The 288,358-nt window shown below is 33.2% G+C and overlaps 11 protein-coding genes and 3 long non-coding RNA genes across 40 annotated transcripts in view; 8 read left to right on the top strand and 6 right to left on the bottom strand.

Annotated features, from left to right (window-relative positions):
* LOC105332384 (transient receptor potential cation channel subfamily M member-like 2) overlaps window positions 1-61,375 on the top strand; it is a 70,260-nt gene extending 8,885 nt beyond the window's left edge. For 3 of the 13 annotated variants that reach the window (XM_020068971.3, XM_066084681.1, XM_066084682.1), the window contains exons 2-40: window positions 1,682-1,876; window positions 3,371-3,462; window positions 4,749-4,793; window positions 8,834-9,014; window positions 9,441-9,621; window positions 12,593-12,756; window positions 13,315-13,504; window positions 13,800-13,909; window positions 14,462-14,559; window positions 14,918-15,126; window positions 15,694-15,794; window positions 16,675-16,713; window positions 19,365-19,499; window positions 20,352-20,390; window positions 21,842-21,901; window positions 22,236-22,434; window positions 23,031-23,167; window positions 23,557-23,657; window positions 23,816-24,041; window positions 24,888-24,983; window positions 31,114-31,190; window positions 31,480-31,582; window positions 31,977-32,105; window positions 33,711-33,749; window positions 38,893-39,039; window positions 39,634-39,888; window positions 40,073-40,247; window positions 41,181-41,340; window positions 43,551-43,741; window positions 44,925-45,057; window positions 46,090-46,243; window positions 47,357-47,459; window positions 51,852-51,997; window positions 56,436-56,527; window positions 56,930-57,127; window positions 57,588-57,693; window positions 58,186-58,329; window positions 58,561-58,674; window positions 58,948-61,359. In XM_020068971.3, coding sequence (XP_019924530.3) covers window positions 1,730-1,876; window positions 3,371-3,462; window positions 4,749-4,793; window positions 8,834-9,014; window positions 9,441-9,621; window positions 12,593-12,756; window positions 13,315-13,504; window positions 13,800-13,909; window positions 14,462-14,559; window positions 14,918-15,126; window positions 15,694-15,794; window positions 16,675-16,713; window positions 19,365-19,499; window positions 20,352-20,390; window positions 21,842-21,901; window positions 22,236-22,434; window positions 23,031-23,167; window positions 23,557-23,657; window positions 23,816-24,041; window positions 24,888-24,983; window positions 31,114-31,190; window positions 31,480-31,582; window positions 31,977-32,105; window positions 33,711-33,749; window positions 38,893-39,039; window positions 39,634-39,888; window positions 40,073-40,247; window positions 41,181-41,340; window positions 43,551-43,741; window positions 44,925-45,057; window positions 46,090-46,243; window positions 47,357-47,459; window positions 51,852-51,997; window positions 56,436-56,527; window positions 56,930-57,127; window positions 57,588-57,693; window positions 58,186-58,329; window positions 58,561-58,674; window positions 58,948-59,064 — 5,133 coding nt within the window. In that variant the 5' untranslated portion in view covers window positions 1,682-1,729 and the 3' untranslated portion in view covers window positions 59,065-61,359. Of the gene's footprint in view, window positions 1-1,681; window positions 1,877-3,370; window positions 3,463-4,748; window positions 4,794-8,833; window positions 9,015-9,440; window positions 9,622-12,592; window positions 12,757-13,314; window positions 13,505-13,799; window positions 13,910-14,461; window positions 14,560-14,917; window positions 15,127-15,693; window positions 15,795-16,674; window positions 16,714-19,364; window positions 19,500-20,351; window positions 20,391-21,841; window positions 21,902-22,235; window positions 22,435-23,030; window positions 23,168-23,556; window positions 23,658-23,815; window positions 24,042-24,887; window positions 24,984-31,113; window positions 31,191-31,479; window positions 31,583-31,976; window positions 32,106-33,710; window positions 33,750-38,892; window positions 39,040-39,633; window positions 39,889-40,072; window positions 40,248-41,180; window positions 41,341-42,604; window positions 42,796-43,550; window positions 43,742-44,924; window positions 45,058-46,089; window positions 46,244-47,356; window positions 47,460-51,851; window positions 51,998-56,435; window positions 56,528-56,929; window positions 57,128-57,587; window positions 57,694-58,185; window positions 58,330-58,560; window positions 58,675-58,947 lie in introns of all 13 variants that reach the window. The other 10 variants (XM_020068972.3, XM_020068970.3, XM_020068974.3 and 7 more) reach the window with 10 other exon arrangements.
* A 16,965-nt stretch (window positions 61,376-78,340) lies between these two features.
* Window positions 78,341-79,796, top strand: LOC109619252 (uncharacterized). Its single transcript, XR_002200048.3, has 3 exons — window positions 78,341-78,634; window positions 78,965-79,138; window positions 79,304-79,796. It is a non-coding gene; the product is annotated as an uncharacterized lncRNA (long non-coding RNA).
* A 32,013-nt stretch (window positions 79,797-111,809) lies between these two features.
* On the bottom strand, window positions 111,810-133,412 carry LOC105338935 (homeodomain-interacting protein kinase 2). Of its 4 annotated transcripts, none has more exons than XM_066084676.1 (16): window positions 133,071-133,412; window positions 131,572-132,573; window positions 126,982-127,105; window positions 125,502-125,624; window positions 124,927-125,013; window positions 123,456-123,640; window positions 122,945-123,107; window positions 121,206-121,407; window positions 120,616-120,704; window positions 119,738-119,803; window positions 118,501-118,695; window positions 118,316-118,407; window positions 117,895-118,158; window positions 117,712-117,800; window positions 116,948-117,587; window positions 111,810-116,502 (listed from the first exon to the last, which is right to left on the bottom strand). In XM_066084676.1, the coding sequence occupies exons 2-16, from the start codon at window positions 132,558-132,560 to the stop codon at window positions 116,139-116,141; spliced, it is 3,672 nt and encodes a 1,223-aa protein (XP_065940748.1). In that variant the 5' UTR covers window positions 132,561-132,573; window positions 133,071-133,412; the 3' UTR covers window positions 111,810-116,138. The 4 variants fall into 4 exon arrangements, with proteins under 4 accessions (XP_065940748.1, XP_011442560.1, XP_065940749.1 ...); XM_011444258.4 differs by having other exon boundaries at window positions 111,810-116,487; XM_066084677.1 differs by having other exon boundaries at window positions 117,895-118,155.
* A 3,957-nt stretch (window positions 133,413-137,369) lies between these two features.
* Window positions 137,370-142,996, top strand: LOC105338938 (putative ammonium transporter 1). Its single transcript, XM_011444262.4, has 11 exons — window positions 137,370-137,604; window positions 138,304-138,393; window positions 139,356-139,583; window positions 139,888-140,003; window positions 140,138-140,275; window positions 140,464-140,697; window positions 140,803-140,944; window positions 142,110-142,204; window positions 142,338-142,464; window positions 142,560-142,694; window positions 142,812-142,996. The coding sequence occupies exons 1-11, from the start codon at window positions 137,466-137,468 to the stop codon at window positions 142,877-142,879; spliced, it is 1,512 nt and encodes a 503-aa protein (XP_011442564.3). The 5' UTR covers window positions 137,370-137,465; the 3' UTR covers window positions 142,880-142,996.
* Window positions 142,997-148,626: 5,630 nt separating this feature from the next.
* LOC105338933 (uncharacterized) lies at window positions 148,627-150,862 on the top strand. Its single transcript, XR_010714267.1, has 3 exons — window positions 148,627-148,765; window positions 150,133-150,283; window positions 150,518-150,862. It is a non-coding gene; the product is annotated as an uncharacterized lncRNA (long non-coding RNA).
* Window positions 150,863-152,639: 1,777 nt separating this feature from the next.
* On the top strand, window positions 152,640-158,782 carry LOC105338932 (uncharacterized). Its single transcript, XM_011444253.4, has 7 exons — window positions 152,640-152,797; window positions 154,870-155,038; window positions 155,235-155,359; window positions 155,523-155,637; window positions 156,126-156,265; window positions 156,393-156,431; window positions 157,560-158,782. The coding sequence occupies exons 1-7, from the start codon at window positions 152,749-152,751 to the stop codon at window positions 157,604-157,606; spliced, it is 684 nt and encodes a 227-aa protein (XP_011442555.3). The 5' UTR covers window positions 152,640-152,748; the 3' UTR covers window positions 157,607-158,782.
* Window positions 157,821-203,313, bottom strand: LOC105338930 (rho family-interacting cell polarization regulator 2). 10 transcript variants are annotated; one of them, XM_066084664.1, is made up of 25 exons: window positions 203,071-203,313; window positions 198,227-198,349; window positions 192,620-192,786; window positions 184,303-184,365; window positions 172,506-172,836; window positions 170,189-170,264; window positions 169,837-169,860; window positions 167,848-167,901; window positions 167,415-167,463; window positions 167,041-167,135; window positions 166,104-166,167; window positions 165,807-165,976; window positions 165,507-165,652; window positions 165,158-165,266; window positions 164,514-165,047; window positions 163,780-163,895; window positions 163,474-163,684; window positions 163,154-163,280; window positions 162,730-162,888; window positions 162,404-162,553; window positions 160,493-160,642; window positions 160,016-160,062; window positions 159,718-159,801; window positions 159,149-159,242; window positions 157,821-158,927 (listed from the first exon to the last, which is right to left on the bottom strand). In XM_066084664.1, exons 3-25 carry the CDS (start codon window positions 192,738-192,740, stop codon window positions 158,851-158,853), a joined length of 3,051 nt encoding a protein of 1,016 aa, XP_065940736.1. In that variant the 5' UTR covers window positions 192,741-192,786; window positions 198,227-198,349; window positions 203,071-203,313; the 3' UTR covers window positions 157,821-158,850. The 10 variants fall into 10 exon arrangements, with proteins under 10 accessions (XP_065940736.1, XP_065940735.1, XP_065940737.1 ...); XM_066084663.1 differs by lacking the exon at window positions 203,071-203,313 and having other exon boundaries at window positions 198,227-198,637; XM_066084665.1 differs by lacking the exons at window positions 169,837-169,860; window positions 203,071-203,313 and having other exon boundaries at window positions 198,227-198,637.
* LOC117688699 (uncharacterized) lies at window positions 187,932-192,073 on the bottom strand. 2 transcript variants are annotated; one of them, XR_010714160.1, is made up of 6 exons: window positions 191,642-192,073; window positions 190,134-190,176; window positions 189,732-189,800; window positions 189,558-189,584; window positions 189,307-189,379; window positions 187,932-189,055 (listed from the first exon to the last, which is right to left on the bottom strand). It is a non-coding gene; the product is annotated as an uncharacterized lncRNA (long non-coding RNA). The 2 variants fall into 2 exon arrangements; XR_010714161.1 differs by lacking the exon at window positions 189,558-189,584 and having other exon boundaries at window positions 191,642-192,072.
* Window positions 203,314-204,603: 1,290 nt separating the features above from the next.
* Window positions 204,604-250,720, top strand: LOC105338929 (transcription initiation factor TFIID subunit 8). The gene is made up of 6 exons (XM_020071688.3): window positions 204,604-204,818; window positions 247,274-247,372; window positions 247,552-247,614; window positions 248,025-248,149; window positions 248,605-248,752; window positions 249,918-250,720. Exons 1-6 carry the CDS (start codon window positions 204,680-204,682, stop codon window positions 250,169-250,171), a joined length of 828 nt encoding a protein of 275 aa, XP_019927247.2. The 5' UTR covers window positions 204,604-204,679; the 3' UTR covers window positions 250,172-250,720.
* LOC117689185 (uncharacterized) lies at window positions 215,559-218,475 on the bottom strand. The gene is made up of 8 exons (XM_066084158.1): window positions 218,181-218,475; window positions 217,574-217,850; window positions 217,205-217,256; window positions 217,005-217,110; window positions 216,743-216,876; window positions 216,556-216,658; window positions 216,084-216,188; window positions 215,559-215,708 (listed from the first exon to the last, which is right to left on the bottom strand). The coding sequence occupies exons 1-8, from the start codon at window positions 218,319-218,321 to the stop codon at window positions 215,559-215,561; spliced, it is 1,068 nt and encodes a 355-aa protein (XP_065940230.1). The 5' UTR covers window positions 218,322-218,475.
* On the bottom strand, window positions 220,347-233,006 carry LOC105348115 (uncharacterized). The gene is made up of 16 exons (XM_066084157.1): window positions 232,566-233,006; window positions 230,908-231,027; window positions 230,675-230,734; window positions 230,325-230,369; window positions 230,145-230,210; window positions 229,388-229,571; window positions 228,966-229,096; window positions 224,498-224,763; window positions 224,139-224,260; window positions 223,206-223,547; window positions 222,730-222,843; window positions 222,179-222,419; window positions 221,817-222,015; window positions 221,683-221,730; window positions 221,450-221,529; window positions 220,347-221,351 (listed from the first exon to the last, which is right to left on the bottom strand). The coding sequence occupies exons 2-16, from the start codon at window positions 230,987-230,989 to the stop codon at window positions 221,013-221,015; spliced, it is 2,319 nt and encodes a 772-aa protein (XP_065940229.1). The 5' UTR covers window positions 230,990-231,027; window positions 232,566-233,006; the 3' UTR covers window positions 220,347-221,012.
* A 5,791-nt stretch (window positions 250,721-256,511) lies between the features above and the next one.
* LOC105338928 (neuronal acetylcholine receptor subunit alpha-2) lies at window positions 256,512-265,022 on the top strand. Its single transcript, XM_011444239.4, has 6 exons — window positions 256,512-256,640; window positions 257,987-258,180; window positions 261,109-261,153; window positions 262,478-262,602; window positions 263,409-263,947; window positions 264,115-265,022. The coding sequence occupies exons 1-6, from the start codon at window positions 256,610-256,612 to the stop codon at window positions 264,483-264,485; spliced, it is 1,305 nt and encodes a 434-aa protein (XP_011442541.3). The 5' UTR covers window positions 256,512-256,609; the 3' UTR covers window positions 264,486-265,022.
* A 1,921-nt stretch (window positions 265,023-266,943) lies between these two features.
* Window positions 266,944-269,639, top strand: LOC105338927 (uncharacterized). The gene is made up of 3 exons (XM_011444237.4): window positions 266,944-267,802; window positions 268,643-268,798; window positions 269,125-269,639. The coding sequence occupies exons 1-3, from the start codon at window positions 267,346-267,348 to the stop codon at window positions 269,322-269,324; spliced, it is 813 nt and encodes a 270-aa protein (XP_011442539.2). The 5' UTR covers window positions 266,944-267,345; the 3' UTR covers window positions 269,325-269,639.
* A 3,082-nt stretch (window positions 269,640-272,721) lies between these two features.
* On the bottom strand, window positions 272,722-284,680 carry LOC105338937 (solute carrier family 35 member F3). 2 transcript variants are annotated; one of them, XM_011444260.4, is made up of 8 exons: window positions 284,346-284,680; window positions 281,859-282,180; window positions 281,213-281,438; window positions 280,517-280,642; window positions 278,241-278,307; window positions 277,279-277,398; window positions 276,539-276,628; window positions 272,722-275,237 (listed from the first exon to the last, which is right to left on the bottom strand). In XM_011444260.4, the coding sequence occupies exons 1-8, from the start codon at window positions 284,368-284,370 to the stop codon at window positions 275,026-275,028; spliced, it is 1,188 nt and encodes a 395-aa protein (XP_011442562.3). In that variant the 5' UTR covers window positions 284,371-284,680; the 3' UTR covers window positions 272,722-275,025. The 2 variants fall into 2 exon arrangements, with proteins under 2 accessions (XP_011442562.3, XP_065941391.1); XM_066085319.1 differs by lacking the exon at window positions 284,346-284,680 and adding an exon at window positions 282,415-282,540.
* Window positions 284,681-288,358: the final 3,678 nt, after the last annotated feature.

Here is a 288,358-nt window from a genome sequence, read left to right as displayed (position 1 = left end):
AAACAAAGGACATTTCACCATCCACCCAACCATATCAGCCATTATAATTATATCACACACATTATCATAAACTTTCTTGACACTGAAAGTTAATTATTTCATTCTGATGTATTTGCAGACATAACAAATCTCCAATATTTTTGCATTGTTGTGAGTTTTATCACAAAATGAGGGGACTTTGACCAGATACTAAATTTTCCACATTGGTTAAACAAAATCATTTAAGATAATTCCTTTGGTTTGCATGCAATATCTCAAAGACAGAGCAAAACATGTTCCTTCAAGTGGTTAGCCAATAAAACATCTTCAACGATTATGTTTATGGAACTGAAACTGATAATCATGCTGGCAGATTACCATAATGGTTTTATGACAAATCCGCCATCTTGACTATTTTGTCTATTGTTTAAACCAAATAAGATAAAACCTGACCAAGTAGCCTAGGATATTTTTGTTCCGGAATGGCCACCATGCGCATGCAGCTTTTAATTTAACTTGCAAAACCTCTAGCAAAATATTTTTTAGGTTCCAGATGCAAGTTTATAAGATCATGAGTTAAATTCAAATCCTAGGGAATTTTATTCATAATATTTAGTTAATTTTTGAAAATCATTCACGTTTTAATATGAAACTGCATATTTTTGCACATATATTTATATACTTCTTATGCATCATACTATCCATCATAACCATGTAATTTTCTGTTGATTTGATCATGAGAAACTTTATCAAGGTGCACTGTGAGCCACCTTAAACCATTTAGCTATAACAAGAACTGTTCTTCAGTTTAAAACAAGTCAAAAAGTATAATTCAAGCCTAAAATCCTATTTAATTTGATATTTTCAATATTTCTTACAAAGCTCTGAATTTTCTTCCATGAGGTTTAGTAATATCACAGTATGACGTACAGTAGTAACAAATAGCAACAATTGTTCCTTTAAAACCACCCAACCTATTAAATTTGCCAAAAAAACTTTCATCAAAAAACACTGTTGTTTTTAACATATTACCTTGCATTAGTATAGATAAATGGTTAAACGCAGTTGTTCTCTTAAGAGAAGGGTCAAAACATATAAAGAATGATTAGGCAAATGTGATGCAATAACTTCAACATAACTGGGTTTTTTTCCCCTGCTGTAGCAAATATTTATGTTTTGATTCTAAAAGAGGAACAGCATTTTTTGCCAATTTCTGAATTGATGACTCAGATAACATTAATTGCAATTGCATGAACACATTTTTTGCAATCGATTGATTTTTTCACTTTTTTTTTGTACTTGAGATGATATAGCAAAATTTAGCAAAAATAGATCCTTGCATAAAAAATCCTGTTGTATGATACAGTGTAAATGTTTTATGCAGATGTAAAAACAAAATGGTGGTGCAATTAAACCATGTAGTAAGAGATCTTTAAAGAATCATGGGTTTTACAACTCAACTGAAAATATTAGCAATAAACTGGAGTGTGCTACCAGTTCAGTGCAGCACATACACTGTAGTGCCTTATTGGATTTATTTAATAACACCAATCAACATGTTTAATGCATGCATTTGATCACCACGGCTACACTAATCAATAAGCAATAAGTGACAATCGACCAATATGATTCAAGTAAATAAGTCAGTTCTGAGGATTAAATTAAGAGAAACTAATGCTATTTTTGTACTTTAAAATTCCAGTCGTTGGAAATAATGATGATGCGAGGCCGAAGAAGATGACCTAACTAAATGGATAAGAAGGTTACAAAGGTCAGCCCCGCTGATCCGATGGACACCATTGAAAACATGGAGTCGCCTAGCCACGGGAAGAGTCTGATCAGTCTCCATTACAATGAGGAGGCAGTGGATGCAGAAAATGTGGGGGCAGCGCCTGTGGTAAGACGCAATTAAAATTTGAGCATATACCTAAAACCAATGGCAAGGTAGAACTAAAAAATATCTGAATGGCAAGATACAGTTAGAATGTTAGCATACCAGCAGCCAATGGCAAATAAAGTAAAAGATATCAATATGGCATATGATATGGTTAGAAGTTTATGGCAAAATATGTCAATGGCTAGATACTGTTTGCCATTGGCTGTAGAACTTTGGCATATGCACAGCCAATGGCAATGTAGAACAATTAAAATATCTATCAAGGACTAGATACAGTTAGAACTTTAGTGTACATGCAGCCATTGACAGTTTGAACTAGATCATAAAAATGCTATGATGCAATTAGAATTTGAACAACTACTTAAAGATTAGAGTAAGAACCTAAAATGAATTATTAGGAATTTGAGCATGGCCAAAGCTATGATGATGTGGCAAAATGATAGAACTAGATCAGCTAGAACAATTGAATTAAAAATTACACATTTTTTTTAACTTTTGCAATCTCTCAGCCATATATAACTGTGACCATACCAATGGTAGAATGAGAACTTTTGTTTACTTTATAGAGTGTACATTTCATATTATGAATTAAACTAAATCATAGCAGCTAGTGATAAGATACACAATGCCATCATAAATAACTTTTGCAAACCTCAGCCAGCGGCAAAATATAATATAATCATGGTAATTGTATTATAGAATTAAAACTATGTTTGATAATCATTACCTATCCTCAGAGTTTTAAAAAAATTGCAAAGAAACTGCAGCTGTAAATCAATTAACACATATAGGGTCATTACCCGGTCATATGCATCAACATACATGTACATTCACTGATTCTTTATGTTATCAACCCCAACTTATTTTGATAGCAAGGTATATCAACTATAAAGAATATCCCCTGCTTTTCTATTATTGCTCAGTGTTAAAAGTTTGAAAAGCATTGATGTTTTTGGTAAATACCATGTATTGTAAAACATGTTTTCACTAGAAAATATCCACTAATATACAAATATTAATGAAATACTGTATACAGGGTTATTTTCACCCCGTGTTATTTTCGCCTTTTTCACTTGCAAACGGTTTCGCCCCATCTTGAATTCGCCCAGATAAAGTTGTTCTTAGAGAGATTACTGTAAATGTATCATATTTGGTGTGTACAATATTTGGCAGAAATTAATTTTTGAACAAGTTGGCTTGGGTTTGAATTAGCGTATTCCTGAATGTGATTATTCTAATACATATATACATGGCATTTTGCAATGTACTTGATTTAGCGGAAGCCACATTCTGCCAAAAGCGCTAAGTAGAATACACAGCCAAATGTACTACGTACGTTTACAGTAATTGAGACATTGGAATGTCTTAAATTCGCCCACTGACGACGAGGGCAAAAGGGGTGAAAATAAAACAGGGGTGAATATTTCCCTATATTTAGTAACCATTTATGACTAAATTTTGGTCTGATGATGAGCAATACTTTTTGTCATACAGGAGACAATGACGTACCAACAAAGATGGATCAGGGACAACATCAAAATGAGAGTCTGTACGAAGTTTGTGGAGAAGCCAACCAACGTCAATAGGTAAACAAGCTTTTTCTAAAGACATTCTCTTTGAGATTGAAGAAACTGGGAAGTTATATTTTAGGGGATTTTATTTTGATTACAACAAAACGTCCATATAAGCTATAAAAGCAGACTAAATGATTCTATTACAGCTATTGGGTCACAGATATCGATAGGATGCCACTTTATAGATATTTGTCTTTAAGAACCGTTCATTTCATGCAAATAATCTATATTTGATACTTAACAAAACCTAAAATAGATTCAATTCTCATAATGTATTAAAGTCTCGATGATGCGCGTTGCTCCAAAACAAGGGAAGGCTATGACGTAGTTTGCGTAAATGCGTAACATATTTTGTTAACTTTAGAAAGTGTACTTTTAAATTACCTTATCATTTATTACATCTGCGGTTGAACTTCATTACACCATTCAGTGCACCCCTCCCCCGCAAGTTAGTTGACAGCCAGTTGTATACTGCTGGTACATTTAATGATTTTATTCTGTTAATCTTATCTGTTTGATCAGTCTCGTTTCTCTGTTACTGAAATTTGTAATCAATAGAAATTTAAATAAATTGCTTTAGTTCATTATCTCACAAACATGGAAACTTTTGTACAGATTTTGACCATACAGTCAATGAAATATTGCATGAGGATCAACTATACTCACTTCACAGAAGCTAATGTGTATTGGAAAATATAGATTTTCTTTTCTATATGTATTGACGTAGAGTAATGTTTGATGACAGTGTGCGATATATATAGTATTGTGTGTGAATGTATAATTTATATATAGACTATTGTCAGGGTAAAGTTTTATGAGATATGAGAATGATAGTATTAACATAGATATATAAATACAGTTGTAAGGCTACAATAGAAAAGATTATATCTTAATCAAATAATGATTTATCAAACATCTTTATTTGACACACATGCTCTCACGTTTGACTCTTTTGACTGTCACTCTTTATCTCAATATATTCACAGTGATACATGTAGTAATGTCACAATCAAAATATTTTTTGCACAAATTCATTTATTTAATGTGTAATTTTTTTTATTATTAGAAAATTGGTTGGTGGATGATAAAAATTTGTTACCATTAAGTATGCTAGTCTCTCTCTCTCTCTCTCTCTCTCTCTCTCTTAAAATAGATACTATTAGATACTATTGGTGATCATTTCCGTAACAGTACTCCAATAATTTGTTGATTTTTATTAGTGTTTTATTATTTCTCCTTGATTGTGAATGTTTATGACTCTGGTAGCTGGCATGATATTCCTGTGTTTTGATTATTAGTGACTTGTTGCCTCCTGTACGAGTCCCAGGCAAAGGTTTACCAGGGTAAGACCTACACCGACTGACTTCATTTCTTATAATCAACTCTACACCTTGTTATCCATTTACAATTGTGATCTAGAGTCTATAGTTACAACTTCCATTGCTGGCAGATTTAAGCTTATGCATGAAATGCAATTAAAATGGATGCTAATTAAGATAATACAATGAAGCTATAGATTAGATCAATATTGGCTTTTGAGAAGTAGACATACAGCCTCATTTAAAAAATGAGTAAAAGTTGGAGCTGGTTGCAATGATGTTTATTGACTCAATTAAATCTGAACTTATAATGCACTGACATGTTATCTCAATGGTATTGGCATAAATGAATGCATCTGACATTAAGAAATGAACACACATGGCAGGCTAATTATATCCTTATTCCAAATTATCAGACTCTGGTTTAAATTTGTGATTAATAATTTAAAAGTTAATATTTGGGTAAAGTACGTTTGAAATAGCAGGTATTAATCTTTATGAATAAAATACATTATATAAGCTTCAATTCATTTTTTTCTCATTTTCAAATACATTTGTATGATTATTTAAAGAATTTATTAGTTTGAAAATGTTAGGAAAAGAATAACTCATTTGCAATGGGTTCTTTCAATTTTTAGCTCACCTGGGGCAAAGACTCAAGTGGACATTTCTGATAAAAATTTGTCCGTTAATGTCAATAATCATTATTATAATTGTCATTGTTATTGACATTGCCTGCTTAAACTTTTCATATTTTATCTGCTTAAGAACACCTTGGCCAAATTCAACCAAACTTTTCTTAAAGCACCCTTGGAATGAGGTCTTTCAGAATTTTTAAAAAATATATGGCCACTGGGTCTGCTCCAAAGGGTAGATAATAAGGAAAGATAGAAAATAGGTTGGGGTGTCATAAAAATCTTCCTCTCAAGAACCATAAATTGAAAATAGTTTCTCTGAAGAAAATTGAGGTTGTAACTGCAATTGTGAAAATAATATAACAGCTAAGTAATACATGTATGAATACATTTCAGATTTATTTATAAAATAACCCCAGGATCCTATATTTGGTCAGGGAGGAGCCAAAATATGAGGGGTTGGTGGTCCAATTTTACTTAAACTTTTTATAAGATGAGAATGTATGCGTCAGGCAATGGTTTTAAAATTGCACATTTATTGAAGTAAGCTAGAGTAGAAATGTTTTACATTTTTCAAACATGGCATTTATCAAAGATATATTAATAGTTGATAAAGAACAATTTCTGAATACAGGGGCAAAATTTTTATATACAGTCAAACTTTGTTATCTCCAAATAGATGGGACTGTTTAAAAACTTGGAGATATCCGAGTATTTAAGATATTGAGGGTAAAATAGTTGAAAAATAAGTGGTTAGGACTTACAAATCACTTCAACATATCCATTGTATTCGAGGTATCAGTGCTCAAGTTCAACTGTATATGGGAGAAAAATAATAAACTGCATTGACTGCCTGTATTCAGAAAGTGGCAAATATTGGGTTTAAATTTTTATTCAAAAGTGTTGAGTTAGTTTTCTTCTCAGTAAATAGTTTATGAAATCTTTATGCAAGGAAGATTATAATTTTCATATGTTAATTAACTTAAGTCAAGATACACATGTACTGCAGTCAATGAAGATTTAGAAATGTTATCACTATATGTCCTCTTAACTTGATGTAATGTTTAATCTGGCAAAATTTAACATTAATTTAACACTATTTAGTAGAATTCGACAGGTTTTAATGTATAATTGAGTTTCATTGTACAAGTACTGTAAAGCAACATTTATTCGTGGCGACTTTATTTCGCGATTTACTTCCAATAAACTGGTTCTCAGCGACTAATTTTTGCGATCAAGCTTTATCCTGACCAGTATTGTAATAACAAACCTTACGATAAAGACTGGTTCGTGGTGAGAAATATTCACGACGACGAGGCTCTCGCGAATCTCGAAAAAATTTCTAGCGCGTGAATAAAAGTTGGTTTACAGTATTCGTATTGTACTTTCATTCTGATAATCAGTACTCAGGTGACTGTATGGCCCCTAGGCCTCTTGTTTGATATACAAACAAATATTATACACATTTATATCTATGTGTTTGTCTATACATTTTCCATGCCATGGTACCATTTTCCTCTAATTCTTGGGCATTTAAATTATGGATTACCTATATGGTTCACTGTGACAGTCTCGACGGATTTTACTTATTGTTTATTTTGATTTTATAGCTTCATTTTACTAATGTGTTCCAAAGGCCATAGAGAGAATTGCAAATAAGGCTTCTTTCTACAAGGCACATTTTTTTTTTCATCCTCTATATTGATCTTATGATGAATCAGTTGCTCAGTTTGATGCAAAAAATGAGATATGTCCTGAATTAATTGGCTTCCAATTAAGCTTGGTATATAAAAACTTGTTTGATAATAAAACCTTGGCCTTATATTGATAAGAATCATAAAATAAAGTGAGCATTGATTAACAGCATTAGGCATAAAAATTGATCAATCATTGAAAAAAAAAATGCCTCTAGTTTCTCAGCCTATCCTCTTATTCAGCAATCTAGCCTAAACATTTTCAAGCTCTTGAATGGCAATCTAATATATTGTTGAGAAATAAGTACATGTACTAAACTTAAGTCATGTGATTTGCCCTGGGGGTAGGCAACATTTATCTCCCATTCCAAGCCCTGTTAACATGAAAACAAACATGAAAATTTGATCTACTTTGATTATGCTGGTTGTGGTTGGGGGGGGGGGGGGGGTGTCAAAAATGTTGACCATATGGTAAGTCTACAAATGATAAATATTTTTTTTTAAATATTAAAATATAAAAGAACTAATATTTTGATTCCAAGAAATATTAATACATTGTATTTGTATTAAGTATATTTTTAAGTTCATATGAATGGTTCACCATGGATTTGTGTATATTAAACAATTAATATTCAGAAATTACGACTTTATCCTACATTGGCATTAACTAAAACATCAACTGAATTCGCTCAAATACTGTTGATTATCAATGAAATATAACCATCCAAGTTATAGTTCTAATTATATTAAAATTGAAGCTAAAACTACTGCACACTGTTTTTCTAGACCATGCATTAACTGTGCCATTTGTTATACATGTATTTTGATTTATCTTAGAACTGAAAAAAAATCCCACTGCCTTTATCAATTGTTCAATTTGATTCTTATTATCTGGGAATGGAAAAAACCCACATTTACTCTTATGGATTGCTAGTTTCATGTCCAATGAGTAAAATATATAAATAGATGATAATCAACATTATATTTGCATTGATAAATATGCATTTTTATTATTTTCATTATTGTGGTTAAAAAAATTAGCAAGTGAAATACTTGTACAAGAAGAATGGGTAATTATTAAGAATTTTTAGAAGTTTGAACAAAATCAACAAGAACCATTTATTTAGAGAATGATAGAAAAAAATTAATTAATTCCCCTTGTATTTTTCTATCAAAGTTTGCAATTTAATGGAATGGATAATTACCCGGTAATCAGAGTTTTTAAAAAACACTTGCATTCATTATTAAGTGCCTATTGCTGTAAACATGCATACTTAATTTAGCAGTAATCATACTTTGGCGCCTGTTGCACTTGCTGCACTTCTTGGCTAATTCAAGCACATTCCCCTAACATACGATTTAAACCCTTATGCTTGTTGCTGAGTGGGCTAATATATGATCATGACGTTAATTAGATGAAGAGGAAAATTGTGCTCAAATTTGAGTGCACTTATTTATGCACATTTACAGTATTATTGCTCTGTAGAATTTGCTTGTTGAGTTGTGATGACTTGTTTTCCATTCTGAACCAAGTTGCATACTGTATGTACATTAAATTTACAAAATCACTGCACCAAAGGATTTCCTTGTTAAGATTTGAATTTTGATTTTTCAATCTAGTAAAATAAATTAACAACTACAGTGTATTAACAATAACAGGATTTCCCTGGTAAGTTTAATTTGACGATTTGTCTGCCGATCTGGTTACCAATAACAAATGTTTTCTGTTTTGCAGTATCCAGTCGGAGGCAGAACCCATCTGTAGGTGTGGCTACCCCAGGTCCACCCATGGCCAGTCCTTGTCCTCCGGCACCTCTGGGATGGAGGACTGGAAAGTGGACACCCATACAAAGGCCACCAGAACTAATGCATTTGGTACTGTGGAGTTCTTGGGGTTTGGAGAGAATGAAAGAAATGTAAGTTCCCTTTAAATATGAAAAATGACAAAATTTCATTTAATTACCTGTAACTTGAAAGAATTTTGGTTGTTTGAAGACATTTGTAAATTATAGGGATAATTTATATATCTGAAATGTTGGAAGTAATTGAAAGTTTCTGAAAATGTTATTTCTCAATTCAACATTGTTCAAAATTTGTTGACACTTGATTGTCCTCTTGTCTGTTATGTGGGGTAATTCAATGCATAAATCATGCCTGGAAACCTTTGATCAAGTTTTGTCATAATTAATTAAACGTAATCTTTAAAACCCTCAGACTGCAAAATAGTGAAAGTTTAATTAGTATATCATTAATTGGATTTTTGCATGCAAAAAAAGTGATAATTCAGTTAAAGAAAATGAATTATCTGGCTTTCAATGATGATGCGTTATTTTTGTTGAAAGTATGTTCGTGTGGATGTGGATACAAAGATGAAGGATATGATGGAACTGATGATGGATGTATGGGGGCTAGAGAAACCCAACCTACTCATCTCTGTGACGGGGGGTGCCAAAAACTTCACCATGAAACAGAAACTCAAGGAGGAGTTCAGGCGTGGCCTTATGAAAGTAGCCCGCAGTACAGGTCAGTTGAAGATGATAGCGTAAGCACAATAAGATTAAATGAGCTAATTATGAGTCAGTGTTGTGTTTAAACTGTATGCCTCACTGCATGATTTGCAATATGAAAATACCAAATAAAACTGTATTTACAACTAAGTTATATATAATTAATGTTCTGTTTGCTTTATGTGTGTCCTTGTGGAAGGATCGAGTTAGCAATGTTCAAATGTTGCAAAATTGATTTTTGCATTCGGCTAAGTTTACATGAAGAAAGCTAGATATATTAATTTTCTACTTCTTTGCATTCTGCTATTGTGTTTGTTAAATCTTAAATAAGAATTTGAAGATAAAGAAGAATCATGGGGGAAAAAATCTATATGGAGAAAGAAAATTCCTATAGATTTCATAAGGAAGATTAGACATGTACTTGACAAACATATCTCAATGTAATATCTCTGACCAAATCCATGTCATAACATTAAATAAGGTGCTTACATTATATTCAGGCATGTATGTGCAGTAATCTGACAAGTTATACTTAATTAAGGTTTGATGAGCTGAATATTGAATGACTGCACATATATATTCTTACCACTGATTAAGAAATGACATGTGCTCTTTCATTGTATGTTGAATTTAAATCCCCAGACATTTTTAGCTCACCTGAACCGAAGGTTCAAGTGAGCTTTTCTGATCACCCGTTGTCCATCGTCCGTCCGTCCGTCTGTCCATCCATCTGTAAACTTTTCACATTTTCAACTTCTTCTCAAAAACCACTGGGTCAAATTTAACCAAATTTGGTACAAAGCATCCTTATGGAAAGGAGATTATAAATTGTCAAAATAAAGGGCACAGCCCTTTTCAAAAGGGAGATAATTGCGAAACAGTGAGTATAGGGTGCATGTCTTTAAAAATCTTCTTCTCAAGAACCACTGCACCAGAAATGCCAATTTTTACACAAAAGCTTGTATATATAGTGAAGATTCTAAATTGTAAAAATCGTGACCCTCGGACCAAAACTGGGGCCCCAGGCGGGGTTCAAAGTTAAACATAGAAATACATATGAAAATGTTTAAAAAATCTTCTTCTCAGGAACCACTGCACCAGAAATGCCAATATTTACACAAAAGCTTGTATATATAGTGAAGATTCTAAATTGTAAAAATCGTGACCCCCGAACAAAAAGTGGGGCCCCAGGAGGGGTTTAGATTTTAACATAATTATATTAATAGGAAAATGTTTTAAAATCTTCTTCTTAAGAACTATGATGCAACTGTTTGGGATATTACTATGCATACATGTACATCCTTAAATAATGTAGATTCTATTTGTAAAAATCGTAACCCCCGGACAATTGATGGGCACCAAGAGGGGTTCAAAATTTAAACATTTTAAAAAACATAAAGGAAAAGTTTAAAAATTTTCTTCTCAAGAACTACAATGTTATAGTTTGTGGAATTTCTATGCATGCATCCTTCGCTTATGTAGATTCCTAATTGGTAAATCGTGACCCCCGGACCAATACTGGAGCCCCAAGAGGGGGTCAGTGTTTATTATAAAAATATAAAGGTAACATGTTAAAAAATCTTCTTCTCGAGAACTACAATGCTTCAATTTGTGATATTACTATCATGCATACAACCTTGGATAATGAAGGTTCGACAGTTTTAAAATAGTGACCCCTGGACTAATACTGGGGACCCAAGATGGGTTTAAAGTTAAATGTAGAAGTACCGGTATATATGGAAAATGTTTAAAAATCTTCTTTTCGAGAACTAATGCATCAATTTGTCAGATAACTACGTAAGCATCTCAAATAGGGTAGATTCGAAATTATAAAAGCCGTGACCTCAATCTAATACTGGGGCCCCTAGAGGTGTTCAAAGTTGAGCATAGAAGTATAGAGGGAAAATGTTGAAAAATCTTTTTCTAGGGAACTATAATGCTTCAGCTTGTGAGATTACTATGCAAGCATCCTTAAATAATGTAGATTCCAAATAATTAAAACTTTAGCACTGGACTCCAACTAATACTGTGGCCCCAAGAGGGGTTCAAAGTTTAACATAGAAAAAGATATATTGAAAATGTTTTTAAAATGTTTTTCTCGAGAACTAAAATGCTACAGTTTGTGAGATTACTATGCAAGGATCCTCAAATTGTGTAAACTCTAATGTAGTGGAACCAAGAGTTATCTTTCTTGATGTTCTGTACAGTCTGAGAGTTATTCCTCTTGAAGTGGAACTCTTCTACGTTCAGTTTTTCAGGCTGTGTACGTGCCGTCCCACCACAGTGCTACACATTTTCATTCCTATGTTACTATTTATGTTGTTTAAGCCAACCATAAACCTCGGACCAATACTGGGTCCCCAGAAAGGGGTTCAATGTTTAAAATAGAAAAAGCATATGCTACGAAATGTAATGTTACAAGGAACTGCTGTTCAGGTGAGCGATGAGGCCCATGGGCCTCTTGTTATAGATAATGCTTCAAAGAATATATAATGCTTCAAAGAACAAAATGTATGTTGAATTTTCTTAAATAAATGTTTAAAGAAATGGCTGCTTGTAATTCTTGGATTTTCTGTATTAATTTGAATTCACATTTATTAATTTAATAATGAAAATCAAATTCAAATCAGTGTGAAGTCATAATGCTGTGTGTCTGAATATCTTATTTAAAAAGTGGTTGGAACTTGATATATCCCTGTGTCTAAAAACTTGCACAAAAATCTAAAGAAAAATGGACTTTCAGAAACATACCCTACAGTAAATCATGCTCTAAAACTTGTTGGTTTCAGAATTTCTCATATTTTTCATACTTGAATGTTTCTTTGTTGAATTTTTTACTTACATGCCCTTTAAAAATAGTATTGTTTGTAAGGGTTGATTTTGTTTTTTTTTATCTTGTTTGTTCTCTAAAAAAAAGAGTATTAGTATTAGTATTAGTATTAGAACAATACTGGGTGTATATGATTGTCTTGACGTTGTACCTTTAGGAGCCTGGATTATTACCGGCGGGACCAATGCTGGAGTGATGAAGCATGTGGGTGAGGCGGTCAGGGACTACGGACTGGTGTCTGCCTCCACTAATCCCATCATCGTCATCGGGGTCGCCACATGGGGCTGTATACAAAACAAAGAGGATCTTACAGATTCTGAGGTATAGTACCAGCAAAGTTATTTTTTACAGTCCTATCCCATCATATCAGGTATCAATCCTATTGTAACATGCATGTTTATTGTTCTATCGTGTGTTAACCTTATCGTATAGTGCGTTAGTGCAATTAGGTTTATCGTTCAGTTTTAACAGTTTTTCCATTCATCCAATCCTGTTAATTGTTTTGTGCTTTTTTTATAGGCCAGTAAATTTATTTCAAAGTTACAAGTCATCTGTGCACCGTTTAAGATATTTTTTCAAACAAGAAATGTAAAATTCTATCCAGCATTCTATCATGATATTAATTTCTAAATTCTTAAGATCAAAACTAAACAATATTACATGTAAGTCATATCTGTAAGCAGTGGAAATAAGTTCATGGGAACGAAGTAACATATTTACCTGTATACTGAAGATATTAAATCGCATGCGGATTCTCACTTTCTCAAGGCCACATAATCCCAATTTATCAGAAAACTTAATTAAGTGTTATTTATATCAGTTTAAAATGTCTCATTCATGAATGATTGGTATATAAATTGATAACTTTTATTTCGTCAGTGTCGGGGAAAGTGGCCAGCTTCTTACAGACTTGGAAAGAAACAAAGACCAAAGGAAAGCTTTTTGGACCCAAACCACACTCACTTTGTACTGGTGGACAATGGGACACAGCACCAGTTTGGAGTGGAGATCCCATTCCGAGCTTGGATGGAAAATTCTATTGCTAACATGAAAACCAACACTGGGAAAAGTGAGTGAACTATGAAAGATAAATAAAATGTTATAAAATATATCTTTTTATGAAACATTGGTTGAATTGTGAGTTTGTGTAACATTAATTAATAAAAATCAATTTTATTTTTTTATTTCACCAAACATTTCAGAATTCATGTAGTAAGAACGTAAACAATTGATTTCTCCAAAGTGATTAATCAAAATGTGTTTGGATGTCCAGTAAAAAGAAATTTCTTATTGTAATTTTTGAAGATGTCATATAAATGACAAAGAATGCTTCTTTATGTAATGGATTTGTCTTTTATCTGTAGACGCCTCGGTGTATGTCCCTGTGGTGCTCTTAGTTTTGGAGGGGGGACCAGGAACGCTGGAGACAGCCCACCAAGCTGTGGCCAATAACACTCCCATAGTCATAGTGCAGGTAAATTGTCTAATAACAACCATAGTGCAGGTAAATTATCAAATAAAACTCCCATAGTCATAGTGCAGGTAAAATATCAAATAAAACTCACATAGTCCTAGTTCAGTAAAATATCAAATAAAACTCCCATAGTCATAGTGCAGTAAAATATCAAATAAAACTCCCATAGTCAAAGTGCAGGTAAAATATCAAATAAAACTCCCATAGCTATAGTGCAGGTAAATTGTCTGATAACAATCCCATAGTCATATTGCAGGTAAAGTGGCCATTATCACACATATACAGTTGTAGTACAGTTGCAAAGTGTCCTATAACACACCTATAGTCATAGTACAGTTAAAGTTCTCAATAACAATCCCAATGTCACTGTGCACAATATTGCTCCCTTAAGTTATAAATTAAAATGTGCAAGTGATGTTCCTGCAAAGGATTGAAAGTTAATTCTAAAGTTTCAAATCTACAGTTGGCAAAACAAGATGCTGTTTATTGAATGCATGTAGTTCATTGGTGCTGGACTTTATGACTGTGCATTTCTATAACCTTTCCTTTTAGGGATCTGGAAGAGCAGCAGACATATTGGCATATGCATATCAAAATTCCATAGGAGAAGAAATAGGTGCAACAGATCAAGAGGGAAAAACTAAAAAGATGTTAGTAAATTGGAATTCTAAGATATGCTCCAGTTATCATTACTTTCTTATGAACATGTGAAATTAAGTCCCATTTCTGTTAAACGACCATTTTTACTACCATTTTTCTGTATGACCACTTTTGACAATTAGCATTTATGTTTTCTGTATACTTAGTAAATTAATGTTCTTCTTGAACCATAAAGTTAATAAACTAAACTTGAACTTGAGCTAAGCAATTAGTCTAATTAATACTAGAAATAACTGACAGGTTTGAAAATCACAATTTTCAACAGTAAGACAGGTGGGCAGGTGGGAATTGAAAAAATCAGAATGTTGGCCAAGCGTAAATCAACCTCTTCAATGTTCTTTTTGACAGAACACAGACAATATTTGATGCCTCAGTGGAAGCAGAAATTCGAAATCAGGTGGAAGAGAATTTTGGAAAGAAGAATCTTGTGAGACATTGTGAGATGGTGAAAGAGACCTTGAAAAACCGTGACCTTGTGACAGTGTTTGAATTCAGTATTGGAGGTAGGGGGTCATCCAAGGATATAGACAGGGCCATCCTGCAGGCATTACTAAGAGGTGAGTCATCATGAGAATCATAAGTTGTCAAAAATACTGTACATTTGTGAACTACAAATGTAGCTCCAATGCCATAAAACTTGAAACAAGCTCACTCTTGGTGAGTGACTCTTTTGGTCCCACTTTTCACATTGATTATGTTGATTCCTCTGCTTAAAGTAAAAATGAGATCAAAAGTAAGTCTGTCTAAGATTTATGGCCTTGTGGTCAATGTGAGATCAGAGGTAGAAGCCTCCAAAGGTCAAGGGAAGACAATGAAAGTATTGTTTGCATTCTATAGTCTTTATTTGTGTCTGTTGAACATATTTCAAGAAAATTTTAAGCTCTGTTTATTTGAGTTTGGAAGTGAATTTTGAAAAAAAAGAAAAGAAGATAATGAAATATTGTGTTAAAACATATAAATTATCACATTGCACAGGTGTGCTGTATTCTATCATTGACATTTTTTATGTGTTATTGAGAGTGCTGCATGGATAAACTTTGTCTTTGGTTTTGCAGTCTCTTTATTGTTTCAGCATTTTTTGATATGCATGTATTTAAAACAAGCACTCTCCTTTTATCTCGCAGCTAACAAGGATCAAATTTTTGACCAGTTAAAGTTGGCTTTAGCATGGAACAGAATAGACATTGCCAAAAGTGAGATCTTTACAGACGATCGCTTCATTCAGGTAAAGAGTTGATCAAGTTTTTATCAATAATATCTGACTTACAAAATGTTTGAGCTTGTTGAGCTCATTTGAAGCATGAAATAACATAACTTGTAACAATTAACAGTTGAATTTATTATTAGATGATCTCATTATGCTACTTAAACGCAAAATTCATCCCTACTGAGATCACATGAGAATGCCCTTGAGTAGATGTGAACATTTTAACCCTCTTACATTAATCTCATAAAATATCAGTCTTATAGCTACTGTAAAAGTGGTTATTTAGGGGAGTGGGAAATTTACATTAGTTACACAGTAAGCTTAAAACTGTGTAATTAAATACCCCCATGCGTATGGTAAAAAATTCAAAACTTTAGAGTAATGAATCACACATCCGCGTATTAAACACCCATGCATATTGTTTGACCATAGAAAATGCATAATTGTGTAAATAACCACTTTTACAGCATACATCAGTCATACATATGATATTATGTTTTATAATCTTCTAATTTTCCATGAAATGTTTGTGTGGTCTTTCCTATGTTTTTTTTAAAAATAAATAAATAAGATACTAAGCTACTAACCAGAATTATCTGAATATTCATAAATCTTTAACCATGCAAATTTTCCTTAGTTTCATGGACTTTGATTCTTTTACATAGACAGCAAAATTATGATGACAAAAACAATTTTGAATCTGTCCCTACTGCTAACTACGGTAAGAATGAATGAACATTTAGTTTTTGCCAATATTGAAAAGTTGCTCCTACATGACCCTTACTGGAACAGTTGTAAATCAATGTTTGAGAAGTGGAAGACTCAAAGATGAACCTTTGATGTTTCTCTTATCTATATATAGATTTGTTAAGCTATTACAGTAGAACTATGTTTTCAGTATAAGGAGGGTGTTAATCGGCACAGAAACAAAGATGTGGTATGATTTAGATTTAAAAAGTGTGACAACTAATGCTTAGATTTCCTAGAACCATGCTAGAACTGTGTAGATTCATTCAGAATTATGTTAAATAGTTAAAAGTACTTGCTATTACATTTAATAGTAATGTAATTATAAACAATAAGTTCTACTCAGCAATTATTAATAATGCATCAGATACACATGTTTTAAGTGATTGATGCAATTGATTGATACAATTCAATTCAATTCTTTATTCACTCAAGACCAGTTCACTGGTATTTGAGATTCGAAATCAGTATATACAAATGTACATGAACACAGTCAAGGATCACATGTACAGTAGGAGTAATAATGACAAAAAAAGGTTAAAATCACAATACAATAGGTTGTTAAAGTTGGTTACATTATTGTTCCATGGACTATAATCTAAGTACATGTAGTAAAACTTAAATTCCAAATGTATAAATGTAATTCATGATTAGTAAAAGAATGCAACATTGTTATATTACAAACATATTGTTGCTACATGGAAAAATTAAGTAATTTTGCTGATGAATCAACTTGTAATACTTATTCAAAGTGTTGAACTGCTTTGCTCTTTCTTGTCACTCATTTTTTCCTTCCTACTACCTTTAATTTTTTTAAAAAATTATCAATTATGGTCTGTACTTTCCTATATTATTAGACATTAGTTTGAAAAATAATTTTATTTAGACATTAAAGTCCTGTCATAGACAAATATCCTGGACTTTTGAAAATAAAATAACAGAGCTGGATCGAGCCTTTAGTTATAAATTTCTTTCAATTATAAGTCTTACAGATATCTGCCAGAGCATATTATAAGGCTGTTTATCTGTTAAACAAATTTGGCAATTTAATTGGCTGAAATTTAAAAAATGGTATATTTCTTTGACTTCCTAATGATATTGCTTTTTCGATCTCCTGCCCTTGGTGTGCCAGTGTAGTAGAACGCATGTTCCCATTTATAATCTTGCATATGCTGTCTGATGGCAAACAGAAACTGCAGATATTTTGGTTGGATGTTGGAACTCAGTTCGATCATGCCGCAAAAATGCTTTAAATTTAATTTGCTTTTGCATCTTATCCACATGAACCTATCTTCGAAATCAAATTCAACTTTCAAATTGTTTTGTTGTTGATGTTATTTTCATTCTATATAGCTGAGAGTACAGCCATCAAAGAATTATAATGCAACCTTTGCTCTTAATCAAACTTAACATGCATTACTATACATACATAAAAGCAAATCTTTACATAAATTCATCACAATTTATTATTTTATGGTACGTGTCAAACAATTTACAGCTACTAAAATCTTTCCAGTTTTTTTTGCATATCAAAGCATATACATTGTATATGTTTGTATTTATATTCATTTCTTGAACCTTTGAAAAGTAACAGTGCAGCATTTTAATATATCTATAATATTTTCAATTCATGAAATGTTTAAAAGTCAATCTAATTTGGTATACATATTTATTTGAACGGTAAAAAAAAGTGTGATGATTGACTGCCATTGTTTGTTTTTAACAGTTTTTCATCAAATTCAGTGATTCTAGTTAAAACAATTCTTATGCTTCAAATTGTAATATCTGATATGACAATGTTGTTTGAATTTTTATTCATTTTTAAATTACTTAATGTTAAGTTAAATTATGAATATTAAGAAATTATGTAGCCAAAGCCATGTTTGACATTACGTTTTGATTTTACTGTACCATACACAGATTGTATCGAAAGAGGTTAGTTTGCTGAAACACTTTCTACATACCAATACACTATATATATATACATATTACAAATACAGTGTATGAGTGTTTTACATTATAAAATATTCCATATCTTTATGGATATTTTTTTGCTGATTTTAATATTCTAATACATTCTAAAGTTTTTTTTAATGGTTCGGAAAATATAAAATATCATTTAATGGATCGAGCTCTAGCATGCATGGATTTTATATAGTTATAATTTTATCTACATGAGGCCTTATTAAACAAACTTATGAAGTGTTAATAAAAACAAATTTGCATCTACATGTATTACAACGTATTTGGAGATTATTGCACGTGTTATATATGATATGGAAATTTATTGTACTCTTTGAAAAACAAAAAATAAATTTGTAAATTTTAATTTATTTTAACAAAGTAACATTTTCCATAGCATCAATATGGGCCTCATATCCCCCTCCAAATAGAGAAATGTTATGTACATGTAATAACTTGATCTTGCAAGAAGATAAGACTTCCTAGTAGAAGATGTATTATTGTTATTGGCATGTTAAAATTAAAGTTTGAATGTTTTGTCCCACAAAACCCAGATGGTCAAAATTAAGGACTAAAAAATTCATGAAGGTAGGGGGAATACAACAAAGTAAAAAGCAACTGAATGATGATATATTTTAAAAATCTTTAAAATGATGCTAATTAAAACACAGCTAGAGTACAAGTAGTTTGGAGCATGGTGAGTGCAAAAAGGTTAATGTTATTAAATGCAAACGGAGCAAAATTAAATGTTCAAAATGTAGAACAAGAGAAATAAAATTGCATAATTTATTACAGTGTAATAATTCAATCAAGTCAACCATGCATGCATCTTTTTAAATTTTGTTAAATTTTAACATCGTTTGATTGGATATCTTTCAGCCAAGTATGCTGTTTGAGATAATGCAGTCTGCCCTGATTTTGAATCGAGTCACGTTTGTGGAACTGTTGATGGATAATGGGGTTAACCTCAAAGATTTCCTCACCAAGAAAAGGCTACTGAAGCTCTACAACCATGTGAGTCGACCATTTGAAGATGATTGAACATATGCGTTTTACTGTTTATTTGTATATGTTCCATCACATTAGTTACAGTTGAACTTCGTTATCTCGAACACCGATATCTCGAAAACAATGGATAAGTCAAAGTGATTTTTTAGTCCCAACTACCTATACTTTTAAGTGATTTACCCTTGATATCTTGAATAATTGGATATCTCAAAGTTTTTAACCAGTCCCATAGTTTCGAGATAACGAGGTTTGACTGTATTTGAAGAATTGGTTGAGACAAGATAGTGCTCTATTTCTTCATCTACCCATGATTGTAACATGTTGTTCACATGAGTTTTATTTGTCATATTGGTAGAATTTTGTAATTGGCTCATCTGGTCAGACAATTTTGGAACTGTTCAAAATAAAACTATTTCATGGGTTTTTTTTAAAGAAGAAAAAACCCAATAAAGTGACATATGATTAAAACTGCACTTGAGCATATGGTGGTCATGTTGAAATAAAAAGAAAAAAAGAAAAAAAAAAGATTCTTAATTAATAATAATTAATACTCATAATAAAACAATCTTTTAGACATTGACATGCTTTGTGCTTAATCAGTAAAATTCCTAAATGATGTAGAAATAGTTTGAATAATATCTGACCAGGTAAGCCAATTAAAAAAAATTCTACCAATGAGAGACAACACAACAATATATTACACGCATGAATCCTTTCGAATATTGTGAAATTTTAATATCTGTTGATTGCATTGGTATCTCTCAGCCAAGTTAGTTGTTTGAGATAATGCAGTCTGCTCAAGCAGATTTTGAATCGGGGTCACGGTTATATACATATTATAAATTTCTTTAATTTCAGAGAGACTTATATGACTCATCAAGTAATATGATGCAAGAGGTTAGATTTATGTGAACTATATGCTGTCACAACATTTACTATTGTTTGCTTGGGTACTAATACATCCTTTTTTTGCATCACCTAGTCAAATTAGAAAAAAACAAAACATGTTTTCATTCACAAAAAACCCCCTAAATACTGTACCTCGATTTTTTTTAATGTGATCTGGTTAAAACTGGTTTTAATAAGCCAGTTGTGTGATGCCAGTTAAATGGGACATGTAAAAACTGAAATCTCAGATTTTGACCCAAGATTCAAGTCTAAGCTGCTAGTAGCCTGTACTAGCCTCTTTCATCTTGAATGCATATCTCACAGATACGGCGTAATGACGAAACAGTTTTTCAAATGGCTCCTCCATCTTTGCAAAAAAGTTTTTTGGGAATTAATTGAAGTTTGTTTGCAGTAACAAATTTTACATTCTTCTACATTAAACTTTTCATAAACAAAGAAATGAGAAAGATTTAAGCATTTTTTGGTTTGTAGCTATATCCTCACATGTAACTGATAGTTGAGTGATATATATATCTAAAATTGTGTGTGGAAGTTTAAAATTAACACACAACAGATATATAAACAAGGAAATTTAATGCATTTGTATTTTGAAAGAGTTAAAAATGCTGGTGGAAGACATGCCATTGGGGTATTTTTTAAGTTAAGTTTGTGTGAGATAATGAAGCCAAACCTTTAAAAAATTCCTTGGTCCTGAGCAGATGTTGCTCGATCCACATGCTTATATTGCTGTGGTAAAAAACGGAAGAATTATACATCAACAGTGTTAGACTATAATCTTTTACTTGAAAAATCTGTACAGTTTTATGAATTATTTTGGCATTGATGCTACAGGGATTTGATGGATGAGTACAAAATCACTAATAATCATTTTGTGATTTGGTGTTGATGGAGACTATAGTAAATGCAATCGCAACCTTTATTACGATAATTGTTGGGTATGGAAAGATGTAATTTTTGTTTTTAGGTATAAGGGATCATTCTTTGAGTATTAATGATGTGATAATTTTGGTTAGGGTGTGATTCAAATCCAATAAAGCCCAAAGGGCACGCTTTATGATGGATTTGGAGTACTCATCTAGCTTCTTTATTAAGGTGTGTTAATGTGCTTTTTGTTATGATGGCATTTCTTTTAATTGAATTTCTTACGTTCAAATTTTAGATGATTCATATAAAAAATTTTTTTACTGATACCTATAGTAGTATTTTAAATTAGATAATCTTTTGAAATTGTTTAACATATAGGAATGAAATCTTTCAGTTTGATCATGGCTGTTATCAGTATGATTATGTTGACTTAAATCTGTAACCAATTGACCAATTCATGTGAAGACATTTGACTGCGCTGCTGTGTCTTTTCATTCTGGTATGATGAAACAAATGCAGTCAAACATAATATGGAATGCTATTTATCACAACCTTACTACTTTTCTTTATTTCAGATAAACAAGAATATCCAGCTCTATCAGCTCCTGGACAAAATTCGCCGAAAAAATGGAAATGTAAGTGAAACTCGTGAATTCATATGAATAACAATTATATTATATTTTATTTTATAATAGGACTTACACATATTTAAATGTGCAGATAAGGTTTGTTTTTTAAATAAAGCTACTCTTACCAATATTTCTCAAATGAACGCAGAAGATTGATCAAAACTTCTTGATATATTGAAATATTAGACATATAGCACACAAATATGAGTTGAAGTTTTTTTTTCCAATTTTGGAATGACTCCATAAGATAGGATTAATCTTACTCATGAGGCTATATATGATAGAGAGGTTTTTAATCATAAGAGCACAATACCCAAAATCTGCTGATTTCTTTACTCAGGAGAAGTATATTTCCTTGGTGGATGTTGGATGCCTGATCCAGGATCTGATTGGTGATTTCTACACACCATGGTACCTGATTGACCCCAAGGTCAGGGATCTAGATGTGGAATACCTACTGGACGGGGTGTCGGCCAAGTGTATGGGAATGCCAGGAATCAAGAAGGGAATACTGTCCATGGCAACAGGACAAAAACAAGGTACTCAATGTGGAGAGAGAGAGAGAGAGAGAGAGAGAGAGAGAGAGAGAGAGAGAGAGAAAAGAATTTTTTTTTGAAAGACAACTGAAAATAAATGATGATAATTAATCATGATTATCTAATGAATTCAAGTACAAAATTTATTCATTTATCATATACAAGTTAATTTTTAATATACTAGATGAGTATTTTTTACATTTTTAGCCATTATTTTTTTCTTTAGAAATACTGTGGAATCATTTAAATTTTGGGAGCCAATTTTTGTGATTGCATTTTTTTTTCTGCTTATTCGTGGGAATACAATTTTTGGATCTGTTAGTTTTCAGTATTAAGTAAGAAAACTAAGTTTTGCAAAAATTTTGTGACTATATATTGAATATATTATTCATTGCTTAAACTTTAATATTTGGTTTAAGTTTTTTATTATCTAAGCACATTCAGTTTGAGTTGAAGTTATAGTTTTACAGGCGAACTGCCTTGAATATTGCTTAGAAATGTTAACTAGAAGCTTTAATTGAGTTGCATGAAAATTGCTTGACAAACAAATTAAAAAAAGCTTCAAAAGTTAATTTTTCTGTTTATTTTTTTTTTTTTAGAGACAGTGGAAAATGAATTATTGACATCAGATGAATTTCAAGTCCCCGATTTTGACAACCCTTTCCAGGAACTATTTCTTTGGGCAGTTTTACTCAACCGACAGGAAATGGCCAAAATTTTATGGAAAGGAGGAAAGGTACCATCCATTTGCATCCATTTGAGATTTTCTATCATTCATGGCAAATTTTTATTAAAATTTGAATTTAGAATAAAGAATGATAATTTTCCATATCTCATTGTAAATCATGACTGCCACATTTCTGATCTACCCTTCCAAATGGTACATGTGGCAATAAGTGTATAGTTTTTCCTTTATTGTGAAAGCTAGCAGTTGACAAAAAATTGTTGGAACTGCCTACTGGCTGTAAATGTTATAGATTTTTTGTGTGCCTCATATGTTGTTGGATACCTAATTGGGAGAATATTAATTTCATTTAGTATCAAAGTTGCATTAATTTTGTAATGTTGTTTTACAGATATTGAAATCCTGTTTCTGATTTATCAATTTTTACATTTTCATCATAGGATGCTACAGCAGCAGCTCTCGTGGCCAGTGGGATGTTGAACTCACTCTCTAGACAGACAGATGACACTGAGTTAGCCAAAAAACTCAAAGAAAATTCACAGTACATTCAATGCTTATTTTTTTTATTGATTTAAATTCATCAAATTTTACATTTGAGTTGCATGTTTTTCTGTGATATTTTGCTATTTGCATGCTAGCTATATGCATTTAATTAAATGGAAAATTGACTTAATTTGTCAAATGTACATATGCTTCCAGAGAATTCTCCAATCTTGCCATAGCTGTGTTGAATGAGTGTTATGATGTGGAGGAAAAGAAGGCACAGAACCTTCTAATCCGTGAGTTGGAGCACTGGGGGGCTGCCACTTGTGTACTTCTAGCTGTTGAATCTAACAACAAGAAATTCATCTCCCAAACAGCCTGTCAGACACTGCTGAATAATGTTTGGATGGGCAATCTGTCCTTGGACAATCAATTGCTGCAGGTAGGTACCAGTAAAACTGCAACATTCAAATTAAAGAACAAGGTTTTCAACCGGTCGGTTTACCTCAGGTAAGTTCAGGTGGGGTTGGAGCCTAATTGATCAAGGTGTGAAGCCCCAAAGGAAAAACGCTGACTTGTGTATACCTGCTTATATACACGGGATGTTAAAATGCTCTCACCATAATTTTCCTCATGATCTAGGAAATTATTGTATTCAAAATTGCACAGTAGGAAAAACAAATTAGCAATCGGTAAAAAAAAATTCTGACAGGATTGACCAAGTATTTATTGTGATGTTTAAAGCAGAACATGAGCATCGTATTGTACTCAAATACTAATGCAACTTGTACTTTTGTAAAGCTTCTCTGATCAGCTGGAAATGTGTGCAATAATTCTACCATATTTGCGCATGAACCAGAGTTGTCTGTTCTTGTTTCTCTATTCATTAACAGTTAGCTTGCATGCATAAAAGGAAACACTTAATTATTTTAAGTTTCGTGACCAAGAGATTGTTATGGCCTTTCTAATATTCCTAAAAAATGCTTGAACAATATAATACATGTATTAATAATGAATTTTCAAAACAATTATTATTACTGTACACTAACTTTTTACAAGAGAAATCAGATAAATTGTTCCATATACTTTTTATGCAATAGCTTTAAGCAAATTAGACTTTTGTTTAAAAAGTTTGCATTTAGCATCTTTTCATAGAAAAGTACAAGAAAATAACAACTTTTTTTCAAAAACATAGAATAGATCAAGCTCCCTGCTTGTTGCTATGTGCCTGGGAGGTTCCTGTCCAGCAGCACCTTCAAAAATAAGTCTATTGTTGTTTTTGTTCTAGCTGTTGCTGTGCGTCTTTATACCCCCTCTGATACTTCCTGTGATCAAGTTTAAGGATAACAGTGACCAAGATGGTGTTGAGAACCTTGAGAGGAAGGTAGGGACAAAAGCATTAATCTCTGACAATGTCATAGCCTTGGTAGTGATATAAAGATATATGATAATGGCATTGATAACTGATTTGTTTTTAGCTCACCTGAGCTAAAGCTCAAGTGAGCTATTCTAATCAAATTTTGTCCGTCGTCCGTCTGTAAACTTTTTTACATTTTGAACTTCTTCTCTAAAACTGCTTGGCCAATTTAAACCAAATTTGGCACAAAGCAGCCTTATGGGAAGGCAAATATAAATTGCAGAAATGAAAGACCGATCTTTTTTCAAAGCGGAGAAAACCTCGAAACTGTAGAAAAAGGGGGGTGCATTTTAAAAAATCTTCTCCTCAAGAACTACTGAATCAAATTAAACGTAATTTTGCAAAAATAATCCTTACGGGAAGGAAAATATAAATTGCAGAAAATATCGGCAAATTCTGTTTCAAATTTGAGTAATTTACGAAAATAAAAATAAAGAGATAATCGCTGTCAATCAGTTTATAACTTCAGGTTCGATATTCTATATCGAAAACGAAAGTTCATTGTATAAGGCAGCCATGTTTGAATGTTGACGCATGACAAATGGGTCAAACTGACAAAGATGAATTTGCTTGTTGTGCAACAGTTTACGTGCGAAGGGATACACTTGAAACATTCTAAATATATTTGTGCCGATTTCGTGAAGTGAATTAAGTTTAAATCTTTCAATGCGATGACATTTTTGACTCATGACCGTGGTTTTACGTTGTTTTGAATTTTGTTTATGCTTTTTAACTTGAGGGGAAATATCGCCTGTATTTTGGAATTTTTACGTATGAAATCAAATATAGACTTCGGTAAATTAGACAGTTAATTGTTTACCTACGCAAGATGAGCAAAATCTGATGCACTAACAACATATTATATTATAAATACTATACATTCTATTGGTAATTCGGTATGATCTCTAGGTTATGGTTGATTATAATGCAGCGTGTTTTGTTAAGATGCTCTGCATTTTCAGTCTAAACGGAGATTGTTTTTGCTGTTAGAAATATATACTAATAGGTATATATATATTATGAAAAATAAATTGTGCTCTTTCTTTGTTTAAGTGCATGTTTCTTCTGTGTTAATTGTTTACAATTTTCTCTTTACTAACCACATTCAGCTGTGTTAAAAAGTTTCGAATTATAAGCAAGATACAGAGCTTTGCTCGCAGAACTAAGGCCGTGCTTTTGTTCATTCTGAATAGGAAATACCAAGTTTAAAAATCTTAAGTTGAATGTAATTAACTCTTGTGAAGAAAAAATTGACTCAAATCAAGCAGAATTGTGAGTTCTGTATCTTGCTTATGATTCTACGATTGACGCTGAAATGTTGATTTATCCCTAGAAATGTCTCACTAAACGTTAAATACTTGTACATAAAAATTATAAGGATGATATGCAGTAACAACTTTTTGGGGTCCCCTCCTTATACGATGAAAGAGAAAGATTTTGAGTACGGCTATGTCTAACTTTGCCAAAAAAGTGGCCGGGGGGGGGGGGGGGGTGTCCCCCTCCCCCCAGTTCCGACGCCTATGCATTGATTATATATGTAATAGCTTTTTAACATATCGCATGACAAAATTTTCATTTGAGTGAATTCATCGATCAAGTGAGTAAGGTTATAAATCGTAGCACAAGTTCACGCCTGGTAAACAACAATCCTTATAATGCGGAAGACCAATTAAATTTTTGAATGTTTTTAATTTGAGCACCTTGAGGTACAATTTTCCTCTTTCACATATAGGAATTTTTAAAAATAAAATAACTAGCTAGTACAATATAGTTGAAGATGAATGTATACCTATATGCATATCTCATATATAATTTGATCGTTTTATAAAGTGAGGGGGCAGAACTAAAATACATGTAAAGGAAATTGGAAGTTAAGAGTGTACCCCTACCAAAAATTTAGTTTTATTAGCTCACCTGAGCTGAAAGCTCAAGTGAGCTATTCTGATCACATTTTGTCTGTCGTCCGTCTGTCCGTCCGTCTGTCTGTCCGTCTGTAAACTTTTCACATTTTGAACTTCTTCTCTAAAACCACTTGACCAAATTCAACCAAATTTGGCTCAAAGCATTCTTATGGAAGATGAAAATAAATTGCAGAAATGAAAGAAAAATTTTCATTGAAAGCGGAGAAAACCTCAAAACTGTAAAAAAGGGGGGTGCATTTTTAAAAATCTTCTTCTCAAGAACTACTGAAGCAAATTCAACGTTATTTAGCATGAATAATCCTTATGGGAAGGAAAATATAAATTGCAAAAATTATGGGCTAATTCTGTTTCAAATCTGAGTTATTACGAAAATAATAAGAAAGAAAAGGCATGTTTCAAGCAAATTATAGCATCCATGGGTCTTGGTAAAATGAATAGGCATGACCGGGCCAGGGCAAAACAAAAGATTGACAGTTTTTAATCTGCCAATCTCATTAAAATTTCAAGATATTTACTGACCAGTATATTTGTATTCGCTGTAAATATTGCTGCAAAATAATGCGTAATTAGAATTGACGATTGCCGATCTGCCCCGGCTTTTATTTTGTTCCCGGCCCGGGTTTGCTTACCCATTTTACCAAGACTCGTATTCCATAATTCTAAAATGAGGTTCTTTGTTTAAAGCAGCCATGACACTATATGATAAACGGGTCGATCTGACAATGATGAATTTGTTTGTTGTGCAACAGTTCGTGTACGAAGGGAATCTTTGAAACATGCAGAATACATTGGTGCCGATTTTGTGAAGTAAATTGAGGCTAGATATTTCAATGCGTTGACAGTTTTCACATATGACGGTGGTGTTAGCTTGTTGTGATTTTCGTAATTTCGTTTTCATTTATGCTATGCGTTAACCTGGGAACTGTCGCTTGTATTTCCTGGTTTTTACGTATCAAATCAAACAGAGACTTTCGGTAAATCAAACAGTTTTCTCTTTACCTGCGCAAATTAAGCAACATCTGATGTATTAAGAAAGAACTAAAATGCAATTAATTTAGGCTACCGTTAATTCGGTATCATCTTTTGCGTAATGGTAGAATAATGCAATATGTTTTGTTTAGATGCTCGGCATTTTCTCGAGTTTATTCTGCAGTTTAAATAGAGTTTAATATCGCTGACGGAACTATGTAGGTATTTACATGTATATGATTCATTTTGAAAAGTAAATTGTGTTCTTAATTTGTTATAGTGCATGTTTCTTGTGTTTAATTGTTTACAATTTCTATTTACTTACCATATTTGAGTGTTAAGCTTCGAATTATAAGCAAGATACAGAGATTTGCTCACAATTCTATGTTTGTACACAGATCTGAGGCCATTCATTTTTTTTCCATTTTAAATGCCGAATATGAAATACCAAGTTAAAAATCTTAAGCTGAATGTAATAAACTCATGTGAACAAAATATGACTCAAACCTAGCAAACTTTTGAGCTCATCTTCTACGATTGACGCTGAAATTTTGGTTGATCATTAGAAATTCTATATGAATTATGGTATGTTAAATACTTGTACACAAAAAAATTAAAGAATAATATGCCGTATATAACTACTCTCTGGGGCCCCCTCTTTATACAATGAATAATGTGAAATGTGAGTAAATAAAAACGACATCGTTAAAACAGTTTCCATAGTTCTGACACATTTCTGTTGCGGGGATAAAAGAATTATCGCTATTCCTAAGAAAATATTACAGCGCAAAATTATCCTGGTTTGTAGCCATTTGTTATTTTTGAATAAAAATGAAAATAATGGGTGGGCCATAGTAAATTCGAGTGATGTGCCTGTCAATACGGTAACATTGATTTTTATAGCTCTTTAACATGTCACGTGACAACATTTTTCATTCCAGTGTATTCATCAATCAAGTGTGAGTAAAGTTATAAAAGTCACGAGTTTACGCGGGGTAAACAACAGTCATTTAATTATTATGGAGAAGACAAATTTAAATTGTTGAATATTTTTAATTTGAGAAATTGAGCGCATTGAGATGCAATTTTCTTTACACATTGAGATGCAATTTTCTTTACACATATATACATGTAGGATTTTTTTTTATAAAATACAATAACTATTATATTTGAAAAAAAAAATACAATAACTAGTAAGTAGTTGAGGAAGAAAATGTACCTATATGCTCTCATATATTTTGATCGCTTTATTAAGTGGGGGAGGGGGGGGGAGAACGAAAATACAGGGAATTAGAAGTAAGTTATATAACAGTGTACCCCTACCAAATATTTAGTTCTATATCTTGCGTAGGATTTTCTTATTCTGTGTAAAAACAGTATTTCATGAAGGTACAATGTCAAAGATTACGTGTATGCAAAAATAAGTGTAAAATTCGAATACTTTACGATATTTAGTTTTTAAGGCGTCGAGCTAATGCTCGACAGCCTTCTAGCGATCGTCTGGATTGGCAATCGTCCAAATTCATGCACTGCACCGCTTTTTAAATGCGCATAAGAAATAAGTTCCTTAAAGTTTTAAACGTATTACAAGATTTTTATTCCATTTATTAAACTAAATTGTGTACCAAAAAACAAACTTTGCCTACCTGGTTATTGACAACTCATTGCATAAGTATAAATTTGCTTAATCAAGAAATGGCGGATGAATACAATCAGGTGTAAACATTCACTAAATATTATTTTAGTTTATCGCTTACATTTTAATTGGAGAGCGTGCCCGAAAGAAATAAAATTTGCGATGTAAATTTATTTCTTATCGGGCACGGTCTCCAAAATAAATGTAAGCGATAAACGTATCTAGTGATTTTGTTGCTAAAAATAAACACGATAATGCAGTTGATCTGGTCGAGCATTTTAGATAGCACGTGTTGTGGATTTGTTTGTAAACAACAGTACCATAGGGAATCTTGTTTCAAACGGGAATTGAAATAAATATAAAAATATGTTTTATTATTATAATTAGGGACATACTGTTAATGTATTCAAATCACGAACCTGTGAAAATTGTTCAAAGAAAATAATTTATTTTAAACTTTGACATTTCTTCGAATTTTGTAACCATAATGAGTTATTGAATTGTAAAAGCACCAATACCTATTTCATAAGAAAATAAACTTATTTTTGTTTTTAAAGCAGCACAAAACATAATTCATATACTTCTCTATTCTATGTCTAAAATTATTTGATATACAACTATTAAATTAACAGAAATTCAAATTATTGATATCATTCTATATAAAAGAAAAAGTCAGTTCGACGCCTTTGTGGCCGTTCCGGCCTTTGATTTGTTATTCTACCGAGGGCCATATGGCACAATATCTTTTGAACGCCCATTGTTGCTCAGGTGAGCGATGTGGCCCCATGGGCCTCTTGTTTCTTGCATAGGATCTTATTTTTGGTAAAAATGATATTTCATAAGGGTACAATGTCAAAGATTATTAAGTGTAGGAAAATAAGTGTAAAATTTGGATACAATTTATTTTATGGTATTCTTTTTTTTTGTTTTTCTACCGTGGGGCCATATGGCACAATATCCTTTCAACACCCATATAAAGCCATTGTTGCTTAGGTGAGCGATGTGTTTGTTATTAAAGTCAATATGTAAACATTACCGTATTATTAAGCTTTTAATGATTTCAAAAGCCAATTAGCGCTCCTACAACCATGCACATTATTATCACACACATTTGCACTTGAAGAGAATGAAGTTAATTGAATGTTTAAAGGAATGGTCACATCATGGAATTTTTCATGCAACATCCCATCCCATTTTCTTAATAGATTCGGGTGGTCTAAAATCATACAGTGAGAGTGTCATAAATTGTGAATCAGATGATAAAATCAGTTGTTAAATAATATCACGTGACCACCTCAACAGTTGACTCTTTTCAACTTACCTGCGCAAGTTGATTTAAGATTGGAATAAAAATAATCACATCATTTGACAAAACTTTGAATGTATACAATATTGTATTAACTGTTTGTACACCACAGATTTTTTTTTAGATTTGATGTTTGATGATTATACAGATAACATTACAAATTAATTGTACAAACTTATTTTTCGTCAAGAAGATTAATGCATGATGACATACAAATATTTACAAAGTACATCTAAATCAAATTTATTTATTTGTATTTTGAAGGGTGTTCTCAGAGACAAAAAAAGAAAACTAGAAAAGCAGAAAACATTGAGCTCTATACCCGTAAAAGAGGAAAAAGAGTAAGTTTACCTAACATTGGAGCATTCATAACTGAAGTGTTAAACTGTTTGGAAATTCAACCAAATGTGTAAAGTTCAAGTTGCAACAATATAAATACAATATATCTCATGTACAGCCTTTTGCAAAAGCTTAAAGGTCAACTCAAAAAATGTTAACATAAAATTAATATATACATATACATGGTTATCATAAAATCAACATCTATTGTACAAAATGCACCATTAAAACCAGTTGTGGGTGGTACTATCTATATTTGTAATTGTTTAAATAATAACTTTGTCTTTTTAGAGACCCGCAGGTGGACTATGAATCAAAACCATCAAATCTCAGCTTTTGGAAAAAGCTGTATTATTTTTATACAGCACCTGTCATTATTTTTGCGCATAATGTGGTAAGCATTTTCATTTGCAATTCTATGCTTTCAAATGTCATACTGGTTCTGAACCAGTTATTGGCTAGGACCTTGCAGTTAATAGCTAAATAAGGAGTGTATGTAGAACACAATTGCCCAAATTCAATGCAAGGAGGCTGGGTTGTCAACAAATTAACCATCAAATCTACCTAAAACTATGACGTATGTTATTTTGGACCTTAAACTAATATTAATTCAGAAAAAGTCCAAAAATTCCGCTTCAAAATTTGAGCGTTCCCCAATATCTAATTATTCAAAAATTTTCATCACAAGAAAGTTAATGTAGCCTAGAAATGGCCTTGACTATCTAGTCCTCTTAATTAGAGATCAACAACTGATTGCTAACATACTATGTTCTGTTTTTAATTTCCAGTTGTCCTATGTGATATTCCTGGGGCTGTACAGCTACATCCTTCTGGTCAAGTTCAATAAAGATGTCTCCAATGAAGAGATTATCCTGATTATTTGGGTGTTTAGCATATTTGCTGAGGAGGTCCGACAGGTAACCTTGGAGACAGATACCGTTTCATTTTTGTGGGGATACAATTATATATATAACCACAAAAGGAAATGATGTATTTGCAAAGATTAGTATTAATATTGCTGGTTCAAGATCTAGCTAATATGGTTGGGTAATCATTTTATTGGCAATTATAGATCAATTCTCATTGGGCAAATTACAAATATTTAAAAAGGTTGTTTTTATGCACGTATTAGGCTAGCCCACCTGAGTCAAAGAATCAAAAAAACTTTTCTGATCAAAATATGCTCATTGTCTGTTGTCTAAACTTATCATATTGTATAAAACTTTTTCCCCACAACCACGCATGGGCCAATTTTAATAAAATTGACACAAAGTATAATTGAGTGAAGGGGATTCAAGTTTGTTCATATAAAGGGCAATGCCTTCTTTCAAGGAGATATGATTTAGAACTATTGAAAATATGTTGGCACCCATTTAAAAAAATATTCTTTTCAATGTCCATTTTGCCAGAAAAACTGAAAATTGTGCAGAAGTTTTTTTAGGTAGTGTAGATTCAGATTAAGTTAAATCATGAATTCCCTGGGTTTAGAATGGGCCTTAATGGGGGCCTACATATTTACAGATTGAACGAAAAATCTTTGAAAAATTCCTCTCAAAAACTATGTCATCAGGTAAGCTGAAATTTGTGTGGGAACTTCTTAAGGTATAGTGTAGATTTATATTTGTTCAGATCATGATCCCAAGAAAATGAATGGAACCAGAAAGGAGTGTTAAATTTTTAAATATATATATTAATAAACTTTGAAAAATTCTTCTCAAAAACCATTTCGTCAGGTAAGCTGAAATTTGTGTGGGAACTTCTATAGGTAAAGTGTAGATTGAAGGTTTTTCAGATCATAATTCCAAGAAAATGAATGGAACCAGAAAGGGGTGTTAAATTTTTAAATATATAAAGTAATAAATAGAGAAAATTCTTGAAAATTCTTCATCTCCAAAACTAAAACAACAAAAGATAATTAATGTTTAATATAAAATATACATGTGAGGAAAAAAATTGAAATTTTTAAGACAAGATCTATATTCTACTAAATTGTCCAAATATTTTTACTGGTATTGATTGATACCTTAACTAAAGCTGATTTGATCTGTTATGACTAGTGTTGTCCAGGTGAGCAATGTGGCCACTTGGCCTCTTGTTATAAAGTTATAAAGGTAAATTTGTTGCATTAATTTTGTTAACATTATTAGAACATGATACATTTAACCAACTTTTATTTGAGTTAAAAAAAATACTCAATGTTTGCAAGTCTCTGCCTTGTTTTTCGCAATGATTTGCCACCACCAACCAGTTAGGTTACAAACATCCCTATTAGTATTACTTGCAGAGAACCAGTTTATTTTTTATAAATCGGGAAATAAAGTCATCGCAAATAAAAATTGGGTTACAGATTGTATTTACACTTAAAGTTAAGGTTAAAATGCAAATGTTCATGTCTTATCCAGTAAAAATTTAAGGATCTAGTCTTGCCTGAGAATTTTTAAGACAAGGTTTGCTGTATTTTAAAGAATATCAAAATAGATATATTAGATAATAGATAATATTATTTCCGAAACATTGAATAGGTTACAGATCATACCTTTAGTAATTGGACACCCTGTTCAGTAAGATGTCTATATATTTTCCTACTGTTTAACTGGCCAAAACTATTCCCCCTTAACAGAGAACAATTTGTGAGCACGATTTCTGTGATTTCTTTCACCAGATTTTATGTATCACCCTCACTGTCATAGTACACTTATTAAAATCAATACACTAATGAAATTGTTAGCTGTAACTATATTAACGATACTGATATTTTTTCCTTCCTCTTAACTACTATTAAAACATTTTCGTTATGCAATCCTTTGTTATTTTAAGCTATTATATAGCATAAAGTACTTGTAAATTTGAAAACAAATCCAATAAGTTACCTGTAAGTGTCCAATAAGTTTTAAAAAACTGTCCATTATTTTAAAGAATGGACATTGAAAACTGCCCAATAAAAAATAATGGATTGTAATTGTAAACTTATTGGACAGGTACAGGTGACGTGTAATAAAACAAATACCATGCAAAGCCATACATCTGAAAACAAAATGAAATTTAATTAAGCGTGCTCTGAAATATGATAATCCAAATGAACTGATACATCTCTGAAAAATAATTCAAATGCACTTATACGCGAGTGGAAAATAATCCAAATGCAGTTGTATATATCTGTGGAATCAGGAAAATAGTATTCAAATCCAGATTTCACCGGTTATACATACCGGGTATGTGTTTTAAGGATTTCAAAAGTTAAATTTGAAAGAAATATTTCCCTGCTCAATGTCCGTTTTCTTAGACAAACCACTCCGTATTAAGTCATCCAAATCCTGCTGATTCAGAGGTTTTAAAAACCTATCAATGCTCTCTACTTTTTGACTGGCGTTAATCATATCTTCATCAGAGATAACAGAAAAGACACAGTTCTGAATTAAATCAAAATCTGGCCCAGCCTCCATATCTAAAATGTCACTTAGAACACCATCCGTGTTTGGATGATTTTCATTATCATCTTTGAATTTTGACCGAGTTAAGAAAATGCTTTCTCCATCAGAGGAAGACATCTCGGTACTAAGACACAAGTAGAATGAATAAAAAATCAAGCAGTTCAAGTTATACCTAAAAAGTCACCTGTACCTGTCCACTAAGTAGACAATAGAAACAGAATTCTACTCAGGACTGCTTTTTAGCTCACCGAGACGAAGTCAGGGGGAGCTTATGCTATACCGTCGGCGTCGGCGTCCGGACCTGGTTAAAGTTTTTGTTGCAGGTCCTGTTTCTAAGCTATTACTTGTCCTATCTTCACCAAACTTGCATGGATGATGCATCAGGACCTACTTATGGACTTGAAAGACTTGGATGCTGAATCTTAGTCCTAAATTTCAGATGCTGGAGGAGGTTAAGGTTGTTGGACCAGGTTAAAGTTTTTGTTGCAGGTGCCCTTTGATAGCAATATCTAAGTTACTGCAGGTCCGTACTTCACCAAACTTGCATGGATGGTGTGTCTTATGATACTGATGCACCAGACAGGCTTAAGTGCTGAATCTGAGCTATTGGTTTCGGATGCTGGAGGAGGTTAAGGTTTTTGGAGCAGGTTAAAGTTTTTGTTGCAGGTGCCCTCTGATGATTATATCTAAGGTACTGCTGGTCCGTACTTCACCAAACTTGCATGGATGGGGTGTCTTATGATACTGATGCACCAGGCAGGCTTGGGTGCTGAATCTGAGCTATAGGTTACAGATGCTGAAGGAGGTTAAGGTTTTTAGAGCTGGTTAAAGTTTTTGTTGCAAGTGCCCTCTGATGATTATATCTTAATTACTACTTGTCCTAACTTCACCAGACTTCCATGGATGGTGCGTCTTATGATACTGATGCACCTGACAGGCTTGAATGCTGAATCTGAGCCATAGGTTTCGGATGCTGGAGGAGGTTAAGGTTTTAGAGCTGGTTAAAGTATTTGAAACAGGTGCCCTCTGATGATTATATCTTAGTTATTACTTGTCCTAACTTCACCAAACTTTCCATCTTATGATACTGATGCACCTGACAGGCTTGAATGCTGAATCTGAGCTATAGGTTACAGATGCTGAAGGAGGTTAAGGTTTTAGAGCTGGTTAAAGTTTTTGTTGCAGGTGCCCTCTGGTGATTATATCTTAATTACTACTTGTCCTAACTTCACCAGACTTCCATGGATGGTGCGTCTTATGATACTGATGCACCTGACAGGCTTGAATGCTGAATCTGAGCCATAGGTTTCGGATGCTGGAGGAGGTTAAGGTTTTAGAGCTGGTTAAAGTATTTGAAACAGGTGCCCTCTGATGATTATATCTTAGTTATTACTTGTCCTAACTTCACCAAACTTTCCATCTTATGATACTGATGCACCTGACAGGCTTGAATGCTGAGTCTGAGCCATAGGTTTCAGATGCTGGATATGGTTAAGTTTTTTGGAACAGGTCACATGTTTAATAGATAATAGTACTATTTCAAACTTGCATAGTTGATTAAACTGTAATATGAATGAATCACAGAGGAAGCTTCAGATGCAGAGCTTGATCTCGATTATCAAGGATGCTAAAAAATATATCTTAGTTATTACAGGTCCTAACTTCACCAAACTTGAATGGATGGTGTGTCTTATGATACAGATGCACCTGACAGGCATGGATGTTGAATCTGAGCCATAGGTTGCGGATGCTGGAGCAGGTTAAGGTTTTAATTGCTAGTGCCCTCTGATGATGGTATCTTAGTTATTACTGGTCTGAACTTCACCAAACTTGCATGGAGATGCGTCTTATGTATACTGATGCACCTGACAGGCTTGAATGCTGAATCTGAGCCATAGGTTTCGGATGCTGGATGAGGTTTAGTTTTTTTGGAACAGGTCACATGTTTTATAGATGATAGCTTGCATAGTTGATTTAACTATATTATAAATGAAACGCAGAGGTTGCTTCAGATGCAGAGCCTGATCTCCATTATCAAGGATGCTAATGAAATTTCCTACCTCACTCAAACCAGCTTGAAAGATAGATGTGTTTGTTGTTAAATGATATAACATGATTCCTATGATATAGTATTGTATGGTATGAAACATTATTGTTTAATATGATACAATATGATATCATATGTAATATAATAAAAAGTTATAAGATATGATATGATATTGTATCAATTTTTTAAATATTTTATGTTATGATATTGTATCATGATATCGTTATGTATAGTATTGTATATTATGATACAATATTGTATTATATTATTGATTTATTATTTTATCACATGATACTATTACATAAGATATTGCAAAATATAATATTGTATCCTATGATACAATATTGTATATTCTATAATATATATCATACGATATTGTATAATAAAATTATATGATATTAGTTTCTGTAATATAGAATTTTATCACATGAAATTGTATAATATGATACTGTAATGTTATATAGTATCGTATCATACGATATTGTATATTATGATATTGGTTTATTATATGATATATTATCGCATCATATGAAATTGTATTGTATGATATTGTAAAATATATAATTGTATCATATGATACAATATGTATAATAATATAATATTGTTTTATATAATATTTTATTTTTAATTATCACATAATATTGTATGATTTGATATGATACAATGTTAAGTGATAATTATATTGTATCATATGATACAATATCATATTATGTATCAAAAATGATACAGTATCATACAATATCATACTATATTATACAATCTTATATCATATTTTTCAATGTTATGATGTATTATGTGGTATGATATTGTAATATAGTACTATATTGTTTTATATATTATGATATTGTATTATTTGGTCAAATACAATAACTTATAATACAATACAATGTCATATCATACCTTACAATATCATATCTCATCATTGTTTATTATGATATTTTATTGTATTATATGATATATGTATCATAAATGTTGTAAATATAATAGGATGCAATATTAAATTTTATATTATTGTATTGATTAACATATGAACATATGATTATCATACAATTTTTTAACAGATGATATATGATATTGTGTCAAAACAGAATCCATGAATATCGAAGATCATAAAGTATGATTTTCATTTAATATGATAAAGGTGGTCTCATAAGGTGAAGTCTCATAAGGGTGATGTCTCGTCTCGGTGAGCTTTGTAATCTGTGATTACCTATGTTTTTGTTAGGGGTGGTTAAAAATAGCTCTCTTTATTTTCATTGTCTACTGGTGTACCTGTTGCAGTCTATTCTTAAAACAAAAGAGGAGAATGTTTTAAGTCAGATATAAGCCTCAAACTGTCCATTCTGTGAGAGAAAGAACTGATCTCGGCCCTTCGGGCCTCGATCAGTTCTTTCTCTCACAGAATGGACAGTTTTTGGCTTATATCCTTTACATAATTTAAAACCAATGAACCCGTTTAGCTAGAAGACTTGAATTGATGCATTTAGTATGTACCAGCTACTACATGTATAAACCCATGAACACTCATTATTAATTAATGGTTTAAAACTTCTTTAGGATATCAACTTGGTTGGTATGTCACATGATTTAATTTAAGAAAGATTTAATCATGACCCAACGAAGTTCATATTTAAAAAGCAATTTTTTGAACATTTCTATTTTTTTCTTATACACGTATTTTATATACTTAATTTATGAATTAAAAAGAGATATGAATTGAGATTATGAAGGTGGCAGTGTTTTAACATGCTAGTAAAGCTTTAGGCAAACCATGATCTTGTTTGATAATCATTGTGTGTGTCATAATTATGTTTATAATCAATGAAAAACTTTTGATTCCTAAAAATCTTTATGCAGAAATAAACATTTGTGCTTTTCAATTGTTTCATGTGCATGTACATATAAGAAAAAATATACTGCAAATGTAAAAATTAAATATATATATGTAATTACATGTACAGAAAAAAATGGATTATTATTCTTAAAATCAAGTTAATTTTGTTTACATGATGTACCTATTATATGTATGTTAATCTACATGTATATACAGTGTATTTCTTAAGGGATTAGAGGGTGGGGAAATGTTATGGACAGCTAAACTAATATTTGCATATTGGACAAAGAAGTTTGTTTCAGTTGCTTTGGAATGTTGCAAAACACACTTTTGCCAGTTATAGGTTTCAATGTACCACTGTCTGTACTAATGTAGTTTTTTAATTTGAACAGTTATTGTCGCAGTATTCAATATATGAGAGAATTACAATATATCGTACGTCCACCAATCAAAATGCCTCACTTATCATCAACCCCAGTGCTTCCAATAACACTCAGAGTTTTCGAGGCAAAAATCACTCATTTCACCCCCCTCAAAAGGTATTACAGTTGTGTCCAAAAGTTACTTCATACTCTAGCTGCTTTTGTTTAATACCATTAAAAAAAAATCTTTTTTTCAATTTCATTGATTGTGTGCATTTTGAAAATATTTTTCTCCCATATAGATCCTCTATTTATATATTATTTGGTATCCAGTCATTAGTAATTATATATAGTAAATTTGATTTCAAAGTTTGAATTGCAAATAAGTTGTAACAGTTAGTTTTTTCTTGTTTTGTTTTGTGTGACGTATTGATTGCTAATAATTGATATGTATGTGTGCCGTTGTATATTAATATTATACTAATTTGTAATTTGTAACAAAATATTAATCTGCATGAAATGATTATGCATGTAGTATACTGTAGCTTGGATAGATATATATTTGGCATGCTGTGTTATGATATATTCTTATTTTTACTAATAAAAAAATCTGCATGCAGAAAAATGTTTTGCTTAGTAACAACTCAACTAAAAAGAAAGCAGTTATAATTGCATGCTTTTAATAAAATTCAATACTTACTAAATTCCAATTTCAATTAAATTTTTTTAGAAATGTTTTAAACAAACCCAGTGAAATGTATATTTTGATAGATGCAATCCTCCTCGACCAAGAACTTCAATACCAAGCTACAGAGCTATATAACTGATCCGTGGAACATCGTCGACGTGGCGACCATTTTTATTTTTGTGATGGGAATAGTCCTGCGCTTCCTCCCCTTCGACTCCACCTTGGAGGCTGCACGTTGTGTCATGGCTCTCAACTTGGTCATCTTTTTCTTTAGAATATTACATATATTTTCTGTCCACAAACAACTTGGGCCAAAACTTGTCATGATTGGGAGAATGGTAAGTGGGCAATACTTTGGATTCATTCATGAATGGCAGCTTCTTTAAAATGTTTATTTATAAAAAAAAAATGCCATGTAATGGTGCTACCTGCAATCATTTCATATTTTAGGCATCTTTCCCTTGGACTGTTTATATGCTGTAAATATGCCTGCTGTAATGTTGTATATCATGTTGTTTACAGCTGAAGGACCTGCTGTATTTTATCATCATCCTAATGGTGTTTGTGGTGTCATACTCAATAGCAGCATACTCTGTCATGTACCCCAATTCAGAGCTCAGCATAGTGCTCGTTTACAATGTGATGAGACTTGGATACTGGAACTTGTATGGGGAACTTTTTTTGGAAGATATTGAAAGTAAAATTTTCATCAGTATTTTGCAATTTTCATGTGATAATAGATAAAGTTTTGAGCTTTAATTGTACTTAAAAAATCATGAATACTGTGGAATCATCATTGTTCGTGAGGGACTAATGTTCGTGGCTTTCATGGTTAACCCTTGCCCACGAATCTACATCCCCACGAACATATATGCAAGCATTTGATTTATATTAATTTGCAAAATAAAACTTGCTACCAACGAAATTATTTCCCTACAAACCAAGAAAATTTTGATGACCCATGAACATTGACCCCTACAAATATAAATATAAATGATTCCCCAGTATCTGATAATCTCATTGATATTAAATTCAGTACAGACACTCCCAAATTACCTGCTTAATATAAAAACATATCATATACTTATATGTACATGTGACCACAAGTGCTTTGAAAAGACTGTAATTATAAAGTTAGGGAACAAGAATGACACAGAAAGGAAGCAGATATTTTTATTTGAAGCTGTACTATACTGTTTTGTATGATATATTAACTTTATAATGATTAATTGGTTAAGAAAATTTAGTCAATAGATCAATTTAGGCACAACTACCACAAGTGATAGTCAAGTATGGGTGCATAATTTATCTCAATACCAACTGACCACCCCATTCTCATGAATGAATGTTTTTCAAACATGAAATAAGAAAAGCAGATAACAGTCAGTGGAGTTTAGACTTCAAAATGAAGCTAATTAAAATGCAAACAATAGCTATGGTACTCAAGTGACCATGCATCAAGGCCTGTGGGCCTCTTGTTTAAAGTATTTGATAACTTTAATAATTCCTAAAACTAACCGGAGGTTTTATCTGTTCTTTAAAATTTCCATTATGAAGATATATTTTGTGGCATATTATTGCCTTAAATTATTGCAGCATCAACAAACTCGGTATTAATGTTTATTTGTAGGGGAAGAGCCAGACTGTAGTTTTGATGACAGTGTGTACAGTAATGGCAGCTTACCTAGGTGTCCCTCTGCAGTCAGTCGATATGCAGTGCCAATCCTCATGGGCTTTTACGTGCTCTTTTGTAATATTCTACTTCTAAACCTACTCATTGCTATGTTCAGGTAAGTTTTTCTTTGTTACCAAATAGGTATTGTGTTGTGCTTGATATTTGAATAATTTTGATTAATTAGTACTAATGATTGTGTTTCAGTGCATTTCAGATCCCTATTGATTATTTCTAATTGATAAATTTCAAAGTAATATGAAATGCAATTTTCTTGTCAAAAAAGATTGTTGTGAAATTGCAATAAACTTCTTAATATAATTGATTTGTAGGGTTGTCACAGACAGACAATAAAATGTGTGAATATTTTTCATTAAATCATACAATGACAAATCTATTCAAAACTCTTGATGACTTTTTCTTGTGCTTAGTAATATGTCCTGATCAGATTCAGCATGTGTTTTTGAAAAAATGAACATTTTCCAATATTTCCCATTTAAATTAACATATGGGAAATATAATCTGAAAGTAAATATTTATAGGTCTAGATTGTTTCTGTGACACTGTTATAATGACTATATATATAAAATTCTTATAAAATAATGTTCACTTAGTCTTGAGTTTGTATATTGTTCAATTTGTTTACAGCCAGCTCCTATCTGACCCAATTCTTAATATTCCATACTTCGTGGAAAATGGAAAAAAGTTTCTATCTCCTTTTTCTATATATGCTTCTTGTATGTAAACAATTGCACTTTATCATTTAGAAACGATGATACAACCATTCATGTGATTAAGATTCTACTCCCAATTCAGTTTACCGCTTCTTGTATCATGCATGATTAACATTAATTGTCAGTAAATAAAAATTCCATAGAAATGAATAATTTTCATTGTCTCAAAATTTAGCCACCACATTTTCAGTATTTTTAACAACAGATATATAATGACCATGCAATTAGAAAATTAGGTTTTACCCTAAAGAACATAGATTTGAATAAAACATTTTGTTGAAATGTAGACCTTAAAGTTAAAATTATAATGGTAAGAAGGACATTGTCTAAATTAAGTATGAAAATAGATGGTTTCAGCATGAAGTGCCTGAATGCTTTTGTATTATTATATTCTGTCCTTGCATGGTCAATCGATAACATTCATGTAGGAGTTTTATATTTGACATGCAAGTTTCCCAGGTTGTTGAAATAAAATACATGCATGAATTAAACAACTGTGCCAGACGGTACTTTAATGATGTATTTAACACAAAATTACCTTTTTTATTTACAGTGGAATGCTGATATAAAACTGATATTTATAAACGAAAATGAATTATTTTAAAATCTTGGAGCTTTGGGTTTCATGTATTGAATTGCTAATTACAGTTACACGTTTGAGATTACACAAATGGACACTGACAGTATTTGGAAGTTCATGCGGTTTAACACGATCCGAGAATATTGTGATCGCACACCCCTTCCTGCCCCCTTTTGTCTGATCTCACATTTCTATTTATTGCTACAACAATGTAGCAGTAAGTGTTGTAAGCAAAGGAGTAACCAAATTAACAGTTTGAGTAAGTCTGATAAAGTAATTCAATTAAAGTATGATTTTGAAGTCATTTCAGTTTTTGGTATCTTAATTTTTTTTTTTAGCATGCTTCGATCCCTATAGTATTAGTATTTATGGTATCCCTATTTTTCTTTGTAAAATTCAGCAAGAGTAGTACGCAGCTGGATTTGAAAAAGTTGATGTTGCTTTCTTTGTGCATATATTATTTTAGATGGAACAGTATGATTATAGACACTAAAATTGTCGTAAGGAAAGGGATTGCCTCTGAATTAAATATCCACTCCTTGTCAAGTTAGCTAGCCTAATTAATAAGAAATAATGTCTACTCCTCTGTAACAGATGTTTATAAAAATAATTAAAGTATTTATATTACATGTACTAGAATTGCGTCCTGACCAAATGCAAATCATAAATCAATTTTGCTACAGAAACAAGAATGTTAAACCTCTGGTTTGTAGTTTGCAAACTTTCTGATTGCCAGACAAAATGAAACTATCCGGAGGGATAAAATTTTCATTGATAGCCAATGGTGACTCAAGTTTACTTTCAACTTATAAACTAATATTTTGATCAAATTAAACCAGATTATAATTCTTCACTGATGTAGCTCATAAGAGGAGCAACTGCATGAATCTATTAAATAATTTTGATAAATGTATTTTGCATGGCTGTTTAACTCTTAGTTAGATACCAGTCGCTGATAAAGTCAGTCTAAGCAGCCTTATATGTTGTTTTTGTGCAACTTTCTTCTCTTTCCAGCAACACATATCAGATTGTACAGGAAAACACTGATCAGTACTGGTGTTTCCAGCGCTACCGCCTGATCTATGAGTATTACACACGCCCCACCCTGGCCCCACCCCTTATTCTGATAAGCCATATGGCTTTGTTCATTCGATGGATTTTCGGGAAATGTTCCTTCTGCTTGTCCAGTCAGCCCAGTGACTTGAGTAAGTCAGAATAATTGTCAGTTTGTTCAACCACTTCACTTCATATTCTCGAAAAACATACATTATGTAAAGCCATTCACAGATTCCCATACAGCACGAGATAAATCAAATTAATGTGCATCATAGTCAACTGTCATGTACATGTTTATACATCCCAACAAAATAGAAATGATGGGCGGGAAAACTTGGAAAAAAATTTTTGGTTTAGTCTGCAGAAAACGTTACATCTTATTAAGTGCATTTTACTATCGCACATTAATCTACATTGATTTTTACCGATCAAACTTTTGGGTATTTCTGTCAAAATATAGACACATCTGACACAATAAAAATTGATGGAGAAAAGGATTGCAGTTAATTACATGTATTTAATGAATCAATAGGTTGCATGCACATATTTTTATTTTACCCTTCACTATGTACATGAGCCTTGTTTCAATTCCATCCATGATTGATCATTGTAGCCAATCATTATTGACTTTAACATCGTTAGCCTTTGCAGCCTATATAACATCATGATTATCATGATATGTCATGTGTTCGTCCATTTCATGATAAATAGCAACCCTGAGTTAATTAAGCCCCTGATAGACAAACACAAAGTGAGCTGTTGCTTGTTTTATGCACCAAACCTATACATGTAGGTGATTTAATTTCTTGATTGTCACTACCTCAAAGGATCGGCTCCTACCATTAGATGACCTCTTTATTTGGTCTAAATAAATGTTTTAAGTGAATGCATATATAATTCATTTGCTTTTTTGTGAAATTTTTAGTGACTTAAAATTCAGTGAGTAGTGTTCATTTTTGTTATCAATGTTACACATTTTTGCTTGAATATAGAGTGTAAGTGAGGCTGATTTTCAAATTAGTGGTAAGCTTGAAAATTTTATTTGTATTTTTTAAGCATGTTTGTTTATGAACAAATTGCATGGCTTGCAGTTAAAGTGCATGCTGAGTGTATTCATTCAGCAGTATTTGAAGCTTGATTACATGTTTTGTACATCCCTTTCATTTTTTTGCATCATCTTTTTGAATTCATTCTTATAGGATTTTGCATATTAAATTTTGATTTAAGTTTGAATCCAATATATCATTAAAAATTATATATCTATGAGAAAGAATCTTTTTTATAGTTATGTGAAATACTCATTTCATTGGTTGATTTATTTTTTGATTTTAGTCAAAAGGTTTTCATCAGACAAGGCAAGAGAGCTAGTGCAATGGGAAAATATGATTGCAGATGCATTTATGAACCGCCTGGAGCTAGAAGAGAAGAAAAACATTGAAAACCGAGTCATTAATACACAAGAATCGTACGTTCAATATTATAAACTTTTTCAGGTCTGTCGTTTCATTGTACCAAGAAGTGTTAAATATGTTTGTGAATCATACATTATTTAATATGGTATGTATATATGATATTAGATACACAATATACAATGGTACAGTATACATACATCATATGAAGAAATCATGTACACTTTATTCCACATGACTCATTGTCTAAATTTTGCCACGGTCCTGAGTCTGCATGGCTCTCTCTAGCTGTCAGATGGGTGAGGATCATACATATTGGCTGGGGTTTGCAACGATGCATATGACTATGCTCGTTAATATTCATATAAACTGCCTATCTTTTGTTATTATATAAAGGCTTAGAATAAAAATATATTACTTTGATACCTATAGTGATCGAATTGTGAGTCAAAAAATTTATTTGAAAATAAATTTATTCAAAGTATTATGTTAAATAGTAGTGCAAACTTTATTAAACTGAAAGAAATTCATTATAAAAGTGTTAAATTTCGTTATTAATTTCTATGGGACTCAAAATCAGTTTGCTATATAAATTCGTGATAACCAAATTCGTTATAACTGTAAAATTGTACAAAGGTTTGTTAAGAATTTTACTGGGGACTCAAAATTTTTTTGCTATATCCATGTTTAAACGAAACGAGTTTTACTGTACACATTTTCCCCATTTTCGCAAATTTTTTGACATGCGAAAAACACCCTGGATATACGGTATTTATTGGCGAACACTTACTGGGCACAGTACAATTATTTGTGTAGGCCTATAATTGAGGGTAAATAATTTGAAAAATGATTTAGAACTTCACTTACGAATGGCAAGTAATTCATGTATAAAAGAAATTCAAAATTGTGTCATGAACTCTTCCATCTCAGTTTACTGTAATACACTTTATTCCTACAATGCTCTGAATTTACAGCAATTTCACCAAAATTAAGATAACCCCAGAGAGAGAGAGATAGTGAGAGAGAGAGAGAGAGAGAGAGAGAGAGAGAGAGAGTTATTTTCTGATGCATTTACTATGTTTCTTTAGGATACATGAGCTGTTCTTCAAGCTGGATGAGCTACAGGATTTGCAGGCCACCTCGGGATCCTCGGGACAGGCACCTATCTCCAAGGCCCCTGTTAATCAGGTGGTCAGGATGCCTCCACAAATGGACAAGAGACTATTGGCCCTGGAGGAGCAGGTGACAAATTTTTTATGGTAGTTTTGTAATAAAGGTATTTTTCAAAATAAAAACTATAGTAGATGAAGTTATGAAGGATGCACCATTTTGGTTGAATTTATTGTAAGTTTAGATTGGAAAATGGAGAGAATTACATACTAATTTTACCGATGAATATTAAGCAAATGATTTCACCTGATCAGACAGTTTGAAATAAATCCAAGATGGCAGCGGTTGGTACCTTGTGTATTATTGAGTATAGGGTAAAGGCTATATCTTTAAAACTTTAATTTTTTTTATATATTATATATATTTGTTAATTTTATAATGTCAGGTGCATGTGCCTTGTAAAGGCCGGCCGGGGTAAAGGGCTGTGGTGGGTTTTTGTTTGTTTTTCTTGGGGGGTTGCTTTTTTGGTCATAAAGTGAATATACAAGTATATGACATGTTATAAAATTCACAAAAATGAGCTTCACATAGATTTAGAGTTGATAAAGTAGGTATATTGGTTATAAAGTTTAGTTAATGGACATAAAGATAACAACGTTATCTATATTTCACATCCATTAACCATAGTATAGCTTGATCCTCTACATGTAATGTTACAGACCTATAAACTATAATTAACACTGAAAAAAATCATTTGTGAGTGCAAAACTTAGTTTATCTGATAAATTTGTGAAACTATGATTAGCTGGTTTTAAATATAGTTAATGAATGTAAATTATAGTTTACAGAAGTGACTCTACATTTATCACCAAAGTCTACTGTTAACATTTATTTATTTACAGATGAACTTTGAAGACCATTCATTAACTATACACATGTAGACAGTAAACAAATTTTAAATATGGATTTTCAGATAAAAAGTACAGTTAATGAATCCCTAACTCTGATCAATGTCGATAAACCTAGTTATTGACTAAATGAAACTATAATAATGTTAAGCTAATTTTTGTGAATTTGGTATACCATAGATATGCAATTATTCCTTGAAACACCTTTGCCTCTTCTTATTTCATCAAAATTGTGTAATTTAATTGTATCATGGCATTTTAATTTCTGTTTAATTTCTTTTTATTCTTGAAATTCTCAAGATTGCAGTGGTATGTCAACTTAAAACCCTTTTTGCAGATGCAACAAAGTACTGTAGCTTTAAATTGGATCATGAAAATATTACAAGAACAAGAGAAGAACACAAGAGTGGCACCGATGCTTGAAGACAAGAGAGAAAATGGTAAGCTCAAGCTCACAATTTCAAAGAACAATCTGGATCTTTTATCATGTTTAGAATAACTATCATCATGATTTTAAGAATTATACGTATTTACCGTTTTGCTCACTTGAGGTGAACAAAAGCTCATGTATGGTGGTTTTCTGTTTATAATTTTTCCGCATCCATTTATCTGAGAGGCTTTTAATTTAATTTTTTTTACACCTTTTTAGGTCACCTGAGTTAATTCAGGTGACCTATTGCTATCCGTTTTCATCCGTCGCCGTTTGTCTTGCAATAACATTTTACATTTTTAACTTCTTCTTAGTAACTACAATGCCGATTGTTACCATTTTTGAGGCATCTCTATGGTAAGAGGAATCTAAATCGAGAAATTGATATGGCTCTACCATCCCATGGTGCCACATGTGGGGCCAAATATGAAATAAAGCTAAATTTTCAAAAATCTTCTTCTCTACTCCCACACATGTGAGGAAAAAACTGTTTGCATAGTTATGATGTCCATGAAGCCCTCTACCAAAATTATGAAATTCATGACCCCTGGATCAGGGGTTCAGGTGCTAGGGTGGGGCCAATATGGCCATAAAGTAAAAATGTATTAAATCTTAGAAAATCTTCTTCTCTACCACCATATATGTTTGTTATAAATGAAATGCATGATTATGATGTCCATGAAGCCTTCTATTAAAATTGTGAAATTCATGACCCTTGGGTCAGGGGTTCGGGCTCTAGGGTGGGGCCAATATGGCCATATTGTTAAAATATATTAAATCTTAGAAAATCTTTTTATCTACCTCCATATATATTTGTTAAAAACTAAATGCCTGGTTATGATGTCCATGAGGCCCTCTACTAAAACTGTGAAATTCATGCCGCCCCCCCCCCCCCCGGGTCAGGGGTTTAGGCTCAAGGGTGGGGCAAATATGGCCATATAGTAAAAATGTATTAAATCTTAGAAAATCTTCTTCTCTACTCCCATATATATTTCTTAAAAACTAAATGCATGATTATGATGCCCATGAAACCCTCTATTAAAATTATGAAATTCATGACCCCTGGGTCAGGGGTTCAGGCTCTAGGGTGGGGCCAATAAAGCCATATAGTTAAAATGTATTGAATCTTAGAAAAATCTTTTTCTCTACTTCCATATATATTTGTTAAAGATTAAATGCCTGGTAATAATGTCAGTGAAGCCCTCTACCAAAACTGTTAAATTCTTGACCCCTTTGTTAGGGGTTCAGGCCCTAGGGTCAGGCCAATATGGCCATATAGTAAAAATGTTTTAAATCTTAAAAAATCTTCTTCTCTACTCCCACACATGTGGGCAAAAAACTGAATACATGGTTATGATGTCCACTAATTCCTCTACCTAAATTGTGAAATTCATGACCCCTGAGTCAGGGGTTCAGGACATGGGGGGGGGGGCAATATGGCAATATAGTGTTAATGCATATTATGTTTAAAAAATTCTTCTCTATTCTCACATATCTGTATAAAAAACTGACTTATAATTATGTTTACCAGGAAGTCCTTTACTGGAATTTTAATTTTCTTGTCCCCTGAAGTATGGGTTTGACTCTAGGGCAGGGCCAAAATGGATGTATAGATTTTAATGCATATAATGTTAAAAAATTATCTTCTTTACTCCCACACACCTGAAAGGAAAACTGGATTCATGATTTTGTAGACCAGATCTTTAAGTTTTTCACCAAAATAATAGGTTACATAGTTTTTTTAAAAAGATTTCAGGCAGGGAGGTGGTCGTCATTACAAATTTATAATTATTCTACTCCAGAATGAAACCTAATTAATTAAATGTATATTTGAGACTCCTCAACAAGTTTGTGTATGGGTTATATGCTACTCAGGTGACCGTTAAGGCCAATTGGCCTCTTGTTACTTATTATAGTTTATTAACACCATACAACTCCAACTGCCATATTACCGGTAATTAAGAATCTCAAATTTCTTTTAATCAATAGTTCAATGAAAACTAAGTTCCATTTAACCTGTGTAGAAGAATATAAGAGAACCTGGGAGGGTTAATTAATTCACACCTACATGATTAACTTCCTGTTAAAATTTTTCTGAAAACATAGGATATTGTCTAGTAGTAATACATGTGAGTTCATAGTTTATATTTATTACTTATCATAGTTTATTAACACCATACAACTCCAACTGCCATATTGATGGCAATTAAGAATCTCAAATTCTTTTAATCAAAAGTTCAATGAAAACTAAGTTCCATGTAACAAATCATTTCCTGTGTACAAGAATATAAGAGAACCTGGGAGGGTTATTTAATTCACACCTATATTAAATTCCTGTTGAAATTTTCTTGAAAACATGGGATATTGTCTAGCAGTAATACATGTGAGTTCATAGTTTATATTTATAACTTATCATAGTTTATTAACACCATACAACTCCAACTGCCATATTACCTGGTCTCCAGTAATTAAGAATTAGCCACAGAAGGACAGCATATGCTAATCATTTATACTATGGTAATAGGTATTTGATTTTTGGTGTATATAGATGTACATTTATACATTTTACTATACATGTAAGGATAAGAAAATGCTGTGCCAGAGGAAGGGGCACTCTTGAAAGTGTAGGGTATATTGTCCAGCTTATGACCATAGTTTCCTATGGGTTGTCACTATTTTAAACATATACCCTGCTTCAGAAGAATCATGGGTACTGATCAAAGGTCTGTAACCTTATAGTCACCATTTTGAACCTATTTCAGAGTTACCCTTGCAACCCTGTTTTTAAAGAGACATGGGTATAGAAAAGGGGTATGTTGTATTTGTCCTAATTTTTAAAGCTATTTCATGAAAAAGCTATATGTTTTCCTTTTCTGCAGAGAAACTGCTCTGGATTTGAAACAAATTTGAATTTTTTTTCTTCAGTTAGTGCAGATTACCGTACTTTTCCAGATATTGAACTGATTTTCTATGCTTTGCTAAATATTAATGGCTCCAAGTTTGAAGCTAACATGAAGTCAGGAAAGTATTTATATTTATATATTCCCATGCTGCACAGGTATAAATACACTGATAGAGAGATTTCTCATGGTAATTGCTTTTCAGTCAAAGCATTCAGATTATAAAATGTTTTGGTGTTGGGGTGTATTTATTTATTTATTTTAAATTTCAATCATTTTATAAATAATATAAATAGTAATAATTTCATTTGGTATGTTATCAGGCCTTTGCAAATTTGAAAAATAATTATCATATGTCGAGGAACGTGTTGTCTGACATTAAATTAACATGTCTGGAGTTTCCCCAGAGTGCATCAATTTTTCATATCATATTTGTAGACCCTGTCATGCTTATCAAAAAAGTCAGTAAATGACATTAAGTCCATGCAAGTAACAACTTGTAATGATATTTTGGTTTTCCAAAAAAAAACCCCCAAAAAACAAAGAACAAAAAAAACCCCACCCATTAACTGCACAGTCATCTTGGCTTTATGACTTTATGTCAGTGTAAACATACTACATGAGGTTTGATTACAAGATAACTATCTTTTCTAACTATACTGCCAAACCAGGGGTCAGTTCTTTGCCAACTGGGCAGCTTGCTTAAATAAGAAGAGAATAACTTTTAGCTTACTATCCACTTGCAATAATGTGGATGCATTAAATAACATGCTTGTATGCAAGGTAGCAGGAAAGTATGTTTAAGTGTGCATAACAGAAGTTATATCATAACATCGATTTTTTCATTGGTAGATTAGTGTTTGATGTTCTAATATCAGAATATTTTTTCTATATTCATGCAGTTCTGATTTTGCCAATTTGCATATACATGTATTTTAATACATGAACCTTGTGCTGAATATATAGTTCTTAGAAATTATTCAAAACACAAAATAAATGTGAAAATTTCTGAATATATGTAGTAATTAATGTTGAGGTGAAAAGGGTATTTGATTGCCAGAAAAAGCATCAGAACTAGATTTTTATAGTAAAAATAAAATAAAAGTATGATTTTTTAAGAACATTTTTGCACAACAGTAATATAAATACTCTTACACTCATTTTTTTTTTACATTGAATAGAAAACAAAAGTGGTAATGAATTTTATTCATATGCTTTTAATAAAGTGATACAAAATATAATAAAACTTATTAAACTATGAAGTTTGCAGTTAATTAACAGAGATTAGTGACTGAAATTTAGGTTGAAATGTGTGGTTTAATGTGGAAGAAAATTAATGTATACTAAAACTGAATTAAAATGCTACATGTACTTCTTTGGGTAGCTTAAATACATGCAGGTAATAGAAAAAGTCTGTGACCATCTTAATTGGTGATCTAAATAATGATAAAAGACTACAGTGCACACTCTTTTTTAAATATGATATAATCTATTTGTTGTAGAAAAACAGAAGAAGGAGAAAGACAAGGCATTGGTAAAAAATACTGTAGAGGAGAGAAAACGTTTAAACTACAAGGCTAGACTGCCCTGCTACCCCCAAAGTCTTATCAACAGGTTCCCTGTCCCTGACCACAAAGTCAGCTGGGAGGTCAGTACTGTTAATTACTGGCTTTATTTTTTATATTAATTTCTTATGTAAGAAAATTTCAGATGATTTGCATGTCAGAGTGTTATTGTGTTAGTATTGCAGATCTTTTTCAGCCACAAACTTAATCCTGACATTTTCTGTAGTGGAGAAAAAAGACTAGTTGCTGCTACTATTATATCCAATATACTAGTGCATATTCTGCTAGGTTTTTTTTTTTAAGGAATGAGGAAACATTCTTTGAGTATTATGAGGTGATAATTTGGTCAGGGTGTGATCAAATCCAATAAAGTCCAAAGAGCTTTATGATAAAAGTTCACACCCTGACCGAAATTATCACATTGTAATATTCAAAGAATAATTTCTTATTACTTATATTTATATAATTTTAAGCCATCGTACGATATGTCATTTGAAGTTATTGGAATATATGGTACAAAATCGATATGTAGTGTTATCATATGCAAAGACACTGAAAAATGTAAATATTGTAAAACAAAGTCATTGTTAATGAAAGTTAGTTAATAGATGCTACAGACTTAGTTTGATATTTTGTGGTGCTTTATATGCATGTCATTTGTTCAAGGTCATATCACTACTCGATCAGGTATTTGTGACAACAAGAGTTGCTCATTTGATTACTTTAACATCTTCTTGATTAAAGAAATATTATCACATAATTATTCTTGGGGGAAAAAAACACTATTTTGTCACATCTTGTCTTTATTTTTGGAAATTGCAAAGCTTACTTAGCTACTTGGGTCAGAGTCAGACATTGTTGTTCCAGATATTGATGTGGCCTTTATGCCTCTTGTAAAATACCAGTAGCTGACATATATTACTCTTCTTGCACTTAAAGGGTACTAGTTTATTCGAGAAGTAAGTGGTTTAAAAAAGATGTTAATTATCACATCATTAAGTAGAAAATTTCTATATGTTATAAAGAGAACAAGATATTAAGTTATTGATTTGATCAATAATGTCACAATATTTCATACATTTGCATCATTTTAGATGTTTTTCTATGCTATAAGACAACCTCTAAAACTCTCTAGTACTGACAGGAGGCTGTAGGTCAACAAATTAACAGTCATATTATCCTTAGCTTTTTAGAAATGATACTGTAGAATCATTAAAATTCGTGTGGGTCAATTTTCGTGGAATGCTTAAATTCTGCATGTTCATGAGGATGTAATTTCGTGTATTTTCATACTTATAAAACGAAATACGACTTTATAACTCGAATTTATTTATTCGTGGAGAATGTTAATTTGTTGATGAGAGGTACCCACGAATTCCACGAAAATTGAGCCGCAACGAAATCTACTGATTCCACAGTATACATTGGATATATATTTTTCTATACAGCTAGCTCTCCCTCCAAAATGGCCATGACCATCAATCCCTCTTAAATGAAATAATGGAGTCTAAAAATGGCCACAAATATCCAGCTCTCTTAAATACTCACCTTGTTTCCCAAAGATCAAATTTCATTCAAACTATTGCAAACCGCAGAATTTCACATAGTTTCTTAGTACAGTTGAGATCTTAAAAATCTTAGACCAATTCTTAGTCTTGAAAAGATAAAAGAGGGTGAATAATACCGGTAAGTGTAGAGACAATATTGCACTCTGCAATATTTTTTTCTTTAAAGTTTCATAAGTAATTTTTAAATAATTTAAAGCATTATTTAATTTTTGCACAAACACTTACCGGTATTTTGTTGATGCATAGATATAGTTTTATTTTATTTGTTTTGAGGTATTTTTGTGACTCAATTCTAAAAGCAGCCTGTTTTGTCACCAAAGAACGATATGTTAACAAAATCAAGACTTCAAGACATAATAACCCATGCATCTCAATTAAAATAGATTTGTATTACACGCCAAGTATCTCGTGCATTTAAAAATTGCCATCTTATTTGCTTACAGTTGTTTGGAAATTATCAGCTAGTTCTTCAATGTTTTAATTTGATTTTACTGTCTCTTTATTCACAGTTGTAAAAACTGTGAACATCAGATGATGTTTCTAATTGACCAAATATTTACTGATTAGGGATGTCAATTTTACTTGGTTTGCTTAGTCGATTAATCGGAGGCTTTAGTCGAGCGATAGTTGAGTACTCGGTGTTTTTGGCGCATTTAAAACTGGGAGTCTGTTTTTAATCAAATAATGTTATTGCCACATTGATCTTATCTTAAATAAAAGAGCATCTAAAAACTTATAACATATACCAAATGTATTTGATTTAAAATAAATTGGAGAGTATTTTATCGAAATATCTGTTAAAAAATGTTCTGGCTTTTCTTTTTTTCTCGTGACTCTTACATATAATTTAGCTCCGTATCATCTTAGGCAAATCAAATGTGACCTGTTCCACGGTACTAAGTCATTTTCCTTGCCTGATCAATAATCAAAGTTTAATGATTATAAAAACAAATCCCTTAAGATAATTATTGGTATGATTAAAGTTTTGATTATTCAAATATCTAATCCAATAAATAGCTTAGAAGAAACACAAATTGTTCTCAGGTAACAGTAAAAGTCTAAGTAAATCAAAAGAGATTAAGTATTAGCCGCTTCAAAAATAGACAAGGGACATCGATAGAAAAAAGCGTAACTTACGGATCAAACATGTCGATAAAAGAAAAACTGTTTTCAACATTTGTAGAACAAAAACTGCTGTGGTAATAATAAATTGATAATATTTTTAATTTTTTTGCTTTTTTACGAGTAATCGACTAAGAAAATTTTAGTCAATGATCGGTGTGGCCGAGTGATAGTCGAGGACTCGTTGACATCCCTATTACTGATAATCATTTTTTAGCTCAACTGAGCTGAGCTTTTTTATCACTGTCGATCTGTCTGACTTCTTTTCCAGGACTGCTGGGCCTGTTTCAATTTAACTTCGCAAAAAGCATTATTGGGTGAAGGGAATTCCAGTTTAATGAAATGAAGTGAGATGCACTGTTTCAATGGGAAATAAACATGAATGATTAAAATTTGTTAGTATTATTCAAAAATCTTCTCAAAAACTGTTTTGCTAAATAAATGCATGAAACTTGGGTTGAAGCGTCATTAGGTTAAATTTTGTTCAAATCATGATCCACAGAGAGTAAGGTCGGCCTTAAAGGGGGGGGGGGGAAATTTTCACATAGAAATGTAAAAGAAAAATCTTTTCAAAAACCAAATGGCTAGAAAGGCTGTCACTGGTGTGGAAGCATCTTCAGGTAATGTAGATTCAAGTTTGTTCAAATTAATATTCCCAATGAATGGTGGGGCCGTACTGTTGGGGGAGGAGGGGGGGGGGGGGTGGTAAGTCAAATTTTAACTTACTAAGAATGAATAATTAACAATCTATTGAAATCTGTTCTATAGAAACCATTTGCCTAAAAAAGCTGTAACTTTTTGAAACCATCCTCAGATTGTGTAGATTCAAGTTTTATAATTTATAAAAGAAATTATAATCTTTGGGGTGGAAAAGGATCAGAAAAATTGTAACTTGTGTGGAAGCATCTTTAGGTAATGTCAATTCAAGTTTGTCCAAATCATGATCCTTGGGGATAGATTTCATTATGCTAGTGTTGCTCAGGTGAGCAATGTGACCCTTAAGTCTGCTGCTTCTTCTAGGCTATTTGCTGTCCAAAGCACATTTTCTACCACTCCAAATTTTATTACATTTAAATGCAAATTCATGAAAAGTTGATATATTTATATTTGCATCATCATAAATTTTCATAGTCTGTGTTGGTGTTCTCAAAGTTAAACTCATACTGTTTAACACCTCTTGATGCTCTGAGATGTCCAGCAACACATATTTTTAGGTCATGTACAATGAAGACCATTTGTTGTTTGTAAACAATTTCTGTTCAAGGCAGTAATATATATATTGTCAAATTTTGGTACATAAAATATTGTTTTTAAAAACTTGTACTCAATTCGACATCGAAAAATTATTTGGTTTTAGGTTTATTTTGTAGTCTAAGAAGTTTTATGCTTTATTCCTTGCATAAAACTAAAGGTTTTGATGTGCTTCAGAACCTTATTATTTGCAATTTTGAATTTTTAAAATTCACATGTAATGATTTTTAGATTATATGATTTTTGTAAAATTTCAAATGAATGGAATTTAACTGCTTACCGGTTGTAAGTATAAATTAAGCTATGCCAAATCTTCATGATTTTCATTTACCCCGGCTTATAGAATTAAAAATTTTTTTTAGACCAAATGATGCAAAGAAATGTTAAAATTTATATAAAATGCCTGATGTTCTGTGTTTATAAGAGAAAAATGTTCAAAGAATGTTTAAGTGAACACTATATATACATGTATTATATATATTTTACAAGCATAATAGTTTTCTTTTTATGCTCATATACATAAAATTTTGGTAATTTAAAAAAAAACCTCCCATTTTGAATTTTTGTATTAATTTTGTAGATTCCTTTTCCGGAATATGATCCAGTTATATATGAGGCACCTGAGGTTAAAGAACATCCATATTGGGCCGATACTATAGACCTTATCTTCATGTATGTTTGGTGTATCCATATTTTCATTAAATTTTAAAGCTAAGAAATTCAGATTATTTTATAATTCATAAGCTTTTATTGGTCTTGATGAAATCACATTACAAGAAATATACTTCAGTGGTACATTGAATAATGTTTGGATGAAGTATCTTCTCAAATCTTATCTTTATTATTGTCTTGGAAAAGAAGCAAAACCACTTTATTGGTTTTTAAAAAGTAAATGTTTTCTATCAACAATTACATGTGAAACAAAATACAAATACTTCCTTAATTATTATCTTAGTTTTATCAGCCCAACATCATATATTTTAAACCTCCAGATCTATACAATAATTACTCATACATGTACATGTACCAACAATAATAAATTTCATTCTCACAAACATTTCTCTTTCACAACAGGAAGCCTGAAGAGAGAATTGGAAAGATAAAGTTCAATGAATATGATGACTTAAATAAAGTTAACAGAAAAAGTTACGTAGGTACATACCAGGTACAAGATGGGCTTCCATTAAACCCTACAGGTCGAACAGGTTTAATTGGTCGTGGTCTCCTTGGACGATATGGGCCGAATCACTGTGGGGATCCCATTGTGACCAGGTCAGACTGCTAAGTATCCCGAAATTTAATTAAGGATTTGAGATTTATTTATTTTTTTTGGTTAAAATCTTTCTATATGCCATAACACAAAGCTACTTGTGGCATTGTGAAAGATTTATAACGCCACTTAAATAACAGATTGCAGTTGATACAACGATTGAATATTTAATTCATCATCTTTAGATTGAAATGATTTTTCACACATATTTTTAATGTTATTTGAATATATTTTTCATTGTATAATATGTGTTATAAAAAAATAATTTTGGCAGAATATTTTTATGCCTCTATTCAAGCCATGCTCTGGGCCTAAATCGACTGTTTTCTTATATATACATGTATGCATGTACATTTGCTTAAATTGCATTGATATGTATGTGGACAGAATATTTATTGTATCATGGTGTATTAGTCCAGCAAGAAGTCCTTCCAACTTTATATGTGTACTGTTTATCAACAGATGGAAAAGGGATGATATAGGAAATGTCGTCATGAAAGAGGGGAAAAAGGTGTTGGAGTTTGTTGCCATTTTCAGGAAAGACAATAAATTATGGTCAATTCCAGGGGTAAGTTGTTCACAATTACAAATCATCACATTAATGTTCTTAACGAATTCGAAAGAATTACTTTCACAGTCTTGAATGATCTATACTGAAAAAAAGTTTATGGTACTGATAATGAAAAAAATTTGATATGTCTACTGCTAGATATTGGATCATGAATCTGATTAGTTTTAAAAAAAACTTATCATTTCGCAATATGAAAGATGGTATAATGTTTGTCTTTTAGTCCTATTGTTGATACTGTGGAGTCATTAGAATTCGTGGTGGCTCAATTTTCGTGGTATTCGTGGGTACCCCTCCCCCACGAATTTAAATCCTCAAGGAAAACAATTTTAGAAAAAGTTATCTTTGTTACTGAAGCAGTAACCAACGCATCCACGAAATTAAATCCCCACGAATGATATAAAAAGTGACAATCCTTGAAAATTGGTCTCCATGAATTTAAATGATTCCACAGTATACAATGACATTTGGTTGGCCTTTATGGTGTTGTAGGGAATGTGTGAACCTGGGCAGAAAGTTTCCCAGTGCCTGAAGGCTGAGTTTACAGAGGAAGCGTTGGGGTCCTTGGTCGAAGACAGCAACATGGAGGAAAAAATTAAAAGTGACCTCAAAATCATGATGGAGGAAGGAGAGGAGGTACATAGTATAGGTTCAATACAACAATCATGGTCAAAATACAAACATCTCTTGTCGTTTCAAAATTTGGAATATGACGAGAAATCTAAACTAAACAACACAACTCCATATGCAGATTTATTTTCAACTAAAAAATTTAATATCAACTATATTTAAGACAGTTTTATATAATACAATTTTAAGGAAAGTGTTGATAAATTGATGACAGATTTAAGATTTTTTTCACTCTAGATATATAAAGGAATTTGTGATGACCCTCGCAATACTGACAATTCTTGGCTGGAAACTGTTGTGTTCAACTATCATGATGACACGGGAAAAGTCCTTCATCCATTTTTATTAAGGGTAGGTCAATCTCTTTTATTATTTCTTTTACCTAATCATTATTTAGCTTTGCAAGTTGTAGGCATCGGCTGCTTTTTAAAAGGTTAAATTGTGCAAGATCTTTGAGATCCAATACATGAATATATCTGATCAAGAGAATTATCATAATAGTTTGCTTTTGTTGTAAAATTATGAGTACGCTTACATTCATTACATGTATAAAGTAACTTTAGAAAATTTGAAATAGAAACCAGTATGTGTCAAGTTTTGAGTCCTCTTCTCTGTTGTTTCAAGGCAGGAGAAACAGTGGAAGCAGCAAGCTGGCTGGAGGTGTCTTCCAGTCTTATGCTCCACTCATCTCATCTGTACTATGTCCAACTCGTGGCTGAGAAACTAAATGCTTTTTTCTGAAAGGCAAATCATGGGATTCTACATATGAACTTAAAAATGTTAATCATGGAATGTATTCATACCTGAAAACTTGCATTTTTTATCACATTTTGATTTTGCTGGCCTTATTATTCATATTGTGTTTGTAATTGAAATATACTTCACATACAAAGATTTAATTGAGAAGCCTATTGATGAATTACTGTATATCAGGTTCACTGTGATAGATTCAAGTGCCTTTTTTGGTTCAATTCTGGTTTTATAAATTTGGATACATTTTCTGCTAGCTTGGCATGGAATAATTAGCTTTGCTGCAAGAACAGTTTGTTAAACAATTTCAAAATGCATATAAAATTTTGGACTTTTTACTTTTTAAGTTAAAAAATATTCTATCTAATATTTGTATTATCATACATAGCGTATAAGGAGATATTGTTATATGAATATTTGATGCGACCCTAAAATATTAAAGCTGCTTGGTCCGATTTTATTTCAAATTTTGTGTACGCTTTCAAACGATGGTTATGGTTGTACATGTATTACGACTTTGACATCGCTGAAAAATAAAGCTCATAATGTTCATGCAAATTAAAAATAACCTGTGTACATTTTTTTCGTTCACATTTCTGTTGTTTGCTTTGTTTACAATTGATGCATAACATGCGGGGTGAATAAACCCAATCATTCGGGGACGAAACCAACCGGTTCCGTTTTTAAACATTCCCATGATGCATTTTGGTTTGTTTTTTCGTTTGTTAAAAAAAAAATTATTTTTATTTACTTTGAATATTTCTAACTTTGAAAGGAGACCGATTCTGCTGGTGTAAATAGGAGAAAGTCCATTACTTTCTAAGATTATTGCTTTGTATAGAAAAATTATTTGATACTAGCTGTAATAACCAAAAAAATCAGACCAAGCAGCTTTAATTTGAATTATCAAATCGATAGTTGCTGTTATTTTAATCCTGTGTGTTTTAACATGGGTTCAGTTTAAGGCAATATCTATAGCCAAGGAGGTTATTATCTATTTTTTTTGCTTTTTCTAGTTTCACTTCTCCAATATACATGTAGGAAGTGTACAAAGGTATTTCAAATTATGTACTCAAATTATTATTTGCAGGCATAATTAATTGTTATTTGACTTATGATACATGCATGTGATTCGAATGCTGTGATGGAATTTATTTTACTTATACATAGTTATTATTTTACTTACGTATTTTATATGCTTTCCCGTCCCATTGAGAAAATAAACTTATACATATGTTTTTATGTTCTTGTGTCCCTCTACTTTAAACTTTCCAGTTATCTTTTTTTAAGCATATAAAAACAAAACTTTGACCTGTTGAAAAATTGTAGCGTAGATTTTACGTTAACAAGGAAGATAGTGTATCAAAATAAAGGTAGCTTGATTGTTTTATGTCTGAATATATCCCTCTAGTTGGGAAGTCTTTAGTATGGGTTTTACAGGTACAAATAAGATAGTATAATTATTAAAATTATAGGTAACATGATTTTTTTAAATGAAAAAATATATATGACTTATGTGTACATAACCATAATTATAACATGGTATTAAACAATTCCACTATTCAGAACCAGATGCAATTTCCATATTTCAAGTGAGTTTATTAACAGAAACTCAATAAGAATGAAAAATGTCCATTGTTTTGAATTAATTTATAATGCAGTAATTCTAGACGGATGTTTATGGAATCTTAAAGACTGGATCAGTGTAAAAGATGTGATAAAATTTTAATTGTAAAATTTAAAATGAAAGCTAAAGGATTTATTTAGTTCATATTGTCCTGTATTTTTTAATATGATCACTACAAAGAAAACATGGTGTTGAGATTTGCCCTGATTTTATTTTTTTACATTGTTACTATTTACTTAATTAAATTGAATCATTTAGTTTCATAATGTTAACTTCATTAATCACGTTGCAGTAATTTATAAAAAATCCATTTAGGTTATGAGTTATATTATTTTAGTTCTCAAAAATTTATTGAATTTGCGGGATTTTTTTTTTTTTTTTTGAAAATTGTGAATATTTCTCTTAAAAACAAAATTTAGTTTTTTAGCCAGTTTTAAACAATCTGTATCTTATTGCTGACTTTCTAATGAAATAAGAGTATTTTATTTTGTAACATATACACGTACATGTTTTCTTGTGTATGAAAGTTTGTTAAAAGTTTGGGCTTTTTCTGTATGCATAGGTATGTGTAAATGAATGCTAACAATTCCTTGTTGATAATAAATCAATTTACAAATACAAAGAATATATTTGATACACCAAACTTCACTTTTTAGCTCACCGAGATTAAGTCGAGGTAGCTTATGCCATACCCCTGGCGTCGGGACTTTGTTAAGGTTTTTGTTGCAGGGCCTGTATTTTAAGTTATTACTGGCCCTTACTTCACCAAATTCGCATGTATCATACATCTTATGATACTGATGTACTTGACAGGCTTGAATGCTAAATCTGAGCCATAAGTTTCGGATGCTGGATGAGGTTAAGATTTTTAGAGCCTGTGCCCTTTGAAACAAATCTTAGTTTGTTTTGGTTCAGTCTTCATGATGATGCATCCTGTGATTCTGATGCTCTACAGAGACGTGGATGGCTGAATCAGAGCCATGGGTTTCGGATGCCGGAGAAGGTTTATTTTTTCTGGGACAGGTCGCATGTTTATTAGATAATAGTACTATTTCAAACTTGCGTGGTTGATTCCAATATAATATTAATGAGGTAGCAGAGGACCAGATACAGAGCATGATCTCCATTATCAAGGATGTTAAAAAACTCCTACCTTCCTCAAACTTACTTGATAGATGTGTTTGTTGTTAAATGATATAACATGATTTTAATGATACATTTTATTATATATATATTGTATGATTTGATACGCTATTGTATTATATGATACAATGTTACATGTATATTGTATAAAAATTTTGTAAATTATGATATGATAAATCATATGGTATTGTTCTATATAATATTGTTAATTATTATACGATATTGTATAAAATTACATTGTATTATATAATATAGTATTGTATCACATGATATTGAGATATATAATATTGTATCATATGATACAATATTGTATACTATTATATATAATGTATCGTGAGACACAGTTTGGTAGTAGATGATATTGTATTATGAAATATATTCTTGTATCACATGAAATTGTATCATATGCTATGATATAGTATAATATTGAATCATACGATATGATACAATGTTGCATCAAATTGTACATCAGTGGCGTAGCTAGACCAGAAACGAAGTGCATGCTAAAAATGGCAGGGGGTCTGGGGGGCCGCTATCAGGCCCCCAGTGGGTCCAAGGCGAGGGGCCCAGGGGGCGAAGGCCCCGGAAGCTCATGGATTATGACGATTTTTAACACTAAAAATCATCGCAGAAATTGAAAGGAATGATCACTATTTAAGCACATTTTTAGGCAGTTAAAATTGTTTTGGGTATAGTTTAGGCATAATTAAAATAAAATCGCAAATTTTATTAAATTCTAAAAGAAGAAAAAACTTTTGACGTTTGTTTTTGACCCACTCAAAGCTTTTATTCTTAAGTTGATTTTCACCTAGTTTATGGTAATGAATATTTCAATAAAGCTGTGATATTCTATGGGGGAAAGTTAAAATGATGTGTAAAACTAAGTTCAAATGCAAAATAAATCTTTGCTTTATTAGGTACATGCATTGTGTACTGTTTCTTTAATATGGTACTGTAAGACAACATTGCGTGTCTATATTTGGTACATAAGACGTCTTTGTTTAGCATTGATAAATTTGTTGATGATCGGTTGACGGGTTGGTGTAAATTAAGTATGGACCTTAATACTTGAATTCTTTTTGTTAGGTTTTTTTTCTTTACCTTTATTTTACTACGTTTCTTCCTTTTTTTTCCCCAAACAATGTGCATGCTCAGGCATATAAGCATACATGGTAGCTACGCCACTGTACATTATTTATTATATACAATATCATATTATGTAACTTATATGATACAATATGACACAAAGCAATATCATATGATGCAATATCATAATTTATCACGCGATATCATATTATATCATAAAATACTATATAATATTATGTTATGATATTTTATCATGTGATAAAATGCAATAATTTATAACACGTTGCAATTTAATATCATATTTTATGATACAATATCATATCTTGATACAATGTCATAAGTAACAATATCATATCGTTTCATTGTATATTACAGTTTTATATTGTATCATATGATATATCCTATGACACAATATTACATGTATAAAGTATTTTGTATTATTGTATATATTTGTATTGTATCTTACAATACCGTATACTATTAACATTTGATTAGCAAACAGCTTTTTTACAACCGATATCCGATTTCTTTCAAACCACACTCCAGTATCCATGAGTATCTAAGATCATTAACTATGATTTTCATATATGATAAAGGTGGTCTCATGATGCCCCGTCTCGGTGAACTTTGTAATCTGTGATTAACTTTGTTTTTATACCCCCGCAAACGAAGTTTAGGGGGGTATATTGGTTTCACCCTGTCCGTCTGTCTGTCCGTCCGTCTGTCCGTCCGTCCGTCTGTCTGTAGACGCAACTTTGTCCCCCATATAGAATTTTTTATTACTGCATGGAACAGTTTGAAAATTTGTACATATGTTGAACACCATCTGAAGATGTGCACCTGCAATTTTTTTTAAGATCAGACAAGATTTAATGATTTTATGACAGTTTTCATTTTCCTTATTCTATATATTGTACACTAATGTTGAAAAGTAAGGGGGGTAATCCTTACAGATTTTATTAATTAATTAATAGAAAACACTCTAAAATATATTTATATAAATACATCCAGATGGAGTTTTTTGTCTTTATGTCTTAATTAATAAAAAAAAAATTATTAAATTTTTTTTTTTTTTTAAGTATTCTATCAACTGACAATGCAAAGTTTTTGTTTGTCAATGATAAATTCTTAGGAGCTAATAAGAACATCAAAGACAAGTGTGGCTGAATTCATTTGTCCCAAGGGAGCCATTATCTGAGCCATGGTTCAGATGGAGCATGTGTTGTGGGGAAATTGATAATCTGTTAAGTGGGTGATGGTTTTGGGGCTATTTTAAAACTGTTTCATGTAAACCAAAAGGTCTATCATTATAAGGAAATAAATAATATAATTATTAATAAAGAAGTTAAACTATTTTTAGAGGTTGTTTAAATTTATTTGTCAAATAAATTGATGAAGTGACCCTATTGGGCATTAATTTAAATGAAATTCAAAATTACTGATATGATTGTAGTGTTTTGGCAATTTTAAAATTGTTTGTAATATTAAATTTTCTTTTTTTTTTTACATATTTTTACATGGTATGGTAATTATGGTAATGTTTTGGGAGTTTATTAAATTTAACAAGTTCACCAAAGAAAATCATAGTCCTATGGGATCAATTTTCTGATATGGAGTTCCATTGTGCCATAGGAGAAAGTGAGGAAAATTTGAAACAACTAATTGCATCTGTCAAGACTCTTATTAGAAAGATATTGAAAGTTTTATCAACAGAAGAGCATTGCTTGGCTACCGGTATTTCTATTCACTGCAAAGGGAGGGGTTATTGTCATTTTGTTGGTTTTTCTTTAAATCAATTAAATTAAAAAAATATATCATCAAAAACATACATTTGTAAATGTATAACTGTCATAGATATGCGTTTACAGTGAAATTCTGACAATTTTGATTTTAATTTTTCTTTGTTAACTAATTTTTTTTTTTTTTTACAATTCTAGAAATTTTTTTTTGTATGTGTTCCAAACCTTTATTATTCAATTCAATTATTTGTCCCATTTGAAATTAGCCTAGCGGGGGTATTAGTCCCATTAGGACAGTTCTAGTTTTAACTGCAATTGGTTGTAATCAGTCATTGTGTGATGTGCGTCCTCCCTAGAAAGTTAACATTTTTAACCGGGTTTTCCAAAGGAAAAATCCGGTTATTGAAATGGTGAAAATGGCGGGCGGGCGGCTGCCAAAAGGGTACCTTATTGTACGGATAGCTCCTCCTACAGTTTTCAAGATACGAAGTTGATCTTTTGCAAATCAATTGGACCTATATCGGAGGTGTGCATATTGCTAGGATTCTGATTTATGATAATTTATGGGGAAAAAAACAGCTGTTGAACTTAGTCTTTTTTTTTTGACAAAATATTGCATATAGGGTACCCATATTGTACGGATAACTCCTCCTACAGTTTTTAAGATAGGAAGTTGTTCTTTAGCAGATCAATTGGACATATATGGGAGGTGTGCATATTGCTAGGATTTTGACTGCTGAGATTTTATGAAAAAAAACCAGCTGTTGAACTAAGCCATTTTATGGCAAAATATTGCATATAGGGTACCCCTATTTTACGGATAACTCCTCCTACTGTTTTCAAGATAGGAAATTGTTCTTTTTCAGATCAATTTAATATATATCGGCGGTGTGCATATTGTTAGGGTTTTGGTTTCTGAAGATTAATGAAAAAATACCAGCCGTTGAACTACATCAGTTTTTGGCAAAGTATTGCATATAGAGTACCCCATTTCCCTGGATAGGTAGTGTTTGTCAATTCAGGGTTGACAAATGGATTATAGATAGTTTTATCTTGGAAACTACATGTACTAGGCAAATTGTTTTGTTTTGATTAATCTAAATGGTGAAATTAAAATCAATTATTTTACCACATCTATGGCTACACGGGCAGGGCAAAATTTGCAAAAAGGCCACATTTTCAAAAATCGTCTTGTCTACTCCCACAGATGTGGGGAAAAACTAACTGCATGGCTATGATACTCGCAAAGACCTTTACCAAAAATGTTAAATTCATGGCATAGGTTCAGACTCTAGGGTGGGGCTTGCATGTCCATATATTTTTAGAAAATTGAATAAATTCTTAGGAAATCCTCTCTACTCCCATATCAAAGTTAGAAAAACTGAATGCAGGGTTAAAATGTTCATAAAACCCATTACCTGAGTTTTGAATTCCTGGCCCTGGATAAGGTGTTTAGAACCTACGGTGGGACCAAAAATGGCCGCATAGTGAAAATGCAATAACTCTTAAAAAGTGAAAATCTTCTCTTTTTCCATAAAAAGATAAAAAAAACTAAACGCTTATTTCAGGAAAACCAAATTTAAGATTATGGTGACCATATAGCCCTTTACCTTAAACTATGAAACTGCTGGTCCCTTGGTCAGGGGTGTTATTGCAACATATTGAAAATGTAATAAAGCTTAACAAATCGTCTCTACTTCCATATAGATTTAAGGTAAACTAAATGCAAGGTTATACTGTTCACAAAGTCTCTTCTACCAAAATTGTGTAATTCATGGCTCCTTCAGCTTGGTTTGAGATTCAGACCGAAATGCATTGCCAAAATGGCCATACAGTGACCGTGTTTTAAATATTAACCAATCTTTCAAGCAAGGCCATATATATTTGAGGAAAACTGAGTTACATTATCATAATTTTTATAAAGATCTAAACACGAATTATTTTAAATTATAATTATGATGACCCGTGGGTTAAGACCTAAAGGAGGGGACCAAAGTTGCCAAATAGAAAAGATAAATTAAATTTTAGAAAACAACATGACCATATAGTATACAATTATTTAATACTTGAACAGTCGATAGACACGAATATTTTCCCCTTGGTGCAGGGAATAGCTCAGTATGTTCTATTGCCCGAGGCTAAAGGCCGAGGGCAATAGATCATACTGAGCTGTTCCCTGCACCAAGGGGAAAAATTCGGGTCTATTGACTGTTCATGCATTAAATAATTGTTTTATTACGTAATTCCGTTTTTAGTATTAACTGAAGGTTTTCATACAATTATGCATTCAGGTCATTGTAAATTGATACCACGATGACCTTAAAGATAAATTTTAAGAACAAAAGTGAAATAAACATAATAAAGTTATCTTTTAATCTTGTAGCAATTGTAGCAATTTCACTTTTTCTAAAATTCGTTGCCGGTCCAATAGATCGCAGTCTATTGACCGGCGGACTAGATCGCAGTCTATTGACCGGCAGTTCAATAGATTATTTACAAACCTGAATACACATACAAAATAGACGAAATATTTAATTTGTAATAAAACAACAAAATCCTTTTGATTAGGCATTAATAAAAATTATTAAATCTAAAAAAAAAACTCCTCTACTCCCATATTTATTTGAGAAATACTCAGAATGCAAGGGAATCCTCTACATAAATTAGGAAATTCATGACCCCGAGTCGGGGATACAGGCCGTTGGGCGGGGGTAATATAGCCATATAGTGAAAAATGTATTGGATCTTAAAAATCTTATTCTCTAATCCCTAACATGTTATTGAAAAACCTATTGCATGGTTATGAATTTACGTAAAACATTTGTTCTAAATATCCTTTTCCCACAAAAATCTTAATGACAATCAATCCTATTCCTGTGCTAGCTGCCAATTTAGTCCTTTTCACGAGAAAAATAGGCAAGGTATGTGCAATTTATTTCAATAACATTAGGTGCAAAGAAAAATATTAGATAAGAAATTCATTTTGTTATATAAGCTAAAGATAAAAAGAAATGTAGAAAACCACTGCTCTCAGTGTGACCTCTACACCAGTATTTGGTAGGCGAAACCTTGATTCGTAAGCATATCGATTGACATCCTTGGGCCACTTTCAGAAAAAAGCAACAAATACATTATTTAATAGTCATATGTGACTGTTTAAGCAAATAAACAGATACATTGCCATTCCAGACCAGGAGTGAAGCGCAAAAGTAATACTAAATGAATTTATTTGTAGATTTGGAACCGCTTCAACTTCATTCCGATTAAAGTATCTCACTCCTCACATTTTGGTTTCAATGCACATATGATAATTATATTTCAAATGAATATGATTTCATTTATTTAATCATCACAGAAATAGCAATAATTCATAATTTCACAACATTCATAAAGAAAATCTTATTAGATATAAGAAACGAACAAGTTTTTGTGGGAACTATTTTTTTGCTAGGAAAGTTTTTTAGACGAAAATGAAAGAAACAAGCAATTTTATGAATTTGTAATTTACTTTTCTTTTCATTATTCTATATTCATTATTCACATTTTTAACAATTGATAGGTTTGCAACATATTCTATAGGTGCTGTGTGACATGTACAAAATAAAATCACAAGAGAGTTATGGACGTTTAGCATAACATCATGCAAACATTTATAAAATGTCTGAATATTTTAAGCCAAATTTTTGAAGATTTTTCCTTCGACGCGCTCTATCTAAAAATTTGACATCACTGACCCCAACGTTTTATTATGTTCAAATGATACTGAATACATATGTAGGCAAACTGGATAAAATCCGTGATATTCAAAAAGTTCTATTTAAAATTAAATCGTAACTATTGTAGAAATTTTCTATTTTAAGTGCAAAAAAGTCACAGAAAAGTTTATGCAGATTCGTACACAAATTTTTCGTTATCCCTCTACTCAGTGTGACAATTGTGCATAATTAAAACAATATTTGAAGATATAAGTTAGCTGAATCAAAAATACTGACAACAAATCCTAATCAGGCTAAAATTGCATTTTATGTGCAAATAGGTGAAATTAAATGGGGCATAACTCAGAAGGATGAATACTCCCCCCCCCCCCCCCCCCCCATTATCTTACTAAGCATATTTTGTCTACGGATTTCTATGATATACTTCGGAAGATATTCTTGATACAACAACATTGAAGAGTGGGATACCTTAAGGAGATCATTTGAATCCAACTTTTTAAAGGAATGAGTAAGCAAGAACTAGAAGTCAAAGACACCAAACAAATGGTGCTGTAGATATATTCAATAGAACCTTTGTCAACATGTAGACAACATACTGCAATGGAGACATTTAGATGAATCATCACTACAAGTCATGATGGCTTATAGGGCACCTGCCTACTCTAGTAGCAGTATCTCACAAATCATGATGATGTTAGGACGAAAAATATGGATGCCAATAGAAGCCATAATCAAAATGAACATAGGATTATGTTTGCACTTTACAGGAGAGGTTGACAAAAGCATACGAAATAGTGAGGTAGCACCTAAAACAAAGCGTAGACTACCAAAAAAGTACTGATAACAAGGCCAATGCAAAGTCCTTTAAAGAAGGCGAAGCAGTTTGGTCAAATCATCAAAGAAAATGGGTGTGTGCATTTCACTTACATGAAAAAAGAAGGGCTCTTATATTTTAACAAAAAAAAAATAAATGACATACATCATACATACATATCGGTAAAACGATCCGAAAAGGAAAGCTGTACCACATTAAAAGGTTACTTCCTTAAAGGGCCTAATCCCCCCACGGTGGTTCATGAACCAAAGACCACAGGATTAATAACATCCTCCCAGATGAATATAGTTACCTTAGTTTTTGGAAATTTGAGACAAATTAATAGATATTTATTATTTTCTAATGTATACAGTCCTTGAGGCTAATGAAGGGAGGTGATGGGAGTGTACATTCTATGGTTTGCAGCATTGGGTAACGGGAGGATAAGGAGGTGCGCACTTTATAGACCTTGCCCGAGTGGTGACGGTTGGCAAGGGACGTGTACATCCTATGATCCACACTGGGTTGGTATCTAGATCCACTTTGCCATTACATCTCGGGAACTTGACCATTGCCTGTGTTGTTGAATAAATAATTCTTGCGTTGTATTGTATACTTTTTTTAAAAATCTGTATAAGTCTCATTTTGTCGTCGTTTTACATCAGTGACAAAGCCTGTCTATGGTTTTGTTGAGCTAAAGTTTACCACTGTTGGTACCCTTTGTCCTCTTGTATGCATTTAATTGTAGTTTCCTACTTTAGCTCAAGTCCTGATGTTCAAGTTCTTCCATATCTTACACACAACAAGTATTGACCTTCGCTCTTGTCCCTCTAAATCTTGCTGCCAATGACAAAGCCATATGATACCTGACATGTATGTATGATCCGTCCTTAACAAATTTGTTTCCATCCATAGGATATCCTTTTCTTTAACCTCTTTAACTTTAAAGTTGACGGAAAGCTGTGAAACCTTCACTTTGTCAGACGACGAAACTCAAGGAGCATTTGGAACATGAACCAGCACCTTACTGTGGCATGAAGGTTTTGCCCTTTTTCATTACAAAGGAAACGACCTTTATCATCAGCCAGCCAGCCGACCTTAATTAGGAACTATGCGCTTAAGAGACAACAGTACTCACCAATGTTCCCTGTTGACAACCTTTTTTTCAAGAATGACTTCATATTTCAGAGGACAGTAAGCTGAGGGCCCTGCTCCTTGATAGAACGAAGAAAATTGTGCTCATTCCAAAGCGGTCCGGTGGCAAAGGCATTGATAAGGTTTTTATAAAAATATATTTTGAACGTAATATAAAAGTCGGACATGAAAATCCTGCCATCCACAGCCAGAACAGCCATCTTGAGGACCCCAGCCCTGCCATTACTGAGGAGACAAAGAGGAAGAAAATGCGCCTGCAAAATTACCGCTGATGCTCCTGCCGCTCTGCTAGCAAGATGACCTTCGTACACCAGCCGTTACCATCCTCACAGAATGCACCGACATACCCGTAACCTTTACCAACAATAGCATCAGCAGAAAAGTCACAATTTACACTCTTTTACAAGAGATAGGATACACTTGGCCCAAAGATGCATGCCGCTATTTTTACCAGCCAGACGCAAGTGAGAGCAGAAAAGACAATGAGGATTTCCAGTGGAAATAATAATTTTTCCTTCCCTCAATGGATTTCATAAAATTAAGCCCAGACCAAGTTTTAGAGGTGGAATTTGTAGTCCTGCCCTTGATGCGTTGTAGACCAGGCCTAGGAGGTAAGGGATCAGTTGACCGTGTGCTGCTTATTGATGAGTTCAACTCTGTGTTACCTGGAACAGCAATGCGCTCTTCAAAGAATTCATCAGACCCTGCAAACAAGAGCAGAGTTTATCTATATCAGGCACTCAGGAACATTGCTAGGGGCAGCATCTGTTCATCAGAGGATGAGAACATCTTTCGTTTTCGAAAAGGCCAGCAATATCCACAGGAACAATCAGTGGAGCAACCTCAGTTCTATTGCTTATGGAGCCGGAATGCCATTTCTTTTGGCCGAATTAATTTTAAGATTTTTTTCCAAAAAATTGAAATATAAAATGTATTAATATTGTTGTTTAAGGTGTTAAAAGTATTCTAATTAAATTGTACATATACCTTAATCCACATTATTATCGACGGATGTCCCATACAACCTTAAAGGGGATTGAAAGTCAACACAAACCTTATTTATATTAGTAAAATAGTTTTAATTATTACATGTAGTCATGCTGTTTTGAAGATAAACTACATAATTAAGCTTTATTGCACGTTTGAAGTTAGAGAAATCGTATTTACATGATGTAGAACCCTTTTGCATTTAAACCCCCAAAAATAATTATTTTGACGTCACACCATCTATTCCGGTTTGGTTTACATATACAATGTACACAGTGCTCTGAATAAGACGCTAACTTTCACCTTTCTGTTACTCAAGTAATCGACTGACAGACGGAAAAACTGATTCCTCTATACCCCCACCCCCAAAAAAAACTTCCTTTGAGGGGGTAATAAAAGTATTTAAAAGACATTAAGCAAGAACAAGCTATAGCAAGAACACAAATAAAACAAGCAAAACCAATCGTTTTTGATAAACTTCAAAAGATAGCAGAAGTTATATTTAAAAGGAAAAAGTCTTGCTAAACGTTACATTTTTATAAAAAATCAAGCATTTTTCAAGGTTCATTTTTGGGGGGAGATAGAGCGGGGGATTTAGGTAGATGTGTTACGCAAGAGATAATTTATTTTTATGATGAAGGCCTGTTATTTACTCATCCTGTAGTTACTCCCCCCAAAAAGCTTCAATGAATTCGCTTTCAGTCATGTGACTCGTGATCACCATAACGTTTTATTTAATTACATAACACATAGGAAATTATCTGATTAAACGATTCTTTAATTTTACCTGTCTAAAGACCAACAACCATATTGAAAAGGAGCATTTACTACAGTTCTGTCGTGTTTGGGGGTTGTTATTCTCATGTTATATTTTGCGTTTTAAGAAAGTATTTCTTTTTAAAAATAACAAGAAATAAGCTGCCAGAACTACTGACGGTCACAATAGTGCTATACCCCTTAGGGGGACCTATCAGGGAGTGTCAAGTTAAAAAATAACAATTTCCAAGAGGACAATTTGAACAGAATATAAGATGCATTTAGTTTATTTCTCACGACAAATAAAATTTACACGAAGTCTACAGGCATTGGTGGTCACAAGAGTACCATAGAACGATATATCAGAGAGTCTCAAGTTTGCCTTTTAAATGCTGTCCTTGTTTGAAAAAAATGATTCAGGGGTTGGATTCGAGATATTACAATTTATCTCAAGAGATCAAAATTTGTAAACATTTGGTAATAAGTTTGGTTAAAAGAGACCTCCAGACCTCTAATCGTCAATATTTCATAACATAAACAGTTTATATGGCACGCAAAATCCACAATCAAAGTACTGAAACCCAGGCTCTTTTGGTTTGTCTTTATGCATATTGTGTAGTTAAGACTGAAAATATCTCTTTTCTCTCTCTCTTCTCTCTCTCAAGCTTTTAATGTCGACAAAGCGTCAGAGATAAGAGCGACCAAATTTTGTAAGCGGCTATAAACAAAAATATGTCTGTCTAGTAGAAAAATGTTCAACAGTTGCTGCCTTAAATTTTGCAACGAGCGTTTATATATTCCATCCCCATTTCTTCAACGCGCCGCAGCAAAGTAGTTCATGGAAATTCATGCGCATTGCATGGGTCCAAAATGCAAAGTCTTGTTTTTTAAAACATGTTATTAATAAGAAAACTAAAAAAGATAGACAATTCTCTCGAAGTTCAAAAAAAAGTTAAAAAAAGAAACAAAATGCCAACATTTCTGACAAAACGTGGCTCTTTGGGTTACTATTTGGTATAGCGGAAGCTTTTACTTTGACGCTGTTTGGTTTTTTGTTTACTTTGAAGTTGTGCTATTTATAGTAACATTGGCGATTTCCTGCCTACAGCCAGGACTTTACTTTCAGAAGAGCCCGGCTAAAAATGAGCTAAACATAGTTTCACATTTGATAAATTGGGTATATCGACTGGTAACTATAGTTTACGAACCGCAAATTATAATTAACGTTTCGTTAACTATAGTTTTCATCTGTAAAACTATATTTAACGGTTGTAAACAATAGTTAACGAATGATAATATATGTTGATAAATAAAGATTCACATCAGTTAACTATAATTTACATTTGTTTACTATAGTTAAGAGTTGTATATCATAGTTTCACAATCGTGAAACAATATTCATCAGATAAATTATGTTTTGCAATCGCAAATAATTGTTTTCAATATCACTTATAGTTTTACACTTTCGAAACATAGATGATCGCAATAACTATGGTTCACAGATGTAAAATATAGAGTAACGGCGTAAAATAAAGTTTCACAGATGATAAACTACACGTAGTTTTATCGACTGTAAACTATAGTTTACGGATGCTTAACTATCGTTAACAATAGTTTATTGTTAACTATAGTTTACGAACCTTAAACTATTGTTATCCATTCGTTAACTATAATTAACTAAGATTTGCTTTCTATAGTTTTCATCTACAAACCATATCTAACGGTTGTAAACTCTAGCTTACGAATGATAATTTAAGTTTATCGTTTAACGTCAACGATAGATTTTGCTGATAATAAAATAAAACAAGTTGCTGTCCTTTAAAAAAGGACTACAATACGTGGACCATTTGCATGTGTTTCCGACGAAAACGTGAAAGCCTGAAGATTATCAGAGATTCCACCGACGCTAGCCCTCTGCTTTTAACCACTAAATTTGTACGTTACGCGCATTGATGAAGTTTTCCGGTCAATTTTTTCTTTGATACGTCATTCAATAGAAAAATTATTATCTTCATTTCTTAAAACACGAAATCAAAATCTTTTACTCTCATATCTAAATACTTGTATCAACAATATTTGCAGTATATTGAACGACTGTGTCTTAGCTAACATGGGTGTTTAAGTATCTAAAGAACACCATGTCATTCATAAAAATTTCACATGAGGGAATGTGAAAGAGGACAAGCCCCTTCTTTCATGAAATTTGTAAAACAAGAGATGTTTGTGAAACACGTATCCAATATTCAACTTGACCTGGATATTATCATGATAAACCTGTATACCAAATTTCATTTCAATATGTTCATCCCATGAAGAAAATTAGCGGAAACTGCAAATACTTTGAATTTTTCTATGTCCAAGGGGCATAACTCTGTCGAAAATTGCTCGATCATACCCATTATCAAACTTAACCAAGATATTATCATGATAAACCCGGATACCACATTTCATTTCATTATGTTCATCCTCTGCGAAGAAAATAACGGAAACTGTTGGTGGACCGACCGACAGACAGACAGACGGACAGCAGCAAAGCAATATCCCCTTCTTCGAAGGGGGACATAAATAAAGGGCTTCTATATGTATACAATATAGAAAAATCGTATGAAAATAAACACTTTAAGCTGCCAAGAAAAAAATAGATGGAAAAATCAAAATACGACCGTATAAACAATACGAGGGAGACATCCCTGATTTTTCGTGAAACACATTCCAAAATAATTTTACAGTTTATTTTCCAAGAAGAAAAGCAGGTATGGAAAAAGTAGCCTAACGACTTCTTAACATATTTGAAAAGTCTTACTGAAAATAACAGCGTTGACCACACAGAGAGTACTTATAATTTTGTGAATTATAATGGTGTTTATGAAGAGTTAGATAAACAAAAAACCAGAAAGAAATTAAAAATGGCTATTAAAAATTAAATTGTAACAAAAGTTGTAGTGAGGACGGGTGCGTCTTTTTACCCCAATGATACCCCAATGAACCCCAGTACTAGTGATACCCCGATGAACTTTGAAATACCCAAATGATACTAAGTATGTTCATAATTGATACACTTAATGAATTTTATGTACCAAGATGTTACACGAATGAAATTTCAACTACGTGCCGTTTCTTCACCGATTGGGCCATATCTTGTAATGGGAAATGATTAGAAGCTAAAATTTGACTCAAAGATTGTTTGTGACCAGTAAATATGTCCTGATTTGAGCTTTGGTCATTTGTGCTAGTTCAACATAACTTTAGGAAAAAGAGACATATCGAGATCGATTATTTTCCATTAGAGAAAGACTTCAGTCTTGATAGTTTCAATTACGAGCTTGATCGCAGTACCTCTAGTTTCTTAAAGAAACAAACATTATCAAAGTACATTGTATACATGTTTTGTAAATATACAAAACATATACCCAATATTAACAAGAGATGTTTGTGAAAAGTTTATGCCCCTCCCTTGGAAACATCCACAAAGAAGATGAACGTAAACTGCAAATAACTGGTATTTTTCTAAGTCCAAGGGACATAACTGTCGAAAATTGCTCGATCGTACCCAATATCGAACTTGACCTAAGTATTATCATGATAAACCTGTATACCAAATTTCATTTCAATATGTTTATCCTCTGCGAAGAAAATGAGCGGAGACTGCAAAAAACTAGAATTTTTCTACGTCCAAGGGCCATAACTCTGTCGAAAATTGCTCGATCGTACCCAATATCGAACTTGATCTAGATATTATCCTGATAAACCTGTATACAAAATTTCATTTCAATATGTTCATCCTCTGCGAAGAAAATGAACTGAAACTGTTGGTGGACCGACCGACCGACAGACAGCAGCAAAGCAATATGCCCTCCCTTCTTCGAAGGAGGGCATAATAAAACAAGGCACCTTTAACGTGTCGGGTCTAATGTATAGATATTAAGCCAGTAAGCCAGTAAATTGAATATACAGAGCACTGAAAATGGCTAACAATGCGAATTTTCACAATTTTAATTGTTCGTGTCGCTAGCCATTTTTAGTTCTTTATATACGAGGGTTGCTTGGAAATTATTGAGACATTTTCTCTTATTCGTTTAGGAACATGATTTTGTAATTTTGTAAATTATAACACAGACCCAGATTTAAATGGCATTTGATTTTATCTTTCAAACAAACATAACTTTATGTCTAAATTAATATTACCATTAATTAACACCATCAGGGATAATTTATAAATCCATTGAAAGTGTAGGTTTGTGGACATTTTGTGTTCATTATATGTCTATCACCTGTTATATCCATAAAGAGCAATAAAAAGGCGATATGGTTTAGACGAGGCGCAAAGCACTTTTATTACATTGGAAGCATTGAGTGTTACAAGACAAGCGAAAAACTATAGTAAAGTTGAGCATTAAGTTCTTGCACGTTTGTGATGTTAAAAGAGTACATTCTGTTATCTTCAATATATAAGAATAATAAACAAACAGTGAAAATGAACAGTTTTGGCTCTTCAATGGCCTGATTGCGGTATGGGCTGAAATAGCTCATTTTGGACAGTTTTTCGTGTTTTTACATTTAAATCTGGAATATATATTTAACACTCAATGTGTAAATATAAACATTGCCTGAAGTTTATTAAAGAAGAATAAAATGTGGCAATTCACTTATATTTTGATGCTAACACTCAAATTTTGTTTGATCATTGAAAATGTCATAATAACCATTGTTATCACATGACGATTCATTTGAGTCAGAGATTGGCCTTAATATTCAAGATACTTAAAGTGACCTTTGGATGAATAGTGCTAATAGTTCTTTTTAATACAGAAAGATAAGCTACCAACTGATTTAACCACAAGATGAAATTTTTGCATGAAACTCAAGAGCCTCGTGGATACTGACATTAAAGTCGAGGGATGCAAAGAATCAATCACAGAAACCATATATTGTTGCAAATGGTGCTATACTTTCAATCACTGCGGATACAGTGAAAATTACAGTTCATTGAATCTATAAATTACTGATTCTACATATATATCACATTTTGTTATTTCAATAAACATTGATTTCGTGGATTAATAATATTAAATTTTGGGTTTGTTCGCTCATTTAAACCATGGTGTACAAACTGTATTAAGATATTGTTATATACTATGTTTAGAAATAGATCAACGTTTAGTTTTAAAATTCTTTCAGCAATTATGACAAATCACATTGTTTAATGACTACTTCATTTGACAATTCTTTCTGTCAAATAAAGTCTTGTATAACTACATGTGGCTAATACATATTTAAAAAAAATTAAACGCAGTGTCGATCGTTAGTCATTCTTTTTCGCCACTGAGCTCTAACGCCAAACATATTAGGTTGTTTGCAATGAGCTCTGCTCTAGTTTTATTAACCGAGTTTTCAAACGGAAAAATCCGATTATTAAATTGGTGAAAATGGCGGGCGGGGGGTGGTTGCCAAAAAGGTGCCCTCAATGTTCAGATAACTCCTCCTACAGTTTAAAATAGGAAATTGTTCTTTTGCAGATCAATATAACATATATCAGAGGTATGCATATTGCTAGGATTTTGATTTCTGATAATTTTCGAGAAAAAAAATACCAGCTTTTGAGCTTTGTAATTTTTTAAACAAAATATTGACTATTATATTATCTATAAAAATCCGGTTATTAAAATGGTGAAAATTGCAGGCGGCTGCCAAAAGGGAACCCTCATTGTACGGATAACTCCTCCTGCAGTTTTCAAGATAGGAGGTTGTTCTTTTGCAGATTAATTGTACATATATCAGATGTTTGCTTATTGCTAGGATTGTGATTTCGGATAATTTATGAAAATATCAGCTTTTGAACTTCGTTCATTTTTTGGCAAAATATTGCATATAGGGTACTCCATTTCACTGGGTACGGTAGGTAGTATTTATCAATTCAGGGTTGACATGGATTATGGATACAGTTCACATAAAAGAAAACCCGGTTTGCTGTCACAATGACGGCTTTTCACTTTGCATAGCTTTTCACACTCTTTTTTCTATCTTTTTTTTTTGCTAAGTGAATTTCGAACACAATATGCTCTTTTATCATATTAGTATTTCCATCTTTGAAAAGAGTTTTGGGGTTTTTTTTAATTCTTCATTCGAGCTGTCATAGCAAACGTACGTCCCTTTCCGGTCTACACTTTTGTTAACAACCTCTAAATTCAAAAAGACTTTTACATATTTATGCACGTACAGTGTATATGGTGGATATCACGTTTGATCCATAAACATTTAGAAAGTATTTTAGTAATTACTAGTTGATTGCATAGACCAATAGAAAGAAAGGCGCTAATTTGTGGTGGGAAGGTTACCCTACAAAAGACAATGGAAACTGACGAAGATTTATTCACAACTATGTCGGCGTCTAGAAAAGTTAAACCACTACAAATAGTATTTCTTGGAGCATCTGCTGTCGGGAAAACAAGCATTATACATCAATTTCTGTATGGCGTTTTCACCGAAAGAACATCACCAACGTTGGGGAAATCTTTTTTTGAGACCATTCAACTACCAAGTAAGCCAATCACTTTATCATTATTTGATACGTTCTCTAAAGTTGTAATTTTCTGTTTGCAAGAATCACTTGAATTGCTCCTAGCAAAGACTTGCCTTTTCTCTCCAAATACATAATTGATAAAATTAACTTAAATTCCTCTATGTCAATTTATTAAAAAATTTGCATTAAATTTATTCGATTTGATCATACATCAATATTTGAAAGGGAATTTACAAGTACATGTTACAGCGGTTTGTTTAACACGAGGAACAAAGTATGTATATGGGACAAATATAGTTACATGTATAATTGTCCTTTCTTATTGATGTGAATTTTTTTCCTTTTCAGATGGAAAAAGTAAATTGGTTGAGATAGTGGATACATCTGGGTCAGAGGAATATCCCGCGATGAGAGAGATGTATATTCAACGAGGCAATCATTTTGTCGTTGTTTACTCTGTAGATTGTCAGAAGTCGTTTGCGATTGCGCAAAATATATGTAACGAGATCATGGCAATCAAAGGTAGAGGCAATTTGTCTGTGTGATTGTTTACTTAGTATCGTTTGTGTAGGCATGTTTAATCACAATCCACAGTTAATGACTTTTTATTGGCAGTTTCTTGATACAAAAAGCAATAGGTTAAGCAACGCTGTTATTATACATTATATTAAGGTTTTTTAATTGCAGGCAAAAATTTCCAAAGCATTTTGCTTGTGGGGAATAAACTCGACATGGTGCTATCAAGAACAGTTTCGACGGACAGGGCTTTCAAAGTAGCAGCAATGGACATGAAAATATGGTTCCTAGAAACAAGCGCATTTTTGAAGTTCAATGTGCATAATGTATTTTGCACAATATTACAAAGGGAAATGGAGAAACAATGGGTTCGGTCCTTCAGCGATCCCGATTTTTCTTGCCAAAGACGGCAACAACATATATATAGAACAATCAGTGATAATTTATGTACATCCAGGGTAGCTTGTAAATCGGCTTACTTACTAACAAAATAGTTTGATAGTCAATAAAGTTATGCTGTTTCAAACTATTATTACTTCTTATGCTGTTACAAACTATTGACTGTTATATTAAACTATCCACTCTGCAACTTTTTTTGCGGAGTAAATATACCCATTTATTATAATCGGTATGTTGATGTAAAAATGTGCTTCTTGTTTGCAATATTAAAATAAAATGTCCGTACTTCATCATTTGTTTTGTTTATTGCAATTATTTAACTCTCCTCATTCCTTAAAATATTTGTGAATACATATCATCGGCTAATAACAAGTCGAATTGTGCACGTATCATAGCAGCATTTACTCAAAAGTTCACGTAAAAATATGGCTGGGACATTTTAGATGTCAGATTTTCCAATTTTGCAATAATGCGAGGCCATTTGAAATTTGAAATACGGTCAATACCTAATGATACATTTGATCACGTACCGACCGTAATATCTACATCGAAGAATACTAACGCTTCTTTATCATGCCCCCTTCAAAGAAGGGAGGGCATATTGCTTTGCTGCTGTCCGTCTGCCGGTCGGTATGTCGGTCAGTCCACCAACAGTTTCCGTTAATTTTCTTCGCAGAGGATGGACATATTGAAATGAAATTAGGTATACCGGTTTATCATGATAATATCTAGGTCAAGTTCGATATTGGGTACAATCAAGCAATTTTCGACAGTTGTATCCCTTGGACGTAGAAAAATTTCAATTATTTGCAGTGTTCGTTTATTTTTTTCGCAGAGGATGCTCATATTTAAATGAAATTTGGTATACAGGTTTATCATGTTAATTTCCAGGTCAAGTTTGATTTTGGGTACGATTGTGCATTTTTCGACAGACTTATGCCCCTTGGACTCAGACATTTATTTGCAGTTTACGTTCATTTTCTTTGTGGATGTTTCCAAGGGAGGGGCATAAGTGTTTCACAAACATCTCTTGTTTCTCAATTGATTTAGTCTTTCATACAACCTCTAAGTTGATATACCTCTTGCCATGTATATTTATAACGTAATCCCAGTGTAACATGGCCAATACATGTAGGTCCAATGCTAACCTACCGACCTATTGAAAACCCACTTTTAAATAAATTTATTTTGTAAAATGCATAGAAAGTTGTTTTTTTTCTCTTTGTTTATTGGGTTTTGTGTCATATATGGTAGCAAAACAGTTTCAAAAAGTTTCAGATATGCGCTATTTTATGCGCATAAGACAAAAGCCTGCAATATGAAAACGAAAGTTTGACACCTTAAGTCGTGCTCATCTGAAGTTGGGTATCAAGTACATCCTGAAATATAAGAGATTTATCCTAAACTGATTATATTTCTAAGGATTCTCGACACCCCATGACTTCTACTTTTTGACAGCACGTCACAACAAAGCGATTTTAGCGCATTTTGAAACAGTTTATATCGCCCGTAATTGGTGTTTATCTCTTTGCCGCAAAGGGTGTACCCTCGGTCAACCAAGCCGCAGGTCCCGAGTTCGAATACGGGAGGGACTTTTATTTTTATGAAAAGTGGTTAAATTTACAAATTTGATTTTTCCCCAAAACATATTTTTATGTCATTTTCAAGTCGAACACAAATCGAACACATGCTAAAAATCAATATCTTTCAGTAATTTAGTAGAAAAGGCTTGTATGCAGAACTTTTCCAAGGTGTGTGGTGGACCTTTTAAAACGGTTTTGTTTGATTCGGGATACAGAAGACGATTAGTAATGCTATTTTGCATAACTGCGTTGTTTTCACAAATTTCTACCAGCGAATACTTAATTGACTTGGCGAAATTACACGAGATAAAAAAAGTAGTTTTTTTTTTACCAACTTTGTATATATTTTCGAAATCAACTATTGTATAGTTTGAATATCTTCTGTTTTTTTATCTTTTATTAGAGTAGAACATCGTTTAATTAAACAGAGGACAATATAAAAGAAAATATGTTACAATCTACCTAAAATAGTAAAATAGAGTTTGTTTTCGATCGAGAGAAGAATTTGAATTTGAATAGTTTGAATTTCCCCTATTCTTGTATCTCTTATTAAAGTATAAAATCTCGTTTTAGTTTTTAAATAGATGTGTGCTTCGAAGCTTTCATAAAATACTACAAACAGGTAGGGGACGTGTATTGCTTATATACTCTCAGAATGATTGTTTTGTTTTAAAAATCCTCAAGTAGTATCTCATTCGTCATGTTTGCTGTTTACTGCATACGATCTTGGTCTTTACAAATAATAATAATGATTATATATTTCAAATTGCAACAATAACCTGTATACGAAACAAGATATCTATGAGCGGATTCTCATGGGTAATACCCTCTGATGTGAATATGGAAGTTGACATCCGATTGGTTCAAAAATTGATCCCAACATAAGGCATGACTTAGCAAATAATGTGTGAAAATTTCAAACATCTACGATAAATAGTTGCTGAGAAATCCTTTTCAAAAATTTGTTTGAAAATTAAAGCTAAAAATAAAGAGAGTCGTCGTTAAACAGGAAGTTGACATCTGATTGGTAAAAAAAAAGATCTTACTATATATTGAATGCCTAAATAAATAGTGTGTTAAACTTTCATGCATCTGCTATAAATACTTGCTGAGAAATCTTTGAAAAAAATTGGTTGAAAATTTTGGCTTAAAATAAACAAAGTCGTAATTTAAGGAAGGGGTCTTCTCGTTATCAGTAAATAATGTGAAATTATTCAAAAGCCAACTTCCATTTTTGATAAACCAGCCCCTAATGGCAAAAATGAGAGTAGGGTGGCGGACCTGCTTTTGGGGATCTAAGTCGATTGGAGTTTGCATCAAAATATATACTTTCTTTGAAATAATATTGAATATTTACTGAAAGAGTGGATATATATACTGGTAATTTATTTAGATTATGACATAGAAATGAAGAGTTAACAGAAAAGGTACCAATTCGTTTCTTGAGTGTGCGATTTTAGTTCTGATGAAAAGAACTTTCCAGAACGGGTAACAAAGAACGAGGGTTGACTGTATAATTTTATGGCGGAAAGTGTAGGACGAGTTTAACGTGCACAGGGCAGATATCTTGGATCAGCAATCTTGGTTTAAAATATACCAATAAATACACATGCACTTGCGTGATATATATTTGATTAATACAGACATTTTACACCACTGACAGATAGGTAGTTAACCAGTTATAATTTATTAAAATTTGTTAACCATGAATAGTGTTGACAACCCTATGGCTATATGAATAAATGATTTAAGCATAAGACAGGCTTTTTAGGTCACCTGAGTCACTCAGGTGACCTATTGCAATTGGTCTTCGTCCGTCGTCGTGCGTCGTGCGTTAACAATTTTACATTTTTAACTTCTTCTTGAAAACTACTAGGCCAATCGTTACCATTTTTGGTGTGAAGCATCTCTATGGTAAGAAGAATCTAAATTGTGAAATTTATGGCTCTACCACCCCTGGGGTGCCACGGGTGGGGCCAAATATGCAAAAAAAGCCAAATTTTCAAAAATCTTCTTCTCTACTTCCACACATGTGAGGAAAAAACTGAATGCATGGTTATGATGTCCATGAGGCCCTCTACCAAAATTGTGAAATTTATGGCCCCTGGGTCAGGGGTTCAGGCTCTAGGGTGGGGCCAATATGGCCATATAGTAAAAATGTATTAAATCTTAGAAATTCTTCTTCTCTACTACCATATATATTTGTTAAAAACTAAATGCATGATTATGATGTCCATGAAGCCCTCTTCCTAAATTGTGAAATTCTTGACCCCTGGGTCAGGGGTTCAGGCTCTAGGGTGGGGCCAATATGGCCAAATAGTAAAAATGTATTAAATCTTAGAAAATCTTCTTCTCTACTATCATATATATTTGTTAAAAACTAAATGCATGATAATGATGTCCATGAAGTTAACCTAAATTGTGAAATTCATGACCACTCGGTCAGGGGTTCAGGCTCAAGGGTGGGGCCAATATGGCCATATAGTAAAAATGTATTAAATCTTAGAAAATCTTCTTCTCTACTCTCATGTATATTTGTTAAATACTAAATGCATGATTATGATGTTCATGAAGCCCTCTACCAAAAATGATAAATTCATGACCCCTCGGTCAGGGGTTCAGGCTCTAGGGTGGGGCCGATATGGCCAAATAGTAAAAATGTATTAAATCTTAGAAAATCTTCTTCTCTACTCCCATATATATTTGTTAAAAACTAAATGCATGGTTATGATGTCCATGAAGCCTTCTACCTTAATTGTGAAATTCATGACCCCTCGGTCAGGGGTTCAGGCTCTAGGGTGGGGCCGATATGGCCAAATAGTAAAAATGTATTAAATCTTAGAAAATCTTCTTCTCTACTCCCATATATATTTGTTAAAAACTAAATGCATTATTATGATGTCCATGAGACTCTCTACTAAAATTGTGAAATTCATGACCCCTTTGTTAGGTGTTCATGCTCTAGGGTGGGGCCAATATGGCCATATAGTAAAAATGATTTAAATCTTAAAAAATCTTCTTCTCTACTCCCACACATGTGGGCAAAAAACTGAATACATGGTTATGATATCCACAATCTCCTTTACCTAAATTGTGAAATTCATGGCCCCTGGGTCAGGGGTTCAGGACATGATTGGGGGGGGGGCAATATGGCAATAAAGTGTTAATGCATATAATGTTTAAAAATCTTCTTCTCTATTCTCACACATCTGTATAAAAAAAACTGACTAATAATTATGTTTGAGGAAGTCCTCTACTGAAATTTTAATTTTCATGTCGCCTGGGGTATGGGTTTTGACTCTAGGGCAGGGCCAAAATGGATGTATAGATGTTAATGCATATAACGTTAAAATTATCTTCTTTACTTCCACACACCTGAAAGGAAAACTGAATTCATTATTTTGTAGACCAGATCTTTTAGTTTTTCACCAAAATTATAGGTTTCACAGTTCTTTTTGAATTTAATGTGGTTGTCATTACAAATTTATAATTTTTCTACTCCAGTATGAAACCTAATTAATTAAAGATGCATATATGAGACTCCATGACAAGTTTGTGTATTGGATATATGCTACTCAGGTGACCGTTAAGGCCAATTGGCCTCTTGTTTAAAAATATTATAGTGAAATTTGACTTAAAATGAGTTTAGGAAAGAGATACTGCACACAATTCACCACTCCCTGTTTTGAAAAAAAAATCCCTTTATGCATGCTATTGAGGGTTGATATTCCAAATACATGTACTGCAAAGAATGAAAATATTTCAAATTGCAACAATAACCTGTATACGAAACAAGATATCTATGAGCGGATTCTCATGGGTAATACCCTCTGATGTGAATATGGAAGTTGACATCCGATTGGTTCAAAAATTGATCCCAACATAAGGCATGACTTAGCAAATAATGTGTGAAAATTTCAAACATCTACGATAAATAGTTGCTGAGAAATCCTTTTCAAAAATTTGTTTGAAAATTAAAGCTAAAAATAAACAGAGTCGTCGTTAAACAGGAAGTTGACATCTGATTGGTAAAAAAAAAAAGATCTTACTATATATTGAATGCCTAAATAAATAGTGTGTTAAACTTTCATGCATCTGCTATAAATACTTGCTGAGAAATCTTTGAAAAAAATTGGTTGAAAATTTTGGCTTAAAATAAACAAAGTCGTAATTTAAGGAAGGAGTCTTCTCGTTATCAGACATAACTCTTACGTTAAGAAATTCATGAAATTTTGACACACTTAAACAGATCATATAACCAAATGATTATCTCAGTTTAATCAAATTTGACCATTTTCTTTTCGCATCAAGGTCAGGTCAAGGTCACTATCTTTTTTCCTCAATTTAAAGGATAACACAAATAAATGTAGTTATCTGCAGTTTTGTAGAAATCTGTTTTAAAAATGACGTTTTATTCTTTATAGAAATGATAGAATATCAGAATGTATATTAGCTTATACTACTAAATTGGAATTTATATTTAAACTAAAATTGATATTGCTTACACCGCATTTCCTCCAATTAAAATTTGAAGATATTTTGATTATTATTTTATGCTTCCAATATTAAGATATTTCTTATATCTTATATTACATAAAATGAAGATACAATAGGGGGTCTGTCATGTATTTTTTGTACATGTGTTACATAATATTTCTAGTCCCTCGGCCCCCTATCTTGTGTTTTGTGTAAATATTTATTTTCCATATGTGTGTATAATAGGGGGTAATGGTTGCATTCAGCACCACATATTTTATTACTATGTAACATGTTTTTGAATGCCCCCTATTTTGTATATATCTTTTCGTCATTTACTAAAGATATGATAATTTTCATTCTTACACATGTGTTCTGTTTTATGCCTGCTTAAGCAAAAAACAAGCTCAGTCTCTTTGGCTAGAACATAAAAGCTAAGGAACATAAATAATGAAGATCTTATATAAAGATATAAATTGACAGAAAAAATGATATTGGTGACCTTTTAATAAGAGATCAATTCCGATCTTAGTGATTTTTCACACAAACTGAGTGATTAAAAAAGCTTATAAAAATGTAATCTGATAGGCAAATCATATTTTAAAAAACATATTCAGAAATCCAGGTACATTGTACCTTATCATTAGTTCACATTAGGTGAAAAAAATCCAAAATTAAAGTTACTGTTTTAAAAATGCTGAATAAACTCAGGAATCTACAGCAATTCCCAATTGCAAAAAAATTGTGATATTTTCCTACGCAATGTTCCGCAAAAAATATAATCCTTGTTAGATTCAAAACTGATTACTATTTCTATGCCAAATTGTATGATGGTAGAAAAGAAAGAAAAATATGGTATTTTAAATTTCTTCCATCTTGATTTAATGACCATTTAATCAAATTTACAAATACATGTATACCTCCCACCATATGGCATGTCTAAACAAATAGTGTGTTAAAATTTCAAGCATCTGCGATAAAAAGTTGCTGAGAAATCTTTGTCAAAAATTTGTTTGAGAAAGTCGTCTTTTAACAGAAAGTAGAAGGGTGATTGGTACAAATATATATCCCATGATATGCCATGCCTAAACAAATAGTGTGTTAAAATTTTCAGCTCATGCGATAAAAAATCGCTTCAAAATCTTTGACGAAAATTTGTTTGAAACTTTAAGCTGAAAATAAACAAAGTCGGCATTTAACAGAAAGTTGACGTCCGATTGGCACAAAGTTAGATCCCACTATATGGCAAGCCTTAACAAATAGTGTGATAAAATTTCAAGCATCAGCGATTATTAGTTGCTGAAAAATCTTTGACGAAAATTTGTTTGAAAAATTTGGCTAAAAAATATACAAAGTCGTCATTTAACAGAATGTTGACCTCCGATTGGTACCAAAATATATCTCACCAAATTGATTTCATCCCTGTCCGCTCCTCTAAATAGAGAGGTTAAGCACTTGAACGTGAACGTGTAAGAGTACGTGTAACTAAGGGATTCCCTAATTTAATGTGTATTACGTCATAATTTTTGCATACCGCGTCATTCTACAAGTTGTACAAAACGTGGAGATAACGCCAGATTACGGCCGTCTTTGTAGGGACACTTTTAGGTATCCCTTGTTATTTTAATTACTGGTACATTAAATATAAATATATTTATTTTCCAAAAGCATCTTATTTAAGCTGTTAATATAAGTCGTAATTTTCACTTCAGGCAAATTCCTTCTCCACAAGTAATCTATGCAGGAAAAGCGGAGAAATGTCACCCATCCTACAATTTTCCCCCTGACTGGCACATTACTCACTCCGAGAACCACTTGGCAAATGCTAATACTCAGATGGAATATATAAAAATAATTATTCTGCCATGCATTTCAATAATTGAAAGTAAAGAAAATCTATCAAAAGGGCCCTTAGTATTTTTGATGTATTAAGAGCAAAAATGGGGTTTCATTTTTTAGAGTTTTTGGCTGAAAACAATAACAATGTTGTATTTGTTGAATTTTGCTCCAGCTTGCAGTACTGAGAGATTACTGCCACTAGATGTGAGTGTTCAAAAAGCAATCAAAAATCATTTAAGAAAATCTTTAGAGGATTGGTATTCTAATTAAATTATCATGCAACTTGAACACAGCGATGACTCCGAAGTTTTTCCTGTGGACATTACAATGAGTAAATTGAAGCCGTTGTCAGGTAAGTGGTTGGTGCATATGTACCAACGCATCAGTAATTTACCAGACATTATTCGCAATGGATTTAAGAAGATCGTGATCGCTAACACTTTAAAGGCTCATCTGGAAGATAAAATCCCGTTGGCCAGAGTGTTTATTTAGTAATTCTGAGTACTAGTGACACATTTGTAAATATTTGAATAAAGAATTGTTGCTTTCATTTCATTCTTGTGTATTTTCTAACAAAAATTAATGAATGATACATGTAAATATATTAAATGCAAGACAATATGAGTTAACCAAAATTACATCCGGCAATTTAATGATATACTGTGCAGACCTTAATTCGCCAAATTTGTGTCCCGCCAAAGAAACCGACTATACGGTACATTAAAAAAATGAGAAAAAAAATCAGGTTCAACACACAAATCCCATTAATGTGAGAATTGTTATTTCTCGCGCTTGTGCGGTATATCATCAAGTATGATATGGATAAATCTGATAAAACTTAATAAGTTTAAGATCTTCTTGAAAACATCAATAATCATTATGTGATCATATTGTTGCTTAATGTTCAACATAATAATATATGAAGAAAAAATCTTCTTTTCTACCACATTGTCCAGATATTTTGAATTTGACTCCATAAATCTGATTTTATTACGGCTATTGTTACTCGGTTCAGCGATGTGGCCCATGGACATCTTGTTTCTGTAGTACAGCGCTCATGAGAACATGAGAAGCGCGGTGCATCCTGTGAAATTTTCATTTTTATTGTTAGACAACTAGACAACATTGAGATGGTGACAATCTCAAAGGGCCTCGCTGAAATAGTGGACAATGGGATGAAAAGAATTTCAGAGAATTTTGCTTTGACCTTGATCAATAACTTCAAAATTTTCCAGCTGGCATAGAACTTCTAATTCCATCTCATTACCCCTTTACAACTGGCGTTTGTGTTTTATCTGAACAGATTTACTAAATTGGAAATAATATATGGTCTAAAACTGATTATAAAGAGATATGCTATGATCTTTACATCGACTTGGTTCAAGGTCAATGTTCGCCATTAACCATAAAGCTCTGTTTAAGTAAAGTTTCGGCCAAAAAGGGCTAAGTGGACAGTATATATATATATGCTCTTAAAAAGGAAAATGTTTGATCTGATATGACCTTGAAACTTTATATACAAACATGATCATTCAAGATCACTGCATACCCATTGATCAAAGGCACCAAGTGGGTAAAGTAGGAGCCTGATTGGTGCAAAGTGAGAGAAGATATGCACTGGACAAAGATTTTCCTTCTCTTGAACTTGTTTAAAATTGCCTTTGTAGATGTCCCCAATGCTACTTTGTTATCCTGAATCTTAAGAGAGACTGTGTTAAGGCGTTTGATAACATCCATCATGAAGTTTAGCCATAATATGACACCTTTATCTTTAAGTTTCTTGCCCTTGCACTAGACTCTCTGAAGGGATTCTGTTGCATCTTATTTAGACATATGATTGCAAAAACACAAACAAAATCTGAAATCTCGACAGGTTCATATACACATGTATCGTATCTGGACGACTGGTTAATCAAGAGCCAACATCCTCGCCTGTTTGTGCATCAAAAAGAATTATTACTAAACCTGCTTCACAGTTTTGTAGTAAATTAGCAAAAAGTTTTATTGATACCGACTCAGAAAATAAACTATTTGAGGGCTCATATCAGTTTGACAAGAGGTTAAGTTTCTCAGGTTTTTCGGTTTTATAACAACATATGATTTGGTCCCATTAGCCCGCCTACATATGCGATTTAATGTCTTTATAGCATCCACGCGTAGACAGTTTGTTTGTCCTGATACTAATCAGCCAATATTTGGTCATCCATCTTGGATGGTGGATCAACAGAATAAATATATTCAGTGTAGATCTATATCGGAAAGAGGGAAAGAGTATGTATACGTAGTTCTGTGGACGAATACATCAGAGTTGGGTTAAGAACACTTTGAACACGCTTAAGAGTCCGGAGAAGTTGAATGTGTCTCAACAGGGGATGTCAAAAACTATTCGACTATCGCTCGGTCACGACAATCATCGACTAAATTTTTCTTAGTCGATTAATTGTATAAAATGAGAAATTTGAATTATAGTCTTTTTTTTTAAACGGCATTTTTGGGCCAGGTAAATTAGCAGTTTTCTTTCTTGGCATTTTGGATTCGTAACTTATACTCCGTTCTATTTGTGTCCCTGGTTGATTTTTATGCGGCTAAAAATTGTGTTCCTTCAAATGCAGCTCAGGGGAACTGCATTTAAACAAATCGGAATGTATACTCATTGGTAATTAGAAAGTCACGATTTACGATACCAAGATCGGAATTAATGTCTCAAAGCATGTAGATGATTATTTTAATCGAGGTTTTGATATTCTTGTTCCAACAACTTGTTTTAAGAAGCACGTCTCCTTGTTCATTGCTCGTATGTAGAGCATGCTGAGTGACACAAACCCAATAAGCAGGTGATGATGGTATATCACGTTTATCATATAGTTTTGTTAATAGGTTACCATTGACGTCTTTTTCTAGTAAAACATCCAAATATGAAACAGATGTTTCGGAATCTGTGGTATCTTTTATTTCTTTTAAAAGACAGCATCACTGACATTTATGTCATTTTGTTTGACGCTTTTATCTCAACTGGTCAGATTTTTCTATGATAAACTAAGTTCAAATATTGTTTGTGTGACAGAAGTAAAGTCAAAAGTCTCTATCTGCTATTGTTTTAGAGGAGTAGCGATAACAAGCGTTTCCTACATAAATGGCAATGACTTTGTAAGTTCTTAGAATTATAAGACAAACATTCGTTTTGTGCCATAACTTTTCAATGCCAATAACAAAAGATAAAATTGTTGAAATATAATTATGTATTAGATAAAAAGTTGTCACGAGAAAAATTGAGTAACAAGAATTTAAAGGATTTTTCACATGAAACGTGAGAAAAATTGAGTAGAAAACATAAGGATTTCAAAAGATTTTTTATATGAAATGTGGAAAGACTTAATTAGACTGGCTCTAAGTAGGAAGATTGTTTCAAAGTCGCTAGCACGTTATTAAGTCGGTCGTAACTTTGCTGTGTGGGCAAGAATTACCCGACTTTCAATTAAGGGCATAGGTGCTCCGGATATTAAAAATCCACACTTGCATTTTCTCTTTTGGATAAGAAAAATATCTCTTGATTTTCCTTTTCCATTTTGGAGTAATCTCCAGAAATATGAGGTAATTTAAAGAACTGAGGTAAAAAAGCAAGAGGTAAACGAAATATCCTGACATTTGGTACATGTATTTGGCTTAAAATATTGAAACGAACCGAGGGTACAGGTTAATGCTAAAACTTAAATATGGGTCGCTGTTCAAATATTACCTTGCGTCAAGGTTCAAAGAATTAACTTTGGTCACAATTTATAGAATTTTTTTGTTCACATAAAATTATATCCAATCGCCGAAAATAATATAAATACTCCATATAAAGTTTTTACCATATATTGTAACGAACGAATGGTTCCATACAAAAAAAAATGATTATTACCATTATACATTACGGTTGGAACAACGTCATCTACTCTTATAAGTATAGCGACGAACCAATCAAATACAAAAGTTGCATTACTTTAGTAATAGCTAAAGACTTGGTAATGTCAATACATACCACACTATCAAGCGAGTTGCTCTTCACCGTCAACTGAACTTTGCTTTCAAAGCACCGTCTTTTATTCCCTAACTTATTATGATGATGCTTAGACGTTACAAAGAGGTATTTGTCCAGGCTGTTGCTTGATTGATCTTGGGTCTCCTGTGTTAGTTTTGTAGGACTTTGATCGGGTCTTTGTTTTTGCCAATAATTTAATGTGCTTCTGGAAAAGATCCTTTAGCAGATCGTGTTGTTCTCTAGAAAGAATGGGTTATGTAACTTGTAAAGCTTGTGTCTACAGCTGGCTCAATGTTGGTGTCATTCTAGGTGTGTAATTCACTTTATAGCTACAGAGGTATCTTTGTAAATTTTCAACTCTTGGTCACTAACATTTATGACGCGAATGGGTAGCTTACATTCTTTGGGTTTTACTAAAAATCGATCTTGCAACTAATAATCCGGATTGTTGAAGGTCATGTTTCGTTCCATCTGTGAGGAGTTTCATTTAAATTTGGGTGAACTTTTCCTTCATTATCTTCTTACTTCTTGAGAGTATAGACAAAATCTCTTGAATAGATATTTTGAACACACTACTTCGATGTGGTCACCAAGATAAAAAGCTCCTTCCCCTAGGTGTAACTGTTATGTTCTGAATAAATCAAAGCCTAGTTTCAACGTCAGAGACTATTGCTCTCTGTTTGTGTATATCCCCTTTGATTTTGGAATGTAGTACAGTCTGACCTTATGGGACAACAAGGTTACCATTTGCCATTCTTAAATTACTATAATTTGGTTCTAACTTTGGTTTAATACATCTGTCCATTTCGTAATATTTCTTTGGATGAATGACTGTGATAGACAAACCAGTGCCTGTTAATCACACACAATCACTAATTTACACCATGTGGTTTCATCCATTTAATATAACCAAAACTAACTCCCCAAACTGGAGAGTTACAATAACATAATAGAAAGAGTTATGAGAGTTATCTAACTTTGCATATAGATTAACATTAATTATACTTTTCATCTTTTGGAAAAGGTTTAATTTAAAAAAGTTAATATTGTCAATAAGTAAGGTGAAAATGAATTCGGTCAAAATATGGGACTTTAAAGTTATCAGTCTTGAATAAATTTTCCACTTTGCACAATCTGTAAAAGTTCAAGTCCGGATGCTACCCGCTTTGTCATGCAGTTGGCTAACTGGTTCTTCCCGGCACACCATTTCACACTGGTATTTTTCTCATTGTTTACAGTTTCACTTATTGCTGCAATGTCTATTCGGAGTCTTCTGTCATCAACAAGTTTGGTAGAGTTAAAAGACTCAATAACACTTTTATTGTCAATGTAAGCCTCCACTGCTAATTGGTGACCAATGATTCCTTCTAAGAGCTTTTTGTAGAATGCTGCAGATTCCAATCCCTCTTGTAGACTTAAGGCTTCGGCTGCAATAGTTGATCTTACAACCCGCTTTATTTTGTTTGTTTGCCAAGCTATAGGACAGCAATTCCCTTTTCTGTCTTTAATCCATAATACATGTGCTCCAGTGCTTCCTACACCGTTGTTGAGATTACCAAGAGAAGCGTCTGTGAATACTACCATTTTCCAATCTGTGTGGGGATTCTTTAACTTGGGAAAACACACAATAGATTTCATATCTTTTAACCTGTTTACAACCTTGATCGCATGAAGGAGATCACTGACATTGGCTTCTTTTAACTTGGTACTGAGATCTACCATTTCAAAGGAGAGCTCTGGTCTGGAGGTTTGTACGGCCCAATTTAATTGTCCAACGAGTTTTCTAAATAAGGTTTGCTCTTCTATGGATAGTATATCATGTTTTTGTTTGGCTCTTTCTGGATCCATAGTTAAGTTTCTAAGGGAGTGGACGTAGTCTGTATGATCCAAGATAATTTTATCATTTTCTTGATTAATTTGAAATCCCAAGTATTTGAAGTTTTTCTCCTCTACTCTTCCTGCCAAGAATCTTTGTCGTAAATGTGACATGATTTTTTCGAGTGCTTCATTACCAGCATGCAAGAAATCATCGACATGACAACAAATAATGCCATTAAGTTTATGAGTCTGTAGAACAAAGACTGCAGGATCTAATTTGGATTGCTTACAGCCAAGTTTCACAAGTTCCTCTTTCACACTCAAGTAGAACTGTCTAGCCCCATCCTTCAAACCGTACAAACAGTGTCGGAGTTACCATATAATACCTTCAGAGACTCCACCTTCGATAGGAGGCATGAGATAAACATCACGGCTCAGTTCTTTGCCTTGTAGGAGGGAAGACTTGATATCTGTGGTCTTGATGGTCCACTGTTTATGTGCTGCGATGGTGAGCAAGATGCGTATTGCTGCTTTACTTGCAGTAGGGCTATCCCGTTGTATCATGTCTTGTTCTTCGAAACCTCTTGCAACAAGCCTTGCTTTCACTTTGTCGTCTTTTTCAGTAATAACCCATCTTGTTGACACTGTTGATTGGCCTCTGTCAGGAACTTCTTCATACGCATGAAAATCTAACAGTTTCTGTAACTCCTCTTCTTTGGCTGCTTTTATGTTCTTTTGTTTCATTTCTCCCCCACTGATGTCACTAAGATTGACCTATAGTTCATGGACAGGTGTCTGGGTGTCAAGTACATCACTGTCAGTATTTTTCCAAGGGAGTCTACTCAAGTCAACACTTTTCCTTTCCTCACTTTCGTCATCCTGAATGTTGTACCAGTTCCTGTTGTTGCCTGTTGCTTTTCCAGCTCTGCTAAGAACAGCTGCTCTTCTCCATTGCTCTTCTGAATCTAATTTATAAATTATTTTATCATTTGCTTTCAGATGAACATTTCCTGAAGCATTGTCTTCATTTCTGACAATTTTCTTATTGGCTATAATTTCTGAAAGCTTGTTTCCATTTTCACTTTCATTTGGATGGGTATCTTTATGGACACTGCAATGTTCACTTTCAGCAGTTTTCTTCATCTCTTCATTTTCTGTCCTGGAAGGACTGTCATCGATTTTACAAAGCCTGTTTGGTGACACACGCACGAAAACACTACCATGACGTACGAAAACCACTTTACCGTCTTGAAATACGACTTTTCCCGGTCCTAGCCATCTTTCTCTGCCTTCTCGTTTGTAAAAAACACTGTCACCATTACTGAAAACTTGCTCAGATGCTCTAACTTTACTCCTCGGAGCACGCCGTATTCTTTCTTCTGCTTCTGTTTGAATGTAAGCCTTTCGAGCAGAATGTAAGGCGTTCATATGCTTAGCAAATACCTCACTGGTAGTGGTACCCTCAAGTGCTGGTAATTTCTCAGTCATGATATTAGGTAGGTTTGGATTGGTTCCAAAAACAAGTTGATGACTACTGAATCCATTCCACATCTGAAGAGAATTGCGTGCCATATTTGCCTATCAGAGTAGCGCTTGACAGTCTTTCTTTCCATATTCCTCTTCCAGCTTGATTAACATGCTATCAGTGATTGCATGGACCCTTTCACACAAACCATTCTGGAAAGGACTCATTCCTGCTGTAGTACAAGTGCGGACATTGAGTATAGACATCACTTCTCTCATTTCGTCTGAGCTGAACTCTCCTCCATTGTCAGTGAATATTGCCCCCATCACTCCAAATACACCTATCCAGTTCCTCATTAACGCATCTATTACTTCATTTGGTTTCTTCCTGCTGATGAACACGGATACAGTGTATCGAGACCACATGTCAATAATGTGCAAAATCCATTTGTCATTCCACTTTTTCAGGTCCATTGCAACCTTTTCATTGAACGCTGTTGCCAAGGGCAGAGCAACCACTGGTCTTGGAGGGGTTCTGGCGAATAATTTGCAAATTTCGCATTTTCGCTCAATGTCTGATAATGTTCCATAGTATTCTTCCTTCCAGTTTTTGGCATCTTTCAAGAGGGCTACAAGCTTCTTGATCGGTGGATGGGCAAATTGTCTGTGTAATTTAAGAAGTTTCTCCTGAGAAAGTTTTTCACTGGCTTGTGTTTCCTCTTTGCATACATCTGACACCGCCACAGTCTCACACTTATCGATTGGGACACAATAATGACCAGCTGTTGTCAAGTTCAGTGCAATTTCTTTTCCTAAGATTGTGGCTGTATCATTTTCCAAATTCATTTTTACGCCAGCTTTTTTCATGGCATCCTTCGACAGCAGTAAGGGTATATCAGATTCTACAACATCTGTTTGAATTGTTACAGATTTATCTGCTAAAACAGCTGAAATGCTGAACTCTCCGTTGGACTTTAGACAAGTTCCTCCTCCAAACTAAAACACCTTCTTACTGTCGGAACCCTTTATCTTCTTCCTGTCTTCGCCACTTAATGATTCAATATAGTTGTTGAACCATGTCTGACCACAGACTGTACTGCTACATGCACTGTCAAGCACCGCACAATTCTGGGCATCCACACATAAACGAGACATATCTTCCCTCTGAAATCCAGTAAACAGGACTGCATGTTCTGTGTTAAATGTGTTCACTTTAGCCATGTTTTCCCAGCTATGTGGACAGTCTGTAATCATATGCCTGTAAGAGCCACATGATTTACAAGCCAATAGTTTACCATCACTTCCAGTAGGGTTTATGTTCTTCTTAAGTCCTCCCTGCCTTTGACCAGATGGTGCTTTAAATGGAGTGTATTCTGTCTGACGATATCCCTGCTGCCTCATGCTATCATAGGCTCGACCACGACCACCACGTCTACCGCCAGAAAATCCAGGACGATGAGCATTACTTCGTACATACCCAGCTGCGAGCAAGGCTTCCTCATTCTCAGCAAGGAAAGCAGGCTCTAACTTAATGCTTGGTCCTGATGAATGAGAAGTACCAGAGTCACACACTTCACCTTTGAACTTTTTCAAAGAGCTTTTCGCTTGTTCGTATAAAGTCGCTTTCTCATCATAGTTCATCCCTGTCAACACAATCATGGTCTCCTCTTTTGAAATATTAGCCCTGCGTAGTAGTTTAAAGGCCAAGATTTCAGGTGGCAATTTCATCTCCTTTTTCTCTATCTTCCTATATTTTGCATCAAACACACATATATTCCACAATAGTTTGACTCTCTGCTCGTCTATAATCCTCAAAATCTTCAAACTTTGTTAAGCTGTCTGCCAGATCATCCTTTGCAAGGTGTTTATCAAGAAATTCTATCAAAGTTTCTAGTCCTGTTTCCTTCTTTAGGTCTTCCAATTTAATTTGATCAAACACTTTTTCTCGAATTTTAGAGTCGTCATCTTCTGGTAGAGTTAAAGCAATTGCTACTCCCCTTTTTTTCTTCTCTAGTTCTGTAATCTCTTTTCATGCAAGTAATTCTTGTTTGTACAACTCGTAAGATTTGGACTGACTGTATTTTGGGGGGTTAATTTTTGTTGCCATTATTCTATCTATTCCAATCCAAGGAATTCACTTTGAAATACTGGAAATATAATCACTCACAGTTCTAAGTCTTCATTCACAAACTTTGGATTCTTCTCTCTCCTTTGAAAAGCCACGCTCTGCTACCATTTGTTAATCACACACAATCACTAATTTACACCATGTGGTTTCATCCATTTAATATAACCAAAACTAACTCCCCAAACTGGAGAGTTACAATAACATAATAGAAAGAGTTATGAGAGTTATCTAACTTTGCATATAGATTAACAGTGCCAATGATAAAAGTTTATTTTCAAACTGTAAATAAATACCCCAAGTGTTAATGAGTTTTTACTTGAATCCTTTATTTCTAAACCTTGTGGCCTTTTGTGTTGTGTAGTTGACGTTAGACCACTAGCGTCAACTACTGCACGTTTTCCTGGTTCACTAGTGCTTTGGTCGCCTCATATTCTAATGCTAGTCGCACTGCACCCTCTAAATTTGAAACACTGACCATTCCATTTCTCGTTCATTTAAAATTTCAATGAACGAATCCTTGGTAATTTGATCACGGAAATCTAGGGATGCGTTTGGGTTAGCCATACTTACAAGTAGCTTGATATTTTGCATCAATTCTGTGATCGATTTGTTTTTCCACCGTACACTGCTCGTTAATTGTGTCGTGTAAATCCGATAGTGCAAAAACGAGGTGACGAAAACTATATCGATACTCAGGTCTTAAAGAGGTTCGTTCCTCTGTGTTTGGGTAGTCATTTTGGGTCACCTCTATTCTAGAAATTATGCATTATATATTGATTATACAAGTAAATTCAAATTTTATAATGCCAATTAAACTATCTTAAATGAAATAGTAAAGGAAAAATTACATAATAACAGAGTTTAGTATGGGACTTTACTTTGTGGCGAAAGGTTTTTAAGGAGAAAATGAACATTTTTCATAACTCAGTTGTTATAGAGTACTGACACTTTAGCTTTCTTATTTTCAGTGGAAACAAAATTTGCAGATAGTTTGTGCATTAGGATTTCTTCATTTTGCTACGAAAAACGTAATTTTACAAATTTTCAATATTTCTATCGACACATATTGGCAAATTTAACTTAAATTTCATAAAAGTCAAGGAAAAATGATTCACAATTTTCCCTAAAATCAGCTTATTTCATGATATCTCAAATTTTACACAATAGACACATACTTTTTGGGGGGTTTTCTGAAATTTTCAGATTTTTCTAACAAGTTTATCATAATTTGGGAAAAAGTTTGAGACTTTTAATCAATTTTATTACATGTTAAATTGGTAATGGATAAAAATAGCGTTTTATCAGTTCAAAAAGGTCAAAATATCAATTAGGTGAAGAAATTGTAACATTTTTCTTTATGATAATTTTAATTTTATTTATTTTATGTAGTATAAATTTGTATTTGATGCCATGGTTCAATCCGATAATAAAATATTGAGGGAAAAGCGATTCATATGCAATCTGCACTTTCAGTGCAGAAAGGTCATATTAAATACACCGTAGCACCAAATGAAGCATATAGACCCCAAAATGTTGGTTAAGCCATGTGTTTAGATTTTTAAGAAATACTTTTGAAAAAACTTTAAGACTTTTGCAGGATCCAACGTCTTTAAATCACTCAGAACGCTTAATGCCGGTCCCCTAGACCCATGACTAACTCTGGTGCTTTAGTTTTGTCGTTCCAGTAGTAGAGGTCAGCAATCGTATCAAAATGTACGATGTAAACGTTCCAATTCATAGCACCATCAAACGTTGCTTGTTTTCTTCATCTTGGTTCCTGTGTTCGTCTGAACTCAGGTTCCGGTGCTCGTCTTTAGTAGACATCGAAAGGTATATCGTGTTCATAACAATCGTGCGTTCTTCTCTCTGAACGGTTTCAAATGGACGCATGGTTGGGCGAAATTCGTCGTTTCCTTGGTTAATAGAACTTCTTGATGTCTTGGATATGACGAACTTGTTCTTGAATAATCGTAATTACGAGGTTCATCGTAGGAATTTGGCATAGATGGGCTTCTATACGGCAGGTATGCATTGTACGTATGTTCGTCCTCGTACAAGGTATTGATGTCAAAACGCGAATTATTTTGGTCTGTCGATCGCTTGTCATCACTTGTTGGTTTTACTTGATTTTGTAACAAGTTCATTTGTGATTTTAAAGAAAATCCTCGGAAGTCATGCGCAAACAATTTTGCGCACATTGGTTTACACTGGTATTATCGCTTATTATGCTGGGGGTCGTTACTGTCACTGACACGTAAAAGGATTTCTCTACTTGGGGTACCATCAATAAAGTGTCCTTGATGAGGTTCTTCAATATGGTATGTTCAATATTCAATATCGATAATATCATGACCTGTGTAATTATAAGCACACATATTTCTTTGTAACAGTTTAAACATTTTTTCTACTTTTTTTAAGGTGATATGGGACACTTCCATGTTGTGAAGTATTGTTTATCGAAATAAACAATAAAATTAAGTGTAATTCTTTCCCAACTTTGTCAACTTACAGCGTAGCGCAGTGTGTTAGAAAATGTTGAATATGTCGGTGGTTTTAATGGTAGATTTTTGCACATAAAATATATAGATAATGAGGAAATATTTGATATAATAAATGTATATGCACCAAACAAAGTTGCAGATAGATCATCATTTTTTAAGAATATTTAAGAAATAATCCCAATGTCTAACAGTCTTATGATATTATGGGATTTTAATAACACGCTTAGTGAAATAGTGGAATAGATCGTGGTGGGAAAACAGTATGTATGACAAAGGTTATAATGCACTGTTTGAATTTATGAATAAACAAGTTTTTTCTAGAAAAAATGTTGATTGAAGATACACTAGTTCAAAGTAGAATAGACTATATTTTGACATCTAAGGATTTGAACAAGTATATAGAAATATGTATTATGTTGAAACTACTTTGAGTGTTCATTCAATGGTTGTGCTTTATTTTAATGATGATGTTGAAAGAGGTCCTGGAATATGGATGCTAACTAATTTATATTACTACTGAGTGAAAAATTGCAGAATTGATAAAAAGAGAAAAAGATTGCATATTATATGACTCATCACTATTAGTTTGGTGGGATAATTTAAAATACAAAATTAAGAAGTATTCTCAGAGTTATAGTAAAAGAAGGGCCAAGGAACACAACAAAGAAAATTTTACTCTACAAAACAAAAGAAAAAGGTTATCTGAGAATATCGCAAATGGATAAAAATAGATTTTTAAAAATATGAAGTGTTGAAATGTGAACTGTCAGAGTTTGAATTAGAAAAATATAGAGCTGCAATGTTATGGTCAAAGGCTCAATGGGCCAATGAGTCAGATAAATGTACAAAATATTTTTTGAATTTGGAAAAAGTTAGACAGAAATCAAATTTAATTAAAAAATTAGTTGATGATGGTGTAATAAAAAATGATACAGAAGAGTTATTAGATATTCAATACAAGTTTTTTTTTTTCAAAATTATACTCATCTGTCAGTATTAAAGAAGAAAGTAAGGAGCATTTTTATCATTTGTTGACAAAAAAAAAATAATTGAGAATGATCTTGAGTATGTGAACATTGTATTAACAATGAAGAAATTATAATAGCAGTTAAAGAAATGTCCAATAACAAAGGTCCAGGCTCAGATGGATTAACTGTTGAACTTTTCAAAATGTTTTTGCCATATTGAAGCTATATTTTGTTTAAATTGTACAAAGAAATAGACACAAAAGAATCGTTGTCACACAGTATGAAATGGGTGTTATTACTTCATTGTACAAAAAAAAGTAGACAAAAGATGTTTGAAAAACTATAGACCTATTAGCTTACTTAATGTTGATTCATATTTATCTCAAAATGTTATCATGTAGACTTAAATTTCTAGCGAAATAACTTTGTACATCGAAAGATTTTTTATGGAAACACATTCTAAAATATGATCTGTCAAAGAGATGTTCTTTAGGCGCAAATTCAGAAATATTTTCACTTAGATTGATTAGTCAAGACTTTCCTACATGACCTCAGTTTTACAAAGAAATGTGTAGCGCATGGTGTGCAATAGAAGATTATGTGCTATTTAATGAAAAAGAAAGTGACTTGAATAATTTTTGTCTTTTATGTAATCTAAAAGTTACAAACAAAGGTAAAATGTTAAAGTGGAATGATTTTATTAAGGCAGGAGTTACACATGTAAAACAAATAGCAAATGAAGTTATACCCGGTTTTTTTTTTACCAAGTTCTTATATAGTTGATATTGTTCAAGAATATGACCCTGATGTTAATACATTGGCTATCAAGGAAAATTACAGAATTCTTTTAGAAAGCATTCCGAGAGAATAGACAGAATATGTTAAAGAAAAGGAGTTTCACAACACTTCTTTTCTTGCAGAATTTTTTTGTAAAATATGAAAATCAATCTATAGTTTTAGTACATGTACTGTTAAAATATTTTAACTAGAAATTATTTAACTAGATTTTAAGATGTATCACAATGCAATATTTACACATGAAAAATTGTTCGAAATCGGTAAAACAGAATCAAGTTGTCCAATTTGCTCATTACAAAATGAAGATATTATACATTTATTTATTGGCTGTAATGAACGACATGAATTTATAAAATTTGTTGTGTATCATTAAGAAACATTATTAAAAGATGTAGATGTAAATATTTTCATTACTTTAAGATTTGATGAAATGTTTTTCTCATCATTCTCAAAGGGCATAAAAAATGTAAATACATTTTTTGTTAATTTGTAGATTAAGTATATACAAAACGGAGACAACTGTTTATAAAAGGTCAGCAGAAGATGGATGTTACTAAATTTTGAAAATACATTTTAAGACATTTTATTTCATACAATCATTATCAATTGTGTGTCAAGAAAAACAGAAGAAACATTTTCTCCAAATTATTTTTATGCAGAAACCCTCTGGTTAAAGAAGCGGACGGTGTGTTGATATTCAATTTTTAATTGATACTTGTCCTTTTGTATAAATTCATATGTTTATTAGACATTGTTTTTAAGTGTGTATAATGTTGAATATCAATAATAGATTTTAAAAAAAAGAGGGTTTACTGAGAATCTGTCAGTCATGTGTTCAAATCCCTCTCGGGGTTTTACAATTTTTACCTCTCTTAATATTTTTAAAGCTATTTTTTAGTTATATATTGGAAAAATTGAAAATTCCAAACCGGTGAAAGTATTTCAATTTTAATGTACTTTAATCCACATTAACAACGACATATGTTCAATACCCTCGATCTGCAAAAGAGGTCAAAGGACGCCGTGGGCAGAGTAGAAGTTTCAAGACATATATCTCAACTTAAGCCATACGATTAATCATAAAGTCCCAGGGCAACAGACCTCGAAGTAGCATGGGTAAGCCATACTTATATATATACAACCAGAATGCTTAACTCTAAGTGCATGTTCTTATAATTTATAATATAAAGAAGATTTTCATCTTTTCTTTAAAAATAAGCGCAAAGAATGTGATTCAAAATTTAAACATTATTATTATGATATATGCGTCAGTTTTATTGAATATTTGTAATCTCGCTTTTAAATGGCATTATGCTAAAATTAGTGTCGTCTTGAAAGCATACATCAATCAACCATACAGTGAGATTAGTGGAGTTGTCTTTCGTGTGGAAGTGTGACTCTCACAAACTCTTTTAATTTCCGCTTATAATAAAAACCATTTATGTCAGCCCCAGTTCATCTGCTTTTGCCGTTTACTTTGCCGTCAGTTGAAAAATAGTACGCGTTGCCTTTAATGATAACAAAGTACGACAGTACTCGTAAGATAGTTGTAGAATATTACGGTAGCCCGCTATTGTCACATATATGTATTTTTTAAAAAACTAACACGCTAAATGTTTCATTATATATTGATATTTTTTATTGATCATCATTTCCCTATTGTGTAATGCATACTTTGATCCAAATCTATTTTTCCACATTGTATTGATCCGTCATTATTTTCTTGATCTCTAATGTCCTTGAAATATTAAGAAATGTCTTCTTAAAAATTATATGATGAATTAAAAAGTATCCTCAAAATTGTTTCCTTATATATTACAGCAAAGAATGGCATTCTCGCCTCAGATTTACTTCTGACAAAATGCGAAGAATCCGTTGTATCTGAAACAAAAGTTTGGTTGTGAAAACTATTTAAGACATACAAGGATTGAAAAACTGAAGAAATAGAAATTTATCGTGTTTTTGTATATCAGCCCATAAACTTCAGCTTGTATAGGGATGATACCTAAGTAGGGAAACGTATTTTTAGGGGTCCTTGTCCGCAAAGCTCAATTTATTTCATAATTAACTATTTTAAGAGTTAATTGTACAATTGCTGAAAATTATATAGATATAAGTGATCAAGTAGTATGAAATCATTCTCAATGTACGGCCGGGCCTGATCAAATATATCGTTAAACCCCTCGTGCTTTATTGGATTTGATCACTCCCACCCACCCCCGGTCATATTTGATATCCTCATAAGATAATCTTTAAAGAACGATTCCATATCACTACTTATTATAAAAGAAAGGTTTTGTTTCAGTAAATAATTATATCATATATCATTTCCCCCTGAAGTCATTTTCAGTGCATGAGAACAAAATATTTAAATCAAGAAATCGAAAGTAATTTTAAAAGCAATTTCAGTTAATAAAATATACAGGGAAGAAAAAGTACATGTTAAACTACTTAATTTATTGTTAACTATAGTTTAGCATCCGTAAACTATAGTAAACAGTCGATTAACCTTGTTTATCATCTTGGAAACTTAATTTAACGCCGTTAATCATATATTTCATATCTGTAAACCTTAGTTAACGCGATCATTTATGTTTTAGAAGTGTAAACGGTGACAGTAAACCTATAAATAACAATGAAAACAACCATTGCGATTGCAAAACATAATTTATCTGATAAATATAGTTTTACGATTTTGAAACTTTGATTAACAACTCTTAACCATAGTTAACGAATGTAAATTATAGTTTACACATGTGAATCTATATTTATCAGCAAAGTCTATTGTTAACGTTATTTGCAGACAGATTAACTTAGTTTATCATTCGTTAACTCGGGGAGGTATATACTAGTATATACTCCGGGTCGTATATACTAGTATATACGTCCCTGGTTAACTTTAGTTTACAATCGTTAAATACAGTTTTACCGATGAAAAAAATATAGTTAACGAATCGTTAACTATAACTTGCGGTTCGTAAGCTAAAGTTAACATCGATAAATATAGGTTATCATCTGTGAAACTATGTTTAGCACATTTTTGCGAACTTGGCGTGCCATATATTTGTTTTGTATGAAAAAAGTTTTGATACTGCAATAGCGAAAAAATTGGACCATGCAGCTTTAATTGTTAATGATTCATTTGAATGTGTCTGTTTGTATCCAACACAATCTCTGTGCATATTCACATGTTTACTCTGTCATGTGTGCTAATGAACTTGGTATGTTTTAAACGTTACATATTGAGGTTACCTATCATTTTACTTACAGAAAATTAAATGCTTGATATGTACAATGCTATCTGCTGCACGTTAATTGTTTTCTTATTTGGTAGCAGATTATCTAATTTATTTTTGTGATGCAATTATATATATATATATATATATATATATATATATATATATATATATATATATATATATATATATATATATAGCACTGAATAGAATCAACAACACTAGGCATCTTTAAAGTGTCGGATCTAATATATAGATACTAAGCTAGTAAACTGAATATATAAAGCATAAAAAATGGCTAACGACACGAACAATAGAAATTGTCAAATTTTCGGGACAACCAGTCCCTTCTTCAGGACCCTAAAAAAAAAAAATTACATGAGTAAAAAACAAAGAAAACAAAATCTAAAGCTACTACTAAACTATTTAAGAAACTATAAAAAATAACAGCTAAATTATAAACATCGTCCGTTCACGTTCTTAAAGAAGGTGTTGATACTGCCGCCGATCGCTCGAAAGTAATAAATCGACTGCCAACTTGACGACTATATATATATATATATATATATATATATATATATATATATATATATATATATATATATGCTTGAATTTTATTAAAGATAGTTTAAAATGTTCAAATTCATAACATTAATGTGTGACATTCTAACCTATTGATAACGTAACAAAACATGTACATGTACTTCTGGCATATCTACAATGGCCGTTAATTAACGTACCTTGTATGGACCTAGGAATACATTTAAATATCGTTAAACTTATCTGTAGTGTCTATACTATAAAGAACACAATTAAACTATTTCATGACTAATACTTGCGTACACCAGCCCAGTCTTAGTTATTACGTAAACGGAATTTGGTATTACTAAGGATGAAAAGATGGAGGATTTTAATAATTTTAAGGTGTATATCTTCTCTTTTTCAATGATAACGTTACCTAACGCACTCTAGCGGCCATGTAATCATATCAATCTAAATCTTGTAAATTGGTATTTAAATGAGGACTTTGTTTTCGTTATCTTTTGTATGGAGGATCGCCACGTTATGTTCTAGAAATAATAAATACACACTTACGTAGTGCGTGCATGTGTAAAAGCTCTTTTTGTATTTGTATATCTTAAATATCTCCGTCTTATAGAATATAAACTTTCTAAATGAGTTTTATTCCTTTATTAAATTTATTATAGTTTACTTCACAATATAGTTTAATCTTCACAATATCTATTTTATGGATGCTTAGAAGTTTTATGTTGTAAATATGAGATCGGTGTATATGTAAACTGTGCTTTATATATACAAGTACACTTAAACACAATTATTGAAGTTATTTTGAAGAAAGTAATTTTTTTAATAACCTGAAAACGTTTTAGGTCAGTCATTTTAGGATAACTTCACCCTGCATTGATTTACAGTACAAACACATGAAATAGAAGTAGATTTTATTTTAGCAAAACATTGATCACAAAGTTGAAAACTTGTGTGTGTGTGTGTGTGTTCGCCGTAATAAACTACTATATGGGGGTCATATGGAGGCTGAAATTAATGTATAAATTTATGGGTAACCATATACCAAACCGAGGAAAGGAGGCCTTGGGAGGGGTTGATATTACATAATCTTGCCTTGTGTCCGCATCGTATTAAGTATTAACACGCTCCGTGTACAAGTTGGAAGTAGCCTGTTTCACTGGATATACTAAATTGTATTCCATCGAGAACTGGCCTCATAGATTCTCATAAAAGAATCCCAGGGCGGCAGACCTCGATACTGTTAGGGAAAATCAAAGTTATATATACATATTATATATATATATATATATATATATATATATATATATATATATATATATATATATATATATGATTTAGAAAGAAACAAAAGGACATGTTTATTGTGTAACCAAAACTGTGTAGAAGATGAAAGTCACTTTCTTACTGAATTTCCATGATATAAAGAAGATAGAAATTCATTTTTCCATTATGTCTCAATAATCAACAAAAACTTTATACTTTTAACAAAGAAAGACAAATTTATCTGGTTAATGTCGAATGAAGACAAAACAATACTTACAAAGTTAAGTGAATTTCTGATCAATGCTTTCAAAAAAAGACAGAATACTTTGAGATCTAAATGACCGGTGAAATTCTTATACAAATCATAATACTATCTTTATATTTGTATAAACTACTTTTATGACTATATGTTATATGCACACTGTTCATTTGTTTTGACATACTGATGTACATTTGCCCGGCTGTTACAAGTGTATGTGTATGGACTATTTTTATATGTAGAATCTCTCTTTTAGGCATTTCTATCTAATATCTGTAATCTTGTATGCCCTCTGGACCCAAAATTGGAAATAAACTATTATTATTATTATCATAATTATTATTAGGGCTTTTCGACTTTCGGTCGAAAAGACCTATTGTTTTCGTCTTTTTTTATAATTATTCTCGACAGGATTTGTGTCAGCGATTTTTTGAAAACGAAAAGACATATTGAAACATTTATGCAACTGTCTTAAAGCAATTGTTGATGACACGCGTATGTAAGGTTTTGGACTTCCGCTTCCGTTACTTCCGGTTTTTACAAGGATATCACCAAAAATTGAATAAAACGCAATATCTTACTTACGTTTTGAGTTAGAGCATTCAAATTTTAGAATAAGATGTATCTTGTCAAGTTGTACAAATTTGTCAGTATAAACGTTTTTCTATATCTTATCGTTTTTAATATATTTGACCTCAAACTTGAGAAAAGGGGGGGGGGATAAAAAAGCAAAACAATTCAAATGACATAAGAAATTTAAGAAGACGTCTTAATATTGTTAACGTAGTAGTAGTTAACATTCATTTTAAGTCTTAACAAAAAATATATAGTACTTCCGGTTTTATGGGTTGATGAAAACTGTCTATAGGAGTTTCAATGTTAAATTAAAATCACGTGTTTCACGTTTTCTCAAAAAGTTTTCAAGTTAACATTACAATATTTCACCAGTATAATGCCACAAACAATGCGCAGACCGGAAAAGGTTTTGGGTACATAATTTTGAAACATTAGGGATCTGCAGGGGTTAACGTTCAAAACAGCCCTTTTGCTGTTACTTTTTTATTTCTCTTCCGATTTTCAAAATCTTTTCAGTCTATTGTTCAGAATAAAGAGTTCAATCTTAAAATAATGGTCTGAAGGGCCATTTTTTGACTCCTTATAGGGGTTTCAAAGGTCTAAAGGTCACAACGTGTTAAAGTCTAAAAAAAAAAAAATAAAAGAAAGAGGTATCTCGCTTTGCTCTAAGAATGAAGAGCATAAATACTGTAGGCATACCAATTTTTGTGTCCGAAGGATGAATACTTACTTTAAAATGATTTTTTGAAAGTATTCTTCTAGAAATTACAAGTGTAGCTACCTGTAAAGTTCTGGAGTTATCTTTCTTTTCACATTGCACTACTCATAAGTTCCTATCTAAGCAACTGGGGATACCAAGGCGTTTAGAACACTTGGAAATAAATTAGAGAATAATTTTTTTTGGAACATTTAATTAAAAAGGGATAATGGGGCTGTCGAAAAGCCCTTACTTTTTGTTGAAGACAAAAAATTTCTAGTTATTATTATTAGTATTATTATATACATGTATATGACTGATTAACTCTAATTGTAGTTTTATTTTATCATAATATTAATTAAGAGGGTTTTCGGCTGGTTAAATGTAGGTGAAAGCAACGAACTTGAAAAACAAACATTCATCATTGCACTATTTTTTTCAGTTTTATTAAACTATTGTCATTTCTCTTTTTTATGACATTCTGGTAAAATTCCTGTAGTTTTAAAAGCATATTAGTCAATCAGACATCCAATGATATAAGTTTAGCTGTTATCTCAGTACGAAATACAGTGCATTGTCCTTCTGACATAATTTTATTTTAGCAATAAAAATAGGCTTTATAACTACTAAGGTAGTATGCATATTTTTTATTGCTAAAAATAAATTAGTACAGTAGTACAAGTAGCAAAACGTTTACATTTTTTTTAAATCAGTGCTCTCATGTATATAGTAACTGTCTATTCAATTTCGTTTATACACCGACTCGTTGTTAGTATTCATTTTTGTTGGCGGATAACTAGGTACTAGATCTGCTAGCATTCTTATAACAAAATACAGTGTGTGTGTGTGTGTGTGTGTGTGTGTGTGTGTGTGTGTGTGTGTGTGTGTGTGTGTGTGTGTGTGTGTGTGTGTGTGTGTGTGTGTGTGTGTGTGTGTGTGTGTGTGTGTGTGTGTGTGTGTCTATATATATCTATATTCATCTATATATATATATATCTATCTATATATAATTTTTGTACTTCAAACATAACAGACTTTCACCACGTAATTAATTATAAAATCCATATTGAGTTTACACCGCCAAATCCTCCAAATCATTAAAAGGGTGCATATATATATATATATATATATATATATATATATATATATATATATATATATATATATATATATATATATACGCACAGTGTATTTAGAAATATAACAACTGCTCTTTATATACTAGCTGATATAAATGCCTCTTCTAAATATAAATATTAAATTGATCATTGTACTTTGCAGTTATATCAGAATTCCTTTACAACATGAGAAACTTATATGTAAATCATTATCATCACCTCATTGTCTTCCCGTCGAAAATGGTAGGTACAACAATATTCTATTAGAAAGACCCTTACCTCATCTATGTACTTCAGAGATAAAAGATGAATCATTTTATATTGAAATGGTTTACTATTCTAAACCCTCTGTCTTTAATCCCACTTTTATCCATAAATGTATAAGAATAAGGAATTTAGGTACTAGTAAATATAATAAAAATACTTTTATCATAAGAAAATTCCATGTAAAAACGTATCTTTTTTCAAGTGACCCATTTATATTAATATAATAAGTTAGCATTAACTTTCTTTTTTGAAATACAATTTATAATTTCTCAAAACAAAGACCAACATCAGCTTTCAATTATTTTATATTATTTGTTTTGTTTTGGTTTTTTGTTGTGAAATCCGGATTACATAGGATAAATTGGTGTAATCGATTTTTAATCGATTACACTTATTTTTGTCCTATAATCGATTGTAATTGTTTACTTTATAACATATTTGATTTTTCTATATGTAAACCTTTTTTTATAGATTTATATGCCTATAATAACTCAATCAATTTTATTTGTGTATGCTCATTGTGTAGTTTTAACTTATTATGTAAAGCGCTTTAGAGTAATTTTATTATATTTAACGCTATATAAATGTTATAATAATAATAATATTATTGATAACTTTAATTTTTATTAAAATTTGAATGATCTTTTTTTCTGAACTTATTGTATAAACTCTTCAAGTTGATTTAGTTTTAGTGTTAAAGGCGCATTTTCATTATGAATGACATTGAATTCAATCCTCAAATTACATTTATAAGCAACATAGAGAGCTCTGTCTTTCAAACTAATATGAAACGACATTTTTAATTCTTGGAAGCTTACGAGTTTGGGTGAAATTTTGCACCTTTAGCCACCATATTTAAAAATTCAAAATATTATTGGCAATATGCATAGAACTTTATGGGAACATTGCTTCAGCATTTAAATGAATTGTTTTTTGGAGCTTATAATTGTTCTTATTTAATTGAAGTACCCGCACCTCATAAACTGCTTTGTGGGTTCTTTTACTGACAAAGGACAATCACAGTCACCTCTCTTTCTCTCTCTCAATAATTCTAATAAATTAATACATGAATTATAAACAACACCAGAGTATTTTTTCATACAGTACATATGTGCATCACAAATTATCTATGTAAAAATTATTCGGGAGTAATTGAAAAGGTAATTATAATTAAAATGAAATTCGTAGCTGTAATCGATAAAATTACGATTAAAAGTGATCGAAAATCTTTTTGAATTTAGATTACTGTCGATTACTATAAAAAGAGAAATCATTACAATTGATTATGATTACTCGATTACGATTACTCTATGTCTGATTTTAGAGCTTAAAACTTTGTCTTAATTGATGTGTAATATAATTATGAATAAATACATGCCAAAGATTGTTTGATCAAGTTTTTGATTTTTTCATTAAAAATACTGTGGAATCTTCTTTATTCCTGGGGGGGGGGGGGGGGGGGGGGTCAATGTTCGTGTGTAGTTCAAATTTTCCTGGTTCGTGGGAACGTAATTTCGTTGGTAATGTAATCGAGATAACTCTAATAAACAATTAATAACAAACGATGTGTATAGGTTTGTGGGGATGTAAATTCGAGAACAAGGGTTATCCGAAACTTTAGTCCCCTACGATCAATGATGATTCCAGAGTAAATTTCTGAATCAAAAATTATTCAATTATTTTTTTTAATCTATGGATAAACCTAAATGTGCTCATCAAACAATATTATTTAACGATGTGTAAGGAAAATGCAAAAGTCTAGAAAAATTGGAATTTATCAAATTTGATTGCTTGATCTGATTCAGACTGACAAAAAACCAGATCCTAAATTATTTTGAAATTGAAATTTTACAAAAAAACTGCAGTTTGTTCTGAGTAATTGATATACATTGTAAAATCAATATTAAAATAAACAAACCATTTTACAGCTAAACAACCTGAAATATTTGCAAAATCGTTATACATTCAAACTTTTTATGATTTTATAAATAGTTTCTTTCCCAAAATTGTGAGTTAACGGCGTAACGGAATTGATACACCGTAAGTTATGAGTTCGAATCACGTTGGGGATTTAAATTTTTTACTTTTTCAAAAACAATTTTAACGAATATTTTGGTTAAATTTAAAAATTCCAAACCGAGGAAAGTGTTTATTTAAAATGTATTTTAATCCACATTGATATCGACAGATATCCCATACCATCTTATTTGCAATCGGGATCGGTTCGAATTTACAAGTTTTACTATTTCGTTTCAAGTTCTTGTTGAAATATGATTTAATGTGATTTTTTTTTATTTTTAGTTTTAAGCCAATGGTTAAAAAATATCTACAATTCTTGATTTTCATTTTTTTCCTAAAAAATATTACAAAGTAAATTTGGTCGTCTTTAAAATGTATTTATGGATAATTGTATTGCGCGTTAATTCATACCAAATTTTTAAAATATTCTGTTTCCAGCTAAATCCTCTTAAAAATACAAAAAGTAAGATAATTGGAAGCCAGTATCGGTGTCATATTTATATAAATCATTAAGTTGACGACTCAGGTGTTTTTAATTACTAATCGGGTTCGCCCATAATAAACAAATTTCACCATTTTTTCTCCAGACCTGTTGAGCTCATGTTTTAAAATTTGGGGTGGCGGTAGCATCCCAACACTCGTAGTCGTTTTATAATAATATATAAATATGCAAGTGTAATAAAAAACAAATTTGAGGGTAAAATTTCTGTGAAGATTTATTCCTATTGATCCCAAGTGAGTTAATTTCTACATTTGATATATCTCAGATCCACACAACAAAGAGCTGTGATAAGTACTTTCTGTGACCTATCTCACAAACCTTCCGTATAGTCTAGCCAACATCATCAAACTTCAAAACACCCACCCACCTTTTCTAACAAATCTTAATTTTGAGCTTAAACAAAACATCAATGCTCTAATTCTTCTTTTTTACATTATTGTTCAAAATCAAAAAGAATATGAAGTAAATTTGATTTCTTATCTTCTTTTTTCTCTCTAATATATGAATATTGTAATTATTTGAACAGAAATCACTGAACCGTGTCCTAAGTCTGCGAGATAGGCACAAGCTTGTCCAACGTTTAATATTGCACACAGATATTAGAAGAAAATACAATGGAAAAAAATGGCTACACTCATTGGTGACATATGATAGTAATACTCAACAAAGCATGAATTCAAACATGATTTCTCCAAAAATGTGGAAACAAATTCACTGCATTAGCACTTTACTTCTAACTGATCTAAATGAAATATATGATATAAAAATGCTGCTTCTTTTCACACAATAACATTAACTATTTTGAACCTCACCAATTTATATCTTAAGAAAAAATATTTTTAACTCCCTTTTTATTCAAAGTCTCTTCACTCTACAGTTCTTTTAAAAGCCTAATTATTAGGTCTGGACATAAATAAGATTTTCAAAGGAGGATTAGAATAAATAGAAACAATTGGGTGCATAAATACGTAATGAATAATGGGTTAATGGCTAAATGAGAAATATAAAATAGATTAACACTGAAACCACGCGCTAAACACTGACTAGACACAATACATTTGTGTTATTATAATGGGGGTTTTAAAAAACAAAATGAAAGCATATTTGAAATGGATAAACACGCTATACAACCAATTGCCTACACTCCACGTGGTGAACAAACGTGACAATAAACCCGAAAAAACAAAAATAAAAGCAAAGTTCAAACCCAAACCTTTCTATTCAAGTCAAAGTTATCAGTCTTAAAAGCACTGAATAAAACCCTTCACTGACAAAAAAATTCTATTTGTTTAAAATTTCGTTCTGCTACATATTCTGGAATGCCAGGGACATTTGATTCTTTAAAACAGATAAACTACACCAGACTGAATCCCGTATGTACTAAAATATATATATAAACATATAGTGATACCAATTAAAATTAAAACAGTATATAGCTAAAATAAAACACTACATGTACATATAATAGATCTAAAGTGAAATAATGTTAAAATCTGACTAAGAGATCAAAGATTTCTGGGTTATATAACTAAATTTTTTATACCAAGTTCTACCCTATTATAAAACAAAGAGAGAGAAAAAAAATGAACCATCCAATTCCAATGTCTTTCCCATCTCATCAAAAACTAACTCAAACCAGTTCAAATTCCGTTAATACAAGGCCTCTGATTAGTTAGAACTGAGACAGATGAGGGAGACTAAATGCTAGAATGAGGACTATACCGGTGATAGGATGATGACTGTGTAGTAACCACAGGTGGATTTACAATACAATATTGCATTAGTGTCTCTGACTATATGATGATGATGTCTAAGTGAATGTATATATAGTTCAATCATATATTGTTATAAACCAATGACTATATCTTAAATGCAATGATTCATGGATAGAAACAACTGGCAACCCTGAGTATGAAGTAAGCTTTACATCACAAAAGCACTCTCTTGACAAATGTCAATTCATGAACATAAAAATTTATTCAATGTAATACAAGAGGCAATTTTCTTTTTAAATCATCAAAACTACTCTTAAAATGAAATTACTGGAAATCAAACAGAACAAATGAAATAGGCAGAAAAATGGGCCCTGCTATGACTATTAACCAGTGTACAGTGCCTCGGAACACGGAATGATACAAAATCACAATACAAAACACGCAGGTTAAATATTAGCTATCAATACGATAAAACCAAGAGCCACAAAACACACAGAAACCAAAAACCGCCTAGCACTGTGATGAAACTCATCTAAGGTTAAATAAAAAACTACCGAGGGAAACTGAATAAATAATGAACAGGTAGGGGGGCTCTCCTCCATAATAAGACACACTACACACTACTGGAAACACTCTACTTTAAACAGACCTACAGCTACACCAAGACATTATACTGAGGAAACAATATTGAATACACTATAATGAATGAACACAGCAAGGTAGACAACTCCAGTATTTTCTGCCCAATGCTAGATGTACCCAATGACAAGCTAATTCTAAGCCTGACAAAGAAAATGTGATAATGGAAATGACGGCAGGATGACTTCTGTAAACTTAAGCCATTTTTTTTTATATCTTCTGTAATATCACAAGCTGACAAATATTGGAGTCATAAAAGACATGGGTGATGACAGGAAATGATTTGGTGTATGAAAGACTACAATGAAAAAAATAAAATACTGGCAAGTGTTAAAATGTACACGCTAAATCACATCTACGATTACAAGTGAACTGTCACATCATTTAAAAATAAATGGAAAAAATTGGAATACACCAAAATTAGGAAGTAATGAAAAATTATATGTACCTTAATTCATATCTAAAACTATAAAAGGTCAGTTAAATGATATCTTAAATGAATTCCAAAATTCTGAACCATAATATATTTTGTTATTTTAAAAAATATCTTTCTTTTTTTATAAAGTTGCCTTTTCAGAAAAAAAAAATCAAAATTCAAACTTAAAAGACAGTAATCTTAAAATGACTTTGGCATTATTCCTATTGAGTATCACAAGAGTTAGTGCATATCACCACCACAACAGCATAGAAAGGCCTCTAATACAAGTCTAACATATTTACAATAATAACAAATATACATAAAGAAAAATCCCATTTCTGTACAAGGGGGCAGTGCTGTACACTCCCCAGAAATTCATCAATTATGGACAATTATCTTCTGAAGACAGAGAAAATAGAGGGATTAATAAATTCTTTGCTATACAATTACAATGTACTTACAAAATGGCACCACATCATATTTTGAAAAGGAAAAAAAAACATGCTTATTCAAACATGATTCAAAATTATGTGCACCACATATAACATTAATATTTCATTACAAAAATAGTGTTTATAGCTCTTTGATTGACAAAAGATAACATCATCTGTCCAGATTCTGCCCTTATTTTTGGCTCGTCAGTAAGTATCACATTTCTTCAAAGCAATCTCATTCTAAGACCTTATCATAAATCATGTTGCATGCTAAAATTGATGTTTATCTTGAGAGAGATTACTTGATTGCTAAAATTACATTTTTAGCCAAGTAACAGGGTGACTTTGCCCCATTTCCTAACACCTGATAATAGCTGAACAAGGTGCATAAATTCTGAATAATATTATGATCACAGACTATGAAATATTAAGGTACAACAGCAAACAAGGGACATAACTGACATAACTCTGCAATGAATTGTTCTCCCTAGTGCTTGGTGCTTGACACAGTTATGTTAAGTGGAATGTTCAAATATTTACCAATAGAGACATCTTTTTTCTAGGTAAGCTCTTCCTCTACTTTATTTATGGCAAGTATTCAAGTACCCTTTAAATGCTTATTTGTGGTAATAATGTTATGAATATATATATATATATTGCCAAAATGTTTAAATCATTTCATATGAAGCAACATATTCAATGCCCAAAGCTACAATTAGAGCTAAGATTAGTTTTCTATCAGAAATAAAATACAAGATTAAAAATTTACGAACATTATTCTTAAGATTATGTAAAAACTTTGCAAAACTTTGCAACACACAATAAACAATCAATAGCAACAATATATTGCTCTCATAGCAATTAAAAATGATTGTTGTGTAGGTAATAAAATACACATATATTTATAGATATATATATATATTGATAAAATATACAATACACTGAAATATACTATATACGCAATACATGTATGTATATGGCTGGCTGTTATTTCATCTGAATATGAAGCATGATAGAATAAAAACTAAATTGTACTGTATCCGCTACTTTTTAAGTTACAAAATGAGAAATAAACTAAGCATACAAACATTCTAAGAGCTACTAAATGATTAAAAGGGGGGAAATAATTGGTTACATCTAACACTGATAATGATAAAATGAACTAAAGGTGAGAAAACCCACACCATTAAAATCAACCAGATTCCATTCCTTGTCAAAAATCACAACCAAAATACACAGGTGTGTGATTCTGTGATCTTAAAATGCAAGCCACCACAAAATAGCACCATGAATGTCAGAAAAAGGATGACTTATGAACGTTACGCAAAATATTGATATGATCTGCCTTTGGTTGGGCTGAGAGGGTATGTGGCGTATATACCCCCCGCGGGATTGAGGCTGCCATACTGCGAGGCGATCTGTGTGGGGTACGGCCCTGTTGGGAGGGTCGATGACTGCAGGACAGGGTGAACATGGGCTGGCAAGGGATGTGTTGTGTACTGCACGTGTCTGGGACTCTGGTGAGCGGGGGGTGGAGCCACTGTGGGAGAGAACGGTGTGTACTGACTCATCGCCGTGGGAATGGCTGCCATCTGGGGCTGCTGGTGGGCCGGTAGTAGGTAGTGATGGATAGGACTGCCCTGCAGTGTGGGAGGCCGCCTAAAATCCCTGTTAAAGGCAAATCTAAATCTTAATGCATTTAGTTTCCATATCATAACAATCAAAACTATATACATGTATTTCTTAATCTTAATAATAATCAGTTTTAAAGTTTTAAAATTTTAATCTTAGAACCATTTTAACAAGACCTTGGACTTTCGTTAAGATGTAACTATCTTTTTCTTGCGTCAAAAGAGGAAAATGATGCTGGCTTGAAGTGAAATATACAGTGATTAGGTAGTCTTAGCTCAAAAGCCAGACGAATCGTGTTGATTTTAAAGAGCCATGGCTGAGTGGCCAGCAATGAAATAGACAGGCCTATGTCACACTGCTGTTTCACAGAACTACCAAAATTCCAAGCTCCTGATAAAATGGTTCTAGTGTGTTTAGTTTCGATAACATGACAAAGACAACTTTATATTTCTCAATCTTATGTAACTATCAGTTTTGAAGTTTTCATCAAATATACCTGTGGACTTCAACTTGAGGACCCGTATTCAAGAAAACTGGCTGACCAATGGCTACCCCTGTTTGAACAGGTGATAGCTGACTGGGTCCGGTTGGTCTTGTGTAGTTCATGTTCACTTGCCTGGCCTTATGCTGTTGGAAAGCAGAGTTTGTGTTGACAAAAGCCATTCCAGAGGCTGGTTGCTTATGAGCTTGACCATGGACATTGCGCACTGTGGGAGACACGTAAGCAAGCTTTCCTTGTAAAGCAGCATTACTAATTTCCACTTCTAGTGGAGGCAGTTTCACCTCCACTTTTGGGCTTCTTCCTCCCCTGGATCTGTCGTAACCGATTGTTGAATTGGATGGTACATAGGAGGATATTTCCTGTTTTGGGACGTTCATAACATAGGGTGACACCTTTGCTTGTTCCCTTTTCTTGGGCATTTCTAATGTCACATTTGGTGGAACCACATTGTAGCTAGTTCCTCCATTTAAGTGGTACTTTTCTGTTTCTTCACTTGCCCTCTCAATCTCCTCGTGTTTGATTGGCGTCATGGCCAATTGTTTCTTATACATTGCATTCTGGTACTCTACTTCAGAATCTTGAGAAGTCACTTCAGGTACACCTGAGAGTAAACTCTTATGACTTCTGGAGGATTCTGGAATTAACAATCAAGATAATTAGGAGTCCATCAGATAACTTCATATTAAAAGATAAGACTTTTCCACAACTTTTAAAAAAATAATAATTTTTAAACTAAGTATACAGCTATAAAAACTTACCGAAAATTTCATTTCCAGCACTGCTGGTCACAAAGGGGTGTGCATCTACACCTGTTTGGTTGCAATTTTGAACTCGATGACTTCCAGCCCTACAGACAAATAAAATTCAAAAAGAAATATCTATAAACAATTCTACCAGGTTAGAGATGAGCTGGCATCCTTACAATCTGGTGATTTACCCACCTTCTGTTCCTGTGGAACTTATGCTCCCCCTCTTCCTCGCTGTCCGAGCTGATGGTGATGATGCTGGGGGTAGGGCTGGGTGTGTCTGCTATCACAATCATCTGTTTCTGCTCTCTGCCTGACTGTCTGGTTTTCAGGTTGTCCGCCCATTCCTGTAGAAGGGCACTGTCCTCAGGGACAAATGTTTCGGGGGGTGTGTTCTCTTTCACTCTCTTCTTTACTGGAGATAAATGTGTAGAGGTTGCCCCATTCTTGTAACTTCTACTGTAAAGAAATTAAATGTTCAAGCTTTATCTGAAATTCTTATACATCACAAAATAATTCTTGACATGTACTGCAAGTATATGTTATTAAAAAAAGACAAAATTATTCATTCTTTAAGTTTACCCTTTTGATCTTGCATATAACTGTAATCACAAACCTTTGTTTGGTCTGCCTTTTACTTGAACTAGCCTTGGGTATGTAAGAGTTTGTTGGTACAACTCCAATATTCCACTTCTGTGATGCAGATCCCTAAAATTACAATGGAAATAATTTATGCAGGTTTGAAACAATGTAAAATAAGTTGATACAAAACACAAAGCTATGAGGGATACACCATCTCACCAGTGAAGCTAAAGAAGACTGCTCCAAGTTGTCCAGAACCAGAGATTGTCTCCACGAGTCTTGGAGAGCCTGGGAGGCAGCCAGTGTGTCGGTCAACAGTGGCTGCTGGACCGCCCTCTGGGTGGGGATCCCTGGGATCTGTTGCCATGACCCCACAAGAACCTGCTGTGTTCCCGGCCAGGCATTTCCCGCATTCTAAAAATAAAAAAAATTCAATGAGAGTTTTTTCTTTGCATTACATATTGACCTGTAATCTAAAAAAAAATTAATCATGGGTTTTACAAACATTTCATTCATCTACAACACAACAGTACTAAGATGAAAGCAGATATGATAATGTGTGAATCTGCATAGAATCAAAAATAATAAGTGCAGTAAATGAAAATCATCTATAAAATATGACTACAACTATATCTAGTTTTACATGTAGCACACAAAGCCAGTGCATTACTATAAAGGCTTACATATATATTAAAGTTCTACCAGAATCTTCTGACAAAACTTTTTGTTAAATAATGTAGACGATGTCAATGTACGTTTTGTGATAAAGGTCTTTTTCTCATCTTTAGTTTGAGATTCATTCCTAATGATAACAACCCTGCTCACTGTCATGCATATAAAAAAACTTTTAAAAGACTAAACTACATTCTCTTTAGGTGTGTTTGGGTTTTGCTATTAATTTCTTTTTTCAAGTAAGAGATAGTTCTCCTCTTCTCATTTGTTAAGCCTACGCAATGTATTTTGGACTATTTTAAATTTAGCAATAAAAAGATCAAAATCTACATAGGATGACAGTAACAAATCAATAGTGTAAACGAAAGCTACTTTATTCAGCAGGGAGTGAACATTTCTATTCTAACTTAAGAATAAAACCAGCAGACGGGCTCCTACTTTTAGACTCTTATGTAACACTGATTAGGTGCACAAGAAAGTAATCATCTCTTAAGAGCTTCTGGATGTATCCATTCAGTGGCAGGAAGATTCATACATGTAAGAATTCTTTCAAGCTCTGGGTAATATCAAAGCACAGCTACAAAATGCAATTTATCTTATGCTCTACATGAAGCCACACCTTGTATAATCATTATTAATTTGTTTTTTTCCTTTTTTTTTCAAATTTATGCACTTCTTGAAGTTGTTTGATAGGTGAGAGTAGTTTTCAGCATAGATGGAACTGTAAGCAGAAATAAAGAGACATGGCACACAGGATAATGATATGATACAAGGGGTTACATACGGTTGCCATGAATAATGGGTGTTCTATCATGGTCACTGGGCTTATCTGGGAATGGTTGACGGGTCTCTACAAAGGAAAGCCTAACATGTTACCTCCACATCACCTCACAAACCAATCACCTCCTCATTCCACTCAATCCATTATTACATTGCTTCACTCCTTCTTATTATAACATTGCCTCATACCACTTCTTTTTAATATTACATTGCCTCACAACACTCCTTATTTATCATTACATTGCCTCATACCACTCCTTTTTTATCATTACATTGCCTCATAACACTTCTTTTAATTATTACATTGCATAACAGCACTTCTTTCATTTTTACATTGTGTATCTTATTTTCAAGTTTTATAAAAGCATCACTTATATTTATTTGTGTGATTTTATTATTTTTGATAGGTTTTCTTTTTTTCTGAAAGTATGATGATGCACATAAAACTTAATCTGGTTATTTGGGGGGATTTTAGGTTTTTTTATTTTAATTTTTTTCTTACCACACATGTTTTCAAATAGCATCTACCACACAATGCCAAAAAAAAAACTAAACCATGCTATCATATATACATGACAATCACAGTTTATTCGATATAAACTAGAGTCTAAGAATGGTTGACATTGCACTGAAATACTAGGTTCTACAATCATGCAAGAAGCACAAATGAAATGGTGGCTAGGCTTGGGAGGGTTATTTCCCTTCGATTTAAAGTCCTCCTCTGACTAGGTAATTTCCTTCCGTTCTTTTATGTGCTTTACCTGTACAGGTGTTAACATTAATACTTCCTGCACAAGACGGATTAACACTAATAATACTTCCTTTTTACCACATGCAGGGACCTATCTATAGAAGAAAGAAAATGGCTACAGGACAACCGACCTGTGCTATCAGCTGTGGCTGAAGTTGTAATGTTGGAGCTGCCTGGGTTACCATGGGAACATGGTTGTACCTTGTGGGGGAACTCAGACCTACAAATATCAAATATAAAATCAACACTTCACAAACAAATTTAATGTGTAGACTATCATTAATATGGCTCCTTGACAGAATCCCAAACTATCTCTGTCCATTCCAACCATATACTAATAAACATTGTGACAATATCCATTTTCTTTATTTATTTTTTATAGAATCAACCATTGAACATGAAAGAAATTATTAAGTGTGTTTGATATATTAAAATAGTCTGTGCATTCAAAATTCTAATTCTTCCCGATAGATTTCCGCTTTTATTTTTCACTTTCTCTAGCAATTGTGAGACAGAAATCTTAACTCAACTTTAAAGTCATTAAATAAGAGATTTAGGTACAGTATTCCATTTAAATGAAGACATTCAACTCCATAAAAATATGCTTAAATTCAATATAGAAAATTAAAATGAATAATGAACTTGAATAAATTTCTGTCATTATTTGGCTCATTACTGTTGACAGTGCACTTCTGAAGAGTTAGGCTTGGGTGATGTGTACCTTGGAGGCCGGGCACCACAATAGAGGAGACGTGAATGAAAGGATCGGTGCGGCTAAACTGTGTTGAAGACCTGGGTGCTGACAGCTGTGTGTTAACTTGTGATGGCTGATAGGGAATGTAATGCCGTGACTGTAGGGGGTATGGCAAATACTGAACTTCTGTACCCGGATGAGAATTGCCACTCAAGTTCTGGGTAGCCATCTGCCAAGACAAGCGATGATCATTCAAACCAACTTATCAACAGAAATTATCATTTAATTAAAATCTAATGATAAATGGTGATCAAAAATGTTTAATACTGAAGTTGTCGAAATCAGCAAACTTTTGCTTAATGTAAATATATACTCAAATATTCAGTTCAAATTGCATAATTAACAAGATATCTGTGAGCCAATGCTCACTAGTGATACCCCCGCTCTGATGTGAATATGCAAAATAAGCAAAGTTGACCTTTAACAGAAAGCTGGCATCCGATTGGTACAGAAATATATCCCACAATATGGCATGCCAAAACAAATAGTGTGTTAAAATTTCAAGCATCTGCGATAAATAGCTGCTGAGAAATCTTTGACAAAAATTTGTTTGAAAATTTTGGCTAAAATAAACAAAGTACTCATTTAACAGGAAGTTGACGTCCAATTGGTACAAAAATACATCCCACGATATGGCATGCCTTAACAAACACTGTGTAAAAATTTTCAAGCATCTGCGATAAACAGTTGCTGAGAATTCCCTGACAAAAATTTGTTTGAAAATTTTTGCTAAAAATAAACAAAGTCGTCATTTAACAGGAAGTTGACATCTGATTGGTACAAAAATATATCCCACAATATGGCATGCCAAAACAAATAGTGTGTTAAAATTTCAAGCATCTGCGATAAATAGCTGCTGAGAAATCTTTGACGGAAATTTGTTTGAAAATTTTGGCTAAAATAAACAAAGTACTCATTTAACAGGAAGTTGACGTCCAATTGGTACAAAAATACATCCCACGATATGGCATGCCTTAACAAACACTGTGTAAAAATTTCAAGCATCTGCGATAAACAGTTGCTGAGAATTCTTTGACAAAAATTTGTTTGAAAATTTTTGCTAAAAATAAACAAAGTCGTCATTTAACAGGAAGTTGACGTCTGATTGGTACAAAAATATATCCCACGATATGGCATGCCCATACAAATATTGTGTAAAAATTACAAGCATCTGCGATAGATAGTTGCTGAGAAATCTTTGACGAAAATTGGTTTGAAAATTTTAGTTAAAAAATAAGCAAAGTCGTCATTTAACAGGAAGTTGACGTCCGATTGGTACAAAAATATATCCCACGATATGGCATGCCTTAGCAAACACTGTGTAAAAATTTCAAGCATCTGCGATAGATAGTTGCTGAGAAATCTTTGACGAAAATTTGTTTGAAAATTTTAATTAAAAAATAAGCAAAGTTGTCATTTAACAGGAAGTTGACGTCCGATTGGTACAAAAATATATCCCACGATATGGCATGCCTTAACAAACACTGTGTAAAAATTTCAAGCATCTGTGATAAATAGTTGCTGAGATAAATGCGACAGAAATTTTTGTTACGGACGGACAGACGGACAGACAGACACACAAGGGTAAAACAGTATACCCCCTCTCCTTCGGAGCGGGGGTATAATAATTTCATTGCAGCAACTAGTTTTTAAATCATTCTCAGCAGTATTGCTAGCAGTGTGCCTTACAGTGTATGGTTTCTTACCTGAGTGTGAAGTGCATTGATTTGATTGTTGAAACTGACAGTCAGATTACTGGTGGATGGAGGGACCAGATTGGACATGATAGAAGTCGCGTTCTGATTCACGTCAAATATGCTCTTCACTGGCCGTCGACAAATTTCCATCGCTGACAGACTCTGTTTAAACCTACACAAAAAAAATCAGTTTTGTAATCGGAAAATGTCGTACTATATTATTGATGCCATGATGCTAGTTTTCTTTAGTTGTTTCAATGCAGTCATTAAAATACTGAACCAAATATATGACTGGGAAAATTCAATATTTTTCAAAAGAATTGTGTTGAAATAGCACATAATTAATTCAAAAGAGGCACCAAAATGAAGCTTGACTACAGTTTACCAAGGAAAAACAAATATTCATGTAATAATATAAAGATTTAAATCATTATAATATACCACATCGTTCATTACATGATTGCAATAGGTGCTTATATATACAGCACAGTCCATGCTAGGTTGTGTACTTGATACCTACATGTTACAGGGTGCGTACTCCACGAGATGGGCCATGGTGATAAAGGGGTGGTTCAGGGCCTCCCCCGGGGTGATCCTCCTCTCCTGGTCCAGCGTCAGCATTCGCTTTAGTAGGTCAATGAACTCTTTCCTGTCCACTTTCTCTGCCATTAATTCGCTGCCATCCAAGTCAGTGGGCACATTGATCTGTCAATCAAACATACACAGATGGTTCGAGACAATTGTATACATTTGATAAGTTATTCTAATCTATTGCACTGTCTTTAATATTTCAAACAATGCAAAACAAGAGAATTAAATGTGTGATTTAGAAGATAAAAGAAGTTTGTATCTATTGAAAACTAAAGCATTTAATCATCAAGGTGGGTAAAACTCTTTTCCCAAATTCTGCATCATAATTAACATGACTTATAAAACTGTAGAAAAATTTAAATTTGTAAGAGCCAATTTTTATGGATTATGGAATTTTTGCTTATTTGTGCGGATGTAATTTCATGGATGTGTTGCTTTCAGTTTAATTAAGAAAACTAACTGTATCAAAAAAATTTTTTATCGAGGATGTAAATACTCAAAAGGGCTACCCAAAAATACCACAAATATTGGGCCACCATTTAACAGTAATAACTTTTTTTTTTATTTTTTTTTTTTTTGATGTCGTAGACGTGTTATTTTTGTAAGATATCAGTTTTGGTTCAAAGCAAAATTGCCAATAACAACCTTTCCCAAATATAATCATATTATTAATAGATGATTGAGGACACCAACTTATTATTGGAAGGGGAGGAAGTAGAGTTCTGTTGATCTTTCTTAGAAACCAGGCAATATAAAATGTTTCCATAAAACATAATCTGCAAAATATTTAGTGCAGGAAACATGTTGACGCCACAGAAAGCTATGCGCGCTTAGTCATCCTAGTCAAGGAAGTTATCAATACAAAACCTTAAATAAACAATAAATGCCGGAAAAAAATACACAGATAAAAAGGCCAGTTCTGTAAAACAGGAAATTCTAATTTAAATTTCTTAAACTAAACTGGGTGTTGCATTCAATTTTCATAAGTTATGGGTTTTTTTTAAAAGAACTGTGAAATCGTTTTCATAATCCAGCTTTTCTTCCCTGAGGTAATCATGTTCCCTTTACTTTCTTCCGACATTTTTAAGGCAACCCTACTGAAATGTTAAATTACATCATTTAACTCAAAGATATTGGTATTTTCCTTCAATCAAAAGTTCAGACTTAAAACTATCTTCCTCCTACATGGTATACAGTACATTTTATGATTTTGATGGCTTTGTTGAATTAACATTTGTGACTTAGAGTCCATTAAGTCTACAATGATCACTTGATCAATAGGAGAATTATGACATTAGATATTAAATTGGTAATATGGAGACAGTTCATGAGTTTCTTCTTTTTTATCTCTTTTCCCTCATGAATGCAACTCCCATTATACCTGCCTCCATCTCTCTTACCTGTGCCATGTCATCCAGACAGTTAAAAATGTACTTTCTTGCTTCTTTGGATTTGATTTTTGTTTCACCTTCATGTTCTTCTGGTGTCTGTAAAAAAATTGTTAACTTTGATGTACAAATATATTCTATACTAACAAATCTTGTTTGCTTTATCTTTGTAAAAAAATATATAGTTATGACGATTACAAAGTCTCCAAATACTCTTTTTTCAATTATTGGAAGCATTTGATTTTTTTTCTTTGGTGGCTAAGCTAATTCAAATTTCTAGAGCATGAGCAAAATCTATATGCATAATAACTGAAGAAATAATACCAAGAACCAAATGGGTTTTTTCATGAACTTAATAAGACAATATGCCCATCAGGCTTAATATTCAGTCTGCACAATATTTAGTCTCTTTCCAATAGGCACAGATCAGGTAACGCAAAGCCGTTAAATATGCATGACTCCTCGTTCTTCTGTCACACAGAACAAATTTGATTATAGATTTAGGATACAAAGATTTCTGGCTGCAATGGGAGTGCGTATTGATTGATTGGGGGTGATTTGTATGAACACCAGAGGTGCTGATCTACCTTCAGTCTCCAGAAAGGATAGTTGCTGTCTGTGTTTTCTCGGATGAAGAATCTGGTTGTTTTGGTAGCTGCACTCAGCATATGTTCAGCTGGCAAGCCTTGTGTCTGGGAGATGTAGCGAATCTGTAACAAAGCATACATGTCAGTGTTGCTACTGATACAGCCGTCTCTGAATTACACCAGTCAGTGTGATGCGATTAATATCTCAATTCGGAAGTCTTTTTCATCTATATTAAACAAAACTAATTCTTCATTTTATTTTATCTATAAACAGAATTATTTCCTAATCTACAAGTTTAATGATTAGGAAATGGTCTTATTCAATGTGATATAAAAAATAATGTAAAAATTTCTCTGTACATAAAGTTCATTAAGCTACACAGTTAAATGTCTACATCAAAGCATCTCATCAAGTTCACAGAATTACTATTATTATTCATAACTAAAACTGCACTGATGAAATGTTGGTGCGCATAATTTGGCGATAAGCATGCAGCAGAGAGATAACATGGTTTGAATGATTTTTAGGCTTGTTTATCAACTACCAGTCAAGCTGGGTCAAACATATCGGCTGTTTTTGGCATGATTTGAATACTGAAAACTTTTTATATGCTACAATCACAATGCCTCCACATTTATATTTGGGCACCTATTTTTAATCAATTTATCCACATAAGTAATATCTAAAGAAAATTCCTTCTCAAACTATATATATAAAAAAAATTAATAATTCAGTAACAATTTTCACTTCAGTTTTCATATTGTACACAATACTGTACAAAATTGCATAAACACTATGCATATCCTGTGTACATTTCAATTTTCATCATTTTGTTGCTTTTTCCTCTAAACCCCCCCCCCCCCATTTTTCGGTTGTTTTTTTTTCTATTTTAGAATTGGTGGTTTTCAGTTAAATCTTATAATCAAAACCAGAACAAACACAGCATCACTGCAACACCATCTGTTATTGCACATCTAGACAGGAACCATGCTGTTTTCTCTGTGTCAGTTATACCGGTAATAGGATTAGGAAGTATGCAATGAACAACAAAAAGCACTGTTCAATGCATGCGTGCCGAAATATAAGGAACATAACTACAAGGTCATTCGTTGATGTCATGTAAGCAGAGAGTTACAATGTTCCTCATTTATCATAAGGCTAAGATCACCCTAATCCATTATGTTGTCAATAGTACTACATGGCTTTCACGACGATTCTACATACTTAATACCATACTTTAGTACCTTGAGAAACCTCCATACATCATGCTTCAATTTCCTTTAATTATAATCAAAGGCTCCTTCTGCACAGTTTTCATGAAGCATAACATATCGACAGCTGTTTTACTTTAATGAAATATTGTTATTATATCTCATTTTCACTGTCAGGTTTGGTAAGTGTTGCATGTTGTGTGTGTTTTGTGTGTTGGGGGGGGGGGGGGGGGGTGCTTGACATCTTATCTGCATACATATACTATACCTGGTCATATTCTGAAGAGCCTGGATATAGGGGCCAGCCTAAAAACAGTTCTGCTATCACACAGCCCAGGGACCACATGTCAATGGCTTCACAAAATGGAAGGCCAAGCAGGATCTCAGGGGCTCTGAAAGGAGATAAACAAACCAGTGATTATTGATGTCAAATTATCAATGCAAGTCAGCTCAAGTCGGCAGATCAAGGCTAAGCTATGGATGTATCTTGATAAAAAGAACACTACTGTTACCACAGAAAGCAGTTGCCTTTACAACAACAAAATGTATTTATTTATACACGTAAACAAGGTTCATGGACTTTTCTCTTCTACTCTGACAATTTTCTTATTAATAACCGATTCATTTTTGATTCTATCATTTGTGCAGTGTTACATATGTTACATATCATCTACACTTTTTATGTATGTTTTAGCCAGTTATAGTTATTTTTGTATTTTTTACTGCTTTTTATAAATATTTGATTTAATTCAAGAGAAAGGATGGGAAGACCGGATGCAACAACTCTAAAAACCCCCACAAAATATACACCCAGCAAAATAAACAGCGTCTTTATTACTAGACACATGACTTCACATCACATCTGATAGCAAGTCTTTATCATGCCCATATCAGACAATGTAATAGTGGCGTTAGAGACTCGGAGAACACTGACTGGCTTGTGTATGAACAAATGCCTACAGGGCCTTTGTGGGACCTTTAATCCACACAATATCTCCATTTCCTGCTCACACCACCTGTAATTTGAATATTGACCCCAAACAATCCAAGTGGCGTGCCTTTGGAAACAGGCATTCATACCTGTGCCAAAACGCTTTGTATTTAAATGCGCGAGCAGCCTATCTCCTCAAGTCAGAGGGAATGTCAACATTATTAACAAAGTACCAGTCAGGAAGACTTTCTTAGGATTTCCATCACGAGCTTTCAGAAAGTAACTTTTCTCGCTAAATAATCAGCCAGACGTCATTCTCGCAGAGGAAAATATCAATATGTTATTTCCTTCTATGGAGAGGCCAGAAACTACTGATGAAACCTAGTGATAAAACCATTATTAAATCTAGATAGACATCAATACCGAATAAATATGAATGTTCTCTAGGGCCTGACATTATGGAAACCTGTGCACCAATAAAAATTTCCTTCTCCTGGTCAGACAAAGAGAAAAGTAAATCCAATTTCATTGTTGTTCCTATTTACAATGTGGAAGGGAATACCTTTAATCCAACCTTACTTTAAATATTTATCAGGGCTCATGCATTATGTAGCAGTAATCTGTTGACTGGTATCCATGCATTGTGTGTCGCAACATAACACTAAGTTCAAATACACACACATGGGTCACTGCTGGAGCCCACAGTCTGATGTTTTATCAAAATACTCAGTGACTATATATTTACTTAATTATACATATATCATATTTATTTAATATCATATGCCTGTTTATCAAACCCAATAAAACAGTCCATGTCAGATAACCACATCTACTGTGACTGGCAATAGTAGAGATACATTGTTTTCTTTTAACATTTGAATGTACAAATCCCTACGTATGGACTGATAATACCATGACGTCTGGCCCATCTCTCAATCCAATTAGTTACATACACATGTATGGGTCTGCTCTGTACTAATTAATTAGTACACAGCTATGTTTGATTATCATTCTAAAGCTCTGGTATATATCCATAAAAGCACTTTCATACCAATGCTCATACCAATCCTAGACCCGAGCTTGACACATCTCATGTCATTAGCGGGAATATGGAAGCTTGTAGACTACACGTCAGACATGCCAGTAAAGCATCATTTATAAGATGGGCACAAATTATCAGACAATGTATTATTCTGTTTTACATTCATGATATAATACAATAATATAGATCCCTTTTTATTAATTTCCTGCATTTATCTATCACATCCTGAGTCTATATTTTCTAAAAGCTTTATTTTTCATTGTACAGTGGTTGAGAGAAATTATTAGAAAGGAATGTGATTCATGTTTCTGTTATTTCAGCAAACTCAAACCCTCCCCAATAAACTTTCAGAAATTGGCAGCCAAGTGTATCTCTTGTGTTGCCATACTGCTATCTCCACCAAGTCTGGCAGTGATTTTAGGGGCATATTCTGTTTAAAAATTGGGTTCACCTGTAAACATACACACATGAATTCCTAAACAGAGTGCCTCTTTCTGCAGTGCACGAATTATACACAAATAGTGTTACAGTCTCTATTGACTTCACAGGCTCCTGGGCAAAGAATCTCATTATAACAAAGCCCAAACAGTAATTTCATAGCCATGGTTATTACTCTTTCAGAGTAACTTTTTTCTCTTTTTTTCTCTTTTTTACAGTTCCTGAAACTGTTTGTAGTGCCTGTTGATTGGCAGAGATCTGCAGGGCTAATGAAAGCTCTCATATCTCAATTTCTCCTAGGAGAAATTTTGAAACCATCCAACACTTGAGACTCTCACCATGAAATGTGCTTTTAAGTTTGACCCTGTGGTTTTGAAGGCTCCAAAAAACCCTGCCAAACTGTGCCATATCAAGCAAAAAGGCAATTATTAAATTTTCAACGTCATTTTTTCCCCTCTGTAATAATTGATTTAGAAAATGCTGGTTGTTGATTTTGAACCACAATTTTAAATTTAAAAAAAAAATTATATTTTTCTATCGAAATAATGAAACACAACAAATCTTAGTCAGCCTATGGCAAATTTTACACATATGCGATTTTCAACAACGCTTCCCATCAGCATCCTTTAATGTCTTTTGAATAGAAAAAAATATTCAGTGAACTTAACCTTTGGGCATCTTTTCATTCTAAACCACTGTATTTCACAAGGTAGCATATTATTCTAGATTGACACTGAGTGCAGTTTCTATGTGCCTTGAATTTCTCTCTAGCTAGCTGATTATTTCTTTAACTACACCATGACTGAATATCTTGTGAACTACAACAAGGTGATCATTAACATACAGGTGCAGAATGACAGCCATCTGTCACTGTCTAGGCATTTCTATAACAGTCTCACTCCAGGCAGCCCTAGTAAGTGGTTCACTGACCATCATCCCCTTACACCCAGGCATTACAGCACTCCTACACCACAAGGCCACAGTTCAACTACTAGTAGCCATCACAAAAATAATGTCTAGCAAGTTAGTAGCAACCAATCCATGCAGTATTTATTTCATTCCAGACACTCCTAAATTTGGCAACAACCTTCACTGCTGAAAATATTTCTTTTTTAAACTTCTACCCTTAATCAAGTGAACATAGGAACCTTTGGCATGACACCAGGGAATGCCTAAAAGCATTTTAAAAAATTAACTTTGATTCTTTAATACAAAGCATACACAAATGATGGTACAAGAACATATCCATCAAATTGGTTTCATCAGAAAGAAGAAAATGAATGTAGGTTATTTGGTTTTTGTACCACATAGGCATTTTGGTTATTAATATATGACATTTTTCCTTTTTTTTGTCATCTATAAAAAACACATGCAGTCACGACAACATTATCAAAATATTATGCAGAGACTTTAATATCAAGATGGAATTGACAACTCATATGGGCACTTTACAAACTAAAGTGGTAATTGGTGACTTGGTACTCCAGATCAGGAAATGTCTACTTTGTCCCCTGCTGTAACCAATGGTGGAGCAAATGACACAACTATTGTCTATAGGCTCTGCAAGCTTAAATACCAAGTCTAGTGATTGATGTGGGAATGAAAATATACTGCATTTGGTCATACCATCCCACCTACAGTAAAGTTACAGAACATGATATGATGTGCATCCTGGTGTAAACTCATGTAACTGACTGACAAACTACAAACACCCTAGCTAACTGAGCTGCTATGCTGTTGTCATATGTTAGAAATGGAATGCAAGATTAATGTTGGCATCACAGTGTAGAAAAATATGAAAACAAAAAGTTCATAACTTTGTTTAATAGTTCTGAACCAATCCCCCCCCCCCTTTCTCACAAAGTGTTTCAAATGTTGAATATCAATATGGTATTTTTTTTTAATTGAACTTAATTAATGTAAGTTTCTATACTTTTTGATTTTCATTCATTTGTAAGTTTGTATTGTAATCATAAATTTTTCATCATTTAATGCAAAATCATAATTTAAGGATAGGTTAATTTTTGCCATCAGGAAATATCATCATTATACTAAATTATTGAGATTTCCTATAAAAATCATTTCCCTGATCAAGAAATAAGCATCAGATAAATTACAATGTGATTAACACATTTTTATCCTTTCCTCGAAAACAAAGTTACGAAACCAAGTATTATTTGGTAAAAGACAAACAAGAAAAATAGAGAGAAAAGTCTAGGGGTTGTTTAGTTCAATCATTCAGGAAAACTTGTTTACAATAGAGCATTAAAAACATTACGACAAATTAGTGATATCCCTGGGAACAAGGGAAACAAACATTTCCAACTCAATTTTAATAAAATCTGTGCAAAAAGGATTAATAATTGAATACTGAGCACAGTAACAGAGTAAAATGAAACAATTACTTCACAAAACAAACACGCAAACTAACAACTCCATTCTCTTACCTGTAATATCTTGACTGCAGATATGTAGAACAGACTGCTTTGGACACATGACTAGCAGAACCAAAATCAATGACTTTCACTTTGTAAGGCATTCGAGCTGGGTCCACCAACATGATGTTTTCTGGCTTTAGATCAGCATGAATCAAATGTAAACTCTTTAGCTTCAGCAATGCTGTCAACACTTGTTGCGTTATAGGACGGATGTATTTCAGGGGTAGAGGCTGAAATTTGTTTTGCTTCAAAAAGTCATATAAATTCTGTTCAAGCATCTCGAAAACCAAGCAAGTGTGGTTTTTGTGCTGAAAACATTCATATGCACGCACAAAGTTGTACTCGTCAGCATTTTCATGGCTCAGTCTTGTTAATATGCTGACTTCGATCTGGCCCTGCCTTGCATACGAAGGGTGGTTTTTCAAGATTTTTATTGCTACTATTTCATTGGTTCCTTTCTTCCAACATTTGACCACTTGACCAAATGTGCCACGACCAAGAAATTCCAGCACTTCGTAGGCATTGTGACTCGTTAAAGAGTACAACACCTCGTGCTGGACTAACTGGTAGTCCCCTTCGCTGTTTGAGGACGACGTATTCTTGGAGGTGTTCGTTGTGTTCGTAGTTGTCGTGGCAATAAGGGGCTTCTCATCCTCGCTTGGTACTGTTTGAACGTCCGTGAGCTGCATTGGTATTTCCAATTCCTCACATTTACGTTTAATTCCACATCTCTGATACGTATCCAGAAGTTTTATGGTTGAAGCACGAATGTAATTATTTGATATATTCTCCTCGTCCCTATAAACATTCCTATTTGGTGGATAAAACAAAGTCTGGTTGCAGTTACCCTGAAGATACTCTGATGCTGAGTGTAATAATGGACTCTGTGACCTGTATAGATTACTTGATGAAGCTACATTATGGAGATCAGGAAATACTTCTAACTTGATCTTCTTGCTAAATGCATTTATCTTTGAGCTGTAGCTTCCTTCTTGCATCAGGGACCACCTTCTGAAAATCAGTATAAAAGTTTATGACATAATAAGCAGAAAAACAAAGACACATGTAACATGCCAAAATAACTTCACAAAGCTAATTTTCTTCAGAACACGCAGTAAAACTTTATAGTTATAATAGTTCCTTAACATTAACAAAGATTTCGTTTAATTTTCAGCACTTGCAAGTACATGTGATGTGGTTGCACGACATCGCACGCACACAACAATGATCAATGCCTAAAATGGAAACGTGCTTCTCTGTGCTGTGCACAAGCAAACTAATCACATATTATAACGATAAATATTACAGAAAATTTTCTATAAATTACCAAAGCTTCATATCTAGGACTAATACGATCAGAAACACAAACACTTTAAGACGATACAAATATCACGACTATTTACAAGCATGGCGATCTCATAACCTTGACCATGAACATATTGACCTATTTCCTAACATGGACACGATCCTCTGTTTTTCCTTTGGAAAGTTTTGATTCAACAACTTACCCACTTCTCTTAAATGTCTCCCTCTTTCAGTTTTGTCACTTTATAAAAAGTCTGTTGCATAAACAAAGTCCCTCTCAATGTTTATGACGATAAGCCATTTCCGTGAGCATGTGTTTTTCCTCTGTTCGTGGTTTTAGCGACTCTTGTGATCATCTCCATACGCTGTAAAAATGCCCCACGTTACCACTACTGTTCACAATTGATAAAATTCGTGTTTCCCCCGAAATAAAGGCTCTGTCTGAGCCATTCTTCAAGTAAATATCATTCTCTTGTCAGTCTGTGTAGCATACGGGGGATCAAGTCGAGTTCATGTAGAAGAACCTAATGGATGAATTGTCACTTCCGATTAAATATGGGGAAATATTTAGTGTGTATTTCCTTGTTTAAAGTTTTTCCAGCGACCGTTTTCTATTTTAATACAATTAACTATATTTTGAATATTATTTTATGCTTAAATGGCTTGTGTTTAGTTTTTAAAAGTAAATCTGTTAAGGAAATGGAGTTTCTTTTGTAATAAATTCCGTTCGGTTCTCTACAAATGACGTCATTGATATGTGTGTAAATGGGAGTCATGAAATATGACCAATGAGCAAGCTCGTCTCCAAGCAAGTGCGCCAAAAGTTTTTGTTTACATATTTCACAAACAAAACTATAAAATAGACATTTTTCAGTATTCCCCTCCTATAACAATTTCTAGTAAAATATGATCACTGATTTGAAAATGGAACAATAACGTCATTTTTTTTCTAAAGGATTATGGAAAAATAAACTTCTATTTATGTAACTTAATTAATTTGAAAGTGGGGGTGGGGTGGGGGGGGGGGGGGGGGGGAGGGGGTTAATCACTTAATTTGACTTTGAAAAATTGAAGGTTTCATTGTCTATCCCCCAAAAGAAAAATGTATGTGAGGTGTCTCATCTGACTCTCTGATGTGTGCCATTATATCTTAGTCATCAAACTATGGTATTTATTACAAACATACTCAGGATAAAGACATCTGACATTAAATCACTGATATCGATAGAATATAGTGCAGGATATGCTATAAATGCCATCATATAGCATCTATGATTTGGAGTTTATTATTTCTTTTTCATTATTTATAATGGGCTGAAGCAATTAATTCATTTTTTCTTCTTTTTATATATTTACTTATCCATTAATTTTATTTAAAACTGAATTAAAAATGGTGATCAAAATAATTGAATATCATGTATGTTTATTCATCAAACAAGGACATTTGGAAAGATGAAATATACAGTTATATGCATGTACATAGAGTCATATAATTGTGATTATGACAAATTATGGATGCATTTAAAGTATGATATATTGTCCTGGTCCACATTTTGCAAACTTATTCAACTATATATATATACCAAGTAATGTGATTCATACAATAAAATATATTCATTACCAGCAATTGAATCAATCAAACTCCCATACACTTACTAAAGCAGTAAGTTTAGAAGTGTAATTAGAAGGGCCTTGGGTTCGAGCCTACCTGTGGACATACATGTATATATTCTATTCAGTGTTCGGTTTAAGTTAAGGACACGCGAAATTAAGCATAAAAATTATTATGAGACTATGAATATTCAGTTTATTTCATAAATTACCCATTACAACTATACATATACTCAATCATAACTTTCAAACATTATCTTAATTATTTGTCTCGACATGCTATAGAGGGAGAAAGTTTATATATGTACGTGTGTTGTTTGTTTCCCAATCATCCTAATTGAATGAACAGCCGAGCCACCTCAGTGTGGTAAGATTCGAACACATGTCCATAATGTTGTGGATAAAAGAACATTCTAGGTAAAATACCTTTACCGGTTTAGAATTTTAAAATTTCACAATATTTGACCAAAAATTAATATGTTGTAGAAGTTTTTTTTTAAGTTAAAATTGATAAAAGCCCTATCAGGGCGTACAGACTCGTAGATAACACTCTAACCCATTGCGTTACGCTGTAAGGTACAGTAACTTTTGGGGGGGGGGGGGGAGGGGGGTTACACTTGATTTTATTTTTTTTATAGGAAGTACTTCACAATATGGATATGTGCCATACCATATTCATCAGAAATGCACACAGGAATGTATTTATCAGAAACATTTTTATTTCTTATCAATTTTATAATTCTCTCCATTTTTTGTCTGTTTTGTCATTTTACAAAATTATAATACTGCTATAAGACAAATGCATCATACATTATACGTAATCCCTGTATCTAGCCCCTTGGTAAGCAAAATTAAAATGGAGACAACTCAAAAGGTTATCATTTATTATTTTAGAAAACTCAGAGTTGTCTTTCTTTCGTTTGCCTTCAGTGTTCTGTTTACACGTTCAAGACGTTGAGATTTAAAACGTGTACGAGTACGCATACGTGTGTTAAAACTACACGTACACGTACACGTTTTTGTAATTTATCAGTTGAGATATGCCACACGAATAATCAAAGAAAGCATTTTATTGTTTATATTATATCATTCTTCTAACAAATTATTTAATTGATCAATATGTTACAATTAAAAAAGAAAAAGCGAAGTCCGGGTTTTTTAGACTGCTGTAAACTTGAAAGGGCAAAAAAGCAAAAACAGAAGTTTTACTTGCTCGTTGCTACGTATGGTATATTGTTAGCAAGTAATTAAAATGAGATTTGATAAAACATTTAAAGTGATTTTGTAATTTCATACAGCCAATCTTATTTTACATAAAATCACACATTTTGTTTGTACGCGTATACTTTATAACCATAAGTTTGGCTATATTTGCCATGCATTCTTACTTATGTTGACCCAATTAGAATTTACAACTAAATTAAATTTAAAAAATCGTCTTTGTCCTTACGATTTTTTGCGATAACCGTACATCGAAATTGAAGAAGAACATTGATAGGTTACAAAGACATCAAGGGATGACATGAACCATAAAATACCACATGGTACCCTGTTTGCTCTGAATGGCACTCTGTATAATATATGTTAATAGATCACGTGTGTTATCGCTGATTTCAAAAATATGATATGTATGCCCTGGATGGAGATGGTTTAGTGTGAGGAAATGGGAATCACTGCATGAAGTAATTTATTAATTTCTGTAAGAAGATTTCTATAGAACGACCAATAAATACAAAATACTTGCGTAGTATGTGTCAGGATGAAATAATTTTATTTTTATTCATTTTATTTTATTATTTATTTATTTTTATTTTTTTTTTGGGGGGGGGGGTATTTCCAACCTGAAATATTTAGGGAATAAGGAATCATTCTTTGAGTATAATGAGATGATAATTTCGGTCGGGAAGTGATCAAATCCGATAAAACCAGAAGGGCTTTATGATCTTCAAAGAACGATTCCCTATTACTTATATTTATATAATTTTCAGCAGTTGTACGATTAAATATTTGAATATAGATATGAAAACCCCGATTGCGCCCCAATTATATATGCGTCATTTGAACTTATTGGAATGTAAAGTAATAAATCGCAAGCAAAAACACTGAAAAGTGTAAATATTGAATAATAATTTCCAGTTTCGTGGACTCTAAACTACTGGTTAAGAAAAATACACGTATGTTTTCTAAATAGTCCGTTACCAAATTATAATGAATTTTATACATTGCACTTACTATAGTAGTTTTGCTATTTTTCGCTTTCATAATAGAGACATGCATCTATTTCTAAATAAATGGTTTCGCTTGAAAATATTATGGGTAGGCCTATATCATTTGCTTCTGCGTGAAGTTGAACTTAAAAAAAAATTAATTAACTTACAGTATTTTTCTTATAATTTGTGCATGCTCGACAATTGTAGATCAAATACCATCGTGATAAATAGAAAACGCTCTTATATATTCTGATTTTGAGACTTTTTTTCAGCGATGATTCAAACCATGCATGGTTTGTCCTTGGGCCAAATAGTGACCAACTTTTTTTTTCTTGTATACATAAGTGACCCGTTTAATGAACACTGTTGCTCAGTTTCTTTAGGTTCGTCTATGGAAATATATTCAAACGAAAATGTACTTTTATGTACTTTAGTTTAGAACAGCGTCCATAAGATGGTCAAGATCAAACCCATTCAACGGGTAATTTACACGGGAAGATGTCATGTCCCGAGGGGATATTTGATTTGCTGATTTTCCCTGTTTAGTGCCGGTGATGTTGTTTTGTACTACTTAGTTTTAGTGTTTTGTCTTGAAAATAGAAATATTCAGGCGTGTAAACACGGATGGAAAAAGTCAATGTATGCGGGTCATGACCATCAAACCATGTCCCCGCGTTCTTTATAAAACGCAAAGCAAACCCTGACAAACAGTTATAATATATATACATGTACCTCAGAATTATCCCGGGTGCAAAGAGCAACTGAGCAGACAGCAAAATGTCCACAGATTTAACTAACCTTACAAATGCAATAGAACGCCTGGAATTAACAGCGAAAGGCCTACAGGAATGGAAAACAAGCGCCGCCGAAAACATGGACCAAATGTTCCTGGTCATCATGGGAATCATCATTTATCGTAAGTAATCGTTGTCATTCATCATCATCATCATCATCATCTATATTCTCGTCATTTTCATCAGCAGCAGCAGTATGTGGACAGAACAGTTTTAAAGATATGAATTTATTTCGCGTTTTGATTCTAGTGTCGTTTAGTAAATATTTTACAAAGTCGTGTAACAGATTATATTTTTTAAACGATAAAGTTCATTAAATGTCAGAATATTACAGTAAATATGGAACCAATTCATTTTTGTTCTAAAATATCTTTGTTTAAAAAGCAAATATATGTATAAGCATTTTGTCTTTATAAAAGATGTTTCAAATAATGGTATCCACGTGCAAGTATACCGTTTTGTGGATTAACAAAGGTCTTAGGTACGGCATAGTGATAGTTAAAAATAAGTCACAGCCCGTTTTTTTTCAAAATAATAAATATTGATAAATATTAAGTAAATGATTGTGTATAGGTTCGTGGGGGTGTAAATTCTTGGGCAAGGATTAACAACGAAAGCCACGAACATTGGTCCCCCACGAACAATCGATGATTCCACAATATTCATTACATGTCGGAAAAATGATTAACTATCAATAATATGAGGTCAGAACTTTACATAACATCATTTAAATTCATATTTGTCAGACATTCGTTTTCTTTCCTTTTTTTAATTGATTTAGTTTGATTCATTTTAAAATTATCTTATAATTCTATTCGCAGTGATGCAGGGTGGATTTGCATTGATCGAAGCTGGTTGTGTCCGGAGCAAGAATACAACGAATATTCTGATCAAAAACTTGCTCGATTCTTGTGAGTCTTACCATTTCAAATTTGATTTACATTCTTTCATTTGATAAAAAAAAAATACTGTACAAAAATTACTTGATGATGTCTTATAACAGCAATCTAAAAGGACCATAAGATTTAATCAAGAATGTGGCTTTTTAGCCACAAATAATAAAACCCCTCATAAAATCTCCTTTTCAGGTCACTAAAACGTTGGTAATTTACATAAGGTATCTTAATTTGTATATATCGGCTTACGGTGGAGGGTGGGGGGTGGGTACCTACAATCTGAACCCTGATTACAGGCAATGACCTCCTTGCCCCATTAACTACAAGATTTTGTTTCTGGGACAAGCTTTTATGTATTTGATATATTTGTGACGCAGTAATTTGGGATAAAAACTGGATTTACGATTTTAACATTAAATTCAGTAAAGCCGTATAAGAAGTAGGGCGAATCGCACTAAACTTTTCCGATAATAAAATCAGGCGCAAATCTATGATCCTTTTCCATGAGGAGATTCACCTTTCCTAACCCTTTCTTCAACAGATTTTCTAACTCAAAAATTAAAAAAACAATGAAATGAAAAAAAAACCAGTGTAATTCTCTTCCATTTTGAAGAAACTAAATCCATTCAGAGAAAGGCGCTATAATCTTATTTTTAATTACTTTTTTTTTACTTCATGAATGTGAATTTTTAACTTGCAAATCCCTGGGCGGGAGGGATATAAACTCTAGAACGCGCATGAATATTGTGTGCTTAATTTCACTGACGTAACATCTCTTGAATTCAAGAATGTTCGAGTGACAAACAGTGAATCTACCAACAAAAGATAAGACTAGTCTATTAAACCCCCGGTATATATTACAAATGAGAAATAGGGAGCGTAAAACGCCTTATTTTAATCAGATACTTCAAAAAACTAAAGCTTGCTTTTTCACTAAAATTCACGATCCAACTAATTAAACTTTTCACTACTTCCAGTTATCTCGGGAGTGTTTTATTGGATTTTCGGGTACGCCTTTGCTTTTGGAGCGGGGAACGCCTTCATTGGATATGAGCATTTCGCACACAGCGGGCTGAGCGATTCCTCGTACGCCGTCTGGTTTTTCCAGTACGTCTTCGCCGCCACCGCCGCCACCATTGTTTCTGGAGCGGTCGCCGAGCGATGTGACTTTATTGCCTACCTCGTGTATAGTTCAGTGATTACAGGTAAATGAGCAAGGTGATTTAGTGTACTAATGACCCATCGTTTAGTTGCTTCCCAATTAAGTTGTATACATACTCACTTCGTTATAAAAATCTAAAAACGTAGGAATATTTTCATTAACATAGATTTGACATTTTTTGTGAGTGGCATTGCAAGTGCAGGGGAACAGGTTCCTTAATACAACTCTGCAAGGTTCATTTCATTCAGTCGATCTTCTTGAGGAAACGCATGTAAAAACTTGACCAAAAAAAAATTCAACGTCTTTAAAATAAATACCTTATACATGTATATATATGCTCTCTGCAGGCTTTATCTACCCCGTTTTGACTCATTGGGCGTGGTCCTCAGAAGGCTGGATGAACCAGGGCTTCATGCACGATACGGGAGATAACTCTACCGGGACAATTACCATTCAATATCAGGTACTGATACACGTCAATCAGGAGCCATGCGCACAACGCAAAAATAAAACCCAACATAAATGTTTTTATCTACACATTATATTGAATTTTTCTTTAAGCACAGAGTTCTAAATAAAAAAAATACATAATTTTAGGATTTTGCTGGCAGTGGCGTGGTGCATGTGTGTGGCGGTGTTGCGGCATTTGTTGCTGCTACCGTGATGGGTCCTAGGATTGGACGATTCGACAAAGAGACGGGTCAACCAGAGGAAATCAAGGGACACTCTGTACCGGTAAGTCCTCTATTTGTGTGTCAAAAAATAAGCCAATAGTTTACAAAAAAAGAGAATTTGATTTACACCCTCGGATCGTGATTCGTTTACATCAGTATATAGCTGTATGAACACAATTGGAATTCATAAAGAGGAGAAAATACCCAGTAGATGTAAATAATTCATTATGAATACCATTTTTCTTGTAGCTGGCTGCTCTCGGAGGATTCATCCTGATCTTTGGTTTCCTGGCTTTTAATGGCTCATCACAAGGAAGCATCTCCAACCCAGGCGACGGTGCCGCTGTTGCCACAGCAATTAAAAACACTGTCATGTCAGCTACTTCCGGTGCTTTTACGACAATGTTTATGAATAAGCTCCCTTGGTTTGGGGACCGGAAGTGGAGCTTTGCCACAACTCTTAATGGTGCTTTAGCAGGAATGGTAAGACATCGTTACATTTATTGCATAAACATGATGCAAGAATATGCTTCGATGATCTGATGTAGAACTCATATTAAATAAAGATGCTTTTTTTTTTACAAATAGGTTGCCATCTGTGCCGGTTGTAACCAAATGGAAACATATGCCGCCTTCCTGATTGGGATCGGAGGGGGCGTGTCCTATATGATCACCACGTGGCTCGTTCTATTCAAACTTAAAGTGGACGACCCTCTAGACGCATGCGCAGGTATTTACATCGCAAGGTCTTTTGCTGCAAGTAATATTCCCGATATGGAAAAAAAAATATTTTATAAAAACTCACTACGGAACATATTTTTTAACGCAGTGCATTGGAATTCATTGCACGTAGTTGAGTTTCTTGTGGATGTACTGTAATACTCATGTCATTTCTTTGTTCTATGGCATCGCGGGGGTGTTAAGGAAGCATATGGAATCTGAGTTACATGTAATTCCTTGAAATCACAAATCTTAGTTATTATGTACATATTCAAATATCTAAGCGATGAAACGTAGATCAAAAACAAATGAAAAATACTGAAGACAATTTTTTTCCAGAAATTAGTTTGTATTACGTAGATTTACACATTGATGACGTCATGACTAAAAGTTGAATGTCGTGTGAATTTTATCGGAAAGCATTGTAAACATATTCAAAATATAACTAATCTAAGAACTCTAATAAAGTATTGTGGTGTGATTTATTGAGAATTGAACATAAGAATACTGGGGGAGATGTTAGTTTTATCAATCATTCGCTAAAAGGTATGTAAATTTGCTTTTATATCTCGGCCAGGCTTTCCTCTGTCGTTGTTTACGATATGAAAATCCGACTAGAACAACACTACCCCGTATATATTGAACTTGAAATTTTATACGTATCGTTAGTTTGATCAATGCTTAAATTGAAAAGTGCTGCTAGAATCCCATGTTGTGTGTTATTTTGATGCAATTTGCCGTTTTCCGTGCAAACTATATAAAAGTTGGGAAGGTTTTACGAGAACCGGATAAATAACTTTTTAATATTAAAGGAAAAACATAGGATTCTAGCAGCGGTTTTGATTAAACTGAGATGTTTTGCTTTCACTTGGTATGTTTATTTTATTTTTGAAACCGCGGGGTAGTGTTGTTCTATCTCATTTTATGTTAAGGAATATACGTAAGCTATTTATAGTTGTCACGTGATAATGCACCAATGTGGCAGTTATGTACTACCCGATTTTATTGCACTAACATCTATTTTAAAGGATAATACTAAGTTTTTGATCTTATTCAAAATAATTATTTAATTTCACTATTTTGAATATAACAGTCAAAATAAGACGCTAAATTACCCATATGCTTCCTTAACACCCCCGCGATGTCATAGCAAGCATGCTTTTGTCTCTTTACAGTGCATTATGGGGGAGGAGTGTGGGGAGTAATCTCGGTGGGATTACTCTCTAGAGATGTCGGGATTCTGTATAAATGGAATGCCGAGGCGGCACTGGTAAACACCTTAACACAACATTCCGTGATACACTCACAATGTTATAAAATTTCAGTTATCTTTGTCATCGTCTGATATTGGAAATTCGCTATATAAAAAAAATGTACACCTTTTTTATTCATACATTTCACAGACGCTTGTTTGGCAGATCACGAGTTTGGTGGCCATCATTGCGTGGACGGGCGCCCTCTGTTTCGTCATGTTCTTCCTTTTGAAAAAGTTCAACCTCCTCAGAGTATCGTTTGAGTGGGAAGTGAAAGGTTCGAATTTGCCGCTTTTGATATCAATTATTTATAGTAAATTTCATATCACCATTCAGCTAATCAAACACACTCCTTCTGGTTTGTTTTTGTAGGATTGGACATTCCAAAGCACGGAGAACCAGCTTACCCGGCCGAGGCTTACGGACACGGATGGGGAGAAAAGGGGGACACCTTGTTTACAATGGTTGGGAAGGCCACCAGTATTCCTTCCAAGTCCATCAGACGTGGTAATTAAATAATGTGTAAAGGCATGTTCATGTAGCTAAAATATGATTGGTAAATATAAATAACCTTTACATTTCATTTGAATGCTAGAGTTAATAACGAAGCTTTTTTTTTTACAGGCTCCTCAAATCTATCCCTGGGTAGTGCGAGTGTGCAATCTAATGGCACAAATAAAACCAATCTTTGAAATTCGAACTTACTTTAAATGTATATTATGCTATTTTATTTTTAACTAATATGTATAAAATGCGAAAATATGTTATCTCACTATTCCATATATCATATAAAATCATCTATTGTTGTACGGCATAAATTCAATATTGTAATACCTGCTTTTGTTGTTCCACTGTCATTGAACATGTCTTCTTACCATACGCAAACGAACACAAATCATACATCGGTAAAAATCATACGTTGAATCGAGTAGATCTATCAGAGATATAATGAATAATATTATCATAAACTTTGTTTTCTCTAATTGGAAATATGAGAAAACGGAAAGTAACACGATTCAATATTTGTATGGGATAAACCTATATGTTATAAGGTATGTTTATGTATGATCTTCATAAAGTTCACAAATTACAAATTAAATAGCTCTTACTCAAAATGACGTGGTTACGTCACAAAACTCTCCGATCTTCATGAGTTAGGGAATCGGATCTATTATATAGTATATTTTGCCTCCGAAAAAAAAGTTTGATTATAATTTTAACTACTTTAGAATGAAAGTTAAATATCTAGATAGTAGACGAAAGTTTGAAGATTATTTTACGGACGAAATAATATCTATGTACAAGCCTCCTTATTAAGAAGCTGAAATGTCCATGCATCGATTCTGGAATGGGCAAGGCCATATGGTAACATTAGTTTCAATTGCAAATTTCCGGACTTTTTCTCGATGAAAAAAAATGTTTGTCCGAATCTTGCAGAATGCGAATGGGTTTCCCAGCAACTGTTTGTCGATATTGTCCCGATTTTTCCCGATGCTTTTCACATGATATGTCACATATATTAATGTAACAGGCAGAAGGCTTTTAAATGTTATGGTTGTATTATATTAACGTCGGTATTGTTCTTCATAAGAAAAGAAATTGTTAAAACATGGAATTCCTTAAGTTGATAATAGAATTCAGTTTTGATTAGTGCAGATGAATAAATGCAAACTGTCTGCTTCGTGATTGCAGATAATATAAAGTAGTGACAGAACTGTATGTGAATTATACAAAGTCGCGCTAAGTGACCGCTTAGTAGGAAATCTAAACAGTGGTATTACCAAAAGTCATGGAAATAAGTACATTATTTCAACTCATTATGCCTTTTTAGTATTCGAGGTTAATTTAAGATATATGTATAATTTTAAAAGACCAATTGTCGATTACTAGTATAGGTCGAAAGAGACCAGGGAGTATCCTTTGAACTATTTCTAATGAACCGTACATGTATCTGTAGCTATTCAAATACTGTCCATTTACCTTCTAAAAAACTATCAACGGAAATAAAAAATAATTATGCTAATCAAATTAACCGGCATTCGGCCCGCAGTCGATAAGTGTGGCTGATCCTATGACCTTACAGGCAATCAAACCTTTCGTTCATGTATATTCTAATCAACCGCAGGTATGTTTTCTGCGTTCACCTTTGAACCCGTCTCGCCCCAGTAACTTTTCTATATGTATATTAAGTATATCTTTTTTACATCCAATTTCATAAGGAACGTTCTATTGAGTGATATAGGAGCTATTGTGACTTTAAAGATGAATTTTAATAATTTTCACGGGTTTTTAACTTTGATCATGATGGTTTTAAACATCTACCAAACTGAAGGTAAGAACAATTTATTATTAAAAGACTAAGAAAATTAATTGATTAATGATTCTATGGTATGTTTAACACTTTATTATTGTATGAATTTGAAAAACGGAGATTAGGTAGTAGTACTTCATAAAAAAAATGCTATGCATTTCACCATACTTTCTCGAATACACGGAAGAAGAAAATTAAAACCAAGTATTGTTATCCTTTTCAATAGACTGCAATAGATATCTTTTAAGTCAAATGATTATATGCAATACGATAGAGAGATAACAAAAATTCATTTTCAATCATGAACATTCATCTAAAATAATGACTCGTCAGCACACTGTCTATATACAGTGTAGGTTTATTTTTCTGTAATGCCAGGAAAAGTGTCAATTAAAACTGGTTTTGCTCATTTTTTAAAATAATTTATAAAAACGAGGAGGTTGCGGCCAAGAGAACTTCCATAAATGCAGATCCTTAAAAAGTACTTGCAGATACATTTGTAGTACTTTAATGAATAATTATCATTGTTATTATCTACTTACATAAACGCCTCCCTATTTGTGTTGTATGAATGTAGATATTTATATGTATATAGCTTGGATATATCCATGTACTGTATACTTAAGACTTTTTTTCCCCTCTTTTTTTTTAAGTAATTTAGACGAAAAACCAACAGCCCCCATCGTCTTGAAAAAAAAACTTTAACTTTTACACTATAAAAACGTTTCTCAAAACGTTTGAATGCATTTCTTGTAGAAAAATGTGACAAGAAATAATGACTAAGCTTGCATCCTTGTCTTACACCTAAGTATGTTCCAAATCTAATAATAATAATGCAAGATTAATGTAGAGATTATCTGTCAGCCTGTATCTTAGTCTCTGCTGATTAAGAGACAGTTTTATTCGAGGATCAAGACGATTGATTACCATCGGTTTACGTAACCTGTCAATCTAGATTTTCACTCTCGAACCATTAACTCGATGCTCACTACAAAGCATGCATGGTCCATAATTATTATGTCATGTCGTTATGTTATTACACTTCGTATTTATTGCTTTTCGCCAATAAAATATAAGGTTACGTAATCTTGTTGTTTATTCGTTATGAAACGGATAAACTACAGGCAAATTGCGACTATCCTAGAATAGCATTAAATACAGAGGTCAGTGAACACGGAAACAACTTCGTTCAAATCAAACATGATCTCTCCATTAATTAGCTTCCAAAAACAAATGAAGAAAAAAGGGACAAAAACAAAATGAGAACTTGTCGGACACCGTATTGTGCTAAAAGTTACAGCCATTCTTTGAGGTCAAGCCCAACAAACAATTCACTTACTTGCAGTTAACGAACTAACAAAATATATCAGAGCTAATAACATGTAGTTATGGTTGTTCAAGATTATGGCAGCATTTAACACGTTTGCGGTAACATTATATCAACAGCATTTTTACAAATGACCATTAAAAAACAATTTGAACAAAACAATCATAATCTACGATTTATGTTTTGTGTTTTATGTATTTCATTTTTATCATTTTTTTTATGTTTATGTTTTCTTTTTTGTTAAACTGCTTGGTTGTGACAAGATTGTGAAGAACCCAGATATATTGCTTGTTGATTTTTTTTTTCAGGTCAGTTGAGGCTAACGCCGCAACAAAGGAACCGTCTTATTTTGCGTCCATCTACACGCCCGAACCAAAGACTTATAAGTTCCACTATGGCGACTCTTTTGAGAAGGCAACGATTAAGTCTCCAAGGGACGAGCAACGCCAACGATCTTCGCCAACAAATCCTGCGACTGATCGCATCTAGACGATCGGGTTCGAGATCAGCTTCATCAACTCTTACCGGTACCCAGAACAGGAGCCGACCTGCCACCCCGCCATGCCCTGAGATTAGCTGTCTTCCGGTTCCTGCCAACTGTCGACGAGTTACTTACTACATGACGACAGCTGGTAGGAGATGCAGAGGATGCGATTTCAATCGATGCGAGGACTTCGAGTCTCGATGGGGGAAAGGGTTCTCGATTATAGAGTAAAGGGACCGAGTCGCCGAGAGCGTTTCCAGATGAAGGCTGTGATAACTTAAATGTCATTTGATCATTATTGCTCCTTAAAATTGAAATTAATATTTCATAGAAGAGTGTGTGGAGAGTCGATGTTAGACAGGCTACTCAACTGTCGGATGTATGAATGTAACAAACATTTCGCAAGAAGCCGGATAACACAAAGGAATTAAGTAACTTACGACTTTTTGCGATAAAAAAATATTTTTGGGGCTTTACAGGGATTGTCAATATATTGAAGTTTTGGTCGGTGTTGGGGTGTCGAAAAGAAGGGAGGTATAAAAAATGGATGTAATTTGTTTGTCGTGTGAAGATGTACATTCAAAATTCATTGTACATAATCATTTATTATTTATTCTGTGTTTGTTTTATTTTCGTAAGTATTCTTTAGTTCACTTACTAGGACTGTGTGTGTTTACTAAGTCTTGTTGTTTTCTGTTTGTTGTGATCGCTAATTAGTGTCGTTGCTAATGACATGACATTATTATGATGATTATAATTGATTGTATTTACACAAATCTAGACGTAAGCAATAAAGCAAAAATATCTCCAGGAAAAAACCTTTTGTGTTTATACATATAGACTGAGCAATCCCTCGTATTCCGCAATGTCTTGGTTGTCTTATGACTTTATTAATGAAACCCACATGTGCATTTATTTTCTCTTGGTCTCATAAACTTCTAACACTGTCTTGGGGTTTTATGTACAAACCAAATGTCTTTGACATAAAAGATTCATAAGCGCAAGGATTTGAAAATATCATCTACTAAACACTGTTTTTTCACAAAAGAAAAAACGGTTTTTTTTCAATTCTCTGCTTTCTATAGTAGGATAATGAATAGTACATAAACGTATATTACAGACAATAAATGGTTCAGATAGAGCTTGCAATATAACAGCATAGTTTTTACGTTTATCTTTCTGCAGAGAATGGGTAAACGTAAAGTGAAGCCAAGTGCAGTTTCTGCGTTTGTTGCGAGTTTGTAGTATTAACCGGGTAGTGAGGATACAAAAGATAAATACGCAAAGGTGCTGTATCGTCAAATTTGCATTTACACCTACCCAATAATCATGAATCAACAAACAAAATGACATCCATGTGGTAAGTAATTGTGTTCGTTTCTCTGCCCCCCTTTTTTTTTTACCATGTCGTAACTTGAAATTCAATCATAACCGAAAGTAAAATACATATACACATATATATGTATAACCAAATCTTTTTTTTCTACCTCTACCAATGACTTGTACCAATGGCTGAATATTCTGTCATTCTGTCATCGTCTGCTCAATTAGAAAGCAATGATTACAAAGATTAAAAAATGCCTTCAAATTTATGTATATGAATCAAAATAATTTTACTTTTACGAAAAATGCTCATTTTAGATGGTTGCCCTCAGCGGAACATATCTAAAAAATACATCATATCGATTAGAACACTGAAAGTTTTTCTGCTTGCAGTTTTCGATTCTAAATGTTACTTGTATTCTAGCTTCTTAATCAAGAAATTGCAAAGAATATTCATTCAAAATAATGATATCCGTCTTAATAGAATGTTGATTATTTTTCATTTTAAAATTATTGCAAAGGTGAAATTAAATTTGTTTATTGTTGGTACTAAATAACAGGAAGAAAACCAATAATAAGGAAACACCAGAAAAAAGCGCTTGTTGTTGTCATTGTAAATACAATGTTAGAGCAAATACTGTTTGATTTTTGTAGACATATAGGAGAAAATACTCAGTGAATGAAAATAGTATAACACTAACTTTCTAGTATTCTTTTAAAATGGGAATAAAACAATCACTGAACAACACGATCATTAACTTGTTAATGTCAATTCTTTGATTCAAAGTTTTTTTGTTATTGTTTTTTTTTTTTTTGGGGGGGGGTGTTTGGTTTTGTTGTTGGTATTGGGTTTTTATTACAATCAAATTACAATTGACAAAACTACGTAAATACGAGCATTCTTTCTCTACACAAAATAAGAAATCAATAATCTGTTGTCATTATTCTAATACGAAATCTCTGCTGCTCATGAAGCAAATCCATTTTTTTTGGAAACCTGCGCGCGCATTCTCTTCTTATTGTCGCGAAGTTTCATCTAGGAGATGCTTTACCGCGCCATCGAGGCTTTGATTATATGAATTTTCCAAAGATGTTGATCACATGACGGATCGAGTTTAACATAATATGAGAAGGTATTTATGAAATTGTTAGTTAGTTCACTATATATTTAGTGCATGCTCATATATACTTAAATCAACATTTATCACAAATCTAAGATTATTGAAACATCCGTATGTGCAGCAGAAAGTTATTGATATCAAGGTTCACTGTATTGAAAAGCAAATTTTTTGTCAATATATTAAAGCAATTTTGCAGTACAAGTAAAAGAAAAACCCCAGATGATTGCATGTTTAATCTTGCATCGGGGCGATGCTATGAACAAACTTTTTTTGAGTAATGGTTTTGGCTTCAGAAGATGGGATCAGCAGATGCCACAAGAATTCACAAGGCTTCGTTGTTTATGATCCGCTAGCGATGTGCACATGGAATGTGTTTTACCGTTTGACAATAATCAATAATATTCCCCTTAGAGTGCCTGCTACAGCCAAGTTCATCAACATAACAACCCGGTACAACGGAGAGATAATCAGCGGAGGCAAACATGTGAAGACATAGATATTGTCGAGTTTGAACACTGATTAACTCTTTTGATATTACATAATTTGTCTTGGAACAGTTGTTAGAGTTCAGGAGGTTTTTGTTCGACATCGTGTAGTTCAAAAGAAGCAACTGCAACGCATCAGCCAAAGTCTGCTAATAATACGTCTTTCACTATACACCATCCTCCAGAACTCTAGTAACGGTTCTAACAATTGCAGGATAAACAATGACAGCTGTTAAAGCAAACTGTGTGGCACTGGGCTACCACATGACCGGATATTCTACATACTTCCGGTCATGTACAGTGTCAAACGCATTATAGTACAAAGATTGCAGGTCTGAAGCCCGAGCATTTTTGGATGCATATACCTGTATATTCTTGTTATTTGGTATTTTTATAAAATAGAAAATTGACTTGATTGGTCAAGTCATTCGGATTTGAAGGATCATGGTTGAGCCAAGCAATAAACATCATTTTATAGTGTGTACTAGTAAGATAATGCAGGATTGCAATCAGGGAAGTTGATCATGGTCTGAAACTGTCAGCTACCAAGATGGATATCTAAAACTTCTAAGTTATCAAACAGAAACACTGGCAAGAATACAAGTCCCTTTTTGTTGGTTTGGTGAATATAGCAAAGGCTGTTCTATACAGTCATGTAGATCATGACAAAACGTTTACCTTTCATGCTGTTATAAATAGTGAACTTTCCCATTTCCCACGTGTATATTAATTGTTTAAATACCTGTTTTGTAATTATCTTTGCGTTGAAAATGATTACTGTATACCATCTTATTTTCATTTAACGGCTACAGTATCTGTACCATAAGAGAAATGACAGACACATGCATGCAGTTTCTGCTGAGTTACGCAATGTTCCGTTCTCTCTCTTTTTAGTGTAATGGAATCCTTTGATCAGGACGAGGTCGACTCTCTGAACCAGGCAGCTCAGACTGCGAGACAGAGAAGAGCCGAGCACTTCCGAAGGAGAAAAGTCGTATCCGAAGTTTATGACGCCATCTTGAAAAATGACGCTGGTACTCAGACAGTAAGTTTGCCCCTAAAACTGTTAGTCTCTAACAGTAACATGTCGTACTTCTTTAATAATATGCAAAATACGACAAGTATTTCATAGTGAGAAAAGTATAATTATGTTTTATCCAGTTCATTTACACCCCCCCCCCCCCCAACGAAAAAAAATACTGTCTAGATCATTCATTATAATTTGAATTATTTGGTAGTCAAAATAACCAAATTATTTTATTTTTTCTATTACCGACAGATAGAAGAAAAAGACAGTCAAAACCAACACAAATTGCTGGGAACCTCGCAAGGACTCTTGTGTTTTACACTGTTTATAACCCTTGTGACAAACATTCAGAACATCCGAAAATTCGGATACCAAGATGAGACTTATTACACAGGGCTAATGCTGAACTGTTTGTGCGTGTGTCTGCAGGTGGTGTCTCTATTCGCGGCCCTATGTCAATGTGTCAAGCAGTTTATGCTGTACGAAGTGCCTATTTTAATGGCAACGTTGAACAGGACGATACTCAAACTTTCCGCAGTAATTGTCCTTATACAAATTTTCTTGTGGATTTCAAAATAAATGTGATGTGATATTTAATTAGATGATTTGATTTTAGAGAATCTAATTTAAACTAATCTAATCAAAGGTATTTAAAAACTACACTACAAATAGTTGTCATACAGCATAACGATTTGGTCCGTTTATGCATAAATCGTACATGACTGTAGATTTTGCATATTTTAAAATTAATTTCATGAATATGAATACAATAGTCAACCACGTACACTTAACAAACTCCTGTTGATACATCGTAAAAGCGATATTCGATAGACATGTATATTGTATATATTAAATCATATAGAATCCAATCTGCACTGTAAAGTATGGAGGTTTTGTTTTTAAATCACAAGTACTAGTACTTTATTTATAGGACATCTGTATATTGTTAGCATTTACAATACACAATTTCAGTTTCTTCTTTATCAATAACTCCTTACTTACATGTAGTGCCCACGGAGTACTCCTGCGCTAAAACGTCAATAGAAACTGTCGCACAATGTCACATATGTAAGGCGTCAAGCCATCGGAGACCTTCTGTAATACGAGTATCCTTATTGATCTACATTAATTGTTGATTATTTTGTGTATTCTCCACCTTAAGTACATTCATAATTAATCGTAGGGCCACACCAATATAATTTGTTTTTCGTCAGTCCTCGCTCGCTCGTATATAAATAAAACAATATGAATAATAGTACAGTCATGTATTAAATTCTCGCACCCAGGAAATTCTGTGATGTTTTCTGTTCTATTTCCACACTATTTTTCGCATTTATTATTTTTTAATTTATTAACCAGAAACAAGTAGAAGAAATATAACCGTCCGCTCAAATTTATTTATGTACAGTCTAAAAATGTTGGCTAAAAAAAATTATAATTTTATTATCTAATCGATTACCTGCTCGTACCCTTGTTCACTGAATATCCGACGAACACGAAATGATATTGGTGTGGCCTAGGTTATATCAAAAGATGTCTGTACCCGTGCGTTGTCGATACCATGTCATTGTAACATTCCAGCAACCAAAAGCTAATTGAAAATTATTCGAAATTTACTCTGAATGCCAATTTATTGAAAATAAGCTAGTCAATATTCCGTTGATACCCGGATTAGTTCTTTACACAAATATACTGACATTTACTGAAGAACAGTTAATTTGTTTTCAATTGCGCCGTTGCTTTGTAAAGAACACTCTTATGGATTCTGACTTGTCACACAAGAAACTTGTATTATGATACTGTAGATTCAATGCAGCTCGATAACTCGAACGCTGAACAGCATTACAAATACACAGACCAAGGGTTTGGACAATGATTCAGAACATCAAACGGAACAATGATATAAACTTCCACATAGCTGCTGAATTTAATAATCGAAAATCGAACTCTTCTACGAAACGTTATACATGTAGTAAGAATTGAAACAGAATAGGTTTATCGACTAAATAGATCTGTACATATGTGCACGTCGACAATTTCTTTCTTTTTTGATTTTGAATTTTGAATTTATTTTTTTTTTTACATATAAATTCATATATCAATCAATCAAAACAATCTCAACGAGTCTTTTAATCAGGACAAGGACCTCTTACTACAATAAATGCTGTATGTTGTTTGTAGGAGATTGAAGTGTTTCAAGTACATAAAGTACTTAAATGGATTTGCCAAACAAAGTAAACTGTGGGGTCATTATTGGTTTAGTCCATGGTGACAACATCCCCCGTCATTCGGCGAGATTTAAGTGGCTGCTGTACTAATTCCGGATGTCTTCCTAAATAAACTATAAAGAACGCCATTGTATTGACTTCCTAGCGGATATCATATGCACACTACCTTCTTGTTCTATACAATACTATCCTTATATTTATTAGTAAAGGCAATTAGTTTTTATCTTGTCATTATGGCGAAAGAGCAAAAGTGAGATGGGAGTCAAAATGAATTTCTCTAGAGCAACGCTTATTTCGTACTGTGGTGAGATTTTTCTTTAACATTTTATAACATTTGATGAATAAGGCATTTTATATGTGTATCTCCGTAAATAAGTTAGAATTACCGCCTTCGCTGGAACCACAATATTGCGAGTGCGCAAATTATCTCTCACCATTGACAGAAAAATAATACGATTGACAATACATTATGTAATTAATGCCTGTACATTATCATGTTTGAGATATTCAGAGGTCTGTAGTTAGTAACACGTGTAACGTACTTGCAAGTTATTCCTTTTTATCCGTCTCAGTTCCACACTACCAAGCATGTTTTGGCAAACTTTTAAGCAACAAAACGACATTTAAAGGGGCATGGTCACGATTTTGTTCAAAAATTACTTTTCTAGTTTTAATATTTACAATGCTTCAGAAAGGCATTTTTAATAGGCAACCAAAATTTGAGTGTCATTTGTTGAGTTATAAGCGAGTTACAGAGCTTGAAATTCTTTGCTATGTAAACAAAGCGTTTGTTTACATTTTGAACGTTGAAGTCAAAATTCCAGTTTAAAACCTAAAACGAAATTAATGTGTTAAACGTTAGGAATTGCTTATCTACGCTTAATAAAAAGATAGACAAATAAGGTGGAAAAAGATTTTTTTTTACTGGTATATTGAACCTTTGATAACAAAAACAGAGCACGAACCTTGTTTACAAGACAGAGAACTGTGAGCCCCGTAACTTGCTTATAACTCTGCGAATGGCTCTCAAATTTTATTTGATAATTAGAAATGCATTTCTAAAGCATTGTAAATACTAAAAACATAAAAATAGAATTTGACCAAAATCGTGACCATGCCCCTTTAAGATATCATGCCAATACGAATTGCAATTGCTTTGATCAATGACAGATCTCATGATGTGCGTTGGCGCATCATAATGAATACCGCCATGTGCCAGCAGAATAACTGTATCTTGCAATGGTAAATGGAAATTGTTTTACATTAATAATATTTAAGCTTTTTTTTTTTTGTTTAATTGAAATTTTGTGAGACAAGTTGCGTTTATAGATAGATGAACACAGCTGGTAACGGTAAGAAGTATAGAGCGTTTTCTCAAGCAGATCTGAAGCAGTTCTAAAGGCGAACATGCTTCAACAGTGACCGTATCGTAACCCCTAGGCAACGTTACCACAATATATAGTTTTACATTGCTAATCTCCACCTTATAACCTGGCTATTCTCACATTTAGATACATGTACATTTATTGATGGACCGCAAACTGCATGTATAATTATCGAATGAACAACGGAAAGAGTGCATGTTGTCATCCAACTGTAATACATTAGTCAAATGCTGTATTCTACATAAGATCATTTATTTATGGTATGTATAGGTTGTAGATTTTTTTCAACACAGAAACATGGAAAATATTTAATGTTAACAAAAGTTTGAAATATTGGTTTTCTGTAAATTTTGCTTACGCTGGAAAGATATATGGTTTTATAGTTATACTCTGTCCCGGGTTTTTGCTTCCACCACTTTTTGCTTAATATTTCGATAATCATAAATACCTTTGTGCTCAAACTATGCTCATCCACTAATATGAAAAATGCCCTCTTTTGAATCGCCCCCTCTACCGCTTCAGGTTTCAATACACATCCAAAAATTGAAAATCTACGGGGATTTTGCATTGCATCAGCCATTATTAAGCCCGGATGATAACGTTGAAAAATTGCGCGAGGTATCCCGAGTACTTCCAAATGGAGAAAAGATGTAAACATTTCCCATTATAAATCTCCGTAAGAAATAATTGTTTTCGTTTCTGTGAATTTTTATAAGTGAAAAATGATAATTGTTCAAGGAAGATATCTTGGGTATTTTCCCTTTCATCGATTTCAACTGTACTTCTTTCACAGGTATGTGTATTTTTATTAAAAATCATAAAAAAGTTATTGAAGCAATAACTTGGGACAGACAATAGTTATTTTATTTAGGTAAATTACAACCCGTGTTTAGAAGGATAAAAGTAATTGATTTGTGATCAGTTTTGTACTATACAGAAAAGTATAACGTTATTCTGACATTTGTATTAAAAAAATTAAACAATGTTTCAGGATTAGTCTCTCTGGTTTTACGACCAGTAACGTCATGCAGTCGGACAACACGTGAACGAGAGGACGTGGCGCTGAAGGCGTGTCTTACCCACTGGAGCGTGACACCGTCAACCTACGTCATCGATCTGCAGAGCACGCTGTTTGACGCCAATCTGACACACGTCTGTCGGTCAGTATATCTATATATCTGTTCATTATTTTTTAAAATTTTCTTTGATAGGGAGTTGTCATCGCAATCACTTGTTACCCCCTAATAAAAAATATGTCCTTTTCTTAGAAATGATAAGTAGCCACATGTAAATTAAATTAGTCTTTATTATGATTGATTCATAAAACGTAAATATTTTCTTTTTATATGCTCAAAGAGTGGACAAGATTGAGGAGGCTGATCATTGCGTCACTACCGTACCTGTCGACAACTGTCCAGAGGTACTTCTGTTTTGGCGCCATTTCATCGACCCTGTCAATCAGGCTTGCGGCAACATCAAAGGTAAATAATGTACCGTGCACAGGTAAAACAATGCTAAAAAATACCATGTACAAATAGAGGTCAGTCCAGTATCGTCTGAGATACCGGTATCGATGGCAACAAGATATATACAACCTAATCACTGTTGAAACTTTTTAAAATTTAGAATCTTCTTTCCTATTAGATTTCACCAGTTCGGTGAAGTGTGTTGACCAGACGAGATTGAAAACCTGTCAAGACAAAACGTATGCTCTGGACTTCTACAGTCGGAGTAAGAGCGTCAGACGACAGCAGTGCCAGTAAGTTTCCCCAGGGGTAAATTCAATATAACTGTTTGCACAATTTAACCATAGTCTTTAAACCGTAAGAAGATGATGTAGTTATGTGCTAAGAGGTGTAGGGCAGTGAGAATCTAGATATCTTCATCTGCTACTATTATAGATGCTACGTTGTACTGTTGCAATGTGTATCCAACTCACCAAAATGTTTTAAACCGTAGAATCTCAGTTTGGGTTCGGTATCAATTACTGATCATCATCGTCCTCCAGAAGTATATATGATACAGATTATATTATATTTTATAGTATAGTATATATCATCTGTAGACACGTCCTTGCAAAATTTAAACGATTTGCGATACTAGCTGTCGTTTGTTTCTTTACAAGTTTTAAAAAGATTCCGTTTGAATGCTTGTAGAACATTAAAATCGTCTCTCGTTTAACATAAACGTCACACCTCGTTCTGTATGGTACATCAATCAAGAAAAAATCTGTTCTTTTTGTTCTAGAATCATTCTGGAGTACAAGGCCTGCATGGATGGTGTCGTCCAGGACGGACCGGACTGCCGGAGTGATGACGTTGGAACACTCAACAACGTCATTGGTCTACATCTCCTGCACCTCGGAGGCTACTACAAGTGTTCTCAAGGTAAAGGCATTTCGTTTTAGTTTTTAATATGAATACTTGAACTGTTGTCAATAAGTTAACGCTGTGTTCACCAACAAATTGCAGGGAAAAATCTGTTAATAATGGGTTTTTTGGTAAATCTTTACAGATTATCCTTTTGTTATGCAGCCCGTTGACTCATTAAAAGGTAAGCAAAAGCACCAAATTTTGTTGTTTTTGAGAATTTGATTTGTAGCAGTACGTAACCAGTGCTTTGAAATAAAGTAAAAGACTAATATCCGGTTCAGCGACACCTATAGTTCGCGTGTGTGGAGTTGTTTCCCGACCAAATCAAACGTCATTTCTTCCCTTAACTAAATCGCACATCGTCTAATCTTGGACATTTTTTTTTCAACTGCCACGTCTGTTAACATTAGGAATTGGAAAATGTAATTCCTATTATATTTAGGTTGGAGTTTTGCATTGACTGGATCGATACTCCATTATTTCCGCGGGGGATAGGGAAACATATGCAAGTTTCTGTCGGCTCAGACATCATCCGATCTTACAGCAAAGAATGTTGTAACACTAAAGATTGTTATCTCTCAAATAAAAATACGTAACTTTCTAATCTTTTAAAAGATATATCACGGCAACGTGTATATCATATGCTTCTCACATTTAAAAATTCATACGCGTATAAATCTATTTTCATTATTGAAAAAGCTTTATCTCATTCTGTCTTCTAATTCCGTGGAATACAAATCATATTAACGTACATTGTTTCTTTACGAAGATAAAGTATTTGGTGTGACATTTACTCCATTATGTTCTTAAAGAACAAGGGAAAACACTCTCATTTGGCGTCCATGTTCCGACGCCCTATTTGCAAGATTCATGAACTAATCTAATCGATATCAAATCTTTTAAATCAAATTCAATTTTAAAAGTCACTACCAGTTTATAAAAGCAGTGTCAACAGCAGACTGTGCTCAAAATACAAAGACTGGTCTTAGATCTATCAACTTTAGACAGCTCACTTTTGATCCCAGTCTTACTTTTCCACTATATATTTTCTTTGTAAAGGTGAGAGCGAGATGAAAAGTGAGCTTGGTTAAGTTTAATGGCCCATAGCCAAAGATAATTTTGTATTTTGTTTTCTTTGACAAAAGAGGAGTATCAAAAGATATAATCATTCACATGATGCAGAATGAAATATACTAATAAATCTAAACTGCATTAACTGTACATGTACTACTGGCAAATGTACTATAATCCAATACATCTACCGGTATCACTTCATTTAATCCATACTTCTTGGCTTTGTTTATATTAGGTATTCCTAAGGAGTCATCGGAAAAGGAACTTGATTTCTTGGATTGAGATTCCCTGCCACAATCACCTTTCTGTGCCATGCTCCCCACAATCCGCGGTCTCCTTGTCCTCTGACATCATTTAGTCACCATGACAAAGGTCACCATGTCAATCACGTGACTCAGCAGGATGAGTCATCAGCAGCACATCCAGTAATTCACCATATTGGCCAGCAAAAAAACAAGACCTTTAATATGTATACAGAGAAAAAAAAATAACAACATCATTTTTCTGTGGTATATTGTGTATAATTTGACTAGGTTAACATGATAAACATAAACAATTGATATATCTTTCTTATGTATATAACTGTTTGCAAGCATAATGATCTTCTTAAGCACAGACCCTCACAAAATAAACAGGAGGAAACAACTGTACAATAAAAACAAAAACATGGTTGTTCACTGAGGTCAAATCCATGTTAACAAGCATTTACACGACTCTGACCAAACATTACGGGGAAGCAGTTTCTTTTGTAAAAACCTTTTGATTCAAGGAATATTGCACAAATATGTAATAATATCATTTTTTAAGAAATGGCCATTTAATCATCTTTGGTAAGGAAGAACTGAAGTTTTGCTCAACATGTACCCAAGTCAATGTGTATAGATACATGTGCTTTTTCATAAAATTTTGTAGTAAAACATATACAAATTATACATATATCTACATTGTTACAAAATGCCACTACAGTACATGTTTAAACTAACTGCAAGCATGTTTACATGTGGCAACTTTGGCACAATAAAAACTTACTGACATATAAATATCAATGATGAGTAATGCTGAACTCCAATCAATTTTCATCTGAAACAATGATTCAATGTACATGTATATTGTAATGCATCACTCTTGCACACCGATCAGATATTGTGGTCAGTCTACAGGCACTTAGCAAAAGATGCTTCAAGTCATACAGAAAACAAAGGCACACACTTTTGTACATAACTGTAAATGAATTTGCAAATACAAGTGATGATTGCATTTTGTTAACATTTATACATATTGTATTTATATCTATATATGTCTGGAATGGTTGTCAAAATAATAAACTATGTATGTGGTATCAATCTCAATGGATTCAGCATCTGATATCCTTGTCTTTGTCACCATGCATATAAATAGATTGGTATATTGAAAAAACAATAAAAATAAAACATTTCTGCAACCCAGAGACACACTTTCTCCAGTTTTTTTTCTGTTTTGATCACTTTGCACACAACCGACGGAACAAAGCTCTGGCACCAAACATCCTACTTCCTGACCTGAAGTCCTTGGAAACCATGGGTAGATAGTTGAATCTCCTCAAATGCTTGTCTACCAACTTCACCTATAACAATATAGAGAAAAAATTATTTTATAGAATTTTTTTTACCTACTGTTGCAGGTCATTTGAAATTTTATCAAATTGTATAGACACAAATTTACCATTACACCCCCCCCCCCCAAAAAAAACAGTGAAAAACCCCAGGTTTTGTATCGCATTTCGGTCAGAAAATGAAGAGAATCCCCTAAAGTGACACTTTCTAATTAAAGAACTCTGCTACCTACCGAAAGAGAAGAGGGCTTGCTTTGACCTGACCCTAACAACAGTTGAGGTATCAGTCTGGCAAAGATAGGACAGTCTGTCGATGCTCTCCAATGCCTGTAGTAAAGGAACCCCATTAAATAATCTCTACAGTAACGTTTTAGTGCTGTCATGAAATAAGTACTGTAGATTCCTTATTTTACGTGAGTACTTAATTCAACAATACCGCTATTTTGTATCAAAACGCAAGGATATAAAATCATGAATGCGGAACTTTTATTCTAATCTCTTAGAAATCTCAACTCTTACAAAATAAAAGCGAGATTTTTAAAATCCGCGAGGGTTGCTTCTCGCGATATAACACGGATATTAATTCCTCACGTTTAATAAGGAATCTACAGTAATTAATTGAGAGACAAAATTTATATTATTTTTAATTATTGCATACAGTCTACTTTTACATTTTTGCAATTGCCTGGCTTCATAATAATTTCTATTTCAATCAAGTTACTAAATCATGTTTCTGCTCTGGCAGTTCATAATTTTGAAGTCTGTGTATAATTGTACTTTTATTTCTTATTTCACTACTCACCTCTAACTTGCCCAGTGCCTCACAAGCACCTGCCCTTATCTCAGGGGTCTTGTCTTCTAGTCCCTCAACAAACACTAGCAGAGCCTACAAAACAATGAACAGGCATCAGCTGACAGCCACCTTTAATACCACTTTAGAAACAGAAAATGAAATGGTGATGTCAACTAAAGGTCTGTTAAAATAATATTTTTTTGGCATAAAAAACCCTCCATAGTACGTGCTATACTTCCAGTGAACCCAACAATAAATATTCAAATGACCTTGAAGGTTGTTATGCTTTATGTGTTAATTGTATTACCTTATCCCGAAGTTCTTTCTTTTTTGCGAGAGTTTCTAAAAAGGACTCTACAAAAACAAAACAAGAAGAATTATTCACTTTCCGAAGGCTATATCAATGTCCTGTTAGTAAAACTCCCATGAATGGTCAATCTGGTCACAACAATTCATGACCACAAACAGATTAATCAGTGATGAGTCGCTAATTAATGGCCAGGTGACACAGCGACACCACAGACTTAGCTGTCATTATCTTACCCACACACCATAAAATGTTCTCTGATTGAATTATCATTGGCATTTTTTATACACAGTGAAATATGTACATGTATTACTCACTGAATAAAACATTTTTTATACATAGTAACATTAATAAAGTCAGATGCATCATTGATGGAAAGGTTTGACCACATGTACCTGTGTACCTAGTACTTGTGATTGCATGAGTGTTTTTAATACTTTGACATACAATGCATATATACATATACAGGCAACTTACCAATCGTCTTGGCTACATCATTGCTGCCACTGACCAGGAGAGCCCCCATCACCTTGAGGCAGGGGGAGGGGGGTAGCATGTCTTTCAGGGACATCACACATTTGATTATACTCTCAGATTTCCCGGAACACAGCCTTTCTATCAATTGCACTGAAAGTAACAAAGAAGTGAAGTTTCAGATTGCTTCTGGTAGAAAGATGAGGCAAAAGTTGATTTTAATTACCGGTAAATAAATGCAAGTACATGTACAACAAAGGATTATATATGGTTTGAGCCTAAAATGGCCCCCTAAAATGAACATTGTCATTTTACTGTAATTCTTTGTTTTATTTGTACAAATATACATTTGAAGTTTTTTCATAATTTTCATTTTGATTTTAGTGCCCACAATTTAAAAATATGACATCATAAAGTTGACCTTTTCCCGCCATTTTCTCATTTTTAGCATAAAACGGCTTGTTTTGAGGCAGTTTATCTTAAAGGAAACATTGAGCGACTGCTTGAACAAACAAAATATTTTCACCAAAGATGTATCTGTACAATACTTATAAGTGACAAGAAGTTCGTTCTTGTTCAAAGAGTCGCTCTATATTTCCCATTCGAAAAAAGGTAAGAAAAATGTCAAATTTTGGTTGATTTTGATTGAATTATAAAAATAGCGTCACTTCTGACGTCATATACTGCCAGTGAGTGCATATAAATCAAATAAATGGGTGAAAAACATATTTCATGTCAACTCTTTTTTAAAATAACACAACAAGTTAATGTACCTGAATCATTTTAATCAAAGGCCGGAACGGCCACAAAGGCGTCGAGCTGACATTTTCTTTTAATAAAATGATATCAATAATTTAAATTTTTGTACTAAAAGTCGTATATCAAATAAAATTAGAATAAAAAAGTAAATGAATTATATTTTGTGCTGCTTTAAAAACAAAAATTAGTATATTCCCCTATAAAATAGGTAGTGATGCGTTTATAATACATTAACTCATCATGGTTACAAAAATTGAAGAAACTTCAAAGTTAAAAAAAAAATTTCTTCCTGCTTAAAACAGTTTTTGAACATTTTTCACAGGTTCATAATTTGAATACATTAACAGTGTGTCTCCCTAAATATAAAAATAAAACATACTTTTATTTATTTCAATTCCCTTTTGAAACAAGATTACCTATTGTATGGTTGTTCACAAACAAATCCACAACACGTGCTATCTAAAATACTCGACCAACTGCATTATTGTTTTTATTTCATTAGATACGTTTATCGCTTACATTTATTTTGGAGACCGTGCCCGATAACAAAAAAATTTACATATAAAAGTTTATTTCTATCGGGCGCGGTCTACAATTAAAATGTAAGCGATAAACTAAAATAATATTTAGTGGTTTACACCTTCTTGTATTCATCCGCCATTTCTTGAGTAAGCAAATTTATACTTATGCAATGAGTTGTCAATAACCAGAGAGGCAAAGTTGGGTTTTTTGTACACAATTAAGTTGAATAAATGAATAAAAATCTTGTAATGTGTTTAATACTTTAAGGATCTTATTTCTTATGCGCATTTAAAAGGCGGTGCAGAGCATGAATTTTTGGACGATTGCCAATCCAGACGATCGCTAGAAGGCTGCCGAGCATTAGCTCGACGCCTTAAAAATAGCGAATTTTGGGGGCCAAATTTGACTAATATCATATACAGTTCTTTAGCATAACTTCTGAGATACCCATCTACTATAGCTAAACATCTATAGCTTGCCTTGACTAGAAGAGATAAATGCAAAGCCACCCATTTATAATTATATTCAACCAAAAGAGTCTTCCCTTGACTATACACTTCAGTCTTGTGTGTTCATTGAGCATTAATTTTTGTTTTTTCTTCAAAACTCTAACAATTATGAAACAGTTCTTACATTCAGCTGCTACTGCATCTACATTCTGTAAGCCTCCCTCGTCCTTGAAATACTGCAGGAATTGGTGAAGTGTGACCACGCAGGTAGCCTTGACCTTTTCGGGATCATAGCTTGGGACATCTAGAATTCTCATCACCAGGTGTCTTAAAACTGTTTCAAAATGAAAAAGATATTTTTTACCAGGTACTCATTAAATTTCCATTCACTTTTCTCCTCTTATAAATTCAGTAAAAATAGCTAACAAAATTCTAAATCAGCAAGAATACATTCATATCATTGAAACTTTGGAGGAATTTACAGACTTCCATTCAATAAAAAAAATCTACCTTTCTTTGGATCCCTGCTGTATTTACTCTGTAGCTGAGCTCCATACTTTTGTTCAAAGGCAGTGACAAGTTTCTCTGGGTGTATGTAGAGGACATTGGTGTCTGTACATCTCACCCAGAACTCCCGTAAACTCTTGTCCTCACTCAGCTCTGTCATTACTGTAAACATATGAACATGTTCATATACTTCTAGTCATGTACATTTAGTCATGTGAACATGTTCATGTTGAAAAAAAAAATCTTTTTTGTTGTTGTTTCCTTTAGGTTTAATTGTTACAGACATTGCAATATCAGCTCATGATTGTTTTTGTTTTGTTTTTTTTATCAAAAATGATTATTTTATGCCTATGTCATTATTAAGTAGAAGTGATATAGAAATCAAGAACAGTTGGCATTATGATACTTTCATCTGGACACAACTTACTGGCATGGAGATCCAATTCTGAGGACTGTGAAATCTTTATAAGGTGTTCAATAATATCTGCTTGTTTTTGTAGTCTGTCTAGTGCATAAATTTCTCTGCATTTTAATGGTCCAAAACTTCCTAAACTCTGTAAATGAAAATTCACAAAGTTAAATTCAACTTGTGAAGTTGTCAAAGTCCTTTAAAGTCAATATTTCTACAGAGTATCATATGTACAGGTTAATCCATTGAAAAAGTTTAAAGTAAAAAATAGGTTATCTTTTATAAGTATTTTTTTTTCAGAATTGTCTTAAAATAATTTTATTTAAAAAATGTTTAACCTCCAGCAGCCGTTCACAGTACACCAAGTGGAACACCAGAGCCTGATCCACCTGTTCGTTTCCAGTGCTGGGGGGAAGAGGACTTGAACCCTCACTGGATCCTAGATTGACATCCTCTGACAACCGCTTAGCCAGTGATTCAATGCCAGAATCAGCAGTCTTAGCCGTTGATTCAGGACTTGACATCACATGGTCGAAAATTGTAGATTCTCTGAAGAAAAAAGGCAAACAAAATTAAGCATGTTATCAAACTATCTTGTTTTGAAAAATGTAGCAGGTTTCATTCAAATGAAAATGGGAACATACTGATTTGTCTCCCCTCCTTCTTCTGTCTCCTCGGTATCCAAGAAATCAAAAGCACCGAGGGCATCCCGAACAGACACACATATACTGCCTGACCGAGAGCTACATCTAGATTCCTTCTGTGCAAGTAAAATAATTACAATTGATACACATTGAAAGGAAAAACTAGATGAATTGAACTATTAAAGGTCAACGGATAAAGATATGGTATAAGTACTGCTGTTTACTAAAATACAAAATAAAACCAGAATAAAGAAAGGTTATATATATCTGGCCCAATATGGCATGATACTTAGGGGGGTGCATAAAAACATACAAAAATTACATATACAGGGAAAGCAAAATTTTGGCATCAATAATAGTGTTGAGATAGCTTATATTAAATATGCTTATTATCCTCACACAAAGAAGGAGAGTTATCTTAAAAATACTTAAGTTCCCCAGAAAACCATACACTAATTTCTGTCCCTAATACTAAATTTATATCAAACTAATATTTCTTTCATATGTCAGTATAATTAAAGTACATTTCTATGACACAACAGATCAGAAATTGAAAGTCATGCAAGAAGCAATGAAAAAATAGTTCCCTTGCAATATCTTACGTTGAAGTACACAAAAACAATCCTTTTTCAGCAATGCCTTCCTTTCAAGACCATGGCCTGATAACAATACTTTCATGAATTAACTTTTAGGCTATGGCAAGCACTGATTGTCTATGATAACACATTACTCACTCTTAGAACCTGCTCCAACACGACCACCACATCCTCCAACTTCTCTAGTTCTCGGTACTGTCCGTGATAATCCTCAAGACTAGCACTTAAACTGTTCAATGCATCCTCAATGTGCACAGGCTCGTCCTTAGTCAAGGTTATGCCATGTCCCATGGCCACATTAAAGTGCATATTTCCATAAGTATCGCTAGAACCACTGGACAGAAAGTGTGTAATTCTGCTAGGGGTGGGGGAAGTCCCTGCCCCTGAGTTCAAGTTTGGTTGTGACACAGTATATCTCTGAGGTATCTGTTGACGAGGATCCACAAATCTTGACGTCACTGGGGGAGAGTGAGCGTTCCTGAACTGGGGGGAAGCACCGCTGGGCAAGTACATGGCGTTTGATTGGCTGGATAAATGGTGTCCATAGTGAGGAGGTGAAGGGTGTACACTGGGGGGAGCCGAGGCTCTCAGAATGAAATTATCGTCTTTTGTTTGTGTCATACTGATGGGATTGGAGTATCTTCTCTCTGCTCCCAGAAAATCACTCTGGCTCTGAAACATTACACACAGAAGTTTGGTATATTAAAGGTCTATCTTCATTTGAAGAATGAATTATAAGAGAGATATCAAATGCAACACACTGAAATCGAGAATGCACCTACCAGTTCTCCATTGAGAGCCATTACTGACACTGGTCGCCTCCTGGGGGTGCTGGGCTGTCGGAGGGGGACATCGAAGTATGGCATAGTCTCCTCCACCCCATCCAGAGGACTAGAGATAGAAACATAATCCCCACATTACAAGATTAATAAATCAATTGGCTTCTTTCATCAATATACGTAGCCATCAATTTCGCTTATACCGGTAAACTCAACAACGTAATCCATGAAAATTTGGTATTCAACCAATTTTAAAGAAACCACAGTATTATATTTTGGGGGAGGGTAGATATTGATACATTGCATACTGTAGCCACTTTAAAGGTTACAAACTGTTATATATGTGACATACTTCCATATGATGATGACACTGAGTTTGAGGGAGCCGTTGGTGTTGATGCTGACGGTCATCAGCTGGGGGTTGGCCGAGAACAACTCCTTGGTCTCACACTTTTTCTGCCCCAGAGTCACCGACTTCAGCATCCTAAGCTCAATGCCCTGAAATTACAAATCCATTTCTTAACTAGTTTTTTTAAAACTTGCACTCAAAAACTTTCATTGCTATGAAAAAAGAGACAACCCATTACAACATAACTGAAAACAACTGACAAACCAATCAATTTTTGTAGAGAGGGAAAAAAAATCAATGTACCTTAATGTTAAAAACATCTCCAATGACTGCCTTGAATTTGAAATCCGGATGGTCCCACCTCTGGGTTCCATTCTTTTCTATACGGCCTTTAGATTTCCACTTCTGGTGGCCATGTTTGACAACAATTTCAAACACATCTCCTGGACACAATCTGGCAAATCCAGCCATTCCTGAGAAGACAAACTTAATTTACAACCATGCAAAAACATGCAAGGAATCAGTACTTAAAATGTCACTTAACATGTAATTGTCAAAATCAATGCTAATATTTTCAGATTTGCTAACTGTTGCAATTACCTTTTAGTTTACATGAGAAAGTTCCCATCATAGCCTCCAGCTGTGCCTCAATGGAACACATTGTCTACAAAATAGAAGCATCCACTTTAATTACGAGATCTTCTAAGAGTTTTCTCCCTTTCACCTTGTAAAATTTCCTGAACTTGCATTGAACTCTACAGTGATAGAACAGGTAGAGAGAATGACAGATGATAATGAACAGAGGATCATAGATCTTTGACCTGTTGATCTACCCAGGAATTCTGGGCAATGGTGTTTGGTGTTGTTTCTTTTTCTTTTTTGCTAACATTGATGGTCTTGGATCTTTTTAGAGGACAATAGATTGAAACACTAGTTTTACTGATTAACAATATAACTATCAGGAAAGACATTCCATGGCACTGTGAAAAATTCATTAATCAGAAATAATTACATCACTTAAATGTAGTGATGAAAAACAAACAAAAACTTGGTCATATCAACAAATATTGTTTGATCTTGTTATATTACCACACGTTAATAACTTATCATTTACAAGTATCATTATTCTAATAGCATCTTTCAAACTTGAATTTCTTATTTAGCACCGAACTTGAATTTATAATTTTGGGTGAAATAAGGCTACATGAAATGGTTATGACACAGAATAATATTTTTATTTCACTTTGATTTTGAAGGACATTACAGAATGATTTTTGACAAGGGAAATTCATTACAAAACAGCACCTTGAACATCTTCCATGTGAAAGCAAAGAAACTTATTTTTTTTCCCCTTGGCCTTTCATTTTATTTCTATTTATTGATATAAAAAAAAGAGAAAAAATCATTAATGAGAAATTAAAATATTGATTAACTCAATGTGGATTGCTTTAATGGTTTCCATATCAAACTAAGCCTAATTTATGATGCTGCTTTTCTCTAACTTTATATGGCAGCTTGTGTCTCGGTCAATACCAACCTGTGAGCATTCCTTCAGTCCGTATCGAACTCTCTCCATCGAGTCTTTCTTGCGATGGGGAGATACTATGAAGGCTCGCTGCAAGGTTCTAGTACCTAAAAAAATTAATTTCAAAAATGAACTCCAACAGAGAGTAAAAAGCATTAGCTGGTTGGAGAATTTGGAAAGTGTGCAAGAACAAAAAAAAATCAACAAGAGGCTTTGGTTTCATCTTATCTTTAAACCTCTTAATATAGCATTGTTTTCAGCTGTTTAATTGGAAGACTTTCAATGTGCATTGCCACAGAGATCCAATAGCTAGAGAAAATATGTGAGCTGTTTTGAATGAGCTATAATCCTGCCGTGACCTTATAATCCAGTTTGATTGCACTCACCTTCTCTCATTTGTTGCTGTACAATATAATTGTCATGGAGTTCCTCAATCTAAATTGGAAAATGATAAAATTGTTTAGCATTGTATGCTGCATCAGATAATAATGAAATTCTTTAGCAATGCATGCTGTACCAGAAAATAATCAAATTTTTATGTTTGATTCATACTCTTTGTTCATTTACTAGCAAAACAGGAAAGATCACCTTAAAATTTGTATCTCAAGTTAATTAGCTAATGATATTGAAAATTATTTTCTTGGACATGGATTTATATCCCAAAAGTCATAACTGACTCAATTCAAGAATACATGTAACATGTTCCCAGTCCTGGTATCCAATGTCATTGTAGTGTACTAAATTGATGTCAATTACAAATCACAGGAATCATAATCTCTCTCTCTCTCTCCTCTCTCTCTCTCTCTCTCTGTTTCTTACCTTTGCCAGATGAAATTCTAATCTCTTTAGGTATCTCTCAGCAGATTTAATTTGCTGCAATAAAGAAACAAAATAACAGTCTTCATTTATTGTCTGTTTTCTATTCATTTTAAATGTTCATTCAATCATAATATTTCAAGAAAAATAAATATGATCTTCTAAACTTTTAATTCATATACATGTAATGAGATTCTGAACAATGATCTATTGTAATCAAATCTGATATGCTTTCCTGGTTTCATAATTTTTCTCTAACAGACCACACAAATATATTTTGCTACAAAGGATGTTTATGTGTAAATGAAAACAACATCTGCATGCACTGCTCCTACTAAGAAATCAAATTTTCTTAATGGTACTCAGTGTAAAAATTCACACTCTAAATGAGTTGTTTACGAGCTCTTTATTTGAGCCACTTAGACCACTGCCATAAAAATACCGTAATGAGGAAAATGGTGCCATTTGTCTACCCTCATTTCTTTAGATGTTTCAAAAAGATTTTATTTTGCTAATGTTTAAGACTTCCCATAAAATGTTATTTGGTTTGAACAGGAAGGTCGCACTGACTGTCCCAAATAATGATAAATTGCCTAGCTGTCTTCATAAAATCTGGCACTTTAAAAGTATTTCTTTTTTATTGAACACAGTAATTGTTAGCAGCATAGGTGGATTAAAATTATGATATATGAGACCTTTTGGTCTCTCATGCTAAAAACGATACATTTAAATATGTACATCATTTCAAGTTTTCAACCCATAGCAAGTTTATTTAAAATTTTGCAAAAAAGATCTATTTCTCATTATAAATGTTTACCAAAAAATTCCATAGGAGTGAATCTACACTATTAATTTAAAAGGCTCAACCATTCGCCACACCAAAATCTTAATAAGTTCACGTAGTTAAACATGAAATCATCCAAGTACCTGTTTTCGTCTATTTTAAGTACATGGATTGCATGGTGATATACTTAAAAATTACAAGTATCAAATTAAGTTTCAACTTCAATCTTGAAAGGTTCTACAATGAACACTTAACGGATAAAATTAGGCTGCTTGTTGAAAATTACGTAAAGAAATACATAATTGGCCACTATTGATCTTCGACAAAGATGGTTTTTGTGTCAATCTGACGAAAACAAACTACTAGCTTTCTGTACTGTAACACTACTGTTAGTTTATTGATCATCTCTATGCAATAATGTCTACCATCTGCGGGGAAAAAAAACTACCGTAATAATAAACCCCACACTTCCTTCCTACACAAATAATGGTTGACCAAACATAAACAGGGAATCAGGTGAACAAATGACATCACAATTACTTCCTAAACCTATATACGTTATGTTGTACGTCAGCTCAGAGCTTCATTAGAATTTATTGGGGGGGGGGGGGGGGGAGCAGGGAGCAGGGAGGGAGAAACTGAAGAATCTCTATATAGCTCCCAATTCATCCCCTCTTAACTTTTTATCATTTAAAGGCATGTACGTAGGCGCCAGGAGGAATACTCAGACACTGGCCAAGGAATAGTCTCCATTGAAACTATTCCATTTTGCCCATCTTTTCACCGTTGAGGCATATTACTTAAAAAGCATAGGGGCAGGAGGCACTCATTTAGTAGGAACTTTGTAGTTTTAAACAGAATTTGAAAGATCTTAAGGCAAAGTCTTAGGGAAGTTTATGAATTCTTTGGGTACTGGTACTTCCTTACTATTCATTAATACATATATATATGCTTGCATGGCCACAACTTGAGGAAAAACTTGGGTAATTATGGTATGCGGTGCAACTTTGTAATATCTAACCCTTCATTAGTGCAAGACGTACATGCTGACACACAAAGTGGTACAGTTTCCATGCTAATCATACCCACACAAAACAATTATTTCATCAAAATCTCATGCAGGATAAGGATGCTTTTTTTTAATTGGTTTAAACAAACAACATAATTAGGTTGATTAGGACATCCCCGACAATGCTGGCAGTTATTACCTTGTCTGTTTCCAGCAATCTTCTCTACAGAGTTAAAGTTCCATCAAATAAAATAATGAATCTTTTCAACTCAGAAACTTGTCATATAATTCTGCTTAATTGTGAAAATTTTGTTGTGGTTTTTACTAAAAAAAAAATGAACTAAAACACAAAAACGACCCCTAAAAAATTTGCAAATTATTCAATGACTCCCAATAGGGATGACCAATTCATTAAGTAAATATAGAATTCTTTAGAAGATAAAAGGTAGCAGGGAATGCTGGTCTTAGTTCTATGTGATGTTTGCTGTGTGTTTGATTGGTGTCAATGTGTTTTTTCCATTAGATGTAGATCCGAGTGTTTCAGTGCTTACTTGTGAGGTGGTAGTTTGGTCAACAGTCCTGGAATGTAGAGCCTCAATATCGTCCCTAGTGGCCTGGATAAAATCTCTGTAACGGAGAGAAAAGGAAACAGTTAAATTGTCATTTGGATGCCATATGTGGGTGAAAATATGTACACTCGGATTCAAATAATGATAAAATAAATACAACATGTGTCACTTTTTTACATATATATTTATGCAAATTCATGTAGATAAAAATTAATATGAAAGCAATTGTAATGAAAAACTGACAGATATAGTGTATATTATAGAGCACCTGCATTTCAAGGTTAAAGGCCTTAAATTCATATAAATTATATAGATTACAACACAGATAAAACTTTCATAATTTATTATTATATGTTGATATAAAATGTATTTGTGTAATTTTTACCCATGTAATGATTCAGAAAAGCTTTTAGTCAACATAGACATTAAAAAGAAGTAAAAACTGCTATAAAGTGACATTAATTGCCTTCTCAAAAACTTGATAATGACGCGAAAAATGAAACATTTTCTGCTACATTTGTTTATACAAGCATCTTATTTCAGAAGGAAGAATTTCGTTTTTTCATATGACTAACGCTCATTCAAAATGGGGATCACGCGAGCAAGGAAGATTCTAGTGAGTCAGACATTGCAATTTTCATAAAATTGTCCATATAGTTCTATAGACATATGAAAGACCCGGTGAGTCCTTTGCACACAGTTGTAATATAGATTGGGTGTGTTTACTGTTAATAATTCATGAGATATTTCAGATATAGCTGATCGTTTTTAAATCCCAGCTTTTGTCATTAATGAGACTTTGAGCCACATGTCTGATAAACAAACATCTGTCCCTTCTGCTTACAGCACAACAAGATGTACTTATGTAACACAAGCACTTCTTATAATTAGTAAGAAGATGACATTCCAAACCTACTAAATGTCTGAGGAAGCAATATACAGGAAACACACGCATGTCATAATATATTTTACTATGTGACGCACAAGTCCATACATATATACACACTGTATTTTCTTTACTGATGTTATATATGTATCTCATGATAACCTCTTTATATTTCATATGATTTTCAAATAAATATATTTATAAATAACATCATAGTATTTTATAATAAGTACAACATGTTCAGGTGTGGCCAGTTAGATGCTATTTTTGGAGCTAGTGTAATGATACATTCCGTTCAGTTCTATAAAAACCAACCTTCTTTAACCACAGTTATCTTTACAACTGATTTCAGTGACCCCCTCATGCCAAGACCCTTGGAGCCAGATATAAATTTCACACCAAATTAGCTACCACCATAAACCACCATATCAGCTGATAAATTGCATGACAAGGTGATCAGCTATGGATGTGCAATATGTCTCACACAATTAAAGTACTTTTTCTTATTCCACTCCCAAATAATCTGAACTTAAGAAAGTTTTTGATCTATACAATTACATCATGACATCACAGTTGGACTCTTGCATGCATTTCCAGGTGAAAATAACTTGTCAAGGAAGCTCTTCTTTCCTTTGTCGATGCATGCTTGACATTCTGCTGGGCTTGAGGCATATATACACAGGAGTCAATGTGTTGGGTCAGGTATAGCAATGGCTAATTTACTGATACTAATTATGCACTATGCCTCTAGCTAATTGTCACTTTGAAAAAAAACACAGACAATCTGTTGTACCCATTTCCTGCCAAAATTCAAGTTTTCTATCTAAAAATTATAGGACTTGTAACCACTAGGCAATATATGAATGGTATCCATCTGATTAATATAGGTATTAATCTTTGGGGTTTTTTATTTTTTGAATCGACATTTTTAAAAACCATGAATGCGGAGTGTACTTTGATAGATAAAATATTGACTGACCCTGAGAAAGATTTTTAAAAAAAATGGAAAACAGAATTTTACTTAAGAGATCATCAAGTATGAATGTCCCCTAAAGCCATATCAACAATAAAAATATAATTTGATCATCATATTAAATCAAAAGTAATAAAAATTCATAACACACCTCAGGACAATTGAAATTCTTGGTATCATAAATAAAAAATGTTCCCAATAAATATAATCTTTTCAGAACTGCTACCAATAAATATTTGTGATTAGATGGTATCTTATTATATTACGCAAAACCTCTTCAATCAAATAAAGTACAATGCAGTACATTTAACTACGCACACAGTCAATATTTCCTTATGATATGAAACTCGCTGAGTCACTGCTCCTTCATAGAAAAATATATAAAAAATACCTAAAAACAAATAAAAATCCCAAGTTGAAATATGAAACCATGCACCTACCTAATTCCAATTTTGACGCTATTAAACATCAGAAGGGTTCTATTGGGCCTTGGGACTTTCGGCATCTTTGGGGACTTCTTGAAACTGAGGCTAGTGCTGGACTTAGAGGTGGGGGAGTTTTTATGGAGGGTCCAATGTCCCCGGGCCCGGAGTGTCTCCCCCAGAACTGGGGCCCCTGAAGGGGTGTGCTGGACGTCATGGTGGGCCTTCATGGCTAGACTGCCCCCAAACGAGTGACTTCTCAGGACAGGGGTAGACTTGCTGTTATATCTGACGTGCTCCAATTGAACATGGTTATCCAACTGGAAGGGATCTTTTCTGGTCACTGGAACTGTAATAGAGAAGAGGAAGAGTTACTCATCAGAAGATCTAGTTACATCATCGAGTGGAAACCTTAATCTACTGTCTATCCATGCAAACCAATCCAATGAAACCTTGCCCCAATGAAAACTCTCTATGGTGCCAAACACCAGACAGTCATAAATTTTCCATTCAGGGCATTGTTTCCGCTTCCAATCTCCTATATCAATATTCCAACCCTGCTATGGGGGAATCAAATGATCAAATCAAAAGAAAACTTTAATTTCATTCCCCCTTTTTCATTAAGATCAATAAACCAACAAAGATTCCCCCTGATCTCCTACCATATTTTTTTATTCCTGCTGCACAGAAAATTTTGCATCACAAAAATATAATCAATATTCTATGCATACCATACTATATCATCAGCCAATATAAGTCCCCTAGTACCAGTCTGAATTAAAGCCAAAGTGACAGTTCAATTTGTAGACAATTCAACTGCCTTAATAACATGCACAGATGAGTACGTCAGTATCAGGTCTTTACAACCTTCCCATTGTTTACCAACACCTGTAAATTATCTGTATAATCCCATTATCTCCACATAATCCCACGGGATTATCACCTCATAATACTCTCAATGAACACATTTCAGGCCTTAATTTGCATCCAGTATCAGAGACTGTACCAGTACAGCAGCTCTTAATATTATCAATAAGTAAAGCTCCCATTGATAAAAGGGGAGATAACAAATAGCGCATAGGTCTTTGTCACAAAAAATGAGGAGAATCTCCCCTTTCCTTATCTACCCAGCAGATAACAGCACTGAAATTCCCAGGTTGTTCACAATCAGGAAGGGGGTTTCCTGACTACTAAATCCTTGAATTTGCAGAGACCAAGAAACACTATATAAATATCCAACAGTCAATATAACTGGGCACATCACTTTACCCAATAGTACTACAGTTTTTGTACTGTGTGTGATAAAATTAATTTTGTAAAAAAAAAAAATATATGGTTGAAATATTTTGTTATGTGCATCGTAATTCCTATCAAAGATTTTCAAAAGTTTGCAATGTAAGCTATACTTAACTAGAGCGAAAATTTCTCCATGTACCATTCCCTACTATCTATCTCACATAAAAGCTGATTGCGCGGCCTAACATTGTGTATGTAAAGCCATCACTTTTCAAGATACATTGACTGATCTCTATTTATGCTCAAAGCGATTAATACACAGAAATTTACATTTACTTGTAATCAGAAAATGCACAAAGCAGTATATAGCAGGAATTTTGGTTCTTCTACCAGAAACTGTACATTTGATGATTTAATCAATATACACCAAAAAATATCTCTTCCTACAAAAATTCCCCCAGAAAAAAACAGTTACCATGGTGACTGGCGTCTTACTTTATGAAGATAATCAAGTTTTTTAACGTAACTTAATGAAATTTATTAATCTATGAAGAAGCTGCTCTCTCTCGGGAACTAGATTTTTCAGAAAATAGGATGGATCTATACTAATGTAGATATATGGTACTCAATCAGTAGAATTCAAATCACAATATACTGACATGTAAGGAGTAGTTCAAAATACTTAGTCCCAAAATTATTACCTTCTATGACAGTTAAAACATCAGAATTCACTCAAAATCAGAATCCAGATACAGTCAGTGAGAGAATTGCTGTTACAAGCGTCAAGAACTCTAATATATCTGACGATCAGGACTCCACCCTATGAAATGTGTGAGGTTTAGGAGGAACTGAAATCTAATGCCTAATCTACACTCAAGCAAAGAGTCCCTCTTTTACGTGATAGTGAAATATGTCCCTCTGTCATTCTAAACATAGGTGTGTAGGCATATTACACAACAAGCATATTACACATCATAGCGTCGTATATAGTAAAGAATCGACTTATTGATCCAGCTGACCTACAATTTCATTCTTACCTTCTGATTAGCTATGGTCGTGACTAACATCAGTTAGTTCGATAAATGGCTATCCTTTTAGCGCTATGTAAACTATGATTGATCCTGGAGATAAACAATTACACAGGTAAAACAAAAATTTTAATCTGCCATTGTTCCCATCTTGTGTAGTAGGCGTGACTGACAGTCTCTTTCTATATCTCTCTCTCCCTTATAATATATCAACAATCAATATTCATGATATCTTGGTCTACTCTGCTTCATGTTATTAGTACTAACCAGCTTAAAGGATAAATCAGATTTGTCATTAAAATCCCATTATATTCAGTCACAGTTAAAAACAATCACCATCCACGATCAGAAATATCATTTCAGCAGCTGTGAGGCTGCAATGAGAGCAAAGATTTTTTTTACTCTGCTTTTTCCACGTGGCTCATTAAAAACGAACGACTTCACTGTATAAAACTAACGACTTTACTGTACACGACGTGGTAGTTCACACATTACATATGTCTATACACTGGAGTCCTAATCCATTATGAAAACAGCCAATTCAGTGGAATTATCAAGAAACACTACTCGACTTCCAAATTGATCACTTCCGATGGCTAAAACAGTCTATAGAGCATGGAGGAAAAACATGCTAGCCTGCAATGGTTTTACAACAGGGGGCATCAACGAGTTAGTTATATTAGCCTATAGCAGCAATAAACTTGTGACAGTTCCTCCCAGGTCTCTATATAAAAACACTACTGTACAGAGCCTTGGAGTTATCGGATACAGTTCCTGTCACATGTCTGGTGCTGAAGTTTGATGCTATTCACAAACAAAATTTTTTTAATAAAATTGGATTTTCTGACAGGCATGCAGTCTGACTGTAGCTAGCTAGCTTGCTGTTGGATAAAACGTTGGGCTACCTAAGGGATTTTCCAGTTTTAGTAGGACAACAAAGAACAAGGAAAGATATGCTTGGTTATGACCAAATTGATAAAGGCATGTGACCCAGTGGACAATAAATATATGATGGGAGATCATTACAGAATTTATGCACCATTGATCTATTAGTAGATATCAGTTCTGGAGTGTTCAATACTTTTAGAAACACTGAAGATGCCCCTAATTTCACCTCAGCCGAGTTAAAACTAAGCTGAAGATTAATGGGACATCAACAGGCCCGTGTCATGATGGTTATGGGAGATCAAGTTACCAAGTCGATGCAATTAAGAATGTGGAGGATCCAAGATCCGCACACACATGAATTCACAACAGGAAATCACAGACATGATTTTCCTTTTTTTTCAGTTTTAATGCCCACAAAGCACGTAACACTTAAACGATTTCCTCTTTGCTGGCTTCAAGTAAACAAATAAATTCATCATTTTTGTTTCCATGAAATTTAAAATTATAAAATAATGTAATAAACAGATACTATAATATATAACATTTACAGTCAGAAAATTACTACCTTTTTTAAAAGTCTTTAAATCACTGAAAATTTGTAATGCTTTATATATTGATCAACAAGGATTTAACAAATTGAATTACATGTATTTGAAAGCAGGAGACAGCTGTTACAATTGAATATCTCTCTTTTATAGTAAAATATATATAGTCATTAGTTTGCTCTTAAAAAGTGCAAATGCAGCTATATAAAGGAAATACCAGTACATGTAATTACTGGTGAATATGTATATACTCACAAGAAGAGGAAATGGGGGGGGGGGGGGGGGGGGGAGGTTAATTTTCAAGAACCTTTCATCTTTAAACAATTTCTTTGTCCCTAATGGTATTTAGTGCATTACTAATTCTTTTCATTTTTTTAGGAAAAAATATTCTATGGAAACTCGATCCCCATTTTCAAACAGTATGTTAAATTGTTTAAATAATCATTAATCTGGCTTGCAAGCAAATACTTGTAATATTTCTCCTTTAAAATTAATTTACACAAAAAAAGGATTATTAGTGTTTTATACGAACTACATTTTAAAAGCATTCAATTGGTCTTCAGAATATACTCCTATGCAAATGAGATATTTAAAAGATCACATTTACAGCTATAAATCCTCCGTCTAAACAATTCATGAGTATATGCATACAACATTGGAAGTATAGAGGAAAAACTCACTACATACCCACAAGTATCTTCCCATTAGAGAATTTCTTAGATTTCAACACAGTCATTGGTTCAAATTTCCAAAGTAATCCCAGTGAAAAAAAGATATATCAAACAATTCTCTAAGTCAAGTACATGTACATCATTCTGGGGGTATAATGAATGAGAGAAACTGCACTATGCACTGCTGTAGACAATACTGCCCTGGGGTAATGTTGATTGAAAAAAGTGATCAGTAGATCTTATCTGCCATAAAGACTGCTTTGAAGTCTGGCCTTGTCAGATTACCTTAGTATAACAATTAAAACTTGTCAAAATGACATGACCGCATTCAGACATCAAGGTAGCGATCAATTACTGGGCTAGGAATGACAGAGACCAACACTGATCCTCTACAATACAATGACCTGTCCAAAAACATTACATGTTGGTATGTACTATGTACCATGCTGACTTGTGTTTATCTAAGCTGACATTTAATACTGTAATTAAACTAATCACTCATTGTACTGAGTGATCATCTTTTAAATTAATTATGCAATCTTTCTTCTTTAGGAATTAATCTGTTATAGAATGTATTTGCTTTTCTGAAATAAAAATAAAAATTTAAATGTCTATATATTAAAGGGGGAGTAATCAATTTAACTTAATCTTGTCCGAAAACTTATAAGTTATGCATACATTCATTCATTCTTTATTTCTTTAAGCTTTGCAGCTCATCAGATTTTACAAATTAAACATATTAAAGTACAGAAGTGGGTATTTTACAGGAGCCCCTATTACATTGTACATACATAAATATGAACAATTGACATAAGTAAAGGCGAAAAAGATAAAAAAAAGAACAACATCTACACTTAATTACATATATCGTTTCTTAATTTCATACTATAATAAATGCATACATGTTGTATTTTTGCCCCATTGGTCCGTTAACTTTAATTGTTAACAATGCAAAATGGGCACCTACTTCAAAATTTTTAAAGAATATAAACTTTTTCTTGAAGCCAGTGGTAAAAAATAACATGGAGCATATCAAAGAACCATATTTTGAGTAATTAAAATATCCTACAATTGAATTTCTGTGATCCAAATCTGTCCGGATTTTTCCAGATGTCCAAGAGCTTGGGTGTCCCAAAGTCCTCCTCATCCTCTCCACCAAGTCCAATATGTAAAAACCTCATCATAGATTCCCAAACAACACTCAAATAAAACGCTTGGTCTTTTTCACTTTCAGCAACAAGTCACACCATGAAAAAACTGTTTCGAATGAAATGAGCAGAATTTCTCTCACTCTGTACTTGTTACACAGTCACATTCCATACAACTAAATGCATCTCATTCCTTCGTGCACTGCCATTAAAAAAACCAAACATTTGTCATTGGCAATAATTTTTGTACTCATGCATAGCGGTACTTTTTTGTTGTTTTGGTGTTGATGTAAACACTCAGCCTCCAGTAAGTCCTGGTCAGGGCTAGGTACTGGTGACAGTTTGATGGCCCTGACCAGCACTCACCCAGCCAGCAAGACAATATGTCTCCTTTCATCTGCGTTATTAATAGACATCCCTGGTGTCCTCTCCTCCCCTTTGGACCATCATAAAAAGTAAATTTAGTAAGAAAACAAGCTCATCAATAAATGTACTGGGGGGGGGGGGGGGGGGGTGGTAATGCTTCGAGTGCATAAAACAAAAACAAGGACCTAGATTTTTGATTTTTTCTCAGAGGATTTTTAACAGTATATAGTGACCATTATTACCCCTTTTTGCATTATTATAAGTACATGTATTATCAATTACATAACCCAATTTGTGCAAATTTGTATTCAAAAGAAATTGTCAACAAAACACTTGAGAGGATCAAACTTGTCAAGCCATCATGTTATCGACAAAACAAAAACTAGAAAACAAATTCCACACAAATATTACGGTATAGACATCTTGCTGTTTGGAACATGTTTGTGTGAAAGATCCTCTTTTATCTAACAAACACTTAAGAATGTCAACTCAATGACAACAAAACCTAACTAGACTATTATTAAGTAACATAAGCTCTTCAATGAATCAATACAAGACCGGAATTGAACTCTGAATTACCTGTTCCAACTGTTTGCCGAGTTGATTGAGCCCCATTTTTTATGTTAACCCATTATAAACAGGGCAATTTCGAAAAAACAAACCTTTTAAAACACGCAGCCTGTTTTCTCTTTTTGAAAATTTATTAATATGCATTCTGTCCCTAAATATCAAAAAGAATGTTGACAATTTTCTTATAAATAATTCATAAATATATAAGGACAAGATGTTTTATGTGGTCTGAATATAGATGTTATTTAATTTGGACTTCATGCCTGCATACAAATCCAATTCTGAAAGATAGTTTAGGTAGGTTTTATAAACGCATGCTGGTAGCAAGGTACATGTACTTTGTACAAGGATTAACACTATGACCAACCGGGCAGTGTATTCTAGCTACGTGATTGATGGTACATGTGGCTGTATACACCTGCATGCTCATATTAGTCCCTTCTTCCAGGCCTAGCAGTACATTATTAATTTGTTACCCAGAGGTTAATGGCTTTTTCCCCTCCGAGGGGCACAATTAATTTACGCAAAATATTGGTCAACAGATTAATGACCTTGAAGCCTGTCAAAAGGAGGAAAACCTTGGCAGGAGAATTAGCTATGATTTTACTAACACAGAAGATTGGACAAGGCCAGAAAATTAACTGTGTGCATGGAACAATTTAGTAACTGAATCCCAAACCAAACAATCTTCTGCCTTATGTCAACAATTATGGTCCATCAAACACCAATGAACTCAAGAGCCAGCGTTAGAGCAGACGGCCCACTGAAGCAGAAGACTATGCAAGTACTGGTCATCAACCCCAGTAGACTTCAGGAGAAATCATCAATCAATCTATAAACTCACTGACTAAGACAAGAGTTGATACCCAGATCCATGCTTCATCCACAAAAAGGTTGACTCCAAGGTGAAGCAAAAGGTGAAGGAACAGGCAAGGCCTGTGTTCACAACTCAATCTGTTTGTGAAGATTATATCCTTGTATAGCAATAATGGAATTTTTCTGAGACCAAGGACACAAAACTCATTGATAAATTAGAAAAACTCATGCAATTATTTTTTATTTTTGGCTATGAATTTTTCTATTAAAACTATATGACCCTAATTTATTCTAAAAGAAGATAAATTAGGCACCTCAACCCTTCATACTTGTGGCATGCATGCAAACATGCATCAACTGATTACCAAATTACATAATGGCAAAGAAATGGCAGGTTCATGTTTTTGGATTGTTTGTAAAACAACATGGACAATGAATGGAAAGGAAAGACTGTTAAAAGGCTGTACTAACAAGATGTTTGGCACCATAAACCTGTCCCCCATGTCTGGACTGCTCATCCATCAACAATACCGTACTACCGTCAGTGACCACCGAACACTACAGTCCACAGTCCATCTCATCAATGGCAGGCTCAGGGCCTTGTAATACAACAAACATCATTGGCAGTTCTGCTAATTGCTGTATGAATATCAGTAATCAACATTATGATGTCAATTTCTCCGCAAACATTAAAAACTGCCATCACGTCAGAATTTCATGAAAATGTCAGTCTGTTTCTGTTTCATCCAAAAAGGAGAAAAAATTATCTAAAAACAAGTTTATCTTGCACAATTCCCACTATGTCATCTGTTTCTTTATGCATAAAACATGGCCTTTTTCTGCATAGGCATGCTCAAGGCACATAGCATATATATATAGTTTTTCAGCAAAAGTGGCCAAACAAAAAGTAGAGGGGCCTGAATTTGCTAGTACATGTACATTTATCTTAGAAAGAAAACAGGTATGTTTTTTTTTGAAAAGTGAAGCCTTTCCAACTCTTCCTGTTGGTATGACCTGTGTTCTGTCAGAATGCTTTTGTGAATCGTTATGAGGGCTCGATGGTGGCGGCCAATTTTAGACTGTATTAATTTTTTGGGGACGAAGAGTTCTGTATAATAGAACAGGAAAATACCAGGAACCCACATTGAAAACAGAAAAATTTATGGATTTTTCTTTACTGAATAATATATTAGTTATAGGTAAACAAATCATATCTTAACGTATTTAGTAGATCTGATGGTTAATTTGTTGACCAATGAGCCTCCTTAATATGTACCATATATCTGTACATGCTCTGTTTAATTCTGTTTCAATACCAGTATATGATATTCAACCAAAATTTACAATTCAATTCCTGTAGGTCTCAGAAAATTATTGTAATATGTAATGAAAATTAGTGATATTTTAAAAATACATTACACATGCATACAGTTATATATGTATAAGTGTATCAATTTTTTTTTATCACGATCTTCCCTATATTCCGTAACACATTAAACCATCTGATGTAGGCGGTGCTATTTCAATAGCTGTGCATTTATCTGTTGCATCTGGATATAGTAATTAATTAAATATACAGCAATTTTAAAGCTTGTTTTAAGAAATAAATGTCTTTGATACAGATGTACAGCTGTAGTAAATGTCTCGGATACAAAAATATTTGAATTCAAATGCAAGATCACACATTCTTTTAATTAGTTTTTGTTAAAATACCTTTATAAATGCAAATCAGCCAGCTAGTAACTGCAAACATTCAATTTCTCTTTTTCCTAGTTTTTCCATGACAAATACATGTATCACGAATAATGAACAATCTCACAAAGAAATCTGTGCCTACCTCCGCCAAGAACAAAGAAATCACGCAAAATTCAAACCTACAGCATTAAAATGAATCTTTTCATCTAAAAACTTAGTAAGAACATGGTAATAGATTTTTTATAAAACAATTCAGATCGAACTGATAAAGGTTTGAGATGAGGATCATCTTACACAGTGTTCAGGCCTGTCGGAGCAATGAACGCCCAGGGACACTAGGGTTTCTGTTGAGGCCGGAGGGATTTAACTTCACCCCACCCTAACATAACGCAGCAGGAGGGACCTCGAACTGAAGTGTAATAAGGCTGTCATACATTTAATGGAGCAATAATGTTCCTTTGCGTTTTGCATTGTTCTTGTCCACTCCCTTACCAAAAAATTAAAAAAAAAAAAAATGAAATACTAAAACTTCAACTTTTTTGTATTACTTAAGTAATCAGCCGCAATTTCACAACTTTACTTTACTTACATGTACCGGCGGCCTGTACTTAAGAGAGGTATATTACAGGAGTATTTCATGTAATCAGCTGCAATGTAGCTATTCTAAATTACTTACAAGTAATTAGGACAAGTGAGTCATTTCTATTCCTAAAAAAAAAACTAAGCTTCATGTTTTGTCAAGATGACATGGAAAAGTAGACAAACTTCAGCAGGAGGAAGAAATTTGCTTTTTGTATATTTTAGTGTATAATAAGAAACATTAATTTTAAAAAAGCAGAACAAAAAAAACCTTTTTCCCAATTAAAAAGGGCTTCTCCTTTATGGGCTATATTGAATCAGTACCTAGGGAGAAAGTAATAACATATATTGCTGCTGTTAACCTGAGATCATTCCATAAAGAAGTATTAAGCCAGAGTTGATATACAATATAAGAACTCAATAAGCCAGAGTTGATACATGTACACTGTAGAAACCTTGACTGTTAAATTGGTGGAGTGAAAAACTTTGATAAGAAGAACTATTTTCATTCTAAGCACTGACACTGGCTAAATATACTCTCAACGGGAGTCTTTCTATTTTAGAAAAGGAGGTTTATTGGAAAAAAGGATGTAACTATTTTAATTTGGAGATAACTCCCCAACTCTTCTTCAGTAGATGTGAACTCTGGCGCCGAGGTCTAGCTAGCTGATCGAGAGTTATTGATTCAGACAAGTGTGTTACTTTGTTCTATTGAATATTTAAAACAATTCACACATATACTGGAAAGTACTTGAGATTATGCTTCTATCAGCGAACTATACAATTAACCCCAAATTCCATCATAAGATTTTCTTTTCCTTTCTTTTTTTGGTGGGGTTGGGGGGAAGGGGAGTAGGGGAGGAGTATAAAGTTTGAAATTCACATTTTTTAAAATTTCTTCTCTCTATATATATATAACGGGTACAGTCAAACTTTGTTATCTTGAACTAGATGAGACTGTTTAAAAACTTCGAGATATCCAAGTACTCGAGATATCGAGGGTAAATACTTAAAAAATAACTGGTTGGGACTTACAAATCACTTCGACATATCTATTGTACCCAAGATATCAGTGTTTGAGACATAGAAGTTCAACTGAAAATTAATAATGTGTTTACCTAGTTTAAGAGACACTAATTCTCAGAATAACCTGTGATAAAATCTCATTTGTTGCCAAATCACTTTGGTATGCAAGAAATGTGGCACAAATCCTAAAAATAATTTAAGCAAGTTTGTAAATATGCTAATTAATTAACAATTAAAAGCCCAAAATTATTAGCAACTAAACAGAGACTCCACTCTCTGACCCCACAATCACAATCTATTGTTCTTGAATATATCGGCAGATTTTGTGGTGCGTAATCTAGGACCCAGATACTAATATTAGTATATTTACATACAAGCAGGTCTCTGGTATGATAACAATTCAAACCATGCATACATTGAATGGTAGTATCAAATATTGATCAGTTAATAAGATAAATGAACAGAAAAAAAACAAAACAATAAATCACTGAAATTTAAGCATGTAAGATCTTCTTCTCTTAAATTTCTTCTCATTACAACATGAAAACTCTTTTTTCAATGTATTCATTGTCAACTTATATAGAGCTCTACAATAAATGTAGTCTTCTTTTTTCCCACCTCCCTTAAATAAAATAGGTGGGGCAGCTAGGGCAACATTATTGCATAACCACTTAAATAATCTGGAGATAAAAAAATTGTATGAAAATTAAAACAAACAGTTTTTTAATCTAGTTTGTGAATTGATTACGGTACATGTAAAACAACTGATCAGCCTATCAAGATTAATGTTGTATTCATCAGTAACAACCAATGTCATATGAATTGTATCATTTATTTTCTCGCTTTGATGCATCTGTTAGAGTGTTGTATTACCGGTATATATTATAAGTATTAAATGTCCCAGGGATAACTTTGTTTGGGGGGGGGGGGGGTGTAGTGGGGAAGGGGGGGGGGGGGGGTTGAGGGAATATTTTGTTTGCAAGGGGGTCTAAGGCCTATTTTCTGAAGTTTTACTAAGTAAATTTTGTAAGCTTGAATTTTCCAAGGGAGGTGGTGGTTCAGACCCCCCCCCCCCCCCCCCCCCCCCCCCAATCTTCACTCTCTCTAGATCTGTACAGTTTACAGCTTTTGTATGGTACATAGTATTCTCTTCTCTTTTATTAAAAAACTTTTCCGGGTAAAAGAAATGCCATACATCATTTTAGGACTTACAGAACAAAGCCTATGTTTTTCAAGCATGTATTTACCTTTGGGTCGTCCTATTCCAAGGAAACTGTAGTGCCTTGCGACTTTTTTGTCCTCCTTTTTTTCTGAAGGAATAAAAATGAATTCTATAAAAAACTGGAAACATCTCAATACAAGGAAAATGTGTCTATAAACATCATAAAACTGTTTGTGCAATATTAAAATGGAAATTATTTTTAGACTTCCTTGTTCAATTAAAATAATAAACTGATAAAAACCACATCATTCTAAATTCAAGCTTATATGTCACCAATTTAAAAAAAAATACCTTTCAACCTATGAAAAGAACAAAAACTCTGACATTGCCAAGCTTTGATCACAAGTGTAAATACCAAAACAGTCATAAATTATAAAAGTAAGTCAGTAAAGAGGAAATAAATCAATTAAAAGACCTCCAGTAACTTTAAAAGGTATTTTCACTGTCACTCTGACCCCAAAATCTGTGTCCACCCAAAATTCATTACTGATCATGCATTTTAAACAAATGACTTATACATAAAGAAAGACATGAAATTAAAAGGAAACTAGAACTGTCCTAATGGGACTAATACCCCCGCTAGGCTAATTTCAAATGGGACAAATAATTGAATTAAATAATAATTAAGGTTTGGAACATATACAAAAAAAAAAATTCTAGAATTGTAAAAAAAAAAAAAATAGTTAACAAAGAAAAATTAAAATCAAAATTGTCAGAATTTCACTGTAAATACATATCTATAACAGTAATACATTTACAAATGTATGTATTTGATGATATATTTTTTTAATTTAATTGATTTAAAGAAAAACCAACAAAATGACAATAACCCCTCCCTTTGCAGTGAATAGATATACCGGTAGCAAAGCAATGCTCTTCTGTTGATAAGACTTTCAATATCTTTCTAATAAGAGTCTTGACAGATGCAATTAGTTGTTTCAAATTTTCCCCACTTTCTCCTATGGCACAATTGAACTCCATATCAGAAAATTGATCCCTTAAACTCCCAAAACATTACCATAATTACCATACTATGTAAAAATATGTAAAAAAGAAAATTTAATATTGCAAACAATTTTAAAATTGCCAAAACACTACAATCATATCAGTAATTTTGAATTTCGTTTAAATTAATGTCCAATAGGGTCACTTCATCAAATTACTTGACAAATAAATTTAAACAACCTCTAAAAATAGTTTAACTTCTTTATTAATAATTATATTATTTATTTCCTTATAATGATAGACCTTTTGGTTTACATGAAACAGTTTTAAAATAGCCCCAAAACCATCACCCATTTTACAGATTATCAATTTCCCCTAAACACATGCTCCATCTGAACCATGGCTCAGATAATGGCTCCCTTGGGACAAATGAATTCAGCCACACTTGTCTTTGATGTTCTCATTAGCTCCTAAGAATTTATCATTGACAAACAAAAACTTTGCATTGTCAGTTGATAGAATACTTATAAAAAATAATTTTTTTTATTAATTAAGACATAAAGACAAAAAACTCCATCTGGATGTATTTATATAAATACATTTTAGAGTGTTTTCTATTAATTAATTAATAAAATCTGTAAGGATTACCTCCCTTACTTTTCAACATTAGTGTACAATATATAGAGTAAGGAAAATGAAAACTGTCATAAAATCATTAAATCTTGTCTGATCTTAAAAAAAATTGCAGGTGCACATCTTCAGATGGTGTTCAACATATGTACAAATTTTCAAATTGTTCCATGCAGTAATAAAAAATTCTATAGGGGGGACAAAGTTGCGTCTACAGACAGACGGACGGACAGACAGACGGACAGACGGACGGACAGACAGACGGACGGACACACATTAGGCTATTTATTGGGTTCGTCAAGTCCAAGTTCTGTTGGATATTGCTTATTGGATATGAAAAAACCGTACATACGAGAGTGTAGTTTTTGGGTTGTAACTGTTTTAATCTAATTGGGTAAATATATTTAAGTGTCCACATTTATTGAATTTATTTTTTATTTTTCTTTATTCATTCCAAATCAATGCTTGTTTTATTGTTTGTAGGTATATTGTGACAAAACTGCAAATGTTTTGTGTGAGGCAAACTATTTTTTTGTGAAGTTGTTTTGCTAAGATAAAAAAATATTATTTCCTTCTACAATTTTGCTTCCTACTGAAAAGCATGTTATTCATTACAAGAAAACTAAGCAAGTCTTATGATAAAGTCCCATTCATATTTGATACAAACAAGTAGCCAACAGGTATTCTACTCCTGTCCAGCTTCTCTTGGTTACCTGTATCCTATCAATGTAAATACAACCCAACAAGAATTAGAAACCTGTCCAAATCTTCTTGATTACTTATTTTCCTTAAATGGAATGCAACCTAATAAATATTGGACACCTGTCCAAATCCTCCTGGCTATCTTTCTTTCTTAACTGGAATACGACCCAATGAAAATCGGACACCTGTCCAAATCCTCTTGGTTACCTGTCTTCCTTCAATGGAATACAACCCAATAGAAATAAGAAACCTGTACAAATCCTCCTGGCTACCTTTCTTCTCCAATTGGCATACAACCCAACAATAATTGGGCACCTGTACAACTGTTCTTGGCCACCTTTCTTCCTTAACTGGCATACAACTCAAAAAGAATCGGACACCTGTCCAAATCCTCCTGGCTATCTTTCTTCCTTTACTGGATTACAACCCAACAAAAGTCGGACACTTGTCCAAATCCTCTTTTTTAATTTTTTATTCCTTTACTGGAATACAACCCAATAAAAGTTGGACACCTGTCTAAATCTTCTTGGTTACCTTTCTTCCTTTACTAGAATACAACCCACTAAAAGTTGGACACTTGTCCAAATCTTCTTGGTTACCTTTATTCCTTTACTGGAATATAACCCAACAAAAGTCGGACACTTGGTTACCTTTCTTCCTTTACTAGAATACAACCCAATAAAAGTTGGACACTTGTCCAAATCTTCTTGGTTACCTTTCTTCCTTTTCTGGAATATAACCCAACAAAAGTCGGACACTTGTCCAAATCCTCTTGGTTACCTTTCTTCCTTTAATACTAGAATACAACACAATAAAAGTTGGACACTTGTCCAAATCTTCTTGGTTACCTTTCTTCCTTTACTGGAATATAACCCAACAAAAGTCGGACACTTGTCCAAATCCTCTTGGTTACCTTTCTTCCTTTAATACTAGAATACAACACAATAAAAGTTGGACACTTGTCCAAATCCTCTTGGTTACCTTTCGTCCTTTACTGGAATATAACCCACTAAAAGTTGGACACCTGTCCAAATCCTCTTGGTTACCTTCCTTCCTTAACTATAATACAACTCAACAAGAATTGGACACGGTCCAAATCCTGTAGGTAACCTATTTTTCTCTAATTGAAATACAACCCAACAAGATCTGGACACCTGGCTCTCCAAATCCTCTTTGTTACCTATCTTCCTTAAATGATATATAACCTAACAGATATTTGGAACATCTGTCGGCATTTTTCTTCAATATCTGTTCTCCTGCATTAGAATATAACCCAATCAGTAGAGGGCATTTATATAGCCCTTGTTTTGTACTGAAGATTCCTAATTAAATACGAGGAATGTATAACCACATTGAATCACAAGAAGCAAATCTCACGAGATTTTAACATTTCGTTTTTATTTTTCAAAAAACAATTGGCATTCATAAGCATTATAAGCATTAAATAGTTCAAATATTTTTTGAACACTGCATATCTGGTCTAGAAACCTTTACAAATATCAATTTATGATAGGTCAAGGTACATGTACCATCATTTTGCAACTACCTGGCTGTTATGCAAATGACAATTTAGCAATTAACAATTTTTCTAAGCATGGATCTTAAATAATTGCAACATGGCCACAGTTCAAGAAAATTCAAGCAATATAATGAAAATATTTTGTCCACAAACCTTCAATTCATCTACCACAAAGTATATGTAATTACCAAACTAAGAGGTGCCAACTTTCTTTTGTTTTTATCTTCAAAACACAGAAAGATAATAATCTAGGCTTTGATACAAAGGTATATTTATGACAAAGGGCAAACGGTGTCTTAAATAAATCAAGTGCTTAGTTACAAAAATTGGCAATCAGTTCCTTTAATAAAAGAAGTTCTCATCAAATGAAGAAAATCCATGAAAATACTACAAATAATTTTATACTACCATACTGCTAAATAAATTGCAATCTTGCAATAATTTGACTTGATCAAACAAAATTCTCATCAAATGTCCAATTAAATGAAAATGTACTTTTGAATGATAACATTCTCAAACTGATTACATCCTTTCTAAAAAGATACAATGCATGTCTTTCTCACAATAAAAGAAATTACCATTGATTCAATTTCAGTGAAAAGTATGGTAAACGGTGATGAAAATGAAAAAAAATTGTCTCAAAACTAAAAAAATAAAAATTCACTGTAATAAGAGCAAGGAGGAAGATGAAAACAAACATCATTACATAATTAAGTTTTGCTGTAGATTTTAGATCCAAAAACTGTCAAGGTGGTTTTATTTTTTATTTTCTAGTTTTTTTTTGTTTTTTTTTGGGGGGGGGGGGGGGGGGGGCAGACTCCACACTTTCTTCTTTAGAGTTTCCCATAGCTTATTATATTAGCTCTGCTTTCCTCTATTTACATATTGCAAGTTATTCTTCCTGGAGTGGTGTTCGAGATCAGACATTCTCTGAAATATTCCTTAACCTCCTCCAGTTCAGCCTCCGTCCATTTCATTCATGCTGCAATGAAACAAATTTGTACGTCACATAAAATATGTTAATTAAATAAAGATAGAAAATAAAATAACTCAAATCATATCTTAACAAGGACTGAAACACACACTTGGCCTCATTTACAATTAATTACTTTGCACACAAAGTTTGACTGATAATATCCTGTTTGGATGGAGTTTGAAATTAGAAAAGTTAATTGAATTAATAGATTAACTCAAATCAGTCATGTGGTATGATATGAAGAAAAAAATATTTACTAGATGAAGGTTTTCTTTCCTCGAAGTGATGTATTCTCTTATTCATCTTCCTGTATGTCTTCTTCCTCTATCACTACAAGAAAGTTTTATTCAATTAATTGCAACTGAAAAGTGCTTTTTTCCCAATTTATCAAGTTCCAGAAACCAAATTTTCAAACACCTTTACAACAAACGGTTTACATCTAACTGTTCATCAAAGGAATATAATTATGATGGTGTAAACAAGCAAGCAGTAAAAAAATGTTCATTACAATTTTTTTCCTTTGTCTGCATTCACACTGAAATATTAAGAAAATTAAATACAGGAATCCATTTCTCAAAACTTTTGAAATAGCAAATTAATGTGCTTTTCACTTGAAGATAACATGCATTAAGATGTTTCTAAGAAAAGAAAAAAAAGCACAAAAAATATTACATACACTTACTTTTTTCCATCAAGGAACGTGCTCCTGGCCACCAAACACCCCCATCCAGGAGAAGAGCTACAGTATCTCCTGAAATACAAAGAAATCGATTAAAAAAAATTTCATAAGGCTTGATCATTGTGTCATGCTTCTGCTTAAATTCAAGCCAAGGTTACATTCACTATTTATTTGATGTACACCTGTCAGTGTTCTAACCATAGAAACCAAACTTCTTGTTTCTTTATGGCCATTTAATCTAGAGTTTAAAATGCAAACACACAAATACACATGAATTTACAAGTGTAAGATACCAACAATCATAGCAGCTTGGTCCTCACAACACGCTACCGCCATGTTCTTTACCTTCAATTTACTACAGAAAGTAAAATATTTAATGTGGCACGTATCATTATATGCTCTTACCTTAAAATTAGCACATCTTTTGTTCTCTTGGTAGTTGATCCACCTGTGCATAATAAAAATGCAAATATATTTCTATATTTATCTCACTTTCATAAATAATATAGTTTTTAATATATAGCCTGGTATAGTGTTAAATCTAGGATTTGAAAAGGGCATGTTAAATAATGGTGAAAAGGGCACTTTTCTCTGCGGTAAATATTATAAAACCTTGAAAGAGGCACCTTTTTTTGCGGTAATATTATAAATCATTAATCCTTAGAAACAAGTGTATTTTAAGGAAAATTTTGCATCGTAATCAAATGTGACCTCAAGATCTGTAATGAAACAATATTATTGTACAAAAAATGATTTGCTTTTGCATTCACATATTAAGTGTTATTCAATATTTTATTTTCATTTTTTTTCTCTCTTAAATTGATTTACATTTATTTTCATCCCTTAGAACAGTCTGACTAGTTTTAAAGTATAATGCATTAAAAATTCTTTATTTCATTTAGGCTATATGTAAACTTGAACACATCTGTATCCAGTAATGAATCATAGGACATGTATAATGTAGACAATATTCTCTTTTTAGACAATATTCTCTTTTGAGAAGTAGACAGGCATAGCATGAGTGTAGACTATGCCTGTCCACTTCTCAATCAAAAGAAAATAAGTAGACAACTGATGGTAAAATTATTAAACCCTTTTTACCACAGAAATTTGGATATTGAAATTGTTATTTTAGGGTTTTTAAAAATCAAGTGGCATTAAAATCTGCAAAACAATATTGCAATCTTTTATTATGAATTAATTAAGTTTTTGCATTCTTCAAGAAGTGTAGTTACGTTTTTTGGGAAACAGAGAAAATTCTGGTTAATCTGACGATACTTAAAAGCTTAGAAAAGAATAGGAAAACTTCACATCTAGTTTTTTATTAAAATGTTTCTTTAGTCAAACCATGGTTTTAGATGCCTCGGTGTTGAAATTTCAAATTATCTCCATAAAATATATTCTTTTGTGTTAATTCTATTTTTTAGATAACCTTACGATGTCTCAGTGTTAATCTAGCTTGTACAATTAGCCTACTAATTTCAAGGAGATAATACAGTTGTTATTTATCAAATTATTGCACCAGTAATTAGGTGTCAAATCACCCATTTAACAGGACAGCTGTGTATACCCCCTCAGCTTGGGCCTCTCTTTAGTGTTTAACTGTATTGTCTATTGTCTCAGGTCACTCGTGCGTGAAGTCCAGCAAGTTCGGGTTTAACTTTGCAAAAAACAGAGGCTAGGACAATGGTGGTTTTGAATTGAATTTACTTTCAATAAAAAGGGCATCCGCTATTCAATGTATGTTAAGACGATCAAGACAGAGGAAATTCGAAATACACATAAGTCCTTTTATTACTATAATTATCCGAATGTAGTTCAAAATTGATTAATAAAGTAAAATATCCTTATGTTTGACAAAATGTATCAAAGCAAGACTTATTTTCAAAGTGTGAATAAATCAAGAAACTTACTTTTTGGATCTTGACCTCGTGCTCACTATGCCTTGCAGACGCCATTGTTGTTGTGTGTGATATCAAACGCTTGAAAGAACAAGATTAACGGAGGTTGCTTTTCGGAACTCTCGGGAGTTACTATGACCGCAGCTTAGTTAAATTTAGTGTTCCGAAAGTATGATATAGAAGCGAATACATGGTGCGTCCATAGAAGCAACTTTTTCAGACACTTTATTGGACAAGTCGCAGTGTCTAAGTTTAGTTGGGTACTAACTTTCATGTACCCAATTAAGGCATTTTAAGTAGATTAAGCGACACTTCCTCTTGGGTATACCCAATAAGAAAAAAGTACCCAATTAGTACCAATTAAGTATAAAAAGAACCCAATACATGCACTCTCGTAAACACGGACAGACGGACAGGGTGAAACCAATATACCCCCCTAAACTTCGTTTGCGGGGGTATAAAAAGCGATACATGCAACCCTAGCACTGCAAATTTTTATTTTTTTGGGGGGGCCAGTATAATATGGCAGTGTTTAAAAAACAAACAAATAAATAACTTCAATATAACTAACAAAAATAAAGAAGGGAAAGTAATCAAATTTTTTAAAATTTATTTCTCAAAAACTAGCTTATTAAGGATTTTTTGTCATTTTATTTTAAACAATTTTTGATAAAATTGGTCATACAATCAAGGTTATACTAAATACAGGGAAATATTTATCCCCGTTTTATTTTTTGCCCCCCTGTACCCTGTTGTCAATGGGCAAATTGAAGACTAGATTAATTTTAATGTCTAAAATGATCTCTCTTTATACACAGCTGTGCTATAATTCAAGACAGGCAAAACTGTTTGCAAGTGTAGAAGGGGGAAAATTACATGAGGCAAAAATAACTGTGTATACAGAATGATTTTATCTCTAAAAGACATATAATACTTCAAATAAATTGTGACTGAACAAACATGGCAATATAATTTTATATGGCTTCTTACCTCTGCGCTTGACCACTGGCTTATTGGGGACATTTTGTCCCATGGAAAAAGTCACTGATCTTTTGACTCCCTTGAAAATTTGCAAGCGGTTTTGCTTGACAAACGGTGAGTTGTAATCCATGATGATAAGTAGTTCGTCTTTCTGTCACTATCCTTTTAAAAATTCCCTAGGAAAAATAAAATCCAACACCTGTTTATTTAACCTGAGGATCCAGGGTTCAAATGTGAAGAATTACTAGCGAAAATGTAACAACTTGGAATTTCTTTCTTGTTCAAAATTCATCTTCAAAGAACACCAAAGTCTAAATGTAAGCAAGGTGTGGTAACCACTATTCATGAACTGGGGTGATACATCAGGCTGCGCATGAGTTTCAGGAGTAATCCATCAAACATTTTAAAAATCCATTCTCTTTTAGCCCATCTTACAAACAAGGGAGTTTTACATGTAGTGCAGAACCCCAACAGCTAACCACCACAGCACAAGGATCAGTCAGGGATTCTTAGGTAATGCTTCGACTTTACGTGATGATTGATCCCCTATTTATAAATTCACTACAGAGACCCCAGAATATCGAACCAAACCATTGTATACATTACCTATAGAATACAGATATATAAAGTACACATGTAATACAAATAAAATGTATCTACACCCCAAGTATTCCCGTACACTGACTATCAGGTAATGTAACGCCAATGTGCATGTATCTGCAAGAGCTCTCAACAATATTCTCCTCCCGTAACAGCTGGTGATAGATTTCTATTGTTTTTGTCCCACCCAAAATGATAATTTGGAGAATAAACTCCCAACAGATCAGATGCCTGCCCATACAAAAAAAAAGCACTAAAAAGTTATACCTATGAGCCCTTAAAAAAGTTACAAAAAAGTCATAACTAAGTTAGCACAATTTGGAACCATCTGATCAATTATGGTTCCAAATTAGCATCAAAAAGTTATACCTATATTGTAACTTTTTGCTTAAGTACAAAAAAGTCATAACTAGAGTGTAACTATTGACAATTTATTTTTTTCATAAAAATAAATAGGTATAAAAAAGTTATCAAAAAGTTATAATAAAGTTATCATTTAGGTACAAAAAAGTTACAAATTAAAGTTACAGAAAAGTTATCATTTAGGTACAGAAAAGTTATAGATGTAGGTACAGAAAAGTTATACATATAGTTACAGAAAAGTTATCATTTAGGTACAGAAAAGTTATACGTATAGTTACAGAAAAGTTATCATTTAGGTACAGAAAAGTTATAGACGTAGGTACAGAAAAGTTATACATATAGTTACAGAAAAGTTATACATATAGTTACAGAAAAGTTATCATTTAGGTACAGAAAAGTTATAGATGTAGGTACAGAAAAGTTATACATATAGTTACAGAAAAGTTATCATTTAGGTACAGAAAAGTTATAGATGTAGGTACAGAAAAGTTATACATATAGTTACAGAAAAGTTATCATTTAGGTACAGAAAAGTTATAGATGTAGGTACAGAAAAGTTATACATAAAGTTACAGAAAAGTTATTGTTTAGGTACAGAAAAGTTATAGATGTAGGTACAAAAAAGTTATCATTTAGGTACAGAAAAGTTACACAGAAAAATTACAGATGTAGGCAAAAAATATCTATCTGTATCATAAACTTCAGATAAAAAAAACCCCCAGGTACATGTACAGGTGTTATACTGATGAAAAAAAAGTCCCTAGTGTTGACATGAACTTTTCATCAAATTGTTTTTGCTCTTGAATAGGAATTTAAAATCATATCTGTTCATGTGAGCAGAAGAACACAATTAAGTCAATGTTTATGTTAATCAATATGTTTACTGAATTATATTTACATCTAATGAGTATGCTTTCCTCCATTTCTTATGGAAACTTATAGTTAACGCCTTGTTTAACGATTGGTCGAAACCTATAATGACCTTAGAAAAATCATTGAAATAGTCAGGATATCAATGCAGACTCACATTCCCATTGAAGACAATTTGGCTGTTTCTTTTAGCTAACGTACTGATGCACATTAAAAATAATATAGTAAATTTAACTTACTCTTTACAAACAATTTATTAATTTGTTAAAAGAAAGATGTAAATATAAACAATATAACTTTCTTTGACGATTCATGCAGGTAATGAAGGGAGCAATGATTGCAGAAAAAATTTACATAACTCGCTAATGCGGGTAATGTATTTTTTCTGCAATGTCGCTACATTCATATCCCGCATATGTCACCAAAAAAGCATTTTATTGTTTACATAATTATCTCAAATCATTACAGACCCTATATGCAAGTTTTTTAAATAAAGCAATAATCTAACATAAAACCATTTGGGATTACATGTGTGTCTAATGTTCTTGCTAAATTTGAATAGAAAGTTTGAAAAACATTATTTTGTAAACCAAAATTTGACCAAAACCTTCATAATTAAAGCATGTTTTAGGTTAAATTCCTAACATATACTAGCATGATTTTGTTCCAAACATACTAGTATGATTTTTAAAACAGTCCTGGTTCTAGATGATACCAATGACCTGCAGTAATTTATCAGCAAACAACTGGATCTGTTTCTTGAATCTGTTGAACTTCCTAAAATGTATAAAAAAGAATGTTTCATTATGGCAATTTCTTACTACATGTACTTTCATTGTAACTGTTAAAATCCTTGACAACTACCTTATACTTAAAACAGAAAATTATATAGCATACCAAGTTGAATATATATGTGACCAGCACCTGGCAGGTGAAAACTGGTTTCTGTTTACATGGCTGCATGTATTTCTATGGGAACGGTTGCTCTTGCATATGATCTCTTTCATAGTATTATCCTCGTCCTCCATTAATCTTAAAGAAGGCAATAATATTTAAAACATGATACTGTTTGACAATTTTCAATATATGTAGCATAAATTATTATTAAATATCAGTAAAACTTTTATATTCTCTGTTGACCTAGTACTCCCCCCCCCCCCCCCTCTAAAAAAAAGTCAACATTGATACAGCATGCAGTTGCCATTATATTCTCAGATTTACAATAATTCATTTACTAAAAGATATACATAATATATGGTTAAAAATTTAAAATCTGTATATCTTTACTTAATAGACACACACACTTACTTTTTTCATCTTGTATTAATGATGTATCTTCAATCTGGTGTACAGTCTGCTAGCTGGACTTGGTTGGGATTTTTTCTGCAATATACAATGATACTCCTTTTAAAAGAGTCGGCCATAATTTGATTACATATAGAATGTACATCACTAGATATACATGGCTGCATAGACTTTGATATAGATGATAAAATTCCAAATGAAATATTCCAAATGTAATTCATTTCTAAGTGCAAAGCAATAATATAGAAATTGAGATAAGCAAACACAAATGAATTATTTAAAATGACTTGTTTGTACATCAGACTTACCCTGAATGGAAATGGTCATCCACAACTAAAGCCATATCATCCAGGTCTTAAGCATGTCTATCTTTATGAAACCACTGCTTGCAGTTTCATTACTACATACAACACGCTGTGATTCTGCATATTTCTTGAAAAAATCAGGAAAATCTTCACAACAACTCCTGTCTTCTTTGCCCATTTCAAAATTTGATGGCGGAATGGCAATTGTCCAATCAGAATTCACGAAAGTCAAAGTTTGAAATTTTGGCCAATCACGATACAGTCACGATTAATACCGGGATAAATCTTTAAAATTTATTTTGGTTAAAAAACAATATTATTTACTTAATATTATCTTAAGAATTTTGCATTTAATTGAAACAAATTTTAGTAATATTTTCTTTCCTTACAACCTGTTAGTTTAGTAACCGATCATCAAAACTCGGCATTTCCGGTCTCAAGAGCCGCCATTTTGAATAATTTGAGGGAATTTTAAAAACTAAATCAATTTAAATACCAATGCATTTTTACAATTGATGAATATGTAAAACCGAAAATTATAACACCTTATTTAAATAAAACATGTTTCCCAAAGTTTATAACACAGTCCTTATAGCTATGTGCTGTTATAAATTACGATGAGAGATAGGCTTGTACTGGGAAAACATACAGATGGAAATAACAGTACTGTTCTTTGTTAACAGCATGTCTATTAATGAAATATGTGAATAAATATGATGAACCCATCTCATAATAACAAACAATGCTACCACCCCTCCCCAGCCCCCCCCCCCCCCTTTCTTCGCATGCATTCGATGTCGTGGGAAAATTCTGAATCAATTTCTAGAAATCTGCTCTATTCCTTTCTTCATGGGGTAGGCCATGAAAAGTTGGAAAAATTTTCAGTGATAATATAAAGTTGATGCTACCCCTTAGTATTTAACAGTGTTTAAACGAAATCGTAATATGTCTAATGATGTTCAAGAGACCGATAACAAAATAATGCTTGCAGGAGCAAAATAAAAAATGTCTGCTGGTCAAAACACACACATCAACTTTTTATCTTAAACAAACATCAGTGTCATCACAGCACGGACTAAGCATGACCTCTTTAGACACCCTTTACTGTTAATCTGGGATGTGTGTGCGTTCAGGCGGAAAGTGATTTCCTGTTTCTGCCTTATAAAAACAATAAAATTTTGGACAGGTGTTTGTGTTGCAATTGATGGACTGGATTCCCGTTATAATGGTTATGTCATTGTTTTCAAACAAATCTTAGTGATTTTACTACCCAGTGTGTGATCAACCTACATCTACCCCCCCCCCCCCCCACTTATCGTGATTTTTATAAAAAAAAACAAAGATATAACGATATTTTATATTAGTTTTTAGATTTATTGTGATAAAAGTCTACTTTAGACTTGAACCTCTTGGATAAGATTCTCTTAAATTTTTAGTGTAAAAATGACAAAGTCCAAACACATTCACAAATTGACTAAGTTCAATGTAGGTACATTTTAGTTATACTGAAAAGTTTCTAAGTTCAATGTAGGTACATTTCAGTTATACTGAACATTTTCTAAGTTCAATGTAGGTACATTTCAGTTATACTGAAAAGTTTCTAAGTTCAATGTAGGTACATTTTAGTTATACTGAAAAGTTTCTAAGTTCAATGTAGGTACATTTTAGTTATACTGAAAAGTTTCTAAGTTCAATGTAGGTACATTTTAGTTATACTAAGAAATTTCTAAGTTCCATGTAGGTTCATTTTAGTTATAGGGCAAAAAGTTTAAGTCCAATCTAGGTACAAAAAAGTTATAACTTTTATGTGCCTAAATCTTAGGTACATAAAAGTTACACTTTAGTTACAGAAAAGTTATGACTAAGTGTAACTTTTTTTTGTATGGGTGTATATTAAAAGATTACAGGTATCTACAATAGCCTGTTTAATGAACAATTAAATTGAATGTTATTCATGAAGTCAACCTTATTTGTAAAATTATGACATATATCAAACTCACTCCTACCTTTTAAAATAAATCCCAGCCTTAATAAGTGAAAAAAGTTCTGGTTTTTTCTTCAAATATAAATACCTTCTGTTCACCACAGGTAAGAGCTAACGATTAATGATTATTTTCACTGATAACATTTCTAACTTATCAAACAGATCATAAAAATCCTAAAATAGTCTTACTGTTCAGCCCTCAGCTTCTAATAAAATCTGTATCCCAAATCCCTTTGTAGACAGTCAGAGCTGAGTTCTCTCTTGGTTGTAATCTCCAAACTCAAAGCACAAAATCCTACATGTTCCTTAAATCTGTGTTTGCGAAAGAAATATTTTCAAACTTAATTAAAAATTGTTCATCCACAAGGAATTTGCTTCCTATATAACTCCACCGCTTTTCCACCTGTTATACAATGAAATCACTTTGCGGGGAAGAGCATTGTGTCTTGGTACTTTAAAGCTTGTTTCTGGGGATGGGAGGAGAGAGCGGGGTGATTCACTAAGTAGCACTGTCGATTTAATCAGATCACAACAATAATAAACTCTCCATTGAAGAATATCGGTCTGAACCCAATGTGAACAAATATCACTATAATAGCTGATCACCTCAGCCAGGTGAGAAAGACTGCTAATACAATGGGAGCAATAGGTCGAAGGTTAATGGAATTCAGCTTACTCGATCAAAAGGTTAATAGTTTGATTTGCAAATCAAGTTTTCAGATTTATACATGAATTTTAAATATTCAAACTTCTTTTAGTAATAAATTAGTATGCTGCAGTAAGCTTGGCAAATTCATACATTAAATCTGTTAAATAAATCAACATTTTCAATTTTTTTATGGCAATGCATTACATAACACCCAGCCTATTTACAAAACCTATATAGAAGGCATATATGTTATACATGTACAAAAAATAATAAAGATAAAAAGAAAAAACTAATACTAGGATAAAAAAATACATATTGCATGCGCATTAAAAAAAAAACCCAGTAAGGCCACACCAATAATTTCTTGGTTGTCGGACAACGCGCGCTTGTACTATGATAAAACTGTACAAATAATATTATTATTAATTTCCTGCATCCAGTAAATTCTGTGCTGTTTTCTGTTCTATGTCCGCTCTATTTTTCATATTTTAAATAGTTTTAACTTATAAATCAGAAAAGGGAAGAAAAATATAACTGTCCTCACAAATTTATTTATGTTCTGCCTTGATATTTTGCATACAATGAAAAATAATCTTCTTATCTAATCGCTCGCCCGCTCGTACTCTTCTTCATTGGATGTCATTATACATGTATTAGTGTGGCCTAAACTCATTGACCTGTCTACAGATCATCATGCTCTTTTTTTACCACAAATATTAGAAACTGGTTCATTTTAGTGTCAAGACCTAGACGACACAAGCAATGAATATTATTTACTTCATGGGATACACTTTACTATTATAAATGTATCAGATTCCAGTATTGTGCATCATAGGTGGACTAAATGCTATGCTCATATAGCAAAAAACAGAAAAAATTATGAAGGACAAATGATTGCTGGTAGTAAATAAAACTGATGCTTTATTATATAATTATGAAAATGGAAATGGTCATGAAATGTCAAGTATATGTATTATTAAGGAAAAAGACTCAAAAAATGACAAGAATTAAAGTGTAATTTGTGGTATCATACTAAATATATTAACCATCACAGAAAAAATTACGGCAAAAACATTTAGCAGAACTTATCATTTTCAGCGATAAGTCCTTGACAGTTAACAAGCCAAGCCTGGGGTGAAGAGTCGGTACCTTTTTTCTTTTGATAACTTCATTGCCAATTTAATATTACAACGACATTTAAAAGGTGGTATAGGACACTTCCGTGTTGTGACTTATTGTTTATCGAAATAATATAAACATTAAAATGAAGTGTAATTATATAAGAAGTTTCTTTCCCAGTATTGTCACCTAACAGCATAGCGCAGTGGGTTAGAGGGTTTACTACGAATCTGAAAGCCGCTGAGGGTTTTACATTTTTTACCCCTCCAAATATTTTAAAGTTATTTTTTCTATTAAATATTGTAAAATTTGAAAATTCTAAACCGGTAAAAGTATTTCAATTATTATGTACTTTAATCCACATTAATATTGACAGATGTCCAATTCCACCACCTTAATTCATCCATTGGAAAAAAATAAATGTTTCAGTTAAGGAATTTCTTATCATATAGTTTGTCTGTTCTTGATTCAATATCTACCGATACAAGTTATTAATATTTAGTACCTCCCTAGACTTATCTGTGCAATTTTAAAATGGATTGTGCAAATATTAAATTACTTGCAGGATTGAAACTTGTTCATTTCTATTTTTTTCCCTCACAAACAACAGTGCGACACTTCATTAAACGGATTTTGAGGACAGTGCTCTGGTCGACGGGCTTCAGAAAGCTAATAATGGTATTTCAATTACTCTTGGCTGTTCTTGCTTCTCCATCTTATGAAGGCAATTAAATTCAAATCTCATTGAAATGCCAAAAAAATTCATCATTTTGAGACTGTTTGACACCTCACCATTTGAACTGTCCTTAAATCAACAGGTAAGGTAAGGTTAAGTGTAAATTGGTGTACTGGTTTCAAATTCAGTGCCATTTGCTCCAAAGGCACTTAACTGATGTAATGATAGTTTACCTTTTAAAGTGGTACTTACCAGGTAGGTGCAATTGTTCTATGATTGAGAATTACTGGTACATGTAATTCTATAAACATGACCTGGGTCACATTATGTGAGGGAATTCCTTGGAATTAAAATGTCAGCAAATTCATGGTTATAACAAAGTACTTTTCACCCTCAAATCAGAAGTAATTTTTTATCACAATATTATCCTACCTCACAGCCTTCTGAACCAATGACTTTTTTCATAATAATTAATGTATAAAGTAAAACAGGGAATTATTTCAATCTGAAAGGATTTCCTTTTCTAAATAAGAATTTTTACATTCAAAATATAATATTACTAACACTGCAGAAAAAAATGTTTAACCAAGTATAATTGAGTCATTGCCATAATATACTAGCATAAAATTTGCTGACATATTATCGCTCTCTTTAGGATGCCTGTAATTGTGCTGTGCATTGGATTATCATTTATAGTTCTTTTTATATTATATAAATATACACGTATACATTTATAATCATGCATAAACATATTTTGAAATGGGATGGGGGGAATTTATTTTTCTTCGTCAGAACAAAAAATAAAAATAAAACTTCATTAAAAAGAAGCAGCAAGAATTTCTTCAATTGCTATTAAAATTGTGTTCATATAAAGACTGATGCATAAAATAAACAAGCTATACTATATGGGTCATTATCAGTCCAGCATTCAAAACAAAGTTGAAGATAAAAAGAGTATGTTATCAATATTTGAGGACAAAATCATTTTCTGATACATAAATATGTCAGGAGAAGGGGCATGCAGATTTGAACAATGGCCAAATTCACTCTTTAGCTCTGCCAATCTGTGATATCTATATGACTGCTGTTTCTCTAGTTTGTTTGAACAGTACAGATAATATTTGCAGCTCTCTTTCTCTCTATCAGTTTATGATATTGTCTAGTGCACAGACTTGATAAACCTCTACTCACAGAGGTCATTCACAAAAACCTAAAGGAAAAAGTCAATGTTATTCAGACATCACCTGAGCCATCTACATAATACATATATTATAATAATATACTCCTGACCAGCATGGGAAAACAGCATGCACAAGCCTCAAGCAGTCAACACATTACTATGTATCATTTCCTCTTTTTATAAAGTAAGGAGAAAATATTTCACAAAAGATGTGGGCTGATAATTTTGAAAATTTAAAAAAAAAGAAGATAAACATATCATGTATCTGTTTGCCTTGTATATGGCAGAGTTATCTCTCATGACGCATGTAACCACCAAACAGAGGCTTACAACTGTACATGTATGTACCATACTTAACGGTATCAAAAGGTTAATCAATAATCTAAACTACTGTATATACATGTAGGTAAACCTATATTGTCCTTATGAGCAGATCAGGAAAGATGTGTCTGATCGACTCAAGGCCTAGCTAACTGTTTTGGAATTTAATATACATGTACTATTATATAAATAGTGCCTGTTTGGGAGGGTAACAGTTGAAATTGACACCCCGAGAAAACTATTGTCAACCGACGCGAAGCGGAGGTTGACAATGGTTTTCGAGGGGTGTCAATTTCAACTGTTATCCTCCCAAACAGGCACTATTTATTTTGTTATACTGAATGTCTTAATTTTAAAGAAAACTTAACTGCTTTTACATAGGAATAACGTGAATTCTACGGCGAACCGTACGCGCATGATTTTCACGCATGTAACAATTTTTAATGTTACCCGTTGCTAAGTGCGTTGCTAACGCTGAGGGTAATAGAAAAAATTATGAACTGCGTCTAAACCAATCAGATTTCAGTATTTAACATGAAAGTATAACAAATATAGCTAGTATGTGCTCCTGAGTGTGTTAAATCATATATTCTGTCAATAAAATGTGTAGAACTAACAAAGAATTTCTTAAACTTAAACAAATATGTAAAATATCCACTTGTCTTATCAGATTAATAAAGGAATGGGTTGTAAGTGGCATATGCATATTATGTAACATTCAGGCTCCAGATTATCCACATTAATTCTGAACAAATGCAAATCCTTCTCCTATATCTTCTGACTCACTACTTTGCATTTTTCCTATTTAAATATATAAACATTACAGTTCTGTCAAATATGGAAAACAGTGCATGCAAGCACATATGGATGTGGGAACTTTAATTTCTGACCACAGATATTAATTGACTGCACAATGCACATTTGCACATTATTGCTATTCTAGTCATGAATGGTGAACCAATTATGAAATATTTCATCTGTGGGGTACATCAAACTCAGAAAAACTTAGAATGCAAAATTTTAATACATTCAAATTAAACCTCGAGAAAAATATCCATGGTGCATATTAAAGGGGGAGTAACTCCTACCTTTATAGCTAAGGTTGTGGTGACTAGACCATTAGAGATGTTACAGTCCCTCCAGTGTGCAGTCTTGATGGGAAACATACATGTAGGCCTGTGTCCTGACATCATCAAGTGGTGCACCATTCCAGCTCCTGATGAAACTTCCCATCAGAACCAGCCTCAGATCACAAATTGAAAATCCCACCGGTGCACAGTCAGAGAACTACCTAAATTAAGTTCATCTATGGTATCCCTAAAATACTGTCTCCGTGGTCTGTTGACATAGAAGAAAAGTTTATTAATTTATCTATGTAGATTAGTGTCGAGATTCCCTAGTTGCAGGGTTTATCAGAGAGTGTTGAGTTCCAGACAAATTGCTTGTGTTGGGGGATGGGAGGGTGCCAGAATTGTCCCACATCTTAATTGGATGTTGTTAGGCTAAGAGTCTGTTATCATTTGTGTTCAAGCTGCATAAATAAACAGGTAGAGGCATCCTAGTATCCCACAGTCTCACTGTCTAAAGTAATCAGCTAATTTTGTTTTGTAATAATTAATCATCTGTTTCTTTAACTTTAGGAATTTTCTTTCCTTGCTCTGCATATACATGTACTTTAATCTTTATATCTAACCATAGAAATACAATTAATTTACTTTTAGTTAAATTTTTATTTTTCCAAGTAATTTTTAAACAATTACTAGATTTTAATTAAACCCATACTCTTGCACATCCAGAGAATGCAAGTGCAAGATTCAGTGAAGCCCCCCCCCCCCCCCCTTAAAAAAATCATGATACTTGCGTGTTAGTTGCTTAATTCTCAAAGAGCATGCGTTTTTACTTTGATGAGATGAGGGAGCATGAACATTTTTGAGCAGATAGACCATTATTTTCTCTCTCTTGCAACAGTGCATGGAATCTGCAAAGCTCTCTCGCGCCAACCTGTTATGAACACATATTGTCTGCATGTGGTCTGTGACTGGTGGTTCCAAATTTAGTTTAAAAACTTATTAATTAATGCATATATCATACAGGCATCATATGGGGTAGTATAAAGGACCTAGGATTTAGACGAGGAGTCTAATTAGAGTTCTATAGTCTGATCTTGACCTTTTATATTTAAAAAATTTATCCAAGGTCAGAGTATACCCCTTACCTTGCAGACAAGTCTTATGGTGATGTCTGAGCAAGATGTGGTCATCAGGAGAGAAACTAAGGTCTAAAATTGAATTTCAAAAGGATAGGTATTTAACATCATGATTTGCATTTGGTTGGTTTTAACTTCCAATACATCACTGTATAAATAACTTTATATCTCTAACCCGTACACCACCTGTAGGCCTATATATACACGGGCGCGGGCCCTCTTTCCCGCACTTTCTCTTATCATACCACCGATAACTTTTTATGATTGGATTAAAAAAAATTTAACATCCTCAACCTTTTTTCTAATTTTACAATGGTACGAATCGGAATGTGAATATTGCAAGCTGATAACTATTGGACACAAACTGTCGAAACAGAGTCTTCTGCACACAAACATTATAACATCGGGCTCGGCATTTTCATCAATAAAAAGATGGCGACTTCCAAAGATTTTGGTTTGATACCTTCTTTTCTTTTTTAAATTCCTTAAAGATGTCGTCGGAGTCTGATGCCAGGGCAGTTTCCTGCCGAAAGGCATTGAAGGTTGCGGTCAGTGCCCTAGCATCAGAGGCAGGATTTGAAAGGGCCGAGGAAGCGGCCGTGGAGACCCTAACAGAAATGCTCCAGAGCTGTGAGTACACTCCGACATCTACATTTGTTTTATACGTATAGAGGTATACAAACTGACATATGAATTAAGCATTCTCATACATTATTGAAGGTTTGTGTTACAAGGTGAAGCATGCAGCTCCTTACTGAATTTTATTTGTGCTAGAGATATTGTACTATGCTATGATTGATCATTTATGTTTTACCCAATTATTGTATCTTTTGATACCATAGTATGTGGTCATACAGTATCATATCAAGCTTAGTGTGCAATCATCTCTGCTTATTTTGGTGGTGGTTGAATAAGGATGCTTATGTGAGGTCATCCCTTCAACTACAGTGTTCTGGTTAATCTCAGCAAGATTCGTTGTGACTGAAAATTTTTGACGAGCGTCTCTTCGAATTTTCAGTCTTTACAAATCTCGCTGAGATTATGTTCTGGTCTCTCAGCGACACCCTGCTTGTGTTATCTCAGAGTTGACAAGTCACAAAATGTGCCACATTGTCGGAGTCATCGGTAGTTTTTAGCTCACCTGAGCCAAAGGCTCAAGTGAGCTTTTCTGATCACAATTTGTCCGTTGTCTGTCGTCGTTGTCGTTGTCGTTGTCGTTGTCGGCGTTGGCGTTGTAAACTTTTCACATTTTCATCTTCTTCTCAAGAACCACTGGGCAGATTTCAACCAAATTTGGCACAAAGCACCACTAGGTGAAGGGGATTCAAGTTTGTTCAAATGAAGGGCCACGCCCTCTTTAAAGGGGAGATAATTGAGAATTATTGAAAATTTGTTGGTATTTTTCAAAAATCTTCTTCTCAAAAACTATTCGGCCTGAAAAGCTCAAACTTGTGTGGCGGCATCCTCAGGTAGTGTAGATTCAAGTTTGTTCAAATTATGGTCCCCAGGGGTAGGGAGGGGCCACAATGGGGGGATCAAGTTTTACATAGAAATATATAGACAAAATCCTTAAAAATCTTCTTCTAAAAAACTATCAGGCCAGAAAAGCTCAAATTAAAATGGAAGCATCCTCAGGTAGTGTAGATTCAAGTTTGTTCAAATTATGGACCCCGGGGGTAGGGTGGGGCCACAAGAGGGGGGTCATGTTTTACATAGGAATATACAGAATTTTTTTTTTAAAAATCTTCTTCTCAAAAACTATAAGGTCAGAAAAGCTTAAATTTGAGTGGAAGCATCCTCAGATAGTGTAGATTCAAGTTTGTTCAAATCATGGTCCCCAGGGGTAGGGTGGGGCCACAATTAGGGGATCAAGTTTTACATAGAAATATATAGACAAAATCTTTAAAAATCTTCTTCTAAAAAACTATCAGGCCAGAAAAGCTCAAATTAAAATGGAAGCATCCTCAGGTAGTGTAGATTCAAGTTTGTTCAAATTATGGTCCCCGGGGGTAGGGTGGGGCCACAAGAGGGGGGTCATGTTTTACATAGGAATATATCGAAATTTTTTAAAAAAATCTTCTTCTCAAAAACTATCAGGCCAGAAAAGCTTAAATTTGAGTGGAAGCATCCTCAGATAGTGTAGATTCAAGTTTGTTCAAATCATGGTCCCCAGGGGTAGGGTGGGGCCACAATTAGGGGATAAATTTTTATATAGGAATATATAGAGAAAATCTTTAAAAAAATTTCTTTTCAAAACTTTATGGCCAAGAAAGCTCAAATTGTAACCATCCTCAGATAATGTAGATTCAAGTTTGTTCAAATCATGGTCCCTGGGGGTAGGGCGGGGCCACAATGGGGGATAAATTTTTATATATAGAGAAAATCTTTAAAAATCTTCTTCTCAAAACTATAAGGCCAGGAAAGCCCAAATTTAAGTGGAAGCATCCCAAGATCGTAAAGATTCAAGTTTGTTTAAATAATAGTCATGGGGTATGGTGAGGCCACAATGGGGGATGAATTTTTACATAGGAATATATAGAGAAAATCTTTAATATCTTCTTTTTAAAGACTATTTGGCCAGAAAAGCCTAAACTTGTGTAGAGGCATCCTCGGATAGTGTAAATTCAAGTTTGCAAAATCACAGTCCCTAGTGATAGGGCTGGGCCGTGACGGCAGTTTGAATTTTTACATAGGAATATATAGAGAAAATCTTTAAAAATATTCTGGGAAAGTTTTCGGTCCAAAACTCAGTACTTAGTGTGAAAGCACAGGTTATGCAGATTTAAGTTTGATGAAACCATGATTCCCTAGAGAAAAGGGGGGCCACGAAATGGAGGGGGGGGGGGGGGGTAAATTGGAATAGAGAAAAATCTTCTTACAGGTACAACAACAAAAGGGGCTTGGTATTTACCCAAAAAAAGAGGTGGATAAAAATTGACAGATTTTCTATTTTTTTTAGCAAGATCTACTGTACTTAGTTGTCAAGATATTTTGATACTGTAATGCTAATTTGATCAGAATTAAGGCAATTGTTGCTCAGGTGAGCGATGTGGCCCCTGGGCCTCTTGTTTATTAAATTTGTATGTCTGGTAAAAGTTAAAACTCACGATCCGCATGACATAGTTTCTGGTAAAGAACATGGGGGAATAAGTCGAGGCATATTGCCCACAAGTGGCCACACCTCTATCACTAATATGTTTCAAATGACAATTACACATTTAGCATTATGTTTAGTATAATATGTGTATTAACTTCAAATATATTTGTTCCTTTTCTTACATTCCGGTATATTCAGAAAATTTATTATGTACATAAAATAAAGAATTCTAATCTTTTGTCTCAAAGTCCATTAATTTGTACCCTTAACAAAGTAGCATGTTTACTTTTAAAAAAATAACACTTAAGATAACATTATTATTTAGCAGTAAACCAAAAAATCTATAAAATGATTAAGTGCATGTACCATAATAACACAATTTTTACTTTTTTTCACTTCAAATGAGTTTTTGAATTTAAACAAAGATATTAAAAAGTGAAAGTATTTACAACAGAATTGAACACTTACTTAAACATACTTATGTTTCAAGAACTCATCGCTAACCGCTACACCATGGAATCACATGTTGTATTCCATTCAAATAACAAACTCAATTTGTATTTGTGCAAACATAATTCGATCTTGGCCATTTGATAATCATTTTGAAGATCGAAGTAAGAAAACTTGCTTTATACCATAGAGTGGGTCTTGGTACCTTTTTTTTTGAAAATTGAAAAAGATAGACATTTACATGTTACGTGATGTTTTATCAGTATTCGTTCTTTAGAAAATGGTATTGATGACCCAGTGTATAAAAAACTATTGTCTGAACATCCGATTTCATTAGCAGTTTGTTGCTCGATTAGCATATACATATTTTTATGTCTTAATATCAATAAATTTGAAGTCAGTTTTTGAAGGTTTTGGCAATACTTAATGCAAATGATTACTGTAACATATGTTTAATAAATGTAACAAAAGTTATATTTGTAAGAAAAAAAATTATTGGTTTTTCACATGAACTTCAGTGGTTTTATGCTTCATCTTATTCCTCCATGTTCTTTAAAATTACCAGTAAAATGAAATTTAATTGAGTAATATAAAAGTATGTTGTGTGATGCAGCACACTTGTATGCTTATTCCATTTATCAATCAAATAAGACATTAAGTTTCAAGTTCGGAAGCAGTTAACAGGGTATTATTTTAACTCGGAATAATTATTTAACTCGAAATTTAAAGAATAACAAAAATCGAGCAACTAAGTCCCCTGAGATGTTTGTAAAGCTCAGTAAGGAAAAAATGTAGCTTAGTTTTCTTCATTCTAAGTCTAATGCAGTATAGTAGCAGTAAACATTTTGTTTATTTGTACTACATGTATGTATCCTCCCTCTCAGATAATGTATATGATTATCAATATCCTTTCAAATGCTTAACAAAGTGTTTTGCTATGTATGGTTTATTCTATATTAATTTATTTGTTTATTTCATATGTTTGTGTTATTTTTTATTTTGTTTGTTTTCATTTTTATTTGTAAACAATACTGTTGGCGGTGTACTCTGGATTAGATGAGAATTTTGCTTGGTTAGTTGGCGCATGCCCAAAGGGGTTAGTTGCCGCTCGGCGGCGACTAACCCCTTTGAGCATGCGCCGATTTTCTTGTTTAGATTTATAATAAATCCCCCCAAAAACTGTAAATCTCCATCTCTAATGTCAGTAAATCCTCGCGTTGTACTAATGAATTTTACGGTAACTGACATGATATAGAAGCATTTGAACTGCCACACACACGTAAATGCAATAGCATATTACATCCAGATCCTGCCTCGGTCTTCAATGCCAAATCCATCGATGTTTTACGGAGTTCTGTGAGCAGACGAATTGCAAATCAAGATAATCTCTAACACAGTCTCTCATGTTTTCACAATCGTAACAACGTTTTTAAATCGCAAAATGACTAGACAAACCCTACGATGTAAACACTGACTAAAACTTACAGCACCTCCTTCCTCATGCAGACTACCACTCTTCGACGTCACGTTGTAAAGTACCACGTCACAGGTACATTGTTTTCCCGAACTTTCTAAATCTAAAGCAAACTTTGCGCCTTGTAAGTAATATAAGGCATATAGTCTTTATTATTAAATACACGTACTTTTAATTTGTTGTAAAAAGTTTCATTTTATCCACACAATCAAATATCACAAGAGGAAATCAAACTGTAAAGTAGAAAATAGAGAAATCGGACTTCGAAGTTTGAAGATCCATGATCCGCACCCGTGTTTCACCTCCAGCTAAGAGATGCATTTTTAGTGTGCAAGTGGAGAGTTATAAAGCCGCTGTGACGTCATTTTTCACAACCTTGTTTTATATTCAGTGATCAGTGATTCAGAGATCAGAGATCAATGAAATATAACACGTATTGCCCTCGGAGATAGAGGAAAAGTACAATTTGATGATGATTTTATAATGTGTTCATTATATAGAATATAGATCTACTCGGTTTCTCTGCACACGCAATTTTTTTTAATTCATCATTATTTCACAAATGCAAGCTTCCTGCTCAAATAATGCATGTACGTGTGTAATGCTTTCACATGCAATATCTACATGTAATCATGATGCTGTTGTGTAACTCTGTATATATATAGCAGAAGTATATGCTTGCTTATACAGGCACGTAGCATCGTTTCTGAAAGTGGGGGAAGGGGGGGGGGGGGCAGGCTCATCCAAAAAAAATCTTGACAAGCAAAAAAAAAAAAAATTATGACTTTCCCAAAATCTTCCCTAATCCGGGGGGGGGGGGGGGGGGTGGCGTAGTATATACCTAATTTCCTTATTTTCATATTAATTTTTTACATGCTACCAAAAAAGTGGGGGGCCAACTCCATGATAATTTTTTTTTTATATGTAAATGCACCCCCCGCCCCCCAATGCTACGTGCCTGTTATAAACACCTTCATTTCATTTCCCCTTAATATAAGTATATTGACATTTCATTTGGACGTCGGAAACAAATAAAAAATGGAAATGTACTTAAAAAAAAATATTGTGTACATATAATTTTAATTGAAATGAATGAAAATTGGGGGGGGGGGGGGGGGCCGGCTAACCCCCTTTTTCATTTTTGTTTTGTTTCCGACGCCTCTCTCTCTCTCTCTCTCTCTCTCTCTCTTCACTCTCTCTCTCTCTCATTGCAATTTACTAATGCACGGCTTGTGATTATGTAGTATATGCACCCTCTGATCCTTAAACACCCTCTGTAGTATGCTAGCTAGCTTTGTAACATAACTGCATGGTGTGCGCCTTTGTGCATATGCGTATGGGTCACTAACCAGCTAATCCAAGCACTATGGACACTGGGGGTTCTAGCTAGTGCTATCGAATCTATTTGAAATGTTGGAAGTCTTGATTGAACTAAGTTTTATTATATTCAAAAAATAATTCTATCATGCATAACAAACGCATTTTTAGAATAAATGTTGCTTGATTCAAACAATAGCTTCCGGTCTGAAAAAAATCGGATGGACGACCTGAGTCAAATTACTCGCATCCCCACCTTTATGAATGATCATAATGAATTTCTTGATAAGGTAAATAATACAAGTACATGTGTACAAAACGCGATAAAAGCACATGTTATTCATATATAGATATATATATATATATATATAGTGTTGTATCGGAAATTTCAAATTTCTGAAAATTAGATAGTAAAATTACTAAGACTTTACAAATATAGAATAGATACCCCTCGGACACCCCCCCCCCTCTCCCCCGGGCAAAACGTCTGGATCGCCCATGTTACGTTGTAATGTTCCAAAATCATTAACAATTTAAATTAGCCAATTTAAAAGTTTCATCATTCGTTGTGAGCCAAGAAACAAGTACAATAGAAGCATCTTTTAACAAATTGGTCATAATTAAAGGATCGGATTTGCCATTTCAAAGCAATTTTTGCTTGGTGCGTCACATTAATTTTGTCTGTTCGTTTTTCCGCTGTTGGTGTTTAAACATTAAAATCTTCGATAATTTTTGCAAACAAAAAAAAAGGTCACAAGTGTAACCTTTCAACGCCATATCTTGGCGCGTCACATTGTGTCTGTTGTTAGATTCATATTTTGAACTGTTGCAGGATTTGATTGTAGATTTATTTGGGGGGGGGGGGGGGTTTGTAGGGGTTTTTCTCGTTAATATGCATGTATTGTTCAACAATTAACTAATAAGACCGCGGAATATTGGAAATATACAGCGTACGTCAATTTCACTTGTTGCAGTCAAAACATTTGAAATTGGCGGGAACAAATTGACACGGACTTCTGAGAAAACATTGTAGTTATAGGTATTTTCAATCCACCTCGGTATTTCTAACTTGCTATATACATGTTAGTTAAGCGATCGAAAAACATTATATTTAGTATCAGAAAAGTGATTGAAAATCAAAATTATTTCATCAAATCAGTATATAATCAGCAAATAGGCAAGGCATTGCCCGATGACTTCAGAGACTCAGTCGTCACAAGTCTGAAATCAAGTGGGGCCATAGTTGAAACGGGGTTTATTCACAGAGAACAATCAAAGTTCCCATTTATAAGATTAAAAATATATTCAATAATAGAATATATAAAATGTTTCATATAAGAAGTCATCGGACAATGCTCTGCCCTGCGTATAATATATCTCCTAATTAATATCTTCTCACATTTGCTGATAATTTACTTACTGATGAAATAAAATGTTTTTCAACCGCTTTTCTGATACCAATTAAAATGTTTTTCGATCGCTCTAAATTATTTAGCAAGTTAGAAATGATGAGGTGGATTGAAAATACATTTCCTATAACTACAGTTTCGATCCAATGTTTCTCAGACGTCCGTGTCAATTTGTTCCCGCAAAGAAAGTGAAAATGACGTACGCTGTATATTTCCAATCTTGCCAGTTAATGTTCCGCGGTCTTATAACGTTACACGTAAGACCGCTGTCCAATTTGTCCCTGCCCATTTCAAATGTTTTGACTGTAACAAGCGAAATTGACGTAGCTGTATATTTCCATTCTTGCCATCAGTCAATGTTCCGCTGTCTTAAGAATAGAACCGGTTCTATACCCAGAAGCTTGTAATATCGGTGGCGTCGGAATGCACAAGGGTCTACCATCACCTGTAAAATAAATGTCTGTCTGAAGTTATAAATTGAAGTTATAAATTTATAAAGTTATAAATTTCGATAAATTTCCTGGTATCGTAATGTTTATAATTAATCAATCATTTTCAATGGTGCCATGTCCAGATAATATTCACACATACATGTATGTCTGCATTACGTAGAATTTATATTTGTTCAGTTTTTTTTCTCTTTCAATGATCGTCCCATCTTTTTACATCTTAGACTGTCCTTGAATCATGTCTAAAGAGCAGTTCTAAAATATATCCATAAGAAGAAGAAAACCCGTTTAGAAAGCATGAAAATCCAGGATCCGCCCGCCCATTTTCACTCATTTAAAATGCAACAATTTAGCGGCAAAATTACAAAACACAAGCAATTGGTGAAGTAAAACTTGATTGTTTTGATCACTCGGCATTCTCTCTTTGCACAGGGACACAAAGTACATGTATCTCATCTCGTTTAAAAACACATCATAAAATTAAGTTTAGTAATGCGCTGTCATGCTCACTCAAACTGTACTCGGTCTTCTCTCCATGAATGCAGTTTTGCAATTTTGATAGGCGTTATCAAAATTGCACATGGTCTTTACTGTTTTTTATGATTGGATGAAAAAAAAATAGAGTACCGCCTCTGTTACGTCAGCAGCTTGCTAAATACAGTAGCTAGACGATCTGCCAGCATCAAAGGCTAGCCGCCGTCACAACACCCACGCACGAGTTGCCAGCCGATCTGCCAGCATCAAAGGCTAGCCGCCCTCACAACACCCACGCATAGTTGCCAGCCGATCTGCCAGCATCAAAGGCTAGCCGCCCTCACAACACCCACGCCGAGGACAGACAATTTGAGAGAGAGAGAGAGATAGAGATAGAGAGAGAGAGAGATTTTGAGTTTGTGATATCTTGATGTAATATAAAATGAAAATAAATAATTATTTGTTATATGTACCCGATACCTTGTTTATATCTTTCATGAATCATTACTCAGCAAACAAAATGGATTGTTCTTAAGCAATACGCTTACTCACTCGCGCCCCTCTCCTTCTGTCTTGTAATAAAAAAATATCTCTGTAACATGCATCACATATATAATAAAACACATATATTAGAACCATTTTAACAAGAGCTTGGACTTTTGGTAGTTGTGTCAAACAGCAATGTGACGTAGGCCTGTCTATTTCATCGTTGATCACTCAACCATGGCTGAGATAAGACATTGATAAGGTCATAAGTAATTTATTTCAAATATCTATCTATTTAAGGAATGCCCATGGCCTCATAAATGTGATATCACATTACTTGGGACAGTTAACCCTTTATTCTATTATTATATTGCACTTCAAACAAAAGAGATTTAAAGTCCATTGTCTAAAGCCATGGGTTTTTCTCTCTCTCTCTCTCTTTCTCTCTCTCTCTCTCTCTGGCTGCTTCTATTCTAAAATATAAATAAAATCCCGTCAGTAATAACTTGATACAAATTAAGAACAGACATATAATGGGTGAGTTCGATGATATATTTTATTATTCCTCAGCAGCAGTTTTTAGTTTTTTAAGACCTTTACATATTTTCATTTCAAATTTTCTCTTTTCCTGATCTAAATACTCTCTCTGTTTTTCGTTCAGCTCTACGGAAACATTGACGGTAACAACTGTGTTAAGGTCTACCGGTACCTCTTGCCGGACTGCCTCATCGCAAAATTTTATGAAATCAGTGGGAATTAGTCTCTGGCTGACTTTGATGGAATCTTTAAATGAAAAATTACAAGTTTTTAGATATGTGATGAACTTAAATAGATTATGTTAATATTGATTCTTATTTCAACACTGATTATTTTACAAGTAATTTGTAATGTATTATGTTTAGAAAACATAAATTTATTGAAGCTTTACCCAAGAATTCTTCCATTTTTTCTGCATGGAGGGCATATCTCTCTGAAGCCTCCTCCCATGTTTGGCAGCCAGTCCTGCTTGTAAAGACCTGTTCCAGTATTCTTTTCTTTCTGTCCTTTGAGATCTCCTCTGCCACCGTCTTTATGTCCTTCAATTGTTCCACGCGCCTTAAATACTGGCATATTTTGGGCCCCTCGACGCATGGGATGTTTTTGAAAATCTAAAAATAAAACCAGATGCATAACTATAATCTTTTAATCTTGCGAATGCAATCCATTTATATCGATCTTTTATACAAACCAGCTTGTTGCTGGAGATATAATGTTTTTGATCAGTTAGTCATCCAGTCACTCCGTTAATTAGTTAGTCATCCAGTCATTCAGTTTAAAAGTCATTAAGTTTATTGATTAGTCATTCACTGTCACTTCTTTAATTAGTCAGTCACACAGTCACTCCCTTTATTACGGGTAGTCACCTTGATCATTTGTTATTCAAGACCATTCTGTTCTATAAGTTTTCAGGAAAATTTTGCACTTTTGTATTTAGAATTTTGTTGTTAGACACACTTTTAGATGTGTATGATGTTTTTATGCTTGTCTTGTCACTTAAGATTCACTTCCTACAGCTACAGTTTCAATCCAATGTTTTCTCAGACGTCCGCGTCAATTTGTTCCCGTCCATATCAAATAAAGTTAAATTGACGTAAGCTGTGTATTTCCAATTTTGCCAGTTAATGTTCCACGGTCTTATTATATATTAAATTGAAATAAACATTATACGTTGACACGTTGAGCTTAGGAGTTAAGTGAATTACCGTTTTCAATTTCGTGATTAAGAAAAAAAATGCTTCAAAATTTGCATGACTTTGGTACACTGGCTTAATTATAATTAAGAAATGAACTCAATGTCTACCCAAGTTATACTCGTATAACCTGGGTTGGGGCAATTTACGCTTTATAATCCGCGAAGCGGATTATAAAAAAGCGTAAATTGCTCCAACCCAGGTTATACGAGTATAACTTGGGTAGATATTGAGTTCATTCCTTATAATTTAATTTTCTGGAATTTGCTGTACAAATTGAGTCCGTTTTACTTTTAAAAATGATATAAATCTGTTCAAAATTCAAACGTAACGTCAAGTGAATTAGTACGTTGGTGCATTGTGACGTGTCTTGTGACGTGCAAACCAGGTTATACAAATTTAACTAAATTTTTCTATCCAATCAAATGCCGCGTTACAACCAGAATTAAATTATAAATAATATATTTGACATTTTGTAAACATGTCAAGTACAGTAGATTGGTACCTGTTGAGGAAAGTCCTTCATAGAATTTCGGGAATTCCACAGTTCAAACAATCTTTCAATTTGAAAGAAAACGTCTTCTTCATGAGAGGCTACGCTCAGAACCAATGATAGGCTCTTCTTTGTGTAAGTCTACGGATAAAGTGTACACACACATGATGGATTTTATTCATTGATTTTATTGATAAGCATATGAATAACAATCGTAATCATAATTAGAAATCCCTTGCGAGCAAGGCTAACGGGATAATTTTTATTTTCTATCACTTCTTAAACTTTCTTCAAATTCCATTTCACGATCTCTAAGAAACTCAATGGACGGTATAATTGTTGAGGTTTTTTTTGTTGCTCTAACCCATTCGCCGCTTGGAGTTCATATCCAAAATGCAGAAATTTTGAAACAAAGGACATTTTCTGCATTCAGTGAAGAGTCTCTATCACCTTAGAAAATAACCTTAATGAGATGTTTTTTAAAAATTGTGATCAATAATTTCTAATGAGAAATACCCTTTCATGTAGATTGCCAAGTATGATGGTAGCTGTCTCTTTCCACGCATCCTCTCCTTCTTCCCTATGTTTTAAATATATTTCCCTCGCTTGAAGCACCTGGTCCTTAAAGGAAATCATAAACACCCTTTCATCTAGATTGCCAAGTACATTTCGTAAACGCTAATTAGAAAATAAAATTTTTAAATTATAAATTCCAAAGGATATCGGTGCGGATCAGAAACCCTTTACTACGAAAGATGGGATTGATCTTTTTAAACTAACAATGTGTCAAATTTAGTTTAATATGATTAAGATTATTAGAATTAAAATTATTGGATATGAAACTATGTCATTTAATACATTAAGCCTAATGAAGCCCAGCTATGTTCCTTTAACTTTAAGCCAGGGTGGGGTTAGAAGAAAAAAGTCGTTAAGTTATGAAATGTAACCAATTAGCTTTATTATCTTGATTTTATCCACAATGTTATACCTGGAAAAGCACTTTTTTTGTTGTTGTTTTTCTGTTGTGGTGATTTCCGATCATTTTGGCCTGCTCTGGTGATAGACCCAGAAAAACATCTGCTGAAATGTTACTGAAAAGAGATCTTTAAATTGTAGTGGTTCTTTAAAAATATCAATGTGTGAGATTTTCAGTGACAATCTCCTCACATATATACCTGTAACTTCTGAATTCCTCGTTTTCCTTCTCCTCTTCTAACAGTTCTTTGCATGCCTTCACTACGTGGTTCCCTCCTATCAGATATAATACACCATCTAACATGCTCTCTTGAAACTGGTAAGGATCTGTCGCCTTTATGAAAATTAACGAAAGGTCATATTAATATAAGAGAGAGAGAGAGAGAGAGAGAGAGAGAGAGAGAGAGAGAGAGAGAGAGAGAGAGAGATTTTAGAGAACTAAGTAGATGTATATTTACTTACAACATTTAGGGGAATCATGACAGGAACCTTCGTTACAAGTTCTCCCGGAGCCTGTCGTATGCTGGACTTGATTTCTGCAACCCAGTCCTGGTCAATAGCTCTACATCTAACAAAAACAATGGATTTTAATATGATTTTATAATTATAAATGTAATTTTAGAAATTGTTTTTATCCCTAACATTTTTGTATAAAAGAATACCTGAAGTCTTCAGGCGCTTCTTGTAAATTGTCAATTTTAACGTTGAAAGTTCCTACAAAAACAAGAACATTTAAAAAAAATGGACGACATTTCTTTCACCTTGAAAATAAAGCTGTTCTAAAATTCCAAATTATAATGCTTAGAGAGTAAATTCAATATTTATTACTTTTATATTATGTGAAATGGTTTGGGACAGTTTGGGACAGTTAACGCTCTCTAATACACCCTTTATTGGGCTAGTTTTAGCCTAAACGACAATGAGAGAAACTTTGTTTTAAAAAATATTTGCGGAATTGATTGTTTCTGTCGCTCGAGGAAATTTGCCATTTAGATTCTATTATCTTAAAAAACGCCAGCCACTCTCCTTACCAATTTTTTTTTCTAGTGAGTTTTTAAACTCTCTCATAGGGACTGTTGGCCTTGGTCCCTCAATGTTGTCAACTGACGGAGTAACAACTCTCTGGCTTTCACTTTGTCGACTTTTAGTGCTGACATTTTTTCTCTTCTTTGTTATCCCATGCTCCCGGAGAAGGTCAATAAAAGCTGCATTTGACAAAGCATTTTCCAGCTCCAGAAATTGTCCTTGGAAGGGCTTGAACATCTTTCTGTTTATTCTTTTACCTGCTTCCTCATCACGAAAGTGTATCTATTGAATATATATATGATATAGAATGGTATGCAGCACAAATGATTATCACGGGTGAGCAAATGAATTTCTAAATAAGAGGGGATGTTTAACTATAATTTTGTTGAAGCATATTTTTTAACTATATAAAGTTTTTTTTTACAAGATAATATTAAAATTAGTACTCTTTGCAGGGAAATACCCCCCCCCCCTTCGTTATATTTTTGCCACTTTTGCTCTCCAATTTAAGATATGGGCGAGTTTATCGCTGATCTATGGTACATACAGTACATATATATACTGTATAGTATACTGAATTGTTCAATATGAAAATTGGTAAATATTTCTTACCCACAACTCATCTGAATTTCTTCCATGGTCAATGTGCTCGATCGGTCCATGTTCTTCTCCATTCTTGATATTTCTCGCTCGCATTCCATTAATAATGATATAGAGATTTTCATTCTCTTTCAGTATTCCCCAGTTTGCCATTTTTGCGTTACAAACGACAGATGAAAATGACGCAACGTTGTTATTATGACGTCATATTTGAGCATTTCTTGGATGGCATTAGAGTATTTTATATAGAGAATATTACATACCATTTTCCATATCACAGCGTATATCAGCCCGAGGGATGATATTGGTCGAGGGCTGAAACACGCTGTGATATGGAAAAGGGTATCTATTATTATATTTATAACATACTTATAGTAATAATTTTTTTTTTAAACCATCAACTTGAACAAATTGATTATTCATATTATTAGAAAATAGTCTGGACATGTACATGTATTTAATAAAAATATCAATTCTTCTTGTTATAACAAACATGAAGCTACAGAACGGAATTTCATCAGGTTTTAAAAGTTGACTGCTTTAAAACATTTGCTAGCATTTGAAGTTTTCAACTGCACTTAAAAATGTCGACTCTAACTGACAAATGTTTTATTTTTCATTTGTAATCATGCAAAAAAAAGGCAGAGGAGTTCCGCAAGGGGTGTGATACGGATCCGTATCAGCCCTGGAGGGCTGATAACCTGTATCAGCCTCGGAGGCCGATACGGATTTTGTGATGCCATCGGTGTCACATGTGCAAAAAACCTGTATTTATTACTATGTGTGTAATAAAACTTTATATAACACCATTTCTTACATTAACTTATTTATATGATTTTTTTAAGAAAAATGTTTGCTGCGAGAAAAAGTTTGGGGGGGGGGGATTTTGTCCAGGTAAATGTACATGCGTTGATTCAGAATTTTTTTCCGGGGGAGGGGGGGGCGGATGTCCCAGGGATATTTAAGTTTTCCAGGGGAAGGGGGGGGGGGGGGCTGAGGCTTACTTTTTGTAATTTTATAATACAAATATAAAGAAATTTGAGTTTGCAGGGGGGAGGGACTGGACCCCCCTCCCCCCCTCTCCCCTGATGATGTTGACAATATAGAAGGGGATGTCGGGGTGTTTGAAATCTAACTTATTAACTTCACAGTAACTCCGGATCCCCTCCTGGTAAGCTATACATTTATATTAACCCTCCCTCCTTACTTAATATAAATCTGAGACATAAGACCGCGGAACATTAAGATTTAAGAAAATTCACCAACATTGCACAGATACATGTATCTGAAGTTTCAAAAAAATTATGTATTGGAGTTAACACCATTCTGTTCTTTATTACAGTTTCAATTCAATGTTTTCTCAGACGTCCGCGTCAATTTGTCACTGCTTATTTAAAATGTTTTGACTGTTACAGGTGAAATTGATGTAAGCTTTATACTTCCAATCTTGCCAGTTAATGTTCCGCGGTCTTATCTTGGTACGCATGACTCGTCCCGAACCCGTGATGCAAGTTCGCCAAAAATGAAGAAGGATTATGGCAGTTGCTATTTAAAGAATAATGTTAAAAAACAACCTGTGTACATTTTCATATAATCGTCTGTATTTAATACAAGGTACAAACATACATACATACATACTTACATACAAACACACACACACAAACACACACAATGTACATGGAGCGGCCACATTTCCGCCCCCGATTGAAACACTCCACATACATCTATGAAATTAGTAAACAACATAATCAAATGAGTTCAATTTTGATTTAGAAAGAGAAGACCTACACCTACTTATGAAACTAGTACACAATAAATTAAATGAATATTAATAATATAAAAATGGATTTGAATTAGAGTGCTTTCACCAGAGTTTTACAAATTGATGAAATATTACTACACAATGTAATATGTACATGGAGTGGTCACATTTCCGCCCCCAAAAGAAACATTCCTGGTATAATTTATGAAACATTACTACACAATATAATATGTACATGGAGCGGCCACATTTCCGCCATCGATAGAAACACTCCTGATATAATTTATGAAACATTACTACACAATATAATATGCACATGGAGCGGCCACATTTCCGCCCCCGATAGAAACACTCCTGATATAATTTATGAAACATTACTACACAATATTACAAACAGTACATGAAGTGATAAAATCCCCCCCCCCCCCCCCCCCCCGATAGAAACACTCCTGATATAATTTATGAAACATTACTACACAATATAATATGCACGTGGAGTGGTCACATTTCCACGCACGATAGAAACACTCCTGATATAATTTATGAAATATTACTACACAATATAATATGCACGTGGAGTGGTCACATTTCCACGCACGATAGAAACACTCCTGATATAATTTATGAAATATTACTACACAATATAATATGCACATGGAGCGGCCACATTTCCGCCCCCGATAGAAACACTCCTGATATAATTTATGAAACATTACTGCACAATATAATATGCACGTGGAGTGGTCACATTTCCACGCACGATAGAAACACTCCTGATATAATTTATGAAATATTACTACACAATATAATATGCACGTGGAGTGGTCACATTTCCGCCCCCAAAAGAAACACTCCTGATATAATTTATGAAATATTACTACACAATATAATATGCACATGGAGCGGCCACATTTCCGCCCCCGATAGAAACACTCCTGATATAATTTATGAAACATTACTACACAATATAATATGTACATGGAGTAGTCACATTTCCACGCACGATAGAAACACTTATGATATTTATGAAATATTAATATACAATAATATGTATACAACTACGAATGATACATGAACATGTATTAATAATGTTCATACGACTCTAGTTCGTCTCTTATCTTTTTGGGAATATGTCCCGAAGGTGTAAGTTTGAAAGCTGAGGACCATATCTGTTGTTTGTTAATTATCTCTGTCCATGCCTCTTGCTTTCCTCGGGTTCCTTGAATTCTTCTTTTGCATGGAGTCCAGGCGGTAGTTCTTGAACCTCTATACCAATGTACTGTGAATTGGTCTCCAGCCACATTGATTACTTGACACAGCTGGGGCCACTCGCCGGCATATTTCGGTATGTCCACCAGGACAAAGTCGTCATTACTGACAGCCCTGGGTTTTGAAGCGGAACTGCCTTTGCCGATAACAACCTATGTTAACAAAACATTATTTTTAGAAAAATCTAAAATGAATTTTAGCAATATCATGAATAATAAATAAATATTAGGTTCTTAACAAATAAACTTACTGGCGGTATGGGGGTTTCTTCTTGTAAATGAAATGTGAATGGATCCCCTAACTCTTCTTCACTTGCATGTGAGTGTTTCTCTGTAATGTAAGATCAGTTTTGAAATTTATTTGTTTTTCAAATGAAAATAAAAAAAGGCAAGTAAAATAGGTTTTCAATTACAAGTGTAAATCTAATTTGCAGCACAGCTTTAAACTAAATATATCTAATATCAATGTAAAATTTCAGCTTACTTCGTTTTTCTGCAACAAGGTCCTCTAACGACCATGATGGATTGGTGTCTAGAATAACAAAAAGTTCACTTGTAAAATAATAATCATAATTTTAATTCTTATTTAATTTTGATTGCAATTGGCAGTCTAATTACCATTGGGGGCATCATAATTTCGGAAAAAGCAATTCCACCATTCCTTGTCCTCCTCCTTTGCGAAATACTTAAAACTGGTCTTAACATCGTTTTCAAGTCTGTCGATATTGTCATGTATTTCGTCAAAGGAGGGGACAACGATGTCAGGTTCACCCTCCACATCAGATTTTAGGATGTATTCGGTAGTCTCATTCCATTTCTAAAACATGTTAAATTACAATTATGAAAAAGTCTTATATTCTATGGAATAAAAGGATTATGGATAATCCCAAAATTTAATATTATTTATCTTTAATTTTCCAAACCCCTCCACCTCCCACCCAGTTAAAACGTTAAGAGTGACATATTTAATGAATTGTCACCTTGTCCGTGGACCATTCTTTCCAAAAGAGTCTAGCCTTGCCAGACTCGTCCGATGTTATCTTAAAGACATGGGGTCGAGAGTGATTCTTTATTGCATTAATGTGTGGGGTCAGCCATTCTGTAATGTTGTACACATCAGAAGTTCGGATGCTGGTTGGTCTGGGGGAGAAACATTTCTCAAACCCCGTCATCAACTTTTCTAAGGTGGTCGCTGCATGGCGAATCAACCAGTGACTAAATCTATCAAAGTAAATTATTGGTTAATGTAGTCCACTGAGGTGACTTCAACAGTTTTCATCGATCTAAACTACATTTCATCTGTATTTTAAAATTATTATGAAGCTGACAATTACCAAACTTGGGAGTATGTCAATTAAATGAACTTTCTGCACTTGAAACTCTTTTTTAAAGAGTTTTGATGTAAGTTATCAAAGTTGCAAGAAATGAATCGTGATTCTAATAGATAGACTACCTTAATATACTACACGAAGCTATGGGGGTAACGTGCAAAATCTATTTCAGCGTGTATATATTAACTTTATGTACTTACTTGGAGAACACCTGGTCTACATCCTCGTGAGTGTGACCCACCATTAGAAAAGATATTTTCACTTTCCTAAATATCTTCCTCTCTACCAGGTAGGCCATAAAAGCCAACACATACCTGTTTATAAAAGATAAGTTTTTGGTTTAAAATTTTCTGTATATTTTAATATTTAATTATCAAGGTTACTAGATCAGATTTGTGTAGATGTAAAACCAGTAGCCATTTCAATTAGGCTCCTACTAGTAACTGTTTTGCAATAGAAAACCCTCTCTCTCCTAAACAAGGGATCAGAAGCAACATGTCCAAAGATGGCAATTACCCTTCCTCCTATGTTACAATTTCTAACAAAGCCATCGCCATGTGATAGAACAATACCACTTTTGTTTTAATATATCTCAATTAGCAGTACATGTATCGGTATCTTGATAGATTAATTAATATCATTAACTAATGATTCGTATTGTGTTTATCATGAATACCTGTTTTTATTTTCCCTTGCGCAATTGTCCATTTGTAAGTATAATACATCAGGTAGAGATTCTTTGAGCATATAAAATATGCTCAAAAGAACAGATAATGTTAGATTGGTTGAGTGGCTGTATTCAAATAGATCGAAAAAGCCATATACACCTATCCCATGTAATATAACACCAACCAAGTGCACACGCAACCTCCACATGCTAGAGGTAAATTTACTGGCATGCACAAAGTGTGGAATTTGTGTTTTGCTCTGATCCATTCCATCAATTATGATGGAAAGATACTTAGATGAATGGAGCTTTGCTTTGGTCTGGTGCTTGTAATATTTTTGTCTTTCCATGCTGAAATACAAAGTACACATTTATCATTCAAATGTTTACTTAATAAGAGGTTCATGGGTCACATCGCTAGCCTAAGTTTGAAGTTTCCCAAAATCTTCAAAATCCTAATCCGGGGGGGGGGGGTGTAGTTATAGTTAGGGTATATAAACCCTTCGATTCTACACTATCTAAAATTGCTTTCACTAAAGTTACAGCTTTTATAGGCTATTGACTTTAAAAGATTTTAAAAGTTTTTTCTCTATATAATCCTATGTAAACAAATTGCAACCCCCCCCCCCCCCCACCCCCCACCCCCCCCCCCCCCCCCACCCCCCGTTCAATTTACCCTACCTGAGGAAGATGTTGAAATTGTGAAAAGGTTAAAGACAGACATGCAGACAGACAAACGACGGACAAAATGTGATCAGAAAAGCTCATTTGAGCTTTCAGCTCAGATGAGCTAAAAATTAATGGCAATGCTATTTTTTTCTTCTGTTTTTCTAAAGTATAATTACAGTTTAATATTATATAAAATGAAATTATGAAAGAAATTTTTATCATACATTTATTTACATGTGTAATGTTCGTGTATGATAATGATGATCGTCTTACTTTTGTAATCGAAGATGTTTTTCTCTTTTCTCAATCAGAATTGCTCTCTTTGCAGGATCTCGTGTTTCTCCTAGTTTGGTCTTTATTAAAGTACATGTGTCGCATTTCGAAAATCTGTTGTGCTAAAACATAATATACAGCATTTTTAACTATTGATATTTTTGTCTTTCTGGGTCGTTTGATATTTTCAGTCTCTTTGCTGGCACTACTTATACATGTATATTGTATTTTATATATAAAAATCTTTATCTTTTCCATTTAATAGAAAGCTTTTTCAATCTAATGAAAGATTGTTTGCATGTACATGTAATCTTGATTAGAGAAGTTAATATGAGTTTATGTTATGCTATGCTGTATACCTTGGGAATGGCTATATATGAAGCCTCTTCCCTCCACAATCTCAAGAAATGAGAATATGAAATAGGTTCAGGAAACTCCACTTGAGATTCTGATACCATCCTTTCATACACATGTAATTTGGTTGAACATGGGGGCAAATGTATCTGACAAGTGTTTGGTAATTTCTCCCCGAAGCTGGTTGCGTAATATTTCAACCACTCGACAGCCGACTTTGATTTTGTCATCCTTTGTCTCTCCTTCCTGTTGATTATTACCCTTTGTTTATCTGGAAAAGCATTATGTAAATTAATGTTTGTGTAAGTGACGAGTGAAAGTCATTTATTTCGATTATTACTTGAATTTATTCGGGAGTCACAAGCATGATGGAAGCATTGTTCTATTTCAATAAAGTAGGTAGAGAAATATTTTTCAAACTTTAAAATTCATATTTGGGGCTCGAAATTTTCAGGGGCATTTACTGGTGGTATACCACTGCCACATGAAAATTTGGTGAGGTGGTCTTCTCTGGTTTTTGAAATTTTGGCCTTTTTGCAATTGAATAGTGAACTGCGTTCTAGAAAGCAGTTCGCAATTCAAAAGAAGATGGGGGGATAAGATAGCGAAAATTCTGTCAATTCGATTCTGTCGTGAAAAACCAATTTTGAATTTATTTTTTCCCAATTAAATCCATTCAAATATATCATTATAATTTAATTCTGGTTGTAACGCGCTTTCTGATTGGCTAAAAAATTATTTTATATCGTATAAAGAATGTTGCCTACGTCATAGTAAGACTAACGTCAAAAACGTATCAATTAATACGCCTGACGTTACGTTTGAATTTTGTACAATTTTACGTCATTTTAAAGGTCAAATGACCGTTTTTATCTACAACGGAGAGTAAAAATAATTGAATTATAAGCAATGAATTCAATATTTATTAGTTTTATACGATATAAAATGGTTTGAAACAGTTTACGCTTTTTTATAAACCGCTTCGCGGTTTATAAAGCGTAAACTGCCACAAACCATTTTATATCGTATAAAATAAATAAATATTGAATTCATTCCTTAAATACAAGTTTGCAAAAGTGCAATTTCTAACTATATTCAGTTTTAAATATATAAAACCCCTAAATTTATAAGATTAGTTTATGTCAGGTGCTCTAACCACTGAGCCATTTCAGACACAAGAGAGTAGGTTGTTTAAATACTATGTGTGACTTTGGCCACGAATTTACGGACTTGTATTATTTATTCAACCGGTAAGATTGGAAATATACAGTTTACGTCAATTTCACCTGTTAAATCATTTTAAATGGGCGGGGACAAATTGACGCGGACGTCTGAGAAAAGATTGGACATAGGAAGTGTATTTTTACGATAACTCGTCGAAAATAATCATCGATGCGACAACTCGCAGAATGTACAGCTCATAGAAAGGACAAATCATTGGTACAACAGCTCGTGGATTCGACAACACATCGATACTCATCGCAAGTCATCGCGGTTTATAAAGCGTAAACTGCCTCAAACCATTTTATATCGTATAAAACTAATAAATATTTAATTCATTCCTTAAATAATAGTACAATAATCTGTTTGAATTGGATATTTAATTGTCAAATGAAAAATCAACGCTCAAAGTATTTCTTCGGCCATACAATAAATTTACTGAATATCATATCTTCCACTTCTCTTTGTCTTTGTCTCTCTCTGTGTCTCTCTCTCTCTGTCTCTGTCTCTCTAGCAGTTTGGCATACTCTAAAACCTGGCCTGGCCTTGCCCACATTGGCCTGGCCTGGCCTCAATATTGGCCTGGCCTCACTTTTGGCCTCAAATTTGGCTTGGCCCCAAATTTTGACCTGGCCTCAAAAATTGGCCTGGCCTCTTATTTGGCCTCTACAGAAATTTTTGGCCTAATATTTTTTATATAATTTATTTACAAATTTGATTATTTTTATTTTTCAATGTACTTTTAAACTCAAACTGCTCTCCGGATCGGACAATACCTGTATCAAGTACTTGTTTGAGAAAAAAATAATGGTAGAGACCAATTTGTTTATTCTAACCAACACTTAAGTTCACAAAATGTTTTGCTTTGTTCAAATTCTGATATCGAATTTTCCCATCGGGAAAAATTTGTTTCCTAAATATACAAACAACACATGCATGAAACTCTACTCTTATCAAGAGGTGATGATTAATTACCAGCGCTGAATCAAGTTATCAGAGAATGCAATGTTGCAAGTCATTCACAAATGACATTAATTAAATTAGGCCGTGTGAAATGTTAAACGGCTGTGCAGGCAATAAATCTGACCTCAACATAGCTGGTTAGCGACAGAGGAGGCGAATTTCCGCTTTGGGGGGGGGGGGGGGGGGGATTTGGATTTGATCGGTGTTCACAGTTAATGGATGCAAACTGGCATTTTTAAAGTGCATTACACAGTGATAGATATTTGATGTTATGAATCAGTTTACAAATGTTAGAGATATTTATTGATCCATCAAACAGGTCAGTGTCTTAAAATAATGTTTTACTTTATATTTTTCAATATCTACATTCTACACTTCGTCTACTTTTTGAAGTGGTGGGGGGAAGGGTGTTGCGACTCTGAATTTTAACGCTGATTCCATTAATTTTTGGCATTATTCATTACTTGGCAATAGTTAGAGTAGTGTTGTACATGCATATCATATGTATTTATTGTGTGTTTAAACATGGATAATATCAAGTGAAACGCATGCAGTTGTTATATATATTTTTTCCCTATGATTATCTCTTAAACATTAAAAAATCAATACAAATTCAATGAAAACTCTTTGAAAATGTGAGATAAACAAAAATTATTTGAGGCCAAAAATTTTGAAGAGGCCAAATTTGGGGCCAGGCCAAAATTTGAGGCCAGGCCAAAATTTGGGGCCAGGCCAAAATTGAGGCCAAAAGTGAGGCCAATTTTGAGGCTTTTAAAATATGCTCTAGCAGTTTAGCTGTTTAGATCACCTAGGTCATCTGGCAGGTGTCGACAGAAAGACAGACAAAGTGTGCACACTGGATGTGTTATATAATGAAACAGACATTATATTAAATGTACAAGGTATGGTGTGTTATGCAGTCATGAATAAATGTTCTTTGAATTTAATTTGTAAGTAAAAATGCTTTTACAATTTTACATGAGTTATACAAAAATTAAATAGCTGGTTTGTTCGTGCAATATCGGCCTCTCTGTCTGTTCTGGAGAATTATGGCAAGTACCTATTCTGCCTTAGTACTCTAAATAATCTTAAACCGCCGAATATCTTGCCATTTTGGAAAAGAAACGGTGTGAGATCGGTTTGTCCAGTGTGAGACAGCACTGTCAGATTACGCCGTTTTAAAACGTAAACAAACGTTGTCTGCTGTAGGGAAATGCTAGGACCTGTTTATTTATGTTCAAAACTAATCAGCAGATAGAAACATCGGCTTGAAAAAGAACTTTTAGGGTGAATTTAACCAATGTGAACAAAAACAATGCAGGAGGTTTTTTTTTTTTTTTTTTTTTTACATAACAACGATTTGTGAGCTCTGTATCTTGCTTTTAACTCTACAACTGACAATCAAATTTTAGCGGCCGCGATATATTAACTAGCAAGATTGGAAATATACAGCGTACGTCAGTTTCACTTGATTTTAAATGGGCGGGGACAAATTGACGCGGACGTCTGAGAAAACATCGGATTGAAACTGAAGTGATAGGAAGTGTATTTTCAATCCACCTCAGCGTTTTTTTAACTTGCTTGCGATCGAAAAACATTTTATTTAGTATCAGCAAAGCGATTTAAAAACATTTTATTCCACCAATAAGTGTATAATCAGCAAATATGAGAAGATCCCAATTCGGGAGAGATTATACGCATAGTCCGTCCGATGACTTCAGAGAATCAGTCGTCACAAGTCTGAAATCAAGTGGGGCCATTGTTGAAACGGGGTTTATTCACAGAGGATAATAATTCAAATTCTAATTTAATAAATCAAAATTATACACAGATAAAAAAATTCTGGGTTTTTTTTCGCTAATTTAATGTATACGAACATATGCAAGTTAGGTGTTTATCGAGCTAACAAAAAATCACTTAAATCGACATTGCTTTTTTGAGGAAAACCTTTAGAAAACACTAGTTTATGTTCTGACCAGGGCCGGGGATTTCTGTTCACTGGTAATTGATATCATTATCTTTGATATCTTCCACTTTGCAGTAAAAAAGGAAATGAAAATAAGAGTTTAGAAGTTACAGAAATCGAGAAATTGATCATGAAAATTAATCATCATTTAAAATTGAAATTACAAAATTTATTATTTAACTTATATTACGTCTTCTTGTTATGACGAATCCCCACCCCGCCAAATATATCTAATAAGACACCGAAAAAAAACCAACAACAATAAACCAACCAATTTAATTGGAAACCATGCATTGCATAAAATACAACATTATTATACGTACTCAAAAACATCCTCCGGACTGCATAAAATGTCGTAGACGGAATGCCCAGGATTTGTCTGAATGCACTACAGCAGACGCCGACTGTTCCAATTATGTATAGGAATTTCCATTTCTTTGATTCTTCATCATAACTGTCGATAATAATAATAATAATAATTGAAATTTATTAAAAATTTACTTTTCAAGGTGTTACAATCAAAATTATTTTTATTTTAGAATTATTATGAAATGTCTGAATACACTCAGCCATGGCTCTTTGAAATTTGTCTGGCTATTGAGCTAAGACTACCCAATATGTGCATATTTCACTTAAAGCAGCGTTATTTTTAACCTGTTTTGATGCAAGAAAAGGAGAGTTACATCCTACCACAAGTCCAAGGTCTTGTAAAAATGGTTATATATAAAGTTAAATAATAAATTACTTTGAATGGCTCCAAAAGTAATCTAGGAGCCACTGCTTCCTTTCGGTGTTAGAAAGGGATTGGACATTTTCTCTGCTGGCCACCATGAGTTCTTGAGAGATACCTCCCAGACACATGGCAGCACAGCACATGACTGCAACAAGGAACTCTATAGCCATCATTTTCTTCTTCCTAGGTGCTTTCACTATTCAAAAAAGTATAAACTTATATTGTATTGATAGTCATGATTATGGTCATTTAAAAATTTTAATCAAAATTGCCATTAATATGAAAGTTTTCAGCTCACATGAGCTGAACGCTCAAGTAAGCTTTTCTGATCACTTTTTGTCCGGCGTCCGTCCGTCTGTCAGTAACTTTTCAAATTTTTGATATCGAGTTCTCCAGAACCACAGGGCCAATTTCAACCAAACTTTGCCAAACCATTATTGGGAGAAGGGAATTCAAGTTTGTTAAAATGAAGGGACAAACCCTGTTTCAAGGGGAGATAATTAAGAACAGCCTGTTACAAAAGGGGCTCAATTTAACAACATAACATCTGGAGAAAATTTGATTTTTTTTTCAATACAAAATCTATTCTAATATTACTGTACGAACTACTTTGTCCAGATACATGTATTTCATATTTGACTCCATAAATCTGATTTCATTATAACCAATGTTGCTCAGGTGAGCAATGTGGCCCATGGGTCTCTTTTTTAAAAAGGCATGTAAAATTTTGAACCATATCCACTTTAGGTGCCGAAAATATTTAATATACCTTGAAAATCTTCAGTAGGGGATTCCGATCTTCGGCGCACTGATCCCACCGGTCTACCACGCTTTCCTGTAATATAAGTACATGTATCATAAAATGTATTGTGAAATAAAAATACTTTTACTTTTAGGCAAACTTTTATCGGTGAATAAAATTGGAAGTTTCTTTGTAAAAATAATTTACTTTTTGCTGCACTTTCTTCAGCCCCATTTTCATCCAAATCCGAGCCTTTTTTAGGATAAAAAAAAAGAAAGAAGAAGAATATCAGGAAACAAGTTTTATACAAAAAATATAATCATCTTGTATTAAGTATAACCAATCGCTACATCAGCAGGCTGGTATACATTTCTTTAATTTAGAATTAATGAATTTTGCCTTCTTTGGTTAATCAAGAAGATAATCACGTGCGATGAGTGTTATACATGTAAGTTATCATTTTCAAAAATGCGGTTACCATGCACTAAACTCTTAAGATACTATAGATTGGATTAAATTCTTTGCAACATGTATCATATCATTTGAATTGCATGTACCTGGTTCACTTCCTGATGGATCTGATGTTCCATAACTGTCACTGTCGGAAGAGGCTAGATCTACGTGTACATGCAAATAACATTTACATACACTACATAATTTATATTGATTTCTTTATTTAAGTAAATAAAGTCATTATAAGTTATAGATATAATTTAATGTGATTTCATATCATTATTTCATTATCATTATTAATAGGATCATGAACTTAGAGCAAAATTTAGAATTTTACCGATGTCTTTGTCCATATCCACGTCCACGTCCATGTCCATGTCGGTGTCCGTGTCTGTGTCCGTGTACGTATCCATATCCATGTCTTTCAAACGAACTTTCTATATATATCAGCTTGTCACTAAAAATATCAAATTAATCAAATTATATAAGCTACTCGTACTTTTCAGGCATAAAGCATCGTTCTTGAAAAGAGGGGGGGGGGGCATAGATCCCATCCCTAAAAATTTGACATGCAAAAACAAAAACCAACTTCCCAAAATTGAAAAAATCCGGAAGGGTGAGGGTGGGGGTGGGTGTGGGGGGGGGGGGGGGGGTGGGTAGTATACCTACATTCCATGCAAAACGTATGTAAATTATTTTTTTTTCATTATATATTTCATTGTCAGAATTTCATTGTCAGAAATTTACTTCAGTTTGTGGGATTTGATTTTAACAACGGTCAACCCAAAGTAAGATTTTTCAGCTTGGATTTTGCATACGATATATAGTATAGCTCTATAAAAAAAAATTATGTTGTGACTGAAATATCAAATTTTACAAATGATTTGCCAAAAAACTATTTCAATGTATGTCAAAAAGTGCAAATTGAATCTACTTTAGTTAATTTAAATTTCTTCATAATCTAACAAATTATAACAACAGAAAACTGTTTCCAAAAAAAAGTCTTGTTTTAAATGAAATATATAAGGAAAAATGAAAAAAAATAACATAATTTGGGCAGGCAGGTGTATGAATTCAATTTCACTTCTAAATTTTCTTATTTTCACTGCAGTTTTTATTACCCCCCCCCCCCCCAAAAAAAAAGGGGGGGGGGTTCATTGTAATTCACTTGTAAATATTTATGTGATTTTAAGAAAAATGTTTGTTCCGAGAAAAAGTGTTATAAATTATAGGTGCAACTAGTCCGAAATATCTGACGTTTTTCTGGTTTTTTCAACGATTTTGATATTTACTTGCCAGGAAAACTTCTAAATTTTTTTTTTCATTATATATTTCATTGTCAGAATTTCATTGTCAGAAATTTACTTCAGTTTGTGGGATTTGATTTTAACAACGGTCAACCCAAAGTAAGATTTTTCAGCTTGGATTTTGCATACGATATATAGTATAGCTAATTAGAATAGAATTCCTGGCAAGTAAATATCAAAATTGTTGAAAAAGCCAGAAAAACGTCAGATATTTCGGACTAAGGTGCAACGTGCCTGCTTTGGTGGGGTGGGAAACCAAATAAAAATGAAAGGGCTGGACTTATCAGAAATCTTGACAAGGAAAAAAAAACAAAAAGAAAAAAAGGGGATTGTTTATGGTAGGTATAACTTTGCAAAAAAGTTTGGGGGTGGGGGGTTAGGGCTAAGCTCCATAGCCCCTTCCCTCCCGGTTCCGACGCCTATGGCTTTAACACCATTTAAAAAGATTTTTAACGTAAAAGTGATTCAAGTTTCTAAAGTAAATGTAATGCATTCTTATATGGTTACCAAATCATAACCATGTATCCGTTTACTTGCTATAACGTAGTAGAACTAGCGAAATTGGTCTTACTGGTAAACCAGTTTATATATTATGTACGCTTTTTTATAAAGATATATTTTTATTATAAATAAATTCTTATTTTAATTGAAATATTCATAAACAGCAGGCCTAATGATTAAATCTCACCTGTATAAGTTAGGGTCTAAACTTCAGTTATTATGCCTATTCAACAACGCTGTCTTCTCTCTATCGGCGAAGAATGGCGGAATGTCATATTTCAAAATTTAATTCGTTACATCATCATATCATAAATGACGTCATATTCTAAAAAAAAACCAAGGGGGCCCATGTGTACTCATACAAGGGTTTTAGTATATCGATTGTTTATGAGTAAAATAAATAATCACACTGTGATAAGGTAGTATGCATATACAGTACTAGTTAGTACTCAGAAGTGGTAAAATAATATTTTTAACATTTTTATTATTAGTAGTATAATTTTAGATAACGGCCATATATTATAAATGTTTCTAAAGAAGTTTATAAATCACATTGCTCTTGCACTGACCGAGAAGGGATTGAGTGGATCCAGACCCTTCAGTTGTGAAGTTGAAATTATTTATACTGGTAACATTACCTGGAATTGACAAAGACCCCCCCCCCCCCTCCCCCCCCCCTCCCTCCTCAAACAAAATTATATCTGAGACAACCCGTCTCCCTTGTAGGGAAAATTTTTGAATCCATGCAAGATATAGGATACATGTGCGTATTTTCTTGACTATATTTAGAACTTTCCAAATCACTTCATTATATTTGATAAATTAAGTGGTTTCTGGAAAAACCAACGTGTTCATGTTTTATGGTGATATGTAGGCCTATACACGTGCGTGATAATTGGCTATTGCATCAATACTGTGCCATGTCAATTTGATTTGTTCAATAGTGTTATTGGCAAAATCTTATTTATAATGGCTGTGAAGTATGGGGCTACGAAAATACAGATCTATATTTTATTTTCTTAGCATTGCACAATCTTTCTCTTCAACACGTATGAACATGTATAAATAGGCATGTCTTCAATAAAACTTTAAAAGCATTAAGGCAACTAGAACCGGTTGTTTGTCAAAATATATACCTCTCCCAAAGTAAAAAAAAACGATTCTGTTGAACCATACATAGCATGTCACATCAATAGCGTGGATACAAACAAAGTACATTTTAAACTACCGGTAGCTGAATTTGAGGAATACCTTACCACTGACTTTAATCAATACTTGGGCCTATCATAATTCAGTATATATCGGTGCCTTTACAAAAAAATCTAGTGCTCTCTCTCTCTCTCTCTCTCTCTCTCTCAAATTGTCTGTCCTCTGCGTGGGTCTCTCTCTCTCTCTCTCTCTCTCTCTCTCTCTCTCTCTCTCTCTCTCTCTCTCTCTCTCAAATTGTCTGTCCTCTGCGTGGGTGTTGTGAGGGCGGCTAGCCTTTGATGCTGGCAGATCGGCTGGCAACTCTTGCGTGGGTGTTGTGACGGCGGCTAGCCTTTGATGCTGGCAGATCGTCTAGCTACTGTATTTAGCAAGCTGCTGACGTAACCGAGGCGGTACTCTATTTTTTTTTTCATCCAATCATAAAATACAGTAAAGATCACGTGCTATTTTGATAGGCGTATTCATAGCTGAGATGCCGAGTACAGTTCGAGTGTGCATGACAGCGCATTTTTTCCATTTCAATGCACCCGTATAGATGCCAATTCATAACTTTATTTTATAGTGTGTTTTTATACAAGATCAATACATATAAATTGTAATTTTCATGAGTTGAGACATTGTAAAATATATATGATCCTGATATGGAGAAAATGCTAAAATGGCGCTTACGGGTCTTCGTTCAACTGTACGTTCACTATGCACAGCAAGAGGGGATCGAGAGGGGGAGGGTTTCTCTTTGAACATTTTAATTATTTAATTCACATAGCAAAATAGCCGTAACCCCCCCCCCCCTCCCCCGCCAACACAATTATCCCTTAACAAAAAACCTGAATCTGCGAATTGATGGAGCATAAAAAATGTACTAAAGCGACATCAAAAGAACATTAAATATATAATAAGCATTTCAAAAGTGCAATATTTAGTAACAATCAAAACTTAATTTTCTAATACAATACCTGGCCCCAAGCTCATGAAGCTACATGTATTTTTAGACTTAAGGCAGAATTTGTATGCATTATATAAGTTTTATAATAACGTACAAACAAAATTTGATATATGTTTTAGGATTGTTTCCCTATCTTGTAGCTACCTGCATGCACACTTCAAGTGAAAGCCTATGATTTATAAGTTATTGGTGAATGGTTATATAAGAGGGATTTTTCCCTATTCCCTAACGTGGCGAGGACCTGAAAGGTAGTACAAAACACCGGTAAAATTATATATTTCAAATATTTTCTTAAAAACACAAAAAATGGCTTAATATTAAGTAAAAATTAATTTTAATCCATTATCTTAAGAAAATAATATAAATAATATCCATAGATTAAATGGACATGGTCACGATTTTGGTCAAAAACTATTTTTCCAATTTTAATGTTTACAATGCTTCAGTAAGGTATGTTTAAAAGGCAACCAAAAGAAGTATAGCGGACTTAATAAGACCGCAGAACATTAACTGGCAAGATTGGAAATATACAGCGTACGTCATTTTCACTTGTTGCAGTCGAAACATTTGAAAGAAAGTGGGCGCTTAAGATGTACATTCGGCAGGAATCTGGGCGCACAAGGAGAGTGAAAATTTCATCAATTAATTTTGAACATTTTTCGAATTATAACCGTAATTTGGCTTCTGTTGGATGTGGAATGATTGGAAAAATATTTGTAATGAAAAAGGTTTTACATAATATGGGTCTAAATATTGCAACACGATGCAATTCATGCAAAATCCTATTTATTTACAACTGTTTTTAAATGATTTTGTTGTCTCTGGGTCTTCTCTCCACAAATTTGAAACGTGTAAAGGTAACATATTTCAACATTAAAAAAGTCGCTTTTTTAAAAAAGATGGAGAGATGACCCAGAGATGACTAATTATGTACTTTTTAAAATTATTTTTTGATGGATAAAAAACAAAGTCCATTGATATGACAGTGTTGTTCCAAACAGTACTTTATCAAGCATATTGACAAGTCTCGCATGGCTCAGTGGTTTCGAACTGGATTTGTAAATACAAACATGCAGTGTTTTGGGTTCAAATCCAACTGGTGGTCTTTTAAAAAAAATTAAACTTTTTTGTTTTAAATGACATCATGTTGAATTATAATTTACCGGTATATTTTAATTTTTCGTTACTGATTTCTATATCTGCTGTATGAACACTATTTTCTTTTCTTATTACTAGTTTGTTAGGCTATACACAATATAACTTCATTGAAATATGTTTGCATTAACATTTCCAATATAACTAGTTATCGGTTAACCTCTCATTGTCATTTTTTGAAAGCTTGTGAGTTTTTTAATAACCGGAATAGCCATGTACTACGACTCTCAACATAATATATTTTTGACATACATGTAGCCTTTCGAGGTTATAGACATTTAAATCCCAATTGATTCGTGTCGAGGATTCCTGCAAACTTACAATCTTGTGCGCTCACTTTCTTTGCGGGAACAAATTGACACGGACGTCTGAGAAAACACTGGATCGAAACTGTAGTTATAGGAAATGTATTTTCAATCCACCTCATCATTTCTAACTTGCTAAATAATTTAGAGCGATCGAAAAACATTTTAATTGGTATCAGAAAAGCGGTTGAAAAACATTTTATTTCATCAGTAAGTAAATTATCAGCAAATGTGAAAAGATACCCATTAGGATATATACTATACGCAGGGCAGAGCATTGTCCGATGACTTCTTATATGAAACATTTTCTATATTCTATTATTGAATATATTTTTAATCTTATAAATGGGAACTTTGATTGTTCTCTGTGAATAAACCCCGTTTCAACTACGGCCCCACTTGATTTCAGACTTGTGACGACTGATTCTCTGAAGTCATCGGGCAATGCCTTGCCTATTTGCTGATTATATACTTATTTGGTGAAATAATTTTGATTTTCAATCACTTTTCTGATACTTAATATAATGTTTTTCGATCGCTTAACTAACATGTATATAGCAAGTTAGAAATGCCGAGGTGGATTGAAAATACCTATAACTACATGTAGTTTCGATCCAATGTTTTCTCAGACGTCCGTGTCAATTTGTTCCCGCCCATTTCAAATGTGAAATTGACGTACGCTGTATATTTCCAATCTTGCCAGTTAATATTCCGCGGTCTTACAATGACCTGCTTTGTAAAGTAGTGATTTGTGCTATGAAATAAGAAGAATATTTTTATATATTTATTTAAATAATATTATTTTCTATCAGAAAAAGACAATAAATAAATTAAAACTTCTTTCAAATTAATTTCTCAGAGCATATAATTTGTTCAGGAGTATTATGTCCTGATTTTTTGTATAATGTCCTGATGACCTGATAGCATGCATTAAATGTAAAATACTGATTTGTACAATGAAATAAGAAAAATATTTTACTTAACGGTAATTATATAAATCATACTGTTTCCTAGGTTAATTAAATTCCATATATGAATTTACAGGGAACCTATTATACTAATTTATTTATGAAATATTTATATTTTTGGACGTAAATTTAGCACTAATGATTAAAAGCAAACTGCATCTAAAATTATCAAAATAGCGGTTAGATATGTTAAGCGCCAGTGATATGTCATGTAAAATATGTAATATAGACGGATTAGACTCATTCTCACAATCTGTTGAAATAACGAAATCCATGTAATTTAAGACAATTTAGTACAGGGTCCCTTTAAAGGTAAAATATCATTAAATGACAGATTATGATTTATATATAATAATTTTCAAGTAGTAAATAAGTAAAGGACGCAAGGTTCATATGTAAAATTAATTTTTTTTTAAAAACGTTACAAAGAATTAAAACATATTTATTGTAATTTAGGTGAAGTCGAGGATGAATTCCATTTGATACTTATCTGTCCATTTTATAAAAGTCTACGGGTATTGTATTTAAAAAAATATTACTGGTCTCGTCCTTCAATGTTTAAGTTAGTTCAACTCCTTGCCATTCATAATCGCAAACAATTGTGCCATCTCGCAATGTTTCTGCGTGAGGCAGGTAAAAAACGGGATGTCGGATAACTAGTACATCCAACTGATGTATTATTACTATCACTATTATTATTAATATTACTATTATTATCATTATTATCATTATTATAATCATTTGATTTATTGATTTATAGGGTCTCTCCTCCTATGAATGTACATGTATGAATAATATTTTTTTAGAATATTGTTTAACGTCAATAGCGAACTGTTTGATTTTGATTGGATAGAGTGTAGCATTATATATTTATAATTATGTACATATGTTTCAACAGCTTATAATTCATTTGAATTTAGCCAATAAACAATACAATACAATACAATCTGAAAGTACAGAAAGTGGTGTTAACAGTATACATGTATCTGGAAATTTTTGGCATCGTCTGTGATATTTTGTGTTTAATTCATGATGTTTTGTTTGTATTGCATATATTTACATGTACTTCAATCAAAGTACATGTATATATTAGAACTATTTTAACAAGGCCTTTGACTTTCAGTAGGATGTAACTACATGTAAGACTGCGGAACATTAACTGGCAAGATTGGAAATATATAGCTTACGTCAATTTCACCTGTAACAGTCAAAACATTTAAAATGGGCGGGGACAAATTGAAGCGGACGTCTGAGAAAACATTGGATTGAAACTGTAGTGGTATAGGAAGTGTATTTTCAATCCACCTCACCGTTTCTACCTTGGTTGAGTAAATGATTTAAAGCGATCGAACTTTTTTTTAGTATATCAGCAAGGTGATTGTAAGTAAGTAAGTAAGTAAATATTTTATTATAGTGACATGTCTATGTCATGAGTATAGTACACTACAAAATTATACATTATCAAATTACACCCAGCCCATTGGACCTATATGTCACTTTGAAATCTTATAATATACAAATATACATTTCTGAGCGCATGAGTTTACTTTGATTTGTACAAATAACTTTGTCTAGCTGAATAAATCAAATTGAGATATTTGATTGATAATCATTCTATATGAGAAGATCCTAATTTGGGAGATATCACAGAGGCGGATCCAGCAATTTGAAAAAGGGGGGGGGGGGTTCCATTTGATGAAAACCAATATGTGCATAATTCATCATTTGTCAATTAACAAGGACTTTTTGAACGTTTTCCGTGCGTATACAACTGTATTTAATAAACATTTATCTCATCACTATTACATCTATTTCAACAGCAGAGTACTTGCACTGCATTATTGAGCGTTTTGCCGTTTTGGTTTAGGTAAGGAAGATGTGCATAATATCTAACGTCAAGAAACTCAAGTCTCCAGCAATGAGAAAGTGCGTCTATGCTTGATAGAAAAGAAACACTAAGAAACAAAAAATAACTCGGACTAATTACGACAAACTATTATAAAAATGGCGTTTTTTTTATGTCTTTAAATTCTGAACTATTTATCGATTTTGATTTTTTAAATAAAGGTCTAAATGATAGGATATGACAAGAGAATGGGAATAATTTATCTGCTGAATAAATGGTACGTGTGTAATACAATGGTAAAAGCAATTGTCGTACCAGGGAACTTGATGTGACCTCTGTAATGGGTGCGCTACATCATCTGGCACTAGTACAAATGCGATCATATTTAGAAAAGTTTTGAAAAGTAGGGCATTTTCATAATGGTTTACATATAAACCCTTTACACGGTATTTTTGTAACAGAATTTCTGATTCTTGGAAACAAAACAAAAAAACCCTTTTTTGTGTTTCTAGTGGGTATGAAGGTAGCTAGCATTCCAGAAAAATAGCATAACCCGCATAAGCGGGTCATGTAATTTTCTTTGTATTTTTCGTATGAAACGAAGTAAAACTCATCTATTATAATTACTTTAGTTAATTAACTAAGCAATACATTTCAAATCGGCTTTCTAAACTAAAACGAATACGTGTACTCGTTTTACTCGGCTTGACAGTTCAAAACTGTATATGAACTATAATCAATTTTTTTTTAAAGAAATACATTGTGGATGTTATTATAAATCTGTGTTTTTAGCGATACTGCTTAATTTTATGTATTTTTTTTTTTGCTTTAATTTTCCACATGTTTACTCAGTGTTTACTCAGTGTAGTAAACACCAGATGCTGAAGGGGAGTACAATGTACTTTATTTCGATAAAAAATCGATTAATTTTTTTCATGTAAGAACAAAATTATGGGACGCAGTACGAAATTCTTTAAATAAGCAATTTTAAAAGCATTTATTTGAGATAATAACAGTATTTCTATTATAAATGGGGGAAATTGCCTTTAAGTAGGCATTAAACGTTTTTAAAAAATTCATATGTCCCAGAGAAAGGGGGGGGGGGGTTCCGACCCCCTCTGGATCCGCCAATGTATCATACACAAGGCAAAGCTTTGTCCGGTGACTTTAGAACATCAGTCGTCGCAAGTTTATGTTGAGCTAGATAAACAATGAACGCGCATATCTATTCGTATACATTAACTAAGCGGAAAAATATAGTTTTTATTTGGATAAAATTTGAAATTATTCAACCGAAATTTGAATAATTCTCCTCATAATAAATAATAAATAAACCCAGATTCAACAATGGCCCCACTTGATTTCAGACTTGTTACAATGTACATGTACGACTAATTCTCTGAAGTCATCGGACAATGCTTTGCCTATATTATAATCACTCCAGAATTGGGATCATCCCATATTTGCTGATTATATACTTATTGACTAAATGAAATGTTTATCAATCGCTTTGTTGATATTAAATATTTTTTTTCGACTGCTTTAGAAATGCTGAGGTGGATTGAAAATACACATCCTATAATGTTTTCTCAGACGTCCGCATTAATTTGTTCCCGCCCATTTCAAATGTTTTGACTGTAACAGGTGAAGTTGACGTAAGCTGTATATTTCTAATCCGCGGTCTTATAGGATTTGGTCCAAAATATAGCACTTTTTCAAACATCAGACATTTTCAATATTATAAAATATTCAGTTTCAATGTATTCAAAGAAACGCAAATTACACAATTACCATGCTCTTAGAGTCTTAATTATCTTATACGACATCATTAGAATATTAAGGTTTTGATAGGGATATATAGGACTGTAGTTATTTTACAATAAAAATTGGATATTTGACTATTTGAACCACTCTAAACCAAAGAAATACGATTAAAATTATGTTCTACATGTATTGTACATGTAGTTCACGTTTACATTTAATTAGTTTTGGTTTAACGTGGTCTTCGTACTGAAAATTAGACAAATATTTCAATTAGTGTCTTTTTCTAAAACAATCATGTATATAGCCATATATCTTGAAAATGCATCTTCTGAAAATGTTAGATGCGTGGCCTAGTGGTAACGCGGAGGTCTTTTTGATTTTGTGGTCGCTGGATCGAATCCACCAAGTAGTAAATATTTTTTTTTCACTTAAATTGAAACATGAAAAAATAGAGAGATTAAGTTACATCTTCTCGGTTTTTTAAAATTATTTTTGTGCAATTTAGCCTTGTATCATTTAAGATTGTGTAACTTAAATGATAGTGATGATATCCGAGATATTTATAGTGGGATTTCCGGCAAAATGGCAGGCAAATTCAAACGTAGAAATAGTAAAAATATATCAGACCGCGGAACATTAACTGGCAACATTGAAAATATATAGCTTATACAGGTCCTGTTACCTGTTCGTCAATTTCACCTGTAACAGTCAAAACATCTGAAATGGGCGGGGACAAATTGACGCGGACGTCTGAGAAAACATCGGATTGAAACTGAAGTTATGGGAAGTGTATTTTCAATCCACCTCAGCGTTTTTTTTAACTTGCTCTATAAGTTAAAAGCGATCGAAAAACATTTTATTTAGTAACAGCAAAGCGATTGAAACACATTTTATTTCATTAATAAGTAAATAATCAGCAAATATTATATGAAAAGATTCGAATTGGAGAGGGATTATACGCATGGCAAATACGTTGTCCGATGTTTTCAGAGAATCAGTCATCACAAGTTAATCGAAGTAAGTGATTTTTCTGTTAGTGTATAACTAAATAAACAATGAACGCTCATTACTATTCGTATACATTAACTTAGCGAAAAAAAATATAGGAGCAGAATTTAAATTATTCTCCTTTTGGAATAAACCCCGTTTCAACAATGGCCCCACTTGATTTCAGACTTGTGACGACTGATTCTCTGAAGTCATCGGACAACGCATTTGCCTTGCGTTTAATCTCCCTAGAATTGTGATTTCCTCATATTTGCTGATTATATACTTATTGATGAAATAAAATATATAAATACAATTTCAATCCAATGTTTTCTTAGGCGTCCGCTTCAATTTGCATTCCACCTTGATATCGCGCAAGAATCACCAAAGGAAGCATTTTATTGTTTAAATAAATTATCCAAATGCCTTGGTAGGACTCATTAAATGTATATTTTGTGGACTTAACAACATATATTAATAATTTAATTCTGGTTGTAACGCGGCATTTGATTGGATAGAAAAATTAAGTTAAATTTGTATAACCTGGTTTGCACGTCACAAGACACGTCACAATGCACTAACGTCAAAAACGTAATAATCCGCTTGACGTTACGTTTGAATTTTGAACAGATTAATATCATTTTTAAAAGTAAACGGACTCAATTTGTACAGCAAATTACAGAAAATTAAATTATAAGAAATGAACTCAATGTCTACCCAAGTTATACGAGTATAACCTGGGTTGGGGCAATTTACGCTTTTTTTATAATCCACTTCGCGGATTATAAAGCGTAAATTGCCCCAACCCAGGTTATACTCGTATAACTTGGGTAGACATTGAGTTCATTTCTTAAATAATTGTTTTAAAAAGGTTCATTATACACACGTATGAAAATGCGTTTTCTCCTGTAGACTATTTTTTAACAGACTTAAAATCGTCGCGAAGCAGATCCGCTTCGCGGCTGCTTCTTTGCAAGGTATGGGACGAATTCTTACTGTGACCTGAGCGTAGCCTGGTCAGGGCGAGATTATTGTTTGTAATCTAGGCATGACTCATTTAGAGAAAATTTAGCTCAAAGTTCTTACATTTCAAAAGTATTAATTTTTTTCCAAAGTTAGATTTCTTTTAAAAAATTTACCTCTTTGAAACAAAAATCTGAAATGGCAGTTTTTAAGAAATTGTCTGACTCTGAAGGTTAAGACTAAATTAATTTTGTTTCCAAATTCAAGGAAGCAGTTTGTCACAACAATGACGATTCCATTTTATAATTTAATTCTAGCTGTAACGCTTTTCTGACTGGGTAGATAAATATTTCATATCATATATTTTATTTAAAGTTGCCTCCATCATAGTTGGACGGTATCAATCAGACTGACGTTAAATTTGGATTTTGTACAATTTGATGTCATTTTAAAGGTAAAAACTGTTTTCTTATTCAATTAGTTAAAGCTGAATTCAATAGTAAGAAAGCGCAAAGTATTCCAAGCTATTTTATACCGGTATGGTATAAAACTAATAAATATTAAATGCATTCCTCAACTAGGAAAATAGCAAATGAACTGAAACACTTCATTTAAAGGTGGTGCTTATTTTCTCGTTCAACGTTATAAACATTAATTGTAAACATTTTTATTAAACAACAACTTATGCATCAATCAAGAAAGTCGGCGGGAACTTTCTTTCAGGAAATTATGAAGTTTTAAAAGATACAGGTATACAGTAGGTATAATCATAAGGCTATCTTAGGACAATGGTGCACTCAAAGTACGTCATATGTTAAGTTTTAGTCCCTTTCCCGAAGCTCTACTGAATTTCATAGCCGCAAACAATGATCAATATATTACAATCCTCTTTCAACTGCTCGTTGTTTCAGTGACAAGAACTTCTCTTAGTTAATAAAATAAGTTTACATTTTCCAGTGTCTTTGCCCGTGATAACACTACGTATCGATTTTGTAGTTTACAGTCCAATAAATTCAAAAGACGTATAATTGGGGCGCAAGGGGCGTTTCCTTATTAATATTCAAATATTTAATCATACAATTGCTGAAAATTATATAATATAAGTAATAAGGAATCATTCTTTAAATATTGAATATATCATAAAGCCCTTTGTGCTTTATTGGATTTGATCAGGCCGCGACCAAAATTACCACCTCATAATACCCAAAGAATGATTCCTTATTCCTTAAATCGAACAATGCAAGTAAAGCATGGTAGAAGATTGACTTTTGATGTGACCATTTACCGTTTAAATGAAATAGGATTCATATAATATGCTAGTAAACAAGTTTGAAACAATTTGTAAACTATTCTTATCAACCGCTTGGCGGTTTATAACGCATAAACTGTCAAAATCAGTTTATTCTGGTGTACATGTAAATTATGTATGGACAGAATTTATTCCTACAAATAAAATCTGATTTTTTCTTTATTCAAAGAATTACAGACCAAAACGCGAAAGGAACTCTATTTCGGTGTTAAACAAATGTGAGATTTGATTCGATAGCACTAGCTAGAACCCCCAGTGTCCATAGTGCTTGGATTAGCTGGTTAGTGACCCATACGCATATGCACTAAAGCGCACACCATGCAGTTATGTTACAAAGCTAGCTAGCATACTACAGAGGGTGTTTAAGGATCAGAGGGTGCATATACTACAGAAACAAATGTGATTAAACATGCATTGCTAAGCTGAAGCAGAGTACATAATCCAAATCATGAACAAGTAACACGCTGTAAAGACAAACTCACAAAAGAGAGTAGAGTGCGGACAAGAAGGTGCACAGACACAACACACACCCCGCACACTGGCACACACATGTATAAAACACAGAAACATACATTACTATCTTAAAGCGGGGTATATTGATTATTCTACAAGCATAGCAGATTATAGAGGCCAAATTAAAAGGATTTTATATATAGAAAGGGGTTAAGAGTTAATAGAATTCATAAAACACAATCTCTCTCTCTTTCTCTCTCTCTCTCTTTCTCTCTGTTTTTAACCCAGTCTCTGTGCAAAATTATTATAGATATTGCCATGATCGGACGTCACAATCAAATTCTACGTCACGAATTGCTTGTACTTGGATTTTTTGTCGCTAAATTGTGGCATTTTAAATGAGTGAAAATGGGCTGGCGGATCCTGGATTTTCATGTTTTCGAGACCGGTTTTCTTCTTCTTATGGATATATTTTTGAACTGCTCTTCGGACATGTTTCAATGCAAGTCGGGGACACTCTAAGAATTGACGTAAAAAGATGGCAGGATCCTAGAAAAGAAAACTGAAAAAATATATAAATGCACGTAATGCAGACATAAAAATATTATCTGGACATCGCACCATTGAAAATGATACATACATGTATATATTATAAACATTACGATACCAGGTAGTTTATCGAAGATGCAACTTCAGATAGGCATTTATATTAAGTGTACTGGAATCGATAGACTCTTGTCCATTTTTATCTATACACGTAATATGTAGGTTAAATTTTAAGCCATCTCGGTATTTTAGATATGATTTAATCATATAATTAATAAACAATGCACAATGAACAATGCATGCTAATTAACGGAACAAGAATGAAAGAAACACATAAATGTACAGGCAAATCCTGCAACAGTTCAAAATATGAATCTATAACAAACGAACAGACAAATATGATTTACTGAAACAAAGAAAGAAAATATGTATAACGTTGCTATATATACCTCCAATTTCATTGATACCTGCAAAAGAATGTTAGTTACTTTATTTTTGTGTGTATAAATATTGTCAACATTCCGTATCAAATAAATTATATACATTGTGGTGGCAAGTTAGAGAATGGATCCGCCGATATATTTGACTCTGCCATACTAAGGAAATGTGACGTCACACAAATAGGAAGTGACGCTCAGTTTAAACTTCTGCTAGGACAGAAGGATGTTTGATCGGACCTCGTAATGCAAGTTGCACTGCGTAATGCCTCTGTTTGACCACCGATATCGGAAAACCCACAGTATCGTGACCGAGGTAGGCAAATGGTACGTAGTTACAGAGATTATCTTGATTTGCAATTCGTCTGCTCACAGAACTCCGTAAAACATCGATGGATTTGGCATTGAAGACCGAGGCAGGATCTGGATGTAATATGCTATTGCATTTACGTGTGTGTGGCAGTTCAAATGCTTCTATATCATGTCAGTTACCGTAAAATTCATTCGTACAACGCGAGGATTTACTGACATTAGAGATGAAGATTTACAGTTTTTGGGGGGATTTATTATAAATCTAAACAAGAAAATCGGCGCATGCTCAAAGGGGTTAGTCGCCGCCGAGCGGCAACTAACCCCTTTGGGCATGCGCCAACTAACCAAGCAAAATTCTCATCTAATCCAGAATACACCGCCAACAGTATTGTTTACAAATAAAAATGAAAAACAAAATAAAAAATAAAACAAACATATGAAATAAACAAATAAAATAAAATAAAATAATCATATACATTATCTGAGAGGGAGGATACATACATGTAGTACAAATAAACAAAATGTTTACTGCTACTTTACTGCATTAGACTTAGAATGAAGAAAACTAAGCTACATTTTTTCCTTATTGAGCTTTACAAACATCTCAGGGGACTTAGTTGCTCGATTTTTTTTATTCTTTAAATTTCGAGTTAAATAATTATTCCGAGTTAAAATAATACCCTGTTAGTGAGTTAAAAATGGTAAACACCGATGAACGACAACCATTCAACGATTGAGTTAACTTTGTCAAACAAAATAGAGGCCAATATGGCAGCGCTTATGATGTTTAAAAAAAAAATTCTAATATTTTTCACAGTAACCCTAATATTCAACTTTTATTTTTTTAAATTATTTTGTTCACAAAGTTACTAAAATGCCTCGATTGCTGCTCCCGCTAATTAAGGGTGTTCTAACATTTAAATATCGACTATTATGAAGGCATTGCAAAATCCTGGGAAAAAACTATAGTTAAGAGAAAAAAAATTTTTATCGTTAAATGAGCACAAGCGACACCAAATGGAAAACCAGTTTAGAAATGTCAATGTTATAGCGTGCTGAGTAGCATAACTGAGTAAGCTTATTGAGCAATAAAACAATGTCTTCACTTGTAAAATGTGTATTATTGTCATTTCTGCTGCTTGGCTACTGAATTTTGAAGGTGTCCTGCAAATTTTTGAAAATTCATAGGAAACTGTCCGTTGAATTTATAGGCTATTTTGCAACTCAGTTAGCTTTACGTTGTCAATGCAAGTGTACGGTCATCCCTGCTTGCCTTGAAGTATCTGGTACCTGTTGAAATGTGCAGCTGTGCAGATTTCCCTGCCTGCAAAAAGTAGTCTACCTCTTCAATATAGATGCAGGTGCGCAAATTAAGTCTGTACTTAGCAGCAATCAAGGCTATCCGACTTTATCTTTAGTATGATCCCGCGGGGAATAGAGGCAATAATCATCCTTGCAGGTTACAAAAGAACAAGGGAGAAATTTTAAAAATAAAGAAAAATGTTTAACAATTTTAAAATATTTATAAAAAAAAAACCTCTGTTTTAGAATTATATTCATTCACTAACATGAACAAATGCAATATTTTTTATCCTCAGTTCTTGTTAAAGGAAGAAGCCCAGTGGAATCATTTACTGCAAAGCGATGTATCATCTAGTATTCTAATCTACACATGTAGTTATATTTTTTTTTCAGTTTTAACAGAACTAGGACGGAGCTCACAAGCCTTTGCTGAGTTGGCCGGTAGAACAGAAGGAATGATGACAGATGTTGTTATGGCTCTCATTGAAATGGGTAAGTTACCTAACCTGATACATGTAGTGTGTTTTATAAGCCTCTGTTTATATTATTTCCTGATTAAACAGAGGGCAAACTGTTTCGTTCTGAGTAATTTTGTCTCAGTCTATGCTTGTTATCACTAAAGCCAATTTAGCACTGAGAGATTGATACTGGGTTTGTTTTGCTTGTTGTAGGTCAAAATCTTCAAGGTTTACCAGCGCATGCCAAAAGACCAAACAAATCTGTCTTCCTCCCTCGTAAGTTTTTATCATTTTGATATGTTCAGAGAAAACTGTGCTTTGTCAAGTTATGCTTTGTTTTAGTTGATTCTGTCTTTGAAATCGAAGAGTTTTTGAAATTAACTTGATAAAAAGTTTGATTTTCTGTTTGGTCTGTTATCATTGGTGGTGGACATATTTAAAAATATTTTGGCAAAATTGATCTCAATCCAAAAGTTTATCACAGGAAAATTTCATAAACTAAACCCATGAAATAATTTCCAATTTTAAGCATGCAGCTGTACTTTGATACTTGTGTGTGCATTTCTCTCTCTCTCTCTCTCTCTTATTTCTTAAAACAATGAAATTTACTTATAATTAAAGTTTCATTGTCTTTTTTCTATTATATTTATTTTTGAGTTGTATGCGATTCTGTAATTAAATTCCAGCTTCACACAGCACCCCCACCCCCAATCCGAGGACATTACAGGCTGGAGACAAGATGCCACACCCTTCCCATATCCCTGACCACATGCCAGCATTCCCCGACCCTCACACCTACATCAGGACACTGGTTAGTACATGTAATGCTATACCTACATGTATATATACTACCATTGCTTTGCAAAGGGAGGGAACTCTGAAAATTATTGATGATTATAGTCTGAGGTGACATGGTATGGGAAGTTGGTTGATCTTGTTTTTAGTGTCACTGCTCTTAGATTGAAGTCACTTTATACAGAAGTAATTCCATTATTTTGATATTAATAGACAGTACCCACACATTTAATTTACCCCTAAGAAAAGGAAAATGGTAATTTTGCTCTGATTGATATCACAATTCTAAAATAATGATTTTCCTTCTCTACTTAAAGATCAAGAAGATCAGACATTGTTAAGTAATTTTAGTTGAACAATTTGCAGTGTAGTTCCTGATGTTTCCATAGCAATTGCACCACTCATTTTGACTTCCACATCTCAAGTATTCAATGAATGACCATGTAAATTTTTCTTCTTCTTTAAAATCAGACACAAAAAGCTCCAATTAATGAGTACCAGATTATTCGAGAAAAGGCAGCGTCACAAAAACGGGATGTGGAGCGAGCCCTGACTCGATTCATTGCCAAAACAGGGGAAACTCAGTCACTCATCAGAGATGAAGCCAATCTATTTCCATGTAAGTTTTCTTAGAAAGATTAACTGTGCAGTGATGATGACTTGATACAGTTGTCAAAAAACCTTTCAATATGCCTGTCTTTTGAGAAGTCATATTATGGTATTGGTATGAAAGGACTATCTACAGTATGGTCAAATATCTGCCCCCGATTTCAACCAATTTTTAAATAGTATCGTATAAAAATGAAATCTTCACAAATCATTGGAAAGAGGATGCCTATAACTTTAATAATGATTTTAGTCATTTTTGCTCACTCCCTGTTTATCTATGATGTCACTTAAATGACCTAATTCCCTCAAATTTGCAAACAAATGATGATATTCTCATTTTTGCTCTATATTTTGCATTCGGAAGTATAGAGCGCAGGTCTGCTCAAGTGCGATTTTAACAAATGTTTTTCTTCAGATAGTTATACATATTATACTAAAAAATGGTACTTGAGCAATCCTGCACTCGATGTTTCCCAGTCGAATAACCATCGGAAAACACCCATATTTTGCTACAAAACATCAATTTATCAAAATAATGCAATATTCATGACGTCATTTCTACATTATGTCGTCACTGTGGTGACAACCTTTTACACCTTTATTTCCAATATGATTTAAACTATTTTTCATCTTATTTTAAAGCTCTTTCTAAAACTTTGATTTTGGGGGGCAAAAATTGCATAAAACCGTACGTAGTCCTTTCCTGTTTTTTATCTGTTAGCTTTTTCTTGGTCTCCTGGTCATATCTTAGCTCTGTAAGGCCATGGATCTTTTTGGGAGGAAGACTTGTCTAGAATCAAAGTCCTTAATTTTGGCCTAATTTTAAAATTCTTTTTATTCTAAACACTACAAATGTACTTAGAATTTATAATGATAAAATGCATTTTTTCAATGCAACAAGTTTAATTCTTATTTGATTGAGACACATATTGATTGCTTAAGGTGCATTCCAATAGATTTACGTCTCTTTACTTTGTGTAGTGTATATTGCATGTACATGTATCAGCCATTTTTTTTATTATTAACAGTTTCATTGATAATTCTTGTTTTCATCTTTGTTAGACTTGGTTTTCAAATGTACCAACATAAAAGTAGGAATTTTACATCTGTAGAATTTTTTTTGGAAATGTCATGTAATTATTCTATGATTACAATATGATACATTTATCTTGCAGTGATAGCTGTAACACCCCACCCTCTGCCTTATCTTAATGCACTCCTACCAAAGGATCAGGATCTCCTGGCACAGGAGGAGGAAGCACAGCCTACTCCTTCTGGAAAATCATCAAAGTCCTCTCAGGGAGGGGCCAAGGATGGGGAGACAAATGATCAGGATGGGGAGACCACTGACCCCGAGGCCATAGACAACCCCTACCTACGCCCCGTCAAGATGGCCAGGTACCGCAAGAAAGGAGGGGGAGGGAACTGAGGATTAGAACTGTTGTGTTCCTTAGAGGAATTAAATAAATGATCAAACTCTGCATGTGGTCAACTGAAAATAAGAAATTTGAGTGAAATTCAGTGACAAGGACAGCAGAAACTTTTGACTCTTCAATGCTGCTGTCAGAAATGGTGGTCTGAGAAAGCTGAAGTGAAGTTCAGATAGAAGACTTCAGTGTCTAGGAGGACAGATCAGTGCAGTGCTTTCTGAACTGGAAGTGTTGAAGCTTGTGAAAATGTATGTAAACTAGGAAGTCTCTTGACAGAATGCAATTTCAGTTTGATTTTACATGTCATATGCCCTTATTTGGAGCATGCAATTGTAAAGCGGATTGCTGCATTGCAGTTGAAATTGATCTATTTTATCTGTCGCCGTGACTGAAATACACCTGAGAGTGTAAATGCTGAATTATTTAGTGTATATTCAATAACATTCAAATCTGTCTAAAGCAACATTTATTTTCTGAAATTAATAAAAAAAAAAACTTGTACATGTTTCAATTGCGTAAAATTGCATTTGCTATATATTTGATGAAAATGATGTATATATATATAAGTCTGACATATTGTGCATTTATATCAGAAAAAGATAGGTCTGCCAGGTAAACAATAGTAAAACAGACAAAGCCACAATGATAAATACATATATCTTGGTTAGCAGAAATCTATGTTCAAACATTCCTCAGAGTTTGGCAACAGAGCTCTGTGTAAACATGATAGCAACCTGACGTCTGTTAGAGACAGCTAGTGCTCTTCTCGGGATTTGCTGGACAAAGAGGACTTTGCGTGATAGGAATTATTTTTTTTTTGAAACTGGAGAACCAGCCATGATTTTCAAAGTTGGTCGCAGGCTGTGGCAGAAATTATCTCCTAGTATGACCGTGAAAGACTTGCAGAGACTTTTAAATTATCAAAGCAAATTTCGTGCGAATGCATTCAGATGCATAAATCGATACTCAAACTGAGATTGCTAGAAGGTGAAAAAGTTAAAATTATTTCTGTTACTCTGAGAGAACTGTTTACACGAAAGCGCATTTAAATTCTGGGCATTTACAGAAATTGAATTGGAATACAATGAATTTAAAAAGAAAACTTTTACATAATACAGTCCTCTTATCTACTGGTTCAGGTGACCTTGTCGGTCACAGCTGATTTACGACATATGTACACAGGTTTTAGAACTGTTTATCTGAAGTATGTGTTTTTAAAATGCAGATTGGAATGTCTTATCACTACTATATTTACACACACATATATCCGTAAATGTTTGCTCTATTCCCTTTGATATAAAAATATATTGAATAAATCTAAAGTCTAACAGTAACATAAATGTTTCATACATCTATATCAACACTAATGGGGTTGCTCCCATAAAAGGAATACTTGATGCATGGCTCCATATTTTCTTGCGTAGTGCAGCATAATTTTTTTTTTTACTTTTAAAAGTAAAAATATCGATCGTTAATAAATAAAAATCACGGTAAAAATTTCACTAGAATTTCAATTTTGGCACCAGAATTTTAACACACAGGCTGAAAACATCTTCACCCTGAACCAATCAAAGGTGCAATTCTGTTTTGATCGAGACCCGCGAACCCTGCTGCCATTTCCACGAAGTTCATAGCTATATCCGCCCCTGTGACCACCATTAGCACTAACGTCAAGGGATCTCGCTTGCTCTGGAAATATAACTGAAAGAAGATGAAGCAAGCGGTCACAGTGGCTGTCAGCTTGAAGTAGCCTATCAAATACACTACTCTTTCCGATTTGTGCTCGTAACGCGAGATCAAAAACGTCAAAACCAAAGCTGCCACAAAAATCAAGGCAAGATAGGCGAAGAAAACATTTCTCCAGTGGTCACTCATGAAGTTAAATCCAGTGTTTATCCACGCCATTGCTATTTCGGTGGCATCGAACCCATAACCGATCCACATACGGAAAATGAATATCCTTGCTGCATTACTCTCCCCAAGTTTGTATACTCCAAGACAATAAAGAGTGTCCATGTTTTTGAAAATATCGACCTAATTAAATTCCTAAGTCATTCTTGATAGCTCCAATTGTTAATTAACAGACTTTTAAAGGCAGAGCGCTTCTCGCAGCTCGAGGCGGTTTGGTTTCTGCGAGTTGTCCCGACATGTTTTGTGTACAAGATTCCCAGTATTCAATCTAAGTTTATGTTTACATGGGGGTTTAAATGCTAACTTAAACTTTGCTGATCTGGAAGTTTTAAGATATTTATTATCAAATTACTGTTCTCTTGAAGTCTCGACTTATATTTGCTTTTTCTTTATATATAAAAAAAAACATCATCAAAGTTAACTTTTCTTTCGAACTATTGGAGCGTCTATTGGCAGTCACCTAGCTAACTTACATAATTCATTTTCACTTAATTTGGAAAATGAAGTTTGTTATGTTTAAGGAGCACTTAAATTTTCAGACCCAGTGAGTTAAATACCCGAATGAACAAGAGAAGTATAGATTTATCGAATATTAATGGGTACGGTACTGGAGAGGGGAGAAGTGGGAATACATCTAGTTTGTAGCAAAAAATCACATACCAATTGCATTCTCGCTCACTATTTAATATTCTTAACAGCTAGTTGCGTTCATAACTTCATTAACGCATTTGCTCCGGCTCAAAATGACGTATTTCGGTACACACTATGACGCAACTGCGTGCATCATGGAACGCACTGAAATAAAAATTGCGGCTCGAGACGCGAATTTCACCCCCCCCCCCCCCAAAAAAAAAGGCTTGAAACTACTTAAAAAAACAAACCAAACAAAATACATGAACCTTCAATGCGTCTTCATTAATAAAACGATTAAATAAAACTGTAGTAAAATTATAAGTATATCTTAATTAAACATTTTTTTAAATTCTCTTTATATGATATCTCATTCAGCTAAACTTGTAACGCCTAGGACACTGCCCTCGAGCTCTAGGACCAGCCTCATCACCGAAGCATGCGCAGTTAGAATAGAAGAGAACGTTTTAGATTGCCACTACTAAATAGGCTGATCCTTGATCACCCTGTGAATTTTCGTATTCCTTCGTTTATTTTTGACGAGGGCGTCGCTTCAAAAATTGAATACAGTTAGTAAATTAACAAAAGTTACAAGTACTAATAAATCATCTATTCAAGTTGGAATAAGTTCAATCTTTTTTAAATTCTTTTGTTTTTAAGTTGCTGTAATTTATATGATGTAAGGAGTAAGGTAAGGCTATTCTACAGCCAGCTTAAATTGCAATTTTATATGACTACAAACGAGCCTTGCTGATATATGTAGGCTATTGTGGAATCATTAGTATCTGTACAAAGTGGCCCGATTTTTGTGGGAACCCTAAACTACAATCCTCACTCATGAAAAATAAATCGCATTTTTTAAATTTATTCAAAATATAATATATTGTTTGAAAAATCCACAATCCGCGAAAATTGGTCCCCACGAATTTTAGCGATTCTGTAGTATATTCTTAGTATCCTTCACTACGTGAAAAAATCGACCTCAGTGTATTTTTAATATGTAAGGTTGTTCTCAATCAACAGTCGAGGTCAGTCAATGTAAACATTTAATGTAAATTCAATGGAAACATTTAAATGTAAACTCAATGTAAACATTTAAATGTGAACTCAAATATAAACAATTAAATACAAATGCACTGATTTTGTAGAAGTTACCTTTTTGATATTATAAATGACGAAAGAAAATCCTAAATCAGACGCATTTAATAAATGAACTCTCTCTCTCTCTCTCTCTCTCTCTCTCTCTCTCTCTCTCTCTCTCTCTCTCTCTCTCTCTCTCTCAAATAATAAAAAAACATTGGTATTTATTTTGAATGAATAATTTATCAGAAATTGTTGCCTTGATTAAATGAAGCACCAGCAAATCAGAGTCTGGAACACCAGAAGACATTAATCCTGTCCACTGAAAGCTTTCCAAGGTAAATTACATTAATACGACCAAAACAAGGAGTATAATCTGTATTAGTTAGATGATGGAGTCTAACCAAACTCAGTCGGACTGATCAGCTAAAATTATAGTGAATTGTCGTACGTGATTGCAGATCTTTTCATTATTTTCTTCTTTAAGTACGATTTTACGAAATAAAAAAGAACACCAACTCTATGATCAGTGATTATTATGTTTAAAAATAATGAAAAACAGAACACGGTTAATAATTATTTCATAGCTTTGTTATTTGTAACACATAACACATAATACATACTTGTAAATCTTTTTAATTTGAGTGATGTTTGGTTTTTTCAGTTCAAGTTGTCCATAAGCTGTCTAGGATTCCCTGTTAGCAAGTAGTGTACAAGGCGTAAAATTAAGGACTGTTGATAGGTAGATCTAACAGTAACTTGTGCAAACAAACAGAGAAATCAATATCACTATATTCTGTTACATTTAGTTAATAGAATGTAACCCAATTTCTTTCTAGCTCACCGGAGCTGAAGGTTTTTACATTTTACCGTATATCCGTTTTTTCTCGCCTGTCACAAAATTTGCGAAAATGGGTAAAATGTGTAGCATTTTAAATTTGCGTCAGTCATATTTTGCAATTTAAAATGTTTCTTATAGAATGATACAGAATATGATTTCTGCGTATTCAATAAATTTGCGATTTAAAAGACATCGCAAAAAAGCGAAAATTAGATCACCGCGAAAATTATATCGGATATACGGTATTTTCTTCTTTAGAGCCAGTGAGCCAATTTAAACACTCATTCTTAAAATTGTCTTAGGTTTTGTACAACTTAAGAACCGTGCCCTCTTAAAACAGTAAAAGAAGTGGATGATTGGGATAGTGCTTCTGTTGTCTTCTCAAGAACCAAAATAACCAGTAACATAAATATAGACTTTTACATAAATCAAGCTTTCCTGAATATCAAAGATTGAAGTTTATCATATTACCCGAGGGTTATATACGAAGGCGGCCCATGCAGTAGTCTAAATGTTTAACCAGAAAAATACATGGGAATGTTTTGAAGCATAAGACATCTTATTATTTTTACCGTCCTTTTCTCAAGCCATGTCCAAATTCCTTCATTTTCCTCTATATGGAAGAGAATTGTACACATTGGTTGCTGTTTGTAACGATGTGTGAAAGCTTTGACCAAACATAATTTTGTTTTCGAGGAAAACAAAGAAGATGGGTGGATAAGGCGTGTAAAATGCCGAAACACGGACGAATGAATAAGATACCGAAAAATTAAAATATCAATAAATCTTAAATGTTTTTTAATTATTCAAATCAATACATATTTAACATATCATCGATCTGTAACCCTTAAATCTGTTCAACACTTAAAAATTTATGTAAACGTGTATATCTAATTTGTTTCAAGGTTTATTCACTTGATAATTTTTTAGGGGGGGGGGGGGTCAGCAAGAGAACACAGGGGTTTGCACTAAAAATCTTCTGATTATGGAGGCAGTGATTCATGATATATATGTGCTTATTCCATTGGTATACTATAATCGGCAAAAATGCACGAGTATAGTAATGTACTCACGTTCCACACTGAAATTTTGATGTTTTTAAACGAGACATTGGCAGTTTCAGGTATACAGTGTCTAACCAAACATCATTGCATGCAACGGCCAATGTACATGTATATCAACGGCAGAGAAGTAAAGTTCAAAGTCAATAAAAATATATCGACAAGTTACTCCAAAACCTTAATTTCCAATAATTTTAAATCAATAAGCAAGCAATAAACAAGAAACAGTTTTTTTCTCAAGAAACAAATTGTCACGATTATGTTCAGGTTATTTCAAATCGGTGATAAAATCTTGATAGCACTTTCCTTCAATCAATTATATATTTCTTTAAAGTTTCATTTGTTTACGTTATGTTCTTTGCTAAACATTCAATAATTAAACGTTTGACTAACATTGATTTATATTACAACACATTTACAGTCAGAGGAATACAGTGGGAAATTGGACGGTCTCCGAATTACAGACTGACTCACGATTACAATTAACTTTAATCAGAAAATCTATCGAAGTAACAAGTAATGGCATTAAATAAACCGGATGAAAGATTCAGAGTTATCTGGTAATGAAAATAAAATCAACGACTTATTGATGACTAGGACATGAAAGGCATATGTATAAATTTCACAAAGTTTTATAAAAAGATTAATAGTTTGTGAGAATTATAACCTCTGCATGTGTAATTTGCGAACAAAAGAAATAAAATCCACTGTGATGGTGCATTAAGTTGTTTTTTTTTAAAACTTTTATTCAAAATAATCGGGCAAGTGGTGTGACCCATGGGACTTGGAAATCACTTCCATCAATCATAACAATTAAAAAAAAAGAAAAAGAAAATAGAATGAATGTCTTCACGGTAGACTGCTCCCTGTGACCGTCGCGATTTCACCCCGAAGATCCAGTCATCACGTCGACGATGCCATACAAGGTTGGTCTCTATACACTGGGTAAGTTTCTTAAATATGGGTCAAATAGTTTTTAATGTATTATGAATATTAATGATCACTATTTCACGTAAACGAGTGTGAGAAAAGGAGAGGAGTTTAAAACCGTGAAATTACTTTCATATCTCAGAGGTTTTTTTTTATTAAAACGGGAAAAACGTATTATATGATTCATGCATAACTATATATTGTACGGAAAATGTAAGTAATCCGCAGATTAAGTATGGCTAATCAAATACAGAATACCTTGAAGTTTCACTCCCAAATAAGGATACACTGTTTATCGTATTGGATTACACCAGGTACATGTATGTCACAATTATAATAGACTCATCTGCCGGTCATGTAGATTACTAACCAGTAAGTATTGTTCCCAGTCCATACTAAGTGTCTTGTCAAAAGCTGTGTGGTCAATTTCGTTCATTCCGTTACTCTTTGAAAACTATCGAGGTAATTAATAGTACTTTTACATTGTAAGTATACATGTAAATGACAGCGAGAAAGGGGAGGCCCTTTACAAGAAAACTTCTACACAGAAACATTGAGTGAATATGCATGTAATGAATGAGGGTTGTCATTTCCCCATCAAACTGTTGCCCACCAGCGGAAAGATGAATAATTGTATATTAAGGAAAATGAAAATTGTTTTGAAAAGAAGCCTAATAATAATCGTCGGTTTATACCAAGGGATTTTACATGTTGATATTTACAAAAGAGCACCGATCCTTGCTTGACGAAGCACATTCTCGATCCCTCTGGCAGCAGTTTATTCATTTAAAATAAAAGCACCCCTACAAACAAACCTAAATGAGCAATTTGGATACATTTAAAAGGGATTGGTCGTAAAGGAAAGAAAAATAAAGCACCTTCCAATGATAATCATCAATCTGAATAAGTTTCCATGTTCTATGAAGAAAAACGTCTCAAAGAAGATACTTAGTACTTAAAATAAATTATTTGGAAAAAAAGGGAAGTTTATTTGCGAGTATACATGCATTTATTTACATATTCCAGTGTCTTTTCCAGTGATATAACACTACGTATCGATTTTTTACTATACAGTCCAATAACTTCAAATGACGAATAATTGGGGCACCAGCGGGGTTTGATTATTTATATTTTAACCTTTAATCGTACAATACTTAAATTTTTTTATAAATATAAGTAATAAGAAATCATTCTTTGAATATTATGAGGTGATAATTTTGGTCATGGCGTGGTCAAATCTATCATTAAGCCCTTCGGGCGTTATTGGATTTGATCACATCCTGACCAAAATTATCACCTCATAATACTCAAAGAATGATTCCTTATTCCTGAAATACAAAAACTTTGACTTGTTTCTTCAGTACTGTTTGTATCCTGGTGGAATCATGCATTACCCCAGAGCTCCCCACTCCCTACCCCACCCACCTACTCCCGGGCCCTGGAGACCGCCCTCCGGGCCGAGCTGTTTGATGGCAGCAACTACTCCACCCTCCAGCGTCCGGACAAAAAGGTGGACGTACGATTGTCACTGACTTTGCTAACAGTAAACGAATTGGTAAGCGTAGGTTGAGAAGACATTGATGAATTAGCAAACGTGTATTGCATGATTTGAGTTGTCATTTTTAGCTCATTGAAACGAAGTAAACATCTAACTGTGTAAATGATGTTTGTTTCTAAAATTGTTTGTTCTTAAAAAAGTATAAATATGTTTGTCAAAATATATTGTAGAGAGCACTGATATATGTGAAAAGTTTTATTATTCAAAATACCGGTATTTATCATTCACATAATTTGTTAAAAATGAACAACAATGATATAAACATTTTGATATTTTAGTATAAGCAAGCTGATCAACTATAGGCAATATAGGATAATTTGAATTCTGCTCACATCCTTTCCAACATCCTTTTGTGTGCGTATATCCATCTCTCTCTATATCCTCTTCATTGTTTACTTTAAATTGTACATTACACTATTTCTGTGAACTTTTGACCACATTTATATTACTTCATAACCCTCTTAGGAGGGAAATAAAGAATGAATAATGAAGAAGCGATTTAGCTCCACTATAAGAATGATTCATACAGATCGGCTATGAATTTCAGATAAAATTGATGAAGACATAGAGTTATCGTAAAGATTAAAAGATACTTTTTTAAAAATAGTTTTTAGCATTTAAATCGCTGTCTTCATGAAGTAAATTCAGTTTTACTACATGTGAGTTCTATTTTTGGCTTATTATTCTAATATTGAATTTTAAAATGAATCTTTTACATGTACTTTCTCATAATTTTTTTTCTCAGGGTGCCAATTTCAACAGTTACCCTCCCAAACAGGCACTATTTATATATTTCTCAAAACATTTTTGTTTTATAATCATTTTCCTCGAATAGTTGTATCTCTTATAGAAAGAGCAGTATTTTTTTACTTATATTATTGAATTATTAAAAATGATTAAATATATAAAATTAATACTATCATGTAAGTGTATATGCTATCTCTTGTTGAATTATGAATTCCACCAAAATACCGAAGCATACGGAAGCGTATTAGTGCCACATATACACTTCACATTTTTTTTATTTTCTACACTTTAAAGTGTAAATTTTACACTTTAATCTGTAAATTTTACACTTTAATCTGTAAAATTCACACTTAAAAGTCTAAAATTTACACTTTAATCTGTAAATTTTATACTTTAATGTGTAAAATTCACACTATAATCTGTAAATTTGATACTTTAATCTGTAAAATTCATACTTTAAAGTGTAAAATTCACACTTTAATCTGTAAATTTCACACTTTAATCTGTAAATTTTACACTTTAATCTGTAAATTTTACACTTTAATCTGTAAATTTTACACATTAATCTGTAAAATTCACACTTTAATCTGTAAATTTTACACTTTAAAGTTTAAAATTCACACTTTAATGTGTAAAATTCACACTTTAATCTGTAAATTTTACACTTTAATCTGTAACTTTTACACTTTAAAGTGTAAAATATACACTTTAATCTGTGAATTTTATACTTAAAAGTGTTAAATTTACACACTATCCTGTAAAATTGGCTCATATACGACATACATTGGAGAGTATTTATCATTTCCGATGGATTTGATCGAAGCATTATGGACTGAAATATTTTAATTAGTAAATATTTCAAACTTTGTCATAAATACAGTGACATCATTACACAGTGATATTTAAAAAAAAACGTGGATTTTTCAAATATATATAAGTGGTTTTATGCCTCGGCTTTTTTCCCACACTTTTTTTTGATGACATTACAATAAAAATAACAAATAGTGTTGAATTACTGATCATTCAAAGAATATATATTATGTATCATTCTGTCTAAACCTTGATTTAGCATAAGTACGTTCAGAACTTTGAGTTGTGTACGTACAACAAAAACTTGATTAAATAAAATTGTACTGTATACAAATGAATAAAATTGATGCTTTAAACTAGTAAAAGTCTTGTATACATTTAGCAGGCTTGAAGACTGTGTATTTGCATAGAAGTGAACAAAAAGTCAAAACCCCAAAACATTGTTACAGATAATTCTACATTAAATTGTATGTTGCGGCCACCATATAATTATTTGGTGGCCGGCTGGCCGTCAGATAAATTAGTGGTGATCGCTAGTTTTCAGTCCATTAAATTATCACTTTTTTCAGTTTTTTAATCTGATTGAAAGAGACGAGGGAAACATCTTGCATTATAAAAAAGCCCTTAGCGTTGAACATTGTTTTGGCCATGTGACACTGATACATTTTGTCTAAGAGAATTTAATCATAACTGTTTCAATTTTTGAAAAATTGAATACTGTTAATGAGAACTCATTTTTCGATTGCAATGTTTATTATTAAAGCAAGATCAAAGAAATGTCGGACATTTAATTAAAACAGCCATGAGGTGTTGACATAGTATTTTACAGATTAATGTGTGATTTTTACAGATATATGTGTTTACAGATATATGTGTGTTATATTTACAGATTAAAGTGTGAATTTTACACTTTAAAGTGCGAATTTTACACTTTAAAGTGTAAATTTTACAGATTAAAGTGTGAATTTTACACTTTAAAGTGTGAATTTTACACTTTAAAATGTGAATTTTACAGATTAAAGTGTAAAATTTACAGATTAAAGTGTAAAATTTACAGATTAAAGTGTAAAATTTACACTTTAAAGTGTAGAAAATTAAAAAATGTAAAGTGTATATGTGGTATTAATACGCTTCCGTACGAAGCAACCCTTTTACAAAATATAATACATGTACATGTTTATCCAGCTGCTTTTACAATAGCTGTTTTGGTATTTGTGTGCAATGGTATGTAGATCACTTTAAGGTAAACTCAGCCCTACAGTGGTGGTTTCAACCGGAAATATCCATTGCGCATAAAACATATTGAAATTTTGTGATTATCTAATACTTGTAACTGACATACTCTTAATCAAGACAAATCTTTTACAGAATATCAAGGACCAAGTCCTCTCCATATCTGGATACCTATCGGTTGTAAGTAATTTGCCTTTATAGCCTCATTTTGTGCACATTAGAATCCATGATACGACAAGCTTTTTAGGCCCATATCAAATGGTATACACGTGTTATGTAGCAAGCTCTCTTTAAGTTCATCATTTGGATTTTTTGTTTAATTGATAGATTTCACTCAATCCAGTCTTTTTTTCCGGGTCTTTGTGATTGAAGGAGTAAGGGGGAATTGGATTTCCTTTTTTGAAAAATTGTTTTGCTCATCCAGATGCATAAAGTAGCCCGATATAAAAATCCTATTGAGGAAATATGTCCGTATTAAAATGCAGATTTAACAAAAATCGATCGTCATCGTCTCTAAACTCGAGCTCGAATATTGTGTTGAAATACACATTGACACGATTAAATTCCCTTTATAAAAATACAATAGGCGATATAATGTCTTGCATACTATGATACTTGCGAAATTGGTGAAATTACTAATTTTTTGTGGGGAGGGGAGTTGAATGTTTTTTCCCATCTTTAACTATACTCTGTCCCGAGTTTTTGCTTCCACCACTTTTTGCTTGATATTTCAATAATAGTAAATATCTTTGTACACAAACTACGTTCATCCACTAATATAAAAATTGTCCAGATTATCTGTTTTGAAACGCCCCCTCTACCGCTTCAGGTTTCAATACACATCCCGAAATTGAAAGTCTACGGAGATTTTGCATTGCAACAGCCATTAATAAGCCCGGATGATAACGTTGAAAAATTGCGCGATGTATTCCGAGTGTATTCCGAATGGAGAAAAGCTGTAAACATTCCCCATTATAAATCTCCGTAAGGAATCTGATTTCGTTCCTGTGAATTTTTCTGAGTGGAAAGGGATAATTGTTCAATGAAGATATCTTAGATATATTCCCTTTTAACGATTTCAACTGTATTTCTTTCACAGGTACTGTAAATTCCTAATTAAACGCGAGGAATTAATATCTGCGTAAAATCGCGAGACGTCCGTCTCGCGAATTTAAAAATCTCGCTTTTAATTTTGGGACACATGTAAACAACATGAAAGTAAAACAAAATTTCGGCATTCGCGATTTTATGTTCTCGCGATTTGATGATAAATCGTTGAATCGCGGAATTAAGTACTCGCGTAAAATAAGGAATCTACAGTATGTGTAATTTTATCAAAAATCATCAAAAAGTGATGGAAGCAATAACTTGGGACAGACTATAGTATATACTTTATAGAATTGATGGGATTACCGACTACTCAGTAATTCGGAGAAACACGTTTTCCCCACTGTTTGCGGGTATTTGTATAGTTATTAATATCTTTACTCTCCACGTTTTATAGAATTGGAGGGATGACCGCCTATCTTGGAAGGACACCACGTCCACATCTCAAGATTACAGCAGCATCAACTTTCTCTTCAGTACAGAGGAGCACGTGTGGACACCAGCCATAATAGTGGAGAACTCGTAAGTATACACATGTATGTATACAGAACACCCGAGCAACCTAAATGTATTAGCATTAAACAAAGTTTTACAGATGAATGGTTTAATATGTGCGGACAGGGTTATTGCAGTTCATAACGATATGACCGGTGTAAGCTGTTTACTATGTTTTCTTTCCATTTCTTTTACTTTTTAGTTTTTTTTATGGTATAAATTTTGTTTATGGGGTAATGGCTGCAAATGTTATTTGGATTCGGTTTGTAAAAATTTCTGAGTAAGTTATTTGATACGAGGATCAATATAGCTATATGTCATTACAACAGATTGCACGGTATACATGTAGTTTGAGAGTGACTGCACTGAGCTCAAAAGTCGATAAATAGGAGGAACACAGAGCTGTTAGAACTGCCAGGTTCTGTGCTAATTAGAAGCGAATTTAAAAAAATGGTCATTAGGACGAAGGTTGAGGTCCTCATATCGAAAAAAGGACATTGCAATTATTTCTTAACGATGTCTATATACTAGTATTCATACTATTATGACAAGTAATATTGAAACAAAAATTACAACTTTTTTCATCAGTTTAAAAAAGAACATTTTTCTTATCTCCAAACCAAAATCAAGTTTATTCAGTTTAAATTTTTTGCGATGTATTCATCATCTTATTCATGTATAAATAAAACATTGGGGACAAGACCCACGTATATCAACGTAATGCGAACATGTATATCAACAGAGATCAAACTTTTTATTCGGAGCGAAGGGGACCAAATTTTGATGATGTGTGAAGATGATTTCCATAAAATCCCATCCCTTTATTTTGACAGAGTTGAGGACATATCCGTGATTAGCGACTCTAAGATTCCAATGAGGATTACTTGGGACGGGATAATCCACTGGAACCCCACGGGTATTTACAAAGTTGTCTGTGAGTCCGACATCACGTACTACCCACTGGACACCCAGACGTGCTCTATCAAAATCAGTACCTGGGGGTACACACAGGGCGAGATCCAACTGCAGCTCGATAACCAGAAAACATTCGACACCAGCTTCTACAACGAAAATGGCGAGTGGGATTTGTACTCAGCGACCGGGGTTAAGTCCAGCGACAGATCACGTGGTGGGGAGTCGTACTCTAGTCTAACATTTACCCTGACTTTGAGAAGGAAGCCAGAGTTTCATATAATAAACACGATATTTCCTATGATATTGATGGCGTTTCTCATACCCATGGTTTACAAGCTACCGCCAGAATCCGGAGAGAAGATGGGGTACTGTTTAACGGTGCTGCTGGCTTACGCTGTGTACCTTTCCCTTATTTCTGACAACATCCCAAGTACCTCAAAGAACATTTGTTATTTATGTGAGTACTAATAAAACGAACTAGTAATTCATCCGAAATAATTGGATAATAAAAACCGGACAACATCTTTAAGTATATAAAACCCTATTTCAAATATTTCGTTACATTGCCTATATTTTGTTGTACATGTAATTGATGTTAATGGAAACTGTTATTTTTCTTTCCAGCCGTCTATCTTTGTTTAACCCTGGCATATAGTACCATATCAGTGACCATTGTTAGTTGTATTCTAAATGCTTATGCCCAAGGAGAGAAGAGAGTAACCGGATGCATTAACTCGATCTGTTGTTGTTTCAAGAGTAAACGCGTCGCAGACAAAAACCACGTGACATACAATGGCGACCACGGGAGAATGCGCATGGAAGAATTTCCGCCGGATTACGACTCTGAGACGAACGTCATTTCTTACCGCGAATACTCGAAAATACTGGATAAAATCTTTTTTGTTGTGTACATTGTGATTATTACCATCACCACTGCTGTCTTTCTGATACTTTTGCTTACCCATTTTTATTCAATCGAGGAAAAGTCTTCTTAGTCATCTGTGTAAACCTACAATTACATGTATATGGATCGATGGCATCCTCATCATAAAACTCAGTTCATTTGTAGAAAAAAAAATCATGGAAGATATATCTTTATTTCCATGAAGTTACTTCTTCCCAGCAGACTGTGTACATCATAATTTGATCATGTATTAACCGGGATGATCTTTCAATTAAAGAAAGAAGAAAATAGTAATCTCTTTATAATTATAATTACATTGATCTTCAGAAATTCTTCGTACATTTGAAATTATTAACTGTTTATTTTTTTTTTTATCATACAAACCCCAATTTATACCCTAACAGTACAGGCTACGTAAGTTGTCACTTATTCTATCACGTGACATACTGTAATGATCACCCCATTAAAGAATGATCCCTAAGATAATACACTATCTTTTAAGACATCTGCTTAAATACTAGTGGCAGTTTAAGCAACGCATAAATTATGATAACAATTCAAAATATATTACTTTGTAATTGTTATTTCCCCGACAAAGTGCTCAATTCATTCATAAAATATTCAAACAAGACTATTCAAACTTTTGTGTTTTTACTTCATCAATGACATAAAAGTCAAATCTTATAATAAGATTTGAACTTTTGTATCTCATACATAAGTCACTTGTATAAAAGTATTACTTCAATTAAGCTAAGTACTTTCGCACAGATGCTCTCCCCTTTTTCATCAAAATTTTGAAATTTAATATACGACTTACAAATATGTATTAAAGGATATTATGCAAACACGAAAATACTTCTAGAATTTCTATTCAATATAAACATTTGGAGGAAAAGTGATTTTGAAAAAAAAAGTTTTAAGGGCGAAAATCCCTTACATACGGAATTGGATTGAACTGTACTAGTATACAATTTGCTTTAATTGTTTCTTCTATCAACTATGTACATGTAAGCGAAATCATGCTACAATACAACCCTATTTATACATTGCCTTTTTGTGCTAACATTTGCCTGTTGGACTTTTGAATACTACTATGTGCATTTACTATTATATCTATTGCTAAGAACTCGTTGACATGATCAATACATGTATGTGACCAACAGTTCAAACAGAAGAACTTATTATATGGTCAAAAATTACTAGTAATACGTTCTTCCAACATTAGCAAAAAAAAAAAAAAAAAGAAGATAAAAATAGTATTCCAATATAATCATGCATATACGTTGTATTGTGATTGCTTTCTGATTTTTTCCCGATGTGTTATGTTCTAATTTGTTTCCACGATAGGCGGCTAATCGACATTTAGTTTGAGTATATTTTGTACATGCATAAAAATGCAAACACGTGTTCGATTGACACACGTGTTACTGTACATATTATTGAGAAGCTCAATGCACTTAAAAAGTACATAGTAAAGATGAATTTTTAAGTATTTGTGTGTATCTTTAATCTTATATTAAAAGGGATCCGAATATATTTGGAATAAGGGACATATTTAACGATAAACATAGCGGATACCAATAGGGTTTAAATGGAGAACAGAAATAAAGCAGCCGTCTTATTCAATTGTTATACAATCAGACTGATACATTTAGATGGATACTACATGTACTTTACACAAATATGTTCGTTGTTTTTATGTTTTGTAATATATTGGTTATTTGAGCTCTTCTTTGAAATGTTTCCAATGAATACGAGAGAAGGAGTAAAACCAAATGATTACTCATTATGTCTCATATGCCCCCATTGTTCATCAAAGTATCGAGGAACTGACGGGAGATGATTTTATCGATGTTTTAGCTTACATTATTTCGAATTTATCAATTATGTTCAAGAACTAAGTTTTGTCAGCGGCGATGATTTGTGCTTTGGTCCAAACACTGTTTCACTTTCGGTTTGTCAGAGTAACTGCATAGGAGAGTTGATTAAAATCAACTCTCAAAAATCGTTAATGAAAAAAATCTAATTTTCCTATGTCATTGAAATAAGACCAAGAGCAGAATAGAGGCTTTAGGCTAGGGGTCCTTGGATCGAGAAGGTCACTTATTATCGGTCCACTGGTAAAGATTTGACATTAGAAACCAATTAACAAACATTTTCCAAGTCCTACAAACGTTCGTAGGACCTTGATGTCAATTTTTCAGACATGTCAATTGGCAAACGCAAATGGGGAGAGATTTCTTACATACTCTAACATTGATTAAAATACCGTTACAGAAATTATCTCTACAAATTACATAATCAATAAAAACAATCTAAACAAAGAATAATGAGACAAGAACGATTTGTTTTACTAAATCAAAAAATCAAATATCATCATAAGAAAATATTTGTGTGAAGAGCATTTTAAAGTATTCGGAAGGACAGTTTTAATTACATTGAAATTATTGGCTGTAATTGACTATATTACGATTACAAGTAATCGAAAATAATGTTGGTTGCATCAAAATGTCTTTGTGATGACAAGACGATTATTCATAATACTAGTAGATTATCCCATAAATTGGGGAAATTGTATGCATCATATTTTAATCAATTATCATTATGCAATCACAGTTATCATTGTTGCATTTAAACTGATTGCGTATAATAATTAACACTCGAAATATGCTTTAAGCATCAAAGAGCCAGTGTTAGAAATAATATGCGAATTACTATCTATTTATAAAATCTAATAATTTAAAATTTCAGGGGTAAATATTATTGATGAAATTTCAGTAAGTCGATTTTACAACTGCAGTAGAAGTGAACATGTTAAATCCAAACTTCACTCGCAGAAAACATCGATTGGTCGAGGAAAGGTATAGGATTACGGCGATTAAAACGAGCGGACTTTCCACGTGTCTGTGCTGTATAAGTATTTATGGCAGTTAAGAAAGACAACAGTTTACATGATCATGGTGGACAAGTTTAACCATGTGTTTTACGAATCAACCATATTTCTTCGCATCAGTTTTATTTCTTCCAGTATGACAGTGGCCATCTTCCTGATCGGACTCTTTACCCCTTCGTGGAAATATATAGAATTCACTCTCGACTTTAATGGATTATCCGCCAACGAAAAAATTAATTATTTAGATGAAGAAGTGAAAATGGAGGATTCCAATGTGTCCAATGTGATATATTTATACGATTCAATGCAACAAGAACGTAACTTATCCTCCTTGGGTGTAAATGACTTATATGCTTTACTTACCAAAAAGAGTGTAAATCAAAGCCTATTGCGTTCATTGGTTGATGAACCACCACCGCTTTACACAGTGCAAGTAAAAGTAGGACTTTGGAAAACAGAAGTGTGTACCCAAGTCCAGGCAGAGGAACATTGTCTTGAACCATTTGGAACGCAAGGTAAAGGTTGACATTTGATATCCAGAAAAAAAATAAGAAGAATTTACCATATCTATTGGTATTTTGCATCAATGTTTTAGTATTAAATGAAAATTACTTGAACTTTTCCACGTGGAATCTTATTCAACTATTTTGTATGTAAAATAAATTTTGCAATTCTCATTATTGTTTCAAAAAGTTTTATCGTTACATTTGCGTTAATGTGAGACACTGGTAAACTGCAAAACATCAAAAATTAGGTTGACAGACCAGATTTTTTGTATTTTTATACACATCATTCTTGCCTTTGATTTGCAATGTGCAATAATCTTCATAATTGTGTTTGCGTCTTTCGCAAAACAACAACATTGCACTAATTAAATCTTAAAAGGGACAGAAAAACACAATTTTATCAATCTATTGATTTAACATGTTTATCAAAAACATGAAATATGTTTTAGTACCTCCATTTTGAAACAAAAGAGCAAAAAAAGAAGCCCAAACCATAGAAGAGACAAACCCCCTTAAAACATTTTGAAAATTTAGAGAATAAAAGTGTGTAAATTACACTTTTAATTAATTACAGTCAGATTCAACACAATTACATTTAGCCAAATGACTTAATAAAATGAAATAAAAAGCATCGTTACAAAAGAATTTTTAAGTAACGAGTATATTCCCTGTTATTGGCATTTGCTGTGTCAATATTGCTTCATTAACTTTGCTAATAAAACATATTGGGGTTTTCCCTCTAAACCAATCCCACAAAATTGGCATCGGCTATAAAATGAAACCCCAAGTGAAAACTCAGTTTATACTAGATAATTTATGTGTGGCTCATGCTTAATTTCTACATGACAGGGTACTCTTGGATCCGCCGCTCCCGAGGCTTCTGTATCCTGGCTCTAGGAATGTCCCTCCTAACGGTGATCCTGATCCTTATGTGCCTATTCCTGTCCATCGCGGCAGACATGCTACTCACCCATGTGATGACTCTCCTAACCAGTGTCATCTCGGGTAAGCAATAGCAATATGCGCTTTATCTTAGAGATAATTCATTGTAAATCGCCTTAGCGGCTTAACGTTTAATTGTATTTCAAAACATTCATTTGACATATCACAACTGTTGTTTCCTCTTTTACTTTTTTACCATTTTTACATACATAATTCAGCTTACTTAAAGAAATATATATTTGGTATTGACTACCAATTATATTTATTAGGAGGGAAGATTTTTTTGTTCTAGAGCTGAGATTGAAATGTATTTACAATGACCTCTGAGCTGTTTTAGCCGCCAGAAATACGGTACCTTCACAGTTTTAAACTACTTCTCACCATTTCAGTCAGCAGTATAGTGGTAGGTGTCCTGATTTTCACCACTAACCACATGAAATTAGATGAGATTACAATGGTGTCAAACAACTTTGGGAAGCTTCAAGTGCCAGTTTCCAAGATATCGTGGGCATGTTGGCTCAGTGCCAGCGCGGCGCCGACGGCAGCAATGACGGTCCTCTTCCTTGGACTAAACATTGTGTTCTTTTGACAACACGGTGCCAACGATTTTAGATGAAATAAATACATATCTCTGCAAATATGTTTGCCACATGCAGCAGTCCTTCAGTGAGGAGACAAACAGAAGGAAATCCTGATAGCAGAGTTAAACTTTATTGCTCATTTGAGCTGTAAGCTCATTTATAAATTTTTTGGATACTCGATATCCGGCGACTGCTTGTCTGTTTGTCCGTAAATTGTACACTTTACACAATGCTACCTCTTCCCTAGCATTCGTTCGAGAAATTAGAGTTGTCGAAATGAAGGACCACAATCTTTCACAATTGATAAACTAACAATCAAAATCTTTAAAACAGACCACTACACCAAAAAATACTAATTTTTACATCACAATTTTCATGTCAAATTGAAAATGGGGATATGAAATAATGCCTGTAAACCTTTTTCCCAAAAAGTACAATAATACAATATGTGATATTGTTATGAATTCATACTACATTCTGTAATTATGAATTTATATACTTGTACATTTAAACTTTTCCAATTGTCTTTCAGGGCAAATGATTTTCATCTCATGAACTAGGTGAAATACATATTATGTTGGATATATAGTATATGTTTTCTAATATGGCAAATTGGTTAAAAGTTCATTTTTACACATTGTACATTAATAATCAGAATGTTGTATATCATATCATATATTTTTGTCTTATCATAATTTATATGACGTTGATCAACATATACCAATATTCTGTTTGATAGTGATACTGCATTAGATATAATTATCAATTTAAAAGCTGTAACAAGTTCGTAAATGTCGTTCATGATGTCATAGTATATCTGCACACGTAATTTTAAGTGAAGAAATATCTAAAATTGCTGTTTTGGTGTTTTACTGCTAGTGGTTTTGTCACAAACACAAACCCCTGTCTAGCAAAAAGCATCAAATTTGTTGAAAGGGTGAGATGGATTTTAATATGTTATAACATTTGCGCTAAGCCAAATAACATTTATTGGTAAAATAGATTAGTTATCAGAGAAATGTTGTTAAAATTGCTTCAACAAAAGCCCAGATTTATCGAGTATGGAATTTCATAAAGCATCATATAACAGGATAGGAACAGATTCTCGCACGTTTACTTTTTACGCTTTATGTTGTTTTATTGCAGTCTCATATACTTCGCTTTTACATTAGACACTTTTTTTAAAGACGGGCATTATCGCTCACCTGAGCATCAGTGAAAAGTCTCATGTTCATATCAAATTTAACGATGCAACCAATCTTTAATAAGTAGCGGGCAAGTAGTTCTCATCGATTTTATTTCGTCCACCATGACGAAACTAGGAGTTGAATTGGAGCAATTAGAATAACATCCAATACTTGAGTGCCAGGCACTGGTTTTGATTCACTCAATTACTCAAAAGTTCTATAACTAATGCTATGTTGCTTTATTACGCGCTGAGCAGAAAATAATTCGACAGCGATACCTTAGAGCAAAAATACTTTCATCACGTCTATCTATCTGCCATTCCTCTATATGACAAACGTTAGATTGAAAACGTATTTTTAACAGATTATTAGATGATCCGATTCAATCTTTGATCAAGATATTAACTTTATTTGTTTACGAACAATTGTCATTTATTAAAGCGCTTCCGCTGTCACTGATAATAAAAGATCATCTGTAAAAAATATCAGAGATTCAAAATCCGGAGGACTACTCTTAAGTCTTTATAACCAGAGGTATTGGCGACTAATTTTACTTGATTTGTCTTTGATTAATACTTTTTGTGCAATTAATGTCAAATAAGAAATTAGAGAACATTTCTTTCTAGATGATTGATTTTTCCTAAGAACAACATCCGTCGTTTTTCTTTTTAAAAATTTTAAAATTTAAAATGTAAAGTTTGCATTGATTTTTATACCATTGCATTGAGGCACAAAACTTAGATTTAGTTCATTTTGCTACGTATTTTTGTATCGAATAAGTACACATATAGTTCATAGACTTCCTTTTTGTGCTCATCAACCGTATTCAATAATGTCGTTTTATATAAATGTATATTCCATAAAAAAAAAATTGCAGAATATACGGACTACTTTTTTTTACTATTTCTACAGCTAAACACGTATACTTTAAGCAAATTATTGACTGTTTGTCTTATTCTTATTTTTTTTAAAACTCTATTTTCTCATACACTCCTTTGTTTACCGCTGATCCGATCCCCTTCTAGGACCATATAACTGTTTGAACAATTCAGAGTATACATTACTTATGTATCAGGACTTGTATAGTAGTATACACATGTAACAAATTGTAACGTTGTGGGTCTTGAAAATGTACTGTACCAGACTACTGTTCCGTACATTTTGCTATGTTGTACTAATACAACCTATTGGTCTTGAGATCACGAATTCAACAAATAAGAATCTTAAATAATTGTACTTTTGCTGCAGCGAAAGAAGAATTTCTTCAGAAGCTAACTCCATTTTTTTCAGTAAGAAAATTGCAAATGTTGAGGCCATTTATCAACTCTTTTCATTAAACATGTGCATTTTGCCAAGTTTTACTGAAAGTGGCCCAATGGTTCTTTAGACGAGAAAGAAAAAGTAGTTTTAAGTTTCTTGAGACGGTCAGACAGGTGACAGGCATAGAAATTGTCACACATCCAGGTTCTTAACGTCAAAAAATATTAATTGGCATATGACGTTTGTAACGTTGAAACGTGTATCTAGCAGCAATAAGTTACTGGACGTTAGCCACACACTTTCAACTGTCGCCATAGCACGGGTATACTTTATGCAGGATTAAACACAGTACACCGTTTAAATTGTGCGTTTTATTACAGTTGGAATGACTGCACGAAATTACAGATTAGATTAATGGATTTCGTTGTAATGTTAAAAACTTAGGAAATGATGATGTTTCAAACTCTATTTCTCGTAGCAAGTTAAAATCAAAATTACCATTCATGGATGTGGTAAAAATTGATTTCCAGGCCTCAAGACCATTTACATATTTTAAGCTTTCATAACTTTTGAATTAAAAAAAAATTAATCTTTTGTTTGAAATATTTAAAGGGTCATTGTCATGATTTTAGTTGAAAATTGTCAATTTTTTTCTAATTTTAATGTTTCAACAGTTTTTTTTAAGTTTGGCATATTCAAGTATGTTTTTAACCAGATATTGTCTATACAGCACTCCCTATGTAAACAAAATTATGACACGAGCTTTGTTTCCAAATAAAAAAAAATTATATCTTGCTAATTGAATAATGATTCTCAAGTTTTGGCTTATTGGAAATAGGAACAAAAGCATTGTGAACATCAAAAAATGAAAAAAATGAAATAATAATTTAAGTTTTAAGCTCGAATTGCGATCCTTTAATTAGATAGTAAAAAGAGATTTTTCAAACATTTTTGCTAAAAAAAAAATAATAATGTTCCATATTTTATATTTTACTTAGTAGTCTTAGGGTCCGGTTTATTCGGAGAGTACAAAGAAATTGAATAATAATTATGTTGTATTTTATACAATCGATTACATAACATAATCAAGGATTTGTGCTTTTGCGAACTAATTTTTTATTGTTCGAAATAATATAAAAAGTATATTTCATATTGTAGTTTTCAATGTTACTGAGTGGTAGTTCATTTAAAATTGCACAAAACAAACCTCAAGTGTATATATATGAAGAACATATAAAATATGTATAACAAACAAACTTCTACAACTCACATTCATATAAAAGACATCATTCTAAGATAAAAAATTTGGTAGAATAAGTTGATGAATGTAATTCAACTCATTTTACATATTTTTACACAGTCTGATAAGCAACAATTCAAACTTTCATAGCAACACAACGAACAAATATTGTACTTAAGATTTTTACAATGATTAAATGTTGAGTGTAATCCAAATATGCTTAAGGCAACAAGATATGTATTTTTTAAGGTCAAGATCTAGTAATTGAGGTGCCTACAGGGTTATGAAATTCAAGATATAAATTCTTTCAATGATGCTTCATAACAATATCTTTGTTTCATAGGGTGTACCGGGGCTTAAATTTTTGGTAAACTCAATTAAAAATCATGTTTTAAACAACCATTTTCAATGAAATATGAAGGATAAAAGCAACAAATCTCGGAGTTTTGTCCATTTTTGACTTATGAAATATATCTAGAATGCCTACAGTCTCTCCAAAAACGGCATTAAACAAGCTCTTGACCTCTTCTTTAAAATGATGTCAAATTGAATATAGGTACCGGGATCACTTTTCACGTGATTGAAGATAGAATGTCAAAATATTGTTTTATTTTCTATATAATTCCTTTAAAACTGCAAAATACGGGAAAAGATTCATCAAAATCAATTATGACGTCATAATGGTTCTAGCCCATAAAAGACACTCTTGAAACATTGACTAGATCTTGACCTTAACTGATATTTTCCTGGCAAAACGTGTTATGAAAATAATTCTACTTGTAACTAAATTTAAAACATTTTGAATGTAAAAATGTAAGAAGCACAGAACGAACATATTTTCATCTTGTCTCAATCTGAGCCCCTTAAAATTGCTTTCCAAATCCATTTGACAAAGAAATGTTCATAAACCTTAATCTGGTGTGGTTATTGATGTAGTAAGCTAAATTTTACAATAAATAGCCGACAGGAAAAATGCGGCTAATAACCCTTAATGTTCTGCCAAAGGTTAAAAAGACTTATTTTGCAATTTATATTAATTAATCATATAACGATAACCCGTTTAAATTAGAAAAATCAACAAAAATCTACGTTGATTACTTTTTTTGGCAAGTTAGACCATCTCATCGTCATGTAATTTTACCAAATTATTTTTTGTTTGATAAATTTCCAGGAATTGTACAAAATGGTAAAAATTTCATTATTGTTGTTACGAGTAAAACAATCTATGGAATAAGTACGATTCTAGTTTTAAAATTTTGATCTTTCGGTTATGTTGGATTGTTCTCTTGTTTTGTAGAAGAGTTGTCATGGGATGTCTATTTGCACTCTAGCAGAATATGACGTCAGATATGGCGCTATTTTACAAATAATCCGAAATTACATTTTTTGGACAAGCAGTATTGTCTATCATTTACAAGTCTTGGATATATACTTATATGATGAAAATATCTTTGTTCAAGTTTGCGCTGATTTTTACCACATGGAAAACTAGTTGTGAAAAGCGATGGGAATGCATTGGAAATATTGGTCAAATTTATCATATCATGTGTTTCTAAATTAAAAGCATTCACATTAATTGGAAATCAGGACAAAATCATATGAGTATTTCTACAAATTATTTGTAAATCTAAATATAAAGAAATAATATATATCTCAGTTTAGAGCCCTTATCATATTTACATATATACGTATATAGTCATATCGTAAATAGGTACAAATAATTGGCTTAGTATTTGTCATTGAACAATCAACTTTGTTTCAAACAGCTTAGAAAGCCAATGATCGATAACGCTTTGTTCCTCAATCCGTTAATATCATTTAAATTATTAAAATTTCAGGGTAATAGAAAAATTTACGAAGCATAGTCGACCAAAATAAAAATATAAAGGTTTTATGGAAAATTTCAATTTTGTAACCAATTGCAAACTATATTTTTCGACATATCAACAGTCATTTGAATAAAGGATGAAAAGATCAGATGAACCAAATGGTAAATATGCAGTGGTGTAACTAAGGTCAAGGTCAAGCTCGTATGATGTCCCTACGTGCACGTCGGCCTCTTCTCTCGGGAGGCGGGATATTCGGTTTGGTGTGTATGTGTTTCATGCAGGACGTGCAGACTTCCCCAATACAGCTGTCTGGCACAAGGACCAATAGCAGACCCAGGGTAGAGAGTACCACCCCAGAGAACTTCATCCCGTTAAAGGTGCGGCTCCGCCAAATGTAGTCCGAGACTTGAAAAAGACGCATATATGTTATCAATGAAATATTGTGACAGTACAAAAGTCTGGTTTTTGATAATTGAATTAAAAAAAACCGCACATATATTATCAATGAAATATTGTACAGTACAAAGGTCTGATTTTTAAAAATTGTTTAAAATTCTACTCTATGATTACTGATTTTTGCAATGACGTCCATCAATCTTAACTGTAGATTTAAAAAGGGCATGCAATATCATGGGATCGAAGTTTTTAAAATTCACGTAATTTTTTACCCAAAGAATTTAAGTACAATTTTTGGATTCATAAGAGATACTCCTAACTGGCTATGAATAAATTCTTGATCATTTGTAATATCAGATATGTATAACGTCTAATGCATAATGCACTTTAGAATACTAATTACGATTCTACCTATTTACAATGATGTTCTGTTAAATCGTTTTGAACTATACAGATTCATTTATTAGCTTGTTTTTGGTTACTCAACTTATGAACTCTTTCAAATGCGTAATAAGCTTCTATTTCTGGTATATCTGTGACGTGATGATAAAGAAATACCCGTAAGCTCTGTTGTATAACTTGGATATTACAGTAGTTCTTGCACAATTTTCAATTATAAACAAGAAGACAGACACACAGTTGATCTATTTATGAAATTAAAAAAAAAAACATTACGGAGCTTTTTTTGGTGGATCATACGCGGTGTATGAATGTAGAAGCGGACACTGAAGAGAAAAAAAAACCAACATCGTCGGCAGGTTTTCTCTCCTCTTATAACTATCTTTATATCGCGCATAATCCACCAAAGAAAGCAAAGCAATTGATTTTTTTTTATATCTACGTCTCTCTTTCAATCGATTTTAGTTTGTTTTCTTAAAATAAATGAAAGAGATTAAAATATATATATCAGTAACTTACGAAGACGGAATTGTAAGTATTCAAATAAATAACCTATTTGAACATGAAAAATCATCGAATTTCAAGAATTTTTTTCTTTTCAGTGGGTAGTTTTGCTTTTTTTGTTTGTTTTTGTTTTTTTTTTTGTTCTTTTATTTTTTCCCGTTGGTTTATTGGTTCATGCGCATGCAAATTGCACTTGAACAAAACTTTTTAACAAACAGGTTAAATTTGGTTAAGTTTATAAACTTTTCAAAAATTATAATATTTCTTAAATTTGCTCTGTGGATGCTCACTTAAAAATAGTTTTTTTTTTCAATGTTCACGAATATAAACAGTTCCAATAAATACTTTACACAGGATTGAATATACATGTATATCATATTAAAAATTGATAATTTGTTTAAACCTACCCCCACACATTGGTATCGCCACCACCATTCCGAGGCCCGTGACCAAATCATTGGTCAGGCACTCAGTGTAGTTTGATAAAAATTGAAACACTGAAATAAAATAGAACTTGATTTCAAACACATACGAATTCAATGTATCTAATTTTCAAGCAATTTCATCATTAATTTGATAATTAAAATACAGTTTAGGATATGAATGTATAAGAAAGAACTCATTGATTTTTTTTTAGATACGTCAACGGATTTTTAAAATCCATGACAAAATCTGAATTTATTTCGCATCTTTCGTAAATCTGTATTCCTGCGATTTTTTTGTTGTTGCGCAAACAGAATGACAGCGTATAGATGTGACCACGGGAGGCAGATAAAGAGCTTATTAAAACACATCATTAGAGAGGAAAGAAGCATATATCAAATACGAGTACAAAGCAAACTAACGGAAAGCCCCACACAAAAAAAAACAATGATTATTTTTTTTTTCAATCATGACGTCCACTCCTCAATTCTTTTGAACGCAAAACATTCAATGTTCCATCTCTAATTACAAAAGTCTCAAATAATTGTCAAACACATGCCATTCTTTCTTTTATAAAAAGAAAACCCTCAATAACGACGCATGACGCAGTTCAAGAGAGTTACACCTTCGCCTTTGTTTATGAATGTTTTCCCTTTATACTCGGCATTTACGTATTGATATATAGCAATTTCAGACCATTCGTATTGGAATACAGCATCCTTACCAATCATCAAGGCAGCAACTCCAAAGAGAACATTCCAAGGCACGCTGGATTTCACGTATTCCAATTCTGTGTATTGTAAGATGATTATCACTGGCCAGAGAGTAAGAAGATTTCCAAGTCCTTATGGGAAAAAAAGAGGCATGTCATAACAATCAGTATGATAGCGCTATACTGTAAAAATGGGGATGATTTGAAAGTAAAGTTAATTATCAAGGAGATGATTGATATGAAATGAATTGTTATAATAAATGATAATTGGTATTATTTAATTAAAAATCATCCTTTGAATTATAAATCACACGCCTAATAAACACAATTTTCAATTAGTGTCGTTTAGTATCACACACATATAGTTTTAACAATTAAATGTATTCAGTTGTTAAAAATTAAAAGCATGCGGTATTGTATAAATTAAACCATACATATATTAAACAATATGCATGAAAAAGTATTTATAACAAATGTATAAATAAAAAATGAAATATTAATTATCAGAAAATTAAATCAGACAACAGATAATGATGTTTCATTTTCGTTTAATAACTCTTACATATCATTTTGACCATAATTTAACAGAAACAATTATATTTTATTGGGTGCATACAATAATAATTTATTGGGTACATGTATATAAAATTATATTTTATTGGGTACATACAATTATATTTTATCGGGTACACATAATTATATTTTGTATTCAGTTAAAGTTATCTCTAGGCGAAGGACCATGTTAAATCATGTAAAGAATGTATAGGATTCTGGTCGGCACAATATACTAGTATGATAAAATTAATCACGATACACTCAGGTACATTGTATGATGAACGTCAAAGCATTGCAATTGTACCTGGTAAATCATAATAACCAAAAACCACCTGTCTCATTTGACTGAGTTCTTATTGGAGATCAATATGGATGTAAAAGGAGGATTGTAAATTAATATCTCTTACTGTTCCTCTTACCCATGATGGATAAAAACATGGAGATCTGACCAAAGCTCACTCGACCAATCCATTTCTTGTAAAGAACCTATGCTCGGTAGAAAGAACAATGGAGATCAGTATCACGTTACGTTGTCAGTTTCTCTACAACAGTTGGTATAAGAGGTGATGCAAGACAGATACATATACAATGGTATCACAAAGACAATGGTGCATTGTCAGCTTTCTCAGTTTTAGATCTGACAAAAACTATTACGTTACGTATTTATTTCTCTACAAAAAGTTTGAATAGCATGTGATGTAAAGATTCATGTACATTGTACTATTATCACACAGGTGGCGCCTTTCACGATTTCTAATCTGACAAGAATATCGAATATCTGAAAAATACACGTACAAGTATCGATGTACGTAATTGTTAACATTACACAGATTAATCCTCAATTGATTTATATTTGTACTGTTTTGCCCAAACTCATATGTCTCTATTAGGCTTGACATAAGGAACTTGTGATATACCATACAGAACCATTGAATTAATGACTCAGTTTGTGAGTTTAATCAGTTGCGAAATCGTTTAGGGAAAAATCAACTGTTCAATTTTTATATTGAAAGTTTCTCAACATCAACGAATAATGATTTAATTCGAAAAAATGAAAACGTTTAAAAAAAAATGGTAAAAAAATGTTTTGTTTTATATTTATTTATTTTTTTCAATATTATTTATTATTATTTATTTCACGTTTGAGCAATAAGCTCATCAGCATTAAACATAATAACATTTATAAACATATGCGAGGCACGCAAAATGCGAAGCCAGTAGGCTTCAGAGTCTCTGCAGAGCTTGCGCTCTCGCTATGGAGAACAACATACAACTTTCATATATGTTTACAACATATAAGATATTGTAAGATACAATAAATATATATAATACTGGAATTATGATTTACCAATTGTAATAGAAAAAAAATTGTATAATTTTAACTAGAGCAATGAATTTCTGAACATAGTTGCATAGTGAAGATATTTACCAAGGTTACATGACTCTTTGGTATTGTTTGAACTTAATAACTGAACAAGTTTGAACACAGATGGTTTTTTAACATAATAATTCTTAATGTATCTTGATCAACAATTAATCAGCTTTATTTAAACCATTGTACTTTGTTTTCTGTTTTTGATACCTATGTGTGTAGCATTTTAAATTATGGATGTGAAGTTTGGGGTTCCCACAAGGGACAAGATATTGAAAAGGTCCACCTTGAGTTTTTACGCTTTGTGCTTGGTGTCCGGAAAAATACTAATACAACTATGTTATATTTCGAGACTGGGCGTCTACCCTTATATCTTATTCGTATATATCGAATGTTTAAGTTCTGGTTTAAATTATTACAGACAGAAAATTGTATATTAAGAGCTGCTTATGGCTGGTCATATTGTATTTGTGAAAACGAAAAACAAAATTATCAAAGCTGGGCAAAATTTATTAAGGACCAATTATATAATCTGGGACTTGGCTACATGTGGAATGGTCAAAATAATTTAAACAGTCGTATTTGTTTACCAATTATTCAGAAAAGACTTAAAGACAACTTTATTCAAACGCTGCATGGCAAGATGCAAATAGAAACAAAATGTTTTATTTACAAGCACTTAGTTGATAATTTTTGCTTACAATACTATTTAGAAAAATCAATACCAAGGTTGTATAAAAAATGTATTTCCAAAATGAGGTTGTCCTCACATAATTTGCTTATTGAAACAGGTCGACATAAAAATATACCAAGAGACAAAAGATTTTGTAAAACTTGTATAACAGACATTGAAGACGAATATCATTTTATACTTGTATGTCCAATGTACTTAGCATTACGATCAAAGCTCATAAAAAAGTATTACTGGTGTAAACCATCCATGTACAAATTAATACAGTTATTAAGTGTTAACAATATTAAAGAATTGTGTAATTTAGGAAAATTCATTTACAAAGCCCTCACACTCAGAATGGTTTGACTATATAAAGTGTCATTTGCTGATTTCAATTGTTATTACTATCAATATATATATAATATATGTGCTATTTCATCCTCCAAATACAAATTATTCTATAGATTTGTAAGGACTGACCGTCCATTATTATTATTATTTATTCATGTATTGTTCACATTTATACATGTAAGTGCTATAAGACGTATGTCTTTGCAATAAAGAAATTGAATTGAACCATTGAATCTTAGTGAATTGTAAAGTGGGCATTTTAACACAAAGTGAAAAAATATATAACGTAAGAGTCTTACCTTGAAAACGGCAAGTGCTGAAGACGAACAGATGGCCAAAACAACGCCCCAGGTCGAGTGTGATCCGAATCCATCAGCGTAAGCAAAGAGGACAACCCCGGAGATGGAGAGGATGAGGGCAAATATCTGTCAGTAGATATCGACACAGCCTGTTATCGTCGGACTGTTTAGAGGTTTTTGTTGTGACGTGATTGCATCGACAAAAACACATAAGGGACATGAATGAAGATTGTTATATTATATGTTGTTCTTACAAACAACTCTGTATATATACCCTAAGGAGGCTGGATTGTCAACCAATGACCCATTTGATCTATCTTCAAATTTTATATATAATCTTCTTATCAATTAACAAAAATTTTATCGGTAATTGAAAATTCCAAATATTTCAACGTTCAAATCGGAATTTTCCCCATTATCTTAATACAAAGCTCTCCTACTTAAGGAGGTAGATATAGCCTAAAACGTCTACGACCATCCAACCCTTGTAAGTTCTTGTAAAATGTTCAAAACGAATCATGACAATTCAGACTGGATAATAGGATTTCAATATACAATATCAGAGTTCAAAGCTAAAAAAAAAATTGAGAGTTTTTTTTTACGAAATAATAGTCTTTGGCTAGCAAAATCATGTTTAAAATCTAAAAATGAATCTGAATAGCAGACCACGTGGCCTACTGAAACGGATGTTTTTACCCTGAGTGGTACGAATTTCTCAAACAAAACAATCCATGACAGCATGTAGACAAAGGTGTGATTGGTGGTCAGTAGAGCGGAGATGTCTGTGGTCTCCAGGAAACCCGGGTCCAGTGACCGGACGTATGTGTATCCCGTCAGCCCCCACAGGAAACACAGTGTGATCGTCTTATACACAAAGCGACCGACATGGAAATCATAAGGTCCGTAAATATGAAGATTCTCTCTGAAAGAATCAGACAAACAATTTCTAAATGTAGGTCCTTCTGATCAAATGCTGCCAAGGACAAGATCTTCAGTTTCTTGATGCGATATCATTCATTACCCAATTTTCATGCACTGTAGATTGTGTATTACTATTGAAAGCTATTTTTATCCCAATATCGTTCCCCGTTATAAGACACGGACAAGAATACTCTGTCTGTGACATGGACATTTATCAAACTAATAAACTTTAAATTAATATAACATCAAAGATATTTCTTATGATAGCTTAAATTATTTAGTATCGTAATGTTCATTTGTATTCATTATAGCCTACTGCCTTTCTGACATATTTTAATTTTAGCAATAAAAATATAAAGTAGTTATAATACATATTTTTTTTGTTAAATATAAGATATGTCAGAATGACACTACAACAAACCTGAAAGTTTGTCCGACAGGAAAGTCCCCCTTGGACACAAGTAGTTCGATGCCCACATACATAGGATAGAAGAAAATTAGCCACGATGACCAAAAATACAGACACAGTAGAGGCGAGAGGAACTGGCCAGGGATGTAGGTTTCCCGACAGAGCTGGGCGCTCGCTACCCATGTGATGGCCAAGCAGAGGACGATGGCGCAGGCCATGGCAAACTTTTGTTGGGATTTGCCATTTCTGCACAAACAGCAAACGCCGCTTTTGGGATCTGGTGTTACTTCAGTATTGGCAAATGATGACTCGCAGGTAATGTCCGTTCGTTCAACTGAAAATTTAAAAATTAAGTTCATGTACATACTTCCAAAAATATGAACAAATCTCTTACCCCTGTCAATGGTTATATTCTGTTTGCTCGCTTAAAAAAAAAAGAATCTGAATACACGGCACCACAAATATTCCGGTAGCTTAATCAACATGGAAATGATTACGTCATCATACCCCCTTCCACAAAAAATACACTGAATGAAAATCTTGTAATAACTCAAATACATGGACATACTCATACTCCAAGGAAACATCCTCCATCTATCGGAAAACAAATTCTATTAGTAGAAATACACATGACCGTGAGGTTTTAATTATTTTCCCCAGAAATTCGATTTTCTACTACACAGATGATCCTCCTGCCAATGTTATCATTTACATGTGAAAGATTAATGTAGAGAAAAGTGTACGTTGACCAAAATGATGAAGCGGAAAAACCCGACAAAAACAACTATATTCCCTCAAAATACTTGGTGAGACTAAGGAAAACCTGTGAAATACTGTTGCCAATTAATATTCTGTTATTCTTTTTATGTAGAATATACATTTTATTGAATACGGTTGATGAGCACGACAAGGAAGTCTATAAACAATACGATACAAAAATATGTAACAAAAATATGTAACAAAATGAAAACTTTGTTGTGCTTCCCAATACAATGGTATTCAAATTAACGCAATCATTACATTTTAGATAATTAAAAAAAAAACAAACGACGGGTGCTGTTTTTGTGAAAAATCTATCATCTGAAAAGAAATGTTCTCTAAATTTTTATTTGATATTCAGTGCACAAAAAATATTAATCAACGTCAAATCAATTAAAATTAGTTGCCAATACCTCTGGTTATAAAGACTTTAGAGTAGTCCTCCGGATTTTGAATCTCCGTTATTCTTTACAGATTAATTTTTATCATCAGTGACAGCGGAAGTGCTTTAATAAATGACAATTGTCCCTAAACAAATAATGTTAATATCCAAATCGAATATTGAATCGGATTCTTTGTTATTTGGTGTTTGTGCTATCATTATCGTTGCATCTGTCAGCTGTTCGTTTGTCGCCCTTTGGCGAAAGCCAACTTGAATAATATGTTATAGAAAAAAATAACAGATTTTGATTAATATACAGTTTGAGATGCTTATCAGATAAAAAAAAATATTTAATAATTTAAAAAACTGATTATATGGATATTGAAAATGCAATTTATATAACATTGATGATGATGATATATTATCATGGTCTCTCTGTTTTAATGGTTAGTTAATAATAATTTTTAAAAAATTGTTTTTTTTTTCAGAGAGAGAGAGAGAGAGAGAGAGAGAGAGAGAGAGAGAACGCAATTAGTGAACCTTACAGCCAACTTGATATTTGATTTTCAAATATTGTCCTACGGATTCTAATTTAAAAAGTACTTATTTCTAATTACATGTACATGTACATTTTTATACTCTCAGAGACCATAATCGTATCTTAATCTTATAATTATTCTTTCTTTCATTTCATACCGAAAAAATAATCGTGAAAAGATAACTGATAGGTGAAATGACGTTCCATTATTATGGTATATTTTAGCTGATGGAGAAATTAAAACAAATCTTCAGTGTCAAGTCCTTACACGGTGTAATGAATCATTTGTACATTTGCAATGACTCTACATGCAAAGGCTTTAACAGTGTGTTGTCAATGGATGATTTAAATGCGAAAACCCGACATCTCAAAGAAAAGCTCTCGATAAAAATGGAAATGGTGATGAGGATTCGCATGTTAATCCCCCATTAGAAGCAGCCGTTGTTCTCAAAACTGGCAAAATAACGAGGCGTGGCCTTTTGTTGATAAATCTTAGCAGGATGATAACCGATTGTAAGTCTCCTAAATACGCATGTAAAAATCATAAGCAAAATCTAAAAGGAATGGAAATCAATATCAATTCCACATCGTAAGCTTGTCTACGGATTATGCATTAAGAATAAAATCACAAAGAAAAAAAACCCATAGATGATATAGAAGCATCACAAAAAATACAAGATACCAATAGCACATATATCTGAAATTTCCCATTAAGGATCTTTGCATAATCCATAATTTTATTTTGCTTTATTCTCAGATTGTGGAGACATAGACATGCAGACAAAATGGAAGAAATGAATCAAAAGGGGAGAAATCATACCTTCTATGGCGCCACTTCCTGCCATTTTCTTTAAGGTGGACTATCTGTCAACAATTTATTGCGAAAATCCATGAACATAGCAGAGCGTATCACATTTCTTCATCACATGTCCGTATATCCGGCAGAAAATGTTATTATAAAAAAAAACCTGTGAAACACATCTCTGGTATATTGGAAAGTAAGTGGTTTGAAATTAGAATCGACAATAATTACCCGGTGTTTTTCTCCTGCAGAAGAAAAAATGTTAGCTTGGCATTAAAAAGAAAACCATTATAACCACATCTACATAAAAAAAAAGATGCGGCGGAATCTGAAATACACATTTCTACCTGAATTAAGGGAATTTGTATTAGATTTGTCAGGGTTTTCTGATCAATACAATTTAATCACATGACGACAGATCGCTAGTGAGCACGACCAACGCTAGGATTTTTGCAATACGCCTGACAACGTGAAAAAACTATCAAGCTTTCATTCCTGTTTAATTGGTTTTTTTTTTCTTGTACAATTTATTATAAAATGTTTAAAAGTGTTTTAAGTTTGATTGTCAATGGCGGCCTGCCAACCATTTAGAGACTGTAAAGCGTGTGTAGAACCAAATTGTAGGAATACAATTGCCAAATAAATATATTTCTTAATAAAAGTCTGAGAAAAGTGTCTTCAAAAATCAAAGGCAATATTTAGACTATTTACGGCAATTATTAGATATTATAAAGGTTTTTGGATTGACGGGCATATCGAGCGGTGAGCAATATACAATGTGTCACAACCATCAAAACGCAATCTTTGATCATTAATGATGATACCCTATTAAGTTAAAGTTTGATTTTTTTTTTAAATAAAATTCATCATAATAATATTGTAAATTAATTATTTTTTTTGAAATCCATCATCCATTTTGTTTGTTTTATTTGAATTATTTTTAATTCTTTAAGAAGATAAAAAAAACATGTATATATTAAAAAAAAGGGTGTCTTCTGTGTTTATGAAAAAAGGTGCCCAGATCAAGTTATTGACAAAAGCACAACCGCGAGCAGTGAATAATCGTTATGCCTTCACCGTTCCGCCGCCGTGCTAACACATTTAATACACAACTTTTACAGTGACTGCGTATTCACATTTTGAATAGTTTTATCAATGCAATGCAATGCGAGGCCGACGTGCACATGTTATGCGACATTGCGATTTCCAGCGTGTTTTGTGACTGTGTTTACAATTGTGAACACTGCGACAGCGTGTTGTATTATGTTGTGTTAGTGCGAAAGCGTGTTGTGTTATGTTGTGTTAGAGCAACAGCGTGTTGTGTGATGTTGTGTTAGACAGCGTGTTGTGTGATGTTGTGGTAGTACGTGTTGTGTGATGTTGTGTTAGTAAGCCAACGTGTTATGTAATGTTGTGTTAGTGCGACAGCATGTTGTGTGATGTTGTGTTAGTGCGACAGCGCGTTGTGTGATGTTGTGTAAGTGCGACAGCATGTTGTGTGATATTGTGTTAGTGCGACAGTGCGTTGTGTGATGTTGTGTTACTGCGACAGCGCGTTGTGTGATGTTGTGTTAGCGCGACAGCGTGTTGTGTGATGTTGTGTTAGTGCGACAGCATGTTGTATGATGTTGTGTTAGTGCGACAGCGTGTTGTGTGTTGTTGTGTTAGTGCGACGCGTGTTGTGTGATGTTGTGTTAGTGCGACAGCGTGTTGTGTGATGTTGTGTTAGTGCGACAGCGTGTTGTGTGATGTTGTGTTAGTGCGACAGCGTGTTGTAAGATGTTGTGTCAGTGCGACGCGTGTTGTGTGATGTTGTGTTAGTGCGACAGCGTGTTGTGTGATGTTGTGTTAGTGCGACAGCGTGTTGTAAGATGTTGTGTCAGTGTGACAGTGTACGTGTTTTGTGATGTTGTGTTAGTTCGACAGCATGTTGAGTGATGTTGTGTTAGTGCGCAAACGTGTGGTAAGATGTTTTATTATACTTTCATGTTAAATACTGAAATCTGATTGTTTTAGACGCAGGTGATAATCCGTTCTATTACCCTCAGCGTTAGCAACACACTTAGCAACGGGTAACACAACGAATTGTTACATGCGCGTAAATTATGCGCGTACGGTTCGCCGTAGAATTCACGTCATTTCTATATAAAAGCAATATAAAAATTCTCTAAAATTAAGACATTCAGTATAATAAAATAAATAGTGCCTGTTTGGGAGGGTAACAGTTGAAATTGACATCCCTCAAAAATCATTGTCAACCTCCGCCTCGCGTCGGTTAACAATGGTTTCCTCGGGGTGTCAATTTCAACTGTTACCCTCCCAAACAGACATTATATATATAGTGTTAATGCGCCAAACGTGTTGAAAGATGTTGTGTTAGTGCGCCAACGTGTTGTAAGATGCTGTAAGTGCGACAGCGTATTGTGTGATGTTGTGTTAGGGCGACAGCATGTTGTGTGAGGCTGTGTCAGAACATTTGCTAGTTAGAGAACCGTGGTTCCATGGGAAATTTGAGCGCAATCTCGTGTTGTGTTAGGTTGTAATAATGCAACAGTGAGTTGTATGTCGTTGTGTAAGCGCAACGGCTTGTTGTGTTATGTTGTGAAAACGCGACGGTGTGCTATGTGAGGTTATGATCAGGCGACTGCATCGTGGGGTTGTGTTTATTTTCTTTCAGCATTCTCTCATGTTTTGCTAAAGGCCAGCTCTGCGGCACAGGAAGAGGTGATGATGTGGAGACTCGTTTACCCTAAAATTTAATTAGCTACAAGTCTAATAAGATTCAGTAATGCAACTGGGTATATAAACACCTGAGTGAGAATAGATTTTATCGAACAATCTATACTACTATATTAAAATAATAGACTCGACTTTTTGGTCTTTAAGACCGAGAAATCGGAAGAATACTGTCATTTGTTTTATATATTTTAAACATCATTGGTACTTGAAGATTACCAATTTGTTTTTATTTTTTCTCAGTTATGCTTCGCTAATTAATAATCTACGAAAATTCCTCAAAAAATCCCGGAAATCACTTGGATTTTTTGGATTTTACAATCTTGCGCTTGCGCAATACATTCACGCTAACGGGATCTTTCGTTTATGTTTTCACAACATCACATCTGCACAAATACATGAAATTTTCATTGGACTTTTGCTGTATATTCTGTTCATATATATTAATAATTTCTTATGAGAGAAAGTATAAAATAACAAATACATATTTCAACTAAGTATATACTGACAAAAATATTTGATTACATGCAAAAAAGTAACATTATATTTAATAGGAGAGTGAAGATAGAATATGTTTTATCGTACGGTAAAAATGAATAACGTCCTCCTACGGACCCAGTTTTACAAAGAAAATACCTTTACGTTGGTGAAAAGGTGTTGAATTCTTCCATTCTATGGATTTAAATTTTTAGTTGAAAGGTATTTGCAGTCTCAAATAGGTTTGTTGTGATTTTTTAATCGTTCCGGAACGATTCTGCAATTTTCTGCTACATTACGGGTATAAGGGAAGCATTCTAACTGTAGTGAGGGCCTTTCCCGAGACACAGTTAGATTATTCAAACAAAGGAAAGTGTAGTGAAATTAATAGCATTATAAATGTCAATCAGCTCAGATAAGGTGTGTCGATGTACCTATTTTGTAAATGTCCGATATTCAATGTCAACCCGTGCACACACGGGTCAAAGTCTAGTGGTTATTGTAAAATTTCATGGTACGGTGTACACGTTTTCACAGTAACACAGTACTTGCCCCTGCCTCTTATCCATGAAAGAAGAATTTCGACTATAATTGGTGAAAAAAAAATAAACATTTCACTCTTCAAGAGCTTTGACCTGTCTATTAGGCTTATGAATTTTAAAAATTCTGAATATCTAATTTTCAAGTACATGTAATTGAAAGATTTTTAAAATAACTTTAGGGCGGAAAAAGGTGACGTATTTCACCCGTGGCTGTTTAGCTATCACAGTTTTATATATAACCAAATCTGTATTCGGTACCATTGTAAACTAGGTTAA

This window comes from Magallana gigas, chromosome 5 (assembly GCF_963853765.1).
Source record: "Magallana gigas chromosome 5, xbMagGiga1.1, whole genome shotgun sequence".
Lineage (NCBI taxonomy): Eukaryota > Metazoa > Mollusca > Bivalvia > Ostreida > Ostreidae > Magallana > Magallana gigas.
This window is presented reverse-complemented; position numbering and strand designations above follow the sequence as displayed.

What these genes read in the sequence shown, in the direction of transcription:
- LOC105338935 (XM_066084676.1), bottom strand. Translation starts at nt 132,560, where the DNA reads ATGCAAGAAGGAAGCTACAGCTCAAAGATAAATGCATTTAGCAAGAAG. An exon ending in TCAATGCACTTCACACTCAG is followed by an intron (nt 121,408 to 122,944) that starts GTAAGAAACCAT and finishes TTGTCTTGGCAG; the next exon opens with ATGGCTACCCAGAACTTGAG. An exon ending in AAAAGGCAGACCAAACAAAG is followed by an intron (nt 118,159 to 118,315) that starts GTTTGTGATTAC and finishes ATTTCTTTACAG; the next exon opens with TAGAAGTTACAAGAATGGGG.
- LOC105338938 (XM_011444262.4), top strand. Translation starts at nt 137,466, where the DNA reads ATGTCCACAGATTTAACTAACCTTACAAATGCAATAGAACGCCTGGAA. An exon ending in TCAAGGGACACTCTGTACCG is followed by an intron (nt 140,276 to 140,463) that starts GTAAGTCCTCTA and finishes TTTTTCTTGTAG; the next exon opens with CTGGCTGCTCTCGGAGGATT. An exon ending in TTCCAAGTCCATCAGACGTG is followed by an intron (nt 142,695 to 142,811) that starts GTAATTAAATAA and finishes TTTTTTTTACAG; the next exon opens with GCTCCTCAAATCTATCCCTG.
- LOC105338932 (XM_011444253.4), top strand. Translation starts at nt 152,749, where the DNA reads ATGGGAGTCAAAATGAATTTCTCTAGAGCAACGCTTATTTCGTACTGT. An exon ending in GGCTTGCGGCAACATCAAAG is followed by an intron (nt 155,360 to 155,522) that starts GTAAATAATGTA and finishes CTTTCCTATTAG; the next exon opens with ATTTCACCAGTTCGGTGAAG. An exon ending in CTACTACAAGTGTTCTCAAG is followed by an intron (nt 156,266 to 156,392) that starts GTAAAGGCATTT and finishes AAATCTTTACAG; the next exon opens with ATTATCCTTTTGTTATGCAG.
- LOC105338930 (XM_066084664.1), bottom strand. Translation starts at nt 192,740, where the DNA reads ATGGATTACAACTCACCGTTTGTCAAGCAAAACCGCTTGCAAATTTTC. An exon ending in TAGAATTTCATCTGGCAAAG is followed by an intron (nt 167,464 to 167,847) that starts GTAAGAAACAGA and finishes TTTCCAATTTAG; the next exon opens with ATTGAGGAACTCCATGACAA. An exon ending in TGTTGGAGCAGGTTCTAAGA is followed by an intron (nt 163,896 to 164,513) that starts GTGAGTAATGTG and finishes TTACTTGCACAG; the next exon opens with AAGGAATCTAGATGTAGCTC.
- LOC105338929 (XM_020071688.3), top strand. Translation starts at nt 204,680, where the DNA reads ATGTCGTCGGAGTCTGATGCCAGGGCAGTTTCCTGCCGAAAGGCATTG. An exon ending in CAAATCTGTCTTCCTCCCTC is followed by an intron (nt 247,615 to 248,024) that starts GTAAGTTTTTAT and finishes ATTAAATTCCAG; the next exon opens with CTTCACACAGCACCCCCACC. An exon ending in TGAAGCCAATCTATTTCCAT is followed by an intron (nt 248,753 to 249,917) that starts GTAAGTTTTCTT and finishes TTTATCTTGCAG; the next exon opens with TGATAGCTGTAACACCCCAC.
- LOC117689185 (XM_066084158.1), bottom strand. Translation starts at nt 218,321, where the DNA reads ATGGCAAACTGGGGAATACTGAAAGAGAATGAAAATCTCTATATCATT. An exon ending in GAAATTCAGATGAGTTGTGG is followed by an intron (nt 217,851 to 218,180) that starts GTAAGAAATATT and finishes TATATTCAATAG; the next exon opens with ATACACTTTCGTGATGAGGA. An exon ending in CTCACTAGAAAAAAAAATTG is followed by an intron (nt 217,257 to 217,573) that starts GTAAGGAGAGTG and finishes TTGTTTTTGTAG; the next exon opens with GAACTTTCAACGTTAAAATT.
- LOC105348115 (XM_066084157.1), bottom strand. Translation starts at nt 230,989, where the DNA reads ATGGATATGGATACGTACACGGACACAGACACGGACACCGACATGGAC. An exon ending in CCCTACTGAAGATTTTCAAG is followed by an intron (nt 229,572 to 230,144) that starts GTATATTAAATA and finishes TTTTTTGAATAG; the next exon opens with TGAAAGCACCTAGGAAGAAG. An exon ending in GCAAGGGAAAATAAAAACAG is followed by an intron (nt 222,844 to 223,205) that starts GTATTCATGATA and finishes TTTTATAAACAG; the next exon opens with GTATGTGTTGGCTTTTATGG.
- LOC105338928 (XM_011444239.4), top strand. Translation starts at nt 256,610, where the DNA reads ATGCCATACAAGGTTGGTCTCTATACACTGG. An exon ending in GGTTGGTCTCTATACACTGG is followed by an intron (nt 256,641 to 257,986) that starts GTAAGTTTCTTA and finishes TTGTTTCTTCAG; the next exon opens with TACTGTTTGTATCCTGGTGG. An exon ending in AAAGAACATTTGTTATTTAT is followed by an intron (nt 263,948 to 264,114) that starts GTGAGTACTAAT and finishes TTTTCTTTCCAG; the next exon opens with CCGTCTATCTTTGTTTAACC.
- LOC105338927 (XM_011444237.4), top strand. Translation starts at nt 267,346, where the DNA reads ATGATCATGGTGGACAAGTTTAACCATGTGTTTTACGAATCAACCATA. An exon ending in TGAACCATTTGGAACGCAAG is followed by an intron (nt 267,803 to 268,642) that starts GTAAAGGTTGAC and finishes TCTACATGACAG; the next exon opens with GGTACTCTTGGATCCGCCGC. An exon ending in CCTAACCAGTGTCATCTCGG is followed by an intron (nt 268,799 to 269,124) that starts GTAAGCAATAGC and finishes TCACCATTTCAG; the next exon opens with TCAGCAGTATAGTGGTAGGT.
- LOC105338937 (XM_011444260.4), bottom strand. Translation starts at nt 284,370, where the DNA reads ATGGCAGGAAGTGGCGCCATAGAAG. An exon ending in AGGAAGTGGCGCCATAGAAG is followed by an intron (nt 282,181 to 284,345) that starts GTATGATTTCTC and finishes TTAAATTTTCAG; the next exon opens with TTGAACGAACGGACATTACC. An exon ending in AGAAATTCGTACCACTCAGG is followed by an intron (nt 280,643 to 281,212) that starts GTAAAAACATCC and finishes ATCTACTGACAG; the next exon opens with ATATTTGCCCTCATCCTCTC.